Genomic DNA, 247,746 nt, shown 5'->3' with positions numbered 1-247,746 from the left:
CCGGCTAGATAAATTTAGTTTTTTTTTAAATTTTCATGCAAAGTATAAATTTAGATTATTAAATGCAATTATTAATACTAATATGGGTAATATATTAGTATTAATTATAATTAAAAAGGTATTTGATTAAAAAAGTGCAAAAAACCCTCAAAATTTTTGGATAATACAAAATTGTTTGCAAGAGAAATAGGAGGAAATTTAATAAAAATTATCTAAATGTGAAGTTCAAAATTGAAAAAAAAAAATCTGTCCCATAATAGATTGGGGTCATAACAGCATGGTATTATTTGTCGCACCCCTTTCGTTCACAGAAAAAGTGCATTGATGCACGGAAAATGCAAAAGATAGTATAAAGGAAGTCTAATCAAGGTTAGCCAATAATACTTACTTTACCGCACAAAAACTCCAGTCATTATATCACCATACAGCAATTTTCAACCAGTGGAGTTTGGTAGGAAATGAAGGCTCCATCCATTTGTGGTTGCCCCAAGTTCTGTACGTAACTTACTCCTGACATTCAATGCCCGGATTCGAACCCATACACCTGGTGCTAGCAGATAATATTAGCACCAATCCAAAATCATTTCAAGTATGTCAACAATAAATGTAAGGGGACAGTTGGGCCCCTTAAAGAACGATCTAGGGCATGTCTAGTGCTTTCACAATGACTTTCTCACATTAGTTTTTTTAACAGTGATATCCAAAGTATGGGTGTGTTTGAACTGTTGTGGTCAATTACACAGATTTACAGAAGTAGCGTTGCTGAGGGTATCGTCCCAGGGGATTGGAAGGTGGCTAATGTGGCTCCAATATTTAAAAAGGGTAGTGCGGAAATCTGTCTAATTATCGTCCAGTTGAGTTTAATTTCTCTTGAAAATTTAGGGAATTATTACCAAAAGGTAATTGGTAAAGTGGATAGACGAGAATAACGTATTGTCTGAAAACCAGCATGGGGTCAGGGAGGGGAAGTCATGTGTAATCAACTGCCTTTGCTTCTATCATCAAGTGACTAAGCCTTTGGGAAAAGGCAACAATGTTGATGTTCTTTATCTTGATTTCCATAAAGCATTTAATTGGGTCCAACATGGTAAACTATTGAAACGCTCTTATGAGATAGGGATTGGGGGCAACTTCAATTGGATAGAGTCGTAGTTGAAAGATAGGTCATAACGGGTTATGGTGAACAGGGAATTTTCTGATTGGACAGGTGAAGAGTGGAGTCTCTCAAGCAAGTGTCCTTGAGCCCATACTTTTTTCACTTTTCATTAACAAACTTGATCAAACTATCTATGGGATAGTTAGCAAATTTGCCGATGATGCAAAGCTAATGTGGGTAATCTGGAACCCAAGCAATACAGAGATGGTCCAGACTAACTTGGATATCAGAGGATGATGTCATTCTCCGCTATCCATATCAAGGTTTTTAACAGCTGGCTGATGCAAAGATGAATTTAGGAAAGAAAATTCAATTGCCCTTACAGGAAATCGAACTAGACTACAAAGGCAACGCATATCTCAATCTTTCCTTAGAGCTTGTGTGCACTGAACGGGACTGCGCATGGACAGTCAGACCTAATTCAGGCCAGAGCTTCCAATTCTGACATTGCCACCAGATGGCGACTTATCCAAGGATGTCACTCTCTGCTATCCATACAAAAGTTTTTAACAGCTGGCTAGAAAAAGAAAATTCATTATTGAGATATTTGTTATTGTTTCTCTCTTACTCAAACTCATCTTCACATCAGTCATCTGTTAAAATCCTTTGTGTGAATAGCAGAGAGACCCTCGGATAAGTCACCATCTGGTGGCAATGTTAGCAATTGTGAGCTTTGTTACAGTCCCTTTCAGTGCACACAAGCTCTAAGTAAAGATAGACATATTTGTTGCCTTTACAGTCTAGGATGCTCACTCAGCATCTTAAGTGAGGGGATGTGGGATGTTGTGTGTGTTCAATTCCCCTCAAAGGCAGTTGAATTTTCTCTCTTCTCTAAGTTCATCTTTGCATCAGCCAGCTGTTAAAAACCTTCGTATAATTTGAATGAGATTGCAGCATGAGCTAATGAGTGGAGCATGACCACTGTCGTGGTCATATAGTGTTGATAAGTACATGATCACTCCTTTTTGGTTCGAACACCCCATGTTTCACTTACGAGTTGAATGACATCACTATCCCGGATGCAATTTGCACCATTGATTTGAGAATTCTCATTGAGGAGCAGTTTAGGTTTCCTGTACATTATTCAGAAGCGGTCAAAAAGCAAATAGAATGCTGGGGGGGGGGGGAAATCATTCTTAAAAAATCCCCTTTGCATTCTTCTAAAGTCATTTTGCCAAGGCTCAGTTCATCTTGGACTGGAGTAAGGTTTCGGAGACCATACCTACAGAGGAACATTGACTTGGTTGGGAGGTGCAGAGAAAAGCTACACGTGCTCTTGTTCACACATAACGCTTGAGTTGAGCTATGAAGAAAAACTTGATTTCTTGAATATGTTTACATTGGAGGAATGCAGATGTTGGAGGGATATAATCAAAGTATTAAAATTTTTCAACAGGATGGACCATTAATACACTGTCAATCAACTGCTTCAACAAAGGGAACACTAGTATTGTTTAGTAAAGGACAATTCTAGAGTTTTTCTCCGATGGGGTTATTAATAAATAGAATAGCTTATTCCTGGAGTCATGAATTTTCACAGGATTGAAATGTTTAAAAAGAAATGTGATAAACATGGAGGGGGGGGGGGAATTGAGAAGCTATCCATACTTAGGTTTTTAAGATTTTTAAGACAGCCATAATCTTTTTTATGGACAGTTTCTTCAGCTCTCATTCGTTTTTTTTATACATATATGCTTTTTGTTGGGTCGCTGCACCTTGATTATAATTAACATCTATAATATTTTATGGGCATATTTTTTCAGCCACTTTGTTGGCCATTTTGCCTGTTGTAGCATGTGTGTTTGTATTACCCATTAACCACAATGGCAACAAAAATATTCATCAATGAATAACAATTGCATGACGTGGTTGAAAAGAAAGCATCACATATTATTTAAAATGCACATGCAGTGTGTAAAGTTTATTTCTTTGTCTTTTATGGGGTTGATTCCATAATTCCCCTTACCATATATTTCACTGGCAAACAATTGACTCTAGAGGCATACATTCAATTACAATAAAATATCCGAATAATGTGTAGATCTGATCTTGGATATGTCATTCATATTGCAAGTGCTTGTATCGTGATTAAATAAAAAAAAAATTAACTTATTATGGAAGAAAACCTCAAAAACCCAATTAGGAAGTTGCTACTGTCTCTCCTGAAGCCAAAAAATAATTCAACATCTCCAAGTGCATTATTTGCTGCAATATTTCAATACAGAAGCCTGAAAAAAGTTGGAAAAGAACAAAGTAAACAGGTTTTCCCCCCTCATTTATATGCTGTTCCTTCCCAACTTCCCTTTTTTTATTTTTTGAATTTTTTTTTCAGCACGTATTCTCAAGATATCTTTACGATCTGTCCAGGGAATTTGTTAGTGTTAATAGACATCAATGCCCGAACCGGGATTCAAACCTGCACAGTCAGAAGCTAGCTCCTCATTCATTCAGCACCCTAACCACTGGACTGCCAGGCTGATTTTTACATTCAAATATCTCAGTGAATATTGCACATAGAAACATGGAATTTTTTTGTTGACCTCGGGAGAAACAGGGCAATAACTTTCAAATTGGGGGTTTTGAGGAAAGGGTATCTTAATAAAAAGCTGACTTATTTTTATAACTATACAACCTCTTGCAACATGAATGATGTGTCCGAGTTCCACACATTATTTGGGTACTTTTTCTAATTGAGAGCATGCCTCTAGGATCATCTCACCCAGGGCTGTCTTAAGAGTATCATGGGCCCCCCGGACCAATTGATTTTTCTGAGGCCCTAGCAAACAACTTCTCGAAAATTTCAACCAGATCGCATTTTTGAGAGGTGCCCGGGTGGGCCCATGCCTTAAGACGGCACTGATCCCAACACAAATTACTAATGAACTTATGATCTTAGAGAGGCATACTTACAATAAGAAAATATTAAAGTATCTAAATAAAAGTTAAAAAATTAACTTCTTATACGGACACCCTGTGTGTTTTTGTCCTCAATAATATAATTAGAAAGTTTTGCCGTCTCTCTTGAGGCCAAAAAAAAATCCATGTTTCTAGAGCTCAATTATATTTGCTAGCTACTCTCCTACAATTTTACTCACTCTGCTAGATCAAGTAAAGTTGAGGGTCAGGCTATTTTTCTCACTACATGCTGGTGTTTTTGCTATCTGGCTTGTAAAATCACTGTGCAATACACCCACTCGCTACTCGCTATTGTTCTGAGTTGGTAGATTTGCGTCGCTTAGGAAATGTCTAGTGAAGAAGTTGTTCATGCAGGAGTTGTGGTTGTTGCCCTTATGATTTGGAAGGAATTGGAAATAAAAAAGGAAACAACGAGAAATGTGGGTAAAAGACTGGGTCGGAAGATGCAACAAATATGGGGCTTCCAGCATTTTGTTGAAGGATGAAGACCCGGTAGCCTACTGGAATATTTTGTGGTTGGGCGGTGCCCAGTTCAACAATTTACTGCAAATGGTCAACAGCATTATGAAGTAGGATACCAAAATGGGGATGGTGATCCCAACTGTGACGAAGTTGGAGATCACTCTGGTATTAAGCTACTGGGGACCCACTGAAGTGGCTGAGTTGTTTCTTGTTCCTGAGTCAACAATTTCACTGTTTCTGCCTGAAGCGCTGACAGCAATTTCCCACGTCCTAAAGCCATTCGTAGAGGTGTGAGTAAAATTTTTATTATACGTATTGCGATTCTCTCTCTCAGAAATTATTTAATGATTATGTAGGCTTTATAGACTACTACCCTGAATGAAGTGTGGCTGTTTGAGCAAACAAAAAATTTAAGTGCAAAGGTTTATGGGTTTGAATATGAATATATATTTTTTGAAAGCATGTAACAGATAATATATAATCATGTATTGAAATTGCTTATGTAGCTGCCTGATACAGTGGAATGATTTACAATGCGAAATTCCCACCCAGCAACATTTTTTATCGTAAGCTTGTGTCCTGTATATATGGAACAATGTTCCAGCTTGTGTCCTGCATATATGGTGATTCTCAGCCTCCTCAACGTTTTCTTCATTTTAACGCCACTTACTTCGACCATTTTCCTATAGACATGCAATACCTTTATGTTCGTAATATAAAATCCTATGACTATATTTGTAACATTGTACATAAAAGGTGAAAACCAAATATTGGCTACTTATTAAATGTGCATGGACCGTTATTTACAAATCTGTGATACATTTCATAACAATAAGCCCCAGCATTTAAACTACTACCTTCCAGTACCTGCCAGTGACAACTTCTTGGTTCCTTGAATAGTGATGCATTGCCGCTGGCAAGACCATTGGAATAACCAAACAAATGATAAATTTCTTGCTATTAATGCCCACTTTGCTCACTGACATTCAAGCTGCCGGGCGAATAAGAGGTACTGTTTGCCCAGTTGCACGTTGGAGACATACTCTTACCAACACCTTACCAACTCATATCTTCTGATGTGAGTCAACCAGGCTGCCCACATTGTCAGAGTTTATTGCACATATTTTTAGTAGTTTACATTGTCATATTATGACCATTTGGTGAAAATAATCATTTGCTTTGTAACATTTTAAATTACCATTGCGATATATACACCTAACATTCTCAAATTCAGTGTCATCGGCATACACCACAAATTATAATTTCTACATTGTATACATTACTGATTTTATGTCTCATGGTTTTTACATTATATAGCCATTTCATTTCCATAGTACATCTTTGTGTTCTTTTATTGTTTTTAACTGGTCACAACTGTTTGGCGGTCCTTGCACCATAAAAATTTAAATCCAATCCTTTTGTACAAATAATTCTCTCCCGACTCTTATTCCAGCCTTTACATTTTGGTAAAATGTTTTTTTGACATTTTCGTGCCATAAATGCCTATTTTAACATATTTTTAAGTTTATTAGTGAACTTCAGAGGACATAATCTGTAAAACTTGGATATTTTGAGCATTGAGAACTTCAAAAGAATTGCTCTTTTTGAAATTTTCCAACTGTCTCAGTATTAATTATCATCAGAAAGTCCCCCCCTTTTCCTTCACACATCCATTTAGATACAAACAAGTGATCTGAGTCTGAGATATTGGTGTCACCATGGATTAACTTTGCTTTTACCTGATGGCATTAGATGTGAATGAATTTTTTTCATATGAATGCAACTAGTGTTAGAGAAGTAGAGAAAGTGAGAAATTTTTGTTTCTCTACATGCTTCACATGTGTTTCGCTCAGGTAGTTATATAGTGGACCGATGATTATCCAAAGAGGTCATGAATTAAAGTTATGGCTCACACAAGTAAAGGGGGGGGGGGGTAGGAGCAGACAGGCCTCTAGCCCCATGTTGTTTTGATTTTCTTTTTCACCATAAATGCACTGCAAACAACCATGACTATTTATTAAACAGCATATTTGGTATTTGATTAAATTGACCAGAGTCACTCAAGAGGTGTACGATAGTTGTGGCCACACAGGGTCCCGTGCTTGAAGGAGTCCCCCGCATAAGTGGCAATATAAAAACAAAAAGCTAATTTTTGTCGCAAAAATAGAACAAAATAGCAATATTTCAACTATAAAAATGATAATGATTATTCTAAATAATAAAACAAATAAATGAGAATTATTCGCAACTCGAGGTAGCCCCACAGATCATTTTCTCTACCAGCTCCGCGTCTTTCTGTAATTGGGCTCTGGAATTGGCCTAATCTTAAGGGTATACTAACATTTTATTTTGGACTTGAAATCAATTTAACTACGATAATAATGCAATTATTATAAACTGTATTTAAAACAACAGACGGATTAAGATCAACCAATTTTTTAGGTAGTTTTTGGACCCTTAATACCTTTGTTTTCATTTATTTTCTCTTCCTTCCAAAAATTATAAATGCCTTTTTCAGTGATATTTTAGGCATTTTTATTGTCTTTTTGCCTATTTTTAATGCCTAAACTTCTGGGCACTACTTATGAAACCATACAGCAAAAGACCAAACTGAACATTTGTGAAAAAATCTTCAACTATTGCTTGTCACGCGCAATAGTAGTAGTGGAGAATACCTTGTCAGTGGTGTTTGGCTTCAACTTCATGGATCGGAGAAAAATCCGGAATCGCCATATCAGAATACCAAAGGAAATACCACTTGTAGCTTGCATAACTGGCTAAGGAAAACCAGTCCCTACATATACCTGCCACTACAAGCAATTGACAAAGAAAATTTTAATACCAGGGGAATGGAGAGGTTGTGTCAGTAATCTGCAGTAGAGTTTACTTCAAGTGGCTCCAAACAAAGCTATTCTTATTTTGCAGAATCACAAACCCCATCTATAGCAGATTTCTTCACCACTGTAATTTCTTTATATTCCAATTAGGATCACCTATGGAACCGCTTCTGTCGGCGTCCCTGTTCCACTGATGGCCATCTATTAAGCACGAAAGCTTTTACCAAAGCCCTGACCGGTGCGTCAAAAAGAATGTTGGGAGACAGCAGGAGTCCCCCTATGAATGGTGCCTCCAGGTGACATATTCCCACATAGGCGACACGCTATACACTCCCTGTCCTTCTAATTAGGAAATGGTGCTTGTATTCAGAAAACCTGCATTGAAGCAGCCGAAACTGAATCCTACTGAAATGCTGTGTCAGCTGCACAGGGTGCGGCCACTTCATCATGAAAAAAAAAAAAAAAAAAGACTCAAAACATGGAATAAAGAAATTTTCAAATGTTTAGAAGAATTTTGGAAGCTGATTTTTTTTCTTTCCTCGCTTTCTTTCTCCCAAAAATTTCTGCCCTCCGTATGCCCCCAAGGGTCGAATTGACAAGGCTCCAGCCCTGGGGGCCACGGCTGTAGCGAGCCTTCTCGGCGGCCCCCGGTGCAGTTGTTCATGGAGGGGGCCTCCCTTGAAAGGGTTAAACTCATAAAAGGAGGGGGTTCACCCCCCCCCCCTCTTTTCTCATTTTGCTGAATAAGAAACTGTCAAAGATTTTAGGAAATGTGCAAAATAAGTAAATTTTTTTTTGTTGGGGGCCACCCATTTCGCTCAGGTTCCTAGAGCATCATCCCGGTTGCCCCAGCCTAGTTACGAGTCTAGGACAATTACCATCATTTTTAGTTTTTCATGCTATGAATCCATTATAGTGAATCCATCACCTGTGAAAAGTCTGGCTTTGGGGCGGGGCTTCAAAGATCCCAGGCTAGAAGCTATTCTCCAGTATGTGGGAGTCTATGGCCCTGCTGATAGATCGCTGAGTGCCCCCCCCTCCCGGTAAACATGCCACGGACGGACTGCAACTAGGAATGAAGATGATTTTATTGTCGTGGGGGAGGGGCGAGAGCATCAAAATGGCTCCTCGAGATCGACTGAGATGCCGCAAGATATTTAAAATGTCTAAGAGTGCTGAGAACGTAAACAGGGTACTATACATACTACATACTTTTTAGAAATTCCCCTATTTAATTTACAATGGAACATAGAAAAAATTTCTGATAAATAAGTCGCATACTGAAAAATGGCCGGAAAAAAAGTTTTTGTGGAAAAATCGCCAACCTTTTTTTTAAATGTCACAGCTTCGCATAAGGGGCCATTCAAGTATTACGTCAACATCGATGTGGGTTACCGATTTGCTGACTTTTGATGACAAGGGGGGGGGGGGTTGGATAATGCTTACGTCATCAATCACCCTTTATGAAAATATGAAATATTTTTAATGGCATCTTACTCGGTGCGCCAAAAACGAAAAAACCTTTCGATATTTTGTGGGCGCTTTATATGTATAAGTAACACCCCCTATTGATAAGTGCCCTACATAGCCACTTTAGTGATCTCTAAATGTTTCACGGATTCAAGTGCTCTGGAACTGTGCCACACATCACTCACGTGATCCGTAATTATATGCCACGAATGACAAATAATCTGAGAATATGCCGCGGATAACTTGAGTGATGTAGAATAGCACTGGTGGACACTTAGGTGATCTGAAAATGTGCCACGGGCCGCTTAAATGCTCTGGAATTACACCACGGGATACTTAAGCTATCTGTAAATGTGCCGCTTAGGGGCCGTTCAAGTATTACGTAAGCAAATTTTTAGCCATTTTTGACCCCCCCCCCTTGTCAGCAAAATTTCGTCATCAGCTCTGCCCCTCTGAATCCTAACGCATATTGGTGGGATCAGAGACGTACACGGGGGCATAGGGGGGCTCGTGCCCCTTCCCACAATCAAAACTTTATTTTTTTAATGCAAAAAATTTTTTTTTTTTAATTGAAATTTCGGAAGAAAATACCTTTATATATTATAATCGATTTCTGTTAATTTCAATGTTATTTGAAGGCTATGTGAACACAAAATTTATCTTTAATAAATTCATTGCGACCCACCCTCTAAGCCAGTGGTTCTCAACCTTTTTTTGTCCATGGCCCCCTTTCAACCATTTCTCATTCCTGTGGTCCCCTTGCGAACATGAATAATTTTCTACTCCCCCTTCCTCTCCCCCCCCCCTCCGTTTTCCCATTAGAAGATAATTATTCAGAAATTGTCTGAGTGTAAATATTTTTGAATTTAATTTGATTAATTTTTAATTTATGAAAATAACGAAAAAGCAGAATAAACATAATAGAATACAGTAAAAATAGAATAAATCCCTCGGGGTCACAAAAGGTCTGTATCATCGTAATGTTACTTTTTGTGAAGTTTATTGTTTTGTGTTTTTCTCAGTTTGATTTGTATGTTTTATGTGTTGTGTCACACAGTCCAATTAAAAAAAAAATTTTAATCAATGTAAACTCTGTGCTTGAAGACGGCACAATGTCATCAAGTTACTGTACTGGATGATGAAATTTGTATTTTTTCCAAATTAGTTTTTTTTTTGTGTAAAAGATTATGGTTTCATTGAGAAATGCCAGTTGTAGCATCCAAAATATGCATTCTTATAATGATAAAAATCGCAAAAAGTGGTTGCAAGCAGTTTTGTTAATTTTATTCTCTTCGTGCGGATAAAAGTAGTAATGAGGGAGTAGCCACACAAATGAATCACAATTGAAAAGTTCAACCTTCCACATCGTTTTCAACAATAATACATGTATCACGGATATAGGTTCATGTTGTAGCCCTACTATGAATTTAAAAAAAAAACTAAAATGCGTGTGAAAATTTTTTTAAATATTTGTTTGAACCATTCATTCCAGAGAAATCATGTACGCAGTGACAAAACTGTTCGTGTGAACATAATAATGATTCATTATCAGGATTTCAAGCCCATCGGAAAATATAAATAATCAGATTTTCAAATACAAAAATTATCAGTTTGTTGACTTCAATTTCGATACGGTGAAAATCTGATATTTCATTGGATGACAAGCTACCTTCAAGTGGGTTCATAATGTGACCGCTCTCTCGCAGGCGAACGAAGCAACGTGCGTGTTGGCTTAAATACAACACAATATTTCACATAACAGTCCATACTATATTTCATATACAGGGCGCATAGGTAACGGGGCATATGGCATTTTGCTGGGGAACCATTGGTCCTAGAGGCATACTCCCAGTTGGAAAAGTACCCGAATAATGTGTAGTACTCAGATATTCGATTCATGTTGCCAGGGGTTACCGAGTTATTAAAATAAAAAAGTTAACTTTTTATGCGGATACCCTGTGCCCCAAAACCCAATTGGAAAGTTGTTTCCTGGTCTCCGACAAAAAAATTCAACTTGTCTAAGTTCAAATTTTCACTGAGATATTCTAAGAAAGTTGGAAAAAAACAGCATTAAATGAGGGGAAACCATTTTACCCGCATTGAATGCTGTTTTTTCCCAAATTTCTTCAACTTTTTGAATTCACATATCTCGGTGAATATTGCACTTAGAAACGTGAAATTATTTTAGTTGGCATCGGGAAAGACAGAGCAACAACTTCTTAATTGGGTTCTTTGGCACACGGAGACGGTATAAAGAGTTGTTTTTATTTTTATTTTATAGCTATACAACCCCTTACAACATGAATGGCATATCTGAGTTGGACACGTGATTTGGATACTTTTTCTAGTTGGGTATGTCTCTAAGATTAATGGCTCACCAGTAAAGTGCCATACGCCCTGTTACCCATGCAGCCTCCAAATACACGTAAAAAAATAACTTGAGACGAAATACACAGTCTCATTGTAACAAATACCATTACAACGGGAAAAATATCGTTTTAACGTAAACTTTTCTAATCCCTCAGATAGGTTTACATAGGAACGATATAAAAATCTGGAATTCCTTTGTAATGAAATTTTGTTATTACGAAGTGATTTCTCCTGTCTCTTGGAATTCCGGTCTAATGGGGTTTGACCAAAGCGTATTAATAAAGGGTCTTTAATACGCTTTGGGTTTGACTATATTTCCCCCCAAAAAAATCTGACATTTTTGCAGTAAAGTAAGTGAACTTCGGCAATTTGATCTGAAAACAGTCCTTTTTATAATGATTATGTCCTTTTTACTTTTATAAATTTAAGAAGGAAACAAAAGGAAGAAAGGGTGGGGAGAAAAAGAAAAATGGCCAAGACTAGCTCGGTTGTGCGTAAATGCCTTGAAATTCCACTTGTGCGCAAGGGGATTCGTGCCTCACTCTGTTTTACGACAAAGTTTCACATTTATGAGACGTTTGACTACGGGCACGATTAATCTCTCTATATATAGCTTTCAATATTTAAATATTTCATTTATACGAAGCACAATTTCAATTATTTGACATTTTCATTTTGATTCGAACTCCAAATCTTTGGCATTTAGACATCATTTCCAACTATCAAATCCTAGCAGTTTTTGCAGATTGTGAAAACGTATCGCTGAATTGGTTTTGCATGCGTAATATCAACACTAAAAACCATAAATTTTAGGTTGACAGATACAAAGAGGCGCATTGAGCGGGTTATGGACATTTCAAAGTGAAGACTTAACGTGAGAATTTATTGCACTTTTTGTAGAAATCAGCAGATGCAGCGAGTCTCTAATAAACGGATTTAAATTGCATTAAATGTAGCCATACGCCTTTTTAGAAATTTTTTTCTGATGTCCACAACATTGTTCTTGCAGGATAGGATAAAATTAGTAGGGCAGTGAAAAGGAAGCATTACAGTATCGATTAAAAAAACTTTAAAGATGTGGTGTCAATCTTGGACGAAGTCCCAATACAGGGTCGGCTCGAACTTACCTGCCACCCGGGTGCGAAGCCTCATGTGCCGCCCCTACTGGTGACCCTGCCAGGAGTCTGATAGGGATTCGGTGAAGGGCACCTGGAAATATACCTGATTTTTTTTCAGAAGAAAGCCGCACATAATTGTTTACTGTGCAAAATGTGCGTGACCATACGTTTTGAAGTAGAAAATTTTTTGTTCTAGAATTATTTTACCATTCTTAATAAATGCCAGATAACTTAATCCTTGAAAGAGCACTCATTTTTGTGAGCCATCATCACTTATCCTGTGAAGATGATATTTACCGGGGTAATTTTTATTAAGAAAATTTTTTCAAAAGGTGTTTCTGGTATTCCAGGGCCGGACAAGTGAAAAACCAAAATTTTCCTTTGCCTTCATTTGACTATTGTGGATCAAATTCTGAGTGAGGGTATGGGCCCCTAGGCTGGGATCTTTCGCAGGCCCCCTCCCAGTCAGATTTCTCACGGCCCCTTCTATAGTTAATTTATAGCCTGAAAAAGCCAAAAAAGTATGAGAATTATCCCGGGCTCTTGCGGGGGCCATGGGTGAGCGAAACAAAATGGCCCTTGTAATAGAGTACAGGGGTGGCACTTGGCCACGCGACCCATTGCGGCCACACGGGGCACCGCTTAAGAGGATGCTAAATCCGGGGTGAATGGGTAAAAAAAAATTCAATTTGCCAAAAAAAACCAAACTGTCGGCTCTGGAGGGGCGCAGAATCGGAAATGAAGGGCCGAAAAAATGTTTTGTTAAGAATTGTTTGGATAAATTGTGAGGGAGGGGCATGACCTTCTAAGGGTAGGGCTGACAGAGCTCCAGCTTGAGGCACGGAACTAAATCCTTTTAACTTTTATTTTTTCACTCTATAAATTAACTGTAGAAGGGCCCCGTGGAAAATCAGACATGGGCCCCACGAAAGATTCCCTGACGCAGGAGGTAGGGGCTATGGAGGGAGCAATAGCAAAAAATAAGTCCAACACGGGTACAGATTTTGTCTCGAGCCGCCCAGATAGCTTACATTCTTGTTTCTGGTATTACGATCAGAGGCCTTGTCTATTTTCTCAACGTTTCCGTTGTCGAGGTATAGTAGGACTCAAAAGCGTGATGTAGTGAATTTTTACTGTGTTAAATTTTGTTGTCTTAAGTAAAGGCTACGCTGCTGCCCCTTACAACCTGCCGCCCGAGTGCACCGCACCCCTTGCACCCTCGCTTAAGCCGCCCCTGTCCCAATACATTATCACAGCAATGTAGTTTTAAAAAATTTTAAATTTCGCGGGTATTTTTCCCCATGTATGATTTGATTTCTTGGAGTTTGTTATAACTGAATTCGACTTTATTGCTTTTCAGCAGAGGCAATGGATTGGCACCCCCTTTCAAAATTCATAAAAAAATACCCCAGAGCAATCATTCTCTATTCGATTTTTATAAATATATTCCCCATCAGACCACTCAGTGCTGGCTGAAGATAGCTTTGTGCTAAACTAGATGGCTATCCATCTGTAATTGCATGAAAACGATGGGTTTTTTTACAAGCTTACATTTTTCCACCCATCTACTTCTTGGATTACATTTACTACCAGCACTCAAAAGAATGTCAATGAATGATCAACAAATCTTTGTCTGTTTTCTTTATGGCAGCCCTCTTTGAATGAAAAGTCTGAACACACAATCTTCTGTCTTTACAGTTATTCCATTTTGCTTAAACCTCTTCTATAGTTTGTGTCAGGGCCTACTATTGCCCCCAAGTCGTAAACCCACCGAGATTACATGAACTACTTTTTTTATTTCCTTCTTCCTCATGTTAATGTTTCTTGAATGGGGAAAAATTACGAAAAAGATATTTTATGCATTTTGTTTGAAATTAAATTTTTTTAGTCACTCTGACTAAAAAAATTTAATGTCACAAATTTCTTCGTGGCCCCCGTATCAGTAGCCGTGGCTCCCCTTTTGCAAGATTTTCATCTGTGGCCCCCGGTTGAGAACCACTGCTCTAAGCCATACAATGATAAATTGCATAAGGGCCCTTGGCCAAATAAAGCCCCGGGGTGTTGTTATCTGATGCGGCCTGCCCTGCTGAAACCTAATTTTGTAAAAGAAAATGAACTAAGATGCACTAATGCACATCTACAGATTGCTTAAGTGTCCCATCGTTTCAATTCCAGAACATTTGGGCAGCCCGTTGCACATTTTCAGATGTGAACAATGATAACATCAACACTTAAATGACTTAATGATCACTGAAATGACCCGGGACACAGTTCCAGAACACTTAAGAGATCCGTGACACATTTATAGATCCCTTGAGTGACATGTGACGTAGTTTTAGAGCACTTAAGTGGCCCCCAGTGCAGTTCTACATCACTCAATTGAGTGATGTAGAACCGCGGCACATTCTCAGATTATTTAAGTGCGTGTGATCCGCGGCATATAATTATGGATCACTTGAGTGATGCGTGGCACTGTTCCAGATCACTTGGATCCGTGAAAAATTTAGAGATCACTAAAGTGGCTATGTAGCGCACTTATCAATGGGGGGGGGGGAATGTCACTTCAAGTACCCACAAACTATCGAAAGGTTTTTCTCGTTTTTGGTGCACCGAGTAAGATGCTGTTAAAAATATTTCATATTTTCATAAAGGGTGGTTGATGACGTAAGCAAAATCCAAACACCCCCCCCCCTCATCATCAAAAGTCAGCAAATCGGAAACCCCCTACCCCTCGATCTGAGACGGGGGGGGGGGCACGAGACCCTACGCCCCCCCCCTCCCCCGTGTACGTCTCTGATCCCACCGATATGTGTTAGGATTAATAAAGGCAGAGCTGATGACTAAATTTTGCTGACGGGGGGGGGGGGGGGGTCAAAAATGGCAAAACATTTGCTTACGTAATACTTGAACGGCCCCCCCAAAGGCCGAAACACACTGTACTGACGTGACGTGATTATTCCGAGTCTAGGTGTGGACAACTTATCCATGCGATTTTTTTGGGGAGGTTGAGCCAGCTATCCAAAATTAATGGGGGGGGGGGTGTCTCGATCTCATTGGCCCAATACAAGTTTACGCCTATGACAGGTTCCAAGACCTTCCCTGTGAAAAATCGGGGTCCTCGAGAGAGATCTCGGTCCAAAAGCCCTGTCCAACGAAGACAGGATCATTTTTGTCGTGGAGGGAAGAATATGTAATTTTTTCACTCTCTCCACTGAAAAAATCGATCGAAACGGTATTTCCCCCCCCCCCCAGAATTAGCAGCCCCCTCAAGATTTCCGCCTGTGAAAACTGCCTTTTTCCCTAGTTCCGGCCCTGGCTACCTAAGTGTTGGGGTACTGGAAATAGGGCTGCAACTGGAAGGTCAAGTGTCCAGGGTGCCGGACCAGAGGAGTTCGCAAATTTCACCCTTTAACCTCCCTTCAATATAACTTGAAATATTTAAAATTTCTAAGAGTGCTGCGAACGTAAATAGTTTGGGAATCCCTGATTTGTGAGGAGGAAATTTCATATTCCTAGTATTAGAACGCAATGTGGTACCCGGCTCAGGGGCTTATTTTACTATTATTTAATTCCTCATCAAAGGTACACCGGAACCTAGGAGAGGTGGATATTTTAGGTTCCCCCAATAAATTTTGTAAGGTAGGCTGCGCCTCCCCCCAATAATTTTTAGAAAAACAATGCAGTGCATCCTCTGTTTCCTGCGTGTGCGCTTCAGCCCCGTATATACGGGACAATCAGCAACTTTCAACGCTCTTTTCCCACCCAATGTTAATTTCTTCATGTTGGCGCCTCTGTTGCAGAGTTGCCAGATCCTTAAAAAATTTCCAGCCAAAATCCTCTTCAAAAGAAGCCAAAAAGTAGCCCAAAATATTTGAACCTGTGCTGCCATTTATGAAGCAACAAGCGAGCTACAGTTTGACGATATTCCAGCCTGCAAAGGTGTGGCTTATAGTAGGGGCGTAGCCAGAAATTTTGTTCGGGGGGGGGGGGAACCAAAGTGATAGAACAATAGATTTGGCCATCTTTTCCCTTTTTTCGGTCATTTTATCACATTTCGGCGGGGGGGGCGAACCAGACCCCCAAGCCCCCCCCTACACCCTTGGCTTATAGCTTTTCTTATAGTCAGTAACCTCCCCCTCCAATTTTTATCCTTACGAAAAAAATGTTTTTTAACCGAATAAATTGATTTCTTTGAAAAGTTGCGAAAGTCAGGGCCACACATTCGCTCTCCTGGAAAAACGCCCCAGAGTTGGCCTGGAGTCGAGACCGTCTTAAAAGCATCATGGGCCCCCGGGTAAATTGATTTTGCTCAGCCCTCTATCCAGACTGCAAATGCCTACTTACCAATTTACATGCTCGAAAATCTTAACTACACATATCTCATTATCCCTTTCCCCCGCTCTTCATTCAAGGCTTCCGTGACGTGCCCAGGTTGGCCCATGCGTCAAGACGGCACTGCCTCAAGTGCATAGTTGCTTTGAAATTGTGCACAGGTGCCTACTACATTTGGTACAATGATTTTAAAAATTAGGTATGGGTCCCAGACCAGATTTTTCACGGTCTAGTAAACAAAAAAAATTTAAGAACTCTTTTGGATTCCTGGCAGGGCCGGTTTAAGAGCACCATGGGCTCCGAGCCAAGTGATTTTTCTGATTCCCTACATGGAAAATCCCGAAAAATACAACTACCTCTCGTTTTTCTGAGGCCCCCGAGCAATACCCAAGTGGGCCCATGCGTTAAGACGGCACTGGTTCCTGGGCTTGAGCCCTGCCAGCTCCACGCTTGTGGAAGCTACGGTTTCTTTCGCAGTCTTCTGTGGTCTAGATACTATGCTTCCCAACCGTCGGGCCAGAGCAACACCTTCTATAGCACAAGGCCTCCGCGCGAAGCTCGTGACGGCACTGAAGTAGCCCATTTCCCTTATAGTCATTGGAGAGAGATATACTACATTTGGATATATGATAACCGACCGGCCGCGGTATCATAAAGGTTGAAAACCACTGATTTCTAGAACCTAGGACAGTTTCCCAATTTTTTGTTTTACCGCTCCTTCGATTATTGGGTGGCAAAGGCATTGTGGTTGAAAGCTCTGGCTTTCTATAGTGGTGAGATGTCCCCCTTGTCAGGAAGAAACACATCAGGTGGGGACTGAAGTGAAAAAGAAAAGCTTCTTTGCTCGCGAGCAAAGAATAATAGGGAGAAATTCGTCATGAACACAATTTTAGAAAAATCATCACAAAAAATGAGTAACTTTGCCTGGTTTTAATTTATACAAAAATTGGCACGTTTTTAAGACAAATAATGTTGAGAAGGGACGGACGGATAATTCGGCTATTGCCCAACACTGTTGGCAACATTCACATCATTTTGATTTTGACAAAGCATTTGTTTTTAAAAAAGCAACACACAATTCGGAATTGAATTTTCTCGAGGGATACTTCATCAGAACATGCCAGAATTTCCTCGTTAATGATGGAAGAAACACACCACCTATTTCGTCAGCTTGGACAGGCTTTATTAACCTCAGTCGTGAAAAACTTTCAACACTTTACAACAGATGGCTCCCCAATTCGCATCCAAAGACCACTCGGACGCAGCAAATACAAAGGCTTCGGACGACCAGACGTAAACATCACTCTTCATTCGTGTGAGTTCTGACCACGAGGTCCTGATGACGGCTCTCCATTGAAGAGCCGAAACGCGTCGACCATTCGACCAGTTGAATTTATTTGTCTTAAAAACGTGGCAATTTTTGTATAAATTTAGAAAAATCGCCCAAAAAACCGCCACCCGCCAAAGCCAAAAATTTCCCGCCGAACCGTTTTCAAACCAGCCCAATTTGGCGGGAAAACCGCCAATCTGGCAACTCTGCTCTGTTGTGAAGGCTCGAAAAATCGGGCCTTCGAACTTGTTAAGCTTAATCGTTGTTCACTTTCTCCTCCCACTTTTTTTTCTGTTGTCTCATGTCCCCATCCCCAAGGGTCACACTCAAAGCGCTTGAAGCTCTGCAAGCGCTTTGGTCACACTCAAAAGAGAAATTTTTTGTCAAAAAGTTTTTTCTGGGCCAAGTGTGAGAAACATATCCATTCGAATTTTTTTTGGGGGGGGGGGGCTGAGCCGGCTCTTCAAAAATGCTGGGGGGCGCTCGGGCCGGATACAAGTTTACGCCTACGATGGGGCAAAATCCCCTCCAGTTAACACGTTAAAAAAAAGGCCTGGGGCAACCTGTTCCAAAAACACCTTATTCGAACATTTTAATAAAATCATTTTTTGAGTATGTGTGCTTGTAATATTTTTTTCTGCAAATTCAATCAATATTTCGAATCAGGTATATTTATAGTGTACAAAATCAATTTTAGGATTACGAAATTGTTCATCAGGGAATCAGCAAAGCTATTTTAGAAAAAGTATCTCATTATAGGTCACTTTCCCCTATTATTTTCAGTGTTGCTTACCGTTCCTTTGGGTTAGAAGAAACCACGTTGAAGATTCATTTACGTGGAAAATTTTTTAATCCTATATGTACGCACTCCACGTGCAACTAACTTACTAAAAGATTTCGATTATAACTATTTTGTCAGATGTGAACCATAAATATTTTTCGGTCCAACCCAGAAATTTTGCGGGAAGATATGTTCTCGAGATAGTACAGCGCCTTAAAAAAGACCGATGCGGAATGTAGCCTCTTTTTTCAGACGTAAGGAAATGAAACCCCTTGATTTTTTTGGCCTGGGGGGGGGGGGAGGGTATTGTTATATAAGAGCTTGTAGCAAAGTTGTCGCTCTATCATGGTCCGCCTACAAGGATGGGGTTGACAGAGCTCTAGGACCTGGGGACTCATTTTTTTGTTTTTTACACTATGGGGGAAGGCTCCTATTCCAGGATGTGGGTGGGGTGCCATGTGCTTTATTGGCACCAACAGGCATTTCACTATGGGCATCTTGTTCATGTAAATTTTTATTTCATTCAGACATTATGGCCTACGCACTGTAACAGCAGGGGTCATATTATAGCCCAGAAGTCACACCCAATGCTAGTGAAGATAAAATACTGTTTTAGGTAGCCTTCGTTGAACGATGGCAGCGGTGCCTTGTAAATTGTTCTTTTCTTCGTTCCGGGTTTTTTTGGTTACTTGTACATGTGTACTGTTAGAAAAATTGCAATAAAAAGTATAGCCACTAGAATAAGGGTCTTTATCAAGTCGCATTAATAAAAAGAATAGTTTGAATTTAAAAGAATTTGTTTGTAATAGTTAGAAATAGCTTTGTTCAAGATATCCACTGATACGCATACAAATTGATACGTTTGATGCTAAAATGTCCTGTTTCTTCATATGGGACGTATCTGAAAGGAAAAAAAATAGAAAAGGTCATCCCACGGGTTCCCATGTGGGGGCCATGATTTATGCATATACAGGGCCGTAACTAGGCTGGCGTAACCGGGGCACTGCCCCAGGGCCCTAAGCCAAATAGGGGGCCAAAAAATAATTTATATTTTGCTTACTAATAACCCTTTCAAAAAGGACCCCGAGAAAAAATTGAGTCCCGGGGCCCCGAAAAAGGCACACTACGGCCCTATGTATATATATTGTTTGTAATTGCATTCTTAATTTGGTTGCTGTATTTTTGAAATATATGACAAATATTTTTTATGGGCATCTTTTTCTCGCCACCTCGTTGGGCATTCTGCCTGTTGTGGCGTTGTATTTGTATAAATTTCTTAAATAATTTTTAAAAGGCTTGTTGATGCTCACATATAAAGGCTGTAAAATCGACTCAAGTCCACCGGGTATCAAGGACCATGGCCCCCACATCCTAGAGCAGGACCCCTAGGCTGAGATCTTTTGCGCCCCCCCCCCGACCACACATTCACGGGCGCCTTTATGATGAATTTATATCGTGAAAAAGCAAAAAATGGTGAAAATCGCCCCGGGCTGGAGTCTTGTCAGCCCACCCCTTGTGGGGCCCATGTCTAGGACCAACGACATTTTTGATTTTCCTTTATCTTTAACATCATCGGGGTTCCGTGCGTTTGAATATAGCTGCAAATATCACTACCGATTGGTAATGCCATCTAAAGTAGTCCAATGACTGCGAAGACCATGCAGCTGTATGATTTGGAAAAGTGGGCAGTAACGCATTAGCGGGCTGTAGCCCAGGGTGGCAAATTTGAGGAATGATTGGCCAAGAAAATTAGCAGAATGGGAGAAGAGCAGCAAAATGTGTGTAACCCTCAATAAATCCACATCTGCCCAGACAGCTAGAGGCTAGGTCAGTCAGTGACTAAGAAAGTGACCTAGAGAGTTCGCAAGCACGCGAGTGTGCAAAAGAGTGATCTAGAGGCGTGCAAGCATGTGAATGACCAAAACCCAGAGCATGTGTAAATGGTCAAAATAGTGACCTAACAAGGATCCAGAAGAAAAATTTCTTATACACGAGTATATACGGTAGTAACTAATTAAGGGCTGTAAGAGTTTTGCGAAGGAAGGGAAAATTTCCTGATCCTTCTTACACTTTACCGCTCCCAAATGTTTACGCCCTGGGCAGTTGCTCCCATTGTCCCCCCCCCCCCCCAGCATAGGCGGAGATAGACTTGGAAGTCTGGGGGGGGGGGGCCCACGATGATGTAAATTCATATATGCATACACACACATAGATCAGTCAACTTCACCTTTGACGCTGGGGGGCCAATGCCCCCCACATCTCCGCCCATGCCCCCTAGTTCCGGTCCTGCTCAAACCATAACCGATCACAAGTGCGGCACCTTCATCACTGTTTCTCAACTTACTCTTAGTGTCTTAGTTATTGAAAAATTGACATTGCGAGGATGAGCAGAATTTTTTTCTTTCATTCGGGGTACTCGCGTTATGCGAAGATAATAAAAAATAGAAACAATGATCAATTTCCGATATAAATTTTCAGTATCATACGACATAAATAGATGGCGCAACGTTTCGAGAAGTAACAATTAGAGCAGCGGTTCTCAACCTTTTTTGACTCGCGGAGCTCTTTTAAGTAAAAAATTCTATGACGAAGCCCCATAGGCTAATTTTTTAATTATTCATCAGTCACTGATTTATTTTTACTATTTAAAAATATTTATAATTATTTTTTTTTTAAATTTTGTTTTTTTTTTATTTTCCGCGAGCCCCTGGAGAGTGCACAAGGAGCCCCAAGCAGTGCCGTCTTAACGCATGGGCCCACCCGGGCACGGCCCGGGGGCCTCAAGAGGAGAGGGGCCCCACAAAAATTAAATCTGGTTGAAATTTTCTATAATTAACCAGGTGGGGCCTCAAAAAAATCACTTGGCCCTGGGGCCCACGATGCTCTTAAGACGGCCCTGGCCCCCAAGGGCTCCGCGGAGCACCGGTTGACAAACACTGAGTTAGAGATTCCCTTAAAATAGGGTTGCCACACGACCTCCTTTTTGATGTCATTTCAAGCTTCCCACGGGCGGAGATACGGGAGGGGCGTGGGGGCAATGCCCCCAGCGTCAAAAGTGTAGTAGGCAGATCTAATGTATATGTGTATATATGAATTGACATCATCGTGATCGTGCGACCCCTCCCCCCCCCAGACTTCCAAGTCTATCTCCACCTATGAAGCTTCCCCCTACGTTTTAGAAAATTTTTGCGCCTTTGTCCTCTTTTCAGGTTTCCGAATTTTTTTTTTTTCCTAGGAGAATATTTTTCCAGTATGTTTCTACAGTATCAGTTGTGATAGTTGTCTCCACAGTATAAGTGTTTTTGTGTGTTCAGGGTCGTAGCGTACCTTCTCGAGGCCCCTTAAAAAGGGGTACACTGTATTATGCAAAATAAGTGTGCATTTTTTGCGAGACCACCATTTGTCTTGGAGTCCCGGTTACCTCAGCCTAGTTACAGCCTTGTGTTTTTTTCACGCATGTTCGCATATTCACCATTCGCCGTCGAAATTCCCTGAATACGAGAACCCAAGTTGCCTCCTGGACAGATGATATTTTAACCGTGGTCCAGCTTGCTCCGGGATTATATGAAAGAGTCCAAAAAACAGTTTCTGGGAGAAGGAAACCGCAACATCCACTGCAAGAATGCACCATTTTGTGCTCACCAACACCTAATGCTGTGTACTGAAGTGGGGAGGGAGGGCAGTGTAATATTAATTAGGGTTACGAGATTTGAAAATTGAGAAAAGAGGACACGGTGACGCCAGTTCACACTTTTTCTAATTTCCATAACAGATGGCGCCACTATACTAACAAAAAAAAAACGGACACTCCAAGAATTTTTCCCAACTTACGGCCGTCACACAGAATCCATAAAAGAGTAGAAACGGAAAAAATGAATACCGATTCGTCTTCGCTTATAATGAATTGTTCCCACCCAAGGGCGTAGCCAGGGGGGGGGGGACTTGGGGGTCTGGTCCCCCCCCCGAAATGTGAGAAAATGACCGAAAAAAGGGAAAAAGATGGCCAAATCTATTGTTCTGTCACTTTGGTCCCCCCCCGAACGAAATTTCTGGCTACGCCCCTGTTCCCACCGTCTAATCAGTTATATTGCTTTGCAGCGTCCGCCTGGAGCATGGTGAGGTTTTAAAGAAGGCCCGACCTGGTAAATCCTAGAAAATTTCAACCGGATCTCATTTTTGTGAGGCCCCTCTTCTCTTGAGGTGCCCGGGTGGGCCCATGCGTTTAGACGGCACTGCATCTATTGTAAGAATTAGGAAAGTTACATTTCAAGAGTACGGGCACAGGCGTCCTCCTTTCGCAGTTTCCGAATCTGGTAACCCTACCTTAAAATTAGTGTAGTAAAATTATGAAGAACTAAGGAACAACTATTAGAGAATTACATTATTTAAAAAATTACAATAGCACTGAACAGTGGCGTATTTACGAGGGGGCTTAAGCGACACAATTCCAGAATGACCCCTAAGTGCTCTGGGAATGTGCCGCGCGTCACTCGAATGGTTAGAAAATGTGCCGCGGGTCAGTTAAGTGATTTGTGAATGTGCCACAGGCCTACTTGAATGATCTGTAAATGTACCACTTAATTCATTTTAAAAGATTAGGTTTGAGGTTGCTGGCCACATAAGATGAACCCGAGGGCCACATTTGGCCCACGAGTTCATATATGGCTTAGAGGGTGGGTCGCAATGAATTTCTTGAAGAGAAATTGAGTTCTCTTAGCTTTCAAATAGCATTGAAAATTGACAGAAATTTCTTATATATAAAGGTATTTTCTTCCGATATTTTTTAAAATATTTTTTGCATCAAAAAATAAATTTTTGATCGTGGGGGGGGGGGGGGCACATAGTGGGGCTCGTGTCCCCCTTTGAGTACGTCTGATACCAATGAGCTTTAGATGCTGGGGCGCAGCGCCAATACCTTCTAAAGCAGGTGGTGTTGGCAGAGCTCACGAAATTTTGCTGACCGGGAGGGGGGTCAAAAATGGCTAAAAAGCTGCTGACGTAATACTTGAATGTCCTCTTAGCGGGCTATAGCCCAGGGTGGAAAATTCGAAGGGGCGGCAAATTTGAGGAATGAATGGTAACAGGGCCGCAACTAGATGTTTAGTCACCCGGGGCAAGTGCGTATTTTGGCGCCCCCTTGTAATGTTGAAGGAGAGGTTTGAGAATAAAATTTGCACCCCCTCTGGTCTAGCGCCCGGGGCACGAGACCCGCCTGCTCCCTCCTAGTTGCGGCCCTGAGTGGTAGTTAGTAGGATGGGAGAAAGGCAGTAAAACCTTAAATCCGTAATCTGCCTAGAGAATGAGGGACTAGGTCAGTGAGTGACGAAACGGGTCACCTACAGAGTTTGAAGCAGGGAGGGATCAAAAGAGTGACCTAGAGCAGTGTTTCTCAACCGCCGGGCCACGTGAGTGATTCATCTTTTAATTCTTCCCCATTAGTCGTGTTTATGACCGGGCCTTCCACTCGAAAAATACTCAATCTGGCCGCGGGCTGCAATAATTACCTAGAGCGTCTGTAAGTACAGACCAAAAGAACCTACAGTGTGTGAAGCATGCGAGTGCCCATGGCCCCCCACATCCTGGAGCAGTTTCACTAGGCTGGGATCTTTGGCGGGCCCTTCTATAGTGCGTGAATTTATAACATAGAAAAAGAAAACAAAAAAAATGATGGTTCCTGTCCCGGGCCTTACGCCCGGAACCCTGTCAGCCCCAGTCTTGTGGGAGCCATGCGAGAGCCCAAAAACTATAAGCAAGTATACATGGCCCTCCCCTCCCCGTAAAAGGATTGGACTAACAGGGCCTGGGACAATTACCATCATTTTGTTTTTTCTTCCCATGTCATAAATTCACTATAGAAGGATTTGCGGGAAGTCTGGTTTAGGGGGCTCACCTAATATCCCAACCTAGGGGGCTCTGCTCCAGGATGTGGGAGTCATGCAATAATGTGAGTGGCCAAAAGAGAATGACTCGGGGCGGAGTGAAGCGGGTTTTTGCACAGGGAGGCGAATTCGAGAAAATGGTTTATCAATAAAATCAGACTGGAACATAGGCGGAGATAAACTTGAAAGTCTGAGGGGGCACGGCCATTATTGCTGGGAAAAGAGGCACGATGATGTTAATTCATATATACACATATACATTAGATCAGTGTTTCTTAACCTTTTTCAGCTCATGGCCCCCTATGGATCACAATTTTTCTCGTGGCCCCCCTGTCCTATCCAGGGCCCCCCCCTCCTACCCTCACCCAAGATTGAGATACTTTCTATTTTTTTATTATGAATGAAATTTTAATAAATCTGATCAATCTCTGGAATCCTGGCTAGGCACGGACTCAAATGGCGGATTATCATCTCTCCCAGGAGTTAAATTATATGTTAAAAAACGGTCTGTGTAAAATACGGTACAATCCAACGAACTTGCACGATAAATCGACCCTCCTAACACACCAATCGTTGCTCTGGCTGCCCTAAATACTTAGCTGGAAGTAACAGCTTACATATGAAAATCATGGTATCAGATTCCATATAGTGCAGTCCCCCTCCCTCCATTATAGACATGAAGACCCGGGTCATGCCAATACCTTCTGCTCTAGAAGGTATTGGTCATGCCCACATAGACCCAAGGGTTAAGATGACCCTATTTCTATGGACGGATCTGATGAATTCTGAAAGTAGTAATATTTTTCAACCATGTTTCACTTTTAAAGCTTTTTTCTCTTCACAGTTCTCCGACTCCCTTCACCACCTGTCGTGGATCACCTTTCTTCTGATTTTCTCCAGTGGCCCCCCTAGAATATCCCAGGACCACAAGGGGGCCATATGGCCCCAGGTTGCGAACCACTGCATTAGGTCAGCGGTTCTCAACCGGAGCTCCGCGGCCGCTCGACGAAAAAAAAAAAAAAGATAGCTACGAATATTTTTAAATAGTAAAAATAAATCAATTTTTGATGAATAATTAAAAAATGGGCCTACAGGTCTCCGCCATAGAATTTTTTTACCAAAAAGTGGTCCGCGAGTCAAAAAAGGTCGAGAACCGCTGCCGATTAGATCATCCGACTCCACCTTTGACGCTTGGGGGGGGGGGGTGCCATAAATGCGCCTTTGGCACCGAAAAAATTGTATTGTTTTTAAAGGGTTATTTTGTATAGCGAACGTTGAAAATCTAATCAGTGTTTAGGAGAATGTTTTCGATTGTATACGACAGATGGCGCATCACCAACCGCCATTCAAGATCACGGAAAAATAGGAACGAGATTTAAAACCAGTGTTGCTAACTATCGTTCTTTTTTTTTTTAAATTTAGGGGTCATTCAAGTATTAAGTTGGCATTGATGGGGGAAGGGATCGGGTTTGCCGTGACTTTCGAAGGAGGAGGGGGGGGGGTATTGAACGATGAAACGATACGTCAACCACACACACACCCTTTATAAAAATATGTGTGAAAAATATTCTTAATAACATCTTTACTGAGTGCGCCAAAAAACGTGAACAACCTTTTTGTGGGCATCTGAACTAACATCCTTCCTATTCAAATGTCCTCTATACCAGGGTCGTCTTAAGAGCATCATGGGCCCCCGGGCCAAGTGGTCTTTCTGAGGCCCTGCCTGGTAAATGCTAGAAAATTTCAACCGTATCTCATTTTTGTGATGCCCCCGTGCGGGACCATGCGTTAAGACGGCACTGCTCTATACAGCCACTTTAGTCATCTCTAAATGTTCCGCGGATCCTTCAAGTGATCTGGAAATAAGTCCGGGCCGCTCAAGTCTTCTAGAAATGTGTTACGGGCCACTTAAGTGCTCTGGAACCGTGCCGCACGTCACTCAAGCGATCCGTAATTATGCCGCGGATCACTTAAATAATCTGGGAATGTGCCGCGGATCACTTAAGTAATCTGAGAATGTGCCGCGGGTAACTTGAGTGATGTAAAATTGCACTGCGGGCCGCTTAAGTGCTCTAAAACTGTGCCACATGTCACTTGAGGGAGCTCTAAATGTGCCGCGAAGAAATCTTGAGTTCTTAGCCTTCAAATAGCATTGAAATTAACAAAAATTGATTATAACAAAAAGGGATTTTCGGAATTTAAAATTTTTTTAAAAAATATTTTCTGCATGAAAAGGAGAAAAAAATTGAGTTCCAGGTCATCGGGATGGGGGCACAGAGGGTTCACCCAATGAAATTTTACTGAAGGGGAGGGGGTCAAAAATGCCTAAAAATCTGCTGATTTAATACTTGAACAGCCCCTTAGTTGGAAAAATACCCATCTAGTTACTAGTAAAACAGTGTGCAAGCGGGTGAGTGACCACAGCAGTATACAAGTATTTGAACAGTGACGTATTTAGAAGGGGCTTAGCGGGTATAACCCTAGGCAGCAAGTTTGAGGAATGAGCAGCCAAAAAAATTAGAATGGGAGAAGGGCGGTAAAATTTGTAAAACCCATTATAAATCCGCCTCTGCCCTAGAGAGAGGGACTAAGTGAGTGAATGACATGGAGAGTGTGCAAGCACGCGAGTAAAAAAAAAGAGGGAGCAATCACGTAAAAGACCAAGAGAGTGACCTAGGCTGCAGAACCAAGGACCAGGTCAGTGAGCGGACAAAAGTGTGACCTAGAGCGGGTGCAAGCATATGATTGAACAAAAAGTGACCTATAAAGCGAGGGATCATGACAGCGAGTGAAAGTCGGTGAGTGACCAAAACATTGTGCAAGCATGTGAAGGACTAAAAAGTGATCTGGAGCGTGCGTGAGCATGGAAGTGACCAAAAGAGTGACTTGGAGACGCAGGTAGGGCCATAGCGTGCCTTCTCGGGGGGGGGGGGGTCCCTTGAAAGGGTTATGCTAAAAAACAAAATGGAAGGATTTGAGGCCCCCCATTCAGCTCTGGCCCCCGGTTGCCCCAGCGTAGTTACTGGCCTGGACGCAAGTGTACTTACGGTGGGAGGGGGCAAGCGGGTTATAGCACAGGGTGGCGAATTAGAGGAATGAGTGGTTATGAGTTAGACCAGAATGTAAAAGTTAGAATAGGATAAAAAAGTTAAACTAGAATAACTTGCCGCCATAGGTACAAGCATGACCAAAACAGTATGCAAGCATGAAGTGACCAAAAGAGTGACCTAGAGAGTGTGCAAGCATATGCGCAACCACAAGAGTGACAAGTTTAGCGAGCGACAAAAAGAGTAACGTAGAGTGTGCAAACGTGTGGATGACCAAAATAGTGACCTAGAGTGCGCAAACGTGTGATTGACTGAAAAAGTGACCTAGAGTGCGCAAACGTGTGATTGACTGAAAAAGTGACCTAGAGTGCGAGAGACCACGTCAGTGAGCGACAAAAGAGTGACCTACAGTGTGCAAACGTGCGAATGACCAAGAAAAAGTGACCTAGAGTGCGAAACATGTCAGTGAGCGATCAAAAGAGTGACCAAGAGAAAGTGAAAGAGTGGGGGAGGCTGAGTTGATCTGAAGGTCTGGGCTTCAAGTTGAGTAGGATGACAAATTTGAGGAATGAGTGGTCAAGAAAACTGCACTGAAAGGAAAGGCGGAAAAATTAGTGCAGCCCACAAGCGGCAAAACCACAAATCCACCTCTGGTGGGGGGGGGGGGGGGGGGTGTGCAGAGCGCAGGGCCGTCATTTAAACTTTTTCCAGGGGGGGGGCAAAGCACATGTACTCAATGTATGTATATATATACACCATTTTTATTGTATTTTCAAAAGCCAGGGGGCCACGGCCCCCCCGTAAATGACGGGCCTGGTAGAGCGGTGACTGTATCGGGTGGCATCAAAATCACGTTGCACCCTTTCCCTTACTAGCTGCATCACTGATAGTCTCCCCCTCAAACTATCATGAAAGAATGACCACATTAACTTCTATTAATTAAATTTGAATTCTGAAACCTCTGAATCTGACAAAAAAAACCTCAACCAACTTTCTTTAATCTTTCACTTAAATATATCTAGTATTAATATCTATAACAAGGGGGCTCAACCTTTAGAAGGGGCACTTCATTAGTTTGAAAACGTATCGCGAGCCACTTGATTGATCTGGAACGGCGCCGCAGGTAACCTGTGATCTGTAAATGTGCCGCGGTCAGCCCTAGTGGTCTATGAATGTGTCGCGGGTCATTTATGCGATTTATGAATGTGCTGAGAGTAACTTATACGATCTGTAAATATGCCGCGTTTCACTTGGGGGATCTGTAAATGTCCCGCGGTTCGCTTGAGTGATTTGGAACTGTGTCGTTGGTCGGCTTGAGATTGATCTGTAAATGTGCCGTTGGTCGGCTTGAGATTGATCTGTAAATGTGCCGCGGTCATCTTGAGTGATCTGTAAATGTGCCGCGGTCATCTTGAGTGATCTGTAAATCTGCGCCACTAGTTCATTTTTACAAAACTAGATTCGAGGTTGCGGGCCACGTCAGATGACTCCGAGGGCCACATTTGGCCAGCGAGTCATGGGTCGAGCATGTATACGGTTTATAACAAGGGTTCTCAAATTGTTTTCCAATCGCAGATCCTCAGAGCCAGGCATAAGGCAGACGCCTAGGGGGGGAAGGGCATTTTTTATAATGGACCTTTAGAGGGCGGCACATTGGGTTTGAGGATCACAACGAATTTCTCCCACAGAAATTTCAAGCAACTAACCTTCGAAAAGCATTTAAATTAACAGAAATCGATAAAGATAACATACAGTGTAAAGGTATTTTTTTCTTTGGATATTAAAATTTTTTTTTACAACAATCGCAATTTAAATATTTTAAAACTATTTGGAAAATTTTTTTAATTTCTGATGGTCTTGGGGAGCGTACGGGCTCCTCCTCTGTTCACAAACGTATAAACTCGGGGTGTGTCACACTTCAGAAAATTTCGCAGTGAAATCTAAACAAGAAGTTAGGAAGATGATGCTAAGCTTGTGCAAGGGCGGGGAGAATCGCGATTTTAAAAACCAGGAAATGAGGAGAACGATTCTTGGATTCTTAATAAATTTTGTGTCTGGATTCAAAATAAATACCAATTTATTAATTCTCATGTTTCCTCATAAAAGTGAGCAAAAGCACATTTGTGATACTCGATTTTTCTGCAATTTATTTTTACCAAACTTTATGTACAACTAGCTACAATACCCGGCGCCGCCCGGGTTTTGTTTAATTACTGGGGAGATGGTTTATCACTTTTCAATCATAAAAAAAAAAGGCATAAACTATCATACATAATACTGGCATCATTAAAGGAGTGACAAACAATTGTAAAGGCATATACATGTCTGAAACGCATTGACAGGGAGCCAAGTAAACATTCCGAAAGTGGTTGTTGAGGCCCAAAACCCATTGTTGCCCGACAGTTTTTCGGGCATTTGCCCTGCTCTGACGAACTTTTAAAGTAGCCTGTTGTTCAAGTCGGGTCCCGTTTGGTATATATGCAAAATTTGGCGACGATCGATCTAAAATTGTAGATTTGTATAGAGAACACACACAGAAAATCAATTTTATGTAGAGTAGGGGGCACAAATATCGCCCACTTAAGCCATTATTTTAATTACAGGACTCGTGTGTAATTTGTGTAAAAATTGTTCCATTCTATTGTCTCTAGACCGCTAACTGAATTACAACTCTTACAGATGATTTTAACATTATCTCCAATATTCATCCAAAAAAAATTTTTTTGCGACCTCTAAAATTTTCCTATTAAAAAAAAAAAAAAAAGTGTTCCTAATATCGCCCACGTTTAAAATGGGTTGAAATAAAGTTTAATTTACGTTATGATAATACTTTTAGTATAATCATAACGTAAATTAATTTAAACATAACAAAAGACAGTTTTTTGTACTTTTAGAAATATAGTTAACGTACCTTTTTAACACTTTTCCTAAATACAACAAAATAAAAAACTTGGTAGCATTGTACACAAATATAACGTTTTGTTTTCTTTACTTTCCTCTTATTGCATTTTTCGTGGGACCATTTGTTGGTTTACGAAAAATTCCCCGCCAGGAAAATTCATCGACACAGTCATGCAATTCATCGACAACAGTTCGTCATGAAGCTACCGAGAACTTGAGCGCGGGAAATATTGAGTGACGGAGCGAGTGAGTGAGCTACTGAGTCCGTGAGTAGGTAGTGGGGGTAGGTGAGCGTGTGAACGAACGAGCTACCGAGTTCGTGTGCGGGAGTGAGGGAGCGGGGGAGTGAGAATGAACGAGCGAGTGGGTGCTTGAATGAGTGGGCGAGCAAGCTACTGAGTTCATGCGCGGGTATGAGCGAGTGGGTGAGTGAGCGAAGAACCCTTTAATTATAAATATGTAAGTAATGAAAATTATGTCAAAAATTATTAATTACTGTATGTTTTGAATAAAAGTTACCAATTAAACAATGCAATGAAAAGTTTGTCGAAAATTATCTCTAACATTTCCCAAAAAGTAGTGCTATTTTTTGAAGCTCTAGTTTCATGAGCCAGTTTTCGAAAATGTTTTTTGTCACCCAAGAGGTTTCATGTGCAAGAATTGGATGTTTAAAATGACATAAATTCACACAGTTTTTTGAACTCGAACATGACTTCAAACAGTAAGAAACTGAGGCTATCGTTTACCAGTTTTGCTGAGAGATGAAGAAAATTCAACTTATTCTTTATATTCGCTTTATTCCCCCCCCATTAATTTTTTTCCAGCATCAGTAGCAGGACATGGGTCTGGGTCATATTCCCGACAGGTCAAAATTCCAACAGGGTAGAATCCAAAATTTTAGTTTCACCGTATACGCCGCACTTCGCAATTTCAGGCGAGATTTGCATTTCTCGTAGCATAATATTTTGTATGTCTGGGGAAGTCGTCGTTTTTTAAAAAAAAGTGTTATTTCGACTCATTCATACGATGTTTTGACTCGGCACTTGAACGCAGTATAAATGAGATTCCCCTGTATTATACAGTCGAGTTGACGAGAGGTCACGTTATGTCCTGTTATTCTGTAACTCTATCCGACTTGTTTATGCCGAATGGACGCTTCCCATTGCTAAGCTGCCTATAACTACATGTTTACATTGCCGATTTACTTTTTTCTCTGTGATTGGTTTAATATTTGCAAAAGAATGAATATATTAATCTTAATCCTCAAATTTTTTTTATATGAAAAAAATTTCAACTCTAATCTAAGGATTTTCAACCTATCAAACATTGCGAGAAAAATTAGAACTCTCCACGAAGCCCACGGGCCAAAAAATCTGAATCAGGCAATTCACAATGGTTTAATTCAGTGTACAATGGGCCAACGGGAGCCCGGTTGAACAGGGTGGCCGAAATAATTGGACATTTAATAACTTTGAAATTATTTTGTCAGTTTTGAAGTAATTGCTTTCGGTAATTAAATCATAAAAATATGAGTTTTATCATTTATTAGTAATTCACCAATTTTATAATGTAAAAAAAATATATATAGATTCATCACGAGGCCCCGGAGCTGTTGCATTATCAGCGTTCCGATGCATGTAGTCAGGGCCAGTGCCGTCTTAACGCGTGGGCCCACCAGGGCATGGCCTGGGGATCTCAAGTGCAGAATGGGCCTCATGGCAATGAGATCTAGTCAAAAATTTCGAGTCAGAATGTAAATTGGTTAGCAGGTGTTTCCAATCAAGTAGGGCAAAAAAAAACCCCATAAAACCCTTTTGCCGAGGGTAGAGTCGGAACTGGAGAGGTAGGGGCAGCTGCCCCGGGCGGAAAAATTTAGGGGGCGAACTATGGTGAGAAATCTAGGTGAGAACAAAGAACTGTCATGAAATTACCGACAAAAAACGCGAAGTGCGGCTTATACGTTGAAATCAAAATTTCAAAATTTATTTGATCGCAATTTATTATCCTTATCAAAGCCCTAACGCCCCTCGCTGAAAAAATGCAAATCCATACAAAAAAAGCGGAAAGTGTGACTTATACAGAGAAATTAAAATTTCAAAATTTTATTTCATTGAAATTTATTACCTTATCGGCGCCCCAACGGCCCCCGCTAAGAGAAATGCAAATCCCAACAAAAAACACGAAGTGCGGCTTATACGGTGAAATTAAAATTTCACAATTTACTAGATCGCAATTTATCATCTCGATCGGTGCCGCACAACACCGATCACCGCGAGAAATGCTAATCTCGCCAGAAATTGCGAAGTGCGGCGTATACGGTGAAACTAAAATTTTCAATTCTACCCTGTAGGAATTTTAACCTGTCGGGAATATGACCCATGTCCTACTACTGATGCTGGAAAAAAATTAATGGGGGGAATATAAAGAATAAGTTGAATTTTCTCCATCTCTCAGCAAAACTGGTAAACGATAGCCTCAGCTTCTTATTGTTTGAAGTCATGCTCGAGTTCAAAACTGTGAATTTATCTCATTTTAAACATCCAAGTCTTGCACATGAAACCTCTTGGGTGACAAAAAACATTTTCGAAAACTGGCTCATGAAACTATAGCTTCAAAAAATAGCACTCCTTTTTGGGAAATGTTAGAGATAATTTTCGACAAACTTTTCATTGCATTGTTTAATTAGTATAACTTTTATTCAAAACATACAGTAATTAATTAATAATTTTCAGCATAATTTTCATTACTTACATATTTATAATTAAAGGGTTCCTCGCTCTCTCATTCCCTCACTATTTCGGTCGCTGGCTCACCTACAGACTTACCCGCTTACGGACTCAATAGCTCGCTCTCCCACTCATTCGCCCACGAACTCACCAGTTCACTCACTAGCCCACCCGATGCTTTCAATAGTCCCATCTCTTTTTTAACGCTATTACATCTCATTTTAATCTTGTTCGTCTTTCTGCGTTCGTAATATCGCTTATAATGGGCGAGATAATGGGAACAACCTAACTCTCAATCATGGCGGCCTCCACTAGGGCCGCAACTAGCTGCTTGGTCACCCGAGGCAAGCGCTCACTTTGACGCCCCTTTGTAATGTTGGAGAGGTTTCAGAATGAAATTTGTGCCCCCTCGGGTCTAGCGCCCGGGACACGAGACCCGGCTGCCCCCCCCCCCTAGTTGCGGCCACGGCCTCCACCCTGGGAATCGAATCACAAACCAAGAAACAAACTACACCAAAACGTAGCCTGTTACGGTCGCTATCGCTGCCTCAAATGACATAACGCTTTCACTTAAAGAGAGATTGATATCTCCAGCTGAGAAAAAGCCATCTAAGAAACAGTTATTTTTCCGGATATTATGCTGAGGTGAACTCGGAAAGAAAAGTCATCACGTCAAACAAAAGTCACACGGTATGCAAGAGGGCCTGGGTTCGAATCCCGGCGGAGATATAACGACTTTTCTTTCCGAGTTCACCTCAGCATAATATCCGGAAAAATAACTGTTTCCTCGATATCTCGAGCTGAGAAAAAGCCATTCATCTCTCTCTAAACCGTCCCACCCGGGGGCCATTTCCTGAAGTTAAGAGAGGCTACTAATGCCTCTACTTCAGCGCCTCACGCCACAGTGCGTGAAATAAGGAAGGCAGGGTCATGTCTCCAGTGGTGTAGATGGTAGCATGCTTGCCCGGTATGCAAGAGAGCCTGGGTTTGAGTCCCGGCGGAGACGTGATGACTTTTCTTTCCGAGAGTTCACCTCAGCATAATATCAAGAAAAATAACTGTGTTTCCTTGCTATCACTTAAACTTTATTGATTATACTAAAAGTAATGAAACATGTTTATTGAATCATCGTACACGAAAATAAGAAAAAATTCCCAGAGAAAAGAAAAAACAACACGGGTGCGTCTAGTTTCCATAAACAACAACTGAAAGGGAAAGCTTTGTAGTTCCGGTAGTGGCTGCCAGCATTAATCAAGCAGAAACCGTGGTAGGAGATAATTGGGCCCCCCCGATATAGATTTTAATACGTTATGATATATATGTGCTAAATGTCTCAGTTAACCCTTTGAAGGGCAGACGTTCTTCCAAAAAACCCATAGAAAAAATATAAAAAGGTGCGTAAACTATGGGATTCCCCCAGATATATATATTGATTTGATATATTTATTCGCATGAGGACGTTCTTATTGAGGAAATTCTCTCGCGATATCTTAACGTTACTTCCCCCTTCCGCGAGAGGGGCCATGACCAGCACTTTGGGAAACACTGTATCGAGGTAAAGGAAGGAAATCTTTTTTCAGATAATCGTATCTTTTCGCCTCAGGCAGCAGAATTTGTGGGACCGGCCCTGCTCAGAGCAGTTTAACAGAGTCCCTTCAAAAATCCTTTGTTAGGGCCACCACTCCGCGGCGTGTACGTACTTTCAATTTATATTTTAATGCGAAATTGAGTATAAATATTTCAGGGTCTTCCTTAGCAGACGCAAGGCCTGGTGGGAAAATAATAGCGGGGCCACAAAGAGGCGTCTTGATAATTTCGCATTGACCGATTTTATGTATTTTGGGGGGGGGGAAGGGAATCGGGGCACTCAAAGATTCATACATTACAGAAATGCTGAAAAAAAATATTCACACAAAAAAATATAGATGCGTTAAAATGTAAATTAACTAAAATTTCAAATGAATAAACTGAAGAAAGTTTTAAATTGATGAGACACATTAATTCCAAATCTAATCAAAATTAGGACCTAACGAAAGAAATTATCTGAGAACTAATGAAAATTCGGAAAGAAAAATTGCAGAACTTTGATAAAAACAGAATTCAAATTTATTGCTCTGGTCATAAAACCAATCGCAAAGGTGACAACACAATAAGGTACAATTGATAATACAATTAAATATTAATTGACCGCAACAGGACGTTTGGACTCTTGCCGTCGTTCGGATGCCGTCTCGTGGCTGCTTCCAATCAGCCGGATTATTAAATAAATAGGACATTACGAAGACTAATCTTTATTATCCTAAAAAAAATTATATACAATATATACATACATACACACACTATATATATTGTGTGTGTGTGTGTGTATATATATATTGTTTTTTTATTTTCATTTCATTTATTTTTACTTAATTTGTAATTTTTTTTGTTTTCATTTTGTTTATTATTTATTAACATTAATCAAATAATCATTAATCTTTATTACATCTTAATATTACACACACATCATTTCTTCAATATATTACGCATCGCATTATTTTAATAACAAATTTTTGAAAAAAGAAAATAAAAAAATAACAAAAAATTCAAAACGTGTTAAAAAAGGTAAAATATAAAAAAATATCAAGCATAATCACATTAAGTTACGGCAGAATCACGTTGTTATAGTATAAAGTTATGAGCATAGTAAGGGGCCATTCAAGTGTTATTAAGTCAGCAGATTTTCGGCCATTTTTTACCTCTTCCCCCCCCCCCCCGTCAGCAAAACTAGCCCCATCCCTCCTTATCAGCAAAATTTCGTCAGGTCTGCGCCCCCCCCCCATAACGCATATTGCCATCAGAGATGTGGGGGGCACGAGCCCCCTATGCCCCCCCACCCCAGATAATCAAAAATTTCTTTGATACAAAAAAAATATTTAAACAATAAAATTACATTGAATTACTATCGGAAGGAAAATACCTTTTCTGTTATTACAGTATAATCAATATCTGTTAATTTCAATGCTCTTTGAACATTAAGAACTCAAAATTTCTCTTTAAGAAATTCACTGACTCTCTAAGCCTTTTGTGCCCCTCCAAGGGTCGATCCTCTGCGTGCGCCTCTAATTGGATTGCCCTTCAAGAATATACATGGGGCCTGACCACTACCGTCTGACACTGCTGTGGTGAACTTTGCTATACAGGGTGTCCTGTAAGTGCCAGCACGGCCTTATCTCATCAACCATCCGTCATACCTCTACGACTTCAATTTAAAAAAACGTTCAACATTCGTTCAAAAATTACCCTGTACCAGTTTTGAGAGTGAAAATAACGTGTGTAACAAAATAAAAAATTTAAATTTTTACACGGTCGGCCTATGCTCTAACTTCCAATTATAAAGGTTTTGCTCTGTCTTTCCTGATGCCAACAAAAACAAAAAAAATTCACGTTTCCAAGTAATTTCCACGTTTCACTGAGATATTCGAATTTGAAGAACGGAGAAAATTTGGGAAAAAACAGAGTTAAATGCGAGGAATACGGGTTTTCCGCACCAAATATCCTCCGTTTCTCGAATTCGAATATCTCTGAATATTGCACTTGGGAACACGGATTTTTTTTGTTCGCATCAGGAGAGACAGGGCAACAGTTTTTAATTGGAAGTTAGAGTACAGAGGATTTTTTATTTTGTTACATACTGTATTTTTCCGTCTCAAAACTGGTACAGCGTAATTTTTCAACGCCCGATGAGCATTTTTTAAATTGGAATCATACCTCTACGACGGACGGTTGACGAAATAAAGGTCGTGTTAGCACTTACAGGACACCCTGTATATGCACGGGGATTATTTTTCACATGATTATAGAGACTGAACACACTATTTTTACTTGCGTATTAATTACTGGTTTTAATTAAGCATTAATTAAAGGAGTGGAATAGATTGGCAGTTGGTGCGAAGTACCGAGCATTGAGCTCTCGTTCATCATGGTTTCTCCAAATTCCAGAAATGTTAATTAATGGCAAGATGGTTGCTTAAAAACAGCCATTTAAGTAATTCGAAGTAATTCTCCTTCGTAATTCCAGCTATAATGGAATTATTGCAAATTGTTTTGCGGATATGTCTGGTCTTGGCTAGCCAATTATTACCAATTTTTTTCCTAGGTGGGCCCACACCACGCACGATCAAGCATTTCAGGGGAAGAGTAAATAAATATACCAAACGTTTGCTTCTTTTTTAGCATCCCACAAACCAGTTGCGGTCCCAGCTTTCCATCACACAAGAAAATTGCTTTCGCGAGTTGCTGTTTCTTTGCTTGTCCCGTAAATCATCGCACAGCTTGTTTTCTCGTCTACGTCCTACAGGAGCATAGACAATACGGGGGGGGGGGTGATAGAGGGTGGCGATCCGCCATTCGCGACAAATGTATCATTGGCATAGGCGGAAGGATAAAAGATAGACAATTCCTCCGATCACCATGCACTACATTCTCCCCGTATGAAGAGCATGTATCCGCTTATGTGCGGAAGTCCAGCAAATCACTCAATGACAACGCATGTGACGCACTGTGTGGCAAAGAACAATTCAGCCGACATCTCTCTCCATAAGTGAGACAGGACATGAGGACGGCCTGTAGAGGTCTACTAGAGAAGGAAGTCTAGACATTTTTATAAAGGGCGTCCGATAACGCGCAAGTGCCATTCAAACGCCCCTTCCCATCAAAATTCAGCAAATCTGACCCCCCCCCCCTGATGCTGGTGTAATACTTGAAGGGCCCCTAAGCACTCGACCATTTCTCGATTACTGAATTTCGCATGATATTGAGAATTGCTGCGTCGAAATGGTGGCGTTTAATTAGCCGATGTCCAAACGTAATGTACCGAAATTGACAATACACTTGAAGACGAGTATGACGTAAGGGTAAAACAATTATATGCAGGTTACACGATAAAATTTACAAACCGATACGCAATAATTAATTTCCACGGGGAGGGGTACAATCTAAAATCTAAAAGGTGCGAACAGTGTGCGAAAGGTACAGGGTGATCAGCGAATAAGCCCTTATTTCAAAATTAAATATCTCTACAACAAAGATCAATAGAATTATGCGGTAAACGGTACGTTTATTAGCATAACTGTAAGAATGTTGTACAGAAATTTCGAAAATTTATTTTTTTTTAAATTTTTTAAAATTTAAAAATGTGTGCTGACAAATTGTTCCAAAATTGTAACGTAACGTTCAGTAGTAATCGTTTCTCGCACGAAGAATTGGCCGATAATGCCTCTGGCGCATACCGCAGCCCATGCAGTAACTTTAGGCAAATGCAGTGGTTTCTCTTCACACAAATGAGGATTTTCGGAACCCCAAAATCTCCAGTTTTTTTTTTCTTTTTTTTAAATTTTAAAAAATTTAAAAAAAAAAACTAAATTTTCGAAATTTCTGTACAACATTCTTACAGTTTTGCTAATAAACGTACCGTTTACCGCATAATTCTATTGATCTTTGTTGTAGAGATATTTAATTTTGAAATAAGAGCTTATTTGCTGATCACCCTGTAAATACAATAATAGAACTGTGAATAAAAGAAGCGGCCATAACGTTATATGCAATGCAAACGCCTCCCGAAACATTTGAAATGTCAGAAAAAAAACCCGGAATATTTTATATACAGAGGGGCCCCCAAGTTGTTCAGACAGCCCCCATGGTCCCAGAAGAGTGGAACTGACTCGACTCCAACCCAGCGGCCGAGACAATGCCGATATTTTTTGTTTTTTTTCACTCTATAAATTGACTATAGACAGGCCCACCAAAGATTTCAAAACAGAAGCCTTACTGCAGGATATATAGCCTATAATGGCATCTGGTGCTTTGATCGAGTTTTACGTATGTAAATATGCAACTCTGTTGCTACCAGCTAATGGGCTTCCAGAAAATTCCCGGAGGTGGGGGTTGGTGGTGTTGCGACTGCATAGCTTAGAACCATCATTAAACTCTAGTTATCAGGATCCCGGAGACTTATTATAAAACTTTTGCTTACTATAAATGCACAGTAAATACTAGAAATGATCTCACCTCCAGATGAGGGTAAGGGTCCCTGAATAAGACGGGGGGCACGAAAAGAATATCGTTCAAAAGGGGCCCATGGGCGAAAAAAGGTTAAGAAACACTGCTATACATAATTCATACATGTATCATATCCATAGACAATTGGAATTATTTCCATATTTATCAAATTTATCAATTACACTAGGCCAGCGTGGTTCCCAACCTTTTCCCCTTCCCGCTTGGATAATGCGTTTTTCATCCGTCGGAAAATTCCGGTGTTTTTTTTTTTCTGTAATTGATTACATCAATTATATTCATACATTATTAATAAACCAAAATTAAATATAATTACATCAATTATAATATTCAATTTTAGCTTTTGTTTTTTGAAAATAAATTCAAAAACGAAACTAAAAAAAAAGTTTTAACATTTTTTTTGAGATTTGGAAAAAAAAAAGGATTCACATTGAATAGTTCTTCACTTATCGATTTCAGCCGCAACAGCTATAAATTAATATTTCTTGGATTTAATCGATTGAATTTTTTGACGTTTTTCCCGAGTCGTGTCTTCACGACAAAATCTAATCTAAGCACAACATGCTAATAACACGAGCTACCAATGTAAACAATCCACGAAATAGTTTATTTAAACAATGTTATTTTTTCTCAACCGAAATGGAAAACGGGTACGATCACTAATCGGAAAAAACTTTTACAGCGCAAAATTCGCACGACACATTTCTGCGAGCACAAGATGAGGCGTCAAAATGTTGGTATGATTTATATATTTTTTTTTTTAGGAATTGAAAAATTCAATTTTCATCATTTTAATTTTCCTGAATAATCAGTCAACATGTTGCAATTTATTTTTCATTTCGCACCCCCGGTTGGGAACTATTGCACTAGGGTATAATGCATAATCGCAGATGAAGGCGATAAATTTCAAGTATTTATCATATTTACCAACGACACTTGAGTGATTACTATGCATAGTCTCCGGTAAAAGTAATACATTTTTTATTAATATTCATCAAAGTTACCAACGACGTTTCGGTATTATGCATATTCACCGGTAAAAGTTTATAAAACTTCCCGAGACGATTGGTAAGTATATGTATAATGACCGATTTATTACATTCACCGTAACAGATACATCAAGATCAACAAGGTCATTATTAGCACCCTGCCAGTTTCGGGACCGTTTCTAAAACTCTATTACATCTGACAATAGAGTTCGATTTTGAAGCTATTCATTTAGTTCCGGTAAAACTATTGTAAATTCCACCCCATCCAATCATTAAACTATCAATTTCCAATTTTACTTTTTTGCTTTCTTCTATAGTCCTACGCATCGTCGGAATCAAGGCTGCCCTAATAGGCCTAGTGTTTGAAAACAAAAATCCTCACTTACTGAACCAAGGCATCCCTCGGACTCAGATGATCGACGTTTTTGGCGAAACCTTTGTAGCACTTGGTTTCGATCCTCTCGCAAATTTCACGATCCCCGATGCGTTGCTTGAAATATTCCCACGGGAACGGAGTGGGTGCACTTTACCAAAAAGCATTTGGATTACTGCGGACACGTCCAAATCCGATACGATGAAATTTCATTTTTTCAACACAATCGATTCATCGGATGAGGCATTCAGGTTTCTAAAAATCAGATTGTTTCGACGCGAGTAGTTTTTTCAGCGTTGACCAATTTCCTCGGGAGCTGTTGGAACGATGATGCTCGGCGGCCAGCTCTTCAAGACGTTGTTCCGTACTCTCGCATCATGAGCTCAGATCCGTCAATTTTGTGTCGATACGATCCAGTCTTTCTTTCACGGATCGAACTATCGATATTTAGTATTTTGGCGAATCAAATTCTTGATTCGGCTTCAAGGACATCTCTTTAGCCGAGTTTTCCTATTAGCAAGTTTTTTTTGCGCCGCGTGAACCGAATAGGATCATTTCGCGTCGGCAGAAACGTGTAACTAAAATCACGCCACGTGTTTGTGTTTTCCTAGAATGATGCATCAGCTTAGGGCGGCTATATATTGCCTCGGCATCAGCTATTCTGTCGTGTGCGTGCTGCTCCGGTTTGAAGGGAAGAGAAAAAAAGCGCAACAAAAAAAATGAAGAGAAGATCGGCGAAACGCGCTTCGCACGACGCATTTGACTCTTCCAGAAGCAGTCGGCCAATCACGCCCGATGTCGTGAGGCGTATTGCGCTCTGCAGTAAAACAATCACGCTGATTTTCTTATTGGTGAGTGGACGGCGTGTCGCGCTGGGTGATTCACGTTGCACGTGGCGTTAAAAATCTGTTCAAGATATAAATCTGATGGACAGGGGGTGCGGATCAGGAGTAATGTGGAAGGGGCGATTAACTACTTCAGTCCAGAACGTTGAATCGTCCCGTATTTTACGGGACAGATAAATTTTTTTTTCCCCTCGTTTTTCGCTCTCTGGAGAAGCGGTTGCCCCATCGCCCTCTCTGGATCCGCGCATGAGCCGAGGCAGACATCTTCAACTGTGAAGAAATTCTCTCTACGCAGATATTTTCACCTACGAATGGAGCTGAGGACACCATCAGTGGCAAATAAAGCTGAGGTGGAATCTCCAGCTACGAATAAAGTGGAGGCAGACATTTTCGGCCTGGAACGAAGTGGAGGAACGGATATATCCAGCTGCGAATGTAGCCAAGGCAGATATCTCCAGCTGCGAATAAAATCGAGCAGACTATCAGCTACGGATGAAATCGAGCAAACGATATCGATTTAATTTAATTTTTATGAACAAAAATTTTATAAATAAGATCGATTTCTAGAATCCTGAGACAAACACGGATCCAGAAGAGGAGGAAGACCCCTCCCACAAGAGCCGAATTAAATTTGAAAAATTGGTCTGTGTGAAATATGGGACGATCCAACAACCTACACATCACCCTGGACCAGAGTTCAGCGAGCTTCCTTCTTCTGGAGGGTTTTATGCATGGACGTCTCAACATCCTGGGTCCCCCACTTGGCTGGAAGCAACAGCTTACAAATCAACATATTACCGAAGAGAATGGTACTAGATCTCTCATGTATGCTTACATATTTACATACATACTTACATTCAAAAATCATAGTACCAAATCTCATCATGTAGCAACCCTCCCCCCATGCATATCAGACCCCGTACCATGCCACGTGGGCCCGAGGGTTAAGATGACCTTGGTTCTATAGACAACTCTGAGAGAAAATTGTAATATTTTATCTCAACATATCCCACTTGAAAGCTCTAACTGTTCACAGCCCCCTCCACTACTTGTCATGGCTCCCCTTTCATCTGATTTTCACATGTAGCCCCCTTAGAATATCCAAGAACCACTTTGCGTGTTACCATAAAAATATTTCAAACGGTGGAGCTCAGGAGAAACGTGGCTTCACCAGGCAAGATCAGTCTTGTCCATAAGAAATGAAAAATTTATAATTCCAGAACTCATGAAAATTTAAACTTGGTGAAAATTCAGAATAAATTCCAGAATTGAATAAAAATTCAGCATTAATGAAAAAATAATTCCAGAATTCCGTAGTAGTGAAGCTCAAACGCTTTGTTTACCACGAAGAAAAATGTATTTGATATATAGGGTGTCCTGTAAGTGCTAACACGGCATTTATCTCATCAACCATCCGTCGTAGAGGTATGACTGCAATTTAAAAAAAAATGTTTAACAGGCGTTCACAAAAATTACCCTGTATCAGTTTTGAGAGTGAAAATATAGTGTAACAAAATAAAAAATTTAAACTTTTATACGGCCCCCCTGTGCTCTAACTTCGAATTAGAAAGTTGTTGCTCTGTCTCTCTCGTGATGGTGACAACAAAAAAATTCCATGTTTCTAAATGCAATATTCACTGAGATATTCGAATTCGAAAGACGGAGGAAAGTTGGGGGAAAAAGCCCTAAATGCGGAAAAACCGTTTTTTACCTACATTTAACGGTTTTTTCAAACATTTCTTTCTTTTTCCTCCGTTTTAAGCTTCCATTAAGCTAACCATGTGAAAATATAAAAATTAATAATTTATACGTCTCGCGCAGGGAAATCTGCCGAGAAAAGAGCCATATTTTTTCTTTTTTTCATCTAAAATTATAGTGGGGGGGGGGCACAAACAGATATTAGTCCTGGTTGACTAAAAGCCTTTTTGTTAATAGATATGGGCCAAAGGAATCCAGAGCCCCGAACCAAACACTGAGGGCCTCAAATTATCAAAGGCCTAATTCTTGAAATTACTTTTGTGAATTTTCGTAAATTCAGTGTTTCCTAAAGTGGGCGATATTCTGGAATTCTTTCACTAATTCAGAAAATTTTTAACACTTCTCTGATTTTCATTAACTCTGGACTTATCTCTTTCAATTGTTTCTCTTATTTTTAATTGATCAGTTTTTAATTCTCATTAGTTCTGGAATTGTTTCATTCATTAATTAAAAATTATCTTCAGCGCTGAATTTTCATCAATTCAAAATTTTCATTAATTTTTGTATTAATTTACATTTAATGGCGTAGTTTTTTTGTATGGATATTTTTCAGCATTCCTGTACATTCTGTAATGATGAATTTTTGGATGCCCATTTCCCATTCCTTTCACAAAATACATAAAACCAAGGCAAAAGTGGTCCGAAACATTTCGGAGGCTCGATATCGTAAGTCCCCAAGCCCACTGTTATTTTGGCACCGGGCTCCGCGTCAGGAGAAGGCGGCTCTGAGAACACTCGAAAAAACTGAAAATTTAATGATGACCGCCACAAATTTTTATCATACGAAAATTTTTTTTTCATTTTGCTCTATCTGATGCTTTAGCCATCCAGTTGACTCCAGCCGCTTTCCTGATCTCGTCGATCCATCTTGCGTAGGGACGACGCCTCGGACGTGTAAACACCACGGGGTACCAATCTAGAATATTTGTAGTCCATCTGTTGTCCTTTGGCTCTTCAGAATTACAGTTTTGCCAAAAGTGCTCCATCCAATCATAATCCATCTGTTTATTTCATTAATGATTCCGTTGTCTATGGTAATTTCTTGTCCCGGGTATACATAGCTTTCTACTACTTCTATCTCTCTGTTATTGAGCAAGAATGTCCTCTTCAACGCATACACTTCGGTATTTTTCAACTCTCGATAACGGACACCCATGGGACCGAACCATGTTGTTCGCTAAGGAGGAGTGTCCGTTAATAGATAAGATACGAGTTCCATGGATGTAATTCAAAATTGTGTCCGTCAGTAGAGATGTTCGTTATGGGAGGTTTTACTGTAGAATGAATGATCGTGTTTCTTATTTTAATGACGAGAGGCCAGCAAAGGTATCTTCCAGGGCTAGTTAAAACCTTTTGGAATCAACAGGTGTAGAAATTTCCAATTTTTCAGACTTGACCAGCTTCAATTTTAACCAAAAAAGTAACATTTCCACCAGTTTTCTTTCAAAACGGAACATTTCCAAAATTCAAATCAGGATAATTCTCTTGAATGTTGACCAAGAGAAACATTAGTGTATTTAAATATTCTTCTACCATTCCTACATGCTACCTGTTTGGCTGTTTTACTTTTGTTTTGTAAAACAAAAGTAGTATACGTAACAGAATACGTTTTTTTACCTCTACTGCAAATTTAGCACTAGTGGAAATGTTCCCTCTTGAAAATAAACTCCTCAGTTATAATTGCATGACAAAAAGGCATGCCTCATCAATGGAAATCAAGTCAAACGCGGCTTTAACGTTAATAATTGGCTGGCCGGACTGATATCCTTAGAGCAGCGTTTTTCAACGCGAAAGTGGTCTGTAGGCAGACTTGATATATAATTTAGTAAAATATTTAGACCTTCATGCTCGGGGAGAAAAAACTATATTTAATCAAAAAATACGTAAAATTTCGATCCTGAATAAAGGGTATGGCCGACTGTCACCAAAAATGCAATTTTCGATAAAATTTCCAGTCATTTCAAAAACTGCTGAAGGGTAGGAACAACTTCTGTAAATTTAGCAAAAATGGAAATGTTTCTTTTTGAAAACAAGCTCCTCAATTATTCTCTGACAAAATTGAAACGAGACAATAAAAAATCACAAGAACAACAATCACTTTATTTTCTATATGTAATTACGGCGTTGTTCATGTACAATTTGAAATTTATTAACCTAATAACAAAAGACAAAGCACACGAACTAAGTGGACCTTGTGTTTTACTCTCTCTCTGTGATTTTTATTTATTTTTAATAATAATCAAGACCAGCAGTGCAATTGCAGACAGGTCTCCCCTCACAAACAAAAACAATGGGAAAGATCCCGCCCAACATACATATGGTCATAATCGTCATTTGTTTCATTTTTTTAATTCATTGTCACACAATAATAACGTAGCTTTGATCTTGGATCACGCAAAATGTACTTATTGACACATTAAGTCACACTATGTACACATTGAAAAGCCGTAAAGTCAAGCTTTTTTTTCTTAAAAAAAATAACAACAAATTCCACAGGCCGCCCAGCACATGTACATTTTTTACTTTACAACACTTCTCGAAAAAAAATCTTGCCCCGCAAGTATTATATAGTATTATTAATGTAATAATATATGCACTAAGAAAAGACGACGAAAAAAAGGTTATAACAAAGAGAAACAAACAAAGAAAAGATTTCTTTTTTTTTTCATCACCGTCATGGTATTGCTATACGAAACAATCATCACAAGTAGATCGTTGCAAATTCATTAAAAAAATTTACAATACATTTTTTTGACTGCAAACGGAACTAAATTTTCTCAACACTAAAAATAATATACATATAAAATACCATACAATAGAAATTAAGACTCGTTTTTTTTTTCGGAGGGATGAACGAATGCTTTAAGTAAATGAGAGCATTCAATACTGATATATTGCAAATTGGAATACATAAAAGCGTGCAAATCCATTCTCTGTAATATACAAATATATTCAAGTAAAGCAACATCCGTAAGTAGAAATAACATTTTCATTCGATAACCATTGGCTCATGCTAAGACTGCAATTTTTGAGTGTGATATTTACGTGTTATTTTTGTGTTAACATTAACTAACTGATTTTGCTAAAAAACTTATAGAAATATTAAAGACTAGGATTTTATAGTGTTCCCTCAATAAATAATGAAAATTATGTATTAATTTTAAAGTCACGGTATAATAGTTTTCATAATACATCATCCAGATCAAACTCGTTCAACAATAAATCATTGCAGAAATGGTGCTTGCTCAGCGGTCAGGTAAGTCTCTACACTGTTAGGTATCGTGTATTAGGTCAGTGTTTCCCCTGAGGGCGAAGAAATGTTCCAGGTGGGCGGTGGAAGATATGGGTTCATTATACAAAAATCCTATGGGTGGGCTTGGGGCGATGAAAATGAAAAATAATTGAAGGGGGCGAAGAAACAAAAAGTTTGGAAAACTATGTATTACATAATTTCGAGATGATTACGAACGTCAAAGTTTTTTCGATCTGCATTCACATATTGAAATTATTAAATTTGTTCCTTGAAAGAATGTAGAAACGCTTTAACCCCTTATCTACACCATTATGAAAAAATGAATTATGTAAACTCTTTGCAAGCCATTTTAATTACAATTAAAGCCTAAAAACAATTTTTTTAAACTATTTAGTACACAACAAATTAATTAACCTTGTACTTTAAAGTACCGTCAGCGCTATGCGCTTACTATAAAAATACCAATTGAAATATGATGAATAATACAATTGCACGAATATTTATTTTACCAAGAAAACCGTTATTTGTTTAATAATGTGACGAGCAGTGTTTTACTGTAGTAGTGTGAAACGGACGAAACATCTGAATTTTATCAGTTAACATTTAAAAACTATGCTGCGATTTGGTAATCGTAAAGTATAATTATGTAGAGTTTATACTTCAAAATGCCATCACCCAACAATGTAGGTGAGAAATGTTGCGCGCACGGGGGGTTCAAAAAAAATTAGTACTTTAAAGTACCGTCAGTATTCAAAGGGTTTAAAATTGCACTAGGTAGTAAGAGGTAATGCTTTAACCTCCTCAGTCCCTGCGTTGCCCGTGGGAGACACTAGACAACACTTTACAAAAAAAAAAAACACCCACCTAGCTTAATGAAATGCTCACAAAAATCTCAAAATTAGTTCTAAACGTTGTGAACATTATATAAAACTCATTCATACTCATATGTCGGCAGGAAAGTAATTTTAGGCTGTACCACAGTTAAAAATAATCGTAAAAAACGTAAAGTTTAAAGTTTCCTTCAGGGCTGAGGAGGTTAAGTAAACCAAGTATGAAGTATTGATTCTGTCTTTTTTAGTATAGTGACTTAGATATCATAATATTTTGAAGACATCGCATAAGTGGATCTGAAACAAGAGAAAGACTCGTGTATTTGAGCCTCAACGTCCACGTGCAACGATAGTACAATGAAGAAATCGCAAGAAAACACATGTGTAAGAATAATGTGATGTAGGTCCTACATGAACCGAGTGAAAAGCAGTTGGTAATATGTGTAGATTATTAACTATTGAATGAATTTGTGAGCTTATATGAGATAAACAGCCGTCTGGAACAAACAATTATAGTGACCATCGACGAGACATGGATCAAGTAACGGTTTACTGGTGAATGAGTTTAACTTAGAAGACGTGATAAGTATTCAAAAGTAGAACAGAAATTAAATATAGTTAAAAGATATAAATGATACTGAATGTACTGTACAAAAATGCGCCCAGTAGATGCTTTTCCATTATACTGATTTCCAAACAACTACTTTATAACGGAAAATGTTTCGTACAACTTTCGTTTCATTTTTAAAAACAGTTTAATTTCGGACTTCGTTTAAATTTAAAAACTTCACAAATGGTTTTAAAAAAAAGTTTCTATACAATGCATTTGTTAAAAAAAATTCAACGATATGCAAATTTAGTTACTCCTATTTCAAGACAGGAACTACATTTCTGTATCTGAGAATGAAGGATTCTAATTACTGTATAAAATGAGAGAAAAAAACATGGCACAAATGAAAATCTATTGTACATGAAGCAAAGCGCATCTAAATGCACTGGATACTTGAATACAATAAACGTGCGATCCGAGTGAAAAAAAACAAACATTACAGAATAGGAAGGAATTACGTTTTCACACTAAAAATGCTTAAAAAATATCGAAGTAAAAAAATATTAAGTTTTGGATATAAACTGTCATGGTAATTATCACATTAAAAGCAATTTCTTCACAGAGTTATTAATAATAATTCAATGCAACAAACTTTCAAAACTGGCCGTAGAAATTGTTCGCTAAGGAGATCGTAAAAAACGTAAAAACGTCAAATATTACTGAGCAGAGAAAAAAAAAATAAAAACAGGAAAAATTACTCTTAGTGTAAAGGGTTGCCTATTTCGCTCTAACACTGAATATTTAGGGAAGACTAACGCAGTATAGTGCCTACCTCGGGTTTCTAAATATCGATCGCTAACACAAACACTCACACAACAAAACAATGTCAACTTTGTTTTTGTTCAGATTCAACTTCGAAATTGTTTTTACTTCGTGCAGAATAAGGCCTTGAGCATCAAAGCTTTTTTTTTTTCGTTTGCCTTTTTTTTTAATCTAAAAATTCAATGTTCATAACATACATCAGAATTGATAAAAATCAACATTTTAATAAGGAGCACCTTTTACATTACGTGAAACAAAACAAATTTGAAGGGGGTGAAAAAAAAACACGACAAAGATGCTTGAATAAATGATTTAGAACAAAAATATGCTGATTACGTCATACATAGGTATACATTTATTTGGCCAATATACATATATGAGCTTATATCATTACGAGTCAAGCTCGGCGATCAGATGCTGTGTCAATGACATCTGATCAATAAGTTTATTGAGTCTGAGGTCGATCGACTATCACAGAATTGGCTAAACATACTAAACCCATATGCTTTGCCGTGTCGTACTCACAGGAGAAGCGAAGAATGGTAGTGTCAGAATATCTACAGTAAATAATCCAATATACAATACAACAAAGTTCAAATGACAAAAGAAACTTTTTCTTTTCGATACAAATTTTCTTTCTCTTCGATACATTGAAAAAGAAGTGGTCCTTTTAAGGCTCTTACGCCATTAACCTTTCACAGGCTGGATTCAGATTGATTTTCATAATTTTTCCTTTTTATTTTCCCCCTTCTTATCCTTTAATTTAGAGATATCATCCAAGAAATTAATAAAAAAAAAAATTTCCTGTATGTTTTTGAATCTTCATGTCCATAGAAACAACATTAGAAACAAAACAATAAACTTAATTCTTTCTTGAAAATGGACGATTAAAAAAAAATTTACATTTATGACGAAAGTCATAAGAAATGAATGAAATTAACTAAATTGAGTTTGGAATCTCACATCTTCACGGAAAAAAAATCAAGTGTGAATGAACGAAAAATATATTTTTTTGTTCCCAATCAGGAACATCGACAAAAATTCGATTTTAAAAAAGAACAATTGATTTAATCATGCAAGTTTTTGAGATACTTACAATCTATCCGCTCCAAGCTAACTTGCAAGCTAATATTGATTAAAAATATGGTAATCATTGTGACATTTAACTTTCTTTATACAGAAACTAATATGGAAAACAAGCAACAGACTTGAACGTTTTTTTGGCAGTCATATAATTTAATCCTTCTCATAAAAGACCTAACTTCAAACATTCCTTGGTTGGAGACAATTAAATTTTGTTGTGTTACAGAGTTTTCCCTAATAGGGCTGTGGATGCATGGAATAACTTACATTCTGTTGTTAAAATTTTTTTTCAAAATAGACTCTCTTAAAAAGGACATGATATTCAGTCTGAGAAATCAAGAAGATACCCGTGCTTGAATGATGACAACCATATTTTTAGGGACAGTTTATTATCCCTCCTTAGTTTTTTAGCTTCATTGTTTAGTTCTTTGTTATCATTCTTAATTTTGGGTTGCTGTATTTAGGTTCTATGGACATCCATATTTATTTTATGGGCATTTTTAAAAATCTTTTCTTTACATAAAGTTGCACCACACTTGCATAAAGTTTCTTCCAGCCACCTTGTTGGGTGAATAGCCTGTTGAGACCTTAGATTTTACATTCGTATTCCTATATACACCAATAACTGCTAAGAAAAGCTTTTTTAAATGGAAATGTATTACACACACAAGCTCTGTGATTCATTAATACATCATTTTCAAGAAAACCGAAATATTATTTCAAAATTATGAGAACTTTCAATAACAGTGGTTCATGGAAGCAGAGGAAAAACCAGCTTCTTTTAACTATTATTTTTTAATAACCATATTTGAACGTGAAAGCAATATGAAACTTTTGTTTTTCAGAAAAAGTGAATCAATTCCATTGATTCGATTGTTGCATAAAACTTCCAGTGTCACTTTTAGAATTATTTCACTATATAGCAATGAGATGCAGTCGCACATGCATATGATAACACCGGCAAATAAACATGCTAGAGCATTTGTGAAAATGAAGTCAACTTTTGTCCGTAATTGTATAGAAATGGTAGTTGGCTGAAAACAAACTATGATAATGCAATGGAAACAAATATGAAGGGGCTTAAAATTCAGTCACTAACAATGAGAAAAAGCAATCATGATGACTTTAACAAGCAATAAACAATGGTGGATTTCAGAATGACTATAAAAATATATGAATTTTTTTTGTGAGGGATACACAAAACTCCCAGTAAAAATGGCACATACACAAAAATTGTCACAAATCTATTACAATAAAAAAAAGTAAGTCACAAATGAAAATCTTCAATTATGCTCATCTAAATAAAATTCTTAAATAAATACATAAAAAAAGAAAGACCTGAAAAAGAGCAGCCAGATGAAAATATGTTTAAGGTTTTATATAAGAAATTTGTTTTCGTTTCTTTCCAGCCATGTCTTCGCTTTTCTTATTGAACGCATACAAAAGCATTTTTACAAAGAGATTGGCAACTTTTAATTTTTCTTTTAAATCGTTTCTGAACTTCTCGCGTAGCTGCCGTTATTAGTTTGAAGCTCATACAAATGACTTCCAATTTTCTATGCCGACCCATGAACGCAAAACCAACCAATGCAAAAAACGAGCATTCCTACAGCAAAACTAGTTGTTTTTGTCTTTATCTATAAAGTGATTAAGCTTAGGCTGCAGCGAGCAGCTGAGGTTGAAGTGTTGCTATGAGCACCAGCAGTCAACAATTGCAGCGGCGGTCAGTTTGGTGGCATTAAAATTTTGCTTGCGCATGTCGTTACTACACTCTGCAATGCTGCCAAACTAAGTCGTTTGCACTTGGCCCTACGATTCTTGAACCAAAACTGAATGTTTTTCGGCTCCAGTTTCGGAAACTTTTGTCTATACTGCATGCTATTGAGCTCCTGTGTAAAGGATACAATTTGGCTGTGGGCTGGGTGGGTGTTGGCCGAAAACCACTGCTCCAGTCTTGGAACCTCGGACACTGGATCGATGAAAGTGCGATTTCTCTTGCGGCGTTCTTCGAGTCGAACTAGAACTCGTTCCGGAAACGCCGGCCGATTTCCTCCTTCGCCTTCTTGATTACCAATGTAGTTTCGTCCACACATTCCACCGTTTTGTTCAGCCATTGCATTGCCCTCAAAATCACCTTTCGGATCCGATTCCTCATTACCTAATGCCATGTCTTCCATGACGTCAACTTCTTCATCCCCACTATCACTAGATTCCATTGACCGATCGCTGCTAGAATCTCTTGGTTCTTCTTTAATTCGTAGTTCTTGATCATCATTCTCCCGTTCTCCAGATGCGTTCCCATTATGGCAACGACGCACTGAGAGATCCAAAGTATGAACATTGTCCGAATCATCCGAGCTATTGGCCTGCGATTCCGAATGACTCTCGCCACCACTGTACCTTTCGCTTTCCGGCTCCGGCATTGGCCTATCAGAACTCGTTTCTAAAACCATGCCACGGTTGTCTACACCCGTTTCTGGGCCCGGGCTGCGGAGTCCATTACTCTCCACAAAACACTTCTGCTCGGCTCTTTTATGAGCAGCGCGAGCGTTTTTGAACCAGTAGACTACATTGTTAACGTCAAGTGGCTTGCGACCTCTCCTAGACTCCAGAGAATTCAGCTCGCGAACATATTGTTGTATCTGGAGGCGAGAAGGATGCTGATTTTCGGCGAACCAACGGTGTAGTTTTGGCAGTTCCAGTTCGGGATCAAACGATGTACGAATTCGGGTGCGGCCCTGTGACTGCGAACCTGCCATAGAAACGTGTGCGACCAATTCAGCCGAAGAATGCGGTGGGCTGTTTGAAACTGCAATCCGCTCCACTGGTGGAACCATGTGTGGGTGATGAGAATGATGGTGAAGATGCTGTTGCTGCTGTTGTTGCTGCTGGTGCTGCTGTTGCAACAGAGCAACTTGTCGGCAATGTTGAAACACTTGCTGAAGGTACCACTGATCAAATTTTTTGCGAGTGTCTTCAGGAATGTCACCTTCCAGTCTGTCCTTTGTCAGAGCCGCGAGCATATTCTAGATGAAAAGTGAAAAAGAAAAATGAGCCGCGAGCATATTCTAGATGAAAAGTGAAAAAGAAAAATGAGCCGCGAGCATATTCTAGATGAAAACAAAAATGAGTTTAGAAACAATAATATGTTAACACTCTGAAAGGATTTTAATAATCGATCCTAGGTGTATAGCATAAGCGAGAATATAAAATTACGTGACAAAAAAAAAAAGTAAAAGCTATAAAGTTAAAACTTCATTGGCAACCAGTTTGAAAAATAAATGGAAATCGACAGAAAAAAAATGCTCGATTCACTCACAGCAACCAAATCTATAATCATGAAAAATAAATTGTTCATCTTAAATCATAGTTGTGTCTGAAATTCATCATTTGAATGTTAATATTTTATAAGGTTTGTCAGGTAAACCTGGTTTTGAATTCGGTGATATTTTCCAGTTTTCCCGAGAAAAATGAAATAAAAACCTGAAACTTTTTTATGCTATTACGCTATTTACGAACATCCCTTCCTAAAGAAAATGAACTTGTTAAGAATTACAATAAAAAAAATCACAATACTAAAAAAGTTAATTATAGAAAAAACACGATATAATAAAAACATGATTCTTTCTTTTATATTTCCGTGCTGCTATTAGAGCTTCTTTTGGAAACCTACATCCACATTCAATATTTCGATTCACACTAAAACACCTTAATTACCATATTTTAATTTATTTACTTAAAGTAAATAAATTAAAATATGCTAAACTATTTAGCGATGTATACAAATTTACCGAACTAATCTGAGACTAATTAAAAAATAAAGGAGAAAAACGAGTATTTGCGAGTAAAAATTTCTAAAATGTGAGTTGGAAAAAAATTCAACTCACATTTTTTTTAAAATTTCTAAACGTGCACAGAATTTTCAGTGCCTGGACCGGATTTGCGCATGTGTAAATACATTCGTTTACCAACATAATTTGGGGTCCCAATTAATTTTTCACCATTGGGTCTTGGATACCTCTCTTAAGTCAAAGTTTTAAACATACAACGGTTTAAAATTTCACGGGAGGGGGAGGAGGAACCTACGACGTTTATTGGTGCATTAGTTTTTATTCTTCACTTGGACCAAAATAATAAATCAAAAGTTTTAGGGAAATTCTCAAATGATTTCTCGAAAATTGGAACTAAAGAATATTCAAGTTTTCTCAAGCTCGATGGAAACATTGAATTCGTAGATACTTTCACCAAAACTGTTTGCTCATTTTTTTTTTTTTGTTAAAGAAATTCTAATCCACGCTCAAAAATTTAACAAGAGTTGAAAGAAACGATATAATTCAGCTGGAAAATCTTAAATAGACATCAAGAAAAAACTTGCTATTAAAAAAAATATTTATATGTGAGACATTCTCTCTCCATAGCTTAGATTCAACTTTTTCGATTTACTAGCATCCACTTTTGCTACATTTCTTTCTCTGCATCGTGTATTGAATTCCAATTTATCGGATTTCGCGAAATCAGTGCTACAATGAAGAAAAACGTTAGAAAATTTTTGCATTATTAACACCATTTTCTGAAGTTAAATTTACGAAATTGATGTCGTTGGTTTTTCTCGCTTATCCCTATTAATAATTGTTAGAAGATATACGTCAAGTCAAGCAATAACTCAAAAATATATATATTAATAATTTAAACGGTGTAATATCATACAATAAGCTGATATCGCGAGGAATAAGATAAGAGATAATGATCTTTAACCCCCTAACGGTGACGTGTAAAGCCCCTATAATGCCGAGTATAAAGACGCCTTAATCCCGTGTATCAGTATCACTCGCTTTACGCGATTTCACTTTACGCGTTTTAGCTATAATGCGATTTTGAAAAATCAATGTAAGAAATCGAAACTGACCTGTAGTTTGATTTTAATTATGAAAATCTGGGTACAAAATAAATATTCGACATGATTGAATTTTGTTGTAATGACAAAATCTGTTGTATTAGAGGATCTACAATAGATAAGGCAAACGTGTATAAGACACTTAAATCCAATTCATCAGAGCTACCCAGGAACAATTTTTTTTCAATACATTGACAAAGCAATCAGAATTTTAAGATAATGATCGGAATGATTGCTATAATTGCGAGGCATATCCGGGATTCTCTGGAATTCTACAACAGTTTTTGTACAGACGAAAGAACGCTGCTTTTCATCCGAATCTCGACTATTTCATCAAAAGTTATCCGCTGTCATCCCGAGCTCTCCAAGAGATAAAGGTCCACACTCAACAGAACCAGTACATCAACTGAATGATGTAAATTCGCGAGAATCATCTATACGGTCAAATTATCAATTCATTCACAAAAATTTATTTTGCTGCTGGAGTCAAGTTTATTTTCTTTATTTTTTTATGAATAAACTTCCCCCATTCCCATCTTACCCATGTTAATTTCAACTCACTTTAAGCGATTATTTTGCGTAACCAATTACTCGCGTAAAACGAAGGACGCTTGTACATGGCAAATACACGGTCAGGAAACCCATTATATCATTTCCTTTTCTTAATTTTTTTTAGTATGTTGGAAAGCATCTTTTTTTGTGTGATTTCAGTGCAAAATACGGTTATATAAGTACATTACATTTTTTAACTAGAAAGAGTTGATTTCTTGTCGGTTGTTATTGGGGGTAGCTGAAATTTTTTGTGCTCGGAGATTTATAAAATCGTACCAAATCGAAAGGTTGGAAATAAAATTCAAGGTAAAAAGTATTAAACGCTATTATTTCTAATCAAGATTTTAGCTATGTGTTATCTTTTATATAATGTTATCTTAGATAATAGTAGATAACATTAAAATTAAGGCAACCTCTATATTTACCTTACTATATTTTGTCAACCATTTTAACTGATTAAAAAATCCACTCTAATTAAATTGCTGCGTCGATGTCTAAAAAATATGCTACCATCACAAATTTACACCCGTTTTGGCAAACAAAAAAACGTTTTAATGGGGGTGAACCATAGATAGTTAAAACCGCGCTTTTTTTAAGTGAAAGCTTAAAGAAGAAATATGTACTTTGAAAGATACTTTTTTAAAGTGCTCCCCGGTGTGTTTTGCTATGAAAAATTAGAATTTCCTATATCGTTTCTACAGCGTTTTACTCCAGAGACACTTTCTAGCTTTTGAAGATAATAAATTCAAGCAATTTAAAAAAATTTTCTACAACGTAAAGTTGAGTCACTTTTTAGCATCACAAGCTGTTCACTAGATTGTTGATGTTACATAGAGCACTACTGCATTTTTGTTGATGATAAAGTAAAAATTAAGTACTTCAACAGCTGCATTGACACTTGACCTAATAAGTATTGTTATTTATGAACGTAAATAGATTGAAGTATTTTGTGCAATTAAATTTGTGAGGATGTGTGAACATCATATTTTTTAAATAATTTTGACCAAATTTCGATTAAGTTTTTGGTTATTCGAATATGTTCACTGTCGTTCATACATGTATTTATACATAAAATACTGTATGCTTGTATAACTATAAAAATGTAAAATTCGTCTGAACATTCATATGTAATTAGACGGTAGTATTTTTTCTTCTAAGATGATTCATTTAGTATTTGTTGCAGAATTTCAAATGCTTCACTCTATTAGAGCTTTTCCCAAATACGTAAAAAATTCTCAACTGAAAAATAAAAATCCAATTTCTTGTGTGTACACAAACTTTTCTTATAACATAATCTTCTACAGAAGATTTCCCTTTTCTTTAGATTTTTGTGATGACAAAACCGAATGCTTTCTCAAAAAACGCGAGATTCTGGTACGTGTTAAAAAAAGTTAAAACCAAAACCTTCATATGGATGGAATGGGAAGAAATAGTTTTCTACAGAATTTAAAAACTTCTTTTTTTGCCAATATGACAGCTACAACAAAATTGGATCCTCTCAACACGAAGAGAAAAGAAAAAGCATTAAATGAGAGGTAGAGGAGAAAAAAAATGAGCGCACACGCAAAATGCAAATAGAAAATAGTACCATCTCGCAAACTGTGTGTCATTTCTCTTTTATATAGATACTACTAATAATATATAACCCCCAACGCGTAAAGCCTATGCAAAAGTTCGGAAAAGAGTAAAATTTCACGAGCTCAAGATCATATGATTTGAGAGTTACTCTTGGGTCGTTGCAACTTAACCAAACCAAGATGACCGGATGGAGGTTTTAATAAGATTTCGTTTGCCCAAATATTGTTCCACCATAAGAAGTAGGTCCCTCGTCGAAACGAGCATCGCCGCAAAACAGATCTTAGAATTATTATTCGCCGCCTTCGTAAGTCGAGACCGCGAGAATACTTTAGAAAACAGGCACGAACGATTCCTTTACGCCACCTTTTCTTAAGAACAACACAATCCTGTTCGCCTCTTTTGAAACATTCGATGATCCCAATGCATTTATGATGCAAACATCATCTCTTTTACTCGGAGGAAACAAAACGGCGCGTGCATATATACACACACACACGCATACATATATACATACGCGTACATCATCTATATGCAAACCACAGCTCCGCAACAACGGCAGGCAGATCGCGTTTTTAGGCTTCGTTCATATTAATTACTGGCGCTGATTGTAATCCCCGCACCAAGAGCTCGAACCCCAGCGTTTTCCAATTTAATCCGGTGAACGGCAAAGACCCGCCGGTGAGCAGCTCTATATACGCGGGAACGCGATTACCTGTTGCGCCAGCCATCTTGTTACGTAACGAACCGCTTTCCGGGGGAAAACTGCGGCGCCTGGGGCCCCCAAAATGGATAAAACCTAGAAGCACAAACAGCAAAGGCGAGCCTTTTTCCGTCACGTATGGAAACAATGGGGGAAACCAAAGAGAGCGAGAGGGAAAAGAGAAGAATGGGTCGGTGGTGGTGCATCCCACGCGTTTTCACATCCCATTATCCCGCCCCATCTGGGACGGGAACGATGCGAAGATCTCCAGACCCTGGGATTACAGACGAAAACTGCTTTAAAGTTGAAAGCGCGCGGCGGCATTCGGTGGGACATGAAACAACACCGCCTTTTGCTCGGGATGAAAGGAAAACTAACGCGACGAAACGACGACGAGGACATGCACATACACCACACCACACGGGGAAAACTAATCCCTTGTAATGAAGATTACATTAGAACGGTAAGTGAGCTGCTCACTGCCACACAGAAAAAGATGGGCCTTCTATGTTTATGGAATTAATTCCCGGTGTCTGCTCGAGACCAGTAATGATATTAGAAGGCGTGGGGTCTCGTAATTAGTGCAGCAGCAGCAGCCGGGGCGGCGGAAAAGACCCAAAAGAACCCAACAACACTCGCCATCCTTTTGCTTGCTCCTTCGACTCAAAACTCTTAAAAGCGCGCATCATCATCATCATCCTTTTGCTCTCTTCGGAATTCGTCGTCGTATTCTTTCATTCCCTCCTTTTCCATCCAATCTAAGAAAGAGATATCGCACGGTGATGGGGGGAAAGAGGTGAAAATAAAGACGTTCGGCTCTCTTTATTTTCTATTCCATCGACAGAGGGCGCAAGACGGCCAGGGTTACATTAGACAACCCTCACCTATACCACCCACAACCAAGAAAGAAACAAAAAGCAAAAAATTACGTGTGTATTCCTTTGTATTAAAAAATAGGAGTGGGGAGAGGAAGCAAACAGTTACAAAAAAAAGTTTTTGCTCTCGCTTGGACTTTAAGGGCACCGCAAAGGTAAGAGATGTAATACAGGTACATAGAATACCGCAACAAACAACCAAAGGACACAAATAGAAACGCGAAAATCAACCAATCAACCGTAAGGGATAATAAAAGCCGATATCACGATGGAGGCAAGGCATCGTCTAAGAGGGTGGAGTGATGATGAGTATGGATGGAAAAGCTTCCGAAGGGAAAAGGAGAAAGGACTTCTTTTTAAACAGAGAAATGAATCTTAATACCTCCCGAATGTAATACTTTCACCAGAACCCGCCCTCCGAGACAATAATATAAGAAAGGCAACGGCAAAATCTATTAATTAGTGGGAAAACAAAATTTATTTGCACACGTGCTAGGCTCGACGAACAAAACGCACATCAAAGGCTATTAATCCTTTAGTGATACGTGGACGACGCAGATCAGATGTATTTAGCTTTTGCGAGAGAAACCTAACTTCAAAAGTCTCTCTCTTGTCTTCCTCATTCGCACCTCCCTTTGCTTTGGCTTGTTGTTGCATTTGCATCCTTTTATCGCGACTCGGTTTCGAGTTTCGACTATTCTTTCGAGGCGTTTCGACGCTAATTGAAATGGGCGACTACAATTCGACTTACCACTTGAAAGCTCTCTACGCTTCACATATTAAGCTTTACACGCACCCTCACCTTCATAGACTATGTACAGTGAACGTAGTACACAATATCTGAATTCGAACGTGAAACATCTATTGGAAAACATGATCGACATAGCACAATCGAACAAGAGATACGTTATCTTAAAAAGTTGAAGAGGTCCGATAACAAGTCTGTAAATCAGATCTTCGGGACTCGATGTAAAGAGCAGTTAATCAAGACTGCCATCGGGATCGAGAAGATACGACAGGTTTCGAGGCGATACTTTCACTCTCGAAGGTAAGTCATCAATGTGAATAAAATAAAAGAATACCCTGGACAAGACGGCCTCAATATAATGTGGTATTTATACGCGTATAATCGGAACGAAATATTTTAAAACTAGATACCTATAACGGGCATAAGAAATATCAAACACGGGCTGTAAATTGCAAATGGAAAAACGATCCGATCCGTTTTTTTTTTTTTTTTTTTTGAGGAAGAGTATTGAAAAGACAAAGTCGTACTTGTATAGGTACGGTCTTTGCTATACTGTTTGACAAGTTCGAAAAAAGAAAGGTGTCCGTAAGAACAGAATAGGAAGTCATTAAATAGCCGTGTAAGGTACTTCGCAAAATATCAGTTACTTTCTCTTTCCGAAAAACACGCGTCTAACGAGAACAAGTAATATTTCACGGACGTGAACTCGCTGTTTCAAAAACTATAGGAATGCACAACACTTTAATCTACGCGAACTCATAACCGAACGAATACTTCGCTGTCCGATAAGACTTTCACTTATCGTCCTATTGACAGTCATTCATTCTCAAAGACTTATTTTCGAAAGAAGAAAGAACTTTTCCTCTCTCAATATTTTATAAGTAAAAAAAGATGAAGAAAAAACTGCTTAAATAACTCTCAAAGAAACTTTATAACAAAGGAATAGCAGAAGAATGTGAACGACGTCGAAAGCAAAATCCATAGTTACGCAAACGAGTACAAACAATGGTAGTACCAACGCCATTAAAAGTCTGAAAACGTTGGAACTTCTTGAATATTAAAGATAAAAGAAAGAAAAAAAAATTAGTTTCTTTTTTTTATGGCAGTTTTCAGCCAAAGTCGTGTGTGCCAAAGGCTTCTTCTATTCTTTTTTTCCATTCAACACCTATAAGTAAGAGATAGTTGTATAAGCTGCGTGAAAAGTCGGGTTCTTTGATGTGGAACGGGTGGAAAATATTTTATCCCCGGTATTCGAACACCGCTTTCCTTCTCCAGGTTTTTTTTTGTCCCGATTTGCCCGGAATTTTTTGTTGCTCCTATCAGCAGAAAGACAAGAGCAAGCCTCTCGCGTTGTCTCCGGGACGAGTGCAGAGTTGCGTTACAAACAATTACAAAAAAGGGGGGAACATTACCCGAGCAAAAGTTTTTCGGGGCCGTTGTCAGAAGAACAATTCGTGACTCTCTTTAAATCTTTTTCTTATTCAGGAGGCCGCCCTCGCTGTAGCCCACCTCGCGACAAGGGCTTTATACGTTATGACAGTAATTTATGGGAAAGAACTTAAGTACACAGTTTTTCCTCTACTTCTCACACCCCGACCCTTTCCCCCAACCTCCGTAGGCGGCGGTGGAAAAGTGCACTGCCTAAGATGGGGCCTTGAAGAGCTTAGTCAGCTGGCGGCAACTTGCTGACAACTCACGGGAAGCAATCATTCCCTCAGAACAGTCTAATTCTTTGTGATTAGTGCAGACTTCCAATAGGTGCATCGGTAGCACTCATGCATGGCAAGACTCTTGCGAAAAGAAGCTCCTTTGCTTGATGCCTCCTTCGTCAAACTCTTTTCGAAAGAGACTAGAAAAGATGAACGGCGAAGAGGTGTGTGCTGGGGGAGTTGAACTCACTGGAGGCCCCGAGACTGACTTTAATCCTCGCTCATGATGCTTCGGCATCTAGCCGAGCGTCCTTTGCACATTTTCTCTTCCCGTTAAATCCCAACATCAACAATCAGATCCCCAGTCCCCCCGGCTTATCATCGGCGTGCGGTGGCGAGGGAACAGGCGCTAGCAGCAACAACCAACACGCGCCAGATTTTACACAGTCTGAACACTGAGCTCATTTTTCAGAACACTGGGCACCAGACCTCCAACTTCCCTCCCCATAGGCCCGAAAGAAAGAAACGAGCTGGATTCGAAAAAGTAGGGAGGGCGAATGAAAGAAAAAAAAATTATAAAAAGGACCAAACTCGGAATTTCTGCTCTTCCCTTCCCCAATCTAAGGAAAGGAATTTCAATAGATTAAAGAAATATTTCTCGGCCTTCTCTCTTCAGCTATAAGCTCTCAACATCAGGCTTTCGAGAATTTTAACTGCAACACAGCGAGTGAAAGTGCTGCCAAGCCACACAAATCGTCAGGATTGTGTATGACGCACTCGTACCGACATGATGTCTTCATGACATCGTCTTTTGAAATTGTCAACGACAAATAAAAGTGATGACAAACCCAAGCCCTACTGAGAGTCGATTTCAACACAGAAGTGGAATAGGTATTTTCCAAATAAAGAAAGTCGATGAAAAACCAAATCATCCGCAATAATAGTAAACGTTTCCTTCCATATATTAATAGGTTTGTATGACTGAATATTAAGCAATACTACTCAGCGATATATTCTTCACAACAACACCTTTTAAATCAGATGGGAAGAAAATGTGAAGTATATGCACGAAGATAAGCATGTCAAAAATATAGCATCAAGTGGAATACTCGAAACCAGACTGAGAATAGAAGATATGTCTCGTGATCATGAAAGAGGAAATTTCAAATTACTCACCTTTACCTGGGCATCTGGCTTTATGATACAGAAACACACGAAAATAAAACATGAATCAATTTCAATGTTTTTGGTACTAAGTGATTTGTTAATCCTCCCATTTTCAAAGTATGGGTCAATGTTATTTTTATACATGAAAATATATAAATGTATCAGAGTTGAACTATGAGCATTTAAAAACACTACGAATACGTATTTTGCATTAAAAAACGCTTCAAATAATAACTTGTAATATTCTTACTCGAGCATGGTGATTAACAGTAAATCAATAAAATTGGTATAATTTTTTTCCTTTGAAAAACACGTTTTTATTGAATGCATGCATTAAAGGCATTTTTGTATATTATGGCAACGACATTATTGTAGAAATTCAATAATTCCGGATGCTCTCAGATAGCAATTTGAATCAACTCTAAGACACAGTAATCGCGAAAAATTCTCAAAAAGTCTCGAAAAAAGTTGTTCATTATAATAAAGTTCACAACTTTCGGCCTGTTACGCCGTGTTCCAGGCTTCTTTGATGCAGACGTTTCGTCTCCTCGCTTGTCGAAAACTGCACTGAAAATATTCACCGCAGTAGTAGACGAAACGTCTGCTTCAAAGAAGCCTGGAACATGGTATAACAGCCCGAAAGGTATGGACTTTGTTATAAACTGCGGCAGTGAGAGCCTGCCTTGTTCATTACAGTTTATTAAACTATTAGAATTTGTCTCACTTTTTATAATAATAATAATTTTAATTTATCATAAATTTATTTATTATTAAGAATAAAATGAGTGAGGAAATCAAGACAAAAAAAAAGTTCTTACCTGATCAATCGGACAACCAGAATTGACCAACATGCTCTGGGATTGGGCCAAAAGGACTTGCAACAACTTTTCTTTCACATCATTAGCCCCTTGATGCTTCGGCCGACTACGTGAGAAAAAAATTTAAAAATATATTAAGCTTCATTATATAATCAAAACGTTTGAATTTTAATGAAATAAACAGAAGCAACCTAATTTTGTGTGGTATGTAGGTTGCTAGGGCATTGAATTTTCTTTACGTTACTTTAATTAGCTCAAGTTGGATTTTATTACGATTTTCACATGCACTATAGAAACTATTTCCGAAAAAACTGTTTCCGCGTTTGTTAAAAGGTTTTACGCAGAAAAGTTTCGCCTTTGTGTTCACAAAACACTATGAATACCTTTCAACTTTAACTATAGATAATTTTAGAGAGCGGGTGTAAAATTAAGAAAATAAAATCTCGGGAATAACCAGGGGGGGTCAACCCCGCCAAAAGTTTTCCCTGAGTATGTACCCTATTTGATGTGTCCTGGCATGTCAAATATTTACTTTACTTACTTTGAGGCCACTATAGACGTCGACTATAAAAATTGTATTGAAAAAAAATTGAAATACTATACCTCTTAAAAATCGATGCACACACAACTTTAGAAGAAGGAGCGATTACTTGTAGTTTTTCCCCTAATGATTAAACTTACCTATGCTAAAGCCATTTAGAATATGACTGAAGCCAAGAAACCGAAAGAAATCACACAGTAGTTATTTAAAACTACATTGAAAAAAAATTTCCCTCGATTTGAGTTCATACTGGAAACCGACACAAAATCTGACCTATGAAGCGAACTATGTAAAGAACGATCTCTTCCTCATTCAACTGAGAATTACATAATGATAATTCGCGATGAATCCTATATAATCTAAACTCATGCGGAACTCCAACGAACGCTCATTTGTTTCTCGAATTTAAATACAAAAACCTGTGAATTGGTTAAAAAATTGACCATGACACATTTTATAAAATTTCCGCAGATTAGGAATTTAATTGTACAACGACACCATAGAAAATCTAATCCGAACTGGAGAGGGATGGGGAAAAGAATTTCAACCAAAACCTTTGCTAAGAGAGCATGTTGTATTTTATAAAAGAGTAAATTATAAGTATTATAAAAAAAGATGAGAAATAGAAAGATTCATAATATTGAAATGCATTACGAAAATGGAACTCCTAAAGATCTAAAATTTTGAGGAACTGCATAACTACTACACATGTGAGAGATTTTCCAAACAAAACTACACTTAACAAGCATGATAAAAAAATATGCTTGTTAAGTTATGATTAAAAAGAATACGCAGATACCATGAATCCCAAACAGTTTCTTTTAAAATAAAAAGTGATTTTCATCCTCACTTCTTCCTTCTACGATCAATTAGAATCAAGTATAAGTTTACAATAATTTTATTCTGCACAGAGCAAGCTTATGCTTAAAATAAATGAGAATTCGTCTGCCTCTTTACTCAGTGTGTATACACCTATAAATATTTCTCCTACGTTATGAACTTCCAAAAAAGAATAAACCATACAAAATTATTGGTTCACAGTATTCGGAACTCGGCATCTTAAAAATTTTTGTACGCTTATCTCTAGGCAGAAATAGGTATTAAAAATTTGTTATTAAAATAGAAATATATTTAATTCTAATAAAATATACGTCATTTAAGACTTGTGACGATACTGCCTACTGATGCCACACAAACAAACACGCTCAACGCCTTATGGCAATTAACAAGAACTCAATCATACGATGACAAAACTCATTCGTTTTCCCTCGAATACATAAGATTAGTACATTTAAGTCCAAAGTCTCTTGAGTATACCGTGAGTGAACGGCAGTTTCCAAACACAAATGAGAAATCAAATTGCTAAGCATATTCATAAAGAAAATAAAAATAAAAATCACGATTGACACTTCTCTCTTCCCCATACCCAGCTCAGTTGAGCAAAATTCGAACTTTTTTTTCAGTTGTTTTTTCATTCTATCGTTCGAAGTACTGCGTCTGTTACAAATTCCTCATTAATAATTATAAAAATTCACAAAACAAACATACTATTCGGAAAAAAAAACCGATAAAAAAACGATTACACAAGATGCTTTTTTTTTTAATAATGGTCTATCCTCAGTAAATAATTTATCATTAAAAAAAATGGGCAAAAACGGGGACTAAGAAAAAAAAAATGCAAATAGATATGAAAACAGTGGAAGTATCAGTATCAAGAGACAATGAATGCTACACATAATCTCTAATTAATTTGAGGAAGATAATACGCGGCATCGAGTCTTAGTAAGCCGTTGCAGAAAAATTATTGCTAAAAAAAGAATCAAATCGAAAAAAAAATATTCTCAAGATGTCTATAGAAATCTTAGCGTTTTTCAAGCATTTTTTTTTCTCCTTCCTAACATAACTATAAAAAAAAAATCATGACAAAAGTATTCTATTAAATACATTTCTCCCCAATTAAATTTCCTTAAGAATAAAATATTTTTTTGATACAAACGAAAAAAAAAAAGAAAAAGATTCGACTCTTAAATAGCTACAGCTATTTTAAGCAAACCAAAAACCAGCAAATAAAGCAAGCAATGATTAACGCAAAAATATTTTTGCATGTATTTCTTCTATTATTATTATTATTTCCCGTATTTTCGACTGGGACCGAGTTCGAGGTAAGTAGGAGGGGCGTCGACGGTTCAAGTTTAACGAATGCGTCCACGAGGGAATCGACAACAAGAAACAGGCAAAAAATTGCGACACTCGCACATCATAAAATCAAAACGAGAAATGTCAAAGAAAAAACGGGAAAAAAAGAGAACGAGGGAAAAAATGCATTTCTTTCGCAGGTGACTTTTAATTAATGAGAAACGAACTACATGTACAGAAGCCAAGATAAAAGAAATCGACAATTTTTGACGAATAGCGACTTGAGAGATAACAAGAAATTCGTATCTGAAAAAAAAAATTATTTTCGTAACGTTCATTATACTTTATTTTTTAGTATAGAAATTTTGAACCCTTATCCATCATCAATGATCTTTTATGGATGTAATATGCCATAAAAATTAAAGTTCGCAAACCACGGACCTTAGAAAATCATAACTGAAATGATTCTTAAAAAGTGTTTAAAAACATTAAAAATGAAATCAAAATTTGAAGGACCATTAAAGTTAAATAATTTCTCATAAAAGTAAGATTTTTGTATTTCCATGCATCTGCTAAACAAGAATGACACTCGCTAACAAATGTACCTGAAAATTTAATTTGCTCGATTTTTTTTTCTTTTCTGTCAATCACTGCAAGAACTGAAGGGTAAAAGTGGTAAAACGCTACGAGTGCCAAAACGAAAAATGTTAGGAAATCACAAAAATATGTTTTTGCAGCTTGTAGAGACGTTTACATTTGCGACCTCTTTACATGCTCTTTTTAACAACTTACAGAACTACCTGGCATTTTTCACGTTGACAACATTTGACACTTTAACTTAAAAAACAATGTTTTTTGGCACTTATATTGTTTACCACTTCAACTGTCGAAGTATGCTCTATGATGTCAAAGAATGTATATTAACGAATTACACTTTTGATGGCATGAGAGAGAGTGAATATTTATTCTTACCTATACAGTTGAATTCGAAGTGTAGCTACTGTACTGAGATCTCTTAAAATATCTCCAACAGTCGCTTCTGGGGAATCTGTGATTTGGTCAAAGGTTAGAGGCTTCCAATTCCTTAATTGAATTGCTCCTACGAAAGGAAACAAAAAAAAAAATTAAATGACGAAGATGTAATTTGTCATACTATGCAATATATCTACAAAAACGGATAACCGTTATTGTATTCACACTCTTACACGATTCTAAAATATATGTGCACACAAACTTGTCCATTTAATGGCTATCAAATGACCAGAAAAATACCGAATTATTTTATTGTACTTGAGAAATCAATGGATGTGAAGTGATACAGGCCGAATTGAAATTCAATGTTTATTTGAATCGATTGATTTGATTTTCATTATTTTTCCTTTTATTTGCCGTTTCTTAATTTTTTAGAGATATCAACCAAGAAAAGAAATTTTTTTAGACTCGAGTTGTCCATAGAAACATTTAAAAAAAAGTTAAAAAAAATTAAAATTTGTTCTTCTCAAAAATGAGGGATTTAAAAAGATTAAATTTATGGCAAAAGTGCTGAAATTTGTGATTCCTAAATCAGGTTTGGAATTTCACATTTTCAGGGGGGGGGGATCACGTGATATCAAGAACGAAAAAAAAATATATATATATATATATTTTTTTTTAAATTAATAAAACCGATATTCCGGGAACATTGGCTGTTGGAAGGTCAAGTAGAATTAACGGAACAAAGTTTTCCAACAATCAAAATATATGTATAGACCTATATACAGGGTGCATTGTTAACACCTCACACCGCAAATGACTGGTGAACTCATGGTACTCATGGTGAACTCATGGATTACTGGTGATCCCAGAGGCATACTTCCAATTAGAAAAATATCCAAATAATGTAGGACCCCAGATACGTCATTCATATTGCAAGGGGTTGCGTAGTTATTAAACCAACTTTGTATACGGACACACTGTGCTCAAAAACCCAAGTAGAAAAGTTGTTGCCCTGTTTCTCCTGAGGCCAACAAAAAAAATTTCCACGTATCTGAGTGACAATATTTGCAGAGATATTTTAATTCAAAAGGAAAAGTTGGCGGGGGGGGGGAGACAGCATAAATGTGGGAGAAAGCATTTTCGGTTAGTTTAATACTGCTTTTCCCCCAACTTCTATCCTAATTTTGAATTCAAATATCTCAGCGAGCACTTAGAAAATTTGATTTTTTTTTTGTTGGCATCAGGAGGGACAGTGCAGTCTCTAATCGGGTTTTTGTACATAGGGTGTTCGTATAAAAAGTTAACATTTTTATTTTAATAACTGTATAACCCCTTGTAACATTAATGACATATCTGAATAAATATGCGTTACTTGGATACTTTTCTAGTTGGAAATATGCCTCGAAGATCAACGGTTCGCCAGTAAAACGCTATGCGCTCTGTTACCTATGCATTCCGTATAGTCAAATAGTCGAAGTGCGATTGTTCTACACATGTCAGTTAATTTTTTTTTTCCTCAATAAAAAAATTTAAAAATTATAAAAATAATTAAAAACCAGAATGAAATAACCAAAACGGATTACATAAACTACGTTATTATCGAATTCAGAGATATTTTGCGGTATTAAAGAAAAATAGAAAATTTTCCACGTCGAATAGACAAGTTCACGGGTCCTAAATTCGTTTCTGAGGGCAACACAAACTTTTCAGACCACCGTGTGTACCAACATGAAAAAGGGTCAATAAATCTCGGAAGAGTAGAAAAACAAATATTTTGGACCATTTTTCCTCGGGGGTATATTTTTTGGCTCTCAAAAGATCTGGCTGGCACCTCATTGTTTTTCAAGTTGACAAGCCCTGAATTAGTGGAACTATAGCACCTGTTTATTATAGTGAGAAAAAAAATCACCTCAACATATGAAAAAAGATTCTCCAAAATGTTAATTTGATTCACACGAGTTGCACTGGAAAGGAATATAGGGACCATCGTGAAGAGCTACGTTAAATCAAGAATTTGAACCCTCGATATGTAGGGGAATTTTTCCTTAAACTGTTTAATCGGGAAAATGTGTTGTGAGGTGCAAATTCAAATAATTTACATTTTTTTAAGTGAGAACAGTATAAAAATTGATTTTTGTTTCCTCAAATTCATTATGTGGGGCGGTACAACTACTGCATTCTATATATACAAGGTGATTCAAAAATAATTATTGGGGTTTAAAAAAAACATAACTTGAAATATATAAATTGTACTGTGTAATAGCAAACGGGGTATGAAGAAGCAAAGGTTAAATTTTTATTCTTTCACATTCAATATTCCAAAAGCGTTTTGTGTTTTGGAATATGCGACATCTTCATTGCTTGTTTCAGTGCAACGAGCAATCAGAAGAAATACGGAGCACAGTTAAAGCCTCCTAGATACTACTTTCTAGGAGACTTTGGCACAGTCGCCGTCCCATCAGACGAGCCTTTAAGGCAGGCATCTTCAACCCGTTGCTCGCGAGCACCACGGTGCTTCCTGAAGCATCCAGAATGCTCGATGCTTGAGTTCGATTTCGTGAACACTTGATCAACGTTGCAAACATCATGTACTAATTGCGTTCTAGGATTGAAATCAACCTGATTGCATAAAGTCGTACGTCGAACTTGCTGAAAATGGTGCTCTTCTTTTGATGACGGTTACAGGCAGTGCTCGCTTCTAGAAAAAGGTTGAAGATCCCTGCTTTAATGTCTTCTGATCTTTCGCTATTTGTGACTTTTTACCTTTGGAATGCTGTGTACATGCCTCTACAGCCAGCCACTTTGAATGAGCTCAAGAATTGAATTACCACCACTTTTACGAACATTAATACTGTCTCGGGGATGAATTGAACAAACAATTTGTGTGCCGCGTAACAGAAGGAGGACACCACTTGCAAGTAATGGAAAAAAAGAACTTGGAATATCTCTGCTGCTTACGAGGTATTATCTATTTTGCTATCTGTAATACTTTTTGAAATATATCACTTTGAAATCCGATGATTATTTTTGAATCACACTGTATAATTCCCTTTTCTTTTACGGAGATATTCATATTTAGTTTAACTCTTGAGCCGTGGAATTCTTTTACTTTTTTCACACACTCTTCGTATAAAACCGGATATATGTATAAAATAACTTGTAGCACAAGCTAAAATTTGATGCTATATAGTGACATTGAAGATTTATAGAAATATTAAAATTTTTATAAACAATTTTTTTCCCTGATCATTGATACAAAAAATGCATTGGGGGGGGGGGGGGCAGACAAGATTTTTAACAATGATCGCATCACTGATGGTACAGATAACGAAACATCCATTTTTAGCTGAGAGCAACAATCCACGTGTAAAATGTGACACAGAAAAAAGAAATCAGAATTAGATTTGGAAAAAGAAGTCAATACATAAAAATTAGAATTATTTGAAAGGAGAAAAGAAAGGACGACCACCAAGTTCTTAAAGAGACAACAGAGAACACATCCGATATTCCACGTAATATAATTACCACAATAATAGGCATCGGCGTGAAGGTCCGACAAACGTGGCAAAAACTCTTCCCAAGCAGCTTAACCGCACGCAGAAGGCAATCAGTTGTGTAAAACCGATTTCGAAAATTTCCGTTAGTTCCATCCGAGAATACAAAGCACTTCATTAAAACCGCAGCAATCCGCGCGAGCAACGAATCCAACCACCACGCACGCTCACCAACCTGCACCTTTTCCGAAATCAAAACCACGTAAAGTACCGGCGCCCATTTGGAAGCTCATTACAAGGGCGAGCTACTACAGATCCTGAGGGCGAGCTTTACTCAGCAATGGTAGTACACACTATCCTAAGTGAGGGGCTGAAAGGGAAAGACGACGAAGAGAAAGAGAGAAATATTCTAGCCAATTAGCATAACAATGGCAGGCCCGGTGTTTCGCCGGGCTTTAATGAGCATCGGACGCACGTGGGGCGCGCTTCGGTTAATCGGCAACGTCTCAAGGAAACAGGCTCGAAGCCACCGCCTCCTCGACTTTCCTCCGGTTGCGCCACAAAAATGCCGTCGAAGTCTCTTGTACTGCTTGTATGTTTCTTTGCTCTTGTTGTTGTTGTTCTTCGTGAAGCGAAAATACCAAAGCTCTTCTCTCTTTTTGGAAAAGCAAGAAGAGAATCCAATGGAAAGTTCTTAATCAGCTTTCAGCTGGGAGACGTCGAGCTGGCAACAAAACGGCAAGAGTCCCACTTTAAACCTCAGATAATGCAAGGGGATTAGGGGATTGACGTTGCCTCCGCGGCCTCACAAAAAAAGCGCAGCCTCGCAAATTGTAAGCATAACACCCCCACCCGACCACCAGCCTAAAACAGACTTTGGAGGTTCCTTCATTACGAAAGACTCGCTAATAAAAACATGGTTATTAAGGAAGCCCGGGGCAAATGAGTGAGTGAGCGCGGGCTCAAGAAAAACGGAGAGCGACAGAACAGGAAAGCGACACAAGACGGTGGACTGCTAAGAAAAAAAAAAAAAAAACAGTCGAGAAGAGAAGTAAGAAAAAAAGTGCGTGTTTCTCTCTTCGGCAGAAGAGCAGCAATCTTCATCTGCATGCCAAAGAAGGCGCAGCAGCAAGTCGGTAGGAAACGTGGTGGTGGTATGGGCGGCGATGGTAGTATGCGTTTGGGCCCCCTGTCAGTCCTCCTAATCCTCTTACACCTTGACGTGTGTCACTCCTAGAGCCCAGACTCAGGGAAAGGCCTACCTCTCTACTTTGCCTAAGCTGCAAGCACGACGAGAAACGCCAGGGTCCCCCATACCCTGCTTAATCCAGCCTTAAATAAAACATGGACTTCGTAGGGAAAAGCTGCTTTGGGCAGACATCTCACGATGCCGATGCCGGCCGCGCCAGAACTCGCGAGCGAGCGCAAGCCCTAAGCACATCAACCTCCTATCTCTGGCTCTAATGTAGTCGAAAGATTAGATTTCTGCGGTGCTACTGTTGCTGCTGCTACGGTCCCAACTCTTCCACTTGCAGTCACTGACTACTAGAGTGAGTGAGTGGATGGATGGTAAGAGAGAAAGAGACAGCCGAGGAAGAAGTGGATGGAGGCAGCAACAGGGATGTTCCGTAATCCTCTCAGCCACCTGTGCTTCAGGCATTCGACAATGCCTTTAGTCCGTAGGTGCGCGCTTGCTTTGCTACATCTTGTTTTCGGGCCGTTTTAGCGAAGCACCTCCTCGCCGGTGTCCCGGAGGCTCAAGCGCCTCCACTTACCGAAGATGCGTCCCGGGTTTATCTCTTACGCCTGAAGCATTACCTCTCCGCGAACTCGTCTCCTCCTCTCTTCTATTGCGTCTCTATACTTCGCTATATACATGGCACTCTCTTCTTCACCCTATCGAACTGATGTTTGAGTATCTCTTCGCTATCAAACACCGTGCAAGGACGCCTCAGTATTATCCTCTCGCTTTGTCTGCCTCTTATAGAATCGAGTGTACGAGTACGTATATACACGTGGCAAGTATATCTTGGAGGCCGAGCCTAAGCAGTCCTGGCTCGGAACAAATCCCCGCAGAGAATCGGGGCCACTCTTTAAATTCCCGCTGCAACGGAAAAGCTGTGGATTTAATTGTTACGATTTCAACATCGAAACGGAAAATAACCAACAGCGAATTTCATAAACCACACTTTTTTCCACGAAGGTTTTTCCCCCCTGCTCGCAACTACTTCGTCCAAACATAGTTTTTCAAATGGCTTAAAAGTTTATTTGATGGCATGACATACTTCAAAACGAATTTCTAAAAACTATTTTATTCAACTGAATTCTTGAACATTTCAGCTAAAAACATTCACTACTTTTTTCTACTCAGTCATTTGCTCTTGAAATCTCTAATAAAAAGAGTAAATCTCAAATTGCAGGTCCGTTAAGAAATTACAGGAATGAAATAGTAACCAATGAATTTTAGAAAACTCTGTCTTTTGAAAGAGAACTTCTTGGGGCAAAGGGCCGTCGTCGGTACGAATTCATTTTCTTTAATTGAATGGATGTCTGGGAGAAAGGCATATGTTACAATTTGAAATTTTACAGAAAACGCGAAAAACTAAAGGCATTTCATTTCGAAGTCGTAATCACTGAAGAAATCACATATATGGTCTTCCACTTTTCAACGTTAAAAACGTTGTCCATTACAGGAGAGTTTGTCACACCACATATTTTACCTTCTTTAATAAAAAAAACCATTTCGGAAAAAATTTAACATATGAAATTCTTCTAGACACCTATTCAAATGTCTTCTTCCCCAATGGAGTTCCTTTATTTATATAACTACATATACTTCACCACCATTGCCAAAAAATTTCGATGACGCCACCGACAAATTTAAGAATAAAGTTTTGGTATATAATCGCAGTTCTCTCAAATACCAACAAAAAGTTTTCCTACTTCACTGCTCAAAGCATAGTTTGCTCAACGCGACAAACACACATAAAATACGACTTCACACCAGCCATTTGATCAGTAGATCCAAAGCCGTCAAAAAGTCAATTTAAATACGGTTTATTGACACCGTAAACAATTGACTCACACGTGATTAATAATTGAGTGCGTGAGAATAGTTTCTCTCTCTTTGGCATCTTATACCAACTTAAAATAGTCACATCCCTTCACTTCACACAGTTATCAGATTAAATCCATAGCCAACGAGAAGGATACTGAATTTTTCCTTTTTCTAAATTACTGACAAAAATAAAACCTCTCACCATAGCGAATTCGTTGAACGAACGTAAATCAAGTGGAAGAACATAACACTTTTCAAGGGCAATAATAGATTTTCTCAAGTTTTTCTGATGCACAAATGCTGAAAGATCGGCAGCCCATTTCCCCCACCCCTCTAAAAAATAACTTTTAACAGATGAAATCAAAGTGAAACAACAATATAAATAGAGAGAAGGAAAAAACCGCAGCTTTTTCACTCATAAACGTCTGGTAAAAAGAAATGAATTGGCGCTGAAAGAGAAAAAAAAAAAATCAAATTCAATTCGCATGCTATATAATTTAAATCTGTATTAAAAGTGATGCGAGCTGATAAAAACACATTCGAGGAGGGAGGAGTACAGGTCGATACGATTGCATAGATCCATCATAGTCAAAGGAAATTTTCTAATAATCAGTCACAGGGAGTCCATGTTTATTTCGTATGACACTTTGAGATTCGCCAGAAATGCAACAGGGCGTTTACCACCCCTCTTTATTTTATTTTTTTTTATTTTGACGAAACTAATCACGCGATGGTTTCTTTTAATGGCGTAACCCTGAAAAGTTCGTTTAACTCTTAAAACGATATCGCCGTAAGAATAAAAGCTTTAAGGTCTAAAAAATCACTTTCTATAAGTCATATCGAAAAAAAAAAAACAAGATCAAGCTAGGCACTTAATACTTTTTTTTTTCATTGCTTATTTAAACGGTATATTTAGAAATGAAACGCTGATAAATTATAAGTATAGATCGCGTGTAAAGATACGCGAAAGCGGAATGCCTTAAAAAAACTGAAATAAATCTGAATTGAGAGAAATGACGAGTATTAAGAAATTTTTGACAGCTCATTCTCAAATACGATTACTATTATTTTTTTCTTTCTTTTCACAAACCCGAGATTTTATTGAAAATTAAATCTACATAAATGGAGCCACGCAGTTCAAAATAAGTTATATTTTTTCAAGTCATATTTGAATGAGTAAATAATTTATCCAGAGTAAATCAAAATCTGAGTAAATAATGATCGATCAGATACCTAGGAGAAACTGACATACAAAATTTAGTACGGATTACTTGTTGCAGACTTTAAAATTTAAATGGCTGAAAATAATGAAACTTATCTCTCACAGTATTGATGCGTAAAAATTGCTTTACTCGCGTTGAGAACTGGAAACAAAAAAAAAACATACAGTAATACATGACGTTAAATTGTCTCAACGGATGCTTTCAAGAAAAATGTTCGTTGATGAAAAATGAAAACCGAATCGCGAAAAAAGACGATCTACGAAAGTTTTTGATGAGTAGTTTTTATTAAGTTGTTTGTTAGCTTTCGAAACCGAAAAAATAAAGTGCATACCATCATCACAAAGCTGTAGTTTCGATATTTAGGATGTGCGCACGCTGAAATGCCGACGTGACAAATCCACTCAGTAACAACTGGGCTGACCATATTTCTTTACGAAAAATACGGGAAATTGACCTTCGAAATACGGGCCATTGCTAATTATTGCCAAAAATGATGCCAAAAGTAAGCAAAGTCACTCACCAACTCATGCTAAAATTAGATAAGTTGCCAATCACGGAAAACAAGCGTCACTTCAAATTTCAGTGAATTAAAAAAACATAATTTTGAGATGAATATTCGTGTTTGTAGTCGTAATTATCGTAATGCAATTTCTGAGTTAGAAAGATAATTTTAATCGTTGAGTTGAAGAATAAAGAGTCAAGTTGACTTCGTTGAAAATACGAGACAAACCGGGACATTTTTGCAAAAAAGTCGGGACAGCCAAAAACACAGAAATAACCGGGACTGTCCCGAGAAATACAGGACGTATGGTTACCATGGTAACAATGAAGGAAAAATTTACATTTATTTTTAACCACTGAATAACTTCCGAATCCTTTTTTTTTTTAATTAAGGAAAAACCAACAAAAATCATAATGGTTTTGGAAAAATTCAAAATGATAAAAATTCATCCACAACTTATTCATTTACTTCTCGGACAGCAACGCCATCTACTTAAATAAAATAGAAACAAAATCTCAAGTTAAACCTCTAACATTTTAGATAAGGCTCCTATAATACTATTTGTTATATATAGTTTTTCCATCCAGGTAATTTAAAATTAAAAATACTAAATCATGTAAGACCACAACTAGGACTTCTTAAAAATTGAGAAAGTGGGTGAAATTAGTTTCATTATATGCATCTTACCAAGATACATTCGTTGCTTTTGAATAATAATTAGAAACATTTTTGAAATATATCGTTCTGGATTACTAATAATTCCAATTAGTATAGTAGATATTATACAGGAACGATTGCATTACATCAGTGGGGTTCTTAACCTTTTATCCATCCCGCACCCTTAGTACAATTCTATTTACTTTCCTGCACCTCCTTGGATAATTAGTCTATTCGCTAGAAATTTCTTTTGTCAGTAATTACATTAATTATGAACCCATTAGTTATTATAATTTTCTAAACCTGCAATTTAATTTAAAAATCAATTTTTCGAAGAAAAAATATCAAAGCAACAAAATTAAATTTACATGTAGAATTTTAGTGACTAATTTGTTATTGATTTTTCATAATTATATAATATTTTGGAAAAAAAAGTTATTTTTTGAAAGGATATACACAACGGTATATAATCACTTACATTAAAGTGATGGGTTTTTTTTGGGGGGGGGCGGTGCGACCGCACATGTCGCACATCGCTGAGGGCGGCTCTGAACTCAACACATCAGAAATGTTCTAAATCAGAATTTTGAAATTCCTTTCTCTGTGCTCGAATTCCGTGCTCATGCTCGCCTTCCAATGAAATCATTTTTAATTAAATTACCATTGATGACGGCTCTCCATTGAAGAGCCGAAACGCGTCGACCATTCGACCAATTGAATTTATTTGTCTTGAAAACGTGGCAATTTTTGTATAAAAAATAAATTACCATCGTTTATAGAATTAAGATCGAAAAGAAATGGGTCTAGTATCACTAAGGGAAGAAGAAACATTTGCAAAAACATCTGGAAACTAAGTGATAATAACCATTGTGTCCTCTAAATTCCCTCAAACTGAGAATAATTAAATTTTACGTGACACATTTCTGCGAGCGAAAGCCAAAAAATGTATCAAAATGTCGGTGAGAATCATAAAGAATTAAAAAATTCGATTGTTCTCATCATTTTACACACAATCTCCTGAATAATCAGTCGACTCCACCTCTGACGTTGGGGAGGAGGGACAATGCCCCCACCCAGGGCCGTCTCAAGAGTATCATGGGGCCCCGGGCCAATTGGTTTTCCTGAGGCCCTACCTCGTAAATTCTAGAAAATTTCAACCGAATCTCATTTTTGTGAGGCCCCTCTTCGCCTGAGGCCCCCGGGCCGTGCCCGGGTGGGCCCATGCGTTAAGACGGCACTGCCCCCACTCCCGTATCTACCCATCTCCGCCCATGCCTAAAGGTCCCTCACTAATAAATACCCCGCTGTATTAGATGAAGGATTGCATCCAAAAGTGGTAGTGTGAAATTTCTTCCACAGATGGCAGTATTGCGTTCGTTCCTTTTAAAGGATTTATTTCATAGGATAAAATACGATATAATAAAAGGGAAAAAAACCAAGCTGGAGAAAAACAACTTGCAAGCACACAAAAATAAATAAAAAAAATTATAAATTTGAACACTGAAAAAATGCTAAATTTTAACACGGATGTTTTTTTTTCAAGCAATCAGAATGCACAAGTAGCGAAATCACATTTCGTGTAATTACAGTACGTATTATGCAGTTGCCCCTACAGATGGCGTCACTGAATGAGGAAATTTTCACAAATATTTTTAAAGATGAAATCCCGGAAAGTTCGCAGCTTCAACTCACACATTCAATGACAAGAATAATTTTAAAATCCCCAAAAAGATTTATTGCTAAAAAAAACTGTTTTTTTGTGCTAACTTTTCAGTGGGATTGGTAAGTTAAAAGCTCAGACCTGAAACAAAATAAGAGAGATAGTTCGAAGTGAATCGTGGTTCGTCTATAACAGTGTTGCTCAATGGCTCCCTTTGGACAAAATATTTTCTTCTCGTGGCCATGGTGTCCACAGGGTGGAGCTGACACATTACAGTGAAAAGAAAAAAAAATGTATTCACTATTTAAATTGACTGGGTGCTTATTTACATCACTGAGAAAAATACGGGCCGCAACTGGGGGGGGGGGGGGAGCAGGGGGGGGTCTGGTGCTGAACCAGGAGGGGGCGCCGAATTTCCCCTTTAATTGCTTCTACATTACAAGGGGCGCCAAAATGTCGGCTTGCCCCGGATGACAAAGTATCTAGTTGCGGCCCTGCCGTAAATGCAGGCTACTTTGTCTCAAAACGTAAAAATAATTGAACCATGCGTGCTACAAGCCGATTGCTTCAGGTTCGCATAGTAACCGTCGATTATGCCAGGCCACATCATTTAGTTAGGTTAGTTTGTTATCATTAGTTTGTTAAATCCTAATATTCACCGCTAGGATGCAGCGATGCTGTTTTCATAACTTTGTTAAATACACGTTTTGGGGATGTCAAACTTCCGTTTGTGCAAGGAATTCATTGCATGTTTTAGTTTAGGTAAGTACCAAATTTTAAAGCCAATGTCATGCTGATTAAATGACAGTTTTTTGTTGAAATCTATCAAGGTCACGAATAGATCAAAAAACAGTACTGATAACTCTAAAAAACGGGTTACTTTATGCCAATCGAAATGTGGGACAAAGTAGCGGAAAATGCTTGAGCCAACATCGGGAACCAATAGTGGACTTCGAAATAAGTCTGTTGAGGAAAATGAGCCATTGGAATCAACTGCGCCAAACACTGCGGAAATCGAATCTCTAAAGCACACTTTGGAAGAAGGATATATATATTGTAGTATGCAGAGGCGGATTTAACGGCGGGCGCACGGGGCCCCGACTTCTAAAGGGCATCGAAAAACCCAAACTTCACTTTTTTCTTAATTTTGCGCTCGGGGCCTCAACCAACTTTAATCCGCCATTGGTAGTATGTATAGAAAGATGTCCTCCCCCACTTGTTCATACAAGATATCTCGAAAGATTGGTTATATTTTGGAGGTGATTTAGGAAGAAAATTCACCTCTTCCTCCACGGGAGTCGAACCCTGGTCTCTCGTTTGCCAGACCAGTGCTCTACCCCCCCCCCCCCGCAAGCTATGGAAACAGAATATTTTTTCCTTGGAGCGTATATATTGGGGGGGGGGATTGCACAGCAAACGGAGGTATGGCATTTTACAGACGAACCGTTGATCCTAGAGCTATACCACCAATTAGAAGTAGTTTCAAAATAACGTGAAATACTCAAATATGTCATTCATGTTTCAAGGGGTTGTATAGTTATTAAAATAAAAAAATAAGTTTTTATCCCGTCCCAGTGTGCCCAAAATCTAATTAGAAAGTAGTTGGCCTGTCTTTCTTAATCGTGTCATCTAATTTCTAAGGCGTGTCATCCCGAAAAAGCTTCGAAAAATTTACCACTAATTTTACTCATTTAAATGTGCACAAAAATATCTGGCGGAATTATTATGGGTCACACAAAAAAAATTGTTGATTGAATCTTTTTTATACGTCGCTCGGTATACGGTTATACGACGTTTGGTTTCCCTCGCAATATGTTCCTATATTTATTATGTTCCTAATTTATTCGCCGCGAAACCCCGACGTTTACTAGACGTTTTCCCCTCGACTCGCACCCCGAATCTTCAAAAAATCCATCGAACGCGAACAATTTTTGTATGCAGTGAAAACGCGTTGCTGCAACAGCTCTTGCATATTGTCACCGCAATAGCCATAAATTTTAGGATGACTGCTGACATATACGAAAATAGCCAGTAAGCTAGCTGATGGTCATTCAGAGTGGCCTTAAGTGATTTGTTTATTGCTTGTTTCTGAGAATACGCAGACGCAGTAAGTCCAAAAGAAACGGGGTTCAATTGTTTTGCCGGCCATATGTCCTATCAGAATTTTTCTTCCCCCAATGTTTTCAGCGTTATCCTCAAAGGGTAAGAAAGTCCACACATGGTAAGCATTTGGAGGTTGCAGGTCTGTCGATAAGAGAGACACACAATAAGTTCTTACGATCGTTTCCTATGGGATTTTTTTCGTTGTGGTGCTTTGCTTGCTGGCTGTATCAAATTCACCGATTCATAATGTCGACAAAACGAAAGTGCTTTCTTTAGAAAAAACGAAATTTTGGAAGAATTAATAAGAATTTTAAATTAATGAAGAAAGTCGATCTTGCAAAACAATTGAATATCCCCGTGGGACAACTTTGAAAACCATTATAAAGAAGAGAAACAAAATCAAAGACCAAGCTGCTGGTTGCAAATCATCTACTGCCAAAAAATTTTGAAGTCCAAGACGGGAAATTTCCCTAAGTCGAGATTTTGTTGCAATTTTTTACCCAATGTCTTACCGCAAAGGTAATGTTCCATTAAATTTTATTTTTCTTATAAGAGTTGGAGATGCAATTAAACATATTGAGTTTTATAATATTTTGTAAACCTGTGTGTGTGGCGGGGGTCATTTTCTTTAAAAAGTCTCAGTTTAAAAGACTTAACACATTAATAGGATGTTTTGGCTCGGCCTCTTGAACGTCGTATAAACCAGTGGTTCTCAACCGGGGGCCATATGGCCCCTTAGCGGTACTGGAATACTTCAAGGGGGCCACGGAAGAAAATTTAGAAAGAGACCATGACAGGTGTATTGGAGGGCTGCAGAGAGCTGAGAAGGAAAATTAAAGTGTGAAGAAATAATGATTTTATAGTAGCATATTATACTATACACTTACAGAATCCAACAAAACCAGGGCCGTCTTAGGGCATGGGCCCATCCGGACCTCACCGCCTACATTTTGGAGTAGGTTCCCTAAGGATGGGGTTTTTCGCAGGCCCCCAGCTAGATTCTTCACAGACAGGGTTCTGTGAAAAAGCTAGCCTCTATATTAAATTTATAGTGTGAAAAACAAAATATGATGAAAACCATATCAGATCCCGGGCTGCAGCTCTGTCAGTCCCACTCTTGTGAGGGGTCATGCCCGGGGGTCTCGTGTCTATAAGTGACCCCACCTTATGATATTTTGTATAGTACAATAAATTTAGGAAATATGTAGGCTGTTTATTTCCGGCTAAATAAGGGACCACCATAGCATCACTTTGCCTAGGGGAACCCATGGTGTTGAGATGGTGCTGAATAGAGCTCGGATTAGCGGGGAGCTCAATAAATTCTAGGCCAGTGGTTTGGAGGCCAATTTTATTTGCAAAGTTTTCATTCAGCATAAATTCACTGAAAAATTTGGAAAATCAATTCAATGCGTATAAAGGATCTTGCTTCTAGATGAAGGTCGAATACTGGGTAAGACACGGATGGGGGAGGGGGGTAGAGGGGGGGGCACGAGAAAAAAAATGTGCTTCAAAGGGGACCACGGGCAAAAAAAAGTTAAGAAACGCTGATATAAACGAGGTTCCACTGTTACTAGAGAGTTTCTACGGGGGAAAAAAGTTCATCATATAGACATCATCAAGAAGCTCGAGAGGCGATAAGTAGCCAACTGTTGTGATTTTTAGTAATTTTTTGCGGCTTCAATAATTGAACACCGCCAGTATTTTTTTTTTAATGTTTATGGATGAGATGAATTAATTTTTTCATAATTTTTTGAGGTGGACACCTTCCGACCCTTTCCTTGTAAGTGCGATATTCGAATTCGAAAAACGGAGGTAATTTTGGAAAAAAAGGGTCTAAATGCGAAAAAATCGTTTTACTCGCATTTAATGCAGCTTTTTCTCCCAAATTTCCCCCATTTTCGAATTCAAATATCTCAGTGAATAGTGCAGTTATAAACATGGAATGTTTTTGTTGGGATCAGGAAAAACCGGGCAACAACTTCCTAATTGGATTTTGGGACACACGGTGACTGTATGAACGTTTTTATATTTTAATAACTATACAACCACTTGAAAAATGAATGGCAAATCAAAGTACTACACGTTATTTGAAAACGTTTTCTAATTGAAAGTATACCTCTAGAATCAACGGTTCACCAGTAAAATGCTATGCACCCTGTATATATACGTTGAATGGCTCCGTTCATGGACGGCGGCAGCAATCAACTAATAGCTCGTGAATTGCTGCCACCGTCCATGCGCGGAGCCATTCAACATATACAGGGTGATTAATAATTCCCTCCGGGGTTTCAGAATGCTATAGTGGGGAAGCTATGACGATTGCAGCTGAGGGAAACCTTGCTCTTGAATACAGAAACAATTCAAGGTTTTTATAACAGCAGTCGCTGGTAGATAGCAGTACGCATTTGACTAAAAGCAGTCAGTGAATTTAAATGGCGTTCACAGGTGAACGAAAAGCTTTCTGTATGTTAGAATTTGCTAAATTGCAGTCAGTCGTGTTGGTGCAGCGGAAATTTCGCACGAAATATCGAACAGCGGCACCCACTGACGTGACGCGAAACCTGTAAGTGATGTGCGGAAAACGTTTACGAGGAGCCCCACAAAATCAACCTATCGTGCGTTAGTGCCTTAATGCTGAACTGCCTCATCGTTGGATTGGACGAGCTTACGAAGATGACGTTCCTCTTCTGCCCTGGCCCCCACGCTCATCGGATTTAACACCCTGCAACTTCTTCTTGTGGGGCTATGTTAAAGATCGTACCCCGTTTGCAGTATGATTTAGCAGAACTGGATTATTGAATTGGTGTATGTGTGTGAGCAAGGGTTCACACATAGAACACCTGTAAGGTCTGTAAATAAACTTGATTTGTTTCTGTATTCAATGCAAGGCTCCCCTCCGCTGCACTCGCCATAGCTTCCCCATTATAGCATTCCACAGCCCCAGAGGGAATTATGAATCACCCTGTATATGTATATATGCTCCAAGGAAGAAACATTCAATCTGTTTCCATAGCTTAGGGTTAGAGCACTCATCCGGCAAACGAGAGATCGGGAAAGAGTCCGAGTGGAGGCAGAGGTGAATTTTCTTCCTGAAATCATCTCCTCCAAAATATAACCAATCTTTCGAGGAATCTTGTAATAATTGTGGTAGTTTCTTGGAAGAAAAATGTTTTCCCGAACTGGTTATGAGTGTAGCAGAAGCTAGTACTATTGTGGATTATATGGAGCCTACAAAAAAGCTTGGAAGAAGCCAACAAGAAAAAAAAAAAAAACCTTTTTATACAAATGATCTAATATCAAAACTTATAAATGATTGAAAAGAGGACTTCTTTTCTGTGCATATTTCTGTAAGTTGTTTTTAAACTTATAAAAGACTAATACAAAAATTATATAGGGTGTCCTGTAAGTGCTAGCACGGCCTTCATCTCATTAACCACCTGTCGTAGTGGTATGATTCCAGTTTAAAAAATGCTCAACAGACGTTCAAGATTACCCTGTACCAGATTTGAGAGTGAAACTACAGTGTGTAGAAAAATAAAAAATCTAAATTTTTATACGGTTCCCCTGTGCTCTGACTTCCAATTAAAAAGTTGTTGCTCTGTCTCTCCTGATGCCAACAAAAAAAATTTCCACGTTTTTAAGTGCAATATTTACAGAGATATTCGAATTCAAGAAACGGAGGAAATTCGGGGAAGAACAGCGTTAAATGCGAGCAAAAAGGTTTTTCCGCATTTAACGCTGTTCTTTCTGGAATTTACTGTGTTCCTCGAATTCGAATATCTCTGTGAATATTGCACTTAAAAACATGGAATTTTTATCAGCAAGAGTTTTAGAGTGACGGCTTAGCCTAATTTATTCATTCAATCATTTTTAACTCCCCTCCCCGGTAAGTGAATTAGATGTAGAAAGATCAACACCCGGAGCCTATTAATTTGTCCCGCGAGCTTTGCAGTCAACGGTATGGTCCTGGTCAGCAACTACAAAAATACAGAGCAGGTCTGCATGAAATTAGAATGCATTTCTTAAGTTAAATATTTATATATATTTGTTTCATATAAGATGATCCTAGTGGTCGTGTATCAAAGGGTCAGCTGAATTGAATTTGTTTGATAATAATTTCATCAAATCTCGGCTAATATATTAAAGTTTCTTTACAACCACGTTTCGGAAATATATCTACATATCTATAAATTTAAACTTCAGCAATTTCCGTTTGTACAATACTAGTGTGTATAACGGTTCATTTTACGTGTACTGTGCATATGTATTGTATTAAGATGAATCAAAAGATTTTTTTTTGTAGTCGTGAATTCAAAGAACATCACTGAACTGAGATGTCGGGCTTGCTTGATAATCTGTGAGTATTAATCGTCGAAGATTTGCCTTGTGACTGGGTTGAAGACCTTGGAATCCTACAGATTTGTCTTAAGCGGATCGTTGAGTTCCTTGTTACCCATGAGAGATTTTTCAAACGATCTGATTGCTGCACAGTGGTAAACGGCACCTTCATTTTTCCAATGTCCCAATTCGAACTCTCAAAGCATAAATTCCCGATCTTGGTGTTGCTTCACAATCATATTTGCAACTCTCAAATCTCACATGGAAATAAAGCAATACACAATCTATAAGCGAGACATCTCAACATAATACATACTCTCTCTTCAGTGGTTAACTTTCTGGTGGTGATTTGCTTCGATCACGTCATACACGCTGCAAACAGTAAAACCTGCCAGGCTGACCATCTAAATTGAACCGTAGGGACAAGAATACATCCTGCAAATTCACCAGGAAATCGTTGCACCATAGGTGGCGAACATACACGCGTTTTACCATGTAGCAAAAATTTCGACTGACCTCAATATGTACACGATTCACCATAGGCGAAAACAGGAGTACAGAGGGGGCGACCCCCCCCCCCGCGTTCCCCAAAAAATTTGTATTACTAGCATAGGTGGGTAGGTGGAGGTGGGAAATCCGCCACCCCCTTCCGATCGAAGAGCTTATATCCGCTTATGCGATTCACACACATAAACACAGGACCAGTTTCTACCTCTCCGGAATCTACCGAAGTGATCTGGTAGAAGTTAGAAAGATGCAAACATTTACAAAACATTGCCATTATTTGATGGATAATTATAAATTTTTTGGACAACTCGGATCCGATCATTCACATAATTTATAATAAAATAATTACAATTATTAAATAATATGAATTGATTAGTAATTAATGAGTACAGTGAAACTTTGAAATAACGATGCTCTGCGGACTAAGAAAAAATATCGTTGTAGAGGGATTTATCGTTATATCGCGTATTGTAGTAGTGAGCTTTCACTGTATTAAGTGGTGATAAAATTTAAGACAATTGACAAGAACTTTACAAAGCCATGCTCCCTTCTTCACCGATTGATGCTTGTAAGTGCATCAATCGGTGAAAGAGCATTTACCGAAATGGAAAAGTTTTTGCAAGCGTTTTTCGGACTATTACCATAAAACATTACGGAAATACCCATAAAGTCAATTATAGGCTGTCATAGTGGCAAGACACCTTTATATTCCTTCATACAATCATATCTTTTAAATATTCATTTATTTACATTGCACATTTTTATGAAAATTCTTCAACCAATTTATTTTTCGTATTAAAAATATACAAATTATAAATCCCTGTTAGGCAAACATCAAATAAAAAAATGTTAAATTCTCGCTAATATGCATATTAAAGTGTCTATGTTCATTTTAATGGACTATATTATAAAATATTTAGACATAAATACTATTTCCTACTGTTATATGCTGATAGAGCATAAGTGGAAATAATCATATTAATTTTAGTCAAAATATTTGTTTAAGGCAGAGGTGGCAAACCAGTGAGCACTTTTCAATTGGAGTAGAGAGAAGTAATTCTATCTACCCCATTTTTGAATCAAAAAGAAGCGATTACCCACACTGTCAGAGCAAATACTTAATTTTGCGTTTGCAGAAATGTCCCGTTTTTTTACCCGTAGTACGAAGATTTAACCATTCTAGACTCACATACATACCCAAGTATGTATGTGAGTCTAGACTCTAGAGTACATACATACAATTTTTCGATCAAGTTGATGTAAATTTGTGTGAAAATATTCATGGGACTATCCGTTTTAAGTGAGATGTTCTAATTTTTTGAAATAACTTTTGGGGTGTTCCAATTTTTTTAAACAACAAAGAGAAAAAGTAATTTGACACTAATAAACATTCAATCTACTTCATGCAAGTTTTTTTTTTGTGCCACAGATATGCTCAAGAACTTTTAGAAGATGAAAATACAAATTAAAACCATACCCTTAATTTGTGCTTTCCAGATTCAGCATTTCACGAACTGCTTTCGTAAACTTCTGGGGTGTTCTAATTTTTTGAAAACGACGTGTATATTTTGGCGCCACAACTCAAAATTTTGAACAAACAGAAAGCAAACTTGACGCCCCTTCTTGGTCAAGCACCCGTAGCACCAACCCCCTTCCCTGACCTAGTTAACACACTCTGCCCCCCAACAAATAAAAGGGTTATATTCTATAACATCTATAACGGTAATCACTGGAGAAAAAGTTTGTTTTTTTTCTCTTAAAGTAACTATTTTTTCTGACATATGGCACTATTGTACTCATGAACGACATATAAAGTACCGTAATTTCGTGCGTACAGCTCGCGCTGTTGCTATTGCTTCTAGGAGAAAAAAATACCCACTGAAAAAAAAAAAATTCGGTATATATATATACACGACCCGTTTTTACGGTTGTGTATTATTTCTTCCCAATTTTTTTGGGGAAGAAAAACGGTATAAAATATACAAATAAATATATATATCACAGTATAAAGTATGCTGTTCTTCAGGGAGGTAAGCGCAGATGGGTGAAAACCGAAATAAATACCGTAAGACCTATACCATTTCTTCCACTCATTTCGGTAGTCTGGTTTACGGTTACAAAAGATGAAAATTACAAATTAAATACATTTTTGGACTGAAATTTTTCGTTGTTTCGGAATTTTAAAAAAAGTTTTGTTCCTTGTGTTGCCCGCAGAGCATAAAAAACAATTTTATCTTGAATAGACCACAGTAAATTAAGATATAAAATATGCTGTTCTAAGGACTTGAAAATCTAACGAACTTTTTGACTGGGAAGGAAATGTTCAGTATTTTGTAACAATTATTAAACTCTAAAACTAGTCTGATACACATGTATATCTCTTATTAGCTATACAATATTACTGTAAATCCCCGATTACTTTTTGGATCCGCAAGACCTTATAAAAATAAAGTTTTCTATTGCAAGAGCAGTAGTAAGAGGATCTCATGTCAGGCAGGCCTTAGAAAACTACATATCCTCTATTCAAAAAGAAACTTTACAGATTTATACGTAATTAATGTATTAACTTATTACCATTCGTCATGTTATCAGTCTCTTTTCCCTCATTTCATCTTTGTTATAAAGCGGATGCGAGACACTAAATTTTGATTTCTCATATTGCTGAGCAATAGTTTGCGTAAAAATATTTCTTCTTGAAGCCCTCATAAAACAAAACATCATCTATTTATTGTATTGGGGTATTCTCAGAAGATCTGAATGTAAAGCAGTTGAAGTAGTTGAGATTATCATAAAAAACAGCGAAAGATTTTTACCCGCAACGAGAGTTTGGCTGATGTGGGGAGGAGACATGATGGCAAAGAAGTAGCGAGGAACTGATGAGAAGTCTCATAATTTCACCACCGCTACTTTCATTTTTCAAGCAACGTACAAATCTCGCAGCATGAAGTGAAAAGAAAAAAAAAACTCAACGTCCTTGATGTCTAACGAAGCTTTCAAATCAATCGGATTATCCGCGAATGAGCTAAAGTTCTACAAGCGGAGGGCGAGAAAAGAGTGAGAGGGTGAGATAACCATCTCAAAGGGCACAAGTAATAAGGTCTAGCACTCCCCAACCCGTCTTTTGACGGTTAACGACAGGGCACCTAAGCCTAAACCACTTACTGGTAACAAAGAGCGATATAAAGACATTAGATTTATAAGTATACCTGAGCAGAAAACACATAATATACATTTTTAATCAATCACTGCCAGTTTCGCGTTATGTATTTACATTAAAAATATACACCCGCACACTTGGTATTTAAAGTTTTTCCTAATGAGATGTCTCGAAATAGTACGAATCGAGTTGGAGAATTCGGTTTGCAACGTGTGAGGTAGCTGAAATGTTTGAGACATAGTAAACATTGGGAAACACATCGGGTAAGTTGGAGTAATTAGGATTTCCAAGGACATACGAAACCTGCTATGATGTATGCCCATTCACAGTAACTATGAAAGAGCCCGCGCGTCCGCTGAATCACAAAATAATATACCCATGTTATTCGGTATCACAACGTGGTTTTTTTTCGTACCCGAATACAAAATTTATCTATTGCCATGAGGCAATTCACTACCGTTTAACTCCCCGAAAAAATGGTTCTCAAAATTTCAGTACCTATGCCTCTCTTTTCTAATCAGTAGTAAGCAAACATAATGTAAGAATACATGCATTTTTATAGAATGTTGTAGGACTGCCAATTAGGCTGTGAACCCCCCCCCCCCCCCACGAACTTTTATAAGAATTTGAATTCAAATATCTCAGTGGTGGAAACGTAGAAATTTTTTTGGGCATCGGGAGAGACAGGGTAACAACTTTTTCATTGGGTTTTGAGCACAGGGTGTCCGTATAAAAAGTTTTTACTTTAATAACTAGACAACCCCTTGAAATATGAATGAATGATGCATCTGAGTTCTACACATTATTTGGATATACTTTTTCTAATTGGAAGTACGCCTCTAGGATCAACGGTTCACCAGTAAAATGCGTGCGTGCTGCTAGCTATGCACTCTCTACAGAGGGATTTCGATTTCTAAATACTACAAATAAATAGATACACAAAATACTGCGAGTACTTGAGCACACACCCACTGCAACGCAGACTCTGACGCCACTACTGGAATCACATTGTCTAGCTAAGGGTCCTGCATCAAACAAGACTAAAATCATAAGCTTTCACTAGTTTTGAAAAAAGTTGTCTTTCTTAAATTCTGAATTTTATTCTGTAATCATTTCTCTCATTGTTTTGGTTAATTGCTTGTTTTAATAGTTAATTTTTAATCATTTTGGATTCAATTTTGAATTTTAGAATTACCGAATTATCACTTTCAAGAAGTCAAAATTATCATTAGTTCAAATCATCATTAGTTACTTTTGGAGTTATTTCTTAAATTAATTTTAAATTTTCATTAACTTTTTTGTAGCACAATTGTATTTTTCAGCACCCCTGTAAACGTGAATGCCACGTGGGAGCAGATGCGTTACCTGGTGACGTCTAATTTCATTATATTGTCACTGGCTAATCCCCACTCCTATTTAATACATGGAATGATACCGCCCTCATGGCAAGAAAAAATATTCACAAATATATACCATAAACTAGGGTTACTTGAATCCAAGACAAAAAAATGTTTTAAATCATTCCTGGGTCTGCTGTTATGCAAATATAGAGATGATTCCACATCTCTTCAACAGATAGCATAACTAGCTAGTGTCTGAGGTGCTAAACTACGTTCCTGCTCTTTCCGCCTTTTCTTAGTTCACGTTATGTAGCTTTGTGAAAAAACACGAACTTTTGTGACCTGATAACTTTCATCTTCCCTTTTTTACACACTGCAGTCACACGCAAGAAAAATTTACATTTCATTTATAGTCCTTAAGAAAATTTTAGCTAGATAGAGAAACAATTAACATAGTAAAATTTATAATTAATGAATGTTGTAAGCTTTATTTAGGTGGCAAGAAAACGACAATAACGTAAATTGAAATTCATTAAGAGCTGGAGACCCTGTAAATTATCATTGATATGAGCATCGCATTTTAAACGAATTTTTTTAAGGCTGGCAATAACGTTGATGCTGGAAGTTGGGTTATTTTGTTTTTTGATCCCTCTGAAGGAAACCCCGATATCCCTATCTTATATCCATGCTAAATTCAATTAATTTTACGCAATTTCGTCTTACGCGATTATTTTGTGTAACCAATTAATCACGTAAAGCAGCAGGGACATCTGCATTGTATACAAAAAAAATTTAGAACTGTGATTTCAATTGCCTAATTAAGCAGATGTTTCTTAAACCGACTGAACCCTCATCCCATTTTAACACAATAAGAGAATGTACTTCGACCGTACTTTCCATTGACCGTAAAACACACACTAAGACTGTTGAATAAAGAGCCAACCAGAAGTGTTATCCTACAGCTTTGAATTTTAACCCTCTAAGCGGTACTGACGAGATATCTTGGAAACACTTTTCCCTATACCCATCCATATCTTCGTACCTGCTGAAAATTGGAAGAAAGCCTACTTCATTAAAAAAGATATGACATTTTATACGGGGCTTAGTGATTACTATAGTGCCGGGAAAGGGGTTAAAGGTGAGTATTAGAATAAATGATAACGAGGAAAAAACCATGATGGGAAACACTACCCTGTTAGATATATGGGAATGCACACTATACAGGGGGATTTTCCATTTTAGAGGCGGTCATTGAGGGCCTGTTGCACCAAGCAAATGCACAGCAGAATGGTTTAGTTTTGACTTTATTTTAAAATTTATGCAATAACATTTTAGAAATTTAATCATTCAGGGAATGCCCGTAGGTGGCTTTTTCTGCATATCAATTCACTTCAAAATGATCGATGAATCACAAATTACCATTCTGTAATTTTATTTTTAAATAAGTCCAAAAAATAGTTTTGTCTTGTACGCAGTTGCGTTTGATCGAGTGCAAAAAAAAAAGAGTGCGTCTTTTTATGCCGATGCATTTAATACAGCGACAGTTATCTCATACTATGAACTTAACTACCGTCCATAATAGATGTGAGAAATGATATCATAAAGTTGAATGGATTTTGGAAAATTTTCCCACGTCCAAGATTTCCATCAGACGTCAAAAAATACGAACATTCTTTACAAGCAAGAATTTTTATTTTATAATTTTAAATTTACCATGTTTAAGCACGTTTTTATCATAGTAATTTACAATCTTTCTCTTTACCGTGTTTTCAATTTAAAATTTACTAATAGTTTCTACGGACCAGAAGACAAGAAAATAACATTTTTACTGAAGTAAAATAACTGATTATACAGGGTTCATAGGAAAGGCCATTTATCCTGGAATAACTTGTGAACCGTTAATCTGAGAAGCATACTTTCAATTAGAAAAAACATTCAAATAACGTGTAAACTTCAGATACGCCATTCATATTGAAAAGAGTTTTATAGTTATTGAAATAAAAAACCCAATAAAGTTATTTCGTCACCCTGCCTTAAAAAACCTAATTACAAAGTTGTTTTAAAGTTGTACTTCAGGGCCCCAAAATAAATCCATGTTTTTAAGTGCAACAATATTCGCTTAGATATTTGAATTCAAAAATCGCTGAAAATGAAAGAACCGCACAAACTAACGAACAAACCCATTCCATGCCACATGTGCTGTGCTTTCCCCCATTTTTAGCGATTATCGAATTCAAATCTCAGCGAATATTGCACTTAAAACAAGGAATTATTTTTGTTGGGCTCAGGGGAAGACAAGGCAACAATTTTCTAATTAGGTTTCTTAGGACAGGCTGACCTAATGAAAAGTTAATTTATTTTATTTTAATAACTATACAACACAGAGTCTCTTTTCAATACAAATGACGTATCTCTCTGAGGTCTACAGTTATTTAGATACTTTTCCCCAGTTGGAAGTATGCTTCTAGGATCAAGGGTTCGCAAAGTTTTTCCAAGATAAAGGGACTTTCCTACGCACTCTGTAGATTGATTGTAGCTTATTAGCGACACAATACATTTGAAGGGTTGAAATGTATGTACTATATAATAAAATGCTTTAGTTTACCTTTGGCGGCTAATGTGTCAGAAGGATCATATTTTAACTTGGTGAGCGCGGTTCGAACCAAATTGGAGAAGAGGGAATCGCCAGGGATGATAGCAAATTCTTCGCAGACCACAGACACAGTAGCTGCTTGTGGACCCGTGGTTGCTCCTTGAGGCGAATCGGGTTGCCCTTGCGGGATAACCTGCTCTATCACACAATGCACGGGTATCCATCGACCTGTAAAACAAAATTTCAGTTATTCCCATCATCCTAGTTAATGGGAAAATAAAATCATGTGACATAGTGACGCAAGATTCACGGATAACACTGGACAACAATGAAATCGTATTCGGCACGAAACTATATTATTCTGAATGATTTTTATCTGCTCAATGCGAATATAACTATGAAAATTTTTTATTGGCTCTTGTTTTGGAAATACCATATTACTTATTACAAAAGCGCTATAGCGCCCCGTATTTTCTAGTGAAATATAATACGAAATGAAGCACAAAATTTTTCATCACATCGAAATCTCCTAAAACAAATTTGTACTGAAAAATTATTTCACCTTCTGTAGTAAATTTAGTGTGTGAGGGTTTAAAACTGGAAAGGCTGGAAAATAATCATTTAACTAGTAAAGGAATGACATAAGTGAAGTGTGTTTGTTTACTACAGTAGAACCTCTCGATAACGGACACCCATGGGACCAAAACTTTTGTCCGCTAACGGGGAATGTCCGCTATTGGGGAGATACGATATACCGTAGAACCTCGTTTGGCTTCGGTCGTAATTGGTTTCTATACGTTAGTGTGTGTAAAAGTGATACACCGGTGGTTATGCATAATCATCAATCGTCTCGATATTCTCTCTATGCTTATTGTACTTTTTAAACGTATCAATTGTGTTAGAAGTCACGACCCCCTGCGACACCACAACCTGGAATTGACCCTTACTAAACGATACTGGTGTCCTCTTGCTGAAGCAGTCGATTGCCGGTGTATAAATGACTAATGTCTATCCTATCCATCCCGTTGAAAATTTTAAACACTTCGATCACATCCCCACTACACCTACATTCCTCTGATGTAACTATATTTCAAGGGAAAGAGCGGGGGCCATGTTTGGTGTTATGATGTAACTATATTCAAGAAATCAAGTCTTTCTTCATAGCTCAAGCCTTTCGAATGTATACAGCCGGTGAATCCACTAGTGCATAACTGAACTATATATATTTAAGTGAACTTTGTAATTTCTCCGGACTTGATCTCATCATTAGGACTATAATATCCATATCTAAATATGTCTCTAACTGGCAATGAGAAGTCCCCCCCAGCTCCTTCAGTCTTGTGATATTGACCAGCAATTGGTCAGTATCGATAATTCCCACTTACACATTTATAGTTCATTGGACCTGAATTTGTACACGTGTATCCTGTTTTTCATGTTCTATTTCCAGATTCGAACCTATGAAAAAAGCCTTCCATCAGAAGACAAGATGAGAGAAGTTTGTGTTGCAGATTGGCTGATGGTTAGGGACAGAGTACGGTGATGAAGGCGAATGGCTCGGGATGTTTTCATTGGTCTCTTGCGGGCGATCCACCCGGGCTCCTTGGCGGCCGGCTGGGGTTTTCGGGGACTTTGGGGGTGTGATTGCCGCGAGTCGGAGGCGATGAGGGCCTCGGCGGGGTTGGGTCCTGTGACTTACGGGCCGGGGATGCCTGCCGGGCCCGGACATCAAGAGAGTTTTTCCAGCATGGCCCAGCCGCTAGGTAATCTGCTTCAGAGCTGGGCCATGTTTGGTGTTAGTGTTTGTAGTCCTTTGCGTGGGTCGGAGGTCGGCCCGTGGTCTTGGTGGCTAGTGGGGCTTTTTCTTTTTCCAGCATGGCCCAGCCGCAAGGTAGCCTGCTTATATCCCACAAGGGACAGAGCGGGGGCCATGTTTGGTGTTTGCATAGCTCAAGCCTTGGTTGAAGGGGTGCTCTTGTTGGCACACAAGTCCATGTTCCTTTGTAGGTATGGTCTCCAAAACATCACGGCATACTCCAGTCCAGGACGAACAAAGCCTCGGAAAAGCGGAAGAATGACTTTAGAACATAGTTTCCCAAACTTTTTGTTCCATCGCCCTCTTCTTCAAAGAAATTTTTCTCTCATCGCCCCCCCCCCAACACAAGCGAACCCATAGGATCCTATGTTATACCCGTGGCTTCTATCGCCCCCTTGGACCTTTCCATCGCCCACCGGGGGGCGATATTGCCCACTTTGGGAAACACTGCTTTAGAAGAACGTGAAAAGACCTTTTTAATTAAGAATGAAACCACACACACAAGCATTCTATTCACTTTTTTGACCACCGCTGAACAATGTTCAGAAAACCTACGCCGCTCGTCAGTGAGAATTTTCAAATCGATGACCCTTGTTACATCCGGAATAGTAATACTATTCAACTGCGAAATTACCAAGAAAATGCTCGACATGGGTGTCGGAAGCGTTTTAGACCAGTGAGTACTCAACTTGAGCTTTCATGCGGGAAATTCTGATTTGTGAATTAATTATGGGGTTTCTCTACCCCAATTCAACAAAACACTGTCGACACCACTGTTACCTCAAACAGAACTACCAGAGGCAAAACGAAGAAGAATGAATACGCTGAAGAATGAATTGTTATAAGTATCCTATTTCCATGTACTCATATTCGCGTTGTGCTCCTAGATAATGTACCGGTTTTTTTCTATATACGTCTGTTTTATATATAATCATATTGCTTAAAAAAATCATTTTTTTCTATGGTGGATTTCTATATGTTTGTACAGTCACTATATATGAATTAAATATGCAATTACAAAGAGAACCGTAACTTCTAACCTAACAGCATGCTTGCACGGAATGCAAGAGCCCGAGTTCGAGTCCCAGCGGAGACCAAATGACTTTTGTTTCCGAGTTCACCTTGGCATAAAATGCAGAAAATATCTGTTTCCTTGAAAACTATAACTTTCCAACTTTTTCTTTATTTTTACATTAATGTTCAGCACATAAAGTTACATATGAAATAACTATTTCAGTTGTGAAAACAGAAACTTTTCCAAAAAAAAAACTTATTGTCCAGTCATTTGATAAAAACCATGTAAATAATAAAGAGATTAAAAAAACCCCCAAAAACAAACAAAATTATGTAATACACAAAAAAAAAAAAAAAACGAATTCGTAATAGCAGTTCCAGACATACACACTAAATGTGCAAAAATCTTGGAAGTTAAAAATATCAAGTTAAACAACTCGAACAAAAATTAAATGAACAAGATTGTCATTGTAATGACTTTTCTAATAATCAGTTGAAAGAACGTGATTATACTTCGATTTCATGTAAATTCGCTCAAAATATATGTGTGGCGTAGGTGAAGGGCACCATATCACAAAAGCGAAATTTAACAGGTGAGCAGTTGGTGTTTTTTTTTTTTTTTTTTGTTTATTGTGACATGCCTTTGATAAAGTGAATATCTGTAATTTACTGAAATAGGACTTACCATCCTATTCTTCTGTGTGGTGTAACGAAAGTACAGCAAATTAATAGCGTTATTCCAGTATCGAAAAGAAAATGGACATAGTACCCTTTACCTCCTGCATAACGATATATGGGGGATCTAAAGCAGTGTTTCCCAATGTGGGAAATATCGGCGCAGGTGGGAGATGGGTTGGTCCGGGGTGGGGGGAACCGAAGCTACGGATTTATCATAGGATCTTATGGGTTCACTTGAGTTGGGGGGGGGGGGAAATATGAGAAAAAAATTTTGAAGGGGCGATGGAAATGAAAAGTTTGGGAAACTGATCTAAAGCGCACGTGAGGGGTATAACCTCTTCGCTCCATAGGAACACACGTGCCTTCATTTTTAACAAGTTTTAATGATTATTTTTTCAAGTTTTGAGGTATGCGTAAGGGTACCTAACACAAATGGTCCTGGTAAAGATATTGACCTAAAGTAATTAATCAATTTTTTGAATTTTTTTTTACTTTTTAAAAGGACAATGACATACAATAAACACAAATCAATCGAAATATATATTTTTTTCAATGGTTAGTTTTGGTTCAGGTTTGAAGAGGTTAAGTGCAATGTTAAGTCTATGTGTTTTATACCCCTTGTGCTCTAAACTTCTGATATAATATATCAGGGTTTCCCAAAGTGGGCAAACTGGAACGTACTGCGAATACAATATAGGATCCTATGGGATCTCTCAAGAAGGGGGAAGCAATGAATAAAAACAGTGAAACTATGAACTATATGTGATAATAGTATGCATTAGTTTAAAAAAAATCCGTTACCTTTCTTCTAAAAGTTTACTATGGATAAATTACGATCCTAACACTATCACAGTAAAAGCTCGAGAGTTTTCAACTACCTCCTAGATTGACAGTCATACAATTATGTTATAAAGCCCTTTTTAAATACGAGAGGTATAATATATGAAATTATAAAAGCTTTTTCAGCAATAATTGAGTAATAACAGCCTAAAAGGTTATTTACTACTAGAACAGTGTTGCGCGATAAATATAACAATATCAATAAATCAGGTGAAAATGCCATAATCTCAATGAATAAAGCGGCGGGAAATGGCGGCGTGCCTTTTCAAAAGGTAATGAACATGCCATCATTTACTAATGTTTCTTATATACTACCTGTATATACATATTACAGCTGTTTTTTCCCCTTAAACGCTTAACCCTTGAGGAATATGAGCAAGATTTTTTTTTTTTCATCAATCTATTGGTTGAGGCAGCGGGAAGAACCGGTTCGTCAGATCTGGGAAAATATTTCGGAAGTCTGGGCAGATGTCTGCCCTTTTCCTAGAAAGTCACCCACCGTCGCGATACGCTTGCCTTGTTTTTTCAAAAGAACTCAGTGTTGACTTTCGCTTCGTATCGTTAGGAAATCACAGACTAACATTACACATGCATTTAACTACACTGCATTTTAATTGATTTTGCTGATATAAGAGCGGGATATACTGAAGGTGGTCACGTAGAGAAAAAAAAATAAACAGATACATAGACATTTTCGATGAATATGAGAAATTAAAGACGAGAGGATTGCAAATGTCATTCGCGTCTATTCTATTTTGACAAAGCTCGTTATTATCGCGTTTATTCGAGGGTTATTTGAATACCGGCCGCTCACTAGCTGATGATTAGCTCGGTGTAATTTATTTATAGCTATTCGAAAATGCGTGACGCGCGAGAAAAGTATGATCGGTGTGGATGCCGAAATATGCTCGAACTTTAAACATTCGTCCACTCCAAAGCATTTATCTAAAGTTTCTCCACAACATTATCTTAACCCCTTAAGTGCTCAATTTTTTTTTCGAACTGATAATTTTTTTCATGGTTAATGACACGTATTGAAAGCCAGAAAAATCATTTAAAAAATTTATTTCGAATTGCACTGCTTATACAGGGCCTTATCGAAGACGGGCAAAGCCTCAAAAATTGCATATAAAATAAATGTATTGAAGTAATATTACTTTCCCAATATATATAAATGCTTTCTTTATGATTCAAACTATAGTGAGAAAAAAATTTCTACTGCAAACTTAAAATTTTTTACTTGGTTTTTTTTTACCTTGAACAAATTAGCGAAAAATCACAGCCACACATGCTCTGCAACAAACAGAGCAGTCGTTAATTGGAACATCTGACAGCAAATTCAAAATGGAAAGAATATTACTTCACCTTATGTGCAAAGGCGATTCTAAATTTTCATCTTCAAACTGGCAGCAGTAATGAACGTTTAAAGAACCCTTTGCCTATATGCAAAGCTACGCATTCAAGAGTTAACACGCTGTTAATGCTTGACGGTATGCTGTGAAACGAACCGATCCTTAGTTCTGACACTTTCGGTGTAAAACCTCGAGATATACAGATATATATATATATATCACATAGATCTTGTCCCCCGTTATTTTATTTTGAATTAATAAAAATTATACTATACTATATACTAAGATCAGGCTATAAAGCGAGAGTAAACTATGTCTCCGATCGTATTTACAGTCCTCTGCGCTTCCACATGAAAAACGCTAAGCCACGTCTCCCATCATCAACGTATGACAAATTTAAAACGTCTTTTCCGTCGAAAAAAAGTTGATATAACTTGGAAGTTCACTGATATATTCATTGAGACTTTCAGAATTGATGGTAAAGTTTATTTAACGAGTCAGGGCCGTATTCACCGACATGGTTTAAACTGTAGTCACAATTTTTGGATAAGAGATCACATAGATTGGTAAAAAACCTAAACTTAACCAATCCGTGTCGATCTCTTATCAAAAAATTGTGACTGTAGTTTACACCATGTCGGTGAAAACCGCCCTCAATAAACTTAGTATAGTGAATCATTCGGCATTATACCATGCTCTTTTCTCATCACTCTTGTTTTTCGTTTCGTATCTTTCACCTTTTGAAAGCTAATATTCTATAAAACAAAAAATATCAACCCTACCTTGAAAAAAAAATATTTCCTTCTCTTCTTTCATCATGACTGTGTTTTCTTATCGGAATCTGTGAAATGGTAGAACGAGCTAGGTTCTACTTAAATAAAAACTTTCATGATAGAGTAAGATCCGGGGAGAAAAATACATAGCTCGAGCACATATGTTTTTTTTAAATCAACTATTTTAATATCTTCAAGTAAAGAATTGCTTTTTTGCTACATCTTACATGTTGACTAACAGTCCTGTGCCAATCAATCGCGATTACAAGACAAAGTGTTATGCTTTCGATGGAGCTTTACAACGAAGTACCAATTTTCAGTATGCATTATATTCTGTGTACCCCATATAGGAATGTTAAAAAGACACAATTGTGGAAAAAACAAAACTGCTTCATCACATTATATATATCGTTATCATTTTCACGTTCATATTGACGTTCTGGAAATATAGGATATCAAGATTTGAACATCTTGACTAGTAGGGAAGCGGGGGGGGGGGGGGAATGTCGAAGAGATATGAAAGTGCGTGTCTCGAGGAAATGAATTTCGCCACAGCCAAAAATATTCCATATGCTCCACTGCTTACTCATGACAAGGCGAATGAAATTGCTTCGTTGCTGATCTTCATGATCTTTACGGTAGAACGATTTCGTTCACCCAATCTCTTCATGATCCATTGAGCCTCATTAAACACGAATGATTGAACATCTTTAAAAAGGTATGATTTTACTTATGAATTCTCACACCGCGAAATGTTGATGAATCTCTGCAATAACAAAAATTTACATGACCCTTTTGAAACCTTCCTTCAAGTGTTTCTGTTCATGTGCTCATTATTAGAATAGCAAAATCAAAATATCGTTTACTGAAACATCAAAATTCACTTTACGAAATTCTTGATTGGTCATTTCACATTTACTTCAAGTTCGTGAATTCGCGGATTTTAAATTATTCTGTGGTTATCTTCTCGCGTTTCTTTTTCGATGCTCTGTAATAGTTCGATTTTCAACATCAGATGTACCTAAAATAAAATACCTTAGAGACCACGTAAAAATATGTAAAATGTTCTATCTATCAATAGCATCGTATCAGATGTTTTCTTGAAGGCTGTTTTGCCGGGGTATATCGTATCTCCCATTCCGTCTCTTTTTCTTCTTCCCGATTTTACGTTCCATTGGGCCATGACTATCAGCGTGTTTTGTTTTCACGTTCTGTCGAATTTGTCGTGTATTAGATCATTCGAAAGGAGGGGAGAATACCTATTCCATCTTCTGAGGCATACATTATTGGCCCACACACCTAGATTTCAATCGCACCACGGATCCTTTTAGCGACGATTCGTCGAGAATGAGCGTTCGCTGACTGCACGGTACAGATCAGCAGTGTTCATTCGCACTTTTTTTTTCAAATAAATTCACACAGAAGTTTTATCTTTTCCACAATTTCTCAGAGACCTTCTGGCTGGATGACGATGATGCTGTGTTAGCAAAAAAAAAAAAAAAATTTAAAATACTTCGAATTTTCCCAGATAACCATCCCCTTCTCAAACACAGGTGAATGGTTGAAAACCCTTTTTAAACTTTTTTTCAGCCATAAACAATCACTGTGCTCAACTATTCACTTTTTGCCATTTCCAAGGCTTATACCCTGCAGTTTTCAAGAAACGTACTTTATGCGGCAACACAATTTGAACACATACAACTTAGAATAACAACAGCATACGCTCTACATTACATTTCATCCACCTGAACCGATTTACACAAATTTCTATTTAGTTCCATCATTATAACTGACAAGCTTTAATCGGATAAATAAAAATACGAAGCGATAATAATTATCTAAATCTCAATACATTCAGATCTCGGTATGTCATCCCCGGAATAAAAATGACTTCATAAGCGAGGTGACTTAATAATAATTAAAATAAACCTGCTATTCGTGTACAGTATACGCAAGTGTAGTGTTTCACTGAATAAATCTTCAAAAATTTTTGGCATTTTGATTGTAATGTTACACTTTGAAAATTGACTCATTTTGCTACCATTGTGTGTGTTGTGAGTACGGTAGAATTTCTTAACAAGATTACATACAATCTTTTATTCTTTTACTTTCAAATTGGAACAGGTGCCGGCAAAATCACCACTATCGATATCGTGCTCCTTTCCTACTAGAGAGGAGAAAGAAATCCAGCTTTCAAGCTGCTGTTGTGCAGAGAAAGAGGCAACAGCTAGTTTGCCGGGCCTAATGACGATCCGGAGGGCTGAGCCAACTAATTCCCTTCTTTTAGAGGTAGAAGAAAAGGAGAAACCTGCAGGCTCTGTCACTATAGGAAAGCCAATATCCGGTATGCCAACCTTAATCCTTCCTGCTGAGCTGCAAATCCTGATCCTTCCGTATAGCGCCTTTCTCGAGACCACCTCCAAATGAGAGCCATGAACGGGGAGCAAGCGCCATAATCCTGCACTGGCTTTTCAATTTTTTTCTCCACCCTCATCTCTAGAAATCGATAGGAGGAATGAGGTAAAAACTTGAAGGATTATTACCCCACAATTTCCAGAATTTCGAAAAACTTTGCTGAGCAGACGGGAAAAAAACAAGGCTCTTTTATCTGAACTGGTGTTTTTTTATAATTGAAGATGGACAAAACTCTAGAGAAACACGTATTTGACTTCTATATCAACGAAATGAGGCAGTGTTTCAACTTATTACGGATGCAACTGGTGTTAAATTAGGAATCAATTTGACGAAAATGGCATGGCACTTCGCCAAATTCAGTAGGCTTACTCGGCTCATTTTTAAGAGGAAAAAACCATAAGACCAGTCTAATGTAGCCCGTATGGCAACTATACACCATTTATACGATTAATTATTTATCAATTGTGTGAAAAATTCCACGTCGTGAAAAACCCGGTAACAAATAAAAAGGACACAAATATCTAACAGAACAGTACAGCATTACGATTTAAACCTATTTATTTCGTTTAATATAGTTAATCATTATACGCGGGCCAAATGATCGGGACTTTGCAAGCCGAATTCCAACAATTTGATCATTTTTGTCGCACCACGGTCATTTTCTGCACACGAGGGCTAATTAGACCGGGACCTACAATTTATTGCCGATTCTGAAAGGCAGGCTTGTTTTTTCATACCTATCGAGAGGTTGGTGTGTTAACCACTCGATGGGGGACTCAATGCGGTAGCAATTTTTTCTGTGGTCATGTCGCCGTTTCTGTTGTACCCCCTACGTCAGGAAAGTCTTCTGACAAGGACGAACCGGGTATCAAACTCGCGACACCTCTAAACATTCTTTGGTACTTTAGGCGAAGGCCATTCAAGTATTACGTCAGCATCGATGGGGGAGGGGGTTTCCGATTTGCTGACTTTTGATGACAAGGGTGGAGGGGGGTTTGGATAATGCTTACGTCATCAACCACCCTTTATGAAAATATGAAATATTCTTAATTGCATCTTACTCGGTGTGCCAAAAACGAGAAAAACCTTTCGATAGTTTGTGGGCACTTGAAGTAACGTTCCTCCATTGATAAGTGCCCTACAGACCCACTTTAGTGATACGGAAATGTGTCCGGGCCGCTTGAGTGCTCTGGAACTGTGCCACGCATCACTCAAGAGATCCGTAATTATATGCCGCGGATCACTTAACACACATAATGTAGAACCGCACTGGGGGGCCACTTAAGTGCTCTAAAACTACGTCACGTCACTCAAGGGAGTGTCACGAATCGCTTAAGTGTTCTGGAACTGTGTCCCAGGTCATTTAAGTGATCTGAAAATGTGCCACGTGCCGCTTAAATGCTCTGGAATTGAAACACGGGACACTTGAGCGATCTGTAAATGTGCCGCTTAGTTCATTTTCACAAAATTAGTCACTCAAGCGATCCGAATTATATGCCGCGGATCACTTAAATAATCTGAGAATGCGCCGTGGGTAACTTGAGTGATGTAGAACCGCACTGGGGGCCACTTAAGTGCTTTAAAACTACGTCACATGTCACTCAAGGGAACTCTAAATGTGCCACGGATCGCTCAAGTGTTCTCGAACTGTGTCCCGTCGCTTAAGTTATCTGAAAATGTGTCACGGGCCGCTTAAATGTTCTGGAATTGTATCACGGGAAATTTAAGCGATCTGTAAATGTGCCGCTTAGTTCATTTTTATAAAATTAGGTTTGAGGAAGGCAGGCCGCATCATATAACAAGGTCATATTTGGTCCGCGGGCCAAGAGCGTTTATGCGATTTATCATTATATGGCTTAGAGGGTGGGTCGCAATGAATTTATTAAAGATAAATTTTGTGTTCACATAGCCTTCAAATAACATTGAAATTAACAGAAATTGATTATAATAACATATAAAGGTATTTTCTTCCGAAATTTCAATTTTAAAAAATATTTTTTTGCATTAAAAAATAAATTTTTGATCGTCTGGGCCCCCTACACATCATCCCCCCCCCCGTGTACGTCTCTGATCCCACCAATATGCGTTAGGATTCAGAGGGGCAGAGCTGATGACGAAATTTTGCTGACAGGGGGGAGGGGGTCAAAAATTTTCTTACGTAATACTTGAACGGCCCCGGCTATCTTATCGACCTGAGCTACCGAATTCCAACAATTATGACGGCGTCTATGCCTAAGGCCGGAATTATACTATAAAAGCTTGATAAAAGATCTTGAAAAAAACTAATAAAGTTAGACCACTCGTAAATAAGGCTACTGGTTACATTCGCCCTAATGTAACCGATAAGCTTATTAGTTGAATTTTTCAAATTTTATAAAAAAAACTTTTATAAAACTTTTATGGTGTAATACCGGCGTTAGTTGAAATTTGAAATCAAAAAAGTTGGTGCACTGAACCAGATAACCCATTTGGGCGTGTTTGGTATCCGTCCAGCGGCCTTAATGATTTTTATCTTTTAAAAATTAACGTTTCTTGCCAGAATTGAAAGGTTGAAAAGTTATAATCTTTTTATGTCAGCTTTGAACAATACTGTGTACTTATTGGTATAATTCTGTGAACTATTTTTCACTATTATAAATTTTCGGTAACCGATTAAAAAAAAATCATAAATTTAAAATTTGAACTGTGGTAACAACCGCATGAGTAAATCGTAAGCCTGGACAGAGCCAAACTAGAGGAGGAGGAGGACGGGGGGGGGGCAGTTGCCCTGGGCGACAGTCTAAAATTGGTACATAAATGTACCACCATTCTGTTTGGTTCATAGAATAATTGGATATGGCCCGCGTCAGATACACTGTATATCTAATTGACTGGCCTTCTACTGCGTTTGAGCTCGACCCCAAACATTCACTCGGTTGTGAGGCGGCTGATCGTCAATGGAAAATTCCACGAAGAGAATCCCTATTTACGTTGGTTGAGACACTGATTATGACGAGATGATCAGACTTCCAATCCATCTAATTTATGTGCATTCGATAATTAAATCGAATAATCGAGCATGTCTAAGCAAATTCTAAAACGTATTATTAAGATAGAATTGGTTGTTTTTTATACACACCCACAAGTGTATGAAAATCGGGAAAGAAAACAAATGCGATTTTAAAAAAAAAGCAACTCTCGATTTATTGACCATATTCATGTGTGTATTAATTCAGTATTTGATTGCATTATTAAAAAAAGCTCCCAAGACAATCAGCGATACGAAGAGAAGTCGAGCGATGAAAAACATATTCAAGAGCAGTCAAGACCATAATGAAAGTCTCAGTGGGATTTTGATCTCAGTTGGATCATTGGGAAAAGGTTGGGGTTGTTTAAGCGGAGAATTCAAGCGCGTCCTCAACCACGTCAAAGGCCATGGCCCATCTTTATAGAGTAAAGCGGGGTATTAAAGAAAAGAAGAAACGTTTCATCCGCTAGACCGTAGAGGAGCAATCGTTCATGTAAAAATCGTAACAGGTAATAGAAAACAGCTACGAAAGTATGTGCAGAAAAATAGATCTTTTTAGAAAAAAAATTTTAAACTCTGTTCATGCATCAAATTTTCATCTTCATTAAAGATACACAGTATTTACTTCTCAAACATAAGTGCCCATTAAGGGGGATTTTCATGTGGAATCCATTCACAAAAACAACTTATCAAGCACCAGAAAAAAAAATGCATCTGTTGCATGAAATTAATTTGTGTGTGTGTTTGTTTTTTTTAAAGCAAAAAATACGATTATCGTTTAAAAATTGGATAACGTAATGCAGGTTCTACAGCAATAGAACTACTTTGGCAGTTGAAATTATTCTTATTTTTCGAGAGTTGTGCATATTTAGGACGAAAACTTTATATACAGTGAAACCTCGATATAACGATACTCTACGGAGCAAGAAAAAATATCGTTGCAAAGGGATTATCATTATATCGAGAAGCAGCAGATTAGAGTATAGACATTTCCAAACAAGACTTGAAAAAATATTTTTGCAGAGGGATTTATCTTTGTATCCACTGTTAACTGCAGCGAGGTTTCACTGTGTTAATACATATAGTGATCTTAATTTCGGCGAATTAAAATATAACTTTATAAATGACACTACTTGGAATAAAACGACTTTATGTAGGCCTATATTTTCTGATAACTCCTAGCTTACATAAAGATGCTAGGTATAGCTTACCCTCTGCCGAGATATCTTTCAGCTTGACTAAGAATTTTTTGACAGTGGATCCAGTTCCCAGATTCTTGAAAGCCCAAGTTTTTTTATTACTCTAAACACGATTGAACAATTCAACATAACATGCACAAAAAACATGATTTCCACCATTCAAACTATGAACCCCTCTCATATTCGAATGCCCCAACTTACATCATTCTATCATGCATGATTTAACCAAACAAAAAATTTGTTCATATTCGGCTAACTATGTGCTTTGTAAAAATTATACAATAACTATAACAGTAATTACGTTTTGCCACGAGGGATACAGGACATAGACGTGGTTTCTAATTGAATTTTATGCGTCCTTTTGCTAGTATGTGACGGTACGCATAAAAAAAGTGACAACAAATGTATATCATTCAAACACGCAAGCACACTATCAATTTTATTTGCTCAAACTTTAATTTGAGAGTGGGGAGGAAGGGGTCCCGGCAAAAGAAGTATTAAAAACCCCTGCCACCCCGACTAGGTTTCAAGATACTTGGGGCTCTCAAAATTGTAGATACCCTTGGCTAATGCCCACACGGAAACCAAGCCTTTAATAATGTAACCATGAATGACGCATAAATATCGCGTACGTATATACTTTTGTTATTTTATATAAAGTAAATAATGAGTAAATAAATGGATAAAATGATAATTCATCTATATACCTATTATTTTACTTTTTTTTTCATTCGTAAAACTAAAAAAATTATCAAAACTATTTCAATCGAAAGTAATTTAGCAAGTGCTTGGCGTACTTATCATGTTTCGTTTTTCAAAGTAAATTTCTTATTTGCTGTCTTTTAATCGCATTTCACTACTTTTCTTAACCAACTTTTACGTTATGAAATTAGCGATTACAGTGTTATCTGGAAAGCCCGATACTCAGAAGAATAAGGTTTTTTTGGTCATGTCAACAGGACTTTCTCATTGTCCAAGCATTCAAAATAAAAATAAGTTAAGAAAATTATAGTCTGGGCGAATCAATAACGAGAATGACGTGTTTTTTCGAGAAACAAAGAAATAATCCAACAAAGTATTTTGATTTTAACAGAAGAATAGCTGGGGAAATCGGTCATCACCTGATAATAGAAGTGAAGCGAATTTTTGAACCAGAAAAGCGCGATAAATCCTTGATCCAAAGATTCGTTTGTAAAGAGACGGGGCTGAAAACAGGCTTTAAATCTTCAGTTAACCACCAGTTTTGGAATGTCTGAGGATTTAGAATCCGGAAAAGAGATTGGGCATTATCTCCTCTCTCCTTTCCCACCCGCTTTTACCCAACCACATAACAACTAAAACTTAAGCAATGTATAAAAATGGCTTTTGCGCATTCTGAAGCTAAATCTGATTTGGCTTTTTCTTATGAAAGAATTCGTGAGAAGGAAGTGAGAAAAATTCAGGAAGGAAGGGGAAGCCAGAAAGGCCAATAAACAATAATAATAATAAAAAAAAGAAGAAACGGCTTAGGCAGGATCCTTCTAAGATTATTAAAGACTACTGACGCGCTTTCTGAAGTGGGCGTCAGAGATTTCGGGATTAGTATAAGAGGATAGGGGAGTATAATGAAGAAAATAGGCAATCTAATGCTACACAGGCAGAGAGAATTGCTAAGCAGATTAAACAAGGGTAGAATGTCTGCGCGTACAAGAACTCGAAGAACAAGAGATGGTTAAACCCCCAGGAGGTACTAGAGAAGAGTTCGAGATTCTCCAAGGGAATCTGATGAGTTACCGAATCCTGAAGGGTACCCAACTACACACAGAAAAGGGTACTTTTCGAAATAAAACTGCATTAAGATAAGGAGGTTATCTTTTAACGTGAAGAGGCCGATAAGCCGGAAATACTGAAACTATGGCCACAGAAGACCGAAACTCGAGATAAAACGAGGGTGGGTCAAGAGAAAGAATTTTTCCCGCGATCTGGGAGGTCTGTTAACTACTGAATGGATTGTAGCCATTACGGTAATCCCCTTGTTTTGTTACCTTTCTCCTCCCGTTGGGCCACTTTTTCGCAGAACTATCTGACCCTCACACAAACCATAAATTCACATTCTTTTCTTATGGACGGGTTGAATACGTCTTGACAGATTTCAGATTATACTTCTAGATAAATATTCAGCAAATCCATCTTCACTTTTCAATGATGCATCGCCTTTTTTCTTTCTTTTATTATCGTAATCGTCTTTCTAAAATGTTTTGTGGAAGTTTTTTCTTCAAATCATGGGCGTAGTTTGCTACCTGTCAGGTTGCATGTAACTACAGACATTGATTATTTCAATGATTTTTGAGCAAAAAAAGGTTTTTGAAAAACATTTTTGTGTACTAGAATAGTTTTTTCACCCCACCCTTATGAAAGTTCATTGTTACCTTTCTTCAATATTATCTCGAATGCAATCAACATCGATAACAAAAGACTTCAAAGGATTTTCAAAGGTTTCATGCAGTAAATGAACGTATGGGACTATCTGGACACTTCAGAAGATATACGATGATGTTGATATTACCACATGAAGTTTGTTATTACAGTCCATGCTGTCGTTCACGAAAACCCCCATCTTTAAATCTAGAAAAGGCTTAGTTAATTCCATATATTTTTAAATTTCGCCGGCGTCAATTCGCCAATTAAAGTAAAATTATTCGATTTACGAGAGATCAACCTCATGTTTAAAATATGCTTACATATAAGTGTCGTATACATACTGCATACGCCATGCAGTTTTTACACACAAGTCCCCTCCCGTTTTTTTTATATTCTTGCCAAAACTACTGTTAAATTTACCTTCTAACAAACACAAACTCAACATATAGCAGACCAGTCATGTTGCTGGTAAGGGAACAAAGTATTTTTCGTTCTCTCTCGTATATCGGCAATCTCGTAGTGACAGCAATATGGATAAAGCTGAAGAAATGAGCAAAATCAAAAATTCCACTGAAGTCAATGTTAACCCGTTCGGGTTTGAGACCGTTCTCGTAAGTACATAAGCAAAATACCGTTCTCATTTTGCGTTGTGTATATACTGTGTAAAGTATAACCCAGGCAAAAATTTTACACAAAGAAATCATGCACGAGATGCTGAAAATTAATTAGTTTATTTACACTGTAGTTAATTGAATTAATACCAATCGTATTTTCCATATTACCATCCTTATTAAAAAAAACTAATACATACTCCATTCAAAAATAATTAAATTCTTCTATTGGCCCCCCAAAACATTTAAATTTGTGAACCTGAACATTATATGACATGATTTCATTACACCTCCGTTGGCCCCCAAAACAATTAAATACGATAACCTACACAAGCTAGTAAACATTAAGGTCCTTAACTATGATTTTTGGGAATGGAGTCAAAACATTATTTTGCCCTCCCCCCCACTGCAAATTCGATTCTTCTATAATGGTACTTTTTGTTCCCTCCTACAATTTTCCACTTCCTAAAGTTTACCGCACGGGGCAGTTGCCCTTTTGCCCCCTCTAGTTACAGCCCTGTGATAGTTATTTAAAATGTCACGAGCATCACACAAAAAATTGCCTATAACCATTGCAACACAAATCTATAACTATTCGATTATAAGATGAATGAAATTTAATTAAATGATTAACATTAATTACAAGGGCTCTGGAAAATTTTTCAACATAGAAATCCAACTAATAATGCTGCTGGCTCCTAAAAATCGTATGCGGAATATAGCTTGTCCAATCTGACACCTCATAAAGAATTCAACAATAGAATGCATACCTAGTAATGGAAAAAGATGAGTAAATATTGCTTTCATGTTTCACATCGTGATGAGCAGTAAAAACCTGATCAACACACTATACAAAACGGATGAAAGATACAAAAAAAAAAGTTTTTTTTTCACCAAAGGCTTAAGCCAAAAACATAAGATTTAAAAAAAAATTTGCGGAGGAATGATGGCAAAACTACGTTGGCGATAGCGTCTCCGCCCAATGAAACGACACACTCCTCCCGACTTTCAAGGCCGACCATAGAGTACAAAAGAAAGAATCGGGCTTTAGAAGCAACCAGCAATAATAATACGAGATGCCAGAAAATCGCACTCTTACATCTAAACACCCCGCCCAACTAGTGAAGAACAGAGCATACAATGTTTTATATGTACAGAGAGTATTTATGAATCTTTCTTTTCAGTTTGAAGGTGCAGCCGAATATTCACATAATATATATATATATATACACGAGAACGTCATACCAAAATTACTAATTGGTTTTAGTATTGGCCGGACCAGAATATGACTTGGGACGTCGTTTCTTGGCCTGAAGACCACGAACTTACAAACTGCCTCAGGAAGAGGGTATACGGGGGGGGGGGGAGAGGTATGATGAGGATAAAATCTTCAAATTAATGTTTATGTATTACGAAGGTCCCCAATCTGGACACATTGGCACACGGTTACTACAAAAAATTTGTTATCCTATGATTGATGAAGTAGCAGTTTGTAACAACAAATTACTACATTTGTCCCGCTGTCCTCGTATTCCATATGCCCCCTATTAAGCCAGTGGTTCTCAAACTTTTGTCACCCACGGCTTACTTGCTTTGGTCAACGTTCGGCAGCAGCTCCCCCCAAAAGTCTAAAAAAGAACCCTCAAAGCACCGAACAGGCACACATCCATATCGCCAGCTCACTGCGACGCCCATAGGGCCCGCGACGCACAATTTGAGAACCACTGCCTTAATACGTGTGTGAATACGTGACCACTAGTGTAATACGTGTAAAAAAGTAATAAAGGGGAAAGTTGAAATAAAAATGGTTCGGATTCGCAAAAGTTCGATAAGAAGCCAACTCAACCTTCAGAGATTCTCATAGTATTGTTTGAAAATGTGGAATTTGTATAACTTTCCTCACTCAGAGATGGGATAATACATAAAGCAGGCTCACGGTTCGTTGGCTGTCCGTTTCTGAGTCAGGGTTTAATTACATGCTCTTACTTTCAATCATAGTAAATAAGAAATCAATTGAGCATTCCAAAAAAGAAGAAAGATTTCTTTTCTTTTTTTATATTTTTGTTTCATCGAAAAGCGTGCGAAAATGTAAACAATGCACTTTTGAGATAAAAGCGAGTTACTTAAATAGCAGTATAATCAGCATATATCTGCTTGAATAGATTTTTATTTCACACACATTTCGATAAAGACGGAATGCTTCCGATGACTAGTTTTATTATGCAGTTTCTCACAATGGACATCAGCCCTGCATTGCTTGAAGTCCTGGGACACCCCACCCCTATTTGATTTAAATTACCAGAAATTTTCTAAAGACTGAAAGTTATCAAGGGTTTCTAAAGAAACTAGCATTTTTTTTAAATCATAGACGCCATGATTAAGGTATAAAAATTAGTTGTTGCAAAAGTGCGTAATCAAATCGATCAAAGTGGAAACCTTTATTGGTATCGTAGAAAACCACGATACATTTCATTACGTACAACAATGGGTCGACTAGTATAATATTTTGTGGGGCGCGGTAGCCCGGTCGATAAGATACTCGCCTAAAGTACCAAAGGGTGTTTAGAGGTGTCACGAGTTCGATACCCGGTTCGTCCTTGTCAGAAAACTTTCCTGACACAGCGGTACAACAAAAAACGGCGACTTGACCGCAGCAAAAAATTGCTACCGCAGGGAGTTCCCCCATCGAGGGGTTAACGCACCAACAACTCGATGAGTATAAAAAAAACCAAGCCTGCCGTTCGGAATCGGCAATAAATTGTAGGTCCCGGTCTAATTAGCCCTCGTGTGCAGAAAACGACCGTGGTGCGACAAAAATGATCATATTATCAAAATGTTTTGTAGTGTAAAAAACAAACAATAGCAATGAATAGTCAACGAAATTTTTAAAGTTGCAATACATATAATGAAACTAAGATTATTTTACGAGAAGCAAGAAATGAATAAATATGCAATTATGGTGTAATTTTTTTTTTCATTCCAAACTTTTCGATGCATTCAAACGCGATATAAACGCCACTAGAGAGAGGAAACTTTATCATTTAAATTGCGGACAATGATTTTTTTTTCAACAAATCGTCTGAGAAATTTTCTCGCATTATGTGCTTGTTTATGCTCTATGAGCTAGTTCAAGGCTGAGTGCCCGGGGGCATTGAATAAAGCAAAATAAATTTTATAACACAACAATAATTGAGTATTACGGAGGGAATCGAGTATCTATTGTGTGTCGAGCAACAGACAAACTCGGCTATCTACAATAATAAAGTTATCACAAAAAATGAGTAACTTTGCCTGGTTTTAATTTATACAAAAATTACTCATCAATACACAATTTAATTTATACAAAATTACTCAAAAATTACATCACTCTTCATTCGTGTGAGTTCTGACCACGAGGTCCTGATGACGGCTCTCCATTGACGAGCCGAAACGCGTCGACCATTCGACCAGTTGAATTTATTTGTCTTAAAAACGTGGCGATTTTTGTATAAAAAAAAAAATAATAAAGTTGATAGAGGCCTAGTTGTGTTCAACGAAATTACTGAAAAACGATCAAACTTTTATGATGGAAATTTGAATGGGAATTTATTTTAAAGGGATGCGTTGATTACAGTGTACAGTATTATATTAGAGTAAACTGAAAATTTGTTGGAACTTTTTAGTGAATCAGAAGAACGTGCGATTTTCAAGAGCTAAAGTTTTATTTAAAAAAAAAAAAAAAGACTTTTTTTATTTTGATGATTATGCGAATGCTTGGCAACGATTTCTTAAAAGCTTACTGTTGGCTGCATATACCCGAACAGAACAATTCTATATTACCTTGCTTGTAATAATTAAAATCAGCCAAAATTTTAGAACCTCCTTTTCGTAAGAACCAAACAATTATAGTCGTGAGATAGGAAAATATTGTATAAATAAATGCAACTTTTGAAAAACCACAAAACCAGCATGCTGTGTTTTTTTAATTAATAAAATCGAGCGGGTCAACGTCGATACCCTTAAAGTCCATCGCTTTATAACTTACATAAATAAACAGTCTTTGGGCAATCGGTGAACTGTCACATAAAATACGATGTCAACCGGGAACACCATCACGACACATCGTTACGGTTCGAAAAACCTGGACATCATTTTTTCTCTCTCGAAAGTATTCATAAGTTATATATATCGTGTTTTTGTCAGGGAACAATCATCGATAACAATAGTGTTGAATGAAACTTTAATCCGCTGAAGCCCAAGCTTGCAGAGTTATTATGTCTCCGTGATCTTTTTTTCGCATTTAAAAACATTGTGGCAAAATAAGTGTTTAGACATCGTCTCCTTTCAATCTTTTTTTAATTTCCACAAAAATTGCCAATTAGACTTCAATATATTTCGATAGAAATTACAGCCTATAATGTTTATATCATTTGCAAATAAAAGTGAAGTTGGTATATTACTTTAGTTACAAACGAATTTTTTATACATTTTTTTTTTGTTTTTTTACTAAACGCGATAGTTGCCTTTATCACAATTGCACAACTAGTCGCATTATGAAATTATTTTTTATTTTTTCATAACAATATTGCTTTATACTAGTATATTTTGTTTTTATTACTTTCTTACCCTTAACCATCTACGGTCCCGTGTATATTTGGATATACATGGTAAAAAAAACCTATTGTAACAATTTCTTTTCTACATTTTTTTAGAAGGTTCATCATTCAGTACAATTATGGCCATAGATGTACGGTGAAGAATCTCTTTTGCGGACATAGGCGGGACAAAAAAATTCGTCCGTAAAAGAGGAGTGACCATTAATCAAGGGTTTGAAATACATATTTTTATTATGCAAGGAGTAATTATTATTAAACGTGACCGCATCTTAGGGGTATCCGTTAAAAGGGGGGGGGGTTTACTGTGCATAATACTTTGTTTTATGCAGAAAGAGTTGATTTCTTGTTGGTTTCATTTTTTAAGAGCTGTTGTAGTTTTACGTATTCAGAGATTTATAAAATCGAGCAAAATTGAGGGGATTGTAAATAAAATTTAAGGTAAAAAACTATTCAACTTTGGTAAGCAAGATTTCATGTGTTTATAAATAACATTACACACACACGCGATCAACGTAAACTGTATATTTCAATCTCAACACATACTAACTCTTTTTATCTAATTAAAAAATTAATTCAAATTAATTAAACTCCTGTGTTCATTGTTTGTTGTGTCATTGTTTCAATTAAAAATATGATAAAAGCACCCATTTACATCCATATTTCCTAAAAACAAATTTTCAATACGTTTTTATGGGGGGGAGGGTGACACAGTCAAAACTATACAATTCTACTGGGTTCAAAATGACCCATCTTGGGCTATTATGGAATTTTACTATCTTGGGATGACAAGGGCAATGTTAAGAAGGTTAGCATCAACACAAACATTAAGCGGGAGAATAAAGGAATTTCAAAAATTTGATCAATCATAGAGCGAACGGTTTTGAAGTTGGCCGGCAAAAGTTGTAAAGGGAAAAGAAACACGAGCGCGGCGATGCACCGCCACGATCCCGGACAAAAGTTTTGTGAGCGATGTAAACAACTACGTCAATAAGGACTTTCACAAGTACTCACCGAAGCTGGTATTCCAACAGCAGTCGAGGAGCTGTTCCTGCGGCGAGCAGAGGGCGGCGGAGGGGAGAACCAACTCCATATCCTCCGAACAAAAGAACGTCGCGGCCACAACAACGCCAGAGTCGCGCTGACAGTAACAGTTTTGAGCGCGAGCGAACTCTTCAGCCAGCCAACAAGAGACAAGCGAGTGCAGCGCGGCTTGACAGCAGCCACTGCGAGCATGTGTGTGTCCGCCGTGGGAAGAAAAGGCAGACTGACAGGCCGCCACCCCGCGACGTGCGCGTGGGCCTGCATGCTGAAAAGGGATTAGAAAGCGCGGCTCAGCCAAACATCGACGGCACGCAGATAGAGAGCGCCCTTAATCCCGCTTCCCCCCTCCCTAATCCCCGGGAAAGGATTATCGTAATCCCCAAGGCGCCAGGAGCCCAGAAATCCAGACAGGGCGGTAGGAGAAGTAATGCTACAGATTACGTACAGGGCCAGGCCAAACTTAATCTCCGGGCTAGCCGCGGGGTAAGCGAGCTCTCCTTACTTCTTTTTTTTTTCGTCTTCAGTGTGTCTCCCTCCTTTATTCCTCCTTACATCAAGGAGGTAAAAGGAGAAAGGCACAGGTATAGACACATTTTGCTTCCCTCCGCAATAACAGAAAAGGTAAAGTAGGGGTAGTTATTTCTTCTCTGTTTCGTTGCATGCATTCCATTGCTCATCTCCTATTGTCTGCCATGCAAACGGTTATACACAAGACAAGACAAAAGAGAGGCCATCGATCTGAGACAAAGCTTTCCGAGAAATGGACAAAAGTATTGTAATGGAACTACTGGGAGAGGCACTCGTTTATATAAATTTACGGCACTTTTTTGCGTGAGTCATTGACAAAAAAAATTGAACTAGGAGATAATCTGAGGGAAAAATTCCACCTATGTATACTGCGCCAGAGAATAGACATGAAAAGGTGCAGCTACCAGAAGTGTAACTAACGAAAAAAAGAACTTCTATGAAGTTCAAAGATTTTAACAATTTGCGCTAGTTGGAGATACTGTATTATATTCTTCCAGCGTTCAGTAAATTTTTCCAAGACACAATACTGTACTATCGTTTTAATGATTTATTGAAAACGAAATTTACATACCGTAATTTTCTCCGTATAATCCGCAGATGCAAATTTAACCACACACACCACTTTGGGGAAAAAATATCATCCTAGAGTCCACTACGATCAGAATGTTACAATTTCATTCATCAATGATGAAATTTTAAGAAATGGAGGGGTTGTTTGTCACGTTTTCGCAAAACAATATTTTCTCACATCTATAAGCGAACCATAAATCTTTAAGAAATTATCTTTTTTTGCACGTAAATTTCTCTTAATACTTATTTCTATTCAAAACTCTACTAAAAAAATACCGTTAGAATCTCGCGTCATGGAAGTGAAACTTTTGAATGAAATTTCGAACGTGGATTGATGATACCATAGTGACGGATTTTAAATAAATGTACAACTTAATTATAAAATATATAATTCTTATATTATAACAAACTATTATTATGTGAGTGACATTGATTATGTGAGTACAGTGGATCTCGCTTATAACGTTTTTTAAAACACTCACGAAAAATTGTTGTTAGCGGAAAATGCTTTAAACAGAAAATCTTAATGACAATTAGAATTGAGACCACGAAAATAAGTTTCACTAAGCGGGAATGTTATAACCCGGATCAACTGCAGTCTAAGATTGAAACAATTGATTTTTTGTGCCCGAAATAAGACCTATAATGATATTTGATTTCTTGAATTTCCAAAGTATGGGTTGAAAATCCAACGAACTAATTTTCCGCAGCGATTATAAACGTAGAACCTAGCCCCTTCAGAATGAGATGACTCCCACGATTTCGGGTTCTGTAGTAGCGAAAAATGATGAGAATAGATTTTTCACAAAACGCATGGAATTCCAACCTACTATCAACGACACACTAATGATGGAAGGTGGACACTATATCACTACACCAATGTTTCCCAAAGTGGGCAATATCGCCCCCGGGGGTGGAAGAAGCTATGGTTTTAGAAAAGGATCCTATGGGTTGGCTTGAGTCGGGGGACGACGGACGAGAGAGAAAAAACTTGAAGGCGGCGATGGAACAAAAGGATAACTTTGTAGGAAACTATGCACGTCTCCATCCCGTGTGCTTGAGACGTTTCGTTATCGGAGACTTGTGTTGCAGACGGAATGATGGAAGCTTCTTAATTTTCGTAACGATGATTTTCCACGAAACAGATTCACGCCACGATGTGTGTGTGTGGTTAAAGAAATTTCCTTTCAAAGAGCTACAGATAAGACGCAGAGGTATGTAATCCAAGCTAAGAAATTCCGATGTTTTCTTGTATAATCCGCGAATTATATGCAGAAATATACGGTAAACTTGATACGTACGTATATTTTTATGACACGAGTGACTGAATTTAAAAACTACTATGTAAAAGAAGCAAAATCTGATTTGCAATTTTGAAAGCAACATTTATAAGGTCAATTACGTAATCATACTGTACAAGGTCCAATTAATGGCATAGTATGTGTGCTTAAATTTGTTCACAAATAAATTCAATTTTTTATGATTATTCAAGAATGAAAAATTTTTAGTAATTTTATCCTGATTTTTTCGAAGTGGATTTTTGTTTTTCCATAACCATTCACAGAAAAAAAATTTCAACAAGGTTTTTTTGTCACATGGTGCACGGTTTCTCTTAATTTAATTAAAATAATTACTAATTATTTAAATTAGAATAAGTTGATTAATTTATATTAGTTAAAAGCAAATTAATTGGAATTCACATTAATTAGAAACAAACATTCTAAATCAGTGTTCAATTTTTCAAGACTTCTCAAATATATAATACAGAGTGCATAGGTAAACAGCACGCACGTCATTTTACTGGCGGACCGTCGGATCCCAGAGGCATACTTCCAGTTAGGAAAAGTATCCAAATAACGTGCAGAACCAACACCATGTATAGCAGAATGCCTCCGCGCGAATTTCGTGACATCACTGAAGAAGGTAATCTTACCTAAAATCAGTGGATATACTACAAAAAATGTAAAGATGGCGCATGCGTTGACCTGTTATATCCAATGACTATAGGTGAGATGACCTTCAGTGACGTGACGAGCTCCGCGCCGAAGCCTTCTACTATAGATGGTGTTGGCAGAACTCAGGTAAGTTATTCATGTTTCAAGGGTTAAGAAAAAACAGCATTAAATGCCGTCTTTTCTCAACTTCCCTCCGTTTTTCGAATTCAAATATCTCAGTGAATATTGCACTTAGAAACAAATTTTTTTTGTTGGCATTGGAAAGAGATAGGGCAACAACTTTATAATTAGTTTTTTTCGGGCCAGTGTCCGTATAAAGAGTTAATTTTATTTTAATAACTATACAACCCCTTGCAAAAGGAGCGACGTATCCAAGTTCTACACGTTATTTCGATACTTTTTCTAATTGGAAGTACGCCTCTAAGCTCAACGGTTCGTTAGTAAAATACCGTGTATGTTGTTACCTATGCACACCCTGTATATAATTATACTGTTACATAAATTATGCATAATTACCGACCATTTTAGTAAGTTTAATAAATTTTGCAAATTTCTCACATTTACCGGCGATTATGTACATATAATTCCCCAGCTCGTATTAATAAAATGATAAGTCATCAATTAATTACTTAAATTTACAGGGCATTTTGCTTCAATTTCAGCCTAAGATGATGGATTCCATCGGTGATGTTGATTACGTATAAAAAATTTGATAAATGTAAAGAAAGCTGATATTACAAGACTGATAATAATTTATACGTTTTTATCCATAAAACCCTTAATTTTCATTTAATTTAAATTTTATAGCAAAATATGTACAGTGCACCATCACATACGGGAGAAACTGATAAGTGGTTGTACTTAGTGATATTTCCGCATGATTTCTTCTATTTTTATCATACTCACCAACTTCAATATCGGGAATTATGCACGATCACTGGTAAAAGTGATAAATGTAGGGAAATTTATCAAACTTTACCGACACGATTGGTAGTTATGCATAGTATAACCGGCAATTATGCATAATTGTAGATTTATCACACACATTTCTCCTAACATATATATTAAAGTAACCAAAAATGTGTTAACATGTCGGTAAAATTTCATTTGATTAAATCAAGTTTTTGAGTAAGTAAACACAATACTTAGATTGTAACTATTGTTTATTTGTCAAAATCCTCCTGAAAATGTTTAGTGAATTAAATTTTGAAAGCTTATCCTCTTTGTTCAATAACTAGATTGACAGAAAATAACTATCAGGAATTAGCTGGCCAAATTCTAAAACAAATTATCCATAAACTACTGTGGCGGAGATAGAATTATCGTTCTAGGCATTATAGATTTCTTGGGCTTTTCTTAACCACTAAAATTGCTACACAAGAAAACACACACACCGTATTACCACGAAATGGGTAATCACATCACTATAATTTTTATGTTTTGCCGACTCTCACGGTTATTTTTATTTAGGACGTAAGCGTAATGCTGAGCAAATGAAAACTTTCGAAGAGCACTTCATACCGTTTCATGTTAGGTTCCGCATTTTGAGACACGACAAGCGATTGCTCTTGGAACAGGAAATACATCAGAATTTTTTTAAAAGATGAGATCATCCACAGAAAAATCTTATACGATTTTTATTTAGGACGTAAGCGTAATGCTGAGCAAATGAAAACTTTCGAAGAGCACTTCATACCGTTTCATGTTAGGTTCCGCATTTTGAGACACGACAAGCGATTGCTCTTGGAACAGGAAATACATCAGAATTTTTTTAAAAGATGAGATCATCCACAGAAAAATCTTATACGAATGAGAAAAAAATGTGATTGCATCACACAAAATTACTGATTGAAAATAAAACTCAAATACGCGGGATAACTTCTCATGGAAAAGCATTGAACAAAATTGAATAATTTGAAATGCATCATCATGCCTAAAATAATCTGACGATCAAATATTTATTCTGGTGAAAGCGAATTTCCAGTATGTAAAGTTACAGGATCACAAAAAATATTTCAGAAATTTATATCCTACGAATTTTATTCATCGTGCTGAAAATTTTACTTTATTTCTTGTACTGCTCTGATTCTCAAAACAGCTTCACGTTAACATAAACTTCAAAATTAAATTTTAATTTTTTTCTTATTTTGAAGATTCGAATGCTTCCATTTAAAGTATAACTACACGATAAACTATATTAAAACAAATTACCTGGATCAAAATACTGTCTTTAAATGAAAAACATGCATTTTCAAAAGAAAAATTAACGGTATAATATTTAACACTAAGAATTTCTGTAAGTTGAAAATAAAAATAATTAACGCTTTACTCGCGTATATAGGACGAGGTTTTTATTCAATTTTCAGTGCTTTAAAAACCTAGATCGTCCTATATGCGCGAGTGAATATCTAAACAAAAATTGTCACTAAAAAGCATAAAACAAACAATAAAAAATAGGAATTAATTTAAGAAATAACTCCAGAACTAATGCTAATCTTAACTAATTGAAAAAGATAATTCAAGATTTATTCAATTTTCAATATTGACGGAAAAAAATTAAGTCAGAATCAGAGGGAGTAAAATAGTCGAATATCGATGAATAAAACGATCGAAAACTAATGAGAGAAATAGTTCCAAAATTAATGAAAATTCTGGAGTTGTTAAACTAAAAATTTATGACACACAATTAATTTCATAAATTGTAGAAGTTCAGGGTCTTGGGCCAGACACTGGGATCCCGACAGTGGCCTCAGAGCTGGGAACGCAGTGGGTGCTCTCACAGTATTTTGTAACACTATTCTGAGCGTCCCCCACAGATTTAATTCAGAAATCCCCTATACACACAATATAAATACACTGTAATACCTCGACTTAAGTCACCCTGCACATTTATTATAAATAACTTTAAATCTCATTCTATTGTTTGTGCATAAACGAAATAAGGGGAGTATGATAAATCTAGTTTTTTCCTTATTTTGATCTCTAAAATCATACCTCGTCCTATACGAGAGATCGTCTTATATGCAAGTAAAATACGGTATATCATTTATTCATTTAAATTCGACTCTCAACAAGAAAGATAAAAACTAATGTAACACAGCATGCGTGCTGTAATCAAGTTTAGTGGATAAGGATTAATTTTAACGCGTTTGTAACTACCTGTGAATCTATGTTAACATTCATCGTAAATGGCATTTTCAAGAAACAGACGTAACGATACATTACTCAAATGACAGTCTCATCCATCTAATTTTGAGCATGAGCTGTCACCATTAATACGACTGTTCGATAGCTACCGCTGTCAAGTTCGTTTTTTTTTTTCTTTAAGGGCAACGCTGGAAGCGCGAAAATGACTGGTACTGCTATGAGAAGTACTTAGGCTTGTCACATATTAACTCGGGTGCTACGCATTCATAATGACGTGTAATTTTCAAGGGCGCGGCTTTGGTTACGATATTGCTACATTTGACCATTCCCTTTTCGATAGACAAAGCACGATCACTCTTTCAATCTTTAAAAAAAACATTCAACTTTGATATATATACCGGTAAATTTTATTTTATTACATTACAATACTCATTATCGGTTAGTGTATAAAACATGGCAAAATATAAGTCAAATACCGTATCGTCGGGGGGATTTTTATTGAATTTATGTCGAAAACAACATGGTAAAATTATGTTGAATTTATTATTCAAATGAACGGCGAAACAAAAACCAGCCTCCAGTCTCTTTAATATTGCTGCTTGAGGCTGTTTTTTTGTCTCCGAAATACAGTATTTGAACTATATCATGAAAATTGCCAGTAAAAGCATTTGTGATAACGAGAAAGAGTATCTCCACTTATGTTTGAATATTATAACAATATAACCAATCCGGAAATTTATTTCGGAGAGAATTTTTACGTGTATTTTAATCTCTCTGACTAATGTCATGTGTAAGAACAATTTCCAGTTTTTGGCCAGTCAAAAATTAGGAAGTGTTTGTATATTTGTGCGTCGCATATAAATACATAATGAAGAAATATAAATACAATGACCATTCAGTTGAAGAGATGGTTGCTTTCAGTCTGCATTTACATCAAAATCACCCACCAAGATGCGAGACGATAATCGGCATGTTTTCACTCGTTGATTGAAATTCACTTTTATGCGATCAGAACTATCAGTGACCGGGCCACTTTATAGTCAAATTCTTAGTACAGCAACCTCATAAAGACGCATTGCCTAGCCAGGTTTCAGGCATAATCGGTTCTTATCTTATACAGATAAGAACTGATTATACTTATCAATTTTTTGAACCAATAACTATGAACATGATTAATCGATACGTGGATATAAAATGTAAGAAAAAAGAGATTTCAATTTACTTTGGCCATCTTATACATTCATTTCAAAACCAAAATGATACTCAATAATGGACATTAACTAATGCATATTGTCTGTGCTGCATAATACAGCGAATTCGAAGGGAACTTCAGAAACAGCGCTCACGTTAAGCACGCGTCATACAATTTTGCGACCAAGTTCTCTGATCTTTTTACGCTGGAGGAATGCTAGCACGACTTCAAAGCGAAATCCGCTTTAACGAGAGAAAAAACTTCATTCATTTATGCCCATTAAAAACCATCAAAGTCAAGAGAGATTATAAATGAAAAAAAATTCGGCTGGATCACACCCCCCGCACAAGATACCATTACCGATATAAATACATAAATACAGGAGGAGGTATTAAAAGTTCCAAACGAACAAAACAATAAATACCTGTAATGTTCTCAGAAAAGTCTCTCAAATAAAACAATCATAAAAAAAATGCGTTTCGAAATTTGTCAAAAGTTTTAATTTTTCTTTTTTCTATAAAAGTCTTTTGAAAACAAAATGAAAAAGAAGTTCACACTTCACAAAGCGAATGTTTCCCGACGAATAGCGTAAAAGATATCTCACCTTTTTTTCCCTCCTCCTTCAAATATATTACGTATTTTTAAAAAGCATTTCCTCCTATCTATTAATCAACCCGTGTCATAATCTCCTACTTAATCCTATTAGAATTTCTTCAATTTTTACTGCTAATTTCTCACTTTTATTTCATTCGTTATTACGGTTTTTTATTCTTTTCTTATGCAGTTTTTCCGTTTAGATTTTTAATCATGCTCTTGAGAATATTTCTTCTCGCAATATACACAAGAATTTTCGACCACTTTTCCTGTTTCTCAACTAAAAAGCTAACACTAAGCAGCTTATATCTGTACATTTTGCGCAAAGTGATCTGAGATAGAGTTATAGCTATTCCGGGCAAACACACACACAAAAGATGATATCTTTATTTTTCTATATACTTGGCACAATCTATGAGAAATGTTGAATAGAAAAACGTTTCCGCGCAAAACACACGCTGGAGCTACTTTTTTCACATCAATATTTACTAAAGTGCAAGATATTATTCATACTATGACAACACTCTCAAGTTTTTGTTTCGTTGTTCCAGTAGCAGTGATTTTGAATTCACGAAACTTTTATTACGATCACAGGTGAATTCAACACGTTTTTGGCAATTCTTAAAGCATTAGTGTAATATTTTGATGGAATATGTAAACAGCAACAAATAATGCAAGGCGAGTTAGACCGGTGATATTGTAATCCCTGCTAAAAAATGGAAGGAAATACTGTACTAATAAATGGTTTCATTTTTAATGCGTGAGCTGGCTTCGGAAATAAGCGTGAAGTATGTGGCTTCTCATATAAGAAAACTTCGCTTATTTTTTCAAACTTCCCGAGATAAATAAACCGAAAGAGTCAAACTATCAAGTCTTCGAAAGGCGATTGATGCTTATCTATCACTCCGCTGGAATATTAGGGAGTGTGTGAAACAACTAAAATTGTAATCATTTGATGTAATAAGAAAAATAAATTTTGAGTGAATAAGGTGAAAAAATAAAAACTGAGAGAAAACACGCAAGCACATGTACTGTTCATATAAAGGAGAGAAAAGAACGTCTTAGTTTTTACTCTAAGATGGGAAAATAACTGCTAAATCGTTGAGAAGCACAAAAAAGACTACACTAGATTTTTTTAGATGAATAAATGGTTTATTGTGCAAGGCAAAAAAATATATATAAGTTGTGGAATTAAGATGATATTTAGACTTATTTTTGCATGATTCTCTTCTTGTGATCTTAACTATCTTGTTAGAACAATGAAAAATTTTTAGAATCATTCCGCAACTATTAATCTGTTAACAGCAACCAGGTGTTGAGAACCAAAGTTGGTAACGTGTGGAGGGGTACTTGTTAAGCAGAGTAAATGTTGCGTCATATATCATAGAAGTCACATAGTACAGGCAATTCTAAGGCTAAGCACTAAGGGAGTCGACAAGACACTCTCTTACACACTTTCTCCCAACTAGTTCAGCTATACAGATATGGCCAACCTCACAATCAACGTAGAAAAGAAAAGTTAAGAAAAAAAATGAGTAGATTAAAAACAAGAGAAAAACAAGACTTGAATCCAGATGGATCACCTAACGACTTTCTTTTCGAGATTTGGCGCCTCAGTTAAAAAAGGGGGACTAGGAACTACCTACGTAGGTGCTTTTAGAAGCGGAGCTCACAGCAACACGCTTAGCTGACTTGTTTTAGCGAGCGCCATGCGAGCCACTCACCTGTGAAAGCCCCCATCTAAAGGGCGTCTTGCAGCCTAATCCTAGCTTTCTGACAGACCAAGAAATCCTAGTGATGCATCATTTTTACCTAGGCCCTCTCCGGTGCCGTAGCTAATAGGATTAGGACCGGGCGCTGGCGGGTATGCAAATGACTTAGCAACCTGTCGTTCTACTTTATTAATTTGTCTCCGCCATCAAGGAGAAGAGAAGGTAGCAGTAGCTAAAGGCTTTTCCAAGAGCAGAGAGAGACTTTTTCGTCGTTTTCTTTCTTTTTAAAGAAAAGGAAATCTCCAAAGACAAAAAACGTCTTCCGCAGGCCGTGTAATCACGGTATGTCAGTTTGTATCAGGATAGCACGTGGAGGAAAGGGGTGGGATCTTTCTCCTTTAAGACGGGCTTCCTTAGCCGGTCTTCTTGTCAAATTTTAATCCCGACTCATCATTTTCCAATGGCTTCACATCAGCCACCCATATCGGCCTGTCGCGCCGAAGCCGCCGGGATTAACTCGCCCCAAATGCAATTACAAGGGGCCGCGGATTTCATTTCCGAGGGATTAAGGACCGGAGACCAAGACAGAATCGGCTTCAGAGATCTCTCTCTCTCTCTCTTGCTTCTTCTTTTAAGAAAAAGAATGAAAAAATACAGAGATACGGAAGAAAAAATAATAAAAGATTGAAGGAGGAGGGTGCACGAAAGGGGATGTCACATTGCTTCGAAAACAGCGCCTACACCCTTTCCACACCGGACAACCCTCTCGGAATCTTCGAGAAAAAATAGCACGAAGCGAAACTCAAATCAGACTCTTGAAGCACCTCTTCTTCTCCTATCTAATATGCATACGCGCTTTCTTTTACTTAAGCTTACGCTAGACAATTTTTCCGTTTTCTCTTTCGTCTAGAATAATGTAAGCTTTCATCTCAACAACATATAAACGAATGTATGAGGAAAAACGTTACAGAAATGAGACAAGTTAGAAGTTGTCAAAACATGTTCGTGTGAATGGGAAAAAGTTTTAGGAGCATAATCTTTCTTGCGGATTAACAGAAAAACATAAACATCACAATATTTAAGCCTTACTGAAGAGTATAAAAATCACTAACGCCATAGCAGATCAGCTATTTTACTGATATACTGATAACGAAATCGAAATTACTAATGTGAACTTGATAACGTCAAATGGCTAAAACAAGTATGCAAATCCAAAGTCATGGCCACGACAGACAAATCGCCCAACAAGATCACTGAAATACACACAGGGTGAAAAGGCTTGAGTCCGTTCCAGCGCAAACAACTCATGAACCACAGGTATACAAATACAACGCCACAACAGACAAAATGCCCAACGAGGTGGCTGATAAAAAGATGCCCATAAGATTATGCCATAAAGATTATATTGAATTGGAAATGAGCAGAGTTCTTAGGCATGTCACAGGCAATGTGAGCTTCATTTGACTGGCCATTCGATAAATCGCCACCAATTTGCAAGATTCCTCAGAAAATATTTTATCCTACATATTGATATTGGCATTTCTCTTAAAAACTCAAAAAACAATTTTTCCAACCCTTTGATGCAGGATTAACGAGAAGGCTGGTAAATTTATGGGAAGAAACAAAAATTATTGGATTTTACTTTGGCATAATTTAAACATAAAACATTTGTTCTCTTGCACATATACAGTCGACACTTGTTATAATGACCTCCCATCATTCCGTCAAAAACGAATGTTTTTTTGGGCGGTCATTGTATCAAGAGGGAAACAAACATATGGGAGACTCATTATTTGGAAACATTTGGAAGTTATCCTACCGGACGTTGTAATGGAATGGTTGCTACAATGTGGAGTCGTAAAAACGAGTGTTGATTGCATTTTCACAATTTAAGGGATTACCAGGTTTTTACCTAGAAAGACGGAAGGGAGGTCACACTGACCCTCCCATATATTTTAGAACACATTCACCATATAATACTACTAATATTGTCAAAACTAATTTTTTAATGGTCAAAATTCTACTGGCCTTAGTCTCTTAAAGCATCTAATACTGCGTAATCCCTATTCCTGAGACTTTACCTTCATTCTTATCTGTGGGTGTCTGTCAACAGGTACCTCAGCTTCCGCGTTGTCAAGTACTTTTGCTATTTTCTCCGATAAATTATTTTTTCTGCAAAATAAAAATGTCCACGTGCTCACGATTGTTGTAAAAATGAGACACCGATTCACAGAAGAGAAAACTTTTCAGAAGCTTGGAAAGATTGGGTAGGAAAATCAAGAAACAGATATGGTTATGATGAGAATTCAAAGGAGAATGAAAACTACCCAAGGAAAAAGAAAGTATAAAGTATAGTAAAAAAACAAAGTATAGAAACATACTTTGTTACAAAAAAATTCAAATAACGTGCCCATTTTAATAATGCCATTTATTTTACTGGGGGCTGTATATGTACCGAGATACCAAATTCAATTTTTCAGACGGTTCCCCTATTCTTTAATTTTCAATTTAAATGTTGTTTTGTGCACCGTCTCTCCTGAGCCCAACAAAAAAGTTCGATGTATCTAACTTTAAGTGCAATATTCACCGAGATATTGCTCATTGAAAGTTAAAGAAGCACCTCATAATCTATAGAAGTTTTAATAAACTACACCTTTAAAGAATCTTTCGAATTTCCACACCTTTTTTCCGCAAGTTTGTCTCATATAGTTCAGTGGTTCCTACTTACTATAATGTGCTCAGAACGATTTCCCGCTCTGTATGACTTATTTTTGTGGTCACAACTATTACTAATATTCATTAAAATTCCCGTTTAAAGCGTTTTCCTGCTTACATTTTTTCATATAGGTTTTTTGAAAAACGTAATAAGCGGGATCCATTGTATATGCTGTTCTTTCTATGGTTTTTGAATTCAAATATCTTGACTAATATTGCATTTAGAAACTTGGATCTTTTTTGCGGAGTGGGGCTCAGGAGAGACAGGGCAAACCGTTCTAATTGAAAGTTATGAGAAATTGTACAACAAAAAATTGTATCTCACTAGATATGGTGGACTACGGAAATGTGGCCTCTGTATGACCGTCATGACGAAAAGAGAGGGATTTATTTATTTTCAGTGGGGAGAAATGGGAGAAAAAAAAAGGAAACATCCTCCAGGGTTGCTGCTAGAGTCTTTCCCCCCCCCCACCATTTCTCCCTACTGAAGAATAAATCCCATCTTTTTGTGATGAATGGCCGACCAGGGAAAGATGGCCTCATGGTCAGAGATCATCTTTCCGTGGTCGCACTATATATGGCCCCTAGTAAAGGAAAACGTATATCTTAAAAGGGCACACTATTTGAATGCATTTTCTAATTCGAAGTATTTCTATAACCAACGGTTCACTAGTTATTTGAGCTGAAACGGACTCAACATTTTATCCTGTATTTTTTTTTACACTCAGAAGCAACTACTAAAAAGTACCGCAACCTAAAATGAAAGAAACAATAACGAAAGAAAAAAAAACATTTGAGAAAATAAAACTAGAAAAACTAAAAATGAATAGCAAGATAAATTGCATATGAAAAAATATCGTTGTTATCAATTAAGGATAAGCCCAGGTAGCTTTTCGACTGTTGCCTACATGACTATCTCATTTCTTTTGAAACGTGTTAATTTTATTAGAATTCATGACAAAAAAAAGTGTGTGTGTGTTTTTTACATAAAAGTTAGGAAACATCTACATGTATATCAAACACGAAAACATCATATCCAATAGAAAAATGATTTTACATCTATGAATGTTCAAAACCACGTTTAGTAACCATTACCACTGAGTCAATATTAATAGATGATTAGATTACCACAGTGATGAAAATCGTTTCATGCGTTAGAGCTTAAAAAGCAAAGTTGAAAGAAAAACATTTTAGATAAAAATTATTTTTCCTCAAACCACTGAAATTTCAAGGGTATCAATGTTAAAACGCATCCAAAACTATAAGTAGTATATTACTATTAAAAGTTATAAAAATGATAAAGGTAAAAACGATGTTCGAATTTCTAAGGTACGCCAAATGGTTCGATCAGAAGCAATAACATCACACGTGTCTGACTGACTGTAAACGTTTGAAAAATAAAATAAATAACCGATTTAGATGATATATAACAGCAATTACCAAACGATGTGCTCTCGAACCCTAGGTGCGAGGATAAAATTATACTGAACGTAATAATAGGGCTGTGCTTCCAAACTAATGTGTCACTGCAATTTTGAGTTCCTTTGAATTGTTTTGAGATGAGGCTGGGGGTGCTTGCTTTGAGGTACTTAAAATTTTAAAGGTTGCCACAAATATAAAATGTTTGGAAAATCTCCTTGTCAAGAAAAAGATGAGAAAAAGGAAATATCACACAGTTCTTGGGTACTATCAAAATAGATGAAAGGGAATCTACAATATTTTATGTCATTTTGAAAATTGTAGTCATGACAAAAAAGATCAAATCTATTGTAAAACAAAAATAAAAATTCTTTCAAAGAAAAGCCCACTTCTCATTCAGAAAATTCCTAGACCGGCCACTGGAAATCCAACATCACATTCCGATTGGTGTATGGCTTCAAAAAAGATTTAACGCGAGAGGCATAAGGGAAAAATGTCAAAAACGGATGAAAAAGCTAGAAATAATCCCAGAAACGAGAAAAGAAAAGAAAAACAAGTCCAATGCGCGATAAGTACCACGATTCGGGATCAGCAAAATGGCGGGTCTATCTGTTTCTGCTTTCCGACATGCACCCATCCACTCACTCACACGACCATCATCATCCTCCATCTCATCCTCTTGCTGTTCTTGCCTCAAAGGAGGAAAAGAAAAGGGAGAATTTCGGTGAAAGCGGCACGGCCGAGTCAATTACAAGATGTAATCCATTGCCTCGATCTGTTTCGCATTGGCGATCGGCGCTAAAGCTTCCCGGGAGAACGCCAAAAACTTCATTTTGAGAGCTTTCCGCGAGCGTCGTGATAAGGAAGATCATGGGGCCCGCTACATCCCTTCCCCGACCGGGCAACTAATCCGCACCCTGTCACCTGTCAGAGGTGTCGTAACGCCAAGATTTCTGAGCCCCGGGGCGGATCATTTGCTGGGTGATCCCCCGCGACAGATAAGATACCAAACGACATCGGCGGTGGGTTAAGACCGTTTTCCAAACTCAGCTCTTCCGAAAGGGGAAAAAAACTGATACTTATGACTGCGAAATCACACATTTTTTGCATGATGCTGTAACGATGAAAAAAAGATGCGGTTGAAAATGAAAGAACCGTTTTTATATAGAAGTATTTATTGAAAAGAAATTTATCAGCAAGACAAAAGAGCCTTCACGTTCTATTTGAGCTAGGAAATAGTATTACGCTGCATATCTAGCCTATCGCTCGAGACGAAAAACAAATACATAAATCACGTTTTCCGATCAGTAACATCGGATCATTCTACTTAGCAGTCGTGTGGTTAGCGCATAAAAATTCGACTGTGCAAGTCTGGGTTCTCATCCCAGTTAGGGTATGGATGTCTCTGACTATACGTCTCTGTCTACAGGTTGTCTCTGCACCAGGTTTACAAACTTTTAGAAGGGGTAGAGTGCATCCAGACGACTCGGAATTATATGCAATGCAGGGTCTGAAATGCTTTCCTTACGCGTTAGATGGCGTTATACGGGAGAAGCGGTTCCGGGCGTTTCGTGCATTGGTCTGCTCGATCGCCAGATCTATCATGCCTTGATTACTTCTTCCGGATTCCCCAGACTGGAGGCATATCAAAACATTGGTGTATGACATCCCTGGTGACAGAACTGAGGAAATAATTGCCTGCTTTGCAGGGAAGTCGTGGACATGCCGAAATCTTCTAGAATGTTTGAAATTCAATGCATCTCAGATGTGAGACCAGTATTACAGCTCGTGGGTGACACTTTGAGCACTTTTGACCAACTGCTACTTTTTTGATGCACATTTATTATTGAAACGCGCGTCCACTTAGTGGTGTCCTTTCTTTTCTGTATACCCTACAGCATAGTCTCCCAAACTTTTTGTTCCATCGCCCCCTTCATCAGAAATATTTTCCTCTCATCGCCCCCCCCCCAACTCAAGTAAACCCATAGGATTCTATGTTAAATCAGTAGGTTCTATCGCCCCCTTGGACCGTTCCATCGTCCACCGGGGGCGATATTGCCCACTTTGGGAAACACTGCCCTACAGCATCAGGGAGGCATTTCCAACCATGCATTACTGTGTGATTCCGAGTAGTCTACGCGTACCCTACCCCTCCTAGAAGTTTGTAAGCCTGGTGCTGTAGATGGCTTCAGTCATAAAATAATCTTTCTTTTAATCCGAGCACAACTTCGGTCCATCCGTGAGCAATTTACTACCGAATGAGCTGTGCCGGAAGTGTGCATTTGTACCTAACAGTCTGAGTATGTATCTAGTGTGTGCGTGAATTTTATATAGTGCTGCCATATATTTTTAAAACTATGACTGAAGTGTTATGATTGCATAATTTGTACCGTTGTAGGTCTGTTGCTCTCTGTGGGGAAGACTTTTTAACGTGTAGATCGGATAGCATTCGCTCCTCGAAGTTGGGAACCACTATATAATCATCTAATGCAGTGTTTCCCAAAGTGGGCAATATCGCCCCCTGGTGGGCGATGAAATGGTCCAAGGGGGCGATAGAACCTACTGATTTAACATAGGATCCTATGGGTTTACTTGAGTTGGGGGGCGATGAGAGGAAAAAATTTCTGATGGAGGGGGCGATGGAACAAAAAGTTTGAGAGACTATGATCTAATGCAACGGTTCTCAACCGGCTCCCAGGGGCTCCGCGGCAGCTCAAGAAAAATCCAAAAAGACAATAAATTCAAAAAAAAAAAAAAATTAAGTATTTTGGAATAATAATCAAAAAGTAACTGATGAATAAATATAAAATAGGTCTACGGGGCTCCTCCATAGAAATTATGTACCAGAAAGGCTCCGCGAGTAAAAAAAGGGTCGAGAACCGCTGATATAATGCGTAAGAGAACTAATTGGATCGGGACATGCAGTGTGATGCCGATTATCAACGGCTTTGCTTCTTTGCTGCGTACCAAAGATTCGAACCCAGACATATCACACAGGAAGCCGCCTAACCACTAAACTAGTTAACTCATTAGAGTGCATGAAATGACTTTGGCGCGACAAAGTGTTGCAGTCAAGCTTAAATTAAATCATTGAGACTACAACCGCTATGAAAGGGCATCCACAGCTCTCCGCATTCTTAACCCACAAATGTGTTTTTTCCGAGCTGATAATTTTTTCACACAGTTAACGATACATACATATTGGAAGCCGGAATAATCATTTAAAAAATCAATTTCGAATTGTACTGCTAAACACGGCCTTATAAGACGTGCAAAGCCTAAAAAAAAAAACGCAAAATAAATGTATTAAAGTAATATTTACTTTCCGAATATATAAATACCTTCTTTGCGACTCAAACTATCAAACTATAGTAAGAAAAAAATCGGATTGCAAACTTCAAGGTAAAAGAAAAGAAATGGCACCAAAACATTTTAACAAATTAGCGAAAACACAGCCTGACATGCTCTGCAACAACAACAACAAAAGTTGTCGTTAATTGGGAGATCTACCAGCAAATTCAAAATATAAAATGGAAAGGATATGACCTCACCTCATGTGCAAAGAAATGAATTTGTATTTTCAAACTGGCGGCAGTAATGAACGTTGAATACCCTTTGCCTATATGCAAAGCCACGAATTAAAGGGTTAACATCTCATGTTTAATTTTTTATGGGTGTTAATACATCATGATTCGCTACGTTCATTTGAGGATAGGGCATCTAGTACATTATTTTGAATGCTGAAATAAATTTCATTTCTCACTGCTGTTTAAAAATCCCTTTAAAAGGAAACTGAACTGAAAAGAAATTCGAAAATTAATATGTATCAAAAACTGAGATCTTTCATAATTTTTTTTTTTTTTTGTAATTGATTCTGTGAGATTTTATATAGGCCTTCATTTTACGTATTTTGTATTGACTTGTGTTTGTTTTTATTTCTTTTATTTCATATCTGTGTATTTCATTTTGTCCCGCGCTTGATTTTAATTTTATTTACATTTTTATGCCTTACCTTGCTGTAAGTGGATTGTTTTCTGTAGCTTGGTGGTGTATTTAAATAAATAAAGAATAGTTATTTGAAAAACTATAGCTGACGAACAATTCGTTTGCCGAAAAAAAGTTTAAACGTATACAAACGTCCTGTGAATATTTACTTACGTGGTATAGAACCACTTTCTAACATCATCTTGTATTAAAAATATCACCATATCAGAAATAGAAAAATAAACATAAGTGTGGAGTAAAAGAAATAACCTTGTGTACGATATGGATAGTATGAATTGCCAAAAAAAGCAAATTACGGAAAGAAAATTCGAGAGTTTATCAATGAGTTCATTCATATACCAATGAAATGGAACTTCGCCCGCCACTTTTTTATAAACATAGCATCAGTAATCGGAATTTCATTTGAAATAAACCATTAAGATAAAAAATAAGTAATCAGGCCTGAAACGAAAGTTAAGAACATATCACTAAACTTACGGCTAATAAATACTGACGAATAAAGAGATGTAAACTTACACGCTAACTCCAACATAAGTTTACATCTCTTACAGGATTTTGTCCGATTGCTAACACAATAATTAATAATCAGTCAGAGTACCCACTCAGATACATAAAAAAATGGTTAAAGAATTTTATTTTCTGATGATTTAAGATGAGAGATCTTAATCACAATTATTCACAAGCATTTGAATCACCATTTTTCATTTTTATGAACTCGTGAATAGTTATTGTAGAGATTTCACAAGCTTTGTTTGTAAATAATACGAATGAAGGAGAGATGTTGGCGCTTTTCGATAACACTTTTGGCGACACGAGGAAATCCAAGTAGCAATTTAAGCGTTCATCCGTGTACAGAAGACCCCGAGGCTTGGAATTGCCTACAAAATGTTTTCCCTCTGTCAGTAAGAGGATACAGGGGAAAAGTAGTCCTGTATAGTAAACGTCGAGTATTGTAGATAGAGTAGCGGATATACGCGACGGTTGCCGCCGGCAAAACACCGCTAATGATGGTCGGAAAACAGATCTATCGGAAAGGAAAAGAATATACCCGACAACTACTTTCTACCTCCAGCTAATCTACACACACAACGAAAAATTAGACCTCTGCGAAACGTCTATCGTTTTAAGCGTCAGTTTTTGAAAGTCTCTGTCATTCAAATATGATTTTTGTTAGACTTTTCGGCGTTTAGCGTTGTTTGAATTCCAAAGCCACCGATCAAGTAATCTTGAGAGTTTTTTGATGCACTTTTCTCTTCAAGTATCATGGCTCAGACTAAAGGAAAAGACATTCCGTCTGTTTTTTGTTCGGTTTACCTTCTACTTTCATTCATTTGTTTGTTTTGGAAATGGTTACCGACTTCCAAAACAGTGTGACATACCAGAACATCTTTGAACACCGTTTTAGCAGGAGGATCGATATTACCAGACCTTGAATAGAAAGAGGACAAGATAGCGAGTTATGCTATTTGACGAAGTCGAAAAAGCTTTTCTAATATGAGCAAAACTTACTCAAACGCTAAATGCGTCAATATCAAGCTTCTCGGTAAAAGAAAAGGCCGTTGAAATCGCAGAAGATTTAGGTATAGATGATTTTGTAGAAGGTCACAAAGGGACGCAAACGTTCAAATTAAGCCATGACTTCCAGAAAGTTTTTAAGAGAAGCTAGTGAGGAGTAGACGAAAGCGTTCTAAACGAATGTAAAAGTTGGCCTACTGTTCCCAATGATGTTCGTATTTGGTATAGCCCTTGTGTTATAGCTGACGTCAACATAAATGGAAGGAATATTGCTACATTAACGAAAATTTGGAAGCGTTCTGATTCCTCCGAGTTAAAATTCACTTTTTCCAACAAAATCATCACTTCTTTAAGAAAATTTCTAGTTATAATCTAACTGAATTATAGCCATGTAAGAGTCGTTAATTTTTAAAATATAACTATGATACATGTATTTAGAACTTCATCTGAAGGTACTAAAAAAAAAATCATACTTTGTCCGTTAAAAACACGAAACTACTTCGTTAAATCAGAAGCAAGTAGGATAGTTTTTTCTTCTTTTTTTAAGTAAGGGTTTTATACCTCGCTCAAGCGAGTCACTGCCATAATGAAAATGTAATGAACCATCTTTCCATCTAATCCCCAAATGATGATTGGATCACGGTACGTGGCGATAACACTGCTCAACACTGATTTTGTTCTAATATTGATATTTCATCAATTTGATGAGATTCACATTCTTTTTCATTTAAGTGCATAAAAAACATTTTCACTAAACAATAAACGTAAAAACTTGAAGTTGAATTAAGCCTATTAGTCAAATTTTCACTGTTCCGTAGTGAACTTCGCCATTTCGCTGTTTACCATTCGTATGTAGGCTTATTTTCATTCGAAAGAATATTTCTATGACAGACTTGTTATACGATCAAGCTTATTATTTTTTAATAATCTTATACGGCAATTTAATACAGATCATTTATTGATATTTTGTCTAATAAACAAAATATTTATATATTAATAGGAAATACAGTCGGTCTCGCTTATAACGAACACAGGTACAGTATTGCGAATTTTTACACATATAGCGAAGTTTTTCCGTGTCCCGTAAATTTTGTATTGCTTATCTATGCTATTTCGATTGCTTATAACGAACACCGATTTCAGCAAAGTACGCCTATAACGAATTTTCGACCAATTTTCAAACATAGAATTGTCACAAATTTTGTAATCTTATCTGTAAATAACTTTTATTAACCTTTTTGCAACTGATAATGCCTTTCTTTCCTGGGAAGACATTCTAGTACTGTAAAATCCTATTTTCCTGCTTTCTCTCTTCTCTGTTAAATCTTTTGTTTGCAAAAAACTTCATTAGAAAGAAAGGATTGAGGTTATTTATTAATAAGAAAATCTAACCTCCAAACCCCCCTTCAGTGCACATTTGTCATTCTCAAGCTCGATTCGGACGTTGGTTGCGGTGGTTTAATCGTGTGCAAATTAATTTTGAGAATGTTCAAGTGCAAAACGCTACTCATTGCTTCAAAAATTGTAGCAATACAGTTGGTTGAAAGAAAAAAATTATAAAAGTGAGGTATCTAAAAAATTCTGAATTAATCGAGGTTCGTTATTTTATTTTAAAATGGTTCGAAAAAATCAGACGAAAACATTTTTCGGTGTCCGTGCTCTTACTACTAATCAAGAAGGCATTACATTTTGCATGTTTATTTGGCAAAAATAATATCAAATGTTTTACGTTTAAATCAAGTACACAAAAATCTCAAGAAACAAAGCAGCAATGATTGACGTTTTTTTTTGTATTCAATTACGTGCGATTTTAATTAAATTTTTAATCTTTATTAAAACATATTATCCAATCATTCATTTTAAGAATGCTCAGATTACTGAAAAATGCGTATCGTGCATGTAAAGTTTATTTTGCTTACGCGCATCATTTTACAATCCAGTACGGATATAAAGGAATTTGCGTATAATTAATAGTTTCACTGTTTTTTCTGACTCCGTTATAAGCGGGTTTGACTATATGGGAACGCGGTATCCCCGGTCGATAAGATACGTGCCTAAAGTACCAAAGGATGTTTCGAGGTGTCGCGAGATCGATACCAAAACCTTTCTTGTCAGAAACTTTCCTGACGTGGGGTACAACACAAACGGCGACATCATTCACAGAAAACGATTACTACCGCAGGGAGTTCCACACAGAGGGGTAAGCGCATCAACCTCCGGCGCGTATAAAGGCAAAATGCCGAACGCTGCCATTCGAAATCAGCAATAAATTGCAGGTCCCAGTGAAATTAGCCCCCGTGAGCAGACAAAAATGATCAAATGACCGATGTATACACAGAACTTCCTGAATATGGTTTCATGAATCATAAGTGTATCTGAAAATATTTATTGGTTCAACTATTATTTTGTATTTTGTCACGAATCATGTTTATTCATTTGTTCGTTTGTCAGTAAATTCTTTGAACGAATCTTCTGGTATTTCCAAATGTAATGTATAGACGAACTAATTTTATGTAAAAAAAAAAAGAAAATTTACGAAAATATCTGTTTGATATATCACATCGTTTAAAGACATGTAGCTCAAAATCAAGTACTTTTGGTTACTGTAAAAACTAAGTACTTGAATTTACTTTTATTAATTTGAAACTATGGAATGGAAAATAATGGTCATTCATCAACTATTGGTTTGAAAAAAAAACAAACAAAAACTAAGTCGTCTTCGAACGAAGATAACACTCCAGCTGAACCATTCAATGCTCATTCTGATACAATCTTTTATCTAATAAAGAGTTGAAATTCAAATACAGTAAATACTCCGGCTTACGCTAACTCGGTGCTGCGCAAGTTTCTGTGTGAAAAATGTCCGCTCCTTCGAATTCAAACATAATTAGTAAGGTTCACTGGGCTCTTACGATTGTGGTATGATAATCTAGTAAGACTTACACAGTCGATCAGAACACTGCTACTAAATTTTAAATATGTAATGAACACACGCGGACTTTTGGGAGGCTAAAAGTAGAAGGTATACTGTGCTTTACAAATGCTAAGGAACAATGTTATTTTTCGTCATACCTAACGATAGACATCCTTCAAAGAAATGAAACTTGGCACATGTTTAACAGACATCAGTGTCTTCATTATACAAAATGAAACAGATATAGCCTCATAGGGTAACAAGATAAGCAAAAAAAGAAGAGATGCTCCTTACAGCAATTGTAAACAGTTACGAGTGCATGAGTATTAAGTGTGACCTTCTCGGAAACTGATGCACATTTAACATCTGTTGTACATGCTGTCCGCTAAATTGTTGAGGAGAGATTGATGGATTTTGTTCCATTCGTCCTTCAATGTGGTTTGGAGTTCCTGTATGGTTCGAGGTGGGTTAATGTCTTTGAGCAATACGTCTGCCGAGTGCATACCAGGCGTGCTCAATAGAATTTAGGTCTGGCAAATATGCAGGCCACGGCATGCGCTCAATATTTTCACTTGCTAGTGTGTCGTACACTTCATCTGTCCTAAGCGAACGGGCACTGTCATCCATGAACAAAAAGTCTGGACCAAAACTGTCTGCAACGTAGAAAGGAGACAGACACGACCCAGGAGCCCGCAATACGCTGTGATTTCCCGATACCTCGATCAAAGATACGAAGCGGAGTTCTGCCATTGCATGATACCCGAACATACCATTACTCCTTGGCATAGACTTAAGATATAATAGTATTATTACTCTGTGCTCCTTGGCCATAGCAATCAATTTCATAGCATTATGCTATGGTAACGAGTTCCTGCTTCCTCCATAGTAGCTGGCCGTGTTGGTAAAAAAACCGAAAAACCAGATTTTTCTTTTTTTTGTTTAAATAGCATTTATACTAAAAACAATAAAACTTCTGAAAATCATTCAAACTGCTAATAATTAAAATAAAATGTTTATTAATATACTTAACACTATTCCCATATTAATTAATCTATAAATATTTCTTACATTTAAATAAAAACCAACTTTTGCGATTCATTTTTTTATAGCTTAACCCAAAGAATTATTTTGTGTGTTTGAAAATTCTCAATATATTTATTAACCATATAAAACAAATTTTTTCCTCCAATATGCTTAATTAGGAAGCTGTTTTGCAAATCTGCGATTAAAAACTAGGTAAATACAATGTGCTTAATGCGAAACGTAATTAATATAGATTAATTAGTGATGATTTGCGATATACAAGGATATTAAAACTAAAGTTCCGATTTCAAAACACTGTAAAATAAGAACCACTGGTCAGAATGACTTGAAAATTTGTATGAATATTTCTGAAGCAATGGAATTTTGTATGGCAAAGAGGAAAAAATACTTAAAAATACAAAATAGGTGACGCTGAATGCATCTAACACATGGGAAATTCGCTCGCAGAATGGAAATCATAGCAAGTCAGGACAAAATGATAACTTAATTAGTATTGCATGGATTTCTATGTTGTCCACCTTATTCTGATAGCGAGGTGAAAGCGCAAAAATGCTTATTCAACAACGGATCAGAGTGCGTCATGAGATGAGGATGTGCTTTCAATTCACCAAAGTTTGCAATCCGACCACTGCACGTAACAGTTTTAAGTACTCCCCAAAGCCAAAAGTTGCAAGGTGAACATGGAAGTCAGGTGTCATATCATCCTGTTATTGCCAAAATGGTTAGGGGTCGTTCAAGTATTACGTAAGCAAATTTTTAGCCATTTTTGACCCCCCCGTCAGCAAAATTTCGTCATCAGCTCTGCCCCCTCTGAATCCTAACGCATATTGGTGGAATCAGAGACGTACACGGGGGGGGGGGGGGATAGGGGGGCCCGACGATAAAAAAAAATTATATTTTTTAATTGAAATTTCGGAAGAAAATACTTTTATATGTTATTATAATCAATTTCTGTTAATTTCAATGCTATTTGAAGGCTATGAACTCAAAATTTATCTTTAATAAATTCATTGCGAGCCACCCTCTAAGCCATATAATGATAAATCGCACAAAGGCCCTTTGCCCGCTGACCAAATATGGTCCTGGGGGTTATCTGATGTGGCTTGCCCTCCTCAAAACCTAATTTTATAAAAATGAACTAAGCGGCACATTTACAGATCGCTCAAGTGTCCCGTGGTACAATTCCAGAGCATTTAAGCGGCACGTGGCACATTTTCAGATCACTTAGATGACCCGGGACACAGTTCCAGAACACTTATGCGATCCGTGACACATTTAGTCATCCCTTGAGTGACATGTGACGTAGTTTTAGAGCACTTAAGTGGCCCCCAGTGCGGTTCTACATTATGTGTGTTAAGTTGTTTAAGTGTGATCCGCGGCATATAATTACGGATCACTTGAGTGATGCGTGGCACAGTTCCAGAGCACTTACGCGGCCCGGACACAGTTCCAGATCACTTGGATCCACGAAACATTTAGAGATCACTAAAGTGGCTCTGTAGGGTACTTATCAATGAGGGAATGTTACTTCAAGTGCCCACAAACTATCGAAAGATTTTTCTCGTTTTCGGCGCACCGAGTAAGATTACACTAAAAAAATTTCATATTTTCATAAAGGGTGGCTGATGACATAAGCATTATCTAAACAACCCCCCCCCCCTGTCATCAAAAGTCAGCAAATCGGAAACCCCCTCCCCCATCGATGCTGACGTAATACTTGAATGGCGCCTGCTCCACAGCTGCTCTACTGGTATTGCAATATGCATCTTGATAAAAGTTGCTATCCACACTCTGAAGTTGAAGTACCGGAAGGATGTGGTTACACAAAATAGATTATACCACTGGCCAAGTGCAGCATCATCTACTTGTACATTTTTTTTAAGGTTTTTCTTTTAACAAAGAAAATTCCATTGCTTCAGGAGCATCCATGCAATTTTTGAAGTCATTGTGACCAGTGGTTCTTATTGTAGTGTTTTGTAATCAGAACTTTAATTATAATCACCCTGTATATAGCTGATTATTTTTCATAAATCACTTACTACTGTGCTGTAGTACCTTAATTAACTGGAGATAATGGTGAAAATATAAAAAAAGCAAAAACTACCGAATATTAAGATTGGTGGTGATGTACAGTACAAGATGTGCTGCTTTTTATGGAAAAAAAATGAAAACGTGAGTTAAAATGTAACTACTAGTACACTGGTCTTTGTCCTTTAGAAGCAACTGTGTCTTTTGGATTATAAGATTACTCACCCTTAGCATGATAGTGAAGTCACTACCTTTGCTGCTTCTTTTGAAGGAAAAGAAACAAAAGTCTGTGAGATATAATACACCACCACATATTTAGATGTGTAATCCTCATTCATGAATTTTGCTTAAGATAGAGCATCAGAATGTAGCCCAGTTAGAAAGTGATAAAAATTAGAAATTTTGGCACTGTTTATATATAACTTTAACTAAGATACTTTAAAGGAAAATATATGTATACAGAGATGCCACTATACTTTAATTTACCTGGGTCCCGGGACCCAGGGTATTCAAAAAATCTGGGTCCCTCTCGAAAAAAAATTATCTTGAAAAAGTATGCCCCCTTGCCCATAATTCACTGGTATCTCTATGAATTTTTTTCCAGCATATCCCAGGTCTTTCATCGCCTGCTTATATCTCTTCGTTGAGACAGAGCAGCAGGCCATGTTCTGGGTAGGAGAAAGAGGTATCTTTGTGAATCAAATGATTCATTTCTAAAAACATGTTCTATCCAAAGGTTCATTTACTTTCATTGTCTAGTAGAAAAAGCTTGCAAAGAAGCCCATTAATGAGATATTAATGAGATTATTGAGACATTAATGAGATTCGATATTTAACATATCGAATGTAGCACATATAACAAATCTAAAGCAAATATACAGTTGATCCCGCTTATAATGTTCCCATTTAGAACATTTTTCCACTTAGTACCACTGATTTTCATGGTCCTAACATTAAGTAATTCTTATTAAGATTTCCCGTTTGAAGTGTTTTCCTACTTACAACGTTTTTTTTATGACAGTTTTTTGAAAAGCGTTATAAACAGGATCTATGTAATTGAAAGTTAGAGATACACATTTATATATTTACTAATAAATAAATATAAATTCCCTTTTGACTGATTTTTCATTTCTTTGAAAAAAATCTTAGCTCTTTCAATAATATCTTCTGATTTAAATTTAAAAAGCAAATGAGATTTGCTCTCTCTCTCAGACACTTATCTTCCGATTCTCTCTATTCATACGAGCAAGGATTTCGTACCAATCCTTGCAAAGCGATTTCCTGGTAGAATGATTTTACTTCAGCTCCCTGATGGTCCACCACTCTGATATGTCGCCATATTTTCACACCTGAATATGGGAGCTACGTCAGATTTGTGTTGGTGAAAATCAAGTGTGTTTGTGTGCCAAGCATTAAGCGTGCTTTGTGTTCATTAGGTGGTGCCTAATGTGTTCATCTAGGGCTGCAACTAGATACTTTTTCAAATGGGGCAAGCACACATTTTGGCACCCCGTGTAATATAGAAGCAGTTAAAGGGTGAATTCGGCGCCCACTCTAGTCTAGAGCCCGGGGGGGGGGGAATTTAATGTATACATATTTGTGTTGTAGGTCTGTTATTTTCGTGGCGACTAGAGCTTTTTTCAAAGGAATAGCCAATTCAAAATTGGAAAACCTTAGAAAATCGTATTTTTAGCCGATTACCACTACGGAATCACGGGTTCCAAACTCGGACTTTCACGAAAGGCAAAATCGGGGGGGGGGGGGGGTTATGGAGGCCCCCAGCCACAAGAAAGTGAAAAATTAAAAATATTTTTGTAGAAAATTAAAATATTGGAGAAAATACAATCTTTTATACTATGTTAATAAGATTTTTCAAAAATGCGCATTCGCAATCTTGTAAGAACAAGGCGAATTTACGCCGTATAGACCGTTGTCTTGGAATTGCCGGCAGATAGCCGCGAAAAATTTCCGATGTGTAAACGGAGGGAACTACGGGAGAAAATCAGTAAGGGAGTAAAAACAACAACCCGCGTGTATATCAATACAATACAGTACAGTAAAGTATAGTATACGTAGTAAAACTACTTTTTCAAGGTCGCGCGCGATCGTGTTAAGACTGGAAAAAAAGTTGGTGAGTTTTCCTCTCTACCTTTTTCATCTTGGAACTAGGAAAGGACGCGTGAACCAAATTTTTATGCGTCTTTTCCTGAAATTTCGGGTATTTGACGCGTTATAGCGCGTCAATAACATCTCTATATATACTCAGGCCACTCTTGTTTGAAAAAAGAACACTTAAACCATCTTATACCATTCAAAGATATACCATCAGAATGTACCCCCAAGAATAAAAAATGCGGTATAAATGAAATATTTTGGCTAATGAACCAATATGATATTTTTCAAGGGTATTGTAGTAGTTTGACCCTTTTTATTTGACTTTTTGAAAAAGCTACTTGGTTTAAACCAAACGATCCTGGTAGCTGGTGTCCAGAATCACTGTTGATGCTGAAGCGTGATTCGTCAGAGAACATGACTCCGGACTACTGTTGTTAATCCCAACGAATATGATCATTACACCAACGTAATCTTTCTCGTGATCGTAGTGGAATGGATTTCACAGGCTTCCGTGCATATAAGCTAATATTATTTAATCGTTGAGAAATTGCTCACACATACGCGAATGCCAGTAGCGTTAACAACGGCTGCGACTATCTGGCCAGGCGTAGCATTTCAGTTTCTTTTCGCCACTAGGCTGACATATCTATCCTCTTGAGGCGTGGTGATCCTCCCACGGCCTCTAGCATGCTTTCGTATAGCACTTCCACCTACAATTTTCTTCCTCGAACAATACAGGAACTCAAAACCACTTTGAAGGATGAATGGGACAAAATCCCTCAAGCTCTCCTCAACAATTTAGTGGACAGTATGCACGAACAGATGCCAAATGTGAATCAGTGTCCAAGGAGGCCACACTTCATACTGACGAACTCATTCATCTGTCCTTATTTTAATCAGAACGAGCACTTTTCACAACTATTTCCAATAGCTGTAAAGAGCATCTTTTCTTTCTTTTGCTGATCTTGTTACCCCATGGAGCGAATGTTTCATTTTGCATAATAAAGATACTGATGTCTATTATTAAATGTTTGCCAAATTTCATTCCTTTTGAAGGATGTCTATCGTTAGGTATGACGAAAAATAACATTGTTTCTTAGCATTTGCCAAGCAGTGTAGTTCAACAGCTATATCCAGAAAGCCTATTGATTTTATGAACAGCTAAAGAAAACTTTGGCAATGATTTGCAAATGAAACCGAAAGGCTTGGGCGACATCCTTTTTCGAAAACTGGTCAGTTTAATACCCGAAATTAAACGTTATCGCCAGTTTCAAAAAATAAAATAAATAAAGAGGTATTGAAATGACGCTAATTATTGCTTCAAAACACAACCAGCTTTTGATCAGAAATAAAAAAATTCAAAGCATATATTTCTCGCACATACCTATCTGAAGGAACACGAACTTTCTAACAGACGGATAGCTGCCTTGAGAAAGCATTTTATGATGTCCATGACAGCAAGGTAACTATATTTATTTAATAAATTATGCACGAATAGCTACAATTTTGTTAAAATTATTAACAAAACACAACGTACTTCAAAATTTTGGTACCAATTAACTAACATTCATCCGATTAACCCTTAGACTGCGGGAATAGCCGGAGAAAAGCTGCTCTCAGAGCGGCTGAGTAAAAAAAAGTCCCCCTTCTTTCAGTTGACTTTTGTGAAAGATAAATGACAATCAAACTCAGGCTTGCAACTTGAAAAATGTTGTAAATGTACTTCAAAAGCACCTATATTCAAAAAATCTAGATTATAGCTAGGGGGTCGTTCAAGTATTACGTAAGTAAATTTTTAGCCATTTTTGAACCCCTCCCCCCCCCCCTCGTCAGCAAAATTTCGTCATCAGCTCTGCCCCTCTGAATCCTAACTCATATTTTCATAAGGGGTGGTTGATGACGTAAGCATTATCCAAACCCCCCTCGTCATCAAAAGTCAGCAAATCCGAAACCCCCCCCCCTCCATCGATGATGACCTAATACTTGAACGGCCCCTAGTATGTTTCGGCTACTGTAGGTTAAGTTTAAGAATTTTAAAATCCCAATTTCATTTTTCTGAGATTTTCCCATATTTTTTTAAAATGCATCATATTTCTCGGATCAAACGCCGGATGAGCCGCAGTTTGGAAAAATCATCAAAATACACATGCATTTATGAGGTTAATGCGTAACTTTAAAGGATGAAATTTAATTTTCACGTAATTACTGTTAATGCTTGTTAATGATTGCTAAATGCTTAGAACGGATTCTGAATAGTTTAAATGCAATTTAATCTGTCGGCATTTGAATTTTTATACCACAATACTCATAGTCCAGTTCTTGAAGATATGTTTTTAGAAACAATATTTTATCATTTTTGTCGCATCACGGTCATGTTCTACACACGAGGGCTAATTAGACAGGGACCGACAGTTTACTGTCGAATCTTTTATTTTTTCCACGTCTTGCTGAGAGGTTGGTGCGCTAACCCCTCGGTGGGGACAGTGTATCTCCGTTTCTGTTGTACCTCCGTCTCAGGAAATATTCTGAAGAAGACAAATCGGGTATCGAATTCACGATACCTTTGGTACAGTCAGCGAGTATCTTATCGACTTGGACTACGCTCCCTTTGAAACAATAATTAACAAAGGAGCTACATTTGGCACCTCAAGCCTCTAAAATTATGTTTTTGTAACGGAAGTGCCGCAGCGATTAGTTCAAGAAATACTATACCAATTAATCAGTTCATAGTGATGAACTAACCGTCCGAATTACCGTCCGATTCTTGCTTTGAGAATTTTGGGGAATTCTTGAAATGAAAAAAGTCCAATATATATATATATACACACACACACACACACACACACACTCCATAATTTTAATTTCTGCTCGCTAAATACAGCAAGTAACCTCAGCTATAAAAGGCATCTTCGTGTTTATTTTCACTACTGGAATCAGAGGCGGAGATTCATGGCTTTGCCAACCTCCTCCAGTTCTTATGTAATTTTCATGACCATTTATTTCCCAAATTTACCGGCCCAGCTCAGCCTCCTTCCTCCACTGAATACACCACTGACTGAAATAGAAAAGTCTCTTTCTTTGCTATTCATGAAGGAACTCATCAAAAATCTGAACGTTTAACTTTCCTAAGAGTCTAGTGTTTCCTTTTTCGAGTCTATAGACAAAGTGTTTCCTGTAATTTCATTACCGTGGTTTATTCATTGAAAACTTAAATGATTTATTTTCATGATGAATTAGATATAAAGGATCAGACTCATCCCGATTAGCGTAAGCTGACCTCAAAGGAGAAAAATTTCAAAATATGAAGAAAATCATCTCGCCTCCTCTCAGAGAATTAGAACTCAGATTTTAATTTCGAATACACAGATATTTTTTTTTTGTATTAACATCGTGTAGCACATAGATTTTTTTTCTTCCTTCAGAAAAAGGTACAAACACACTTCCTCGTGATTCATGATTTATATGTGCAAAACAGTGTTGCCATAAGAAACAATCTTCAAATTACTTGTCATTGAAATTAAAAATTTTTAAGTCATTTTTTTCTAATACATATAGTGTTCTGGTGGAAATGAAGCAGTCAGCTAAACTGCGTAAGTTGCTCCGCCACTTCACGGTAACGATGATCGAATAGAAAGTGACCCGGCTAAGACGCGAGCGATGTCCGCCTACGAAATTGCAACTTCTTCCCTATAAAGTCTAAATCAATCTATATATGAAATCTGTGACGGTCTACGATTTTTTTCTTTTCATTTGAATAGTCAACGCGTCTATCATCATTTGAGTAATCTAAACGAGAGAACGAAAGAGTTCATTGCTCTTATATCAGTTAATTAACTCCATCATACAATTACTTCGTTTCTTCACTCAATTTTAAAATAAATACTTCTTGTAAGAAACTAAAATGAAAGAAAAAAAAAATTTCAGTTTCTATATTACAGTAAAACCCCTCTTTTATGGCCAAATAATAATTTCGAGTTGTATAATAAAAGTATGTATTTCGAACACCTGATTAACGGTCACCCCTCTTTTACGGACGAATTTTTGTCCTGTCGGTGTCCGTAAAAGAGAGGTTTTATTGAGAGGTTATATAAAACATATTATAAATGTATATCTGTGTAACTAGACTCCTGCAGCGGACCATTGGAAAATAAAATAATGGCAATACTTAAAGTGGAGAGAAAGAATTACGTTAGATTTGTGATCTTTACGTCCTCACAAACACTCACGTTAACACCAAGAAATCGGCGACTACAGAACAGATATTTTTGAGTCTAGTATGAGTTAAATACGGTACACATGGAAACTGAATTCATAATAAATCACGACTCGAAAACCATTAAATTCTTGCAAAAGAATTCATTCATCGAAACATTTTCTTAATAACCTTGAAACAAAGGGGGGAAAAAACCCCGATTTTAATTATTCAAAAGACGACGACGTTGTTTTTCATCCATTGGGAGTTGCACGATCTTGCACGTAGCGCGAGCAGGACGAAAATATAATAATAGTGTTTTCTTTCAAAAATTATGAAACTGGTAGAAGTCGGACCTTATGAATTAATAGCGGGTGGGAATTTACACGCCGAAGGGGAAAAAGGCCAGCTTAAGGTGCTTCTTTTGATTCTGTACTAGCTCGTTGTCAGAGGAAAGTTATTTGTGAAAGCTGTCTCATAATTTCTATTAATTCTCCCCGCCAGGGTCACATTTACAGGGAGGAGCATAAACATATGAATAAAATGGAAAATATCAGGATTCAAGATGGCTTAATAGTTATAGGGTAGGTGAAAGAGAGGCTTGTGTTTAAAGAAAACTCAGTACGAAATCTCTGAAAACAATCATTTTTAGCTTGAAAAAATATATTTTTTCACTCATTTTTCCAAGTCGCTCTTTACTGTGAAGGTTGATAATATAAAAAGTTTCTAAATCAAAGCTTTGAGTTTCCCTTCATGTGTGTGTGTGTGTGCGCGCGCGGTTCGGAGAATGCCATATCCCTATAGGTGATGGATCGAACTTTGGTCCGTAACTTTCAAAAAATAAAATGAGGAATAAAATCAGAATACACAACTTAGACACGATGTACTTATCTTCTTTGATACCAGACTTAAAATAATAAGCATTAAGCCGTATAAGAAAATAATTCCTCCGGTTATCTTTAAAAAAACTCTTCGAGAACCAATGGCGTCACAAAATGATACGCTTACCTCTATCGGACCAGCCTATACCGGCCAAACTGGATCGCTAACCGGAAAGAACAAAGTGGCACATTTAACAAATAACAAAGGGAAAAAAATATCTAAAACCGCATATATTGGAGCATCTATCTCTCGGAAAGATAACCGAAAGCAATCCAAAATGATAACAAATAAAACCCAAGTGTCCTAATCGCTTTTCAACCCCCCCCCCCCATAACAATTCAGCAGGTTTGAAACTTATCCTGGAATCCGAGGACTTTGAAACTACCGATTAATCTACAGCCACTTCCAATATTTGCCATCTTCCATACCACTCGATTCATCAATAATAATACACGACTTTGCTTGCCCTGTCTTTTGTCAACGATAAACATCCATACAGGAAAAAGACACGTACTGATGCGTGACCTTTGAGCACTGAATCTCGAGTGGTAATGAAAGTTTCCAAATGTGAACTTGGCTTTTTTCCTACAAATATTGGTTTAATTTTTTTCCTTTTCTTTGTACAAAAAACACAAAATGCATTCAGTAAGAATATTTAGTATTAGACAATCTGATACGGTGAAAATTCGATACAGATTATTTTTCAAATCGTATTAGAAATTGCCAAAAGTCTAATGTTAAACTCCTCTCGATACAACGATATCCTTTACTACGACAAATCCCTCTATAATGATATTTTTTTGAGATTTCGAAACTGTTACGACGATATTTTTACATTTCACTCAAAATTTTACCAATTTATTTTTAAATTTCTCACCAGTTTGTGTTCTTTCAAGAGTGTCAAATAGCATTGGTATTTTGCACTATCTACTCTTTGCAAGTGTTAATGAAGTTGACATGAAGCTACTTTCTGTACAATACATAAAAATTTTGTGCGATAAACTACATTACAGGATGGAACAACTGAATTTTACTCATCAATTAATCATAATCAATCGCAATTTTTTGCTGTGTTTAAACACTCAAAAATGAATTTTATGATGGTACTAACAATACCAATTGAGAAGAGGTGCCAACAACGGCATAAATTTGGCGACGCCGGATAATAATGCTATCTCTCGATATAACGATAACCTCCTACAATATCTTTTCTTGGTCTGCAGAGCATCGTTTATATCGAGGTTTCATTGTATTTAAAATATATTTTGTGTCCTTAAAATATGTACACAAGACTTTGCATTCATTTAGTTTACAAATTTTACATTTTAACTTGAAAATAGGGATCGTTTCCTTCATGCGTGACTGAGAGCTTAAAGCAAATTCCTCAAACAGCACAAAAAACCATTCGTAATGGGGGAAAAATTAATTCCTAAAATTGATCTTTTTCCCGATTTCCTCTATTTTTTCGAATGTAAGCCAACGTATCCAATATACAATTCCGAATGAAGCACGTACGCACATCCTAAATACGCAAACGCATAATTTCAACTTATGCTAAATAGAGGTCAGTTTCGGTTGCTCCAGTTTTACAACTTTCTAAATTGATGCATACGAATTTTAGTGCGCAAGAAAAATTCTTGTCTCGTGATAAAACTATATGGTTGAATAAACAACTAACGTGAAACTTTGCAAGATTATTGAGGCATGTTTCTAAAAAAGAAATCTTATGAGAACGTATAAAAAAAGAAAACGTAGTTGTTGCTTTACTGAAAACAGACGTTTTATTTTATTACGCTCTAGAAAGGATCGAATAGGTCCCTGCTGCATAGTTCTGTGTTTTATTTTTGTTATACTGTTTTTCTTTTGTACATGTTTGTATTGTATGTGATTGTGTACTTTCTATTTTATTTTTGCAATACCTGAAAAAGTATTAACCGCATTTTGAATGAGATTTGAGGAAACAAATTGCCAGAAATTTCATTCAAAAATCTGTAACTGTAATTGCAGTAATAGACCAATATCAACCGAATTAATGCAACAGTAACTGAGAAACAAAAAAAAATTGTTTTTTTTAATCATATACAAGGTGATTCAGGAAAGATGAGAACTTCAACAAGTGGTAGTACACATAAAAACAATTTTCATCAAAGAAAAAAAGTATTTTATTCACTGTGACGCAGATTTGCATTTCTTCTTCCCCAGGTTGCATTTGCATGCATGGTGTTCCTTTTTCTCCCGATAAATTTCAAAAGGAATGTCGTTTTAACGTTTGCGGAGCGGCCGTTTCGAAGCGCGTTTGCGTTTCATGTTAGACCATGCATTTCTTTGATGACAATTGTTTATATTGGTGTGTACTAAACCCTCCTAGAGTTTTCCCTATCTTTTCTGAATCACTCTGTATAAATGAAAAATCTGGAACTGTGACTCTGAGAATTATGTGAGGAAATTGTTTTTCGAATAAAATAAGAAAACAAATGAATTTCAAAAAGTATGTAGTGTTCACTTGAATCTGCCAGCATTATTTAGACACATCAAATATGCACGTGTCCAAAAGTCAGGGTCGCAACTGCGGGGGGGGGGGTGCAGGCGAGTTTGTTGCCCCGGGCTCCTGACATGAGGGGAAGCAAATTTCACTCGTTAACCTCTCCTTCAACATTACGAGGCACCGCCAAAATGCGTGCTTGCCCCGGCTGACCAAGCATCTAGTTGCAGCCCTTAAGTTACCGACGGAGTAATATTTTCACACATGTTGAGAAAACTATACGTGAATAGCAACGTATATTATGTTTGTTGCTATCCGTGTATAGTTTTCTCAATATGTGTAAAATAGTACTCCGTCCTTAATTAATACGTGTATAAAACAGATGAATTGAAAACAATCTGTCCAATTAATTCCATGCAATATGATTTTTTCATCGAACTTGGCATTCTGATTCCAAAAATTTTCATAAGAATTACATTAGAAAAGTGAGCTATAAAAACTATTTAGGTACAGGCAACACGTCAAAACATGCAAATAAAGATTGTAAAATTGAGGGTGGCTGGTAAATCCGTAGAATAAATAACATGCACTCCGATCACGACGGTTCTTGAATACTTCAAGAGCAAAAACTGATTCTATAGAATGTTATAGTTCTATATACCATAGCTGTTACTATATAAATGATTTCCAAGGCTTCTAAAATTGCGAGCAAAATGCATTGAGCTAATCATTTGGAGTGCAAGTCATAAGCAGATGTTCCATAATGATGGTTTTGTATCTTTTCCTTTCTTCACTTTTTTTGTTATCATTGAATACGTCAATGGCGTCGAAAATTATCACAATTTGATCGTCATCCCTCCTTATCAAGTATGCTCTAGTTCACGATTTTTTTTTAACATTTCTCTGTAATACTTCACATTAAGCTTTAAAACATTTACTTCAGGCTGAATAATAAGAGTTAAGTGCATCACGGAAAAATGAACGTATATAATATTCAATTATTTTTCACTAATTCTATGCTTTTAATGCTTGCCCATTTCTTGTTTTTGGAATTGTTTGTTAATTCTATTGCAAACGTTTGTTATTGAATAGCAATTATGAACCCCAATTTGAAGATATGCATAAATCTTATATTTGCTTGTATATTTGTAACTCTACTTCAAAGGCTTCAGAAAATACTAAAACTCTTAACTCTTTGGGAGCTATGTTGATAAAATTACAAAAAAGAAACAGTGTCAAGATCTGCTAGTACTATTTGTTATCCTCTTTGCTCCAGAGGTACACATATGTGTACTTTCATTTTCAACGGTTTTAAATGATTTTCATGATTCTTTTTCTAAGACCTGAGGTATCCATATGTGTACCAAACTCAAATGATCCAAGTAGAGATATCGACCCAAATTAATTAATCAATTAATTTTTTTCTCTTTTAAAGGGCATTCTGTCACACAATAAAAACAAATCAATCAAAAAAAATTTAATAGCCAGTTCTGACTCTGGTTTGAAGAGTTTCACAAATTATGTTTTAAATTTTGCATTTTCCTCTTGTTTTTACATTTGTAAAAACTGAAGGATATCACCAGTTGCGTCGAAGCTGAGAGCGCAACGGGTGCTCGAGCATCAAGTATTTTGAGGCATGGGGCGAGACATCCCAAAAATTAATTCAGAAATCGAAATCTCCAAAATACAGCTGAATTCGAGTACCCGCAGGTATAAAACATTTCTGAAGTCTCCTTGGATATCACTTAAAAGTCAGAGGGCTTCTCATAGAGCCACCTCTTCGGGATTAAAGCGGCAGTAAAAAGCTTCAAGGGTGATAGACAGGGGTTGTGTTAGAAATGATGATTCTGAAAGATATTTCCTTAAAACAAGCCATAAAAATACAAATGTATCATCATACTCATTGATAGCTGTGATAAAAGACTTGCCTTGGTTGTTTTTCGGGGGTATCCTCAGGACAGGCCGATATTCGATAAGAGCCGATGCTGAGCCAGGACTTCGTAGGCCACCGCTTCCAGCAGCATTACCCGTATTACCCGCATCAACAGGCATAGATGGTTCTTGCTTTTCTCGCCTCTCTTGGTTCATTTCGTGAATACAATTGCTGCTTGCAACGCCTCCACTCATTAGCAAACCCTGAAATCATTACAAATTTTATCATCTACAGAAAATAAAATTTCAACAAATATTTTATAAAGCATATAGCGATAAATGAGCCATGAGCAAAAAAATGTTTGCGGAAGATATTTAAATTTTATAACGTGATCATTTTTCCATATTAAAATGACTTTTTCTTTCAAGTGAAAAAAAAAACTATCCTTAATCGAAACCTAAATGAAAGCGTTTCGAATTCTACACGTCCTTTTCAAAAAATTAGAACACCCTAGAAATTTAAGAGAGCAGTGCATGAAATGCTCAAGCTAGAAAGCACAAATTAAGTGTACGGTTATATAATTTATATTTTCATCTTCTAATAGGTTCTTGACCGTGTCTAAAAGGCTATATCGATGCTGTAGCAATTCACACAACAAAATCTCAATGGCAAATGGAATTTCCTTCTCCATATAATCTTCAACTTCTAGAATCAAACGGTGAAGGACCTAATCCACACCTTCATCCAGAAAAGTCCTCCGATTCATTGGTCTCTATTTTTTGGTCCCAGCAGCTGAAGACTTCATTTGAAGATGGAAAACGCCGATTGGATCAAGAATTCGGTAATGCCCATCAAACATCAGCGATTTCGCGATACCTGATGCTAATCCTATCAAGAGATTGTGGAGTAGTGCTAAAAAAAGCTAATCAATGGCAAACCTAATTTGGGCTCTAAAATAACTACGATGGGATTCATGATTGAGGTCCGATCCAGATCTGTGCTAGAGACTTATAAATTCAATATCTTAATGCATAAAATCCATGATCAAGGCCAAAGATGAGCACAGTACAATTTGTTCGTTCGATATCAGCACGCGTTTCCTCATACTGTCCTACCAAATACACATGCAATTTTGCGTTTGTAGAAATGTCCCGTTTTTCTACCCGTATTGCGAAGATTGGATGAATTTAGGTTTACATACATAACGAGGAAAGACAAAAAATACTAATTCGATCAAATTGATGTAAATTTGCATAAAAATATTCCATGTAGTAATCTGTTGTAAGTCTAATTTTTTTAAACTTTCGGGGTGTTCTAATTTTTTGAAGCAAAGAGGAAAAAGTAATTCGACACTTTAAGAAACGTTCAATCTGCTTTTGCCGCCGATTATGCTCAAGAAGAACCTCCAGAAGATGAAAATACAAATTACAACCGCATCCTTAATTTGTGCTTTCCAGCTTGAGCACTTCATGCACTGCTCTCGTAAATTTCTAGGGTGTTCTAATTTTTTGAAAAGGACGTGTATATGCTACGTTCTAATGACAGTTATTGGGCTATATAACTAGAACGATATAACTTGTGTATATTCAACATCTATTTGCGTCTGAGCAGTGGGGAAGTAAAAAATATGATAAATGCCAATGTAAAAGCGATGAAATCTCTCACCGTAACTGAAAATAAATCTCGTAACGTTACATAAAAACATGAGCGATTTTGGTAATATATAAAAACTAACCGGTTTAAAAATGTCTAGTAAACTCAGATGATGACGAATCGGAAATAATAACCCGGACGAAATGCGTCAGATAGTGAATAGCAACATAGTCATCAGATGAACACAGGCTGCTCTCGTTTTATTTTTCCTCTGATTCAGAGAATCTTTTCTTTTTTAAAAAATAAAATCAAATAAAAATGCAAATAATAACGAAATCGTATGCATTCATTTTCACATCTTCTATCAGATTTAGGATCAAGTACGATTGTGCCAAATTGTGTCTCAACTGCGCTCCATCTTACTGGCTTGCATCATCGCGGCGTGGGAATAGCGTTTTAGCAAGCAGTAGGTTTACTCAAAGGACTGAAGGGTTTCGACCGAAAAAAAAAATGTCTGTGTCATCGATACAAGTCATTTTGACGACATAAAACGCGATTTTCATCTACATTTAAAATGTTTCGGTCTGAATATTTAAGAAAAAAAAAAGTTATATTCAGTGCGTCCATAAAGAATTAAAAAAGGGTTCAGCGCCTATTTAATACAGAAAAAAAAGCTACATTTGTATTTGCTGTAATCAACGTTAGTGGTATCGTTTTAAGTAGATATTTACATCACGAGACGAATTTGGAGAAAAACAAAATGGGGATTAAGAATAAACCGAGTTAAATTATATCTCTTAGCATATATTCCGGTTTTTTATTTTTAGGTCGAACCTGGAAAACAAAAATGACAGAAATAGTTTTTCTCTCCACTCCAATATGGTGCGAACATTGCAGTGAAGCACTCTATCCGAATATTTAACGATTTTCTTTAAATAAACTCTTCGTGTCTGATACCGTTTACCAACGAAACCAGCGCAAGTACGCGCAACACGCAAGCATATGTTAGATATTTATTACGCACGAAATAATAAGCAATCAAATGTAGAAGGTCATTTCTGGAATCGCATTAGACCAATGAGACTTGAAAAAATTAAACAGCTTATTCAGCGAATTCCATATGGATGCGGTCACTAGCTGTACAGAAATAAGCAAACTGCCCTCGCAGGGATTCTCACCATGACTACTCTTGCACTACTCAGCATGGTATTTTTTCTCAAAAAAAACTGTTGTTGACAAAAAAGAATTTATAAATGCTAACATGTAATTACATCATTCTGACAGGTAGTTTAAATATCGAGATTTTATTGATGCGTATGCGCTCTTGTCAAACAAACGTTGAAGATACTTCGATGTGGGCGCATATTTTATGTTTAGGAACCAAAATCTCATCACACTGATTTTTTTTTCTCTCTTGCAGCATCTGAACCGAAACGCATACATATCGATAAAGAAAAAACATTCCCCTGTTAATATATAAGAAGCATTCCAGAGTATTCCCAAGCAATCCAAATTAACTTGAGGAAAATATGAAAATTTATATAAGTTGATATACTCAGGAATCAATAAAACTCAGCTTAGAAAAACAGCTCTCTTCACATTTAAAAATTTCAAATAAGTGTAAACATACTATTCTAAAATTTCGACATGCCATTATTTTGAATGAGACAATAGGGCATAAACACTTAATCGTGTATTTTTGCGTCCCTTTCGTCTATCCTTTTACCATGAAGGAAAGTATTATATATATTGTTCAAATGAGTGACCTATTAATAATTTATTTTCGGCATGACGAAACAGTTTTCGAAATTACTACTGTAGTTTGATAAGACTAGAAAGCGAATACAATAACACGTAGCATTGAAAGAAATTGTTTAAAGAATTACTGTAATTTTCTCTATACAGCCCACAATAGCAAATTTGTGCCATATGTTCCCGCAATCCTTTTAGAAAAAGATGAGTGTGAAGAAAATAAAATATCGGGAAAGAAAAATATACTATTTTTCTCTACCAAATTTGTTCCCAGAGAAAAGTTACGAAGGACGAGTAAAACTTTACTAGCATTTTTTGAATGTAAAAAACAATTTTTTTCCTTGGACAGCCCACGGGTTATACTCAGGACATTATGGTACACCACCAGCAGGCCTATTTTATAAATAAAAAGTAAATGCCTAAGCCAACAGTATTTACAATATATAAATTTAAGAGAAGGTATGATATTCAGCTAAGTTTTGATACTGTCGTTCCAAATTTGAATAATATGCAACTTTATAATTTTTTTAATCAAAAATTCCAAAAAATAAGAAATTTGTCTATGATTTCCAACGCAATTCTATCAGCAAAAAACAAATGGGTTGTTTTTAATAAAAACTAGTGAAATGCATATTGGACTAAAGATAATAGGAAAACGCACAGAAATAATATTGAAGGATTATTCATTTTTCTCACCTCATTTTGACATGGGTATTTACTAACATTTACAAATACCGTGGACATATTACAAGGATCTCTCGGGAATACGTGAGAATCACGTTATTGCAATTGTTAAAAAAAAATCACAGCTACACATGCTCTGCAACAAACAGGGACAGTTAAACCAGCGCCGTAGTGTGCCTTCTCGGGGCCCTGGGCAGACTTTTCCTTGAGGCTCCTCTTGAAAGGGCTATTATTATGCAAAACAAATGTAAACTTATGTGGACCCTATTCATCTAGATGCCCAGGGGTAGTTCGCCAGCCTAGTTACGGCCCTGTATCGTTAACTGCAACTACCAGCAAATTCAAAATATAAAATGGAAAGAATATGACCTCACCTTATTTGCAAAAGCGATTCTGAATTTTTATCTTCAAACTGGCTGCAGTAATGAACGTTTAAAGGACCCTTTGCATGTATGCAAAGCTATGTATTTAAGGGTTAAGTTGGGGGATGAGAAAATAAAATCTATGAAGGGGGGCGGTAGAGCAAAAAGTATGGGAAATTCGGAACTAAAAGAATAACGTTATTAATATAATTCGCGCACACACACGAAACAAATCACTTTTTTCCTCTCAGTTATTTACCAACTTGACTTTGGCATAAAACTAACAACAGTATGGTATACCTGAGTGAAAAGAAACTATAGCTTGTTAAAATGAAAATATATTAATGATACAGCAGAAAAAAATAAAAAAAAGCTACATATTCACAAAGAAATATACAGGGGGTACGGGTCTCACGGTTTTCCTCAAAATATTATTTACTTCTATACTTCTTACTCGCATACAACGCGAACAATACAAAATCTATCGTGAAACAGCAGCAGGTATTGAAAAAGAAATATCCAGAAAACTTGTGGCGCGGGGATTAGGTAATTTTTTTCATCCAACCGAATTAATCACACCCCTGTTTACATACCGTCAGTAAAAGAATCGTACAGAAAAATTCTTGTTGGAAAAAGGAAAAAAAAGAAGGTAGAAAAAACTTCCGACGATTATATGTTCGCTAATGAAGCATGCAAAATATAAATCCCGTCTAATATCGAAGGAAGCCCCGGATTACTAAAAGAAACAAAGGTCTTAAAAAATTACGCTATGTTCTGGGAAACTTTTAAAAAAACGCTGCGAGTTTTTATAGTTTTTATTTCACTATAATTATCCTCGGATGTTAAGGAAGTATCCTGCATAGTTCTGACGCGACTGCTGCTTTTTCTCTTTTTTTAATAAAAAAAATTCCCATCTTTTTTCACAAAAGTTTGAGAAGAACTCACTGTTGAGAAATATTATAAGCGGAAGGAACGAGCGCGGTACTTCTTTTGCGGAGGAACCGAGGGAGGGAGTTGTTTGTTTCGCGATGGGAAATACGACGACATATGGGGACAGCAATACACCTGTTTAATCTACCGGTATTAACACTGTTCCTCGGTGGATAAAACTAGATGTGGTACTTGGACACTAGAAGAAAACCTATGTTACCTAAGACTACTTTCTATTTTCTTTTATCATCAGCATTTTTGCACGTTCTTTATTTTTGGAATAAGGTTTTAGTATTTTTATGGTTTGTGTTACTATCACAGCAATCTACTATAAAAACAAACTTAATTTGTTATAATTTTAAAAAAAAATCCAGTTTAAAATTATTTTGAAAAATTTACGTAACCCAACTTAAGCATCAATATAAAATTGAATTGAAAGAACAAAAAGAAATACATCAAAATTAATGTTTTTTTAATTTATTGCAGTATTTTATTCAGATTGAAAAACTCAAAAATTTTAAAGAAGTGCATTAGTCCAAAAACCAATTGGGGGAACAGTCACTGAAAAACATCATATTTAAACAGTGCATCGAGTAACCGACTCTTTAATCAAAGATGAATATCTTGTATCCATGTACCTCCATCTATTTAAACGGGCATTTATCTATGCAAACAGAAAAATGAAATTATAACTATTAGTGATTCAAAATATCGTCCGACTACATTAAAATCATCAGTAAAACTGTTTCAAACGAAAATTCATCCGAAAAGTAGTCTTGTTTCAATATATATAAAGTATATACGATGCATTTAGTTGAGGGAACATAAAAGGTTCTCGTTTCATTATCCACTTATCATTTTAAGGCAACAGCTCATCTCCTAAGATTAAATCGAATGACAATGGTGATTCTGCTAACACAGATTCGCGGAGATCGATGAAAGTTATTCTGATTATTATTTAAGCCAAGAAACAGACAACTGCCATTTTGTAATTTACCAATCAACTAAGGAAAGACTATCCGAAGCTATCCGAATAAACTAGATATCTATCCAAATGGGAAGCGGGAAAACATTTTTCTCACGTTTTGTAGCTCGTCAATTTTATCAGTTCAAAATAAATATGAGTGGAATGACAGACTTTTGCGAAGCTAATTAAGCGTACAAATGCCTCTGTAGGCATTCTAGCAACTCAGTGCCTGAGTAGGTAACTATTATTTTAGTGATCTGAACAGTGAGGCTATATGAAGATGTTGAAATATATATGGTAATATACGCTCCATCATACTTTATGCATTTACCACTTCTCAAGAGGAAAGCCGACGCCGGGTAAATTTCGCTTGTTTGATTATACTGCTTTCGATAAGTCACAACGCACCCTCCTTTTTTTCACCTGCCCCGGATTTGTTACTCTGTGCACAATTTTGACATCTATGCCCAATGACTAAACAACATAACACCACGTACAATATATGTAGTGAGTTTCTTCCGTGCGGAAAAACTCTAAGCAATTTTAAACCATGCACAGTCGGCACGCGTGTAGCTTAAAGGGAAAGCTGTGCGTCACTAAACATTTTCTTTCCTTTTTATAATCGTTTTTTTAAATTGAATAAAACGAAACAAACTTTATATAGAGGGCACTCAGATTTTTGAACAAGTAGTTTCAAGTTGGATATTTTGAATGCTGCTACTGTTTACTTTCGACATACACACACACTTCAATTTATCTTGACCAGCATAAATTCTTATGATTCCTTTGGTTTATTTCAGCAGAACACGGTCATTTTATGCATTCCAATGTAAGAATTAAACCGAGACGTAGTTTGGAGTACAAGTATCCAACCTTTTTTGCTTTCAGGATAAAAAATTGGGAGAAAAAGAATTGTCTTGGGCCATACTTTGAGTACAAACTCTAACTATAGCTAGAAACTTTCAAACCAAGATTACCGCACTATGTCAAGAATCTACCCAAAACAGTATTAGTTAAAATTATTCATTTGATTTAGTTTAAAATTACTTGTTGGAGCAGTTTCATATCCATCCTCGGCCACGGACTGGACACCCTGGTTGAGAGATAATCCCAAATGTTAGACAAAATAAATGAATGCTCGAACCCAAGACCTACTCAGCTGAAGATCAATATGTTTATCGCAAGAATACCATACTGGTTCTGTAACATACGATTTTAGAATATTTCCAGCAATTGCAAATTCTTATCGCTTCCTTCTTTAATCGAATCGACGAATAAGTAAAACATACAAGGGCGGATCAAATTATAAATACGAATTATTTCATAATAGTTTAAAAGAATAAAAAGATTGAAGTACATTTTTCCCAACGAATTGGCAGGTTTTAATCGCTTTCTCAAAGAAAGAACAGGGATAAGTGCGCTGCCGGGTGCACAGAAACTCCTCCACTCTTGCATCATTGACGGATCGCTGTCTTCCCAATGCCTCTTTAAGCGGCCCACACAAATGGTAGTCACAAGGGGATATAAATCCGGACTGTAGGAAGGGTGTTTCAGAGCTGATCTGTGAACCGCCTAGCTTTTCAGTTGTTAATGTAGCAGTGTATGCTGTTCCCTAATGGTCTTGCATAGTCATGGCGAAGAATGGCACGGAGAACCCACCTAGCAGAAACTTTTCAGTACTCCAGTGCGCAGGCCATCCACAAAGATGCTCAGCTTTCCTATAGCTAATGCTGTACCAACTGTTGATGCTATTTTCGATATCTTTATGTGGCTATATACAGCAATAATTTCGCGGAAAGTACGAATGTTTTCTACAGTGATTTTCACCAACGAAAGGACTCATTTTCGATCGCATCACGTCCTGCTGAAAGATTTTATGCCAATCATACGCATGAGTTTCGGAAAGTGTTTTCCCTTGAAATATAGAGCCTCCTCGAAATTTCAGACGATTTTACTTTTTTTTTCCGCCAGAACTTTTATAATGCGCTGCGCAACGAATGTATGTACCTGTTCCTCGATCATCGTGCTACTGAATACAGATATGAGTTGCTGCAGACGACAAGAAAAGCAAATACACTGCAAACATCCAAACCACTTTCCAGTAACGGAGGGGCCGGCCACCACACTAAAACTTCTCTGGAACAAAATTCCGGTTTATATTTGATCCACCTACGTAGTAATCCGTTACAGCTAAAATAAATTCACAATCCTCACTGGGAATGTAAATGCAAAGCAGAACTAGTATATTAAAGTATTATGTTTTCAAAAATAATCACTGCATATGAGACTTGAGAATTTGGATTTCAAATAAATGAACAAAGTATTCGGAATGCAAAACCCCTTTTTTTTCCCACCAATCTTTGAGAAAGATTCTTTCTTAACGCGAAACGAAGATATATCATAAAAAATATATAATGTTTAGAGACGACTTAGCTCAAAAATCATCATGTCTTGAGGGCATAAAAGAAAAATACAGAACCGCAACCAGTAGACTGATATACGACATCATCCCTCGGATGTTTAACACCATCCATAAAAAAAATAGAGAGATTGACTGACTCTAAGCTCTTTCGATAAGATCACAGTCACGACGCCTTCAAAAAACTAAAGCTAATCTCTTCCCGGATATAGCTTCATCACAATAACACGGAAAGGCATTACGGCGGATTCGATAGAAGTTTTCAAAGGATTGTCAACTTAGGGGAAGGCGAAACTAATCTGCAGTACTGCTCCAGAATAGGAGATAGCTTCGTGTGATAGTCACTTCAACCTTAAGGTCTCATCGCAACTCATTTGAACTCCAGAAGCAAAAGGATTAGTTGAAGGTAAATCTTGGAGCTTGATCTGTGAGGGTTCTGTATGGCGCTAATCCCACATTTAAAAAAATGAAAAACTAAGGAAGAAACTTTACGAAAGGAAAAAAAGACAATAATCCGATAACCACGGCAATTAACAACATCGTTGGAGCGTTGCAAGAATTAAAGATTGGACAGATGAGCGGCAGCCCTGTTGGAGGATTTCACCTAAAAATGTTGCGGCAGCGGAAAACCGGTTCGCAAACTTGGTGCTTAGTAGCTTAGGCTGCTAAGCTCTCAGAGAGTCCGAGATTAAAATTCCTACCTGCTGCACACATACTTTTACCCAAAACACTGCCTCTGGATGAAGACGGGGAAAAAAGACGACGAGCAAAGAAGAAGGAGTGGCCTTGGGAATGACAAGTCTAAACATACACCATCTCACATACAATTTACCATCTTTCTTTACGAAGGAAAAGAAACATGAAAGTACATACCCGCTTTCTTCGCTCTTGTCTTGATATTTATCATTACTATTAATCTAGACACGGAACAGTTCCAAAACTTCTTTATTACAATTCTTAATCATATTTACCAAAGTTTGCAAAGTAAAAGGCAAAAAGTTGCCCTAATGATGTCCAATGCCATATTAAATTTTCTGAGTCTATCAGTGTATTGTGTTTCAGTAATCCCCATCTTTTTATTTACAATTGAAATCAAAGTGACTGAAATTCTTCAGTAACATTTGAATTCATACAGTATTTGAAGAAAGCTAATAGTATCTTTGTCTTCGAAAAAAAACTGGGAAAATACAAAAACAGTAAAATATTGAAACTACAGGTACTTTCTTCATTTCAAATAAAAAGCACAAAGTATGGAAAGAAAGTTCCGCAAAAAAAGAAATCCTATATACGTATATATAAAGATCAAAACGGAAAACGAACGCGAGCTATGTAACTCGCAAACACTGTTTGAAAAGGGTCAAACAGAGGAATGAAGCTAAGTCCTCGAACTCTCAAACGAACTTTTAGCCATTTCGAAACAAGTGCTGTTACAGAGACGTTCGAAATCGTAAAAAGGTGGGTCATAATCCTCAACGCACCAACAAGCTTGTGTAACATATATTTCCGAAGCGGGAAACGTAGCTTTACGTAGACGGTAGGAATTCATTACAAAAGGATGAATTTCAAAAGCTAAAACTTTGAAAACACTGTTGATTGAACTTTTCAATTGTCAAAAGAATTCTAGTGGTCAAAAGGAAAAGATTTACAAGCGAGCAATGAAAAAGTTTGATTCCTTCACACAACCTATGGTTCTCGTAGTTACTTTCAAACAATAAAGATGCGACGCGCGCTATCATTCTGTCATTCATCTAAACTGAAAATCTGAAGGCCAAAAGGAAAAATATCACGCAGTTTGAAATTTAACAAAAATACTGTACTTTCTTTTAAAAAAATATATTTGCTCATCCCAAGAAATTTGCAGGTATCCACTTTCTCCTCAAGAAGTTGGTGACTTTTCAACGAACACTAGTGCATTCTGGCTTACTGATACATTGTTTTGTACACACAATTCTGATATATTATCAGATATACTTTTCCATCAATATTAATACAAATACAGGGGCCACAAAGGCAAATTGCCTAACGAGGGGTCTGAAAAAATTTGCTCATAAAAAAATATGGATGTTAAATATAACCAAAATACTCTACATAAAAGCATATATATATCACCAAAAAAAAATTTAATAATATACAATACACTGTGTCCGTAAAAAAGATTATGGTTGTCTTAACTAAGTATGGAAAGCCTCTGGAATGAATCCACTCAAACTAGTTTTATTTGAAACCACGTAGTTTATAATCAGTTGACAGCAGAAAAAATCGCCAGAAATCTATGTAAAAGAATCATGTAAGCATTCATATCGTTAATTTGGAGAAAATTTCTAAACACTCTTGGTTAGAAATTTGATAAAAATAGCAGTTTTGGCGTATTGTTCAAGTTTCTTTAACAAAGCGCATGACAGTTTTTAGATTTTTCTTCTGGTGCCTATGCTTGAATAAGCGTAGTGAAAATTCATAGACATACAAATATAATACGCGGCAAATCGCTCATACATGTTGCAAGCATTTTCTTTTAATTCTCTCTCATACACTTTTCACAAAAGGAGCAACTAACCCTGATTTTCTGAAAAAACGCTGATTAATTATATAACAAATACAGGAATTCGGCCACTTCTATAACTCTGAGAAGGGAATTCGCTCATTTCAGCCCCTAGTTGAGAAATTGGTGAGAAAAGGGAATTCGTATTCACGATTGAATTCGCTGTGGAAAAAAAAGGAGAAGTCGCTGCCGACACGAGGACACAGCACGTGTAACATGGCAAGCAGAAGCTGTTTCTATAAAAGCAGCCAGAGGTCGTCGCGCGTCCACCTCTCGACGGCCCACCGCTCCGCATTCCTCACCCGGTCACCGGCCTATTAAAAGACGAGTCGAGGAAATTATTATGATAAGCGAAACCGTAGATAGCAGCTCTAGTAGACTGTTGTTTGGAAGTCGCTCTTTACAAAGTCTCGAACCCAAAGACTAAAACGATCGCTCAACGACAAGGAAGAGAGAGGCTTCGCGCACACACGACAGATTTCCGCTGGTAATTAATTTAAATCTTCATTGTCCGCTACGTTTAGCTTGCACAGCCTCTGATCGTAGACTGTTACATCAACCGGCGAAAACGCCAGACAAATAGGCTTTCTCCTCTTCAAAGAACCTCTTTTAAAGACCCCAAAACGGCAATGTAACGCCTTTCCATTAATGCCTATTGCTTTCATAAATACTCATCGAAGACTGTCTTTGTCGCGGGAAAGTTGAGTTATATTTTCCTCTATCTGATTTTGTCAAAAGTGCAACAACAGAGTGATAGAATAAAAACAGAAAAAAAAATCTTCTGGTCAAGGTACTTAATCGAAAAACATGAGAAAAATAAAATAGTGTTTTGCAATTCATTTTTTTTAACACGTTGACTTCCGCCGTAAGTTCGAAACTTTCTTCATAATCCTTGAAATATTTAGCTGATATTTAAGCACGCTCAGAGATTTTACGCCTTTAAGCAATTATAATAATAATATCGCATACACAATATTTTAGAACACTTTTAGAATCGCTCAAATAATGAGCGAAACATTTCGTTTCGGTATATATATATATATATATATATATGGAATTGATAACTATGATTAACTCTGTTAAGATCTCAGCGAATTTTATTTTTTAAATTTCGAAAGTTGGCTACTAGAAAAATTCTGTCTAGTCAAACACGGGAGATCACATAAACTATAATTAGCAAAATAACGTAGATTATCGGATCGGCGTGTACGCCATATACACACACATATATACGTATATATATATCAAAGGTTTCGAAGAGAGTATACACACATTTTTTCTTTAGTTTTCTGTCTTCTAAGCAAACTTCGGTAGTGCGATGGGGTTTGCTTTTCACTTTTCTCGCAAGAGTAGACCTTCAAAGGAGAAATGATGCAACTCAACGATGCATTTCGAATCATCATTGGAATACCGTAAACGTTTGAATTTAGCTTTTCACGAATCGACTAACTTCAGAAGCAAAAAAAGGACCTCTCTACTTATTTCGGTTAGATCACAGACCTCAACGTAACAGTAAACGCTTCGGAAACGTCACACAACATAACCATAAAATTACAAGGAAGCATATACAGCAAAATATTCCGCCGACGAATTTTTCGTTTGGCAAACAAGGATTTGGTCACACATATCGACCTGTTTATTTGCGATCTAGTTTTCATATGAATTCACGTGAGCTTCGACGATAAAAAAAATTATAATTATAATTTCACGCTCTTCTCTTGGTCTATACCAAATAGAAATTAAATATTTATTTCCCATTATTAATCGGAGAGTTCTGACTTCTAAAAATACAGTACCGCTAAAAAAAATAAATAGAAATCTTATATCAATTGAGAAAGTGTTGCTTGAACTATAACTTCGTGAGCTCGTTCCCTTCAGAATCATACATATAACATAATTTACTTTAATAAAATACTTTAGTTCTTTCATTAAAACCATTTTTTCGAGTAGTCGGAGCATTGTTTTAGAGGTGCCATGTAACTCACATACCGAAAATTCACTTCTTCAACCACTTGAGTAAAATAGCATGCAACGAGTACTACCAGCCTATGCAAATCACGTTGCTGCTCCGTTTCACAATCAGAGTTATCTGATCAGCGATTGTCAATCTCCGTTTGATGGTCACCAGGTAAACAGAATAAAATAAAATGTTGAAAAAGACTAAATACATTTTTCCACAACAGCTATAATTGAAGATTGAAAAAAAAGGCGATGCTCAGTCATCACGATAGTTACGTTAGTGATCTTTCATAAGAATCATATTTTATACCTATGGTTACAAAAAAACTTATTATCTTCCATAAGTTAATTAAATTAACGAGACAGCTAGATAGATTTCATTCGGTTGTTTTCAATATACGTACTGCAATGCGAAATGTTTTGCTGTTGTTATCAATTACCGTATTTGTCGGCGTATAACACGAACGTTTTTCTTGTAAGAAACAGGATTGAAAAACAAGATGCGTCAAGCTCATTCAAAGTGTTTGATCAAGAGTATAAAACAAAAACGGGGATACATATAATAAGCCAGTAATTGAGGTAATTTTGATTCGCTGTTCCAAAAGGAGAGTTTTATCTTTAAAGAAACTGAAATCGATAATGTGTACTTACGGAGTACCAAGTTATTTTTCACTTGGAAAATTTTACATCACATCTAAATTTCGTAACAAAATTTATATTAACATCTCTGAAATAAATTCAAATGTTTGCAAACTACGAAGTTATTCATTTGCTAATCCATACAAAAACTATTAATGGAAAGAAAATACCAACATGAGATTAATTTTTCGTCACTACGAGAGAATGATATGCAAAGTTCTGAATGTTCATATAAATAAAATAAGAGTGATTGCTTTATAACTTTATATGAACAACGAAAAAGAGAAAAATTGTACAAAAAGGTATAGAAAAATTAATACAAGTGATAGTCCAACTTGAGGGGCACCTTTTTTTCATAGTCGGCTTTTTGATACAAAATCGTGAGATGGATTTACTGCATTTGAAAATACTTCCAAACTAGTTTAATTGAAGTCACATTACAGTAACCAAGTCTTTTGAACCCAAGCCTCTTGAAGCTAGCTAAAGAAAATGCTGGACTGAGTAAAAAATTTAAGAACGAGGCTCCCGCAAAAAATATTTCATTAGAAAATATTATCAAAAATCACACATTCAGACGGCAAACGATATTCAAAAGAATGTAAAGCACTGAGAAAATACAATTTGCTGACTTCCAGCTCTTGAAAAATTACATCAAAATCTCTCTCGTTCGGCAAAAACCACGGTTTTGACAAATTATGACTATGGTCACCCATTAAAAATATCAATAAACACTTTTCACCGATTTGTAATTTATATCGTATTCAAGACGAATCTTCAAAGAAAATGATTCCTACATCGCCGTTTGAAAACTGAACAGAAGTGGCACGTACGAGCTCAGCTTCTTTGTAAAGAAATTGAATCCGGATAATCTCAATATAGTAAAATCCGGACTACTATCCGGCCTAATGTATCGGAAGAGCAGGCCGGATAAGCCGGAGTTCCACAAATGCTCACTTCCTACCCCCACCATATCATCGAAAACACTATTTTAATACCAAAAACCGCTCCTATTCCTATTTTGTGTACCTCTTGGTACTTAATACACAAATGTTTGTTGTGTACTGTACGTTTTAAAAATTTATTACAAAAAAGGGAAGTCTAAGAATATAAATATCGTTACGAAAGTTATGTAAATAGTTCTTATTTAGCATTTATATTATGTCATGTTCCGCCTATATATAGTCATTATCTTATTTAAAAATGAAAATTAACGCATTCCTCTGTAGATATCAGCAAGGTGGCACAAACTTTGGCGACAGCTCCGATAGTACGGAGGTCAAATAGTCGCGAGCCGGCTAGTCGAGATTCTACTGTACTCGGAATACCCGTAAGATAACGTAAAAATAAGTCAAAATTTCTTTAAATATGTCATGCAGCCAAATGGCTGCGAAACATCACTCCCAAATATTAAAAATGAGTCTAATCTCAAAAATTCTAATTGGTTGTGCACGTACATATACGAAGAAATTTGATTATTTTTCAGCAAACGATCTCGAAACAGGAATACGACTTTAATAGTGTATAAGTGACGGCCAATGTCCGAAGTAACTGGATAAAGCCGGAAGTACTCTAACTCCTAGTACACTTCGAATTACGGCCAATCCGCAAAGTATCCGGTCATTTCGCGAACTGGCCAGACTTCAAGCATGTTAATCATGGGTTTCATAGCATCGAAGCATTTCATAGCATAGGATTCATTCATCTCATCAAGTAAATAAATCAGTCAAAAATTCTTTATTTCAGGCTTTTACCGGTAAATGATATAATTTACTCGTTTATATACAAATACAAAATTATAAACCACAACAGGCAAATTTCCCAACAAGGTGGCTGGAAAAAAATAAAAAAAGAAATAAAAATAAATAGTATTGGAAAAAAACTCATAAAATTATGGTTGTCGTAGTCTAATTACAGCTACCCAAAAATAATAAGCCAGAAAAAGTAACTAAACAACTAAAATATCTGCTCATAGAAATATGGTTGCCATACTTTAAATACATCACAGTTTATTACTCATCATTAAACATTTTGCCTGCTGTGGTCTTTGTATTGTTATTGATTATACATAATTTTAATATTTCTCGAATTTTGTACAATACTCCGTGTTAAACCCTACAGTAGAATTTTTCCATCTTCGGGCTTTTACCGTAGCATTCATGTACAGAAGAACCAGACACACCTCCACGTTAATATTCAAAAGAACCTCTAACATAAGCATTCATGTACAGCTAACAGCAAAACTATTTGCATATTAACGAACAACCGGAAATCTACGTTGTGCTCGTAAAACTATTTTCAAAACTCGAGAAGTGTTCTTAGGCACAATAGCACTTATATACCCAGGACCAAATACACATTTTTTTTAATTCCAGAAAATTTGGTAGGTGAAAAATCTCACTAGAAAAAATGACAAAATACGATTAACTAAATCTGGCAGTTCCTTCCGCAAGATCAAAAATGTCTAATAATAAGTATGGGGCCACCCAGTCTTCTTAACCCCTAAGGAATTTGTCACTACGGTTTTAGATCGCTCGTTAATGACCGTCATTAGCATTATAATAATAAAGGAATGAGAAAGACCCGCAGCAAGATGACCCGTTCGTCCCTGCTACAGAGCGAGTTGAGCACACATAAGCCATAAGCGGTTCTTTTCTCTACAATCTACATGGTGTGACACCATTGCGGATCAAGTACGAATACGATCTCCACATTGAATTCGTGTAGTACCTAATTATCAATTACGCGTTTTAATGCATAATTAAACGTTATCTTCAATTACGGATAACATTAAAGATTTCAAAAGCCATTTTAAAAATAAATTTTAACTTTAAAAGAAAAATTAAAAACAGAAATTGACTCCAGGTTGTGTTAGTAAAACTGCGAGAAGTCTTCGAAAATTTCCAATTTGGAGGGTTTAACTTTACTTATTTGATATTCATTTATTTTATCATTGCAAGCGCGTTTTTTATGATAAAATTATGAAGGGAATGCGAAACCGATCAAGAAAATTATCCACTTAAAGACAATCGATTCTTTTTTAGGGCAAGACAGTGCTTCTCAAACTTTTAGGACCCATGGCTCCCTTGCCTTAGTCATAGCACATCCGCAGTTACCCAAAATAGTACAGTAAATATTCTGAATCCATAAAAGAGCCACTTCAAAGCACTGAGAACAGAAACGCATCAATATCGCCAGCAAGCCGCGACACCCCTAGGAGTCGCGACGCACACTTTGAGAACTACTGGGGTAAGGGGATCGAGTTGCGATTGAAAATACTTCCAAAAATCGGTGGTGTGGCAGGAGCCATATTAAATTACAGAAAAAAGCATTCATCTACCACCTGAGCCAAACTTAAGGGATGGCAAATTTCATGAGGTAATAAAATCAAATTTTACAGTGTTCGCTCCCTTCCCTGCCCCAAATCTTCGTTACGATTCTGCCCACCACTGATTTTTTTTTCTGGTGGGCAAAACAGAAAATGTGCTAGGTCAAAAGGGCCTCAAACGTTTTAAACGAAATGTTACGGTTCTTCCCACGTAAAACGCAAGATGATATAAAACGATCTTAGGCCGGCATTACACTATAAAATTTGGATAAAAGTTCATTCATAAAACTTGAAAAATTCAACCAATAGGAGGATCAGTTAAGTTCACTCGAATGTAACAGATGTGCTTATTGGTTACATTTTTCAAGTTTTATAAAAGAATTTTCATCAAACTTTTATGGTGTAATCCCGGCCTTAGAGCTGCAATGATGGATTAGTACTGAATATTTATTTTTAAGTACAGTACTAAATATGTATACTGTGCGTACGTACTGTGTTGTGAGAACAAAACAGCAATATATGATCTAGGAGACAAGGAAAAAGGGTTTTTTTTTTCTTTTTGGGAAAATTAAAGAAAAGTATAGACGGAAATGGGCGAGAGAGAGCGCGCTTATGAATGAAATACGCTGCCCAAGAACTTGGCGCGGAACTGTAGATTGTCCTTGACCGTGTTACGTTGCGCCATCTATTGGTCAGAAAATTGTACACATCGTTCGTTCCCTAGACAGAGAGGAAAAGCAAACATTCCAGCGCCTTCCTTCCACTCGCACTCTCAAGCAAGTTCAGCTCAGCAGCGTCCATCACGAAAGAGAAGTGGATTTCTGGATCTATTCCGAATGCAAGTCACACACAGCAGTACCCTCCTTTCCTCTCCAAAGACAAGTTAGTAGAAAAAACAAGGCGCTTCTGCACGCACAGGTGTTGATGCATTTTTTTTCTTCTCTCAACCTAAGAGAAAGGAATAAAAAACCGTCTGTTACGACGCCTTTTTTTTCACCTGTGGGCGGCTTTTGCATCGGACAGGTTAAGTCATCGCTGGTGGAGGTGCTAGTACAGGTAGAAAAAGAGTGTCCCAGACTAGACATCAGCAGATCTTCGCGCGACTTCACTTAGAGACTAGGTCAAGTTACCGAACGGGATGCCACAAATGTCAGATCGGAATGCCACCGTCACCCAACCTCCGGCTGGTCTTGGAGGGAAAAAAAGGTACCACCGAAAAGCCATTAGAAAAAAGGAAAACTAAATAAGCACGTAAATCTAAAGACAATACCAAAATGTTCGTTATCAAGAAATCCGTAATCTCTCACAACAAAAAATAATAATGTATTAACTGACCTCTTGCACACAACACTCGTATCACCAGTCAGTTGATCATCAGTCAATCGAGATTGGACATAGCGACTAGTCAAGCCTTTCCAGTAAACACGGCAATCACAAGGAAGCAAAGAGCGGTTCGAATAGTAAAACACAACAGACGGTTAGCGGAAATGAAATATGAAAATTTACATTTGATTTTTCCATTGTTTACTACTTTCTGGCGGTCCAACTTTTTAGGTTGCATCACAACCAAGAGAAAGAGACGAGACACCAATGCCAAATTTTAAGCAGTAGCAATAAATACACTCGTGTGTGTGTGTAAGTAATGGCACAAATAAATTTCAATAAAATTCTATTGTATTTGAAACACATTGATACTTTTTTATCTTTGGTCTCTCACTTTGAAGGCAGATAATATAAAATCCTACACACTACAAATAAACAAATTTAATTTTAAAACTTGTGTAAATGAGACTCAGACTTATTCTCACAACAGAGAAAATTTTAACAAATTATTTGTGATGGGTAAATAAATGGTGAAATCTGACTGGAAATGAAAAATAGTCATCCAGAAATATTTGTTATGAAAATACTGAATTTGTGTTTTTCTTGAAATGAAAAATTGCTAATTTAGATAATTTGCTTTACAGTTTTCCCACCATACAGAAGGGATTTCTAAAAAAATGGGCACTTCTATTATTGTAATCCTCAAATGAACTCATACGTTACATTATTATTGCTTCCATTAGATGTACCCGTTTACTGCTACACTACTATTTTACATTTTTAATTTTGGTATTTCTGCATTAATAACAATTAGCATTACTAAATTTTATATAAATTAATCATCTTAATAGAATTATTTGCATTTGATAACTGCACATCCATAAACTTTAAATTTCATGACCTTGAGTATGAAAGTTTTGCAGGTATCATGTATGATTACAATGTAAGTATCGATTGATAAGCTGCAGGGCAGTACACCAACTTCCAACTAAGTATCTCTGGGTTAAAATCCCACGAATATAGCTATGTATTTATTCATTAAAATTTTTATGGGTCTCCGTTTAATGTTAATGACTACCACAAAATAAATCAGTCACAAAAAAAAATAAATATTTTTTTGGAAAAAATTAATTTAAATAATATTGAGGAATGAAACTAATTCCAAACAACTCTTTAAAATTCTGAATTTAAAAAAATGGTAGGAAAGATTGATAGGTATTGTTTACATTTCTAGGACTACTATTTCATTCACAATATGTATATGCTCCAGTCAAATAAAAAATTTTAACGTAACCTTATGTACAACAACTGAAATTTTTCAGCCCCAGATTACAGAACATAAGTTTGATTCAAAGTTGAAACATCACTATATGATGGCTTGACAAAAGCCGCAAACAAATATTTCAAAAACTTTTCGCAAATCAAGAAAAATATTTTGAAAAATTCAAGATCTTCAACCATGCATGCAAAATATCATAAAATGCAATTGCAAAACCCATAACTATATTTATAAGCTGCAATATTGTCTCACAGCAAGACATTGCATAATGCAAACAACACATCCTTAATTATATTGTTTTGTGCTAATTTAAATTATAAGGAAATGTTTGTTTATACATGTTTATTTTTTATCACTAATGTTGACATAAATGTTTTATGCTTTGGATACAATTATATGTAAATAAATAGTAGATAAATGAGCTGGCAGATTAACTAATCAACAAGAAAATGCATCATAATGAACCTCTTCAAAAGAGTTTTACCATTGAATGTAGTCATAGAAAAGAATGTCATATGTTGCTGAGTGTTCAAACATCAACTGTAGGAAAAAAATTAAGAGGTTTTGAATTTTATTCATTTTTTAATTAGTGATGGAATCTTGTCCTTCTTTGAGGACATATTTGAATGAGAATTGTTGTTATTCATAGATAAAAATATGATAATTGATTGAAAACATTTATAAACAATGAATATTATTATTTTTGTCATTTGTTCAGCATGGTATTCTTTTTTATAATACGCAAACAGATCACATGTACAACTGCTATTCCCATCCATGGTTCAGTGTGAATAAAAATGTATTATGTTTACAAATAGGCCTATGTATTAAACCAAAATTCCTCAACTAGAAGAATGTGAATATGAAGGATGTGGTGTGCTCATTGGTTCGAATGATTTTTATTGGTTAAAATATCATAGTTTACGTCTTGAAATAATAAGTCTAAAAAATTTACTGGATTAACTGATGAAAAGAAAAATAACTTTTAGTTTGAGTACCGTGTCTCTCGTTAAAAGTCTTTGAACTCGGAACCCTTGCACTACAAAGCAAAATTGTAAATAAAGATCATATTGTATGATCGAGATATACAGTTTGCAAGTACTATGTATATTATATCATTTTAAATTGGATACATAGAATAACCTTATTTATTATACTGCTTATACTATGCTTCTATCCTAGAGAAATCTACGGCAGAAAGTTAAGCAGTTATATGAAGATGATCAACATTTTTGTGGCCATGACCCAATGTAAACAAACATCAAGATGGGTCTACGAAGTCAATGCAAATCATGTGAGGTGTGCCAAATCTAAAAAGATTTCAGTAGATATTGCACTCGTGTCATCCTTCTCAAATAAAGAAAACAGTGCTCCTTGAATACTACTTATTATTAGGAGAAAGTTGCTGACCTTGAGACTTCTAAACTGCTCTGAGCTCAAGTGTGAATGAGAGGGGAAGGCTATCCACTGGACATGGAGCATGTTGGCACAAAAGTAGCCAAGACCGGCTTTAAAATCTACAATATACATCTCAGGATATATAAAAATTCTAAGATGAAACATTCGATTTATTTGTGGAATGGGGAACCTATTGTTGATAGAGATGATGGTTAGGATCCCAGTCACATACTGAAACATGTGATGCAATTCTGAAGCTTCCAGATTTACACGGGTATTTTACATTAAATATATAATCATAAAAACAATATTCGATCCCGTGGAATTTCCAGAATGTCCAGTAAAAAAAAATCAAAATTGAACATATAAAAATATTTAACATTCCATCAATATATGACACACAGTAATTTTTCAGGTCCTCCATCTAGGGGTTGGTAAACAAAGGGGTTCGTCACACACACTCTCAGTGGTCTCCCACATAACCATGGAGTCAGAGAAAAAAATCCAAGATTGATTGGAGGGTCAAAAAAAAAAACTCGGAATTTAATTGAAGGCTTGTGGACTAACCTGTGTTTCCGTTGCTTCTGTCAGGACTGACTGGGTGTTGGCCGCAACCCAGGCTTCGGCGAAAGTTTCCATAGCTGACTGGAAGTCTATGACATCCATGACACCCGGTGGCGAAATGTTATCGTGTGTTGTGTTTACATTGACCACGAGGAAACCACGTCCTAGCCTGACCCTTCAACACTCTGAGGACGGCTCGAACCATGACGCCTTGTTGACTGGAAACCGTAAGGTGCTCACGGATACAAAACTCTCTTCTCACACAAAAAATAGTTCTCTCTGGAAAGGATTTTTTGAAAAATCATTTCGCCTCATAATGACAATAAAAATGCGATTTATATGCGAAAATAATAACATTCCATCGATCGGTAACTCTTTTAGGGGAAAATTCGGCGGTAGGGATAAATGAATGTAACCAGGTGAATGGGGCACAAGGCTACAGACTTTTTACACACGACGAAGCTCCTCTTCATGACCCGCCCTCTAGTGGAACTGGCCAGTAGGAATGGTGGGGGTTGCTACGTTTTGTGTTATTGCCGGCTTTCCCTGGCTTGTTTTTGAACTCTTGTCAGGTGTTCTCGCTCTTTTAGATAAGAATACGAAAAAGAGGTGAAAAGAGAGAGTTGAGTGTTGTGAGAGGGCTTTTTCGTCATTGCAAAACGTATGTATATACAGTATTGTGCTGTATTCTCCTGTGTGCTCATAAAATTATGCGGAGAGTTGAAAATTTAAAAAATAATAGTAATAAATGAAACTATTCGATGAAACCCCGCAAAACAACGGGATTTTCTCTAATGTCTGTCCATTCTTTCATGTTAATGAGTTCGGAAAAGAAAAGTAAGCGCGATACACTTCATATTTTCTTTCCTGCATCATTTTCACTAGAAAGACTTTTTAGTGACAAAGGAAATTTAATTCTGTTGGGGTTTGGAGATTTTTAAAAATGTTACATATTCTTCTACTTCATATCAAGAAAGTAAGTCTATGGCTTTCTTGATAGAACCGAATACGAACTGGACACATATGTTCCCCACCACTCCAAACACACACAGCCGTTTTAAGAACATCATGGGCCCCGGGCAAAGTGATTTTTATGAGGCCCCCCCCCCAACCGGCTAGAAATACCCACTTGCCAATTTGCATAATTACTCTTGAAAATTGTATGTAGATCTACTCATCATACCCCCCCCCCCGCTCTACACTTAAGTCCCCGGGCCGTGCCCGAGTGGATCCATGCGTTAACACGGCACTGCCCCCTCCCAAGTGTAGGGCTCATGCCAGGGCCTGTTTCACATAAAAGTTCAGGTCCTGAACGAATATGAATTTTTGAGGCCCCTTATATACAATGTTCTTTGAGGTGGAGGCTTGGGGAAAGGGGTCCGTGCCCCTATAATCAAAAGGCAACATATTTCGAGGTCTTGAAAATTTGTGGGGCCCTGGGCACATGACCCGTTTGCCCATGCGAGAAACAGACCGTCTCACGTCCAGGGCCCAGGGTTAACCCATTAAAGCCGGTTGGTGAGAAAATTTGCTATTCTAAATTTTAAGTTTTTTCTTTGCCAATAAATGGTGGAAGTAGTTCCACTCATTATTTTTGTTTTTAAAAAAGTCAAAGTCGTCGTTAATGGGTTAAATCTCATACAATTTTTGTTTTGCTTTATATTATAAATTTCCTATGGGGGCGGGGTTAAAGATTTCAACCTAGGGGCCTGGATCCAAGATGTGGGGTCATGAAACTGTAATATGGTTTTTTACGCCGAACGTCCCACCGTGTTTGGTAAATGAGCTTGAATTGGGAATCATTAAAATATTTTGAAAAGGATTTTCTGTAGATCATACATGCTCAATCCATGGTACCGGGACAAATTTGGCTCTAGAAGTCATATGATGCGGCCCGTAACCTCAATCCTAGTTTAAATAATTATGGATGAAAATGCAAGGTAGCAGGAACGACTGATATTAAACATGAAAACAGAGTCGTCCCTTATCTTAGGTAGAGATCCGGGGGGGGGGGGGTAAAGGGCAGAGCCTTTTTCACATAAGTCCAGGACCTAACAAACATGTCTTTCTTTGAGGATGAGGCATGCGCTGGGGAGAGAGAGGCATATGGAGGGTCCGTGTCCCCACCAAGACTATCATGAATTGAAAATATTTTTATTTTTGTAAAAAACCAAAATATTGAAAGGAAATGCCAATTTTGAGGCCCCGAAAATTTATGAGCCCTGGGCACGTGCCCCATTCGCCCATGCGAAAAACAGGCCCTGGTCATGGATATAGCAATGTCCCCTCTCCCTAAAAACAAAGATGTGACCCGATATTATATGCTTACGTGTGTATATTGTATGCATTGACATCATCATGATCGTGCCCCAGGTGAATAATTCTGTGCTCAGATGGCAAAATGTTATGCAGAGCCGCAACTAGATGTTTTGTCAGCCGGAGCAAGAGCTCATTTTGGCACCCCCATATAATGCTGAAGGAGGTGTTGATTGGTGAAATCTACGCCCCCTCTGGTTCGGCGCCCGGAGCACCAGATCCGCCTGCACCCCCGTAGTTGCGGCTCTGATGTTATGTCACTTTTCCAAATAAATTGAGTTCCTTCGCATTCCAGTGGCGTTCGTTAATTTTTAGAAGGTAGCAAAATGTCGTCTCTTTCAGTTCACGAGAAAACAACGGAGGCAAATCATAATAAGTCAAAAAGCCACAGAATCGCATGTTGGCAAAATGATATTAAGAATTTGCTATCTTAAAATTTTTGAAAAAGTGAATTTTTTATTTTGCCATCTGTGAGCACAGAATTCGTCAATATCTAACTGCGATAAATCCTATGGTATATTATTTCCTAGTTTTTACTTCAAATTCTTTCATCGAGTTATTCAGAAATATTCTAAAAAATTCAATATTCAAATGTGTGTGTGTGAGTTGTTTTCTCATTTCACTATTTCCCTCTACCCGTTATCGAAACATTTTGCGACACGTCATCAAATCTTTTCCACGATCTTGGAAAAAGTTGAGATTATTGACCATATATAAAATTGTTCAAATTATTAAAGTTAAATGAACTGTTTGGAAAGAAAACACTTAAATGTTAGAAAATTTCTGAATTTATATTCTCCACACCGTTTTTAAATTCGAAATTTTTTCCCCCTGTTTAATAGGGAATGCCGTAAGTGGTGTTTTCAATGACGTAAAACTCGTCATCAATGTCTGTGAAAGACCTACTGATATTAAAAATTCATTTGGGTATGATATTTCGAAAAAATTACTAAAATCGATTTCGGTTCCAATCTCTCTGGGGGGGCAGAGATTGAAAAATAAATTCTAAATATGAATTTTTTCTTCCTGTTAATTGATTGATAGGGCATTGATATTTATGACCATCTCAATATCGGCTTCCAAAAGTGACAATGTTGAATAATTTTTTTTCAAATTTTTTTTTTGATATATACCAGGAGTTTTCAAATGTTTTCCAATAGTTGCTTCCGTGAGCTTCCAAAATTTGCACACGCCACTCCATGTCCCATTTCTTATCAATTCGATGCTTAAGAAAAGCTCATCACAATAAAATGATCCTTTCAAGATTCGGAATATCTGGCGCCTTCCCTTGGAAACTCCGATGGCTCCCCAAAGAGGTGCGCCTCACAGTTTGGAAACCGTTGCTATATACGATAAAGCAAACGGAGTCGTCTCTCCCAGAAATGTCAATTGTCAAGAAAAAATCAATTAATCAATCAACGAATCAGTTCCCAACATGGTTATCATCATGACCAAAGGAAATGAAAGTATCCATCCATAAATTCTGATAACATTCTGACAGTTTTTGAAGTTTATTTCTTTTCTTTTTTTTGTGATCGTGCACAAGTGAAATTTTTCATACAGACTCAAAAAACAAAAAATGGAGTCAGAAATTCACAACGAAAAATAAAAAGCGATGTCTATCCTCCATTATAAAGCAATGTCCAAAATAAAAGGGACCAGAATCCTTAAAGAAATAAAATAGCTATTAAAAAATATATAATATCCAATCACAGAAGTAAAGAGCACCAGGGCCTGTTTTTCGCATGGGCAATCGGACCATATACCCAGAGCCCACAAATTTTCAGATCACTGAAATTAATTTTAAGCACAGCCCACATGCTCCCCCCTTGCGTACGCCTCTGCCTCACTATATACAGGGGGCCCCAAAAACTCATATTTGCCCAGGGCCCGAACTTACGAGAAACAGGCCCTTAGGGGCCTCCGAATTAAAAAAAAACATTTTTATCTTTAATTATTAAAGACTTATCCTTAATTATTTAAAACTGTCATTCGTCCTGAATTTTCAATATTTTTTGTAGTGTGCAGGAATTTCACAACATTTTTGTATATTCAGAATGTGTTCATGCCTTTTAGCCTGCTGACTTTCTCCCTAAAAAGATTGACATCAAGTGGGGCCTCAAAAACTGTTTAGGGGCCCCGCGCGTACTCCCGAAACCATCAAGACGACCCTGCATTTCAGGTGGAATAATGCTTGTAAAAGAAAAAATCTCCTACATTGACTTTTCAATTTAAATCAATGGTTCTCGACTCGAGGTCCCATATTGCCCCCTTGCGGTCATGGGCCCCCATAAGAGGGTCACGGGTGAAAACCAGATGGCAGGATTGCCATGACAAGTGGTAAAGGAAGCCACAGAGAGTTGTGAAGAAATGAAGTTTCCAAGTGAAATATTGTGGCAAAAAATATGACTACTTTTAGAATCAAGCAGAGCTGTCCAAGGCAATCTTAAGACATCGTGCCGAAAATGGTGCCCAGAATGTCACTTTGCCCGGAAACCCATTATGAAGAGACGGCCATGCGTGGAACCCCGAAGAGAAAGAAGCTCACTGAATTCTAGCCCGGGGTAAATGCGAATCCAGGGGGATGTGTCAGGAGGGGCGATTGATTGTGTAGGTTCATTGGATCGTCCCGTATTTTATACAGACTTATTTTTTCCTTATAATTCAGCTCTTGAGACGGATGATGAATCCCCCACCCTTCTGGATTCGTGACTGACCCAGGGTTCCAGAGATCGATTTCATTTATAAACTTTTGTTCATTATAAATTCAGTTTTTATTAAATTCGATAAATAGAAAGATTCTCGCTCTTGAATGTGGGTTGGAGGGAGCCCTGGATAAGACCATGGGCTGGAAAAGGTTGAAAAACACTGATTTGAATAACGCATATTAACTCTTTTTATTTGGCCGTGCTGCTCTCAAGCACAACATGTGAGTTTCTTATATTTTTTCAAGTAAAGGCATATTTTGAGCTCGTTTATTTATTGATGCTTCTAAGCATCTCCGAAACATTCGATTTTTATGTGTGATCATTGCATGAAGTTTCTATAAATACTGTCAGAATGGCTCAAAGGTACACATGCCTCCAATTTCTTGGCAAGACAAAAGGAATGATTTTTAATCCTTGCATTTTGGAGGGAAATGCCATGTGTGAAGGAGACATTGTTGTACATTCCTAAACAATGATCGAAAAGTAAGTTGGCAAACAGTATATAAATGACATTTTTAAACTATTCAAATCTATGTAAGTCACATAAATACAGTATTTCCTTATGTGCAATATTCCATATTTTTTAAAAATATCGACAATATATGTATACATTTATTTTTTTGTCACGTGATAGCATTCATGGTGCCTCATTTGCTTGATACAACCCCTCCTCTGGATATTTCAATGTTTGCCAATTAAAGGGTTAAAATATTAACTGTATTTTAAACTTTTTATTATCATCATAGAGTGAAAAAGTATGACTGTTTTACCAGACATAGCTGGGAATAATGACCATCGAAGCTAGCGCCATTAGTGGTGAGAGAGACGAATTTCACGTGTTTACAGTATTTTGATATTTCAAAGCCCCGCGCATTTTTGGCGAATTCGGCCAGATTATTGCAACCCGGATGGATGATGTCTTTGATGGGATGGAAGAGACGAGATTAAAAAAGACTCGGGGTAAAAGAGGATAGATTTATCAGCGCCGGATTTCTTCCGATAATCCTCCCAGAAGCGCCATGTTGACTCGTGGGATTCGTTTTGCTCTTTCTCTCGCATATTCTGGTCTGCCATTTTTATTTCTCTCATTTCAAGAAAAAGGCTATTTTCCTTCATCTCTATTTATATAGTATATTTTCTCTAATATTTTTACTACTTTCTGGAGATTTACTTATGGATATGTGTGTGTGTGTGATATCCGAGTGATTACTATTTAAAGTTTAACTCACCATGTCTTTAGTTAGCTGATCGATGATGAATGAATGCAGAAATCAAGCAGATTAGTCAGTAAATAAAATATTATCAGTATTGTGGGTTTTACTTTGTATAGCTGAAAATTACGATAAAAACTACTACAGTCTCCACCGCTTATTAAAATCACGGATAATGTTATCATTCTCGTATTATTTTCACTTTTGCAAAGAATGGAATGGACCAATATCATAACATGGGGGAAAAATTCGTTTATTGTTATCGGACTCCAGATAATGTTATCTTTTTTCACGTCGAAAGTTTTTTTGCGCATTCTGAAGCTAAGGTTTAACCAAACTTATTGCCTTGTTGGCTCTTGCGCCATTAAACCAAAAATCCAATCCAACCAAACTTATTTTTTTCCCTATAACTTGTCGTTATCCTGCTGCAAGACTATGTAGGCGGCTAGAAAGTGTTCTCTCCAACCCACACCTTGTTGACAAATATTTCCATACTAAATTTCGTAATCGGTTCGTAGTAGTACTCGCTGTGATCCATTTAGTTACGTGCGAAGCTGCTTTTGCAATTCCCTTCCCATAGCAAGGGTAAATGTATAACAAAAAGTTCTTTCCATCAGTTTCTTTCAGTTGACTAAATTCAAATTTCTTTTTCCGAGAGACTTTCTCAAGGGAATCTATGAAACGTATCGTACAATAAAATAAATAACCTAACTCGTGATGTGCATTAAACAGTTCCATTCTAACTACTCGCAATGGCTGAATAAAGATAAAAAATGTAGGATTTTAGCTTGGGGGGCAAAAGAACTCCTGTTTTAGAACGGAAGAATGAAATTATTGAACATTTTGCAACCAATTATGTAGAAAAGAAAAATAGAGTTGCCCCGTTTTGCCAATATACTCTTACCATACGTCCCGTTTGGTCAAACGGGATGTATGGTCACTGTGCTTACAAACGGGATTTTTTTTTTTTTTTTTCAAATATAATTAATATGATTCAGTTATTGTTATCAGAAACTCTGACTCCCGATGCGATTACATTAAGTGGCGTAGACTGTATATAAAGAAAATATTTGTACAACATTTAAAAGTATATATAAAATAATTATTATTATCTATGTGGAAACAGTTCATTTATTCGTGCATATACCATATGGTAATCTTTAATCTTATGTGCAACGAGATATGTCAATCATATAGAAACGTTTGGTTCGTAATTAGCTCTAACCCAGATTTACACAGCTGTACTATCGGTGACTCTTGGATCATACTAATCGAAATTCCATCTTAATTAGTCAAACAAATATCTACGAATTACAGCTTGGAAATACTAAATTAATGAATCATTTTGAATTGTGGTCTTATTTACTTTTTAAAATAAAGATTTCACACCAAGATGAACAGAAAAGCGGAGTTGATGAAATGGTAAAACAGAGGTGCCCGACATGAAGCACACCACCCACATGTGGCCAAGAACAAATATTAATGCGGCCAAACAAGCACTCTTGAACTTACATAAATATTGTTTTAATATATTAGTACTATAACCAGAAAAAACAACGTTGTCACGGTAAATATGAAAGTAAAATGAATGCAATGATTGAGGAAAAACCACTAAAAACCCTATCCTACGATCGTTTCTGAACAGAAAATTTCATAAATGAAGGAAACGGCACCACTAACCAGCGTTTGTTGCGTCTTTCAATTTTTTGTTGATGTTCCTCGTGATAATGTCAGAAGGTTCTATCTGAGATTATATCCAAGCAAAGGATTATTAATTCTTCTATCTTTCACGATAAACAGCGTTTTTGTCCTTTTCATATAAGACTATTTTAGTTTCAAAATTTTTAATCCTTTGAGAACGGACAACCGTAAGTATCGAGTTTTTAATAGTGTTTACTGTTACCATCGGCACCGATTTGAAGTCAACTCTAACCCGGACTCCCACAGCAGTGCCATCAGGTCATCCTTGCATCATATTTACTGAAAAGTCATCTTAATTAGTCAAATATCTATGAGTCAAAACTTGAAAATGTTAAATTGATGAACTGATGTGAGTTTAGAGTTGAGTTATTTATTAAAATAAAAGATCTTACCACAAGATGGAGAGAAAGCGTGAGTTGTTCAAATGGTAGAGGTTTAGCTGCTACCATTCGTCACTGATTAGTAGTCAATATCTATGAAAGGGAATGCAGACAATGCGATTTCAACAAGAGCGTATTTGATGTCTCTGAGTTACTCCCTCATCATTTACCCTTTCATGCATCGCCGTCCATATCGGTGATCCACTTAAGCTTAGTAAGACTTCCCTCCTCCGATATACACGTATCACAGAAATCACCAGTGTATCTCTTCCCTAAGCCATAATAGCCATCATCATCATCATCATGTGAGCGGAGGGAGGATAGGTCAAGTCAAACGCCAACAGAATGTTTTTCCTTGCAAAACGAGAAAATATGCAAAGAAAACAACTTTACACTATATTTTTTCCTTCTCTTTTTTCCATTTTTGCAGTGATACCTTGGCTTAAAAATTTTTCGGCTAACGAAGATTTTTTCACAGTTTTTCCAGCCTCGACTATAGCTACTGGAAAACCCAGGCCGACTTATCATTCGCCATTACTGTGCAAAGTGTGGCGTCAGTGTCATCGCTTTACGCAGTTGTTTGTTATTCGCTATTTTGTTATACATTCAACTACTCTGAACCAATATTTCTTAAAGTTTTTGGTTTATTATTTTCTGATATTTAAAAAAAAAGTAGCAATTTTTTATTTGATTTATTATTATTATTATTGGGAGCGGCAACCCTGATTGCACATTAATGGAGGACGATGAGTCCGCTTGGGATTTCAAGGTTGCCTTAGCCTCGACTAACGAATATGCCTTCGGCTAACGAACATTTTTGTTGATATTACCTAACACAGCCGCGTTGTGTGCGAGCTAAATTTTTGCGTCATCATCAGAATTGCGGTTGATTCATGTCCAGCTCGAAATTATTTCACTGATGTACCTTCACTTCTCTTTCAGAAAGAGCTTTGAGCCATTTCATATTATATAAGATAAATATGAAATAAAAGCTAAGAAAAAATGAGCCAAGGTTTGATTGTATATGGTGCCCGTGATAAGTCTCTCAGCATCAAACTGGACATTCTAGAAGCTTCTTTTTCCTTTTGGATGTATAAAACATACAAATTAGGTGATCACATCGAAGATGGTGCAGTTACGATCTCCACTGAGCTGAGTTTTTTTACATAGCATGAAAAAAGCTCTTCAGTTCTACATCTTTGTTATAAATTCTCATTCATCCAATTCTGAAACTGTTCATTTCAGCCTTAAATCAGTTTTTGTCTTTTTTATGGCACTTCTTGATGTTTTAGAAAACTTACATTGAAATTTTGAGCAGCGCCTCTTGGAACAAATTAACGATCATCCGTGAAAACCCAATGCGAAATCGTGTTTCAGCTGAACAACGTGATTCCGGAACGAATTTTTCTAGTTAGCCACAGTATCACTGTAATTTGCACATATAATTATTCTATTATTAATATAGACATTATTATATATACTGTATATTCTCAGATTTTTATGACATGTCATATCTTAAGCATTAAGGAATCCGTGAAATTTGATTCCGTGGAACACCGAAAAAAGCTCTCTTGGAACCTCAGGGTTCCACGGAACACCGGTTGGAAATCTAAATTCTAGCTATTAGTCATATTTTAAGCATTTTTGAGCAATTGGTCATATTTTTGGAATGTTCAAGTAATCGGTCATATGTTTTGGTCATTTATCACCGGAAGTTTTAATCTATAGGCATTTTTGTCAGTGATGTAGTATGACTGACATGTATGTCTTTTTTTCTTCTTTTTTTCGGGAAAGAAACGCTTGCATTCCCAGTGGACACTTTTGTGTTAGAGGATCCACTTGTAGGATCCTTTTGCTGTTTCTGAATGGCACGCCGAGCACTTGAGAAAGATTATATTCATTCGGACACTCAAATCTTTGCGTTTAATGCATTTTGATCATGCCTAAACATAGGAATTTCTGTCAGGAGGGGCACCGCTCCCCGTCACTGTAAAATTCTAAAGCTCTATAACAAGGTTTTTGCAACATGTTTTGAAGTAAAAATGTTTTTTCCCTCAAAATTTTTCCCTAAAATTTTTTTAGTTTATTAATAAATAAACTACCAAATTTTACTTTGGTAACTTACTTAGTTTTAAACTACCCCCTCCCTTGTCCCTTTCTTCAATTCTGGTACTGACTGAAGTTAATGTTCAGAGTAAGTTGTGGAATTTTTTTCCAGAAAAGAAAGAAGGGGAGAATATTTTCCCCACCGATGGTAGACACTGTGCTGTCATGTGGGCATCGTTAGGGATTCGCATCGCGAGGATCATAGTTCGAATCCCTCCGGAAGCGCAGTGGTGGTTGGCTGACGTTGATGTTCTGTCGTTTTCCAGCTTCAGGCACATATGTGAGTTGATCTTCCCATTGAAAAATCTCGCAACAGATCCTACAACCATAGGTGCAACCAATAACAAAAACTGACACTGTCACCCGAGCCAAGTAGGTATCCCATTTTGTGTGGCACCCCTTCCTCGTAATTTTGAACGAACAAAAAGCCAACTTGGTTCCCATCCTGTTCCAGCGCTCGGGCCACTCTGCTTTCCCTAGTTGAGGTCCTGCTTACAAGTGTACAAATATTCAAGCATTACACTTCACTCACAATTCGAAACACAGATGGCGGCACTAACACAAGATATTCACGCACAACACTAGATATGCACACAGACGGTTAGGTATATTAGGTATCAGTTAGGGAAAGGACACACACACACTTTCGGCTCAACTCATATCTGAAAGCTGATTAAATGGTAATAAATTATTCAATGACGGTAGACCGGAGTTATGCTGTGTGTAAAAAGAAAGACCGATGGTGACAGTGTATTTTATTTTGTTAAATGTATATGTTATGTATATGTTAAACGTTGAAGCGTAAAACTGATTTAATGTACTTCAACATTGCAATTCAGCTTGAGAAACAGTCAACAAGATTGCAGAAACTAGATGTCTGCTTGGTTACAAGCCTTCTTCGAATATTGCTCCATCTGGTAATTTTTTCCGAATTAAAAAAAAACACTTTTTCAAAGTGATTTCTTGAAATATTTTTTATAACAAACTAAACAATAGCAGTTTTTTTTTTAAACATATGAAACTGCATCTCAGAAAATTCAGTGAGATTCTAGGACGTACCGAGAGAGATACAGTTATTGTGCATAAGGTAGCGTGGTTTCCATTTGAATTTGGTGAGAGGAGTTTAATTAAAATGGTACAAACTGATGTATTTTATGTTTATTTTTTAACTTAGTAAGATAAGAAGTGCAATAACTGAAAAAAAAGAGGTGAAATAATGGAAAAATTATATAAGATCATATTTTCATGTTTTTAGGTCATAAATGCTTGCATATATAATATTATATAAGATTTGTAGGTCATAAAAATCCACGAGCCCTTAATATTTTGATTACTTAGTAATTTTGTTTCACTTATTATTTTGATTATTAGATTATTTTATTACACATTTGCACATTATAATTATTTTTTCTTTTCTAATGACTTAAAATAACATTGATAAATACTTTTAAATTTGATATTTCCAATAAAAAAAAGTAAAATGTTGATCTTATGTTTGAACTGCATTTCAAATAAAACATATATTTACTATTTTTTATGTACATACATTATTTAAAAAAAAAAAAGATATAATTTCAATCAAGAATTTTTTCTTTGGATAAGAAACCTTTTTTATTTTCATATGTTTATTATTAAATCTAAACGTACGGATAAAATTTTACAATCAGTGAATATCGCTAAATATCAAAACTAATTGTTGACAGTATCTTCATTTTTTGTAAATATTCGTTAAAAATTGAATTAAAATTTGATATATATATGTAGGCCTATATATATGTGTATATGTGTATTTCTCTATTATGAGCATTTAGTACAAGAAATATTTAATTTCTTCTACTAAATGCCAAAAAAAAAGATGTTTTCTTCAAATTATAGGGAAATGAACAAGAAAATAACAAACATGATTCAATTAACTTCATAGTTGAATATATTGACACTAGATGGCGTCACTGAAGTACGCATGCTTCCCTACAATATTCCGTGTGACTCACCTATAATAATAAACAAATTTGAAGTTATAAGGAATGGATTTTCTTTTGTGTGTGAGAAAAAACCCGTAACATAAATTTGAATGATAATATTTTTCGAAAAAAATCGAAACGGAATTTATGAATTTTTTTAAATCTTTCTCATAGAGATAATATTCTATGAATTCTATGATGCCGTACCGATTTTTTTTTAAATATACAATATTAAATTTCTAAAATTTAACTCTGAGACATACAAAAAATTTTTTAGTATAAAAATAGACTTCTAATATATTATTAGACTAAAAAAAAAGTTATATAAAATATTTCTTATAGTCTACTATATATACTGTATAATATTAGTCGAACGGAGGCTCACACATAAAAAAAACCTCGTAATCCCGTCTCTTTTCCTGTCGATAACAGCCACTATTTCGATACAAAATCAACACATTCCACAAATCTAATTTCATCATTCCCATTCCCAGAAGAAATCTCTGAAAAATAATGTTTTTTATGCTATAAATAATCTCATATGTATATATATATACAGTATATATATATATATATAATTTTTTTTTTTAAATTTTATGAGGGGAGGAAAAAAACTCATTAGAGACGAACGAGGGGGAAAATACAAAAATAGCAATATAATATAATATTTATAATAATAATAAACTTTAAAAAAAAGACAAAAATATTCATCGGAGATTTCAATTATTGTAATAGGCTTAAAAACATTGCTGCCTTATTCCGAGCGTCACCTTTTTCTCTTAGATTTAGCTCGCACGTATTAAACTGAAGAGAAAGCCGCAGTAGCTTCATTCATACATATATATTTAACTTTACACGTATAGCATGGCATAGCAACCGGGTGAAGAGAGAACTTGCTTTATTAATTCTGTGAGTTTAAAGTTTGCCTAACTAAGCCTCTAATAAATAATTCCTTTTAATCACACTTTTAGTGAAAAATACACTTACCAAAAATTATTAATCGGATTAATAAGTTTTATCGACAGAATTATGAACACACAAAAGCGAACATTAAAAGGGAAAGAAAATATAAATATATATATTAATATATATGTAAATTTTTTTTCAGATATTAATAATTTTTTTTTTCTTTTTTGGTTGTTCTTTTTCTGATGAGAGGCAGCATTACTTGTGAATGTATGTGTGTCTTTCCTTCCTCAAGACTCACATCATCATCAAAAACTTCACAGAAAACATCTAATCCAATCTCCTTATTTCCATTTTAAATAATCTTATGTCGGTTTAAAAAGCAACCGGGATTATCATTCGTGTTTTTAAGAAAGAGCTTCTTCTCAACACGGCATAGGAATTTCTTTCAGCTCGTTTCATCTTATAACAGCGATTGATCATTCCTCTTGTATGTACATTTATTTATTATCTATTTTTTTGTATCTTTATTTTATTTTCTTTTTTTTCCCCTCAGAATTTTCACATATACATTTTCAATTCCCATTTTTGTTATTAAATTAAGAGCAGCCGCAGAGAGCTTGGTTTTCATGTCGTAAGAAAATTTTTTGAGAGAAAACGTAACTTTCATAGAAAGAAAGAAAATTTATTTTTTCAAAAGAAAATCTACGAACTCATCTTAATTTTTTTTTATTATTGTTATTATTATTTTCTTTCTTACCTTTGGAACAAACTAAACTTTTCCTCTTTCCTCCGTATAGATAGATATTGAACATTTTTCAGTATTTGCATTTCGGTGTGATTTTTATAAAAATCAGTTCAAAAAACGTTTGAGCGTGGAAATATTAAAATATGTATTAACGACCTTTTTTTTTGTTTGTTTTGTTTTCATAAAACATATTGACTTTCTATTTCTAGTGAAAAATGATTTAATAAGGATTAATTAGGATTTAAAATAATTGAGTTATTCACTGTTCAGGGGACGAGAGTTGGAGTTTTAATTCTCTACTCGGACGTCCGAAAATTATAGTCTGAATGCCATTTCGAGCCAAATAAAAATACGATGTTCGGGAAGAAAGGATGCACATTGATGTTAACAGTGATTTAAAAAATTTATATACGGAATTATTCTTCAACCTGTGGCCCTCCGAGCTTTTTGCTGTGTCCCGCTGACCATTTTAAATACGTTTGCATAGAAAAACGATTAAATTCCAAAAAAAAAAAATTTCGTTATAGAGATCTGGCCCACTGAAATCTGTACTGCTGTATTTAGAACTGTGAGATACTTTCCAGATTCAATATATAGTAATGGCATTTGATACATTAACAAGGCCATCGTAACAAATTCGGGGGACCCTGAGTCGAAACAGTTTTTGAGGCCTATGATTTCATATAGGCTACATGTGTCGAACGGCCAAATTCGGCATCTAAAAGGTATACATAATTACAGAATTTACAGGAATGCTAAAAAACACTAATTAAAGAAACAATTTTAGTTATTTGAAAAAATAATTTCATAATTTTTGAAAATTTATAATTAATGAAAAAATAGTTACAAAATTATATTACTTAAAAAAATAATTTCAGAATTCTCAAGAGTGATTTCAGAATTGTTAAAAGTAATAATTTTCATAAAAAAAAGTTAAGAATTTCTGAAAGAAATTATTAATGAAAATTAAAAATTAATAAAAAAGTAATTTAAGAATTATAGGGACGAATCTGAGATTTAATAAAAGAAATATATTAATAAAAGAAGTTATTTAAAAAATGAATAAAATTGTAAATTTAATGAAGTAAATAAAAGTGTTCAATAAATTTGGAGAACCGCGTTTAATAACCGAGAATAGCACGGTATATGACTTCGCGGAAAGTTTAATTTGGCCCGCAATCTCTGCAAGGTTGAAAATGCCTGATATACGGTGTACAAAACATGTCTACTTTATGAAATGCTATAAAAACCTCGAGTTGCGGATAATCCAAATTGCGAAATTACGAGCGAAAAATACTCTCTAAAAATGCTTCAACTTTCAAGCAAATAATCAACTTGAGTTTGAAACGTACGAAAGAAAGCTCACTTGACTCACAAAGCTTTAGGCGCTATTGAATGAACAGCGCTTTTCGCACTGTACTGTGTACTGTGCTTGTCTTGTATGTACACAGACTACTTTTATTCTACGTGTAATATACTATACTGTAGTATGCTGATTGTTTTGCTACACGAGTATTAATTTTGCCGGGATGTGCAACGGATCTAAGCAGTTGAATGGGGGGTTGCATAAAAAAAACAATGAAAATTGAGAGATAGGAGTTTTTCATGGTATGAGTACATAATTTATAGGGATGAATTAAACTCGTAACTTTTGAAGTGTGCCACTGTACTTTAAAAAATAACAGGGAAAAATGTTTTATACCTGTAAAAAGAAAGTCTTAATATGACTTCGTAAAGTTATACAAGACTGACAATAATGAAATATGCTTTGAATTTATAACAGCTTACTGCAAAAAATTTCATTCGCCAACGAGTATTTATCCTTGCAGATTCTGCTACATTCTTCTAAAGAAAATCTGAATGCATTATGATAATTTACACTATTTTGGGAGAACTCAACATCTTTTTACATTTCCTTTTTCGGATTTTTATTTGTATATGCTATTTGTTTTACTCTTTCCAGAGGATTTTCGGATTGTAAAATTTTATGCGTTCCATGTTGATTCATTTCGCCTTTATACGGTGACTAGATCCTTGTGAATTCTCGTGGATAACATCAACCGATAACACTTTCACCATACTTTGAAACAGTATTTGAAAATACAGTACCATTTATACCATACCTACAGAGAGATATAGACTTGGTTGAAGGGGTGCAGGAAGAGCTACGCGTGTCCTAGTTGGCACACGGGTCTTGAGTTATGAAGAGAGACTTCATTTTTTTAATATTTTTACATTGGAAGAACGCAGGTGTCGGCGGGATATGATCGAAGTATTCAAAATTTTCATCGGGATGGATAGGATGGATCATGAACTATTAATACGTCGTCAATCGTCTGCTTTAACAAGGGGACACCAGTACCGATTGGTTAATAATTTCTGAGCTTAAGTATTGCATTGTACAACATACCGCACCGCATATACAAGTGTGCACAATATTGTGTATAGCATTTTAAGGAATAATTGAATAATCTTGTAATGTGTACCGCAACGAATATCCTAGTGCAGCGATTCTCAACCGGTGCTCCGCGGATCCCTTGGGGCTCCTTGTGCACTCCCCAGGGGCTCCACGGCCGCTCGTGGAAAATAAAAAAAACAGTAAAATTTAAAAAATAATTAAATATTTTTAAATAGTAAAAATCAATCAGTAACTTTAATGAATAATTACAAAGTTGGCCTACGGGGATCCGCCATAGAATTTTTTTTACTTAAAAGGGCTCTGCGAGTCAAAGAGTTTGAGAACCACTGTCCTAGTGTATCGCACCGTGTAAACACAGTGTATATAAATATTAGGCATAGTATTTGGAGAGCATGGGTATATAGTATGTCACAGTATCCTCCATCGCCTTTCATTGAACAGGGAGAAGTGGTCTAGCAACTGGGCTGGCCATACAGAATAAGTCTACAAAGATGTCTACTAACGAACCGATTTGTCAATAAACGAACTGATGTCAGAGATGAGCTAGAACAAGAAGAAAAACCATCGCACTCCACCTGCGCCCCAACGTGGCAAAAAGTAACATGACAATGAACACATTGCTGTATTGCTGTATATATGGAAGCGACACCCTGTATATGGGATGTTGCAACAATGTAAAAAACGTGGTTTGTACGACAATTGTATGTATTCCTAGTTTGCAATAAAGCGACCTGGTGGATAGCGGGACTGGGTAGCTGGGGGTTAAAGGGTGAGGTGCCGGCGGCTGGCGTTCGGGTGTGTGGGTCCCTCCTGGGTTTGGCGGGGGTGGGGGGTAGGTTGCGGGATCCATATTCTGTGATGGTGGTATGGGTGCACGGGCCTCATGGATCATGGCCTGGAACCCCAATCATAAAGACTGAGGACTGGGGGCGCCGGGCCGGGCTGGGATGCTCGCGGGTGATGGAGTTCAGTCCTTCCGGCCTGGCGCAATCAAATCTCTCCAGCGTGGTCCAACCCTTCGAGGTATTGTGCTTATATCCCCTATGGGACAGAGCCTGAGCCATGTCTGGTTTTAGTTACAGTATCGATTGGTAGGGGGCAATTCTAGATTGTGGTGTCGCAGGGAATTTTTCTCTAATAGGGTAGTTAATAAATGGAATAGCTTACCCTCGGCGGTATAGTGAATTCTAACACAATTGACACGTTTAAAAAAAATACGATAACCATAGTGGGGTAAATCGAGAAGCTATTCATTCTTAGATATAAAAACACCATAAATATTTTTTATGGGCATTGTATTATATTTTATACATATTTTATATTGTATACATTGGATAGTCTTTAGTTTTTGTGATTGCATTTTTAATTGAGGGTTACTGTATTTTAGAAATATATGACATCCATATCTGTTATGGGCATCTTTTTCTCAGCTACCTCGTTCGGCATTTTGTCTGTTGTAGCCTGGTATTTGTATTTGTATATTTGTTAAAATATACCGATTTTTAAGTAAGATTCATTCGTCATATTTAAAAACATGTATTCTTTAGGTAGCCTATTTCTCGTATGTCTATCAAAAATACATCCCAATGTGCCTTATCATTCAGTACAAACGAGCAAATATTTTGCACTTGGTGTAAATTATTTTTTTATATACAAGGTGCATGGCCAACAGCACGCACCGCAAATTATTGGCGAACCGTTGATCAGGCATACGTCCAGTTAGAAAAGTATCTAAATAACCTGTGGACCTCAGACACATCATTCATATTTCAAGGGGTTGTGTTTTTATTAAAATAAATTAACTTTTAGACGGACAACTTGTTCACAAAAACCTAATTAGAAAGTTGTTGCCCTATCCATCTTGATGCCAACGAAAAAAAATTTCCACGTTTCTAAGTGCAGTATTCGCTAAGGTATTTGAGGTCAAAAATCAGAGTTGGGAAAGAACAGCATAAAAATGAGGAAAAGGAGCGTTGCTCGTTAGTTTATGATGTTAGTTCAAAACTTTTCTTTAATTTTTTAATTCAATTCTCTCAGAGAACATTGCACTTACAAACGTGGAACTTTTTTTGTTGGCATCGGGAGAGACAGGGCAACAACTTTTGACAAGGGTGTCCGTATAGTAAGTTAATTTGTTCATTTCGATAACTATACGACACCTGGCAATATGAATGACGTATCTGAAGTCTGCGCGTTATTGGGATACTTTTTCTCATTGGAAGTATGTCTCTTGGATCAACGGTTCGCCAGTAAAATGCGGCAAGGGGAATTAAGTAATCACCCTGTATACAGTATATAAAATTTAATATGCCAAAAGAACGATTTTCTTTATCAATCTATGTATATGTTAACTAATATATTTTTGAAAGTTGGGTCCGTGGATTTGCGAACAGACGGTCGTCATAGGATCCACGAGCTTAATTTTGAACTCTATAACAGGCAAGGAAAGACTTTTAAAATGGATGCATGTTTATGTAACATGGAAACTTGGGTCTCAAAGAACTTTGGGAATCAACATTTATATCTTATCAACCTCATCCGTTTTAGAGTCACAGAAACGCTTTTTATTCACATGTTTCGTGAAGAAACAAACCCATTCTGGCGACACTATATTACCAGTGCTGTATGGGACTCGCATCCCGGGTTTCAAGTGCAGAGGGGACCTCATGATAGTGAAATCTAGTAACAATTTTCGGAAGTAGTTATGTAAATTGGTAGGCAGGTACTTCTAGACAGGTAAAGGGTTCCGGAGAAATCACTTCTCTCGGGGGCTATAATGTTAAGACGGACCTGCATATTTCCTTATTCAGGGGACATCAATTCACCCTGTGTGCAACCAAGATCATTCAGCGTGTGCTAAATGAAAAAAATATTACGTATCTTTGACAAAAATATGTTTGTACAGAAATAAGTATAAATTACGGACGTTACTTCAAACATTTTTTATTTTTATTTTGATTGTGAGGGGGTATATCAAGGGTTTTAACATTGATTCAAGTCTCAGACACGCAGTGGTATCTAATAATTATGAACAAACATGAACTGATAAAAGACTTGCTATTGCCTGTCTAAGGCCGTGCACATAGTGAGGCGACCAAGAAGTACGAGAGTACATAATAGAGACTAGTGATGAAACAATGTATTATATACAACTTGTATATATTTTGTTCTACACCGCACATACTTAAGTGAGGCGAAAGAGAGAAAGAGGCCACTGAATGAGGTGCAGGAAGTGAATAAATGTGTTTGTTATAACCTTGATCAGCTGATTTTCGCGGTCTCTGATTGGTCCATTTCTTTCTTTCTTTTTTTTCTTTCCCTCTTCTGCGGAGGGATCCTCACCATCGCACCCTTACATTTCAGAACCCCTCCGATCATTTCCTCTATCCTTCTCCCCTTTTTATTGTGTGCGCACATCTGTTCCTCCACCCCTATATGAATTTTTTTCTTCCTGATCGCGATTCTTGAACCTCGTATCTCTTCGCTCAACTATGAGCGCAGCCTTACTTAGCCCGTATAGTTTGAATCGGAGTTTAAGTTGAATCCAATGATTGAGAAAATCCTTAAGATAACGTTGATCTATTTAATTTCACAAACGAAAAATTTTTCAATTAAAAATTCCCGTATCAAAAAACTTGTTTTGATGGTCTTTATAAGACTTCCATATTGTGAACTAGGAATGAGCCCAGTGTCTATTTAAACTAGAATTTATCCAGTGTTTCTCAAAGTGTGTGTAGTGGCTCCTAGTGGCGTCGCAGTGAACTGAAAATATTGATTAGTGTGGCGATTTATAATTTGAAGTGGTTATTTTATATGGTAAAATATTTACCAAATTATTCTGGGGAGCACAAGGGAACCATGAAATGGGCAAGGGAGCCGCGGGTGAATAAAGTTTGAAAACCACTGTGTTAATCAAAGGAAAAGATGGTGAGAGCCCCTAACGATAGAATTTACGTACCAGTTAGAAGAACATAACTACCTTGGACCTGAAAGCAGGAATACCATTATTTAGCAATCCAATGTATGCCTTTGTCAAAGAAGGCCTTCGGCCAGAAGGCAGGAACACCAAGACTTGAAGAAGTCTTGAAGGCAGGGATACCATTGAATCACAATCCGACGTATTTCTTTCTTAAAAAAGGTCTTGGGTTGTGTGAAAGCATCTGATCACAATGTCCTTCAGCTCAGCATCCGAGGCTAATGTCTGTCCTTTCAGGTTCTTCTTGGGGGATGACAAACAAGTGAAAGCCACAAGGTGACAGAACTGTACAGCAGGAAGGGTTTTCACGAACTTTCCAGGAAATTTGGGTGGCTTGTGCAAAAACTAAACACCCGCAGTCAACATTCCAGAGCGTTTGTTCTTTAATTAAGGTAAGATACAATGTACACATGATTGTTGATGATGGTTCCATGCACAAGGAACTTTATCAGCAGCGATATTTCATCTCGTCCTCAACTGATTGAGTCCCGTCGTCATCAAGCTGAAGCTGTGAGAGTTAACTCAATCACCAGCCCACGTGTACTGCTTCTAAAGCCTGATTCACAACCGCAGCGCTACGCCACGCCGAACCGCTCAAAAACCGGTTTTTGATTTTGAAATCAATCAAAATCACTTCAGCCACACATCAAAAATCGGGTTTTCAGCTGTTCGGTGCAGCTTAACACTGCGCGTATGAATCAAGCATTATCCAGAACTCTTCGAAACGCATAATGTGATATCAATTTAACCACGATTCAAAACCACCTCGCATTCGGTTTCCACGAAATCAACTGCGTATATTTCCCGCAACACACTTACCAACTTTCAATTCGATCATACCTAATTTTTGAAGAAAAAAAAAAATCAAGATTATTGTTATCCATTTCACCGTATTCGAATACGGAACCACCCACCGTCTTGGTAAAAAAAAATTAATTCGTTCGACGTGAACTGCTAAATATCACTATACATGCGTCCTACATGCATATAGGTACGTGTATGCAATGAGATCGGAAAAAGACTACCCTGCATCGAGAACGGATTACGGGATGCAGGATTCAAATGCGGAAACATGATTACTCCACCAAAAGGAAAGAAACAAAATGAAATAAAATAAGAAAAAAAAATTATTTAAAAAAAAAGAAAAATAAACCGAAAATAATAATAATAATAATAATACCTTTTGCGAGCAAATGAGACGATAACGCTAACTCGATAATCCGGCTCCAGAGACGTAGAAGGCATTCTTCCGCTTTCTGGGGAATTTTTGATCCGACGGAGCACGTTCGCTCGTCTTTTATGGATTTTTGTATTGCCGTCATCTCCGAAAGATGCGGATTACGCGAAGTCCCGCGTCCTAAAACCCGATAAAGGCGGATCAATGATCCATCCGACTACGGCTGCCAACTTTACTTCTAGAACAGTCTTCATTTTTTGTTGTTTGTTTCTTCTTGCAAAAATTAGTTTTCCTTTTTCTTTTTTTGTCCTTACGGTTGTTTTCTTCTCTTTCTTCTTGTCTTGAAGAAAAGAGATAGGTCTGGATGGAGAAGTAGAAGATGAAGATAAGGAGGGATGTGTGGTGTTAGGGGATGAAATTCATGCTAAAGGATGAGGATTGTCTTAAAACTGTGTGTGTGAGAGTGAGAGAGAACGGCTACTGCATCCGTCGCTATAGTAACCAAATCATAATTTTCCAAAAGACAGCGGCTGAGAGAAATCAAAGAATGCCGAAAATAACATAACACAAAAGTTCCGATCAATCGATTACGTTAATGCGTTAATGGCAAAGAGTCTGTGCCGCTCTGTTTTATTCGATTCTTTGCAGGAGGACAAACAAATCACCGCCTTAATACCATCAACAAAAATCTCATAATATACCTCTCTCGCATCCTCTCAAGTTTTATAATATTCATCATCTCCCACCACACGCGCATCACTTGAGGCTCGTCTTAAGGCCTGCCTCAAGAAAAAAAGAGAAACCCAAATCCTATTTTTCAAATTCTAATTGTATTAGACTTATTCCTTATTTTTCTTATAATTGATCGTGATCGGTTAGTACAGCTAGCTGGATGAATTATATATTTAAAACAAAAGTCTCGGAATCAAAAATCCAACATTACTAATTAAATTCGAAACTAAGAGTTAATTCCAAAAAACAATTATCTCTCATAAAAAAACAATAATATATTCTTGAGTCTTAAATGGATATATCCAATCAATAACTTCTAATTTTTTAGAGTGATTTCTGAGAATCCTAAATTTATTAATTATTAATCAGTTCTGAAAAAAAATAATCCAATTTGGAAATTAGATTTTAACCTTCTCTCAATAAGAGTTGTATTCCACATAAAAGATTTCTCAACTTTTCACGTTTGCAGAACCCTCGAAAATGGGATTAGGAGGACAAGGGGCGTTCAAAATGAAGATTATATTTCTTTAATGTTTTCAGCTAATGTGTTTTTAAATAGCGTAAACACACAATAAATGCATTTTGGTGAATCTAATCAAATTATTTAGAAAATTTTTATGTTTAGTGAATAATTTATTAAAAAACAACTGCAAAACTGAAATGAGCTATATTTGTCCCCTGCGTTTCCTGTTTTCATGAAATCCTTTCATATTTTTTATCGCGATTCCAAAGATACACACAGACATTTATAACCATGCATTTTAGGATATGTCGAACTGTATGTGAGAAAAAAATAAATAACAATCAAAATAATCGTACCAAACGACAATTTTTTTGGCCTTTTTAAAAATTAATTCATATTTTTAGCAATAAATATCGTTGGATTTAAAAATAGTTGCTTAGTTACCTCAAATGGGTCATAAGAAACATTACTGTGTAAAATTTGGAGTAAACTGAATGAAATGGGGTTCGCAAGGGACGTTTTGAATATCAGTTTGTGACGAAAAACAAACGGAGAATATTAGAAATGGAGATATTATTTCTTTAGACAACTATGACTTTTAATTATAAAAACCGCTGTACAAAAATAACTAAACAGATTTTAATGCGGTTTGATGAAAAATATTTTGCGCAAATTTCGCTATTTTTTGTGTAATAAAACACTTTTCGTCATTTTCATTATTTGAAAGTCCCGTATTCCCTTAAAATTTCGGCTATCTCGTTAAGTGTCTAGGCATCATTAAGTCGCGCGATATACTGTACTAGGTTTTTAGCCTGTTAAAGCTAAATACAGTACTTACTTTTTTTAGCCTCTACTATACAGCGAAACTTGTTCGATCACATATATAAGAGGGGGCCACCTGTCCAAAGGGTCAATTTCCTAAGGAACGGAGAGTTTCTCTCTAGTTGTTTTACTATATTTTGTAAGTTGACCTAGTGGTCACATGGTTTGTATAGTACCTATTTTCTCCACATGCACCAAAAGACCACTGAAATTTCTGTGATAATTTGATAGACTACTAATTTACAATATGTGAGTCGCATTTTTTTATTCGAACCTATCTGAATATCATTAATATTAGTTACAAAAAACTGAATAATTTTCATTTAGTTATAATTTAACTCTCAAATCTCTGCCTGCAGATCACCTATCCCATACATGCTCAACCTATAGCCCGTGGGCCAAACGTGATCCTAGCAGCCATCTAATGTGGCCCGCGACCTCAAACTTAATTTTGTAAAAATGAAATAAGCAGCACATAACCAAATTCTTTAAGTAACGTGCGGCACATTTACAGATCATTTAAATGACCTGAGACGCTGTATCAGATCACTTAAGACTTGGGTGATCCACGACACATTTCTAGATCATTCAAGTGACCCGCAACACATTCTCAGACCACTAGAGTGACCCGCAACACATTCTCAGACCACTAGAGTGACCCGTGACACATTCCCAGAAAAAAAAAATTTGGCTCTCCTGTAAAATCAGGTTTTTGGACATTTACTCCGATTCAAACCTCAAAATGTCTTGCGGCACCCAAAAGTGTAATGGCACAACGTTTAGAAATAGTTATATATAGTGTGTATATAGTGTTATATAATAGTGATTTAGCCTGGCGGGACAGACGAACATTTCCTGATGAATATGTTACAAAAAGTCAATATAACGTACTATTTTCCCTTATCCCAATTCTGAACTACATCTTTAATCAACACTAGAACTATCGGAATTTCCATACCCCCTAGAATTATCGGAGCAGTCTTATTTACCACTTGATGTGAATGTGGATTTATTTTAGATGGAAGGGAGTGTCATAAAAACTAGAGACGACTGAGTAACACCTCCCACCAACACGGGCGTTACGATAAAGCAAAATGATGAAGGATTACTAGGGATGCCAGACATCTGGCATATAAGGGATTCAATAAAGCACGCGGGGAAGAGTACATGCATTGCTCTTTGTATGTTCATGGATTAATAAGGGCACTCTTCATAGAAATTCTTAGCAGCTCAAGTGACCTGAAACCTTACGGTTCCACCGCCTATGGTCTCCTCCCCGCCCACCTCCCATCCCAGCTGGAGCAGTCAAGAAAATTTTACAAATACAAATACACAACAGGCAAAATGCCCAACAAGGTGGCTGAGGAAAAAGATGCCCATAACAAATATGGATGTCATATACTTCAAAAGTACAGCAACCCAAATTTACGTTTGAGGCTAATACTCAATTTACTAGCAGAAAGAACGTGAGTTGTTGTCGTTGCGATTTTTCCACTTTTGTTTTCAAGTGGTTGCAACAGGCAAACTATTTTATCATTTACCATATAATTGTATAATGAACCCAAATAATATGGAAAGCAAATAAGCAAATACAAAATTACAAACCACAACAGGCAAATTTCTCAACAAGGTGGCTGGAAAAAAGATAAAATAAAAATAAATAGTACCAGAAAAACTCCCATACAATTATGGTTGCCATAGGCCTAAATACTGCTACCTAAAAATAATAAGCCAGAAAAGTAACTAAACAACTAGAATATCTGCCCACAGAAAAATGGTTGTCATTCTTTAAATCTGGATAGCTTTTCAATTACTCCTATCCACGTGGGGGAATTCACGACATCAAAAAGTAAGCTATTCCATGCATTTACAACCCTGTCGGAGAAAAATTTTCTGCGACACAACAGCCTGGAATTATCCCTAACTAATCGAAACTGGTGTCCCCAAGTCAAAACATTTGAAAGACTGCGTAATAATATTTCATGATCCATCATATCGATCCCCTTGAAAATTTTGAATACTTCAATCAAATCTCCACGACGTCTACGTTGTTCTAAAGAGAACATATTCAACAAATCTAGTCTCTCTTCCTAACTCAAGCCTTGTGTATCATCCGGTGCTCTAATAGTTCTTTGTACCCCTTCAACCAATATATATCCTTCTGAAGATATGGTCTCCAAACGTACAGCGTACTCTAGGCCAGAACGAACTAAGCATCGGAAAGGAGGAAGGATGACTCTGGGAGAACGAGAAAAGATCCTTTTAAGAATCAAACCAAGCATTCTATTTGCTTTTTTGACCACTGCGGAACAATGTTCAGAAAACGTAAGCCTCTCGTCACTGAGAATTCCCAAATCGGTGAGCTAGTGGCATCCGGAATAGTTTTCCCACTTAGCTCGTAAAACTTAGCTTTCTCCCAATTAGCTCTCTAGGACAAGGGTTATGTTCAATAAAATACGGGATCTAAGGTCACTATACAACTTTTACTCCCACTTAGTTGACCCTTTGACACATCGACCTGAACTTGCGACCGTAAAATGCATGGTCAAAAATGAAATGTAATTCACTTCCTTGGCTTTATCCTCAAGGTGACTCTCTAGCACCTTTGTGCCCTATTTTTTACCAGATATTTGTAAGACAAAAAATAGATTGTTCCAATGCGTTCTAACACCTTTTCGAAATGCTGGAGTAATTTACATAAACAAAGTACGTATAATTTGATCAAGTTAATGTAAATTTGCATAAAAATATTAATATTTATATCAAGTCAGATGTTCTAATTTTTTTATGAAAAAAAAGAGGAAAAAGTAATTTGACATTTTAGGACACATTCAGTCTATTTCAGTGGTTCCCAAACTTTTTGGAGAGCGACCCACTTTTGACAAGAAATTTTCCGGCAACGCCCCCCTACATACCGTGACCATATGTCCCGGCTCTCCGTCACACTCGGTTTTTTGCTAGCAAATGCGCTGTTCCCAAAAGCTCTTTTCGGAACGCCTGTTTCTCTCGGTTTCAATTTGGCGATATTTACTTTAACGATATTCACACACACATTGTTTTTTTATAGTATTTTATAAATATTTATTTATTTATTTATTTGATATAGTTAAGTGTCCCTTATGAAAGACTGAGGTGTAGAGAGGCGTATATTACTTGATTTTGATATACAGGGCGATTCAGAAAGAATCATCCGATTTAAAAATGGTTTTTACACTTGAAATCGACCATCATTATTATCCATTATTATTATTCATTATCCATTATTATTATTATTCATTATCCATTATTATTATTATTCGTTATCCATTATTATTATTATTCATTATCCATTATTATTATTATTATTCATTATCCATTATTATTATTATCCATTATTATTATTATCCATTATTATTATTATCCATTATTATTATTATCCATTATTATTATTATTATTCATTATCCATTATTATTATTATTATTATTCATTATCATTATTATTCATAAAGAAATTTCCCTTTATATTTAAATATTACTTATCTCATTCTGTTTTCTATTTCTAGAAAATATATAATATGAAGTCGGATTATTCTTTTTGAGTCATCAAGTTAATACTTGTACAGGGTATATTTATTGTACAAATAGAATTCGATAAAATTACATTTTATCATGGTGAGTAGCTTATAGATGAGTAAAGACATTTTTTAGTTCCGACATATTTTTATTTACATTACGGAAAATAAAAACGAATTTCTTTCTTGGACGATTTTATTTTAGAGAACCTCTCGCGATCCCTCCCCCTTCTAGTTCATTGACACGAGCCCCCAGGGGGTCGCGATACAAACTTTGGGAACCACTGGTCTACTTTATGCAAATTTTTGCCATCGATATGCTCAAGAAGAACCTCTTAAAAGATGAAAATGCAAATCACGCAAATTTCTAGGGCGTTATAATTTTTTGAAACAAACGTGTACAGGTATCCCTCGCTTTACGTGGTTTCGCTTTAACGTGATTTTGGGAAGTTGAATTCAAAAATTACGACCCACAAAATTTAGTATGTAGTTAGATTTTAGTCCTGAAAATGGGCTTGAAAATTAGAGGTATGACATAATTAAAATGACAAAATCCGTTGGATTTGTTGATGTAGATGAGACATGCATGGAAAAAACGCTCAAATCTATCTCGCCAGATCTCACTAATGAGCAACTTCTGATAACACATCGACAATGCCATCAGACTTTTAATCGAAGAAAACGATCCTAATGAATCTATAATTGTCATATTTGTGAGGGATATTCAGAACTCTCTAACTTTGCTCAAAAGTTTTTTTAAAGAGACGAAGAATGCTACTTGTCGAATGCTTTCATTAAAAAAGTTATCAACGAATCATACTAGGCCCATTAAGAAAGAAAAAATATCCACGCACTCACTAGAATCAATCAGAAGTAGTGAAGACAGAGGAAAGTGAAGAGTATTAATTGCATATATAAATTTATTCATATAGCCTAAATTGGCCAGGTTTATTTATAAGTTTGAGTAATTAATTTATTCAAATATATATATATTACTGCTGGAAGTTGGGTTTATATTTTTCTTATCCTTCTGAAGAAAACCCGTATCCCTATCTTACCCATGTTAAATTCTACTCGCTTCACGTGATTTCGTCTTAGGCTATCATTTTGTGGAACCAATTAATCGCGTAAAGCGAAGGATGCCTGTAGTCTTAAGATATTAAAGATAGTCTTTTTGTTCTTTTACTGTATTTAAGAGGGAACAAAATTAGATCTAAAGGAAATATTACGATAAAATATGCATATGATCCCCGTATTTTGGGTTAAGAAGCTCTGTATCAATAACGTGCATGGATCAATAAGAGCTTTATCCTCTCATTTGGCGGGAAAAAATGTGTGATCCTCTATTAGCTAACACGTTGTTTGCCAAGAACGATTCGCACTCGCGCAGGAATCAATACGCGAATAAATAAAATTTGTGTTTAGCTCAAGGATAAAATATCTCGCTCATTATTCTTGCATGACTTTATTCCCAATTCTTCAAGTTTGAGATTTATTTTATTTGCACAATCATTTTTTTTTTATGTTCATTGTCTCTCTCTTTCTCTCATTGTTCATTCTTGGGAAAGGATTTTTCAAATCTGTACCAAAATATAAAAATACACTTTTTTTCTTTTCATGAATATGGCAATTGACAATTTGTTTTCTTTACGAAGAATAAACCTTAAAAAAAATATTTCAATTTTTTTATATTTATATACACGCAGCATTCCTTATTTGCATACTACTGATAAGGAATATAGTTTTTTGATAGACTTATGTAGAATTTAGAGAGGAAAAAAAAATTGTACCCTTGTTACGTTGGATACATAACGAACCTATTTGTATCCGAAGAACTCAAAAATGTATTATGGAAAATCAAATGTGTGCGGTGAAATTTTCCATAAAAGAATTGTTTTTTAATAAAAAAGAAAATACTAAAAATCTTGCGGAGGCTTTATAATAAAGGTGAAATGCATAAAAGATCACCTTCGACTTCGATATAATATTTTTCTTTAAATCGTTTTTAATTTAAGTTATGGGGGAAAAGATGAGCGTAGAATATATTCTCCTTATATATGTGTGTCTTCTTAGCAAGGATTAAAGCTATGCAAAGAAAACAAGAAATAGGACTTGAAAGATAACAAATGATCGTCAGAACATTCGATAACTAATCATTATTTTAAAACAACATAGAATCTTTTAATATCCATTATAGAAATAGAACACAAAATAAACCCATTCGTTTTGTGAGTCTCCGTCAAACAGAAGTTTGTTTTCACTTCTTTATAAGTTCATACGGTCAATCGATGATTTTTTTCAACGAACCTTGGCGATAATTCGGCACTTATGGTATCAACTAGATTGATCAATATCTGGTTTAGCTTACAAAGTACTATTCGACAATCGCTGTCGATTTTGACCTGTGTTCAAAGCGCCAGAGATAAATGAACTTTTCCTCGTAAATTTCAAGCTCTTAACCCTTAAATGCGTAGCTTTGCATATGTACAAAGGATTCTTTAACCTCCCATCCAGTTTGAAGATAAAAATTCAGAATTGTTTTGGACATAAGGTGAGGTCATATTCTTTCCATTTTATATTTTGAATTTACTGGTGGATGTCCCAATTAACGACAAAATCTCCTTGTTTGTTGCAAAGCATGTGTGACTGTGATTTCGCTAATTTGTTAAAAACTTTGTTTTCATTTCTGTTTTTTTACCTTGAAGTTTGCAATCTGAATTTTTTCCTTGATGTAGTTTGAGAAGATAGTTAGATTGAAAGTAATATTACTTCAATACATTTATTTTGTGTGTGATCTTTGAGGCTTTGCATGTCTTCAATAAGGTCCTATATCAGCAGTAAAATTCGAAATAGATTTTTAAATGGTTTTTTCGACTTTCAATACGTGTCATTAACCATGAAAATAATTATCACCTCCAAAAGAAAAATTGAGCATTTAAGGGTCAAATCGAACGTTTGGTTGCAAGTTCGACATGTTTAGCAAATATTTTTTACTGGATACTTGAATTACTCGCAGGTCGAGACATTCATAATTTGAGGCGTTCTTTTTGTGTAAGATGTGTGTTCTTTTGTAATTTTGATTCATAAAAGCAAAAGTTTGTTGAATTCGAGAAAAGAATTCCCACATACTATTTGATTCTAACAATATAGAATTTCCGAATATATCTTCAAATTTCATGAAGCTTTGATCACATTTCACTAAATTTACGTCGGAAAAATGGTGAAATGTGCGAGAAAAAAAAGTACTGTATTATCACGGCAAACAGTAACTCGTGCAGAAAGTGAGATCAATGTAGCTTCGGGCAAAAAACCATCTTTTAAATCTCTTTCATCTGATCTTTTAAAAGCAAGAAAATTTAACGAAGTCAAAGCAGGCAAAAAAAATTCCATAATTCATTTACTAGAACTACAGCAAAAAGAACTGAAGAGAGAGAGAGAGGAATAGCAAAAAAAAAAAAGTACATCTCTCCAGCACTTTTCAGCAAAGTCTTACGCTGATCCCGAGAAAATCGTATTTTCACTTCATAAGCATGTATAAAACCTAAGAAGCAGTTTTATTCACCTTAAAGAAACCGGTTGTAAGTTTAAGAGGAGTCCATAAAATTCCCGCAATACAATTATATAGCGAGAGGAAAAAGAGCCGGAGTAGCTTCAGCCTACCTCCTAAAAATCGCGCTTTAAAAACGCATGTTTTAAATTTCGGTATCTTTTGCGGGTGGTATAGGATGAGAGAGAGAGAGAGAGAAGAGTCGGTTGAGAGATAGGGTAGTACTGTATATACATAACGCGAGTGAGAGAATCGGCCCGTTCGTCTTTTCTCCCTTCACCCTTAAGGAAGAAGTGAAATAACTGCCTTAGAACTCTGTCCTCGGTAAGATAGCGAACCGAAAAAAAAGTTGGTTGGAAGTGACACACATGCACAAAAAAGTGAAGGAAAGGTGTGCGTTTGAGCTGAGGTTCATCTAGAAAAGTTGTATAAGGGGGAGAGAGAGAGAGAAAAGCAGTTGGGAAAACGTCGCTGCTTTATTAAGCAAGTGGTAGAAAGGGATGGATGGATGGTTGATGTTCTCTGGGGGAAATGGTATAGTAGCAGAGAAAAGTGGTACGTGTGTGTGGAAGATTTGATCGCTTCTGCATGCAGAAGAGCACAGCAAGAAAAGCCTTTATGGCGGCAGGTAGCGGGTGACTTCGGACAGGTTGAAATGGTTCCCCGAGGCAGGAACTCATATAAACGGTATGTAAAATCCTCGCACTTGCAGCAGAAGCAGAGTTGGAATTGTCGGGAGCCGTTTTGTCAGCTATCTCCAACTGTCACCGCTTCTGGGTTTCCTCCCGAAGCATGATAAATAAGACTTATGGATGAATTTAAAAGGTAGAGCTAAGCCATTAATTTTAAACTATCCAGTTTTAACGAGAGCGAATGTTCGTAGAGCGAAGGAAAGTTGTGGGGAGAGGGTGAGACGACGGACGACGACGATAGGGAGTGAAAAGAACGACGAACAAGCTTCTCTTTGCATTGGTGGTGTCGTTTTAAACACGACGTACCATAAAAGGAGGCGAAGGGAGAAAGAAAACTACGCCATTAGTAGAGAGGTTCACGTTCTAATGAAGAATGCCCCGCAGCAAAACAGTTCCTTCTTGGGCTTGAGTCATTGCCGTTTGCCATTGTCACATTCCGACGCGCCTGATAAGCGCCTTGCCTGCATAAAATGGCCATAGCCGGGCGGGCGGCAGAAGTGATATCCCACGTGCCTTCTTTTCCACCCTTGCGAAAGGTGCGAGGGAGGAGCATTAAAATTCAAATCTTTCCCGCAGTAATCTCCCAATAATGACTCGCGCCGCCAAAACCCGATAAGCCTGGATTGATAGGGACGTTGGTTCTTTATCCCGGGACCGAAAACTTGTTCGTCTCCGGAATTCGTCAGAAAGAGAAGAGCGAAATGAAAAAGTTTCTTTGCCACATGGCGGTGAATGAAAATTTAGTCGCTCGCCGTCGCGTAACGACTATGGCCTGAGCGATGGCGGGAGGGGGTTTATCTGCAGTCGCTTAATGGCTGCCAGTTGTTACGCTGCGCCTCGAGCACCGCAGCACTCGCTCCCACTTAAATCCTTATCTGTCTCTCCGCAATGAGCAAAAATGCGTGTTCTAATGTGTTTTACATAACAGATGGAGGCCCGGGCTGCGCCAAGATACATTTTATAACGAGACTTTAAAGAACTTGGCCGGGGGCGGTCTACAGTCGTTGCTCGGCAATTTCGGCAAGCTTCTGGAAATTGTCTTTATTGGCCGGGAACCCTGTCGGGCTTATTTATGAGTACAAATGTGTCGACCCGACATTTGGTTTTACATTTCTCGGGTTCGAGATAAGGGGTATGGACGGTGGGTGAAAAGTTGAGTAAAACATTTCTCCGCTCGTGCCGTTTCCGGCTGCCTGTCCTGCCACAGAACAAGTACAAAACACACCTACCGACCGACTCTATACGGCACCTACTCCTCCCACAAAAGCATACACGAGGAGTAAATGCTCCTTTCAAAAACGTATTTCGGGTCTTCTGATAGTTTTGTGCGCTAAAAATTGCCCGACGAAGTTAATAAAACAGCTGTTAAAACAGGCGTTGAGTGCCGGTGTTGGCAAGCCTGTTCGCATCTCCGTTTTATTGAAAATTCGCCCTCCTCTTTCTCACTCGTTCCATGAAACGTTTTGTGTGATTTATGTTTATTTGTGAGATCAAAAAGATCTCGCACCACATCGAACAGATAAAGGTATACTAGATAGAAACGTGTGCGTCTCGAATAACGGTTGCTTTAAAAAGCCATACCCTTTTCTCACAAGCTTATGAAGCCTCCCGAAACTCAAAGAGAAAAGATATCTACCAGAATAATAATACATACATACATATGTATAAAAAAAATACAATAAGAAATGAAATAACATGTTATGGAACACTTTTTGGAAAACGTATTTCCTGCCTTGGGATAGCTACTTCCTAATCGCATTTGGCACACAATAGTCGAAAAAAAGTTCGTTTCCTCGTCTCTCTGTGTGTATAAAAACCTTTTTTTTCTCCTATATATTTTTATTATTATTTTTCCCTGAAAGTACAAGTACGTGGTGGAAAAAAAGGCAATAGCTAAACTCAAAAGCGAGGAGACACACATTCCTATATACCTGAGGTAGTTTTTACCACTGAATGTCATTTCCTTAGCTTTAACAGCATTTATCTGCTGGAAATTTCTTAAGATTGCTCGCTTTCATTTTCTCCTCTTCTTTATCTGTAGGTAAATCTTGACAGTAATATCGTGTGATTTTTTTTTCCTTTCCTCTATAACATCAGAAATTCTGAAATTTTTTGTGTTGTCGTGCATATGTACCGCATGTTTTTTTGGAGTTTTTTTTTTTTTTTGATATAATACTCGACTGTGGTTATCGCATTTCCTATTCTAACCACTAAAAAAATCCACCGAGAAAAATATCCAAATTCTCATGAATGGTTGTTCTATTTTTCAACGGGATGGTCTTGGTGATCTCACGAATGTTGACTAAATGCCATTTCTGGATACTACATACTATGTTCGTAAAAATTCTTATGGAAAAAATAATTTGGCTTTTCTCGATTTTTCCGGGGTTATTTTATTTATTTATTTTTTATTTACTAATATATATATTTTTTTTTTGTGGTAGGATCGGAAAACCTTCTGTGATTTAAAAACTGGCAAAAATATCCAATGGAAATACTCTCGAGGTTCTTGGAAATATCTTGGAAGTTTCTAGTGGAAACATATTTGAGAGAAGTGTTTTTCTTTTCCTTTATCATCTTTTTACTCAGTGTAAAACGCGTAATAACCTTTTATAGAAAAAACCGTAATCTCACTAATCTTTAAGCATCCTACACAAGAAACGTCATCTGTGCGTGTAAAATCATTTAAAGTATTCAGATCTTTTCGTAAAGATTAAATCCGCATTATACATGCTCAGCCCGTCGCCCATGGGGCCGTCTGATGTAGCCAACAATCCCAAATTTAATATGGTTATCATTTAATAGAACGGAAATATTTTTTTTGCACCAGTGAATATTGACACAGAACAATTATTCTACAATTATTTCTCTTGCTGGAATATTTTCTCTTCTATTTCCTGAACATGTGACGACAAATTTAAAGCATTTCAGTTTTCGAAATATTGACTAGCTGTAAGCTGCAGACTGTGAATCTTGTGTTATTTAATAATTTTTTTTAAAATTGTTCCGTTATGTTTCAGTTTTTTTGCCGCTGTTGTGGCCGAGTGGTCATAGTGACAGACTCGCATCGCGAGGACCCGGTTCGAACCCCACCGGTGCAACAGTGGTAGTCGGCTGAAATTGGTTTTCTGTGGTTCCCAACTTCGAAGCGCAAATGCGAGCCGATCTCCCCGTTAAAATGTCTTGCCACAAAAAGCGAGAGTCCTACAAACGGAACAAATATTCAATCATTACACTTCACTTCTAAAATATAGATGGCAGCACCGAACAATCGGACGCAACACCTTATACGCACTCAGACTGTTAGGTACACACATTCACACTTTCGGCACAACTCATACGGTAGTAAATACCATCGCGATAGACCGGAGTTGTACTCAGTTTGAAAGAAAGAATGATTCCGTTTTTGAGTTATTTTATTGCGGCCCGCCAATTTTTTAAGACTAACTTCTGTGTACCGCGAGTTGTTTCAAAATAACTGAAGCTACCCGCAGTCTTCAAGAGGTTAAGCACCCATGATCTACAACTATATGACCAAAAGTCTGTGTCCCCTTTGGAGTTTATAGGCATTTTTTCTCGAATTTCTAGAAAAATACTAAACGAATCGTTCTGAAATTTCGGTCATGCAAACCCTATGTTAGTACTCACAATTCCCAGTGAAAATTTAGTCACGAGTGCATTTACAGGACCGTCAATTTTTTTTTATTGAGAAAATACTATTTTGATCAATCCTGTATCATAAAAAGCTGTAAACGACTTGATACTTTCACACAATTTTCATCGCATGTTCTTTTGCTTGAGGAGTTTTCCACCAATTTTTACGGGACTTTCAGAAATTGTAAGTTCCGCACGTGGACCTTGCCGCCTGGCAGTCAAGTGGTTAGGGAACTAATCTCTGATTATATGCAGGTCTAGGTTCGAATCCCGCTTCGACCATAGATGTTTACCAACGCTGACAAAACCACCTAGACGCAGATCATACTGATCTCTTGGGAATCGTGTGAATCATATTATTCATTTGAAAAAAAAAATTGTGTGGCACTGTATGAGAGACGTACTGTAAAGAAATTTAAAAAGTGACATCTCAAAAAATATTTATGGAGATATAAACATGTTAAGTAAATAACATTTGATTACTCACATGCGCTAAAAATATATTTATTTTTTCATAATTTAGTTGCTAGGATCAAGAATATTAATATTTGATAATTTAAGGATTAATTAAAATTCAAGAATATTAATGTTTGATAATTTATATAAGGATTAATTAAAATTCATATTTAATGGAAAAAAATGATCTCAGAATAAATAAAATCCACTAAACGTAGGGCTCTCTATTTGACGCTGAGTCCTGGGGTCCATTGAGTTCACCCGTAAGACGCCACGGTGGGAATCGAGATACCACAGTATGAATTGTTGAACATTGGCCCTCACGGAATTTTTTTTGGCCCTCACTGTCTCAAAGGTTGAAACCCCCTGCTTTAGACCAGGTTTATCATCTTTTGGGCTTCCTCCACGTAGATAGAAGTTCCCTTTTCGAATAATAAGAACTATAAGTCACTGAAAGGTGGGGGGGGGCAGGGGCGTAAGCAGGATCCACTTTTGGGAGAGGGATTATGCAAACCAATTTGAAGTTTGGGTGGAGCACAGAAAATCTCTCCAAAGAAATCAATAGGCTATCTGAATATTATACCGAAGTGAACTTCCGAAAAAAAAAAAAAAATTCGGTATCTCACACCGGGAATCGAACCCAGTACTGCGTGCACCTCGAACAAGAGCAACGTCCATTATACCACAGAGAGACGGTCCTGTTTCCCTCAAAACACGCACAGTAGCGTGACTTGCTGAGTAGAGACCGCAGCCTCTCTAAAATCATCAACCATCTCTATTGCTGCCTCTTGGCGGACATTATTATTTCCACCTGGACCTGCTGAAGTTAGAGAGGCTGCAACGTCTCTACTCAGCAAGTCACGCTACTGTGCGTGTTTTAAAGTATAAAAGAGGTATAATGATCAGTGCGCTTACCTGGTATGTAAGATAGAACTCTGCTCACAACCTGGACTGATGCAAAGCAACTTACTTCCGTTAATGCAAGAGGTTTTGGGTTCCCGGTGGAGAGAACGACACTTTTTTCAGAAGTTCACTTTGGCATAATATCCAGAGAGCCTATTGATTTCATGTATTCACAGGAATTGATTGAAACAGTATTTACATAATTTTTTTCAATACTTTGACTTTTTAAGTTTTTTTTTTGTCAAGTTTCGATTATCTTGGGGCAGGGGCTGCATGTCCCTATATCCTCCCTCACGTCTGTCTCTTATAAAAAGAATAGGCAGTGTCGGACATTGCCGCAGTTATTTTTATGAAAACGGCAGTCGTATATTATAAATATTGAAATTAAATTAAATTTTTCGTACTATAAAATGCTGTGATGGGGACAGATCTAAATAAAACTTATGGTTAGATGGAGCCCCCCCCCCCCCCGATTGCGACTCTACATGCCTACCCTGGGGCTAGAGTTCAATGAGCTTTCTTCTTGTAGGGGCTTATATGCATGGCCATTTCAACATTGTGGATGACTCATGATGGGATCGCTGAGCAAAGTGATCTTCTGTGGCCCCCTATCCTTAGCTAGAAGTAACAGCTTACATATTTACATACTTGCGCTCGAAAATCTACTCGGAGTAGGGACAAAAAAACTACAGCAATTATCGTTTTTACTGTTGTTTAGTCATCCAAATTTTAGACTAAACAACAGTGACTAAATTGTTGTTTAGTCGGAATTTCGTAAAATATGTGCCACTTTTTCGTCAAAATGCAAAATAAAGAACAGCATCTGTCATAAGAATTTTTTTTATTTGATAGCACTCTGGGTACCAACATTTTTTAGGGATCCGTGAAGTCTGATTCCGCGGAACACCAAAAAAGCTCTCTTGAAACCCTAGGGTTCCACGGAACACCGATTGGAAATATATATTCAAGGTATTGGTCATATTTAAAGCATTTTTGAGCAATTGGTCATATTTTAGGGATTTTCAAGCAATCGGTCATATGTTTTGGTCATTTTATCACCGAAAACTGCAATCTGTAGGTATTTTCTTTCGAGTTAGAAGGTGTGCATATATATACACTTCTTTTTTATTCATCTTTTTTTGACATTCTTTAATATATCAACTTTTATTAACTTTTGCTTTTCCGGTAGCTACTACATCAAAAGTGTGCAACTTTTTTAAAACGTGTCGTGGGCCACTCAAGTGATCTGGAAATATGTCCCGGGTCACTCAAGTGATCTTAAACAGCGCCCCAGACATGGCCAGAGATACGGGAGGGGGCATTGCCCCCTAGTGTCAAAGGTGGAGTCGTCTGATCCACCTGTGATCACCACCGATGATCATGAATTGGCATTATCATCATCGTGCCCCTCCCCAGATGTTCAAGTCTATCTCCGCCTATGGCCCAAGGTCACTTAAGTTATCTGTAAATGTGCCAAATTACTTAAAAGGTCTGGGAATGTACTGCGGGTCCATTAAATGATCTGGAAATGGGCCCTGGGTCACTTAAGTGAGGTACGAATGTGCTGCGAGTCACTCAAGTGATCTATAGCAGTGCCCCAGGTCATTTAATTTACCTGTAAATGTGGTGCGGGTAACTTAAATCAGTGGTTCTCAACCTTGGCGAGCCCGCGGCCCGGTTTCATTCATTTTTGTGAGTGGAAAGCCCGGCCAGACACAAGATCAACGGAAAATGAATGAGAAAAAATGAAACGGCTGATGACTCGCGGCCCGGTATGAATGATGTCAGGGCCCGTTGATTAAGAAAGACGGACTTAAATAGTCTGGGAATGTGCTGCGAGTCACCTAAGTGATATAGAACAGTGCCGCGGGTCACTTAAGAGATCTGGTTATATGCTTAGTTACTCATTTTTACAAAATTAAGTTTGAGGTCACGGGTCACATCAGATGACTTCGAGGGCCACATTTAATCTGAAGGTCAAGGGTTGAGCATGTATGTACTACATCAGTGTTTCCCAAAGTGGGCAATATCACTCCCTGGTGGGCGATGGAATGGTCCAGGGGGCGATAAAAGCTACAGGTTTAACATATGATCCTATGGGTTCGCTTGAGTAGGGGTCGATGATAGAGAAAAAAATTCTGAAGAAGGGGGGCGATGGAACAAAAAGTTTGGAAAACTATGTACTACATGGATTTTTGTCAGGAGGGACAAACTTAGTTTTTGCCCCACCCCGTCATGTCACTGTTAATCTGTAAGACCTGGATTACACGATAAAAGTTTTGTTAAAGTTCCTTTTACAAAACTTTTATAGTGTAATCCTAGCCTAAAGCTTTGTAACATGGGCGGAGATACGGGAGGGCATATGGGGGGTGGAAGGTATTGCCCCCATCTTCAAAGGTAGAGTCGACTGATCTAATGTATATGTGTATATAAGAATTGACATCATCATCGTGCCCCCACGCCTTCTCAGCAATACCCCCCTCCAGACTTTCTAGTCTATCTCCGCCTATGCTCTATAACAGTGCTCTTGCATTGTACATTTGATGTTCGTTATAACGACCTTTATTGTTCCATCCCAAACGAACGTTATATCGGGTGATCGTTATCTCGGAAGAAAACCATATAGGATAGGGATTATTTGAACCATTTGGGACTTATCCTACCGGTCGTTGTGATATGGAATGTCCACTATAATGTGGGGTCATAAAAAGCATCGACTGCATTTTTAAGTAAAATTCATTTTTGCTTATTTTTTTTAGCGTTAAATTTGCCACCCTCTCAAGAGAGTTGGCGTTCGGTATGTTTGTCTGCCCCCCCCCCCTCCCCAGTTCTGTCCCTGCGTAATTTCATTTGTTCAGAGTTAAGGAATTTCTTACAGGAGTTCGGTAAGAATATATTTTAGCACCAGAGATACCACTGTATTTCATTTTGTAAGGCCGGGATTACACTATAGAAGTTTCATAAAAGAACTTTCCTAAAACTTTTATAGTGTAATCCTTGGATATGTTAAAGCAAGGGTGTTCAACATTTAGAAGAGTGAAAACCATTTCACCGGTTCGAAAACGTGTCACGGGCCACTCAAGTGTTATTAAATGTGCTGGGGGTAACTCAAGGGATCTGTGAGTATACCGTGGTCACTTAAATAATCCGGGAATGTACCGCGGGCCACTCACTTCATGTGGAAATGTAGCGTGCGCCGCTTGATTAATGCGAAACTGCACCGCGGGCAGCTATATATAAGCGCTCTGGAACTGCGCCTCAATTCATTCAAGTGATCTGTAAATATGCCGCGGGGTAACTTGAGTTATCTGTAAATGTGCCATGGGTCACTCAAGTTATGTGGAAATGTGGTGTGAGTCGCTTGAGTCATGTGGAACTGTGCCGTTGGTAACTTCAGTGACGTGTGAAACTGACTTCCTACGGAATGCGATAAATACTGGGTATGTATACATGTATATCACTAAATTTAGTCAAAAAAATGCAATTTATTGCCTTAAATTCATTTTACTGACTCAAATGCAATTTTCGAATTGCTGCAGGGTGGAGAGAATGAAGGATTGTTACAAATCGCAGTAAACAAAAATGTATTTCACGGGAAAAAACATTGAAATGATCAGATGGTTATACTTCATTGAGAAGAATACGTTAAACTAGATCCTAAATAGGGCAAAATACGGGACATCGCCAATTGTCATCAAAAACGTCGCCAGAAAATTGCCACAAGCACCACTTGTTATTAAAATTACTGAAAAATGGTGAAAAAACTTTGAACCTGGAAAAATATGTGAGATCAATATTTATTGTCATAATATAATTTATACAGGGTGATTCAGATAGATGGGGAAAACTTTGAGAGGTGATAGTACACACCAATAAAAACAATTGTCATCAAAGAATGCATGGTCTAATATGAAACGCAAACGCGCTAGCCGCAAAACGGCCGCTCCGCAAACGTTAAAACCGCATTCCTGTTGAAATTTATCGGAAGAAAAAGAACACCATATGCATGCAAATGTAACCTGAGGAAGAAGAAGAAACCGTATGCAAATCTGCGTCGCGGTGAATAAAAGGAAGTTATTCCAGCGTACAACCACTCTAACAGTTGGGATGTAACGTTCGGGATAATGGCGCACTTTGGTAATACTAAAAAAGCAGACATGCATTTCATTCATGCAAGTTTGGGCATGGATGTTTACTAACACTAACAAATTCTCTGGACGGATCATGCTGATCCCTTGGGAATACGTGAGGATCACGTTATTAAAAAAAAAAAAAAAAGTAGTAGTGAAATGTGCGTTTCTGGGCCGTACACATTTCACTACTATTCATGCATTCCATTCAAGCCTTTTTAACGTTTGCGGAGCGGCAGTTTCGAAACGCGCAAGCGCGTTTGCGTTTCATGTTAGACCATACATTTTTTGATGACAATTGCTTGTATTGGTGTGTACTATCTTCTCAAAGTTTTTACCATCTTTTCTGAACCACCCTGTATATTATGAAAACACTGTGTATTCTGGACCTTAGTAAATATTACAAATTCAATATTTATTGTATAAAAGATCTGAACAACCGAAATTAAAGGAATGTCCCTTAATACGGACGCAAATGGGCCTGCGGGAAACTTCGGATGGAACCAGCTACTAGACGGTTCGATTAGTCTTTCGCCTCTAGGCACAAATGGTCCGTCAAATTGTTTCAGACATTCTACTGGTCCTTGGGTTCAGAAAGGTGGAGAAATGCTGATGTAAGTCGATGACATAGGCACCGGAATTTTGGGGCTGAGGTCATTTGAGCCGCCCCCTCCCCTCTATAATTGATTAATATGCATACAATGCATTGCACCTTCACTCTCCTGCGTATATGTTTCAGTCCCGTATATACGGGACAACCAGCAACTTTTAAACCCCTCAATGTTTTCTTCATGTTAGCGTCTCTGATCGATGCATTCGCTGTTTTCTATTTTAAAATAGTGGAAAAAATTATGAAGTATATTTATATATATATATGAAGTATTATGTTTTTTTTGAGGTCGTAAATATTTGCATATGGATAAGATTTTTAGGTCATAAAAATCCGAACCTCAATGATTATTGAAGTTAATTCCTTCATGTGTGGTCGAGTTTTTCATGCCATGATATTCACTTATATTGGTGAATATCATGGCATGAATTAACTTCTATGAATGTCACATCATAATATTTCAACTATATTTTTTTCTCTTACGCTACTTATGTAACTTAAACAAATAATGGAATATTTTCACAGTATACATTTTCATTTTCATTTCATTAGATAGTATCATTTCTATAAAGTTACAGTTCAGTTACATTTCTATAAAACTGGGAACAACTAAATTAAAATAGAGCAGCGTAGAAAGTAGTGTCGCCATCTATGATCAGTTATCTGAACGTTATTTTCGAGCAAGTAGATAATAAGTATAGCCGCAAAGTATATCAGGCAAAATGATAAATGCCTTTTTTCGCCTATTTTCAAATTTTTTTGGTAAAAATGCCTTTTTGAAATTTTCGTGCCATAAATGTCTATTTTAACACAGTTTTAAATTTACTAGTGAATTTCAGACGCCATAATCTGTAAAACTTGGATATTTTGAGCACTGAAAACTTCAAAAGAAAATTTCTTTTTTAAAATTTTTAAAGAAAGGTCTTTTTAAAAATTTTCCAACTCTCAGTATTAATTGTAATCGGAAAGCCAACCCCCAGCCCCCATTTAGACGCAAATAAGTGGTCTGAGAGATTAGTGTTGCCATGCATTTACTTTGCTTTGACCGGAGGGCGTTAGGTGTGAATGATTTTGTTTCAGATGAACGCAGCCCGTGTTAGAAAAGCAGAGGAAAACTAGAAATTTTTGTTTCTCTCCACACGCTTTACATAATATGTTTCGCTCAGGCATTGGACTGCGTTGTATGTGTATAGCTGACCGATCACTATCCCAAGAGGTCATGAATTGACGTCATGCCTCACACAAGGCGGAGTAGGAGCAGACAGGGCTCTCTTGGGCCCATGTTTCGATTTTATTTTTTGTACCATAAATGCACTGCAAACAACCATGGCTACTTATTAAACATACATATTTAGTATTCGATTAAATTGACCAGAGGGGCCCTCAGGTGCGTTTGATAGATGCTACCGCACAGGGTCCCGCACTTGAAGGAGTCCCGCATACATGGTAATATTAAAAAATTTTTTTATAAAAATAGAACAAGATAGCCATGTCTCAACTATAGAAATGATAATGATTATTCCAAATAATACAAAAAACAAACGAGAATTATTCGCAACTCGAAGGAGCCCCACAGATCATTTTCTCTACCGGCTCCACGTCTGGTAATAGTGACCCTGGAATTGGTCTAATCCTTAGGATCTACTAGCATTTTAGTTTGGGCTTGAAATCAATTTAACTTTGATAGTGTAATGCAGTTATTATAAGCTATAATTAAAACAATAGACGGATTAAGTGCAACCACTTTTTCAGCTAGTTTTTGGACGCTTAATACGTTTGTTTTTAGTTATTTTTTTCTTTCTTCCAAAAATTACAAACGTCTTTTTTTAGTGCCTATTTTAGGCATTTTCAGTGCCTTTTTGCCTGCCTATTTCGACCATTTTTAGTGCCTAAACGTCCGGGCTCTAATAATAAGAAAATTAACATGTCGGACTTGAGCAAATGCCATCATAGGCGCCAGAACCTGGAGGATGAGACCATTCGAAGCCCCCCCAATAAGTTTTGTGCTTTGTGCGGGGGCTGAGCCCCTCCCCCACTCCAAAAAAAAATTCATGAATATACAATTGAACGCACTATTCCGCCTCCTGCGTACGGGCTTGAGTCCCATATATACGGGATGAATGGTGATGCACAGCCCTTCTCAATGTTTTCTTCATGTCGGCACCTCTAGGTACGATCACACTGGGCCGCAAAATATTAGGGGCCGTAAATCGGGATTTTATTGCATTGACTACGTATAATATTTTACAATCACTGCTTTAAAAAGCCAGAACCTGAAATTCTATTGATTTCTATTGGTTAAAAATTCTGTCGATTTATCAACACATAGTAGTGAATCCATGCTCCCCATCCAACGCCGCCTTAAGAGCATCCTGGGCCTCCGAGCAAAGTGATTTTTCTGGGCCATCCCCCTACATGATGAGAAATTTACTTTCGAAAAATTCAACCAGATCTCTTTTCACGTGGGCCCCCTTTTCACTTGAGGACCCGGGCCGGGGTGAGTCCATGTGTTAAAAATGCGGCACTGCTCCCCATTCCCACATCCTTGATTTTTGACAGGACCCCAGACTAAGATTTATAGCTCTCTTCTTATATTGATATTTTCAAGAAATTTTATAGTTTTAAATATTTAAAAAATATGCAGGACTGATATTTATATATAAGGCCTCCAGAGCCCTGTCAGCCTTCCCAAATGAGAAGGGGGCCATGGTCTTAACAGCATCATGATCCCTGTAGAAGAGAGATTATCTGGGCCCGTCACCCTATCAGACTTGAAGTGCCAGTAACCCCGATTCAAAATCTTATTTCAAATGTATTAAAATCTTATTTGCGCGAATGTAACTGGTACGATTATTGGTTGTATTTGTTGTATTCAAGTTTTATAAAGACCATTTTATCAAACTTTTATAGTGTAATCCTGGCTTTAGAAAAGGTTAAGGAAGCCTCTGAAAGACATTGAAAGACACCAAAGGCGGGCATAGACTACAAAGGTTGCGGGGGGGGGGGCACAATGATGGTAATGTCATTTCATGTACTGTATATGTGTTATAATAAAAGCCCGAAGACTGGTAAAACGTAGGATTTACCGTTAAGGTCTAGGTTTTACCAAGGAAAGTTGCTGAAAGCCCGAAAAAACTAAGCGTTTTCATTTTCTGCCTTTCACCAAGACAAAGCCCGTTTCTAATGAATCAATTAACCACCATGTGAAACTGCCACTTATTAATCAATTGAAAATTATAATTATTAAACATAATCAACAAATGAATTGTCAGCATAAACTTATCAATTCCTGACGCTCACTTAGCAATTATTAATGATCATAAATTGATCAGTTAACTAACCAATTAACCCATTTGCATCATAAGCGCATATATGTGCGGAAATTTCCTGGCCATTATCACCAAAGCGCATATATGCGCTCTAGTTTTTTATCCATAAGAACAAAACACTAGAGCGCATAGCCATAACACGCATGCACGCAGTCATGGGCGGAGGTACGGGGAGCGTGGGGGGCACTGTCCCCTCCCCCCATCGTCACAGGTGGAGTCGACTGATCTAATGTATATATGTATATATGAACTGGCATCATCATCATCGTAAAAAAAATTACTATTTTACCGATGATTATGCATAATAACCTAGTGTCGTTGGCAAATTTGATAAATACTTGAAATTTATCACCTTTACCTGCGGTTATGCATGTAAGTATGAAAAAATTCCAAATAAGTCTAGTATGTGTGATGAATATAGTCTGACCCCGATATAATAATAACAAATTTTACTGTCGTACCCAGATCCCATATAAGGATGCAATGCGTGTATGAATAATCACTGTATATTATATCATATAGTCAATTCAGAATGTTTACCAACGATGCGACGCTTGGGTATTATGCATAATCACCTGTAACAATGATAATTTTTTAGTACTTATTAAATTTACCAACGATGCTTGGGTGCTACGCAGGGGCGTACGCAGGATCGACCTTTGGAGGGGACACAATAATTTTCTTTCCGAGAAATTTTGAGTTACCACCCCCTTCAAAAAGCATTTAAATTAACAGAAATTAGTTAATATAGTATATAATGGGTATTTTCTTCCGATATTTCAATTTTTTCACCAAAATAATTATTTTTCTTCTAATTTTTGATCGGCTTGGGGGAAGCACAGGCCTTTTGAGCAACCCCTTTTGCTTACGTCTCTGACACTATGCATAATCGCCTGTAAAAGTGATTGATTTAGGGAAATTTATCAAATTTACTAACGACGCTTGGGTACTATGCATAATCGACGATAAAAATGATAAATTAAGGTAAATTTATCAAACTTACCAAAATGCTTGGTAAGTATTTATAATAACCGGTTATTATGTATAATTACCGCATTTATCACATTTACCATAGCGTATGGAATACCATAGAGTATGTCAGAGATGAAGGGCACCATGTCCTATTTCAATAAATTCCAGAGATATTCACTTGATAAAAGGCATAATGTCACATTTCGTTTAGAGCATAGTTTCCCAAACCTTTTGTTCCATCACCCACTTTTTCACATTTTTTTTCTGCTCATCGCCCCTCGAACTCAAGCAACCCATAGGAACCTATACTAAACCAAAAAACTTCTACCGCCCCCATCTAGACCTTCGCATCAACCCCTCACGGGACGATATTGCACACTTTGGGGAACACTGGTTTAATGGCAAAGGGCCCCAAGTAGACTTGAAGCCGTATACCTCTATGTATACTTGCGAAGGATACAGCTCCATCTGGACAAATTGCCTTACATGGTTTCTAGATATAATTATGCACTATTGATCATCGTCCAGTAACTATGCAGAAACTATTAAAGCATCAATTGGACATTTTTCAAATTAATTTTATTCCTGTTTTCATTGTAAAGGAAAAGAAAAAAAACAATCAAACATGACAATACTGACTCCTTGGGACTTGAAACAACTTGTACGTCAGACATCTACCAAATACACGATCCTTTGTTTGCGATATCGCTATTCTGTGGTTCGTTTGGAATGCTTGGAGGATACGACCGAGCAACTTAAATCTAAAATTACGGATGCTGGTGGGAATGAATCTAAAGACTCTAAGTGACCGATGTACTACCATGGAACATCAATTGAAAATCCAAACAAATGAAATGAATGAATTAGAGGATAGATCACGACGAAATAATGTGATATTTGCGGGAGTTCCTGAGGAGACTGATGAAGACTGATCCTTGACCGAAAAAATAGTATTGCAGTTCTGTGAGCAGAAATTAGGTGTCTCAAATTTAGAGATCGAATGGTGTCACCGTATATAGGTCAGTCCAAATATTTCAATCATATTTCAGTCCATATTATTTTGATCAAGTGTTAAATAATATTAATGGTTTCATAGAGTTATCGCATTAGAAGTTTTTTATCATGGCTGACTATAATGTTAGGATAGGAAGTGTTAATCTGTGTGAAGGTTATTAGAATACACATGAATTGTGCCACCCTTGGCTAAATAGAAAATCTCGTGATGAAACCATTAACTCTAATGACAATAAAGTAATTCAATTTTGTGAATGTAATAACTTTGTGATCCTTAACCCATTAACACCGGTTGGTAAGAAAATTTGCTATTCGAAATTTTTTTTTGCCAATAAATAGCAGAAGTGATTCTCACTCAGTGTTTTTTTTTCCTTTCAAAAAATCAAAGTCGTCTTTAATGGGTTAATGATCGAGACCTTGGTGATTCTGTTGGAAATTTAACATACATTGGGGGAAATGGTACATCAGTAATAGATTATGGCATTAGCCACGCTGATCTCTCTGTGCATCAGTGAAATATTTCAAAGTGTTAGACGACCATGATTCTGACCATTTCCCCGTCTCTCTTGAGCTTTTTAAAAAATTCAAGAGTTCTGTAACCCGAACTAAACGTAAGAGACTTTATTGGAATGTGAACAAAAAAGGATTGAATATCCTTTATATTTAATATAATATCCTTTATAGTTTACCTTATAACAATAAAGGATTAAATATGACAGTCTTGTGTTTCACATTCAATACATATGTTTGGGGATCGGAATACTAATTGGCAGACCTTGAAAGAAATAATTATTCACGCAGCGAATGAAACAGGCATGACTCATTCTAACAAAAACGTGTTCGATTGGTTTGACGATGAATGCTTGGAAGCTATTAAAAAACGGAATGATATTCTAATCCAAATCCGCAAAACTAATTCTGAGGATCTTGTTTCCGAACATAAAAAATATAAAAACATTTGCTAAATAAAAGGGAAAATTTTATTCTTTCAGTGATCACTGGGGGTAAAATGAATAGTAAAATCTTTTCGAAATTCGTGAGGCAGTCCCGATTGAAACAAAATGTTTCCGCTCCTTCGGCGTTACCTTGGACTGATTATTTTACTAGGCTTTTCGCGAAAAAACAGATTGTTTAGAACTTAGGGCTTTCAACTTCTGCCATAACTGGTATGACCAGGACCTGGATAAAGAGATTATGACATCTGAGGTGTATGAAGCCATGAAAAGCGTCCCTATCAGGAAATCCCCTGGAATTGATGATCCTCTAGCGAATTCTTAAAAAATGGCAGCTTTTTGCCCTTTTTACAACGCTATTTAATTGTTTTTTTAACGGTGAGGAAATTCCTGAGGAATGGAAAACAAACCTGGTTTTTCCGTTTTTCAAAAAAGGATCTATAGGTCCGAGATTACCAATTATAGACCCCTGTCTCTCACCCCAGCTTGTTACAAGATTTATACATCAATCCTTCACAACTGATTGATCGAGCGTAAGAGATGTTATCTCGGAATACCAGACCGGCTTCCAGAGAGGACGTTCAACACTTGACAACATTTTCATGCTAGATACAGTGATTAACAAAGTCTTGAAACAAAAACGACGAAAGTTTTTTTTTTTTTTTTTTTCGTCGATTAAAAATCCGCTTTCGATACGATTAATCGGGAGTTGTTATGGAAAAGACTCCTTATAGCCGGTATAAGTTATAAATGCGTCAATGTCTTTACATCTTTGTACCATAACATGCGCGATAATATTATCACTGACTCGGGTCTCTCAAAGTCCCGTACTATTTAATTTATTTGTAAATGATCTGATCACCAATATTTGTAATTCAGATGTGGCAGGTGTCTTGCTCTTAGACGTGGAGATCAAAATACAAATACAAATACAACGCCACAACAGACAAAATGCCCAACGAGGTGGCTGATAAAAAGATGCCCATAAAAATATGGTTGTCATATATTTCAAAAATACAGCAACCCAATTAAAAATGCAATTAACACTAATTATAAACAATATATACACATGATAAAATATTATACAATGCCCATAAAGAAAAAATAAAATAAATACTTATGGTTGTCTTATTCTAAGAATGGATAGATTCTCGATTTACCCCAACATGTTTATCGTACTTCTTTTTAAACGTGTCAATTGTGTTACAATTTACTACCTCCGGGGGTAAGCTATTCCAAACAACCCTATTCGAGAAAAATTCCCTGCGACACCATAACCTTGCATTGTCCCTCACCAATCGATACTGGTGTCCCCTTGTAAAAGCAGTCGATTGGCGGTGTACTAAAAGTTCATGGTCCATCTATACTTGCTTACGCAGATGATATAGTAATGATATAGTAGTCGGTCTGCAAAAATGATTAGGCATTTAGAAAATTTCGCGATGCTCAATTTGATGCAGATTAATTTGTCTAAATCCAAGATAGTTGTCTTCCGTAGAGGCTACAAGCTACCCAAAAATTTCAAATGGTTTTATAGGGGAAACGAAATTGAAATTGTTATGAATATACTTATCTCTTGGTGTACTTTTATATTACAAAGGCTCGTTTAAGAAACATGTTGATAAATCTAAAGTGATCGCTATTAACCGTGTTGACAGACTTCGTCACCCATGGTCTATGAAATATCTTACCAAATTTTGTTATAAGTTCAGACTATTTGAAGCGCTGATTCAGTCGGCTGTTTTAGATGGCTGTGAAATTTAGGGTCTGGATAATCATGATTTCGAGGCTGTGCATCTGAGATTTTTAAAGCATGTTACTCTCTTCCGCGGTACACCCTGTCATATTTAATTTACACAGAATTTGGTCGATTTCCCTTAATTTTCACTATACTCAAAAGACCATTGTCTTGGATAAATAGAGTATTCAGCTTCTCAAAAAGTCATTCTTTGAAGATTTGTATCAAATACAGCCTGGAACAAAAAATTGTGTGGGGTGGGAGAATTCATTAACTCTATGGGGAATATAACATGGAATTTCCACTGTGACTTCTAATCTTGAATGGATCTCACCCCGATCTTGCAACTATAGTTTGTCGTTTTGGAGATTTACATGTATTTTTGACCTCGAAATAAAAAAACAGTAAATTCGATCGATATTTTAAATATCTGGATACTACTTTTTTCCAAAGTTTTTTACGTGAATTCTGTATACAGTTTTCGCTATACTGTATTAGAAATTTACTACACGCAACACTGAATTTGACATGCAACTTTAATACCGTAGCTTTGGAGGTTCCTGTATTTTTTGTTGTAAACGCGTAGTAACCGGTTTTTTACATGTTTTTTGTTCTTGTGTGTGTGAATCATTACAGGAAGTAAGGTTTTTTGTCATCTCTCAGTGCTCAATATATGTATTTCGATTTCAGAGGCGGCGAATTTGATAGAAAATGAACCACATAAGATCATTAGATTTTTAGATCTTAACGAGATGACAACTTTGAAACCTTGATTTTTCTGTCATAAGCTGAGAATATTAGAGAGAGCAAGCCATCTGTAAATTTTTTCTTTTTTTTTAACAATTTGAATACTTCTGACTTCCCTAAATGTTAATGTGTGTGTGTGTGTTTTTCATAACTTCTGTGTTTTTTTAAAATACATATTTGTCATATTATTGCATGTAACACCTTTTTTTGCAGTTGGCTTACAGTCAGTCAGTATTTTTGTACAATATACTTTTCTCCTCTCCCCACGCCCTTTGCACTTGGTTTAATTATTCTTTTTCCTCTTTGTATTCACCTTTTGTGATTTTTTTTTTTCTTTGATGTTGCCTTAAAACGATGTATTTATTTGTGATGTAATTTTTTTGTACGAATTCTAGGTCTCCGGCCTAAACGAATAAATTATTAGTACTAAATACACGATGCAAAATATGGAATGCGAAGACTTCAAGCAAATAAACACATAGTTTATCGGTGAGAGATTACCCAGAAGTTCACGAACATGAAGCTTTTGGCGAGTGTCTGATGTACAAAATGTTTTTCAATATCAATCAACATTTTCACAGCATTGATGCCATTAATATTATTTAATACATATTATTTGTCATAAGAGTTTATTTGTCGTGATTTTGCATATGGTAGAATATATTTTTATTATGGCTGGGAATCGATTAAAATTTTTAACTGGTTATTTAAAAAAATTTAATCGATTTATCGACCGGTTAATCGAATATTTTCAAATGCTATTTATTCTTAGTAAACGCAGTGTGTTGGTGTAACTATGTAATATTAATACAAAAATACAAGGCCACAACAGGCAAAATGCCCAATGAGGTGGCTGAGAAAAACATGCCCATAACAAATATGTTGCACACATATATGTATAACACATATTTCAAAAATACAGCAACCTTCGATTAAAAATGAAATTATTAAAACTTAAAACTATATATACCTCATATTGATGCTATAAAAACATATTCTATTCATTTCACGCATCTATCAACTGGATGGATGCAAATAAATGTAGAAATAAAGGCTGCGCTCGCTTGAAGCCATTTAATATTGTCCCCCTTTTGCCAGAAACATGAATGTGCAAATTTTTAGAACTTGGAAAACGACTTTTGAATGTTTCCTCTACCCATGTTAATATGTAAGTTGTTCTCCTAAAATGTTTTGTAAAATGTGTTTCAATAGGGGATACACATTTGAGCGTTTCTCGCAAAACTTAGCAAAATAAGTGATCCAACCAGCTGATAAACCCAAAAGTGAAAATTTGCACATTCGGGTCTCTGGCATAAGGGGGACGATATGCCGAACATGCTCGACATATACCGGAATTTCTTAACTTGGATCTTGTCTTTTTTTAGAAATCAGTAATTTTAGAAATCATCACTAGTTTTCGTTGAATCGACTTTTGTTTCCTCATGTTGAAATATTTGATCAAAATATTGATTCAAATATTTTTAAATACGTCTACTTATCTGAAATGTTATATAAGAACATAGTTTAAAACATTTAATCGGTTTAGTCAAATAAATCAAGTAAAATTGTAAACTGTTAATAAAAAAACTCAACTAAAATTTGTAACTGCGATTAACAAATGATCGATTAATCGGACCAGCCGTAATTTTTATTAACAATCAATTGTAGAAACATAATTCACTATGTCCATAACCTTTTTTCTAAACATTTTTTAAATTTAAAAATGAGTAAACTTTAAAATCTACATTATTATAAATTGGAAGTCAATAGTCCAAATAATAAATATACAAAGGTTTATTGAAAAATATTCATAAACAAGCAAGCTGTAAACAAGAAAACACAAAAAAATAAATAAAATTTTAAATTTCTCTTCTGTAAAATTCCACTTTTGTGACATGGTGCCCTTTACCTCCGACATACAGACATATTAGATCAATCGGCTCAGTCATTGACGCTGCTCTCCCCATGCCTCCGCATCTCTGCCGCTGGAAGACACGGTATGTATTGTTACATACCAATTTCATCTAGTTTAAATCATTGTATTCATTCGTTATTCGCAACAAAATTTAGTTAGTAAGTGGTTTTAGAATTTAAGAATGACGCTAAATGAGTTAAAGCAGCGTTTCTCCACGCAGCTAGACTTGATACTTTAATTCTAATGGACAGAAAAGTTATTCCTAAAAATATATCAGTGAAATTTTCAGTTTCAGAGTTACATATACGGATTAATATAGTAAATGTTTCAGATTTAGAAATGTTTGAAGTTTTATGCCATACGATAGAACTCATCTCGATTTGAAGCGAAATGTGTCCATGTGCAAATTTGAAAATATGCTATGGATATTGCCGTAAGCGGATACAGGCTCTTCGAACGGGAAAGGGGGGGGGGAGGCATATAATGAACACGGGCGGGGGATGTGAATTATTCACCTCCACCCTTCTGCCTATTGAAGGATTTATTGAAGAATTAATTTTTCATGTAGTAAACATGACTGCTTAGGAAAAAAAAGACAGTAAGATATTTTACTGCACCTACTGTGCAAGCCTCAGAAGGAAGCGTTGTGATTTGGAGTTTTTTCTGTGGGTTATTCTGATCTAGGGTAAAAATTAAAGTGAATATATACAAATAAAAATACAAGTCCACAACAGGCAAAATGCCCAACGAGGTGGCTGAGAAAAATATGCCCATAATAAATATGGATGTCATATTTCAAAAATACAGCAACCCAATTCAAAATGCAATTACAAACAATATAAAGTACTAGCTATAATACCCGGCGTTGCCCGGGTTTTCTTCAGTGAGGCTTTTTTGGATCACGTGGTATCTCCCTCTTTCTTTGAGGGACATGCAAACCGTGTCTAAGTTCACCAATATGGCGACTTCCTGCGCGACTCATGAAAAAAACAAATCTAGATTTAAAGAAACGTAAAAAAAAATTTTTTTTTTCTTTTTTTAAAGGGTGCTAGGTATTTCGATTCTCCCCCCCCCCCTTTTGAACTTCAAGTTATCCATCTCTGCCTGTTTCTGCTTCAAAAAATGCTTAATTAAAGCTGTGGAATTTCTTCGATGTACTTTTTACGGGCCCATAATTAATTTTAAAATATCCTAAACTATATGAATTTATGCAGTTGATACTAAGACACAATACGGAGACATTAATTTTCATGCTTGAGCAGATACAAATAAAAAGTTGAAATCAATGTTATTGCATGAATATCCAACTCAAAAGTATAGGTTTGGCTAATTACTTCATATTTAATCTCCTCGGCTTCGTATATCTCTAAGCGAACTGAATATTTCCAAAATCGGGAATTCAATACAATTTTTAAAATTATTGATGGGGCGGAAAATCCCACTAATTTCCGCATTTCTACAGTAAAATCGACAATTTTAGCACTGATTTCTATGAGGATCATCCTTTTCCTGACTCTCAAAGCGATACTGATGATGATTATGACGTCTATTCAAAAAGCCTCATTACTGAGAGTATATTGAAAATGTGGCAAACCATTATAAAGGCATAAACTATTATACATATACTAACAGGATTAAAGAAGTGACAAACCGTTGTAAAGGCATATACACGTCTGAAACGCATTGCTAAGGAACCACGGTAACCAAAGTAAACGTTCGGAAAGTGATTGTTGAGGCCCAAAAACCATTGTTGCCGGACAGTTTTTTGCCCATTTAGGGCATTTGCCCTAGGCTGACGAAATTTTAAAGTAGCCTATCGTTGAAGTCGGGTCCCATTTCGTATATATGCAAAATTTTGCGACGATCGATCTAAAATTGTAGATTTGTATAGAGAACATACATACATACACACACACAGACAGACAGAAAATCAATTTTATATATATAGAAGATAGATATACATGATGAAATGTTATACAATGCCCATAAAGAATAGTTATGGTTGTCTTATTCTAAGTATGGATAACTTCTTGATTTACCCAAACTTTTTGAAAACTCGATTTACCCCGTATATTTTAGCATATACAATAATGATGTATTCACCTATTAAACGTTGTTTTCTTACATATTTGTTACAGTTGTTTAAAATTATGAGAGTCTTTAGTCTGAGTATTAGGTGAAGATAGGACTGCAAAAATGAGAGTCGTACTAAGCGGGAAAAGTTTCTAAGCGCAGTGCCGCAACCAGATGCTTGGTCAGCATCTTGGTATCCCTTGTAATGTTAAAGGGCACGCAAAGGGTTGAAATTCACCCCCCCCCGGTCCAGCCGCCGGGGCACCAAACCCACCTCCTCCTCTCAAGTTTCGGCCCTGAGAAACGTTATAAGTGGAAAAAATCCACTATATAAAATTCATTATGTGGTGTCGAATGTTCTGCAGAAATTAAATTTAACCACGAGAAAAAAGAATCTTTTCAGACAAAAAGTCTGAAAATATTGTGCACTTGATAATCATGATTAATTATTAGTGAAAATCATTCCATTTTGCATGAAAGTAAGCTTTTGTTATTTTACGTATCTGTGGGGGAAAAACATGTTTTTGAATAGATTTTTGACAACCATAGTCTGCACAAAATTGAAAGAGATATTCATTATTTTAAATCGTACAATTAGAATTTCATTAGGAAGTTTTTTTACTCTTAAATTTTTCTTAATTATGCATACAAGTTAGCAGGGCCGTCTTAAGAGCATCATGGGCCTCCGGGCTATGTGGTTTTTCTGAGGCCCTATCTGGTAGATTCCAGAAAATTTTTATCAGATCTCATTTTTGTGAGGCCCCTTTTCTCTTGAGGTGCCCGGATGGGCCCATGCGTTAAGACGGCACTGCAAGTTAGTACCCACATATTTTATTGGAATTATGCGTCAATTATTTCTTGTTATCGAAACACTATACTTGTTCCTATAACTTTTCAATGTTATATTTTAATATTTAAAAAACATTTTCATATTTTGTCTTGACTTCCTACTCAAATAAGCAAGATTTACTATTCAGTACTTCGTATATTTGTGTTTCCAAGATTTTCTATTTCCTGATTAGTAATGCTTCGTAACTCGTGCTAAGGTGGTCCCAAATTAAAGTTTTCATCCTTTATCAGTTGTTCATTTGAAACCGAACGAGTGAGATTCAGGTTTGAGATTTAGAGTAATTTTGATGTTCAGTCAGAAGCACATTTACGGTTTTGCCACCTGTAGGCTACACGAATTTTGCCGCCCTTCTTCCACTCTAGTCTAATTTTCTTGACTACTCTTTCTACGAATTCTCCATCGTATGCTATAGCCTGCTTATCCACCCACTCCTGCAAGTACACCTGTGTTAAACCTCTTTTAATCATTTGCATGTTTGCACCCTGTTTTGGTCACTCACGTGTTTGACACACTAGTTTTGGTCACTGTTTGGTTACCTTCACATGCTCTAGGCAATGCCGTCTTGACTCATTCCCCGCGGGCGGGGGGGCCTCAAATGCAGAGGTGGGGGGCTTGTGAAAACTACATTTGGCTTAAATACTGTATTTAAAGTTTTCAGCAGTGGTTCCGAACCTTTTCAGTGCATACGCCAAGCAGATCATGGGTAAATAATAAACAAGGTATTGAGAGAAACAAGCAGAGTCCACAGAGGGACCACCTTAAGGTCCCCCAATGGATGGAAACAAAGTCCTTTTGGTCGGGCCCAGTGCCGGGTGGCGAGTACTGAGCTGATGTGAATTAGTACGAGCCAAGCAGATCCAATTGAGGGGCCCCCTCATGGATCTTCCGACAGATAGAATTTATTTTATATAGAATTCTTTACCTCGAACGAGACAAACAAAGACCACACAGGGCCCACCTGGGGTCTCCGATGTAAACAAAGTTCATTTAGCCGATTCCAGTACCGGTACGCAAAGTCTGAATGGGGAACACATCTACCCTGTCTGTACTGAAAGCGAAACTGCCTTATCATGAACCCTACATATGAGAACGCCAAAGCTCCGCCGCATAGGTTCAGCTTTTTTTCTGATTCCATGTGGGCATTTAAAGTTTGAGCGGTCACACTTTTTCTAACGTGAGGTTAGGTTAGGACAAGGTTATCATATTTATCGCCGATTCGTCAAATAGAGACCATCCGAATTTCTTGCCAATCGCATGTAAGCGTAGGGGTTAAAAAACTGATTCATAACTCCATGGACACAAGTAGCCGTCTGTGAAACTAGTCACTTGTGGGGATTATTCTATCACCTTCTAGGGGTTCAGGTTCTAGGAGGAATGGTTGTGATCGGTTTGAAAGAAATAATTCTGCTAACAACTAAGCGCGGACACGTGCCAGGCCCGTCATTTATGGGGGCAGGGGGGCCGTTAACAAAAGCCAGGGGGCCGTTGCCCCCCCCCCGGCAAAAATTTGCCCCTCCCCTGGAAAAAGTTGAAATGACGGCCCTGATACGTGCCCTGCCCCCACGACCGATATAGGAGGTCGTTTCGAGTGCCGATGACAAGTCTTCGACATTTAAATTACAGTGAAACCTTCCAACAGCGGCCACTAACGGGATCGAGCAAATATGGCAGTTATTGGGAGGTTACCGTTGTTAAGAGGTTCAGTATTTCTGAAATGTATGCGAAATTTTTTGATTGCTTGTAGAATTATAACAACCCATGCTATAATTAATTACAAGAAGCTGTTTCGTAGCGCATGACATTTATTTTGCATTGAAGATGCGTGAAATTTTTCATGAAGAATTTTATTTGTGATTCTTCTATTGTTAATTTCATTAAAAAAAATTTTTTTATGAAGAAAAATTACAGGTGTTACGTAATCCTTGTATCCTGGGCCATACGCGCAGTCAAACCTCTCTTTCTCGAAAAACTCTGTCTCGAAAAATAAAAAACCCTTGCATTTACTGTACTAAACTAATGCATTTTCACTGCTCTGTCTCGAATCAATTTTCGAAAAACTCTCTACCTCGAAGGCCAACCTAGTGATAGTAAAAAAAAAACACGGAAATTTCTTTTCTTTTGCGTAAATCTGGCTTAAAAAAACTGATAAGAAAGGATTATTCCTATTACAGCCCATTGTGTTGATGGATCTTGTCAATCATAGGCGGATATAATGATTGACATGGGGTTAATGCCGTGTGGATGGCTTGTTCAGCATGGCAAAAAAGTCAGCCAACAGACAATTTAAGATTGCTGCGGATTTTGAAATCAGTCCTCTCAGTGATAAAAGATCAGATTTGGTGGTTCACTTGGATTTCAACGATTCTCAGAACAATTTCTAGTTTGCTGTAGCTGCTCAGCAACGAAATAACAGTAACAAAAGAATTTCAAATTATTACACTACTAATAATTACACGATTTCTAAAAAAATTGAACGCTTTTGATATATCTCTAGAAATAGCCTTAAAAATAGAACACTTGATGTTTGGAAAATATGAACATTTCTATTAATTCACCAAATTCCACCTGCGGCAGAAAAACCGATGTTATAAAAATACAGTCAAACCCCACTCTTAACGGACACCCCTCAACTGTCACCCTTCTTTTACGGCCAAGTAATATTTTCCCCTTGTACTGTATAATAGAAGAACGCATTTCAAACCCCCGATCAACGGTCACCCCTCTTTTACGAACGAATTTTTTTGTCCCGCCGCCGGTGACCGCAAAAGAGAAATTTTACTGTATTATTATAACAATATTTATTTGAAAAATTATAAAAAAAAATTGATTGCGCTTATAAATAAACCTTCAAAAATATGCACTTATTCTGAAAATTCTTTGATTTTATGCATTAATGCTAAAAGCCAAAATATGCAAATGCATATGCACATATGCATATAATCCGGGCTCTAGTGATGACGATTTTTCAAAGTTTCTTGCGCTTGTCTCACTAGAATGCGGATTGATTTTCAGCGGTTTTTAAATTTAAATATCTCCGATGCACTAAGCAACACATGGCCCCCCACGTCCTGAAGCTGGTCCCCTAGGCTGGGACCTTTCATGGGCCCCTTATAGTGAATTTATGGCTTGTAAAAACAAAAATGATGAGAATCGCCCCGGGCCCCAGGGCTGGAGTTCTGTCAGCCCCACCCTGGTGGCGGGCCATCAAGAAACGCATAATTCTTTTTGGTGGGAGCGTGGACAGGGGAGCGTGTAAAAAAATTAAATTTTTCCTCTCGGTACATATATACGGCCCCTAGTAAAATAAATTATATATCGTTTCCCCCCCCCCCCTCCCAATGCCAAAAGCACAAATATGCAATTTCCTTGAAAAAAAAATAACGTGAATATGGCGTTTGGATGTTAACCTACCTATCTTACTCTGTGCATAGGCGGAGATAGACTTGGAAGTCTGGGGGGGGGGGGCGACACGATGATGATAATGTCAATTCATATAAATATACATTACATCAGATTACGCTGGGGGCAATGACCCCCACCCCCGTATCTCCGCCCATGACTCTGTGGAAGTTGTTTTCTCAAAATGTTTCGTGACGTGTTTCCAATGGGGATACACATTCGCGTTTCTGGCAAAACTTAGATAGCGAAATAAGGTATCCAACCAGCTGATAAAAAAAGGAGGAATTTACACATTCGCGCTTCTGGCATACGGAGGACGATATCTAGAAGTGGGACGTTATTTGAATACTTTTTCTATTTAAAAGTATGTTTCTATAACAAACGGTTCAGGCGTTATATAAAGCTGAGACAGACTTATTTTTTCATCTTGTATATATTTTTGCATATAGATCAGCTCTGGAGCCATATGCTTCCCTTGTGGTCCCAGGGTATTCTAAGGGAACCACGGGTAAAAATGAGATGAAAGGGGAAATCGTGACATGCGTTGAAGGAGCTACAAAAGATCTGTGAAAATATAAAACTTTCAAGCGAAATATGGCGTAAAAAGGTGACTCTACTTTCAGAATCCGTCAGAGCTGTCCATATGACTAAGGTCATTTTAATCCATGGGCTCATTCCGGAATGGCCAGCAGCCTCATGTCCATAGGAGGCCTACATGAAGACATCTGGTTCTACGATTTTCGAGTGTGAGTATGCATATGTTACTGCCAAAGCCCACTTGACCCGGCCAATGTCCGAATTTTGGGCTTTCGCCGGCCCCTTTATATCAATCCCTATGATTCAGATCATCAGGGGCGGCTTGAGCGAGGGTGCAAGGGGTGCGGCGGACCTGGGCGGCAGGTTGTAAGGGGCTGCAGCGCAGACTTCAGTTGAGACCCCAAAATTTAACACAGTAAAAATTTACATGCCATCACGCTTTTGAGTCACATCTCGACAACGGAAACGTTAAGAAAATAGCCGGCCTGTAATACCAGAAACAAGAATGTAAGCTATCGGAGCGGCTCGAGACAAAATGTGTACCCGTGTGGGACCTATTTTTGCGTCTCCTGCCTATTGCCCCTACCCAATAGCGTGCGTCAGGGCCCTTAGGCTGAATCTTTCGCTTCAAAGCTGGTTAAAGAGTTACTCTTTAACTAGTTTTGACTTAACCCAAGCCAGATTTTGTATGAGCCCTCCCCCCCTTCTACAGTTAATTTATAGTGTGGAAAAAAGAAAAATTATAAGGATTTAGTCCCGGGCTCCCATGCACGAGCCCTGTCAGTCCTATCTTGGGGGGTCTTGCCCGACTTATCAAAACAATTCTTAACAAAAAAATTATTTTGCCCTTTCATCTCGGATTTTGCGCCCCTCCAGAGCAGACAGAAAATTTTCTTTGATTTTTTTTCGGCCAGTGGAACGTTTTTTCCCATTCATCTCGGATTTAGCACCCCTCTTGAACGGCGCCCCGTGTAGCCGCAATGGGTCGCATGGCCAAGCGCCGATCCTGTATTCTTGTCACAATGGACAAGTGTGCATTTTGGTTCCGTCACCCATGACCCTCACAAGGGCGGGGTGACAGAGCTCTAGACCTGGGGCCCGGGACAATTCTCATAATTTTTTTGGCTTATTCACGCTGTAAATTAACTATAGAACGTCCCGTGAAAAGTCTGACTGAGGGACTCACAAAAGATCCCAGCCTAAGGGGCCCTGCTATAGGATGGGGGTCAAATGAAAGCAAAGGAAAAATTCGACTTCTCACTTGGCCAGTCCCTGGGGTACCAGAAACACCTTTGAAAAATTTTTTTAGTAAAAAATAATCTCGTTACATATCATCTTTACACGGTAAGTGATGATTGCTTGCAAAAATAAGTGCTGTTTCAAGGATTAAGTTATCTGGCATTATTAAAAATGGCAAAATAATTCTAAAACAAACAAAAAATTCTACTTCAAAAGCGGGACGTGTGGTCATGCATATTTCGCACGGTAAACAATATGATGTGCGGCTTCCTTCTGGAAAATAAATCGGGTTTATCTCGAGGTCCCCTTCACTGAAACCCTGTCACCCTCCTGCCAGGGTCGCCACTAGGAGCGGCACGAGGCTTCGCACCCGGGCGGCAGGTAAGTTCGAGCCGCCCCTGCAGATCATCGCCACGTTGGCGCATTTTTTGTGATAATTATGGCCATTTATAATTAGCCATAGCAACGCTAACGCTCAAAGGAATTGGAATATCGATATCTTAGGGACAGGGCCGTATTTGTTTTTTCCGCCTGTGGGCTATACAAATTTTGCCGGCCCTTCCCATTTCAGTCTAGCTTTTTACCCCCACCCCCATGCCGTCACTATTAAATCATAAACAAACAAAAGACACAAAAAATTGGTACTGTATGTAGTGGCGCCTATATTTTAATTTTCTGTCCTGTATTCGTATCCTATTCCGATCCATCATGATTGCCATATAACGGGGGGTGGGGTGCATCTCCGGCCACACATCGATGAAAAACACTGATAAATTTAATTAGAATGTATGGTGAATAGAATACATTCGAATACGAAAGTTTCTCATCAATCAATGGTGCAGAGATATTTTCTGTGTATTTGGTTATAGTCTAATGCAATAGATAATATCTATACATATTGTCTTTAACCGCACATCCTAAAGCTTATTTTGAAATAATGAAATCACTTTTTTCAAAATTGTTTCGTGGACTGATTAAAATTCTAGACGGTGCCCGAAAGCAGGGGCGTAGCCAGAAATTTCGTTCGGGGGGGGGGACCACTTTCATTTCGGGGGGGGGACCAAAGTGACAGAACAATGGATTTGGCCATCTTTTTCCCTTTTTTCGGTCATTTTCTCACATTTCGGGGGGGGACCAGACCCCCAAGTCCCTCCCCCCTGGCTACGCCCTTGCCCGAAAGTGATTTGTGCAGTCGTGGGATTTTGCATTACTTGAATGTACAGAGTGTCCCACAATCGCCTGATGGCTAGCAAGGAAACGGTGACAGATATTAGTCATTCTTGCGGAATGTAAATGTGAGAAGTCAGGAATTTCAGCTACGTCATTCATGTTTCAAGGGATTGTATAGTAATTAAAATGAAATAAAAAAATAACTTTTTATATGGACAACCTGCGCCTAAAAACCGAATTGAAAAATTGTTGCCCTATCTCTTCTGATGCCAACGAAGAAATTTCCACGTTTCTAAGTGCAATATTCGAAGAGATATCTGAATTCAAAAATCGGAGACAAGTTGGGAAAGAAGCGTTGTCCGTTAGTTCTTGTTGCTTTTCCAGCTTTCCTTCGATTTTCGAATTCAAAAATACATATATCTCAGTAAATACTTGGAAACAAGAAAATTCTTATTAATTAAACTGCTTTTGTTCCTTTCATTTTTGTTCTTTTCCCTATGCTACTTTTATATTGAAAGCTACATAATAAAAAATATAAAAATACATACAAAGAATATGTAAAAAATTCTTTGAAAAGTTAATTTAGTATTTAAAAAGTTAGAATAATACATATTTTATAGATTTTCTCCTGTTATACCGAAATCAATTTTTGTGAAATTTTTTTAAATGATAGTCAAAAATGAGCCACGTTTAAAATCTGTGACCAAAAATGCATCATGGTTACCAGAACCTGGTATGTTCATAAGTTTCTAGACAATTTTCTAAAATTTCAATTCCACAGGTCTAAATATAATCAAATTTATTATATTAAACTGATTCTAAATACGTATTAATATGGGATCTACTGAGTGGTAATCAATATTTTTTATTATAAATTACAAACGAAATGAGCCATATGTATTATATTTTATTGTGATCTTTTTTTCTATATTTCATTGCGTATGTTTTTTTATTGCGGTACATGTCGTTTAATATAATACCGTAATTGGAATAATCACCACATGATTGTGTACGTCGCTGTATCACACAAAAAAAACCATCAATATATGATATTTTGTTTATGAACTTACAACATGAGGCCCGCATCCGCCGCACATTTCTGATGTAAAATTTATTAAATGCTTATTTTTAATTTCGGAAATACTTGCTAAATGCTCAGTAATGCTTGTCAAGTGTTTGCCAATTTTAAAGGACAATATAAAGATTGCAGAGAAAACGATTTAATTGTTGTCCCTGTATTAAGACCAGGATGTGATGTGAGAGTCAACTTCATGTGGTTTTGCCCCCAAAATGAAACTAAAAAAAATACAATAAATATATTCTTTTTTTCTACTTTAATTGCTTAAATGAGCATTAGCTCAAACTTTTTCAATTTATCGATGTATCGTTTATAAAAAAATATCAGTCTTACGCCTTATTAAATACAAGTATTACAGAGGATTCCAAATTACCTGAGATTGAATTGTGGCGATTGTTCATAAATTATCATTAAAGAAAACTCTCACAAAATGCAAAACGTATGAACTTATCAGAAATGAGTTATGAGCTATATTTGATATTTACTTTGTTTTCGTCAGGAAAGTGTAGTATGAAGAGGAGTTTTTCCCGTTTTGTTGGTAATCCTGCGTTTATAATCGAATGTAGTGGTGTGTTTTGTAATACCGTATACAATTCATAAAAATGTTGATTCTGCCAAGCTTCACATTTCCCCCCCCCCCTTTTTCAGGAAAACGCCACATGAAGGAGCTGTCCTTATAGGACCAGTAAACGGAATCGCATGACCCCGCCTGTACCATGATTTCTTTATATTCCAATTAGTGACTGCAAACGGATGTTGTTCTGGATTGACCAGCTTCATCCCATTTCGGTTCCCAAACAAGTTTAAAAAAATCATATTGTAATCGAATTCATCCATTCGATTTATAGCCACTTAACACATGTTTCTACCCCCCCCCCTCCCCTCCCAGATGGTCAACCATAGCCCAAAGATTCACCAAAGCCCCGACCGGCGCCAATAAAAGCATCTTTGTTGCAGAAGATTCTTTCTCATATGACGGGCATCGTTAAAATCAGTAGAATGTTCTGTCCTTTTACTTTCAAAGAGAGCCAAATTACAATCACACCTACCGTTCTTTTCAAGCAGTTTTTGATTTACAAAGCCGCAACTAGGGAGATCGGGTCCACTGTATCGAGTGCTGAACCAGAGGGGGCGCCGTATTGCCCCTTTAACACCACTCCTTCTAACCTTTCCTTACACGGGGACGCCAAAAGCTTGCTAGCTCCAGTTAAAAAAGTGTCTGCGGCCCTGTATGTACCTTAAACCTTCCAACATACATACTGATGTACAGGGCCACAACGACATGCGTGGTCAGCCGGGGCAAGCACGCATTTTGGCGCCCCCTTTTAATATTGAAGGAGAGATGAAAGGTTAACATTTGCGCTCCTGTCTGGCTCGGAGTTCGGGGCATCAGTCAGTGCCGTCTTAGCGCATGGGCCCACTGGAGCACGGCCCGGGTGCCTCAAGAGAAGAGGGGCCATGCAAAATTTCACGGTTGCTGATAAGATCAACCGCGCCAGCCGAACCGTAGTGTGAAAAACACACTGCTGTTAGCAACCGGGTTTTTTTATTTTTTTATGTCACGTGACACCTCGGGATTGGCTAAATTATTTTCGCCAAGCTGAAGTTGGCTCCAGTTAGCATGCAAATTCGTGCTCATAAGCTGCATTGCAGTAAAACCCCCTCTTAACGGATACTCCCTCTTTTACGGACAAATAATAATTTACAGATGTATAATATAAAAACGTATGAATTTCAAACCTCTTTTTAACGGTCACCCATTTTACATGTATTTAATTTTTTTGTCCTGTCCGTGTTCACAAAAAGGAGGGGGTTTTACTGTATATACTAATAAAAATATTCATATAATGAAATTTAATTTTCTGTAACAATATTTGCCATTTGAAATTAATTCAGTGTTGAAGAAAGACAGCCTACAAGTTGACCCATTTTTGATGCTTTTACGATTCGTGACCAAATCGCACAAATTTTTTTATATATGATGACTGGAATCATCATAATTAATTTAAATAACATATATATTAAAAAACTATTTAAGTAACATATTTTTGAAGTTTTGGCTTGAAGAAAATTATTGGCCATGAATTTAGCACGTTTTTCTTTGTAATTAAAGTAAATTTCCAATTAATTAAATTTCTAATTAATAGAAATTAAGCACAATAATTGTGATTTTGGGAAACCCCATATGACCAAAAGAAAGTCAAGGAAAAAATTATTTTCTCCTGTTTAAAAAAAATATATATTTCTTTTGATGGTCAGGAAAAAAAAATTCAGATAGGAAATCGGAATGAAATTTCTGAATTTCATGTTTTAAAAACTGTAAAAAATCAAATTTTTTTAAAAAAACATTCTGATACTCATTAGACCTTTTAGTTCCCAAAAATGTTCATTTGGTGTGATTCAAGTATTACGTCAGCATCGAGGGGGGGGCGGGGTTTCGGATTTGCGGACATTTGATGACAAAGGGGCGAGGGGGGTTTGAAGGTCACTTACATCATCAACCACCCCCTTATACGAAATTATTTACATGCTTCACACTAAATCTCTTTCCAGACACAGATTTATGGCTTCGCCACGTGCTGGCTATTCGAATTGCTCTGCCCCCTATTCACGTTATAATTTAAAGTTCTTGACCACGAATTACTCAAATTTGCCGCCCCTCTGAACTTGCTACCCCGGCCCGCTTTACACCCTGTACATATGACATCAGGGCCGCAACTAGAGAGGAGCAGGTGGGACTGGTGCCAGGGTCGTCTTAAGAGTATTATGGGGCCCCCGGGTCAAGTGGTTTTTAGGAGGCCCTACATGGTATATCCTTGAAAATTTCAATCGTATCTCATTTTTGGAAGGCCCCTCTTCTCTTGAGGCACCCGGGCCGTGCTCGGGTGGGCCCATGCGTTAAGACGGCACTGACTGATGCTCCGAACTCCGAGCCAGACAGGAGCGCAAATGTTAACCTTTCATCTCTCCTTCAATATTGAAAGGGGGCGCCAAAATGCGTGCTTGCCCCGGCTGACCACGCATGTCGTTGTGGCCCTGTACATCAGTATGTATGTTGCAAGGTTTAAGGTACATACAGGGCCGCAGCTGGATACTTTTTTAACTGGAGCTAGCAAGCTTTTGGCGTCCCCGTGTAAGGAAAGGTTAGGTGTGGTGTTAAAGGGGCAATTCGGCGCCCCCTCTAGTTCAGCACTCGATACAGTGGACCCGCTCTCCCTAGTTGCGGCTTTGTAAATCAAAAACTGCTTGAAAAGAACGGTAGGTGTGAAAATTGTCTTAGTGCACTCTTCGATATTACCCGCATACAACGTTTTGCCTAGATCAGCGGTTCTCAATCTTTTTTGACCCACGGAGCCCTTTCCAGTATATAATTTCTATGGCGGAGCCCCGTAGGCCTATTTTTTATTTATTCATCAAAGTTACTGATTTATTTTTATTCAAAAATATTAATAATTATTTTTTTCAAATTTACTGGTTCTTTTTTTATTTTCCTCGAGGGCCGCGGAGCCCTTGGGAGTTCACACGGAGCACCGGTTGAGAACCGCTGGACTAGATGGTTTTTTTTTCATTGCAAAAACAACAGATAGACAGCCACATTCATATACGATACAAAAATAAATACCAAAAAGACAGAATAATGAAAGCAAAACACACACACACAATGCAGCTCTTAGGGACGTATTTCCTCCCCGGTTCATACTTAGGCTTTTAATAAATGTTTCAAAAGTTTCATATGGAGAATTTGCAAATATAAAAATATATTCCTTCAGATGTCTGATTATTTTTACTTCCAATTTTTTATGAATTTATTATAAATGGTTGGGCCCCGTGGTAATTTGTACTCTTTTGGATGAGGTAACTAATTGGTTTTTTGCTAACACGTTATAATCGGGATCCAATGCATTTCATTCAAGTGTTCTAAAATATACATCTCGGTTTTAGCGTAATCACGTTAGTTTATGAATGTCATTATAACCGAGTTTTAATGTGTGCTCATGTAGAGCAAAAAAATTTCGCTAGTTAGAAATTTTTTTTTTTCTTCATTGGTTTTTTTTATTGTTATCAGTGCAAAAGCGCCAAACAAAGAATTAGCTTCTGTCGAATAGAACTTCACCATACAGTTCTTCGAATTTGCTTTTCCCCTCATTTTTATGGCAACCTGAGGAGAGCAATTCCTTTGTCCAGTGCATCCGAAATCCCGTCACCCTCCTTGTCAAACCACTTAATAGACAATGGAAGAGAGCAACCGCAGGTCCAGCCGAACCGTCATCAGGGAGCGCAAGCCTTTGCAATACATGATGGCAGCTTTCCGGTTACCCCAACCGTCCCAAAAAATGTGGATTTTCTCGGTTGAAAAAACCGCGCTCAGCGGTTGCAGTTGTATCTGTGCGTTGACAGAATAAAACTATAGATGATGCCTTCCCCCCCAACCTCAACCGCGTCCAACCGCGCCGTAGTCAGGTCCCAGCCTTAAGCTGTTGAAAGGTTCTTTGTGGTCAGCTGGGAAGGGTGCAGCAGCTTCCACACACACACACAGTCACGGAAAGAACCCTCTTTTATTTATTATTATTATTTATTATATACAAACCTGTGCAAGGCCAGTAGGCTCTACTCCACAGGTGCACAATTCAAACAATCAATAAAATTGGAAAGAGACGGCAGGGAACATCAGTACACATTCATACACACGAATATATGCAAAGAGAAAAATGCATAAAAGATGACGCTAATAAAAAAAAAATCCCCGAACACAAAACAACAATAAAATAAACATGTTTACACAATAAAATTCAATATATAAATCAGAAAAAAATACATGTATATATAGATATATTTAAAAAAAACACACAAAAAAAAAAATAAATAAAGAATCATCGCATGTAATTCCAAATTAAAATAATCAATAGAACTGATGGAAAAAAAAAGTTATATAAATAAAACAAGCATATATGCACCAATAAAACCCGACATGAACTAAAATGCATAGCACATTAAAAATGTTGAAAGATCAGAAGCGTTGAGAGAGTGACAGAATCTGTGATATGTAGATGAACACACGAGATCTGGTGGTAATTTGTTCCATACTCTTCCAACTCGGCATCGGAAGTCATAAAATTTAGCATTGAGGATGTTGCGAAGATATATTTTGGAAAGAGAGAAAATTCAACTGCCCCTTTCTTTTTCTTCTTCCTGACCACTGTACCAACACTCTCTATAGATAGCCCTCCAAAGAAGATAATCCTCCCTCTTTCTAGGGCAGGGGTTCTTAACCTATGGGGTCTATCAAGATGGGTCGTTGTCAAAATCCAAACAGCCCATTAACTGGGGACTCTGAGCAATCGGTTCCCGACTGAAACGTAATTCGCAGGGGCATCCTAGAGGGGTCTTACGAATCCATTAAGCCAGGGACTCGAGCTATGGGTCACAACCCAGACTTGATTGGCAAGGGTTTCTGAGGTGGGTCGAACAAATTCACTTACAGCCAAAGATGCTTGAGCTACGAGTGACGTCCGAAAGTTGTTGTACAGGGACTTGCAAGATGTGTTGTAATAATGTATATGATAATGTTGTAGATGTATAAATCCACTAACAGCCAGGGGCTCTTGAGATTATGGATGACGACCCAAATGTGATTCGCAGGGGCTTTCGTGATGAGTTCGTACAAATCCACGTATCCTTTTATAAATGCACTTATTGCGCCACTTCTTTTCACTAATTTTGAAAAACAGTCACATGGGTCGTGAAGCTGATCTTGTTGCTGATTTTCGGTCGTGGCTGAAAAGGTCAAAAACCCCTGTTCTAGGGGATGTCGGCTGAACTCGTCTTCTTTCCAACACCTTCAGTAATCTAAAATGAGTGTTGCTTTGCTTGGACGCCTACTCACCCTCCCACCTCTACTTGTGACAATACTATTTGGGAAAGCGGGGAATAACACTGTAAATAGGAAGGTTAGACAATCATATATTTTTTACTCTTCAACGACAGTCTGTGTGGAAAAAACAAAAATAAACAACGTGGTTTTGTAGGTGTCACTGTGAATATTTTATGTTGCTGTAACGTCTTCGCACCTTATGTTATGTCGATGTGGCGTCACCGCTAGCATTGTATAAAATGCGGTTGACGACTCACTCTTACCCCCCTTTTTCAGTATTTAACTTTTTACACATTATTTATCCCAGTTATCCGTTTTAAGTTATATAAGTTTTTAACATGTTAACAAGTTCTGAAGTTATGTTTTTAATAAATTAATTGTTTGATTATCAAGATCTTGAGTAGTGACAAATCATGGAGTCAGATGAGTAAATAAAACAATTGTTATCACACCCCATGCGGTTCTAAATAAGTTTCTTGAGGCCACATTCATGGTGGTACAAAATGGTTGACCCTGACTCACAAAATGATTCACCATACTTCCAAATGGTCAAACCAGACTCGCAAATTGTGATGGTGATTACAGAAAGCCCGTTCAAGTGCTTTTCATCGCTGCTCCAAGTCAACCAGTTATAGAGCGATTGTGTCCGACGTCAACGTTGCCGAGTATTGCAGGACAGTTTTTAGTCGGTAAGTGAAAGTTTTTGGTCTTTTCTCGAGGCACGTGCCGGTCTCGGTTTTCGTTGCGGATCGCGGTTTCCGGTTTTGTTCGCTGGCCATCTCACTGAAATTATCTACCGTAGATAAATTGGGTCTAGGTCAATTCGTCGCGATCAACTTGTCGCGCGACAATTCGTCGCAATCAATTTGTCGCAGCGTCAATTCGTCGTGCTACAAACTCGTCGCGGTACAAATTTGTCGCAAAGTCAGTTCGTCGCGGTGCAAATTTGTCGCAGACTCATTTCGTCGCGGTGCAAATTTGTCGCAGACTCATTTCGTCGCGGTACAAATTTGTCGCAGAGTCAGTTCGTCGCGGTACAAATTTGTCGTAGAATCAGTTCGTCGCGGTACAAATTTGTCGCAGAGTCAGTACGCCGATCAAATAAATTTTCAAAATTCAGTTTTCATGGTATTCATGCCACACTTCCCGCTTTCTGGCGGGATCTCCATTTCTCGCAGCGAGGGGCGTTGGGCGAACACACGAAGATGATAGATAAGTTATGATAAAATAAATTTTCAAAATTAAATTTTCACCGTATAAGCCGCACTCCCGCTTTCTGGCGGGATCTCCATTTCTCGCAGCGAGGGGCGTTGGGCGAACACACCAAGATGATAAATTAGGATAAAATAAATTTTCAAAATTAAATTTTCACCGTATAAGCCGCACTCCCGCTTTCTGGCGGGATCTCCATTTCTCGCAGCGAGGGGTGTTGCGGGAACACACCAAGATGATAAATTAGGATCAATGCCCATCCCAAAGCACAATTTGCCTAAGGGGTCATTCAAGTATTACGTCAGCATCGGGGAGGGAGTTTCGGATTTGTTGACTTTTGATGGCGGGGGGGGGGGGGGTTGAAGGTCGCTTACGTCATCAACCACCCCTTTTTGAATTTGAAGATATGAAATATTCTAAGCTGTTGGTGAAATTTTGCTGACGGGGGAGGGGATGGGGGTCAGTGTTTTGCTGATTTTTGCTGACAATGGGGAGGGGGTCAAAAAGGCTGAAAATCTGCTTACGTAATACTTGAATGGCCCTAATTCACTATTGAATATGTATCTGCCATGTAGGGAATACATCTTTGAGGAATTTTTTACCGACAATATATCTAAGGCTAGCATTACACTATGAAAGTGTTCTAAAAGTCCTTTTATAAAACTTGAAAAATTCAACCAATAAGATTATCGGTTGCATTTGCTCGAATGTAACCTATGAACTTTATTGGTTGGATTTTTTGAGTTTTTAACTTGAGCAACTTATCCGGTGCAAATTAAATTTTGAAAATGTATGTGATCGCAGTTTATCATCTCGGTGTGCGCCCCAACTCCCCTCGCTACGAGTAATGGAAATCTCGAGAGAAAGCGACAAGTGTGGCTTATCCGGTGAAAATGAAATATTAATTAAATTAAATTATTAATTATTTCAGGTTCTTGTGGAGATACTGTAGTGGTTAATGTTGGTGGGAGTCTCGATTCCACATGGGACAGATACAAGTTTACACTTAAAGAGAGCCTCCGCTGTACTGTAATTTGGGGAATATCATAAACACCGACATTTTTTTACAGAATTTTAAAATTTTATCATAGAAAAAATGATTTTTTTAACATTTACAATAATTAAATAATAAAACATTAATATCAATAGTAATTTTAATTTCGATGTAATTTCGATGATTTTTTTCGAAATGACAAAAAAAAAAAAAAATTTAGTAAACTGTGTGCATTTCTTGATGGAAAAAAACTTTTCTTCATGTTTATTTTTTCACGTATGAGACAAAAAACCTACATACAGATCGCGTACATACAGATCAGTTGACTCTGCGATAAATTGACGTCCCGACGAATTGGTTACACGACGAATTGTCATTGCGACGAATTTGTACCGCGACGAATTGGCTCTGCGACGAATTTGTACCGCGACGAATTGGCTCTGGCTCTGCGACGAATTTGTACCGCGACGAATTTGTATCGCGACGAATTGGCTCTGCGACGAATTTGTACTGCGACGAATTTGTACCGCGACGAATTGGCACTGCGACAAATTGATGCGCGACGAGTTGAGCGCGACAAGTTGATTGCGACAAATTGACCGGCTACGAGATAAATTTGTGTACAATCCCAAATTCAAAAATTTTCGGTAAATTCAAAAAAAAAATTGTTTTTCAAAAAATGGCAGATAAATCTGAAACCGTGGTTGGAGAACCCGGTATTGTTCGCGTCGCTTTTCGCGCACCACCTTTTTCGGATTTAGATCCTGACTTATGGTTCTTACAACTTGAAAGTCAATTTATCACAACAGGAATCACTGCGGATCTGACAAAATTTCACTGTGTGGTATCAGCTTTAGATGCAAAAGTACTTTCGTACGTGAGCAATCTGGTTCGCGGTCTCCTCCCACCGAAAACTGTTACTTGACTCTTAAAGATCGAGTTTCGAGTTGTTTCGCGCAGTCAGAATCTGCGAGATTGAAATTGCTATTTCAAGAGCTGCAACTCTACGATAAAAAGCCTTCGCAACTCTTGAATAAAATGCAAAATTTGGCGGGGAATCAAGTTTCCGATGAGGCTTTAGCCACACTTTGGAAACGGCTACCAATAAATGTGCAACAAATTCTCTCGGTGTCCCAGGACCCATTCAAATCATTGGCTGTTATAGCTGATATGATAAAATTATAGAGGCTTCTCCTTCACACTCAGTTCTATCTAGTGTAGGCCCACCAAGCACGACTCTTGAATCACTACAGAGCCAAATCGAAAATTTGACTAAACAAGTGGAAAGGCTTTCTCGAACTCGTTCTCAAAGTCGATATAATCGAAGTGATCGCAGCCGATCAACTTCACGCAACAAGAAAAAACTTAACGATCGTTTACAAAAGGGATTTTTATGTTGTTACCACAAAAGATTTGGTCAAAAAGCCAACAAATGCGTGCAACCATGTCAATATTCGGAAACTGACTAGCCCCCCTGTTAGTGCGACGGCAGGTAAATTCCAGGAGCAAAGTCGCCTTTTTGTTTTTGACAAAAATTCTGGCTTACGTTTCCTTGTTGACAGTGGTGCAGCTATTAGTTGTTATCCAAAGGCTTATACAAGAATTATTGAGCCGCAAAAATCTTTTTTTTTGTACCGCCAACGGATCAAAAATCTTGACGTATGGCAACAAGCAATTTAAGTTAGATCTAGGCTTACGCCGCAAATTTTCATTTGCATTTATTGTGGCAGATGTCTCGCATCCTTTATTAGGATCGGATTTTCTGGAAAAATTTGGACTTCTGGTAGACATCAAAAACAAATGTCTTATTGACAAATTAACTACCTTGACCACCACCGGTCTAAAATGTCCAGGACCGAGTTTAGGACTCACCATAATTTCGGGAGCATCTCCATACCATAAATTGCTAGGAGAATTTCCTCAATTAACAAGATCTATTCTCAATTTTGATTCCAAATCCCATTGTGTCACTCACCATATCGAAACGAATGGTCCTCCTTCTTCTTACCAGGCAGGGACCTGGCTCTGTCCCGCTAGGGATATTAGCCATTTACTCGGCTGAGTTGGTCCGTGCTGGAGAGTGCTGAAGGTGTCCGACCGGGAAGCGCTCGAGATACATTCGAAGGCCACCCTGTCCGGCACATCCAGTCCTCTTTCCTCTTTTTATCCATGATGAGGGCATTATCCAGTTCCCCCCCCCCCCGTCCTCCCATCAAGCAGCTTAGCATTAGTGGTGTCCCTGTGGGCCGCTCGTTCCGACCTGATTTGATGTAATTCTGCCATCTGGCTCCTTACCAAGCTGTAGCTCCCGATGTTGCACATGTGCACCACCCAGCGAAGCCCTACCTCTCCAGAATTTCTTCATCAAGTATCATATGTAACAATTATTTACAAAAATGTCAGAAACTGCTTCGCGAGCATTCGCCTCCTCGGGACGCAGTGTTTCCTGTGTGCAGTTCATCTTCTGCCTCGCGACATTGTGCCACTTCGGGGGCAGATGATGTTGCCGGTACTTGTCGTTTGCTTTCGTATCTAAGCTGAAAGATGAAAACGTATCTTCGGATGTGTTGGAGGGCGGTTTACTGGCGATGTTGAGCGTCCTTTTATCACTTTATTCCTGCACCTCCTCTGACTCTTCCTCTGACGAATCAGCCATCGAGGGTTTTCTGCTACTTTGTAGACGAGCTTCTATAGGCATGTACAAGGGCGTAGCGAGGGGGGGGGACTTGGGGGTCTGGTCCCCCCCCCGAAATGTGAGAAAATGACCGAAAAAAGGGAAAAAGATGGCCAAATCCATTGTTCTGTCACTTTGGTCCCCCCCCCCCCCGAAATGAAAGTGGTTCCCCCCCAGAACGAAATTTCTGGCTACGCCCCTGGGCATGTAGTCGTTTTGGTTATGTTCAAGAAGGCGTATAAGTTTTCCAATTTTCTCCGTGTGGTCTGCCCTTTTTAGGAGTTCAGCTCTCTATAAAGGTATGTTGTCTTCTGAAGACGCACCAAAATGTAACTCCTTTGTGAGGGGGCATTTTGTGGAGTAGTGAATGGGGGTGCCTCTTTCCCTGCACTTGCAGCTGTCGGTTGATCGAATATGAAGTCTCTTGAGATAGGCGGGGAAGGGCCCGTGCTCTGTAAGGTACAGGGTCATTCGCCTTGACCAGCCGTTGTCACCAATCTTGACCTTCGGAAGGATCTGATAGATTTACATTTATATTTGCACCTCTTGTAGTTTCACGGTGATTGGGTTTGTACTAATCCTTAAGAGAAGAAGGAAAAAAAAGAAAGTGGGGTTTTCATTACCATTTTTGACAATTGCTCTCAAGCTCTTCATCTGGAATCATGTTCAGATCATCCTCTGTTCTCTCACCTTTATTAAAGGGCAGAATCTTGCCCACTTCTAGCTGTAACTTTTTTCTCTTGCTATTGTTCGTTCTCGGTAGAGCTCCTAGAAATACCTTTCATAGGTATGAGGATATGGCACTCTCATGGCGAAATTCTCATTATGTTCTGAAGGGCCACCAAGAGCATTGACTAAGGTGCCTTTTGAAGAAATTAGGCACGGGAACCTATTGTGGACAGACCACTGAACCTATGAAGTAATGGATAGGATTCAAGCTTCAAGAAGTATCACCTTTTCTTTGGGCGTCTTAGGTAGAGTTTGAACTCCTAGAAATACCACTTTGTGTATGGGGACTTTGCTAGATCCATAGTGCCTAGAAATGCCATGTTATCTGCAAGAGCTACTAGCTTATGTATAGGGCAGTATGTCAAAGACTAGGAAAAGATAGAAAACAGCTATTTTGAACCCTAAAAAATCCAAGATTTTGGGGCACAAAAGGGGATTCCGGAAGAGTTTTTCTTAAAGGTGGGTGAATAAAAAACCTATAATCTTGGAGCAATAGCGCTCTGATATGTAGAGAATGGGAGAGGAAATTATAGTCTTCTATATTTGTACGATAATATATTGTACTATATTATACGGTGATAATGCATAATTTTATGTTGAAATATGACTTTCAGAAACATTGTCTTTTTTCATGGTGTAGTTTCTCTTTTCTATAAATCAGTTTGTTTCATTATTATGCATATACAGCAGTGTTCCGGTGTGTTTGTTAACTCATGCATGTATACCTCCCCTCCAACTAATCCAGTGTTTCTTAAAATTTTGGCACCCGTACCCCCCCCCCCCCGATCTCGTCATCATTTATCCGTGACTGCCCAGAATAGCCTGACGCAGGGGGGTTCTCGAACTTTTTCCACCCGAGGTGCCCCTTTCCTCTATTCAATGCTTACCCGCGAGCCTCGCCAGCTTCCTAGAGCTGTTTAACAAAAAATATTTTCGAAAAACCTTTGTCAGCGTCACCGCTCCGTGGTGCCCCTGACGAAGATTGGAGGTGCACCAGGGTGTCACGGTGCACAGTTTGAGAACCCCTTGGCCTAATGTAAAAAGCCCACTACAAAAAAATGAATGAGCATGCATCAATACACCAACGCGTTGAGACGTCCCTCAAAAACGGATGGCGATGAGCCACGAGCACACACACACTTTGAGAATCCGTTGAATATTTCCGAAACAATATAAATGCAATATATACTCATCGCTTTTTAAAGCAGAATTCCGGGTGTTATTTGTTTCTTTATTTCCCACAACAACACATAGGTGGTCTACGCAGGGTCGTCTTACGAGCATCAAAGGGACTTTTCTAAGGCCCTTTACCTGTTCAGAAATGTCTGCCTAACAGATCACTCTCGAAAATTTTAACTGGATCTCATCTTCATGAAGTCCCTTTTGCACTTGAGGCACCTGGACCGGGGCTGGAATTGTCCATGTATTACGAGGAAAGTTTAAAAGTAACTGAAGATACATACATATAGTATTTCAGAAAAACAGAAAGGGTCCACGAAACGTTGAGTCTATTCTTAAAAAAATTATCTAGTGTTTTTCAATTAACGCTTATCCGAGGGCTTACGATACTTTCTAATATGAACTATGGCGTCGTGAGGTTTGCCAGCACTTACCCGAAGGCCCTCTGGTCAAATTACGAGGGGAAAAAACCAAGAACTTATTAGTCCGAAGAGTTCTCAAACTGTGCGTCACCAACCTTTGTCGGGGGCACACCCAAAGGTTTTTCAAAGAGATTCCTTGTTAAACTGCTCTGGGGAGCGCCGCGGGTAAGCATTGATTAAAGTAATGGGGCACCGCGGATGGAAAAAGGTTGGGAACCCCTGCGCTAGTCTGTACCAGTCATCACTCATATATTTTCATTCTTCTCTAATTTGTTATAAAACACACCGCGTGAATTTATGTCACTAGAAATAAATATACATATACTATTGCACAATGCCCTTTTAAGTTTTTCAACTTCGAGTAGAGAACTCCCCTTTAAATAGTATCTCCAAAGGAAGCAGGTATATAATAGAACATAAAAAATGCGATACTTAAATAGAGTACGGACACATGCGACAATTTCTGGCACACATTAATTCGTTTGAAGCAGTGGTTCCTAAACCTTTTTGGACTCAGGCCACCCTCTGCTTGTGCGTCTGCAATGTAGTTGTATGTGATAACCATTGCGATTGTGTGGGCATCACAATGGATTCATCCCGGTTTGAACCCCACTAGTGGCACAGTGGCGGTTGACTGCAGCGAGTCTTTTTTTTTTCAATTTCTAGGTACGAATGCTAACCGATCTTTCGTTTGGAAAGCCATCCCGCGGAGAGCAGGCAGGCTTTCACCGTGGTATTTGCATAACACGAAAAACTTCAGGCATCTGCCAGTTTTACCTCTAATATGGAAGACAGATGGCAAAACTTCTCGAACTGAAACCATGCATAACTATGACATCATATATACGTTATGGCTACGCATAATATAAGAAAGAACTTTCCGGCATGCATTATTTAGTTAGAAATTCCATAAGAGAAATGTCTTGGAAGTACATGCACGATTGAGTAGAAGTAGTGTACATGTGATATGTGCTT

The 247,746-nt window shown here is 37.3% G+C and overlaps 1 protein-coding gene across 3 annotated transcripts; it reads right to left on the bottom strand.

The window, feature by feature from the left end:
• Positions 1–45,426: 45,426 nt before the first annotated feature.
• On the bottom strand, positions 45,427–193,207 carry dve (SATB1_N and homeodomain domain-containing protein dve). Of its 3 annotated transcripts, none has more exons than XM_089253584.1 (6): positions 193,119–193,207; positions 149,829–150,036; positions 91,163–91,378; positions 66,516–66,642; positions 62,867–62,972; positions 45,427–52,911 (listed from the first exon to the last, which is right to left on the bottom strand). In XM_089253584.1, the coding sequence occupies exons 2-6, from the start codon at positions 150,025–150,027 to the stop codon at positions 51,610–51,612; spliced, it is 1,950 nt and encodes a 649-aa protein (XP_089109710.1). In that variant the 5' UTR covers positions 150,028–150,036; positions 193,119–193,207; the 3' UTR covers positions 45,427–51,609. The 3 variants fall into 3 exon arrangements, with proteins under 3 accessions (XP_089109710.1, XP_089109709.1, XP_089109712.1); XM_089253583.1 differs by lacking the exon at positions 193,119–193,207 and adding an exon at positions 171,510–171,906; XM_089253586.1 differs by lacking the exons at positions 149,829–150,036; positions 193,119–193,207 and adding an exon at positions 112,862–113,093.
• Between the last annotated feature and the right edge of the window lie 54,539 nt (positions 193,208–247,746).

The sequence above is a fragment of the Pholcus phalangioides genome, unplaced genomic scaffold, assembly GCF_987345545.1.
Source record: "Pholcus phalangioides strain wild (caught in Gottingen) unplaced genomic scaffold, Ppha-v1.0 ptg000039l_1, whole genome shotgun sequence".
Classification (NCBI taxonomy): domain Eukaryota; kingdom Metazoa; phylum Arthropoda; class Arachnida; order Araneae; family Pholcidae; genus Pholcus; species Pholcus phalangioides.
Note: the sequence above shows the minus strand (reverse complement) of the source record. Positions and strands in the feature narration are given on the sequence as shown.

Excerpts from the sequence above, each read along its gene's own strand:
- dve (XM_089253583.1), bottom strand. The coding sequence starts at position 171,608 with ATGGATGTCATAGACTTCCAGTCAGCTATGGAAACTTTCGCCGAAGCC. Across the intron at positions 150,037-171,509 it reads CAGAAGCAACGGAAACACAG|GGTTTGCTAATGAGTGGAGG; the intron begins GTTAGTCCACAA and ends TAATGATTTCAG. Across the intron at positions 91,379-149,828 it reads ACCCCCGAAAAACAACCAAG|GTCGATGGATACCCGTGCAT; the intron begins GCAAGTCTTTTA and ends TTTGTTTTACAG.